The 288,358-nt window shown below is 39.7% G+C and overlaps 1 protein-coding gene across 4 annotated transcripts; it reads right to left on the reverse strand.

Annotated features, from left to right (window-relative positions):
* Positions 1 to 67,611: 67,611 nt before the first annotated feature.
* On the reverse strand, positions 67,612 to 212,864 carry NETO1 (neuropilin and tolloid like 1). Of its 4 annotated transcripts, XM_071208586.1 has the most exons (12): positions 212,744 to 212,864; positions 210,882 to 211,008; positions 208,873 to 208,926; positions 208,496 to 208,633; positions 202,600 to 202,848; positions 134,249 to 134,290; positions 134,003 to 134,130; positions 123,950 to 124,178; positions 104,721 to 104,834; positions 100,936 to 101,494; positions 99,868 to 99,942; positions 95,578 to 99,005 (listed from the first exon to the last, which is right to left on the reverse strand). In XM_071208586.1, the coding sequence occupies exons 2-11, from the start codon at positions 210,907 to 210,909 to the stop codon at positions 99,882 to 99,884; spliced, it is 1,602 nt and encodes a 533-aa protein (XP_071064687.1). In that variant the 5' UTR covers positions 210,910 to 211,008; positions 212,744 to 212,864; the 3' UTR covers positions 95,578 to 99,005; positions 99,868 to 99,881. The 4 variants fall into 4 exon arrangements, with proteins under 4 accessions (XP_071064686.1, XP_058133871.1, XP_071064687.1 ...); XM_071208585.1 differs by lacking the exons at positions 95,578 to 99,005; positions 99,868 to 99,942 and adding an exon at positions 67,612 to 67,858 and having other exon boundaries at positions 212,744 to 212,841; XM_004450443.5 differs by lacking the exon at positions 212,744 to 212,864 and having other exon boundaries at positions 210,882 to 211,168.
* Between the last annotated feature and the right edge of the window lie 75,494 nt (positions 212,865 to 288,358).

Below are 288,358 nucleotides of genomic sequence, written 5' to 3' on the forward strand. Positions count from 1 at the left end.
CAAATATAGGTCTTTCTACTATCCTCACTCATAACTTCCCGTTATCTTCTATATGAACATTTCCATAATGTGGGTCATGGATATAGATCTCAAATCACAAGCTCATATGTACAAAAATAGTGCAAGTATTTAATAATAAAATATCTATTTTAAAGCAGTAACAATAGAGCTACCCATCTGTCTGGCACTGCCCTATTTTTACATGCATATTAATTTATTTCTTCCTCACAACTCACCTATGGTATATGTGCTATTATCATCATTAATTTACAGACAAGGAAAGGGAAGAACATAACAGGTAAGAAAACTTTTCTTCATGGTCAATCATTGGTAGATCTCAAAACAGAAGCCCATGTTTGTGGTTCCAGCATTCATGTGCAAATTCACAACATTGTGTTGGCTCTGCTAAAAAGGTTTCATCTTAAGTCTATTCTCCCCACATGGTTGGCTGTTTTGGGAGAGCAAGAACTTCCGTCAGTTCACTCCCAGAGCTCCTCGTTCAGCATATTGCCTCAAGCATCATGGACTCAAGATGGCAATTTCCCTGAAGAACACATTTTGCTTTCACTGACAGGAACACTTCCTCTGAGGAGATGGAGCCTCGGGTGGTCAGAGCCCACCAGGGTTGAATGTCCAGTTAATGGTTTGAAGTTCACGCCGACCTAGCAAAACTCTGCTTATGATCTCCTCCTCCTGAGTGTTTGTCTGCAGGAGACAAGGAATTGGATGTGCCAACGGGAGGATTTGGACCCAGAGCAGCGATACTGCTCTTCGGCTCAATTTATAAACTGATATTTTGATGAGGCACATTTCTTTCAAGAGCTTCTTAATAGGAATGACCCCTGTGGGGCGGATCTCTTCAGAATATATCCCCAGCTGTCCTTGACTGAACGACAGAGACGGACCTCTGGCAAAATTAAGTTTATTGCGTAGTGGATGGGACTTTGCAGCTTGTCTTGAGCCTCTCTTTCACTGAACTAACCCACGCTCAGGAGACCCGGGGGAAGAGAGGATGGGGGGGGCAGAGACCCTCTCTCTGCCCTTGCGCCTCATTTAGACTGGGGGCACCCTCCACATAGCACCAACCTTGGGCGAGGGGTAGGGAGGGAAGCCTCGGAGCCTGGGTAGGGTCTCTGAAAGGGTGAGCAGAAGAGCTCTGGGAAGAAGGAGGGCTGGGGAGGGGCTGGAGGCGGGGTCCTGAGAGGGACAGGGACAGGTTACTCTCCTCCACCCCATTTTCATTCTTTTCCCGCCCTTCCCCATCCCTGCTTTACCTTAAAGAACTTGGTCCATGGGATGAGCAAATGGTTCCAGAGACATCTGTCAGATGCAACTTGTTGGCAATGGTATCGATTTTTTTTTCCTTCCCTGTATTCGTTGTCCTTCTCCCTGCTGGCTTTTTGGGAGGTGGGGAAGGGGGTTAAAGTAGGGTGATCTCGGCAAAGACAGGAATGGAGTACAGAGAGTCACCAAGTGAAGTGGCATCGTCTTTCATCTAGACATACATTTTCAAGACTGCCAGGAAATTCTGGCCCATTTTCAGCATGAACTCTTTACTAGTTTATGGGAAATGAAGATGGGCTTTGGAAAATATATAACAGTTTGATTCTATAATCATGCACAATATTGGGTTTAGTTTTGTTTTTTGTTTTTTGTTTTTGAAGTATCTGGGTTCGGAGATTGAACCCAGGACCTTGTACGTGGGAAGCCGGTGCTCAACCCCTGAGCCACATCGGCTTCCCTAATTGGTTTATTTTTAAATCCTTGAAAACCCTTAAAGTAAAAGAAAGTTTAATTTCTCTGAGAATTAAGCACAAAAATGGAAATTTGACTGATCTTTCCTGCCTGCCTCCCCGCTTCACTCTGTCTGCTCCAGCCAAGTATCAGATTGGCCACGTAGCACACCGACACTCTAAATAACCATGAAAAGGATGGGAAACAATTCTGCTTTTTCAGTTGTTGCTCAGCTGTCCAAGGGAGTCGACCTGCAGTTACTTAGAGAAAACAGCATTCGTGTGATATCTAGACTTTAATTCGCGTGGCCATGTAAAGTTCAAGGATTGTATGTTTTTTAAAAACCCAAGATAGACTTTAAGGGGATACCCTGAGAAAGAACAATTACTTTGGAATTGATTCTGCCATTCCAGTGTGTTTCTTATTTTGGGGAAAGAGCTAAAGCTGTCCACTTCTGGGCCTCAGATCCAGACATACCTGGGTGTCAGAATTCCTTGGGATAAACTGGAGATGAAGCCTAGAAGGACACAGGAAGATTAGCCTAGCAGTAACATCTTTTTCTTGCCATTCTCCAGTGCACCTGCAGAGAGCTCTGAATTACAAACGGTCATGTGAATGTGTCAGCACTACTGGCTTAGATAGCTCCATCCACATTTTTGCACATTTAGTCCAATGTTTCCTAAGGCAATATTGGCGTGTTGTCTGTAAATCCATAAACGCAGATGTCATGCTGGAGGCGGGCAAAGCAAATTGAAAAGCAAAGAAAAGCTATTTCCTATTCTGTGGGGCGCATGCTTGGCAATTCAAAATGGGTAGTTTTGAGCACTAGGGTCGGCAGGAGTCAGAAATTATGAGAGGCTAATCTTATAGTCTACTAATTTGGATTTATCTGGCCATGGACTTCTTTGCTGTTTGTTTCTTCCTGGAATGAATGAATGAATGATCTATCTGCAGTCAGAACACATTAACTGGGGTAAAAACAGTATTGTATATAATATGTAAACACCAAGTTATGTCTACATAATAAGAGGTTGGCATTACAGGTACACACATAGCTAGGAAGTCTCGATCCACAGAAATACTTCTTCATCAGATGATTTACAATATTTGGATTATTGAATATAAACATCTTTCCCGTCTGAGGTTTGAGTTAAATCCCACTAGAATAGTTACCTTGGTCGTTTACTTACATTGGTCTTCTCATAAAGAAACAAGATTGTCTTGTTAATTATTATTTCCAACACAAATTGCTACTAATGTCATCCTCTGGGCATCTCTAAACATCAGTCGCAGTCCACTAGACATGGTACCAAGAAACGGAATTCTCTCCTTCTCTCCCTCCATGGCATGCCCTGCTGCCTGGTGCATTCAGAGGCACTAAACTAAGTTTTTAGAAACACCTGGTTGAAGGTACCACACAGTAAAATGTAGATGCATGCTATTACTAAATATCAAATATTGCAGCAAACCAAAGGGAACTTCAGCCATTTCTGATTCCTTTTGTTCCCTTTGTCCTTTTAGGCTACACCCTAGAAGGATTCATCTAGTTTAGGAATAGGGTTTCAGATCTGCTCATTGGAATAAGACAGAGATCTTTAAGAAACCAAGGATGATGATGCTTCCCCCACAGTCAAAACAAACAAAACTAGAATCCATTCAAGGAGCCAATTCAAAGGAGCAGCAAAAATGCACAGCTTTCCACTCATTTCTTACCAGATTTGTTTAGCTCAAATGACAGATTTTCTTCCCCAATAGAATTGTTAGATTTTTTTTAAGAGTCAGTACCTACTTACCCAATTGTCCCTATCAAATACATGATGCACTTGATACACTATCTGCCTTAATTATTCTTATTTCTAAGGGAATTTGATAGAAGTAAAACCAACCATCTTTTTAGTCCTCCTAGTCCAAAATTGTCTGGTGGTTGATCAGTTAATTGAAAGAGCAGTTTAAATGGGAAAATCAAACAATGTGATACTTATTTAACTTTAAGATCAAATTTAAACATGAAACACACACACCATTTATTTGCCCAAACTAGTGCAGGGCAAAAAGTCTTTGAGTCCAGTTACTGGAATTTGATAGTCTGTCTTCAGTAAATTATAGCATCTTTTCTCATTTTTTATTATTTCTAGTTTAACTTTCTTTTAACTGAAGCAGAAGTCTGAAGACTTGTGAAAGCAATCTGATTTCAGAATCTTGAATTTCGAGTTTTTAAATTTCTACTCAAACATAAACAGTGATTTTTCTCACTTAATTTTATCAAGCCTTCCAAAATTGTTCGGCATAATTTCTGCAGAGGAAACATCTCTAGATTTGCCTTCACAGTTCATCTCTTTATGTGATATTTGATTTCACCATATGATTAATATAATAAGCTCGACGCTACCAACGGTTTTTTGAAGGAACAAAACTATCTCTTGGGAAACACACACAAAAAATCTGTAGAGAGCCGAAGTTCTGGATAGTATTCAGCCTGCCAGAAGCAGCCTGGGCCACAGGCTGAGGTCAGTTTGTATAAAAGGAAAAAGTAAGTAAAAGAGGAAGGCTGGTTTAAACAACAGTCCCATTAAGAGACCTCCTCCATTAACTCCAGTTAGCTTCTAAAATAATTATTGCCTCAACTCTTCTGAAAAACTTTAAGTTCAAGTGCCTGAGACCATGCTTAATGTATAACTGTACTCAGGAATAGTCATCCCAGAAAGGGGAAAGCAGGTTTCCCCTCTCACACCTGTGCAGAGACGTTTCTGAATGTCCCTCAACTTCCCCATCATAAATATAGGATGGACTGATGAGGCACATTAAAAAAAAAAGGTTTGAAATCTCTCAACAATGAGGACCAGCTTTTGAACTACATACAAAAAGGAAGGTCAATTACACTCAGAAATGTTTTAAATATCAAGCAGTTAATACATTAAAAGACTAGAAGTTAAGCATGAATTTTTTATCTGATTTAGAAACAGGATGTCGAGATGCATTTTGCAATTAATATTGCATTTTATTTTATTTGTGATCAATATTTGGAGGGGGCGAGGGTGGAAGGTGAAAGCACTTATTTGTCTCCTCAGGCGTCTGGGCAAGCTTTTTCCTTCAACCTCCATCCCCATTCCACTCCCTTTCTTCTGGAGGTAGAGATGGGAAGGAAAGGCAGTGGCTGGCATAAAATAATTTTATTTTAAGCCCTTAATCACATTTTTCAAAAATCAATACAGCATTTTAGAATTTGAGTTTACTGGATGAGATCCAGCAATCCAAGTAAGATTTCAGAACCTCTGTGTTTATAGAAAGTTTCCTCAATTTTTCTGCTTGACAAGTAGCCTAGAGCATTTGAAATTCCTTAGCACCCTCTGGTGGCGTTTTAAAGATCTGACCCCCAAGCCCCTGTCTCTGTGGGCTTGTATTACGCCCCCCCAATTTTCCTTATTTAGGAAGCCGTTTGGAAGAAAGCATTGAGAAAACGTTTTTGTTTTCACAACTGCAACCTGTTTTAAAATTCTAAAGCCATTGATAATTTTATGGATTTTAATAAAAAAGGGTCATTTGCTCTTAAAAATCTGCATCTTTCATAAATATAACAGACGCATGCTTTCGGTGGAAGGAGATGGCTAGAGCTTTTTCTTACCTTAAGGGAACCTTAAAGCAAGAGCAGAAGTCTGTCAGCGGCCGTCGCTGAACTGCTGAGGCTGACGTGAGGAGACGAGACCCGGGCCCTGCTGCTTCCACCCAGCCGGGCAGAAGGTTAGGGAGGCCCCCGGGCCCTGTCTCACAGGAAGGGCGCCCAGGCGCCCACGCCACACGTGCCTCGGTGAGGGCACGGGCCGGCTGTAAGCAGGCCTGGGCCCCACAAGGCCTGGTCCTTATCCAGGAAGCCCGGGGTTGAGGCTGCTGGGAGGCCACGGCCCTCGCCTGGAAGCAAGCGGGAAAGCCAGCCCAGGCGATCAGGAAGCCAAGCGGACCCTGGGGCCTGCAAATCCAGGTGGCTGAATTTTGAAAGTTCCTGTCAACACTCGACAGACGTTTCTCAGAGTAACAACAGCTCTGAATTAAAACAATGCCGTCAAAATCGAGCTGTGGAAGCATCTCAAGGGACTTTGTAATAAAACCACTTACAAGATTTTAAACAGATTATCTGAAGAAATTGCCCTGCCCAATTCTGAAATATAAATATTTAACTTTGGCTTATATAGTCAGGGGTCCTCTTCAGTTTGGGAGATGAAAATAAGCCACGTTTCTCCTATGCTCACTGCAGGGACGGCGAGAATGTCATGAGCAGAGGCGCAGGCTCCTGGCCTCCTCTCCTTCTTGCGGCCCACGGCACCTTCTCAGCACCCATGGTCCTTGCTCCAGGCCCAACGCCAGGGCCTGTGCTCCAGGTCTGTGCTGAAGGCTCTCCAGCCATCCAGAAAACCCCTCTTCCAGGCAGTTCTCCCTTGTTCCAAGAATAGGCAGAAACCACTAATTCTCTGTTAATCCCCCCAAATCCCAGCTAAAGTGGTTTTATGAACAAACTGACTGAATGTTCTAGGGTAAGGGAACACCAAGGGGTGCTCCCTACTCTTCACTAGTGGAAGCGACTCAGTCTTCCCTCAACCTGAGAGCAGTTGTTCCTAATCGCCCTCATATATGGTAAACAAAAATATGCTTCTGTCTACTACATCATCAAAAAGTGACTGACATGTTTTTTGACCAAGTTTGGAGAATGTGTTTAGGATCTGATTGGACTCTTGTTTGCAAGGAACAAAAATAGATGATAACTAAATAGAAAAAAAAGCCATTAAACTATTTAAATAATATGAGCACACTCAGAGAATCACAAGAAAAAGTCTGAGCTGTGGGTGAAGTGGCCAGGGTCACAGCAAAGGAACAACCAGTTAGGACCTAGCTGCTTCCACTGCAGCCAAGAGCTTCTTGATGCACCAGAAATGCCCCTGCACTGGAAGCTACAGACAACCCCTTGATGGCAAAAAGATTTGGAATTGTGAGAGAATCCTTGGCAGTAATGTCTGTGAAGGATGAGGAGGAAGAGTACAGAGGCAGGGGCAGATTTCAGGCTCTGACAAGGTCTGACAGCTGTGAAGATGTGAAGGAAGCGGAGGAGCTCTGGATTGAGGAGCAACTTGCAGAAGGTCTTGGCTAGCTCTGTGAGGAGCTCCGGCCCCTGCTGGCCCCTGGCCCCTGCTGGATGTAATCAATCAGGCTCTAGCACCCACATTGCCCCATGGAACACGTCCACTTCTGGAAGGTATGGAGCTGTGCACTGTCAGCTGGCTGCACTGCTGCTGGTGGTAGGTCCACTCTTGTATGGAGGTCTGGGCAGTACACCCTGAGCTGCCACATGCTGCAAACGCCAACACAGCTGGAGGAAGGACCGCTCTGTTTCTACTGTTTGACAAAACCTGGTCACATGACAGAGTGCCGAGAAGGCTTTGAAGATGGTATGGTCAGGAATGGTGCACCTGGTATTTTCTGCTCTTTTCAATGAGCCGGAGCCGTTCTTCCAGGAGGACTCTCAGTGCAGGTATTCTTAGAGACAAAATAGTTACAAATGTGTGAAATGCATTTTAGGGCATCGTGAAAAGCAGCTTGTAGTTTTACCCCAAAGGGGTTAAAACTGTCCTAGAGGAGTGGATCAAGATTCTGTATTCAGAGGGAAAAAAAACTGTGATTTTGCTATCAAAGTCCACAAAAGTAGATGACAAATTGCATGTGTTATTTTCTGTGCAGCTATATCTCATAGGCACAGCTCAAGGTGTAACTGCAGCAGGGGGTTTTTACCTCCACATGATTTGTTACACTCCTAACTAGGCCACTGTATTAAGTTTCCATTGCTGCCATAAAAAATCACCACAAATTTAGCAACTTAAAGTCACTCAAACTGCTTATCTCTCAGTTTTATAGGCCGGAAGCCCAAATACAGAGTAGCCCAGCTGGTTCTTTGCCTAGAGTCTCCAAAGATCAGGGCACAGTCCCTGCTGGAGACTCTGGGGATGACTCTACCTTCAGTTGCTTTCAGGTAATTGGCAGAATTCTGTCCCACGCTGCCGCGTTCTGCTCTCACCTGGGAATACTCTCACCTCAGAGTCAACCCCCATTCTCTGGCTCGTGGCCTCCTCCAGAGCCAACTAGGGCCAGGCGAGACCTTCTTGTGCAGCAAATCCCTCGTCTGCCTTCCTTTTCTGCTGCATCTCGCCACCTCCTCTTCTGGCTTCCTCTTCAGATTTTAAGGACTCCTGGCATTATATAGGGCCCACTCAGCTATTCCAGGATAATCTCCCTACTTAAAGTCCTTAATTTATATCCTTGATTTCATTGCAAAGTCTCTTCACAGCAAGACCTAGTTAGTGTTTGAATGAAGGGCCTGGGGCCAGGAATTCTAGGGGAACATCTTTGTAATTCTGTCTTCCGCTGTCATGTAGTCCAAAATCCTAGAGTCCTAGAGGCACCGTTGGTGTTGTCCTCTTGACTCAATAAATAACCTTTTGATTTTTCTGTAGTCTCTGCCAGCCCCATACACACATGCCAAAATTGAAAATGACTTTAGAGCACATTTTAATTTTCCTTCTTGACCCACAAATTTATTTGCATGTTTATACTAGGTAATTCATATCTATTGAATATAGAAGAAATCAGCATATATTTTTGACCTTCATGTATACAGGTCAACTCACATATTCATAGAAATGTGGTCCAAGTAGCTATGGATTGGCAAGGAGGCCCTACCTATACCTGTATATATACAGACACCTGAACTACAGATGGGGACGATTTATGTAGCCAAAAGTTCAGTCCCTCAATTTACATGAAACACAGTGGCAAGGTGGCAGTAGGGGTCTCAGTCTGTTTGAGCAGCTTTTCTTCTGTTTTTGTTCCTAAAAGGTGGGCTCACCCCAAGGACAATCCCTGTACCCGTAGACCCTACCAGAGTTGGCAAGGAGCTGTGAGCTTGTCATCCCTCTGACCTTCTATAATCTGGCTTGTTTCGCTTCCAAAAGGTCATCTCTGCATCTCCGGAGAAGAGCCTCAGGCCCTGCCTGCTCTTCCGCTAACTCAGCTTGGCACAGTAACATTTTCATCCACAGTGTTAGCTCAGCCCAGCCACCAGCCCCTGAGTGTACCTGTGCCTCCAGCTCCTCCACCTGCCACATAGCTAATCTCTCAGCAGCTATTTTGACTCAAAAAAAGTTTGGAGGTTCCTAAGTAGTAACTTTTCTGCCCCTCTTATTTCCTCAGAAGTCACTAGGAATTCTCCCAGGGGAAGAAAACACACTGTGACCCAGATACCTTATTGTTTTGAAAGGTTTTAATCTTTATTTTTTATTGTTTTGTTTTCTTTTCCTTTTCCCTTTAGTAGATACCCTTGCATCTTCTCAGTGTGACAGCCAGTCAGCCTTAAAGGGAGATGTAAAGATTTGGCTCAAAGACAGGACTCAGTAAATGAGCAAAAGCAAGAAAGAACAGATGAGGGGCTTGTCAGCTTTTGAAGAGATCTCATCAGGGCTTTCAAAGCAAAAATATTTCATGATGCTTTATGCGTCACTTGAAATAATCCACAGTATTCTGTAAATCATTTTTATTAAATTACATTTTGTTACTGGAAATTGTTTGCTAAAATTCACAACTAAGTGGCAATACTTGGACAGAAAAACTGAGGCATAAATTTATTTAAAAGCATATTCAATTGTTCTAGATGGAGGAGCCTCACTGAATCACAGTTCTTCCATCTTATAAATAAAGCTCCTAGGCACAGTAAATCAACAAAGCCTAAAAGACCCTCAAAAAAGGAGAGAAAATGGCCAAATGGCTAAGGACCTCTGGGTTTGTGGAGGGATAAAGTTTTAACTTCCCTGGATTACCTTACTGCCTTCCATGTATCCCAGACAGGATGCTGCTATGCTCTCCAACCCCCGACAGCCAATAGAGACCTACAAAAAAAGCTCCTAGGAAAGTCTGTTCCATCTACAGAGAAGGTGGCCTAACAACAGAAAATCTTTTTGTCAGTATCCTCCCTACTCCAGCCAAACACAACACAAAAACCATACCTCCTCCCTTGCAGTGCCAGAGCAGTTAAGAAGGCAGGTGACATCCCACCAGAAGCTGGTGGTACTCTGAGTCCCCCAAGAGGCAGTTTCAGTGAGGTCCGTCAGTGAGCCAAGCCCACTTCCACCTGGTACCCACGAGACTGAATGATGCAGCTGAGACAGATAGTCTGCACCCAACCCCCACACACCCTCCGCCCATGACTGTTGAGGCTCGCGGGGAGTTGAGCCACACCCCCACTCAGAGGCAATGAGGCATTGTGAATCAGTGCTCCACATCCAAGGGAAGGCATCAGGGAGGCCAGGCAGGTTGCTGAACATCCACTTTACCACCTGCAATGGGGATGTCATGAGTACGTGCTCCACATTTGCCAAGGTGCTGCCAAGGGGGCCCAGCAGTGAGCAGAACACACATGTCCATCCATACCTCAAACTGCACCTCCACAGGAGGATAGCCTGCTGAAAAAGAGGAGCAAGTCGTCCCCAGAGAATCATAATATAATATCCATAATGTTCAGGATACAACCAAACATCACTCATCATACCCAGAACCAGGAAAATAAAAATATGAATAATAATAAGAAATGACAATCAACAGATGCAGACAAATAAACAAACCCAAAACCTGATAAATCAGATATTGGAATTATTGGACAATGATTTTAAAACAGCTATCATAAAAATGCTTTAATAACTAATTACCAATTCTAAGGGGAAAAAAATGAAAAGGAAAGTCTCAGCAAAGTTATAAAAATCATAAAATTAAGAACCAAATGGATAGTACAGAGCTTAAAAATGTAATAAGCTCAATTAAAAAAGCTTACCTCATGGGATCAATAGTAGAGTGAGGATGAAAGAGAATTGAATTAGTGAAGTTGAGGACAATGAAAATAATTTACCCAATCTAATCTCCAGAGAGAAAGTAGAATGAAAAACAAAACAAAACAAAAGAACATCTTAAGGAACATGTGGTCCAATACCAAAAGAGCTAATATTCACATCATTGTAGTTCCAGAAAGAGAGGAGGGAGAGTCTGAAGAGTATTTGAAGAACAATGTTTAAAAATTTCCCAGTTTAACAAAAGACATAAAACTACAGATTGAGAACCTCAAATAGGATAAACCCAAGAAATGTCACACAAAATATCCATCAAAATTAAAGTTCTAAAAACTAAAGACAGGGAAAAAAATCTTCCAAGCAACCAGAGTGAAACAATATATTATGCATAGTGGAGTGCCAATTTGAGTGACAGCAGATTTCACATCTAAAACCATGGAGGCCAGAAGGAAATGGCACATTTTTCAAGTTCTGAAAGAAAAGAACTGTCAATCTCAAATTCCGGATCTTGCAAAATTATCATTCAGGGCTGAAGGGGAAATGAAAACATTCTCGGATAAAGAAACTAAAAATAGCAGCTCTACCACTAAAGAAGGCTAAAGAAAATTCGCTCAGCATAAAGAGAATGACAACAGAAATAAGCCTGAAACTTAAGGAGAAAAAAATAACATTGAAACGGGTAAAAACAGTATAAATATAATAGACTATTCATCTCATGCGTTTCTGAAATTTGCTCGAGTAACCCACAGGAAGGTTAGAAAAGACAAACAAGAAACAGGAGAGAAACTGAAAATAAATATTAAAATGAATTAAGGAGATTTAGGCCACCCAAGAAAGAGGGGGCAGCTGACAAAAGTCGCTGACAATGGCCTGGGGCAAGAAAGAGAACTGAGCTGTATGAAACACAATTAAGTAAATTTGCCTCAGTCCCCAGAGCGTAGCAGATTAACAGATGGTGTTAAGTGGGAGAGATGTTTTTATTGTAGAGCCCTCATTTATTTACCATCTGAGTGAATTCGGGCAGGTTTCACCCCTTGGGGCCTAGGCCTCCACTTTCTCAGAAAGAGATAGTTGCCCACTTGAAGGGCAGTTGTGCGGATTACCTAAGGAACTCTCCTACAGCACTGCCGTGGTCCCTGGCATACAGCGTTCAGTAAGTGGTACTTTCCAGGATAGGGAAGTGCAGGCAGGCTTAGAAGCCACACGTGTGAAACAGAGTTCAGAGTTTTGGTTGTCAGGGAGTTCCACAGTATGAAATGGCAGTTTCTGGAAAGAGCCTCCAAGTATAGGACTATGATGTCTGTTTAGAGAGTGGTGATGGCCCTGCTCTGCGGAGCTCTAATCTAGTAGCTCCCTGAGCAGGGGTGCTGGGAGCCAGACCACGGGTTCTCAAGCATAAGCAAACATATCAAATATCTTTGAGGAATTCATAAATAATATCAAGCTGCTACAGCCTGGTAGGCATTTGTATATCTTTGGAGAAATGTCTCTTCAAGGCCTTTATCCAATCTTTAATATGGTTGTCTTTTTGTTGTTGAGTTGTAAATGATCTTTATATATTTTGGATGCTAGGCCCTTATCAGATATGTGGTTTGCAGATATTTTATCCCAATCTTTAGGCTATTTTTCCACTTTCTTGATAACGTCCTCTGATGCACAAACAATTTTAACTTTGATTCCCTGACAGAGATGAGGACGATGGGGTTTTGAAGGATTATGAAAACTAACATTTGCCCTTTTGAAAATATTTCAGTTGATGTGGATTGGGAGTAGCTCAGTGCCTGAGCACATGTTTCACATGTACGAGGTCCTGGGTTCAATCCCTGATATCTCCTAAAAATTTTTTTAAAAATTAAAAAAATATATATGTATACATATATATTGGGATTATGACTTCTTTGGGATTCCTCTTTTCTAAGGCAAGATACAAAGTTTTGAAAAACTTGCTCTTATTCTCTTCTTTTTTTAAAAAATTTATTTATTTATTTCTCCCCCCTCCCCCCCCCCACCCCAATTGTCTGTTCTCTGTGTCTATTTGCTGCGTCTTCTTTGTCCACTTCTGTTGTCGTCAGCAGCACGGGAATCTCTCCGTGTGTGCAGCACCATTCCTGGGCAGGCTGCACTTTTTTTCGCGCTGGGCAGCTCTCCTTACGGAGGGCACTCCTTGCGCGTGGGGCTCCCCTACGCGGGGGACACCCCTGCGTGGCACAGCACTCCTTGCACGCATCAACACTGCGCATGGGCCAGCTCCACACGGGTCAAGGAGGCCCGGGGTTTGAACTGCGGACCTCCCATGTGGTAGATGGACGCCCTAACTCCTGGGCCAAGTCCGCAGCCTTATTCTCTTTTTAAATGTACCATCCAATGTGATTATTTATAATTTTTCCTGCAGCATTTGACATATATATAATGAAATGATGACTATGCCATATGCTTACTTTTTAACTGATCACAAGCTAAAATATGGTAGAGCAAATTGGCTTTGTACTAGATAAATTATTTTAATTATTTCTAAGACTCAGATGTGTGCTAATTAAAAACTCTTATATAGCTAGCTAGATTTAATTTAGTTGCGAAAGAACCTCATTACCTGACACTGAAAGAAGGAAAACTGAAGAATTATATGAAGATATGTCCAGAGTATCGTTTGTGGTCAGCAAATATTTGGTGTCCATCCTTGCCGAACTCTTCCAGCTCCTATGGATCATAAGCCCTCTCCCCCTCCCCCCTCCACGAAGGCTCTGATTCTCTTCGTGGCACTTTGAGCATGCATGTGTGGTTTCACTTATCCCTAGAAACCAGTGAGCAAAGCAATGCTCAAATCCCCATCTCCTCGCCTTTACTCCCTTTTGCTGTCAGTTTCTTTTAGGCCTTCTCTTCCTTCTGCTCCTTTATTGAGAACCTGCACAGTTCACAAGACAAGACATCCCAAAGGGAAGAGGAGGTATATGCCTTGGTCATTTTTCATGACTAGCAATTATTGTTACTCGTGCTTAGTTGACAAATGTCAAAGTACTTGTTACTAGACTAAATTACAGAATGCTCACAAAACCTATTTGCCAAAGTGCAAACACAGCCTGCTGGCGGGCGGGCATACACGCACAAGATTCTATCCCTCCCAAGTTTACAGAGAATTCTTCCTTTTTGTGAAAGGATTTCACAGACTCATGAAGCTGGTGGGGACAGTGAACCTTCAACCATCAAAAAGACAGGATGTCTGACACTCCAGCTTATTAGTTTCTGCTCTGACATCCATTAAAGAGTATGGCAATGTCCCCGTTTCTGCATAGGTAGGAAGCAGCTACTCCTCAGCACAGACGGAGAGGATGATATCCGCACCTGAAAGTGCTCAGTCATTCAAATAGCTGCTTCCTTTTCAGGGGGGAAGGGGCTGTTGGCAGGAAGTGGGAAAGATCACTCGAGGGTCAGCTGCCACAGTGGATTCATGATTGCCTTCAAAACTGCATTCAGGCTATGCCTAAGATTATTTGTAAAATGTCTTCAAATAAATATGTCTTGCCTGAGTACAGACAGATCTAAAGCCACGTGGCACAAGGACATACTGAGGAAGGAGCTGCGGTTATAACACAAGTCCCTTGGCAGCTGTGCTTCCCGGAGGGCTGCCCCACGTCCCTGTAGAGCCACGATGCAGGGCAGCACAGGGGCAGCAGTGAGATGCACTGCAGGCAAGGTACCAGGTCCTGGGATATGTAGCTCCAGAATCACTGTGACCTAGTATGTGTATGGGTATTTATGTATGTAAATAAGTAACTTTTTAGACAAAGCTTATTTCAAAATCTACTTGTCTAAACTGTACAATGTTCCCTCAGAACAAAGATAATGTAAATCACTTCCAGGTATTGGCTTTTTGTTGTTTGTTATGTTTGCCTTTGTTCATACTTTGGGGCAGTGTGCGGAATTCCTGCTCCCACGAGGTCGAGGTCGTCAGCTTTGAATTCCCTGGGTATATGGAAAACTGGTCTCTGCCTTCAAAATCCCTGCTCCACCATCTCTCTGTTGATTGTCTGTCTTGGATTATTACTCGTGATTAGCAACCGTGTCTGCAAACCACCACCTCCTACAAATCACTCCCTTTCAGTTTAAACACGGCACCCAACTGTTAAAGATGATTGAAAACCTTCCACCTTTCTCCACTGACCACAGGATTGAAGGATTCATACGGATCCAATCTAATACCGAGTTTGCAAAAGAGGAAACCAGGGCACCGAGAGAGGGCGAGTAACTTCCCCAAACTCCAGGGGAATGACTGAGTAGCCACATTTGTGGCTCACTTCCTGGGTGCCCAGGACGCTGCACTCTACACCTTGGGGTTGCATTGTTGCCTGGAATTTTCTATAGGAAGTAAAGTTTTGGACAAATCCTACTCTGTACTTTAAACATTTCCAAACTCTCTACCCCTTCCCCTTTTAGATAGATTGTACCTGATAAAATAGCTTACCTTGTAAAATGTCAAAGGGTGACTGTATTCTAGGTGATGAAATAGATGCAGGTGCAACATGGTGGGCAAATGTATGTGTTCTCCACCCTCACAGGACTCATAGTCTAAAGCGGGGCTTCTGAGGCTTTTTTGTTCCGTGGACCCCTTTGCCAGGGGAAAACCATGGACTCCTTACTAAATCCACACTATACTGTGTATTATTTAATAAACATATCACACCCACACCAACACGTCTCCATAAGAATAATGGTGTTTTTTTTTTTTATTTCAATTCAAGCTCCTGGACCCCTTGTTCAGAGCCCCTGGTCTACTGAAAGAGATTGATGTTAATCAAATAATCCCACACATAAATTCATGACGACAGTCATTGATGCGAGCTACTAAGGTAAATACAGGGTGCAGCTACAGGAAGGTAAGATAGAGGGACCTGGACTAATCTCTGTAGACTAGTCAGGGAATGACCCGAGGCAATGCTATTTGTTCTGAAATTTGTTGAGAAGGGGCTAGAGAGGTTTAAAACAAAGGGGCAGGAAGAGGAGATGAGCTTGACCACAACCCTCCTAAAAAGAAGCCAGTGTGACCAACCAAGGAACCGGAGCAATGGGTGGGCTGGAATGAAGGAAGGCGGGCAGAAACAAGTGCAAGATGTTGCCAAGTCAGTGTGTGGGATCTAGTAATCTAGCTCCAGAGCAACAGGAAGCTAAAGAGGGTGAGAGACATTATTAAATCTTAATGAAAAATGTTTCTAGCTGCATGTAGGAGATTATACAGACATGGCATGAGTCGGGAGGTCATCAGATGGCTCATGTTTACACACATCTCAGTAGGATCTCAGAGACAGCCAAAGTAGATACAAACTCAGGTAGGGGTGCTTCTGAGGGCTATGGAGACACCCAGGTCCTACGGTCTGGAGTTCAGTGCCTTGCCAGTGGTCCCTACTTTGGAATTTGTACTCCTGAGTGTGATGGAGTTGGACTCAGATGTGACCTCTTTATGCACGCCTCTTCTGTCACTTTTACTGAAGCTGTGGTTGGTGTTGGGGTTGGTGTATGTTCAGAAGACTTGAATCTCTGGACTGTCTATATGCCAGGTGGGCCCTGGGCCTCAGGGGAGTTGCAACACCTACTCTCCAGTTTGTTGGACATATCTGTGTCAGCTAACAGGGAGGTGGAGAAGGTCAACCACCATACCAGGGAACTGAGAGAGTCTACAGCTATAAGCAGGAGCATTCCATCCATCAGCCATGTGGGATTTAAGCCCCCTCTCGATTTAGAGGTGGAGTGGACATTGCCATACCTGGGTCCTTAGGATAGAGGAATAAAATATGGATTAGAGTGGACTTACAGATATTCTACTATAGAATTGTGGTGACTCTAGCATTGGAAGAAACTGTATCATTGATGTGGAAACAGTGGCCATGGGAGTTGCTGAAGGTAGGAAAAAGGAAAAAGAGGTGTGATTGGGGCATTTTCAGGCCTTGGAATTGTCCTGAATGATATTGCAAGGACAGATGCAGGACACTATATAACCTGCCATAATCCACTGAATGGACTGGGAGAGAGTGTAAACTATAATCCATGCAGTGTAGCAGTGCTCCAAAATGTACTCATCATGTGCAATGAATGTCCCACACTAATGAAAGAAGTTGTCCATGTGGGAGGAGGGGAGCTTGTGGAGAGTGGGGTATATGGGGACCTCTTATTGTTTTTTAATGTAACATTTTGGGTGATCTATATACCTTTAAAAAAAAAGATAACAAAAAAAAATAAAAATAAAATAAAAAGTGGACTGGGGAAGGTGAACTTTAAGCTACCATAGAATTCTTCTAAAATATAAATGCTCACAAATGTAGCCTGAGGATGACATATACGGATATGTGCAGATCCACTCCCATTATCTTCATGACAGAGTTAAAAGACTGTTGAGGCTTTGGGGTGCAAGTGAGCTTTCCTAGTGCCTTCAGTTGACACCTTCTGCAGCTGCGGCCGCCTCCCAGCACACACAGGCAGCCCAGCCTGGTTAATTCACAACTAATTCACGAAACCCGAGATGGTGGTGATCAATGTTTTGTAGTTGTCCCTTTATTCCTTGCTATTATTATTATTTTTTAAACTATAAGCCCCCTCAACGATTTTTAAATAGATAACTGTATTTTTGCATCATAATATAAATTATTGCAAAGGATATGTATTCTGGCACAAGGTATATTTTGACAATGCAAAATAAAATTGTCATCCTTTTAAAGGCACTCAATGAAATCTAAATATCCTGGCAATTGGATACTCACCATACGCCATCTAGAACACACTTGAGCAAGTTGTTATTTAAAAGCCAGAGAAATTGTATCAATCCATTTCTTCTTGAATTTATATCCCCTTTCCTCCTTACCATCCGCATGTTTTCCACAGTATGGTTTATTGAATGCCTTCTCATGGGACTCTGGCACAGAATTGAGCACATACAGAGAATTTTTAAAATTCCCTGTGTCTAAAAGTGTTAACAATTAAAATTTATTTTAGTTTAACATTGCAATTATAATAGTAAAAATTTCATTAAGGCAACAAAAATACTATGTGTTTTGATAATTTTTAGACATAAAAAAGTAGCATTTCACTGGAAATGAAATTCTAAATGAGATAGATGAGGTCTCTTGTTTTAAAATAGTCTGTGTTATCTCTGGTCGAATACCACTTCTTTGCTTGAATGAGGCAGGACCGGGAACAATTCTATTTCTATTTTATTGTTTTTACAGATACAGATACTAAGAACCCAGGCTGAAAAAGACAGGAATGGAATGAGCTTTCTTTTAGCAATGTCATTTATTTCTTCAACTTCTTTCAAAATATATTCCAAATATTACATGGTGATCTATGAAATAAGATTATTTTTAGTGATCTACCCTATGACAACTTGATTAAGATCTGCCAGGAAAAAAATTTTTAAACTTTGAAATGGGAAGAAGGATTACTTTGTATTCTTTCAGTTAAATGTTGTGAAATCTAGTGGAATTTGTTAGCTGTCGGGTCACTGTTTTGGGTAGAGCCATTTTATTTAACACTTTAAGTTATAGAAAACTGATATGTAATGCTAATGATTCTCTTTCCTAGAGACTCAAAGGAATTTTCTTAGGTGGAGACTCAATTAATTTCCACATTTGGGAAAGACATTCTCCACATTACATTTTTTAAAAATAGATTTTATTTATTTATTTGTTTGTTTGTTTACTTATTTATTTTAAAGATGCATAGATCACACAAAACATTACATGAAAAATATGAGGTTCCCATATACCCCACTCCCCACATCCCCCACTCCTCCCACATTGACAACTCCTTTCCTTAATGTGGTACATTCATTGCATTTGATGAGTACATTTTTGAGTACTGCTACACTGCATGGATTATAGTTTACACTGTCTCCCAGTCCATTCAGTGGATTATGGCAGGATACATAATGTCCTGCATCTATCCCTGCAATATCATTCAGGACAACTCCAAGTCCTGAAAATGCTCTCCTATCACACCTCTTCTTCCCTTTCCCTGCCCTCAGCAACTCCCGTGACCACTGTCTCTACATCAATGATACAGTTTCTTCCATTGCTAGAGTCACAATAATGCTATAGTAGAATACCAGTAAATTTACTCTAATCCATATTCTATTCCTCCATCCTGAGGACCCAGGGATGGTGATGTCCACTCTGCCTCTAACTCAAGAAGGGGCTTAGATCCCACATGGCTGATGGATGAAATGCTCCTGCTTGCAGCTATAGACTCTCTCAGTTCCTTGGTGTGGTGGTTGACCATCTCCAGCTCCCTGTCAGCTGACCTGGGTAAGTCCAATGAACCATAGAGTAGATGTTGTAACTCTGCTGAGGCTCAGGGCTCAGCTGGCACATACTCAGTCCAGAGATTCAAGTCTCCTGAGCATACACCAACCCCAGCACCAACCACAGTTTCAGTAAACGTGACAAAAGAGGCATGCATAAAGAGGTCACATCTGAGTCCAACTCCATCATACTCGGGAGCACAAATTCCAAAGTAAGACCCAATGACAAGGTGCTAAACTCCAGAGACATCTGTCATGACCATAGGACCTACTTAGGTGTCTCCATAGCCCTCAGGAGCACCCTACCTGGGGTTGGATCTACTTTGGCTGTCTCTGAGACCTGCTGAGGTATGCATAAACGTGACTTCTCTGATGACCTCCTGATTTACTTTGAAGTCTCTTAGCCATATAAACTCATTTGTCTTTACCATTTCCCCCTTTTATTCAATGTCTATTTCTAGTTGCATCACAAGCTGGTGTTTAGTAGTAATGCCTCAGTGTCAGGGAGGCTCATCAATGGGAGCCATGTCCCACACTGGGGGTAAAGTAATACATTTACATGCTGAGTTTGGCTTAGAGAGTGGCCACATTTGACCAACTTGGAGACTCTCAGAAGATAACTCTTAGTCACCCAGCAGTTCTAGGCCTAGTTGAAATTTCAAGCACACGGCTCATAAGCATAGTCATCAGTATCAAGGGCCCATCACTGGACCATCCTTCACTGGTCTTTGCCCTTGCAAAGATTGTTGCTGCTCCATTGGGGAGAGCAACAGAGTTCCCCATAATGGGAACACTGCATTCCCTCAGTTGTTGTGTGGAACTCTACCCACTATGTCAATACTTAACAAACATCTGAACTTATCTATATAGCCAAAATGCACCCTGGAGAACTCCCTCCGACCCATGCATGACACATCAATGACAACCCAATCAATGCTCCTCCCCTGCCGTAGTCGAACCTCTCCGTGATCTGAAATTTCTTCAAAAATGAAGTCTAATATATTGCCAAATTCAATTGATAGGAAAATGAAATAGTAATGATAGGTTTAAAGATTAGAAATAGAATATATAATAATTTAGAAAAACTAAAATAAAAACTGAATTGTATTAAACAATGAAAAACATAAAAAAATTTTTTTTGATGTTTTGCCTTTCATCACTGTAATAGGTGTTGCCCTGTATGTACAGTGACAAGGCAATCTCTTCCATTTCTTTCTCAGTGTCTACATTCTTTTTTATTATGATTACGTCTTTTAAAAAGTTTTAGGTAACAGTAAAGCCACATATAGTACATAGGGGACTTCCACATTACATTTTATGTGCTGTGGACGCTGACTAATTTTGCATCTATTAGCAAACTTTATATCAGCATTCCTCTTTGCCTATATGTGTGTTCTGCCTAGGATTATTCTTTGAAATGGTTCTACCATCTTACTGGTTCTATCACTAACCTAAGGAATTAAATAAAGCTTTTGACATGTCTTTAATGTATATTTGTGTGAGAGTCACAATTTTACCTTTCTTACTAGTTAAGCAGTAATATTAATGCATAATCTGTCTGATATTTTTGTAGCAAAGGCAAAGCAGGTGCTATATCATTGCTAAAAGTAAAAAAAAAAAGAATATGGGATTTAATTTTATGAGCTATGAATAGAATTACGCATTTTTTCTTCACTTTTCCCATATTAAAACACTAACCATCTAGAATTTGGTGTCTTTCTGTTGAAATGAAGCATTGGCTATCAGCATTTTGTCTGCTTTTAATTAGTGATACTATCCTCTTTATGAGCTGCCCAGCTGGCAGAGATTCCAAGCCTCACCAGAACATTTTTCTTTGCTTTGGGTTGACTTTGTCATGCCCTCTAATGTAGAAGAGTTCAGGTTTCTCACAATCGTGTTACTTTCTTTGTGTGCTTATTTTAGACTCTTTCATTGCCACCTTGATTAACAGGTAACCAAGTATTGTTTCACAGGCACACTAATCCTGTCTGATCAAATACCCAAATTCCTCTGACAACTCTTTTGATTTGTTTTCCACCATAGAATACTAAATATAGCAAAAACCAAAACATCTTTTACATTAAAAACTTTCTTTGAGATTTCTGAGAGCACCTAGAAAAACACTGTTCACCTTATAAAAAAAGAAATACTAGAAATAATTATTTGATGTGTTCCATAATTCTTACTTAGATCAGCTATTGTAAGAGCTGCGTGTTCAGTAATGTTTAATCAGGAGGCACACCTAGACTTCCCTAGGTTAGCTTTGTATAGGTAAAATGTAACTAAGTCAAGATTTCAGAAATGTTGTATTTTATGGGAAGCTCCTAGAGATTTTGCCCTACTGTTCTCAGTCTGTTTGTACTCCAAGAGAAACAGTGATCAGAATCCACATGAAATAGTTATATACTATACCCCAACGGACAAGTGTACTTTCCTCTCTTCTGATAGGAAAGGTTATACCTTCAAATTAAATGCAGTTATTAATTATTTGCCATTTATGGGTAGTTTTGTTGGATTCTGATGCTTACCTGAAGGCTCTGCTGTAAGTTACAAGTCAATTTGTATCTTTAGCAAAGAAGTGCAGAGTCAGAGCCTCATGGAAAAAGTTGCACCTGCTATTTTAAACCAGTGATATTCAAAGCACACATTTTCAGGTGAGCGCCTCTGAGCTGATGTCATTTACACAGTTTTTGGACCATACCAGTGGACTCTCTCAGGATTTCTAAGACCCTTTTAGACATGAAAGTGGACAGTTGAACCAAGATTCAGAGTATCAAGAATAAATTATTTAGGACAGAATTAGCTGATATGAAAACTTTAATTATAATTCTTTAATTATAAGATGACATGTTATTTTTTTTCATTGCAAGGATATTGGAGGGACCCCCTTCTCTTTCTTTTTAACCTAGCTCTAACACTCATTTTTATTCTATCCAGCTTTGAAAAGTGAATTAAAACATTTTTAAATGATATCTGAGTTTCTTGGCCTTGGTTTCTTCCCCTTAGGATAGCAAATAATAGAAGCATTTAAAAGCCTAATGTGAGAGTCCTTATGAAAATGTCCCGACTGAAGTTAATTCTGTGGTGCTGGTTGCTCAGTATTGCATGGTCCATTAACACTCTTACTGCTCCTATAAATTATCAGGACAACCTTGTGTCAGGCAGATTCTAAGAGGACCCCAGTGATGCCTACCTCCTGGTAACCACAGTGTTGGATGTTGTAGGGTAATCGCCTCCCTGTGAATGTTGCTGACCTACTGACTTTCTTCCAACCAAGAGATTATGTCAAAATTGGTGGGGCATCTGTTCCATAACTAGTTAGAAAAGACAGTGGCATCCATACTGTTAGACAGATGCTCTGGCTATCATTTTGATGAAGCCAGATGACATCTTGGAGATGCCCATGTACCAAAGAAATGGGGGCAGACTCCAGCAAACAGCCAGCAAGAAACTGAGGTCCTCAGCCCAACAAACCACAGGGAACTGAATTCCCCCTATGATCATGGAAGCGTGAACACAGGTTCTTCCCCCATTGAGCCTCCAGATGAGACCTCAGTCCTGCCTGAAACCTTGACAGCAGCCTGGTGGGAAAACCTGATGCAAAGGACCTGGCTCACCTGTGGCTGGACTCCTGAGTCACAGCAACTCAGACACAATAACTACGTGTGCTTAAAAGCCACCAAGTTTGGGGTAATTTGTTATGCAACAATAGATAACTGAAATAAAACTAGTGAAACCAGCCTTTTTATTTGTGATTAATAATATAATCTTTGGAGACTAGGCTCAGTACAAGAGAAGGGTGATAGGAGAAAAATGTGAAAAAAATTTAAATAGACAAAAAGATTGTTGGGTGTGTTTCCAATGGAATGTGAGGTGTTATTTATCAGATTCTAGGGTTATCTGATTCTGGATCTGTGCTTTACATTATCTTTTTTTTCATAATGCTTGAATTTACAGAATATGGATAATAATGCAATTTATTCTTCTTTATGGAGATGCAAATAAATTTTGGCCAATGGAAATTTAATTGATCTTTACTCCACAGAAGAGATAATTCTGAATGTTATATTTTATGAACTACTGATATTGACCAGTTTTGGAACTATTAGAAATGAATTAAAGCATTCCTGGTTGTCTATATATGTCTGTCTTTGAATTGCTCTTTTGAACCAGTTTAAACCATTCACTTCTAAAAATCTTTGCTATGCATTCATTTTCAACTTGTATGACAGTCATAATTTAACTATTAAATAAAAAATACTCTTTAACTCCTTCATCATTTTTAAAACACATAACTGGAATACATTTGAACATTTGCTTTCTCAATGCCTACACTGATATTTTTAAATGTCCCAATGTTTATGACCAGATGTATTGACAGTTTACAAGAGCAGATCCTTGAATGATGTACACAAATTAGATTCAAGATTACTACGGATAGCACTGTTCTTTTCAAAATGGATAAAAAGAGACTGAAGAAGATTTTGGAAAAGGAGAAGCAGGATGAAGCAGGAAAACTTCCTGATATTAGTATTGATGTGTGGGTTGAGTTATTACATATAGTACACTTAGAAAAATACCTGGCAGAAAGCAACCATAACCATGGTATAAATGCTTGTGCTCTACTGATTGAAGAGAAATCTGCTTCAACACTGTTTAAAAAAAAAAAAAAAAAACAGACCTGAATTGGACTAAATTAGAAATGATACTATAATTTATGTGAAATTTTATGCAAGATAAGCACTTAATAATCATATGTTAGATGGATGTTATCTTCCAAGGGGGAAAAAAAATCCCCTTTCTTTAAATGGCTTTTTTCAGGAAGTACTTCTTTACCTCAAGTTTGAACTATTCACCCTATACCTTCCACTATTTATAGCCCTATTCACTTGCAAAATCAGCAGATCGCTCTTATAGGTGGTATGTCCTCTGTGTTCCTAAACCTTCTGTTCTTCAGGCTGAACATCCACTACACTTTCAAATAATCTTTATATGACACAGGTTTAGCTTTGTTCCCATCACTGGCCTTTTGAATGTGTCTGAACTCCTCTATCTGCCTTTCCATATGGGGTGCACAGTTCCAGATTCCACTTGACTGGAGTGGACTTGGTCAAGCCATTGTAAATGAGCAGGGGGGCTCCTCCCTGCCTGATGTACACAGAGGCCAAAACTATGACATCAGGATCTGAGAAAAGAGCTTTATTGTGAGGTTGACCAGCAAGGAGACAGGAGTCAAGGCTCAACTCTGTCTCCCCGAGATCTGAGGGTTAAGGGAGATTTTATGGGAATGGAAGGTGAGAGTTGGGGACAGAAGTGGGGCAGCATGATTTGGCATAGTCCAATTGGTTAATTACAGAGCTGTCCATATGTGATAGAGTGGATTTTAGGCCAGATCTTCCTTATTGCATTTGATTTGCTCTGATGTCTCCTTGTCCTCATCATCTTGGTTCCAAGGTAGATGACCTTTGTTCCTGGTGTCTCAAAGGTCATCTCAAGGACACAAGTCTGCTTCCTGTGCATGTGCAGGTTATATGACCTACAGTTAAACAAGCTCAGAAGCAAATAATACAGAACAGAGGCCATTCCCGCAAACTAGTTTTGGCCTGCCCACGGTTTCAGTATCATTATTTTCATTCCAGATTCCATTCTTTTATATTAAGCTGCTGCCACCTCCAGAGGTACTTGCAATGTAGCACTTGCCTTGTGTACTGTTGTGAATCTACAGCTTCTCCTTGTTTCTCCTCATACGATTTTAATAGTTTCCAAATGTGATGAGATTCTCTACCTTTTCACCACTCATGACCACCTTTTCTTCTATTTTTTTGATCGAGTTAACATTATTATTTCAATTTAAATGTCCAGCATATATAACATATGGAACACTGTGCAGGTTCTTCTAGATTCCATGTTTTGTTTTGTCTTGTTTTATTCTGTTTTGGTCATATGGTTTGTCTTGTGTCTTTGCACAACTCATATTTTAAACTGAGTTTTTAATTGAAAAACAGACATTGTATAGGCATGTATACACATAAATGATGTTATCTCCTAATGATGGTAGTTTCCATCAGAGATTCTCTCTTTCTTCTCTGAGGCATTTAGAGATGACTGCTAAATTTAACCCAATCAGGTTTTGAGTTAAGTTGATGTATATTTACTCTGCTTCAAATTCTTGTGTCTTCCCATGACATCACCCCCTTAAGCTGGAGTGTCTCTCTCTCCTCAACTGAGGGATGATGGGAGTTTTCATTCTGCTTCTCTGAAGTTTGGCTTAGGTCCTCAGCCTTGCACCTCACACTGATTCAATCTCAATCAAATTTCTTGAGGAAGAGATCTGGTCTATGCTTGAAGTCTCTCAAATGTCCAATTTTATCACTACTCTCTTTTCAAATACCAGACACTCCATTTGTTTCTACAACACTGCTACAGCAGCCCTATGACAGTTTGTCCCTCTCTGGAACTTGAGTCCTTCAAACCCTCTCTGCTTCTACTGCTTTCCTGGTTCTCACTGGAAGCACTGGGTGATAGGAGCTACTTAGCCTACCTAGAAATGGAAGTGTCCTGTCCATTGGTTGACAAAATTCAATGAATATTTTCATGTGTCTGCCTATCAGGGCTTACTGATCAAAGAGTATTGAAAACCTAAGAAAAAAGATGTTTCTATAGAAAACATACCTTGGAAGTTAGAAATGGTACATATTTCTGATGGGATTTAAAGTCTCCTCTCCCCTGGAGTAGTGAAGGAAAACTGAAGAACTTCCCCTCTTCCCAGAGAGGATTGTTTACATCTTAGAGAAAGGTCAAACTCTCTCTCTGTAGAGGAGCAGGTGTGCCAGCCATTCTATATAAGCTCTTAGTTTCATAATTTCATTGTTTCCCTCCTGTGGTACAAATTCCATTGCAGACACAGGTGACATCTGCTCTCATTGCATTGCCTCAGGGGAATTGGGGTGTGGAAGCAGACACAAGATGCTCTGAGTAAATGAATAATCTGTTTCCTGATTCTGAGTTCTCATGTATCTGATATCTCTCTGTCTGTCTATCTATACCTGTATCAGGTTAATTTATTGGCTTGCAAGTTGGTTAACATCTCACATCCTTCATAGTTTTAAACTTAACACTTACATAAGCATTAAACATTACAGAGAAGGTAAATTTCATTTAAATTAATTAAATTCTACCTTAGATCCTGGGTATTCTAAATATGTCAAGCATCCTTTATCATTCTGTTTCTAAACCATCTTAATCAGTATTATAGGAGCTTAAATTTATTACTTGGCAAGATGAATGACAAGATCATGCTTAATAAATGTTTAAAAATAGCAAATCAATATGTATTCTATAGGATGGCTCCATTTGGTCTCAAAAGTTAATGAAAGTTATCAATACATAAAAGTACACAGATGATAATATTGTACAGAATTTAATATACACAGGTGACTGAATGCAAGTGGAACTGGGGAAATCCAGGAAGAAAGTTGGTGGATGGTATTAATATTTCAATGTCAACATTCTGGTTCTGATATTATATATAGTTTTGTGAACTGTTACCATAAGGGAAAGCAGGAAAGTATACAATAGCTCTCTCCATGATTTCTTACAACCACATGTGAATTTACAATTATCTCTATAAAAATGTCAATTAAAAATGATTCAAGTACTTTATGTTAGGCCATTGGATTTAAGGAAATCATATGCTTTTTCATTCCAAGACTCTCATATCACATCACTGTTTCCATAGTCTCCATTTCACAAATCCCTAAAGTTATTGGGTCAGAAAATAGGATCTAATAGCATATTCTCAGGTACATTTGTCTAAATGACTCATTCTAATTCTAAAGAGTTAAGTTAGCATATATGTGAACCATTTTTTTTACATGAGCTGACTGAGAGCAAAATAAAAAACAATATACGCATTCCTGAGTGTTTTATAGTCTCACTGCATTTTGAGTAGCTGCAAGATTGATCCAATGCTCCAGCACATATATGTTCAGGCTAACCCAAGTGAAGAACTGTTCCAACTTCGTTTGTGTAAAGCAGGACTTGTGAGATAGTTTCAGCTGAGCTCCCAGGAAGTTTGACGTGACAATCAATCACTTAGAATTATTCCAGAGCTTCTCCAATTAGCAGGGGAGCAGGACCTGAAATTTATACCTCAATCTTTTCTCGAAAATACTGCTCAATTTTCTGCTGGTTATCCTGGCTGGATTTGCTACTGTATCACACTGATGAGCAAAACTTGTTTCATTGCCCTAGGTGGAGTTGGGATTCAGCTTTTGCCCTCTTTTGACAACTGACCATATGGTGTTTGCATATTTTCGGAACTGAGTCTTCATAGTCATGATGACATGTTGATCCTTGAAGTATATGGTATAAAATCTAAAAGTAATGGAAATATATTTTTATTTCCTGAAAACTGAAAATTCATTCGGTAACAAGATATGTCCTATTTTCCCCAGTAGATGTCTCTCTCATACTTCCCCAGGAATCTTAAAAATTCATTAGACAATGGATTTTTTAAAGTATTTTCTACAGATGTTCAGTGATCATTTTCACTTTTCTCAGTTCTTGGAAAATCAATTACAAATCATGTCATCCCCTTGTGGAAATATTCCCCTACTGTTTACATCTTACTTTAAACAATAGGGTAGAATGATGCTCATAATATAAAAGGTTGAGTGAGCTTTAAATTACTCAGGATAGTGACCAAAACCTTAGGAAATCAATTGTCTAGATGTCCAGATGTTTGTAATCTCTATTTCCACTCCATTTAAAAGGTTGAGTACAGAGGCCTATTGTTCTGGAAATTGCATGCAAAATGTACTGTTCAGTTCTACATCGAGTCACATTCTGTCAGGTCTTAGTTAAATTTCATTTTGCTGCTTTCCTTGGCAAAGGACACGTGGCACCAGCTGCAGGATGACAGCTGCGTTCTTCCTTTAGTTGAGTAGAATGAGTCTTGTGCGCTGAGTAGGAGGCTGTTCTCTTGAAATTCTCTTCCCTTTCCATTTGTTTTCACTGGCTTTTGAGTGAGGCCATGTGGAGAATAAAAAGGGCTTTGCGGTGCTCTTCTCCCAAGGAAGGGTATCCCTCATCACTCAAATCTACAAAACATATAATTCTTTTTGCTCCCCATTTTACAAGAGAGGCCACAAACCTGATAGAGGTTAACCAGCAGAACCAAAATCAGATATCTATAACTGGAAATTCAGGGAAAAAACAGGGCTGTATGACTTCAAAGCCAGATTCCTTCCATTCCATAAAGGAACTCTGCTCTTAAACCCACCATGTATAGCTGGTTGCCATGTCTGAGTTATTTATAGCTTTTCAATTAGTATTTATCTGTACACAAAGGCTCAGATATCAAACAATCAAACTTCAAGTTATATATACATGTCATCTCTTAAATAGTTTTAACTTTAATTTAATAAATAGTTTTCTTACCTGCTAAATTTTTGAACTAGTCTCAAAAACTGACTATAAAAGAGAAAATGATTATCTTAGATAAGGGCTGCATCTCATTCATTTTAACTTGTGGGAGTTTTATGATTTTGCTTACCCCTGGTTTTTCAGGTTAGATGGAATAGTCTTTTTTGAAAGGTTTCTTCAATTGCCAGTTATGCTCCTTGAAATATCTTTATAAACAATGATGAACATGAATGACAGAAGCCAAAGTGAGCTAATTGCCTTTTGATAATAGCTATTGAACACAAAGTAAGTGAAACAAAAGCTGGTAGAACTCAAAAGAGAAATATACAAATCCCCAACTGTAGATGCAAACTTCAATACTCCTCTCAACAATTGACAGGACAAGTAGAGAGAAATTCATCAAGGCCACGAAGAGGTCCACCGCACTGCCAACCAGGAGGACCCGATCGCTGTGAATTTACAGCGCACTCCCCCCAATGACAGCAAATTCATGATCCTTTCAGGCACTCGTGGGACACATCCCAAGATACAGCACACTCTGGGCTATAAAGCAAACCTCCATAAGTTTAAAATAATTGAAATCATACAGAGTGTGTGCCCTGACCACAATGAAATCCAACTAGAAATCAATAACAGAAAGATAGCAGGAAAATTTCCAAACACTTGGAAACTAAACAACATACTTCTGAGTAATCCATGGGTCAAAGAGGACATCCTGAGGGAAATTAAAAAGATACACTAAAATGAAAGTGCACTGAGCTGAGTTTATTTGTAGGCTTTTTTAAAAAGCCAACGAACTGAATATTATTATAGCAAGCTAAGGTGAATGAGAATCTCTGTCACAGAATATCAATTTCCTAAAAGTATGATGCGATTTTGCAAATCTTTAATAATTGTTTCCCAATGATTAACAATAATCACTCCCAATGATTAACAATACTAGCTTTGGGGGTAGCTTTTGTTTTTTACTGGTAATCTAAAAAACAATTTAAAGGGAAATTCACCAAATGAGTATAGTACCTTAGTGAATGCATTCAAGTGATAACTAACATTCTGTCAGACAATTCTAGATAAGTAAATTCTAAATTTTATGCAACTTCAGAAATCGCTTCCTGCTGTGAATGGCTTTAGTCTTTAGAGCAGGAGTTCTTAACCGTTTATGTTCCATGGGCCCCTTTGCCAATCACGTGAAGACCCCTTACTAAGTCCACACTATACTGTGTATTATTTAATAAATACAGCATACCTGCACCAACACGTCCCCACAAGAATAACGTTTCTTTTCATTTCAGTTCAAGCTCAGCAACCCCTTTTCCAGAAGCCCTGCTTTGGAGAATCAGCAGGGAGTAATTCCACATCCCTGGTGCAGGAAGGACAATTTGTCTTCAAAGAGGAAAGAAAGCTCATTGATGTGCTATCGAAACACCTGACAAACATTTCATCATACTAAGTTAATACCGTGGGAGGGAGTGCTGGTGGATTTTTTCCACGTAAACCAGAGGGAATAATTATGAGGCTGTTTTATTTTAAAGATAAACTTCTGGCAAATTGACATGACGATGAAGTCTTTCACTTTCCCGGGCTGCTCAAGCAAATACAGTAAATGGAAATTTACTTGCTCAGGGGTTGGAGTCTGAGAGAACGCCCAAAGCAAGGCATCAAGGCGATGCTTCCCCCAAAAGGCTGGGTGCTGTGGGGCTGCCGCTGGCGACCTTGGCCCTTAGCCTGTCACACCGCGAGGCGCATGGGGTGTCCTCTGACCTTCCCTGCTCTTCCTGGCTCTTTACATTCCAGCTTCCTTCTTCCTGCGGCTTTCTCTCTCTCTCTGTGGATTTCATTCTGCTTATAAAGGACTCCCGTAATAGGATTAAGGCCCATCTTGAATGCACTCATCGAGAGGCCCTACTTATGATGAGTTCCTACCCATAGCAATGGATTGAATTTAAGAACACGTTCTTCCAGGGAACACACAGCTTTGGACAACCACAGTGTGCTGCAGTGCTAGTTCATGGGGTGGGTACCTTTACAACCCGGTTAGTGATAGTTACATCAAACACTTTGAAAAAACCAAAACAAATAAACAAAAACACTTAAAATGGCATCTACTATTCCTAATAGCAAATGAGCACCATGAGCTGCAGTTAATACTGTAGATGTAAAATGGACTGGCGATGTGGTAAAACTCCCCACTGCCAGGCACAAACACGCTTCAAAATGTGCCTAAGATCAACCTACGCCATAGGCGAGTTCTCCCAGCCAGCTCTTCACTCCTGCAGAATTCCAGTAGCCCCCACAGCAATAAAACGCCTTCTCCCAGGAGCCCTCGCGAGGGGGCAGCAGCCCCTACCCTCACCCACAGCCGCGTCCCCAAGCACAGGCTCGCCACCTGCAGATGGGGAGATACCATCAGGGAAACCAGGCGGAGGCAGGTTGCCAATGCCGGCAATGCCAGGTGGTACAACCAGTGTATATTAATTAAAAGGAGAGAGAGACTGGGGGAGCAAGAGAGATGAGTTAGAGATATCTTGGGAGGGGGAGCATTACTGAATTGCCTTAGAGGAGGCTGAGAAAGGAGCTTTAGTTTATTGGAAAGCTGTGAACAATATATTATTGCCCTTAGGCAGCTCCTTTGCATTTGAAATATAAACTCTGGGTGTTAGAGCTGGAAGAGGCCACACACATTGCTTAGTTTTGGGTTTGTTTATTTTTTTATTTTTTTTATTTTTATACATGGGGGAAATAGGTGAATTAAGTGATTTCTCCAAGGTCACAAGTTGTAGCAGAGCTGAAAATAGAGCTCACTTCCTCCAACTCCCAGTTTATTTCTGATCAGACTGTTTTTCCTTCTTCCCAAATGGCTAGCGTTAAACACCAACTTATATATTTTTTAAAAATCATTTTCCTGTACCAGCCTATTCTTCTTGGGCTGACACACAGGCCAGGTTGCTGGTCAGGCCAGGAAGTGCCAAGCAGTGGAAGCCGTCCGCTGGCCTCAGGGGAGGCCAGTGCTCCCTCACCCTCCTGCTGGCCTCTGTGTCTTGGGAGAAAACCTGCCGCGGGGTGGCAAACAGGGTGTGCACCAGCCTTCGCTCTGCCTCCAACAGGCACGACGAGAAGTCAAGACGTGCATAAGGGAATACGTGTGCTGCAACGTAAACAAGGGAGGGCGCTGCTTGAGGTGGCAGAGGGAGAAGCTTCAGGCCCCCATTCCCATGCAGACGCTTTAAACAACCAGCAAGAACTGGCAGAAACGTTTCTCAGGACTCCAGAAGAGTGACACGACTGCAGGACCAGGGCGAGCAGAATCAAGAAGGCTCCCTAGAAGCCTAGGAGCCTGCAGCGCCGGGCTGGCCTCTCCCCGCCCACCAGCTTGGCACGGAGCTTGCCGGTCTTCCCAGGGCAGATCTCAGGTCCGGGCCCCGGAGGGATCAGAGTGACGGGGGCACATGCTGGGTGCATGCCTTTCTGGCCCAGCTGTCGGGGGGTGCCTGAGGGCTCACCATCCCAGGACTCGCCCTGCAAGAGGAAGGGAGAATATGGTGGGGGAGTGAAGTGGCGCTGCCTGGGGCAGGGCAGTGCTGACTGTGTGCCAGGACTGGGGGTGCATTTGTTCCTGGGGAAGGGGCAACTTCAGGTCTGAGTAGATGAAGGAATTCCTAGGGCCACATGCAGATGCCCCCAGACAATATGCCCATGCAGAAAGGACTAGAGGCCCCTGCCTTTGGCCTGAGCTATTCCCTAAAGTCATGGAATAGATTTGCCCTGAAGGAGAGCGGACCCACAGGTCAGTCTGCAGAGACTAGGAAAGGTGTTTTCTTTTTTTTCCATCTTTTTTTTTTTTCTGGTTAGCGCCTGGCATTCCAGGAAAGCTCTGTCATCATGCTTGCTGGATACAAGCTTAAGGAGAAATGCCTCAGAGTCTAAATTCCAGCAATAAACATCAAAATATCAAGATGTTCAGGTTTTAACAAAAGGTTACAAAACGTACAAAGAAACAAGATGTGTTGGCCCAGGCAAAGGAGAACATCAAAGCATTAGAAACCATCAATAAAGAGCACCAGACCTGTGACATTCTAAACAAAGACTTTTGAAAAAATAGTCCTAAATATGATGGAAGAGCTAAAGGAAAACACGGACAAGAAAATAAAGGCCATTAGGAAAATGATAGATGAACACAAAGAGAGTACCAATAAGATGGAAATTGTGCAAAGGAAGCAAACAGAGGTCAAAACCACAGAAATGGAAATTAAAAATTCCCTAGAGGGGTTCAGCAGCAGGTTGGAACTGGCAGAAGAAAGAATCAGAAACTGTGAAGGGGAGCGGAGGTGGCTCAAGAGGCTGAGTGCCTGCCTCCCACATGGGAGGTCCCATGTTGAGCTCCTGGTGCCTCCTGAATAAACAAAAACAAACAACAAACAGATAAAACAATTCAGGGAAACTGGTGCGGCTCAGTAGCTGAGCACCAGCTTCCCACACATGAGGTCCCGGGTCCAATCCCCAGTCCCTGGTACCTCAAAAACAAAAGACAAGACAATTAAAATCATCCAGTCTGAGAAGCAGAAAGAAGAATGAAGAAAAGTGAACAGAGCCTGAGGAATCTGTGGGTTACCATCAGACATACCGATATATGTATAGGAGAGTCCTGGAAGGACAGTAAAGAGAAAAAGGGGCAGAGGGACTATTCAAAGAAAGAATGGATGAAACTTCCCAAATATAACAAAAGACATGAACATACTCATTCAGTGAACCCCAAACAGGATAATCCCAAATAGACCTACAATGTACTACCATGTTAAAATCAAACTGTCAAATGTCAAATATAAAGAGAATTCTGAAAGCTGCAAGAGAGAAGCATGTGTCACATACAAGGGAGCCTCAGTAAGATTAAGCGTGTGTCACATACAAGGGAGCCTCAGTAAGATTAAGTGCCAATTTTTCATGAGAAACCACAGAGGCAGGAAGGCATAGGAAAACCTATTTAAAGTGCTAAAAGCAAAAAACTGCCAGCCAAGAATTCTATATCCAACAAAACTGTCCTTCAAAAATGGGGGTGGTTAAGACAGTACCAGATAAATAAAAACTGGGTAACTTTGTCACCAGACAAGATCTATAAGAAATGCAAGGTGAAAGGAAAGGAAACCAGATAATTCCTAAAGCCACTTGAAAAAGTAAAGATCTCCAGTAAAGATAATGAAACAAATAAAAATACCAGGACTATTGAATTTTTTACTTTTAACCCCACTTTTCACTTCCTACAGGATCTAAAAGGCAAATGCATACAATGTAATGATAAATCAATGGCTTTGGACTCATAATGTATAAATACCTAACTTGAGACAAGAACTGCATAAAGGGAGAATGGAGGGGTATGGGAACTTAGATTAGAATGCTATTGAAGCTAAATTGGAATACAAGCAAATGAGATAGATACAGATTTAGGATATTAATTTTAAGCCCCATGGTAACTCTAAAGAAAATATCAGAGAATAGGCAACTCATAGAAACTGGCAGTGGACTACAGGCTGCCAAATTTGGGGAGTGTCAGCAATGGGGAGTTAATGCAAAGTGAGCATAGGGGAACTGTTTGGGGTGAAGGGAAAGCTCTAGCAATGGATGGTGGCGAGGGTGATAGGTGTATGTTGTATACGCACACGTACTTGTTAAGGTCCAGGCAGCTAATCTTAAGGTCAGATTCTTGCTTTTCAGAATTGACTGTCTTTAGCTACAAGCTTATCCTAAATTTGCTTACAAATTCTTTCATTATATTGAGTGGAAGTGGTCGGTGGGAGGTCAAAGTTTTCTCTCCTTAGCGGTAATAATCTAGCAGAAAAACAAAGTATTAAATAGAATTTGATGCTCTGATTCACAGGCCTATAATCTACTTACTAACACTGTTGCTTCTGGCAAACATTTAAAAATCTCCTGGGCCTCACCTTTGTCAGGTGTAAAATGCCACAACTATTTACCTTCGCCACATGTGAAAACACATCCTAAATCAATAGGCATGGGAACAGCTGATGCTATTCTCTGAACACTTTCTACCTGGTCCCCACACTTCCAAATGCTTCAGTTCAAGCAGTGTACGGAAAGTGGCTAAACCGCCTCCTGCTCACGTCCTCTCCCTTGCGCCCTTCTCCGCTTCCTCGTGCCATCCTTCTCCTCCTCTCACTGCCCGCAAGGTCTGAGCTTAGCAGGTGTTCAGACCCTTGGCGGTCGCCCCGTGCACACTGTCCCCCGGGGGCGGGGCCCTGAGCGCCGAGAGCCCTCCCCCAGACACGCCCCTTCCACACCTTGAACCTGGTGAGACCACCCCCCTTCACTTCCGCAGGTCGACCCCCGCTGGGCCCCCGGGATGGCGCCTTTGGACAAGGACACAGGAGCATCGTGGCAAGCTCCGGCTCAGGGGCCGGATTTGGGGACAATGTATAATCAACATGTGTTTAAAATGGCGCTTCCACACCTTTTGATAAGCCTCCTAGGACTGTTTTCAAGACAGTGTCCCATTACACTGAATAAACGTGAAGTAACAACCAATCACCAGAATAGTACCCTAACCTATCTTGAGTTAACTCTGACAGGAAATTCAAGACTTAACAGACTCTAAACTTAACTGAGGCTATGACTTAGAGAGCCGTTAGTCACAGTAAGAGAAAATCCATCATTTGGTTCTGGCAAACAGTGATTTCCCCGAGTACCTTTAAAATATCATTTGTTGTGTCTTGAAAATTTCAGCGGCACCGCCTTGCATAAAGCAAGGAGCAGATGGCTGATTTAATTTTTTAGAGGGAGAGCTTCCGTTCTTAGAGCTGTCAGCGTGGAACTAAATTTCTTAGAAACTGATATGGTCATAATAAATTGATATTTCAGGGGAAAAACCCTGCATTTTTCCTAAAGGATTGGCACAGCTTTTACTTTTAAATAGGAAAGTATTATTTTTTATTTGTGGGTAGCCAATTCAGTTAACGCCACAAACTCAATAATTCTCTAATATATTCGAATAGAATTTTTTACTTTATAAAAAATTTAGTGAACAGTAAATATAATTGGGAATAATGGGAATCTATGGCTCTAGCTTTTGTCAGTTCTAAATACATAGATACACGATATATAATATCCTTCTAGTGAAAATGAAGACAACTTAGGACATTGGGCACACAATTATTCAGTTGGTGTTCGGTGGGGCAGATCATCCCTAGGCCCATTAGGTGCCAATAATTGATTAAAAATCGATTTGCCTTTGTGGCCAGTGGGGCTTTTTAAAATAATATCCCCTAGAAGCCTGGATTCTCCCAAATGCCGTGTGTAACAGGCAACAGACACACACGCCAAGCCAGGCGGGGCCTCCGGGGAAACGGAGAAGTCCACCAGGCAGCAGCCTCGGGAAGCCGGCGGGCTCGTTCCCCCGCGGCGCTGGCGTGGTTCGGGGGCCAGGGATGCTGCGAGGCCCGCGGGGACCGGAGCCGGGCGTCCTGCCGAGCAGGCACAGGCTCGCCACTGAAGGCAGCGTGCACGTGCTGCGGCCCTGCGCACCCTGGCCTGGGAAGCCTCTGGAACGCGATTGCATCCTGAGCATCCGCGGAGGGCAGGAGCACAGTCTCCCTGCAGGTCAGGACCCGGAAGTGCGGGTCCCGGCTGCTACAAGGCCAGGTCGTTAGTGCCACCTACAGGCCGCCAGGGGTATCTGCAACCTTGCCATGGGCAAGTTGCCACGCAAAATGAGGGGTATAATTTCCTCCAACCATAGAAGCATGAGGTATTAAACAAGTTTTGAAATTCTTATTTGGTATCTATTATAGTAACAGAGAAATGAAACAGTGAAACTGGTTGAAAGAGAAAAGAACCGTAGACTCTTTTTTCTTCTCTAAAAGCAAATACCTTTCTTGTTATTAGCTTATCATCTGCTAATATTGCAAGTGCTTAGTTACTGCTCTGGACCACCTATCCTAAATAGAGTTGGAAAAAAAAAAAAGGTCAGGTAGGTACATTTTAAATTAAATTAATGCTAAGCCAGAGACTCTTATTTTCATTGCCCTCTTTTCATTTGTCCATGAAGTAAAGTAGAATTTTATTTCCTGGAATTATAATTGCTTAGTAAGACTTTCTAAAGGAAAGGACTTTTCTCTACCTTATATTGTCAAAGATAAAATACAGAATGCATAAGTGATCATTGGAGAGACACTTGAGAAATAAAGACTGAAGGGTACATAATTCAGAAATGTTGCTCAGTTATTTATTCGTGGCATCAACACGTACTTACTGAAGTGTCTTTCATGTGCAGGCGCCCTTTTGGTGCTGAGAATGCAGCCAAGACCAAAGCAGACCGTTTCCCCGCTCCGACAGAGCTTACCTTTCCAGAGTGGGGGGATAGATAAGGAAAACCAAATATTATGTGTCCAGGGATCATGGCCACTGCGAAAAGAGAAATGTAAGGTAAGGGGCTAAAAGGTGATGCTGAGGGACAGAAGAAGAGGGCGTCATGCTCTCCTGGGTGGGCGCTTGGAAACCCTCTCTCTTAGAGCCACATTAGAGCAGTCCTGCAGGGAGCAAGTCAGAGATGTGCATGTCCAGGCCGTGGGCTGACAACAGGAGGAAGATGCCTTGCTCTTTGAGTCGCAGCAAGGAGCTTGGCATCGCTGAGGGAGAGTGGGGGGTGCCAGGGAGGTGGGGGAAGATGGTGTAGAATTTACTGACAGTGGCGGCATAATATAAAAACAATATTCAATACTGAATGGCCTCTTTTGAGTGCACACTTTGTATTTTGGTAACATGTTTCATTCTACTTCGTTTAGACTAGCAAGGGCATTCTAGCGCAGAGGTTCAAACTCTTTCAAGATCACTGTGTTTGTCATGGAAGACACCCACTGTCCATTGCATCCATCTGCCCAGCACTTCAGAGGAGAAATAAAAGGACACTTAGCAACTATCTAGGACTTTAATAACCGAAATGCCCTTAATTAATCATTTACAACATCCCTCGATGGTATACCTATGTATTATAATTTCCATTTTCCATATTGAGATCCTGAGTCTGTAATAAAGCTGAAGTCTCCTGAGGAAGTTGTTTTCAAGCTTTGCTTTAGTTTTAGACTTACCAACGTCATGGTATATTATTGGACTGGAAAAACCCATACCATCAGTGGAAATGGATGAAAAACCCTCATGGCTTGTTATGGACAAGGGCACTTAACATTTTATAAGTCAGAGGGGCAGAGGTTCAACAGGACTCCTCTCCGGGGATTTTCTGGTCAGTTGGTTAAGTACGGATTTCAGGCGGAAAGCCCAGCCTCCTCCTGTGGAGAATTCCATGGTTCTGGTCCTGCCAAGCATGTGAGTTTAGAACAGTCAATGATGCATCTCTGTTAGGATAACAATACTTGAATCAAGGAGAAGTACTTTAAAATGTCATGCTTTTATCATGTAAATTCCAGAAATCATTTTTAGAAGCACAAAGAACACTAGCCAGAAGCACAGAGATAAAAGTCGGTAATGAACAAAAAAGAAGATAAAGAAATAAAGCATTGGTGGGAGATTGTAGGAACACACAAATTGTCAGAAGTGTGATCTCTAGAGTTAAGCAGATGGGGGTCCAATCACGATTGTGTAATCTTTGACAAGATTCTTGATCTTTCTAAGCCTCAACTCACTTATCTTTAAAAATGGGGAAAATCATACTTATTTCATAGAGTTGTGAATGAAAATATGATAATGCCTATCATTTGTAGGGCATAGTTTCTGACATATGCTTAGCCTTTAATGAACTGTAGCTATTAGACAAAAATTTCAATGACTCCCTATTCAATACAGTCAAATAATAACACTTACTGAACTGAATTTCAGTCCTTTTTATAAAATGGTAATTTTTTAAGAACTGTGATTAAAAGTATTATACCAAATTTTTTAAGAGATCAATGAAATGAAATATTTTGATGAAATTTCCTTTCATTTATAGTTGTACACTGTAGGTTTTATATATTGTAGGTAGGTTATTCTGCACAATGTTGAAACATCATTTCCACGTAGCATTTTACCATAAAGTATACCTGGTAAGAATTAAGGCATGAAAAAGTAAATGGTTAGATTCTAAAAGGTTTTTTTTTTCCTATAGGTCATTTTTGCATGTGTTCCTGGGATGACAAAGAGACATTCCGTATGGTGAGAAGAATACTGATATGGCTACAGATGTATTTGTTATCAAGGACATTTTTAATCCATAATTGTTTCCTAACCCATTGTAGACCCCTCAACTATAGAGAAACTGTATATATCAAGCCAAAATCTTTAAGAAAGGAAAGAAAACATTAACTTAACTAATCGGAAGAATATATAGGAATTCAAGACAACGCTGGCATTTATTTTCTTGCAAAAGATAACATTCATCTCTCTATATTTTTTAATCTATTGATTTCCTTGTCTGTTATTTCTGGGAAATATACAGAGCAAAGCAAATGTATTTTCCTGTTTAGTATTACAAACAGAATCTTGACACTGATTCTGAAACATAAAGACTGAGCTCTTCCAAAGGGATTGAATGATGGATATTCACACCACATGGCTGTGTGTACTCTGAATTCTACATAAAAACTGTTCCTGCTTCGATTCTGCTTGATATATCTGTGGCTGGTAGAAGCTAATTCAGGTTAAAGATCAGCAGCCACGTTCCTAATGCTAACTAACTGCCTCTTTTTGTTTTCTTTTTTTCACTCTAATTCTCTGCAGCTGATCCCACTTGCAGAGAAAGGGGGTTTTTTAAAGTGAGCCATCTTCAAGTCCTTGTAGAGTTGGAGTGGCCATGGAAAAGGTGCCTTATGGGATTTTGCCACATCAGCAAACTCTTTGGGTGTGTGTTTGAGAGTTGCTGCCTTTTGAGTTCTTTTCTAACAGGAATCATCATGCAGTTACAGGCTACTGTAAGAGTGTGATTAACATCACCTGGTAGAACAAATTTATTTTCTGAATTAATACTCAAAGGAGTGTATATTGAGAATTGACATTTAAGGCAAACTACAAATGTATGATCAAAATTAAGTTATTTAGGTTAAAAAATTATAGTCCATGAATCTGAAAACTAAGTTTATCATCTTTCTCAAAAGAAAATCAGCATCAACTCTTTATTTACAGAATTTCTTTCTTGTGTCAGGCAGTTTATATTTATACTCTCATTAATCTTTGAGGACATGTAATAACCATAGTGTTATTATTTATATCTAATAGTGAGAAACAATATATCTAGTAGTTATATAACCAAAAAAAAGTGGCATGACAGGTCTGTTTGAATTTTCCCACTTTTTAGCACTTTGCTACCTTTTCAAAATCTTCTGCGATTCTATTAATATTTTAAGAGCTCCTCTAAAGAATATATCAGTCCTTGAAGTAGAGATTTAACAACAAATAAATTGATATTTTTAGAAATACAAAAAATAAATGGGTATAAGTCCATATTTGTAATGCATATACATCAATTGCTCCTTTCCTTTGAACAAATGGAAACAATTCTTTTTTTAAATAATAAATTTTATTGATACATATTCATAAAGCATACAATTCATCCAAAGTGTATGATCAGTGGTATTTGGTATTATCACATAGTTGTGCATTTATCACTTCAATCATTATTAGAGCATTTTCATTATTTCAATAATAATAATAAACAAAAACAAGAAAATTCTTCACCTCTCAGTCTCTCTATGCTTCCCCTGGAAATAGTTATTCTGTGTTAATACCTAGTATCAATATTCCTTTTAGTAAAACAATAATAAAATGTTTTAAAAAAACAAACAAATGATAACTTGATACACAGTTGGGGTATCAGGACTTCAGAAAGAAGGATGAAACTGCTCCTCATGAGACAGAGAGGGATTTGCTTTTAAACGCTTAAGGAGAGGTTAAGAAAGAAAATAAAAGTGAAAATTTAGAGAATGAAGAGAAGATCAAGGGGATCATATAATGATGTAGGCTATGGGTGAGAGGCTGTTTATCTCTTCGTAGATAACCTGAGCTCTATGTGTCCTGAGCTGTGCATGTGGGACAGTGAGAGCTGCAGTCCTGCCCATGAGAAACATGACAACTCCAGTCCCAGAAAAACAGTTTAACAATGCAAACTCTATAAACTTTAAATATTCAGGGCAAATGCAAACCAAATGTGTTAAAAGCTTACCTCCAATGTAAGAGGTCCATGCTAAAAGCTTACCTAGGATGTGGAAAATATATGCTAATTCAAGCTTATTGAGCACTGAAACAAAGAACCATTTGGCCCTTCTTCTGTATAAAAAGAACTCAAAAATCTTGTTTGGGACTCAGGTTTTGAACAGAAAGTTCCCGAATCTGGCCGACTATAAATAAATTACTTTTTCCTCACCAAAATTATTATGAATCCTGCTCTCTTCATATGTAAATAATTGAACCTCTCTCAACTTCTACATTTTGGGGGCTCATCTGGGATTTCCAAATGAAGGCCAGAGAAGGTAGCATTTCGCTACCCCTTCTGGATCCCTGAGGAAGCCAGGAGGACTTTGTTGAGCCCCAGTCTGGGCGCCCCTGGATTACAGTTAATCCAGAAAAGATGTGGACTCCACCAGAATCTTCCCAATGAAAATCGAGGGCAATAGAAGGTCTGGAAATCTGGGAACGAAAAGGACTCCAAACACGGAAAAATGTAAGACTCTCCCAGGGAGCATAGTGTCAGGAAAACCCTAGCTTTAATTGCTAGGAAGGGGAGCCTGATCACCTCCCAGGAGAGACCCCATTACCTCCAGAAATTTGGGGGGAAACCACATCCTCCAGGTCTGAAAGGAAAGGGGAAAATAAAGGAAAAAGTCTGGTGTTTGGGTTTAACTGCATGTTAGTATCTGATTCTGGTCTTGTCTCCACTTGATTATAATAAGAAAGAATGTTTATAGGTTCGAGTCCTAACGTCCTGGAAATTGGTCTGGATTTTGAAAAACTTGGTTACAGGAAAATGAATCAGCTTTCTAGTGAAGCTTGGTCTGGGTGTAAAGTTAAACAGTGAAAAGGTCTAGCCAGAATCTTTTGTTATGGTGCTGAAATGCAAATGCATTTGCTTTATAGACAGCAAGCATAAGCAGGAGATCCTGTTCAGATGTTAATGTTTAGTGTTCTCTCTTTCTAAAGATTGTAATGGCTTGTAGGGGCAGCTGTGCCAAAGAAAATATATATAGAACTTGTAAGTCAGATGAATAAGTTCTGTGCTTCTTCTGTGTCAGCTCAATGCTAGTGTTAGAATTGTGTAATTATGTAAAGTGGTAAAATTTGGTTAAGCTGGAACCCTCTCTTGCCATTGGCAAAGGAGTGAATTGATTGTAGTTTATAAAGCAAAACCATGGCATGAATGTGTGTGCACATGCTCTGCTCTCTTGCCTCTCTGGGTCCATCCCATTTGCCAGAACTCAGGGATTGTCTGTGTCAGTGTCCACGCCACGCACCCAAGTTTATTGGAGCTGGCCCAGTCAGGGTGGCTGATGGAGCCAGTGACTTGAATCATAGCCCTGCCAGGGTGGGGGTCCCTGGGAAAGGTGCCAAATTTGAAAAGTTCTTTCAAACCATTTTAGTAGCCTGGAACTTGCTACCATCACCTTATCTCCCCTCCTCCCGTTAGGAGGATGCATAACAAAAGTGGAGAGCTGGAAGGGGGAGGGGCTTGCCCCCTTCCAGTGAACCCACACCTTCTATTTGTAAGCCACATTCCTATCAAATAACCACTGATCTACCTGGAAGGGGGGAGGTAAGGGAGATCTCTCTGTTTGTAAGTCTGTATAGAAATGCTTTGAAATGTCTTAAAACTGTAAACTTGTCTAAAGGAAGGAGGCTATTGCTTGAAAACAATAAACTTCTAATCACTTGATAACCCTTCTATGGTTTGGCTGGGAGTAGTAAGCAGTAAGGATCATGAGATACTGCAGGAAAAAAAAACAGATAAATCTGAAAACCCAGAGACCTCATGTCATGTCTCCTTAAAAATTGAAAAAAAATTAATAAACTTCAACTTCTCAATTTAAACTCAATTATGCCTATAAAAGGTGTAAATAGTAACCAAAATGAGATCTCATGTGCTATCAATTAGAGTCACGGAGTTGCTTAAAATGCTAAGATATGCAGTTTGGTTTTAATCTGTACTTAATTTTGTATTCAATTTAAAAACCTGTGTTTGGCTTCTGTCAGTTTGTTTGTGCCTAAAAAATTCATGGTAAAAAGTAACTTAAAATGAATCTTTAAATGCCAATATTGTTTTGCTGCGGTGTTAAATGCATAACCCGCAGATGAAATTTGTTCAGTTACTAGGAAAAAAACAGGAAAGCATTGCAGGATTGTTACTAATAAGGTTCTTGTAACTTAATTAATAAAGTTATCCAATTCACCTTAAAGTAAAACATACTAAGAACTGTAACTAAGAATTAGAATAATTGTATAAGTCCCTTCATGTATATAAATATATATAAGTTGGTAGCTGGGGCTATTGCAACAGAGTAAATGTAACCTGGATTTCAGCTATTGTGATGGCAATTGTAGACTGCATTTACTTGCAATTCCTGGAAATCCAGCCCACCCCTTAACAATTCAACTTAATAATTAAACTTTAAAAACTTACAGTTAAATTAGAAAAAAAGGGCTTTTATGAATATCACTTTTGTGCCATTCTAAATATTTTTTGGTCTTCTCATTTCCTCTTTATCCTTTTAAAGGAAAAGCTCTTTTCTTTGACCTTTAAAATAATATAAATTAATTCTAAATGGCCATTTCCCCCAGAAATAAGAAATAACTGTTGCCAAGTTTTCCAGGAATAAGTAATACTCTTCCTAGGGTACCAGACCTTACTAAACAACCCCCCATTGTTCAGGCTGTCTCAAAGAAAAAAATTGAGTAAAAGCTACCCAGTTTCTTTCCTGTCTAAACAAAAGCCCAAATCCTTGCCAGGTTCCCTCCAAACAGCAATGTAACTAGAAAAGTCAGTGAGGAAACTATATTTTGAATTAACCAGCAAAGAAAAAGATTTTAAATAACTAAGTGGTGTTTCAGTATCAAACTATTCATGTCTGCCTATTTGCGAAAGTTAAATATGCAGTTATATAGGTAATATATATATTTCTAAAAACCAAATTAAACTAAACAGTATAAAAGGTCCTGTAAAATCTAAATATAGAACTGTTAAAAAGCTATGAAATCCTTATTAAATTATAATTAAAACAGGATAAATAATTACTTTATATTCCAAAGCCTGAAAGTTAGTATACTTTTAAAATTATTCACAGTTTTAGAATTACCAAATCAAAAGATTTTAAGCCCCTGTAAAAAAAGAAAACAACATTCTTTGTTTAATCAATAACAATTTCAACTTGTTTAGCTAAGTATAATCTCTTAGGTTTATAAAATACCAGGTTAATGAGTTAACATTTTATCTCTTAGGTTTATAAAATATCATGTTAATAAATTAACATTGTTTGTGTTGAATCTTTAAAATAATGTGAACTGTAAGTTCATGTTTAATGAAATTAAATTAAGTGTAAAACTGCTCTCTCTTAAATGCATGAGATGGATTCCATTAGTTGCCAATTGTAATCTGGAATAAATTTGCCAGTATATAAATGTGGTCAATTGTAAAAAGTTTGTAAAAAAAAAAAAAAAAAAAAAAAAAATCTTCCAAACTGAAGCATTTAAACGGTTCTAGTTCTAGAAGCCATTGTTAACTAAAAATCTGGATTGGTACTGATAGCAAAGAATAACTTACTGATAATAAAACTTGTCTGAAGGTACCCACAAAGTGCATATTTAAGTAAATGGTAATGAAAAGTTACCTTAATTCTATTGGGAATCTTCTGTTTTCATTTTAACAATGAAAAATAGTTTTTTTTCTTTTATTACTAAGGTAAAATGCCTGCTAATATCTTCATGGTAAAAGTGTAAAAATTAAACAGTCATTTGATATATAATGTGTTGCATTAAAAATGTTTAAAAATATATATAAAATGAAGGGATAAACTTTAACACTATCAAACTCTCTTGTACATTCAGACCAGGCCTTGAATACATTGCAGGCTGCCTCTCCGTGTGAGTTATTGGCTAGGCTGGTCACTGACCACTCAGATAAAAATATTTGCTATATCGTGCCTCCGGTTGTGCTCCTGAAGTTGACAGAAACTACAATGCAGTTTCAAGCTCCTGCAGCAACCAATGATGGCTCGGTACAGGCAAGCATACAGTGGATATCGCCTCCAGTCTGGCACTGTTCCATAGTGCCAGAGCGCACTGTGCACCAGGCCACTGAAATACTGGAACTTACTTTCTTGGCTTCTCTCTAGGATCAATGATGCTGCAACTTGCTGACTGTGTGAAGAGCATGCTAAGTGGATCCATGATTACAGGATACTGTAAGAAAAACTTAAACACAATTGGCATTATGGCCTACTCCCATGGAGAGATAACATGTAAAGTATCACAAACCTGAAACTTGAAACTATTAATTGCAACTGAGAATCTTTATGCATTAAGTAATACATTAATATTAAGTGCTGTACTTTTATCCTGTTCTAAATATATGCCAAATAAGTGTAATGTTATCTTTCCTATTCTAGATAAGGTACAAAAGTACATTAGACATGTTAAATTCCTGGTAACTTCATTTTCTAAATAGTTAATAAATGTGTCTATAAAATAAGGTGGAGGTCTTTAGCTGAAAACAATGGGGCCACCAGTGGCTTGCAGGTAGCCAGTTAATTGGTGCCAGGCTCAGCCACCCTACCACTCTACTGTACTCTACTACTGTGTAGCAAAATGAGGCCTGCTTGCTAGTGATGGGTCACCTATTGAACAGTCAAAATTATCAGGAATTATTCAATTAAAACCAAAATGTAAAAAAACTTTATTCTGTAGTTCTGATCACTCCCACAACTAAAACTAAGGGAATTTCCAACTTGGTGCACTAATCCTGAATGAAACCAGCTGCCCAAAAGGTGCCAGTTCACCAGAAGCACCTGACAAAGTACGTGAATACCAATCATTAAACAGCCTGGAATGCATCTTCAAAACAAAGCTAAGTGCCTAATACTGTTATCTATTACAATTTCTCATTAAAAATAAATAACTTAAAAAATATATAGCTAGATATATTCATATACTGTTCCCCACCAACTTTTCATAAAAGGATGTCATCTTTATAGGCACCTAACCTTGTCTACCTCTGTAATCTAATGTCCTCTTTTAAAAAAACAGATATTCCAAAATTTTAATTAAGTTTGTTTCTTTCAGAATGAGCATCATATTAACCATATGAAAACTTCATCCAGCTTCATACAAAGTGCCAGATCCATCTTCCTCCAGTCAAAATAAAATAACAAAGTTTTTATGCCTGCTTAGGTAAGGACTACAATCCATGGTCAGCAGGAAGTAGTTGCAGAAAAGAGATCATCTCCCTTCAGCACCCCTTTAAGATTAAAGGTATAAACTCTCTAAGGGAAAAATAAAATTAATAGATGGATCTGGAGTTTAGCAAGAAATCCATGTAAGCACCAATAACCCCCAGGATGACTGCTGGGGGTCCCACCCCCAGGATTCTGCTGTCCAGGACAAAGGCTTCTTCTGAACACAGGATAAACCCTGGATATTACCCAGGAGCTTTGTTTTTGGGCCCTCACTGGGAAATTGATAAGTGGGATATTCAATCAAAACAATGAACAGCCACCTACCTCATAACTCCAACAATAATTATGCCAAAGCTTAGCAAGTTAAGCAGGCATAAAGGGGCGAAATGATGTAGGCAATGGGTGGGGGGCTGTTCATCTCTTCATAGATCACCTGAGCTGTGTGTGTCCTGAGCTGTGTGTGTGGGACAGTGAGAGCTGCAGCCCTGCCCTTGGTAACCATGACAACAACTCCAGCCCCAGAAAAACAGTTTAGCAATGCAAACTCTATAAACTTTAAATATTCAGGGCAAACACAAAACAAATGTGTTAAAAGCTTACCTTGAATGTAGGAAGTCCATGCTAAAAGCTTACCTAGGATGTGGAAAATACGTGTTCATTCAAGCTTATTGAGCACTGAAACAAAGAACCATTTGGCCCTTCCTCTGTATAAAAAGAACTCAAAAATCTTGTTTGGGGCTAGGATTTGAAAAGAAAACTCCTGAGTCTGACTGACTGTAAATAAATTACATTTTCCTTCCCAAAATTATTATGAATTCTGACCTCTTCATAAACAAATAATTGAACCTCTCTCGACTTCTATAACAATAATAACATGGGAAATTATCAAGAATATCTCCAGTACATGGGTTCCATGAAGACACATATGAAATTAAAATCTCTATTATGTGATTTTGAATGTGCATTGAGGGTTCACCAATACAAGACATTTCCTGCAGTCCTTAGTTTTTCAGTAAAGCCAACTTTACTCACAAACTGTGGGAACAGATTGGGGATGGGATGAGGGCAAAGTGAGAGGCTGGATTTTTTTCACCTGTATTTTGATGACAAAGGGCAAACTCACTATCACGTGCACATGGAAACCAGTAGAATATAAGCCTTTCTGAAACCTGACAAAAATATTCCAGGTAGAGCCTTTGTCACCCACGGGATTCGGGGTACAACTGAGGAACTGCTTAACCAAAGAGGGATCTGCGGTGCCCTGGATACTCCCGCCATCCCGTCATGACCCCGGCCACTTTTCTGCTCTGCCATCTTATCTTGTCATGGGGATTCTTTCTTATGAAATCAAAACAATTACTTGAACTTCAGAACAATGTCTAAAATCCAAGAAGGAAAAAGAAAAGCCAAAATGTGTGGATGAACCAAGTCCTATCCTTTCTTGGTCAAATACCAATACACAAATACAAATACAAACTAAAAAGTATCCTGGCATTCCCCAAATCCGCGCTAAGCAAACTTTTACTTACCTATCAGTCAGTAGAACTGGTTTGCATGGCCAACTGGCTACCTGGGGAGGTGAACCTTTTTCAGGGGCCCATTTACACTCTGCACAAAATTGGACTTCAGTTATAAAAGGAAAAGGGTGAAATTGTAGCACCGCTCTTAAGGGGCTGGGGACACCAGGTGGTATTTGGGCTCTCATTCCTCACCGGGAGAACACTTTTTACATGCAGAGAGTAAGGGTACAGAGATTTGAGAGTTTGTCATTCTCTTCTAAATTTTAACAATGCTTTAAATGCTCCCCTTAGTCATAACATGGACTTAATGTAAATGGTAGTTTCCTGGAATAGACTCATTAGGTAAATCTCAAAAGTATCTCAGGCTGCCAGTTAGGAATAAAAAGAAGTAGTCTTGTGTACAGCTCCTACATTAATTAGAGCCCATCTGGTTTCAGGAAAGAACTCCAAAATCTTTTCAAGCCAAAGGATGTGTTTGATCTGCTGCTAACAATAGCGACACCTAAGGTTCTGTGTCAACTGATTTGCTAATTAGCATGCCTAAGTGACGGGCAGCAAACCTTTCTTCTGGGCATTCAAGGCTTTCCACCTCCAGTATTAAATTCCAGAAAACTGTGCCTAAGAAGACATGGGGGTTTTCTGTTTCCTTTTTAGAGAGACACCTTTTCCCCTGTTAGATGTTGTTAGTGTTAAATAAAATACCGTCCCGGAGCTGAAATTTGCTTTGCAATTGCACTGGGACCCACATCGTGTCTTCCTAACAAAGATAACTTTATCGACTGTGTAGAGCGTTACATAAAGAGCATCAAACTAGCAGCTGGAAGAATGAAACTGAGTTCTGATCTGTTGAAAGATGGTGGGGAAGCGGCTTGACTTGTCTGGCCCTCAAGTAGTTTGAGACACATGCCTCTCAGATGACTCTCAACTGGCACGTGCTCTCCTCCAGGCGGGACGAGCTTGACTATATGCTCTTCAGCCCAGTAAAAGAAACGCCAGCACTTAAACTGTGCAAGTCACCTGACTTAGTTTTCTTTTCTCAGAAGGCACTAAGTGCCTCCCCTTCAATCCCAGCCATTTCTAAAGAAGACAGAGAAGGCAGCAAGAGCTCAGCAGCCGCCCAAACAGAAGGAATGGAGAAATGTTAACTACCAGCCCAGCTTGATTCTGCATGAGCCCTTGATGGTCTGGGCCACTTACAAGCAATGTCATGTTGTCCGCATTAGCAACTTGGTTTGTCCCAATTGTGTATATAACTAAATAAGTAATTATTTATTTCTGATAAGGGATGAAAACACACTCTATAAAAAACGCCTTACATACAAAATTTCTACATACAAAAGATTTGTGACAATGGAGGTGGTGACCCTGATGGAGGTAGCGTCTTGGCCCTGGGGCGGGGGAGGCAGTGACGGGGTACGAATCAACGACTCTGAAAATACAAGTGCACTACCTTTAGCAATGGAAAATCAATTGAGAAGAACTGTCTTTCCTTCTAAAAGACAGAAGTATGCTTTGAAATCCCTGGTCCATATGCATGATAAATAAATTACGAAAAAGTAAAACTAGAAATGAAGCCTGTTAATAACCTAGAAGTTCAAAAACTAGAAGAAGGAAGCAAGACCTGCATAAATGAACATCTGTATTAAAGTTTTGTTATTCTGCTTCATCCTGTCCTCTGCTCTGCATTCTTAAACACAATCTACTTTTCCTGATCGCTGTCAAGATGCTAATCACCTTCACGTAAAGGAATGAGAGAATTGATATCTCTTGATTTAGTTATTTGGGGGAAGCACTTTCAATTTCCAGTCACTGGGCTTTTCATGCTGAAGAGTCCTCTGCATGCCCTCAATTCCTGAGGGATAAAAGACCCTCCTGACATGGCCTAATTCCTGGGGAATTTCCATGACAGAAAGACAAATAGACCCACACAACAAAGCAGTTCAGATAGGTTAAGTGATTTAAAAAGCACCTATTCATACATAATTCATATTAATCATTAATAAATGAGGAGTCATTTTTGATGAAAAGTGCAGGCACTCATTGGTAGGATGCTTAGCAATATTTTGATTTAAGAAAAGGGTGGAGGAAGTTTACTCCCTCCTGATGGATAACCATTCACTCATAAATCCAACACTTATTTGACATGTTCCACAGGCAAAATTTGCGAGGGAATAGGGAAGTCCCTCCTCCCAAGGATTCAAATATAATAGGAAGAAATAATTCAGGAAACCTGCTGTTGCCATTCAGTGTGGCAAAGGGTACAGTAGATGTGTTCTCCAAGGCTTGGGGAGCAGGAAGCAGGGGCCACAGGGCATGACTGACAAAGCTGGGGATGGCCCCAAAGTGAGACCTGACTCTCTCGAGGGGTTGTCATCTCAGCTGCCCACAGCTGCTGTAACACAGCACCACAAACTGGGGGGCTTCCACCACAAGACAAACAGAGATGTTTGTCTTATCTTTCTGGAGGACAGACGTCTGATGCCTCTGGGGTTCGGGCACTGACATACCAGTAGTCCATGACATTCTCTGCTTGTGGGGAAACTCACTCTGCTTCTGTCACATGGCTGCCTTTTCTCTCCGTCTGTGTCCAAATTTCCTCTCCTTGTAGGGACACCACACATATTGGATTAAGGCCTGCTCTAATCCAGTTTTACCTGATCTTAACTAATAACTTCTTCAGAGATCCTATTCCCTAATAGGATCTCATTCACAAGACCAAGGTTAGGGCACGATTCAATCCGTGGCAGCCTTGCCAGCTGTCAGTCTGGTGGAAGAAGAAGGTAAGATGATACCAAAGACTTTAAGTTAAAATGGAAGCTAATCTGATGCAAACTGGGTATCCAAAATGCTAATTAGAAGGAAAGAAATACTCAGGCCAGAATGTCCTTCATCTAATGCAGGGTGAATTAATCTAGTGTGATGGTTAAGTTAATGGTTTAACTGGACCAGGTAATGGTGCCCATTTTTTGGTCAAGCAAGCACTGGGCTCATTGTAATACAAGTACATTTCATGGACTTTAGTCATCAGTGAGTTGATTTTATAGATGGCTGATTACATCTACAATCAACTGAGGATATTGCTGTTGGCAATGAATGTCATCTCATCCAATCAGTTGAAGGTCTTAAAAGGAAAAGAGATTTCAGCATTCCCGGAGAGAATTCCCATCTTTACTTCAGACAGCCAGCACCTCCTGGGGAATTCGATAAGGACCTTCAATGGAGTCTCTGGCTTGCAGCCTGCCCTAAGGAACTTGGACTTGTGCATCCCCAAGGTCACATGAGATGATTTTTTAGACTCCCTTGCTATTTACTGATATCTCCTGTTGGTGCTATTTCTCTAGAGAACCCTGACTAATACAACAGGATTTCAGATTAGAAAATATAGATGTCTGGCTGTCAGAAACGGAGATCGATAAGAATAACATATATGGTGCCTGAGAAAGGAATGGCTGGAGAAACTTCAAAGATCCTGGAGACAAGCAGAATTTATTATGTTGAAAGTTGATCAACTCTATTCTGAGCTGATTGAAGCAAAAAGAAGCTTTAGGAAATGAAGGAAGTAATGACTTGTTGACTGAAGAAAATAAGACATGTTGCAACCTAGGAAACAGAACAAGAAAAGAATGTTCTTTGTAGAGACTCCCTCGGTCAACAGGACAGGAATGTCTCTGGTTAAGATCTATTAGGTCAATAGGTCAGATTAGTAGAAAGAACAAAGTTGCTTTAAAAAGTTAAAATATAAATGGCCTGTCCCTGTTTCTAATGATGCGATAACAACAATAGATCTGTCTCTGCTTTGTGGGCTTTTTGTAATGCAAGCTTTCTCTATAAATAGGTAGCTAAATAGAAATAAACTTGTTTGTGGGCATTAACTTGCAGATCTTGATCCCTTCTCTCTTGTTATTCATTCCCAATACCCTTTGGGCTGGATGCAACATTTGGCACCCAACTTGGGGCCTGAAGAAGTTTTCTTCTCTCAGTATCAAAGAACCAGTGGAAAGGACTCCTGCGAGGGTCACGAGCATTGTTCACTAAGTTTTCGACTCGAGTCTTATGGTGAGTAACATTTCCGTGGCTCATCGGGTAATGGGTAATCAAGCAGGACAACTGGAAGAATGTTCTCAGATTTTGAAAATTTTACTGAAAACCACTGGGGTGCCTGTTAAAACTTCAGAATTGCTTGAGTTTTTGCCTTAGTTCAAAAACATTGTTATTGGTTTCAACCGCAGAGACGAAATATCTTAAATTTGAAACAATGGAAATTAGTTATGAAGGCACTTCCGCTGAGCTTATCAGAATGGCGAGACCAGTCCTTTGTCAGTTTGGGCTTTGTATCACCAGATTGCTGCTGCACTAGATCCTTTGCAAGGGGAAGATGGAGATGACAGTATCATAGTACCAAAGGATCAACTGACAAAGGCTTTATTTACTTTAAATTTTCTTAATATATGTGATTCTATCACACTGGCTGAATGGCATTATGCTTTGAATAAAGAAAAGGTTTTATCTGGCCAAACTGAATATCAGCCAGTATACTGGAAAGATGTCTTAGCTAACACTTGGCAAGAAGGGAAAGTTAAAATATGGGGGAGAGGATATGCTCTTATAATTACAGGAGATGGAGAACAAATTTGGTTACTGGCATGGTGGATTAAACCATGGACAGAGAATGAGACATCCTTCCTCGGTGATGCTTCACCTCTTCCTGATAACACTAATGATTCTGGGTAATGTAGCTGAAAACCATACTTATTGGGCTTATGTACCCAATCCACCATTGTTGAGAGCTTTAACATGGGCAGGTTCCCCATTTCCAGTATTGTTAAATAAAACTTCTATGTTCCCAGGACCTATAGATCATTGATTACTTTTGAAACCCCAGGAAGAAGGAAGAATTATAGTAAATTTAACCTTTCCTTTTGATGATTGTCCTTTATATATAGGAAAAGAGCTTCCTTGTATGAGAATACAGAATCACACTATGATCATTACTAAAGCCAATGGTACCAAATTGTTTATTACTGTATTTCCATCCTATAATAGTTCTCTTGCCATGTTGCAAAATTGCAGTTGTCCACCGCAAGAACATGGTGATGAAGAAAGATGGCAAGATTGCCATAAAGGAAGAGGAGTTGTCGCTTTTAATGATTCCTCTGGATTGGTATGGGATAGTGCCCTTATGGGGTATCCCACTAATAATAGCAGCAGCTTTACATAGTATGGAATGAACAATAATCAGTTTAGTGCTAATGGACAACATCCTTTTCCATGGTCCACATATGAAAAAACTATATTTACTAATAGAGCAGTTATTTGGAAAAACAAAGGAAGGTAGTTACCTTCCCCATGGACTAATAGTACACAAATTGTTCAGAGAAATTTATGGAAAAGTATTTCTTGGACTAGCCCCCACATATGAGGGACTTGGGAATAAGAAGGGCACCGGACAATAGCTTTATTTTAATCAAACATCATTTCAAGACATGTATATGAGATCCCTATGTTTTTGTGGCAGGAAAATTAGAAATTAGAAATCAAACCCTGTTTTGTAAAAATTGTACACTATATTCTTGTATTTCTGAGAATATTTTACAGGAAAACGAAACTATCATGGCCACTTGGAGAAGAAAAGGAATATAGGTTCCAGTGTGGATGACCCAGATGTGGCAGTCATCACCTGAAAGTCAGTTGCTGTTACATCTTGCACAAGCATCTATAAAATGAACAAAGTGACTAATCAGCTGATTATTGCTGGAATATTGGGACTGATTGGAATAATAGCAGCCGCTGCCACGGCCGCCATTGCATTGCATGAAACAGTCCAGCCCCAGCCATATGTGCGTGATTGGCATGAAAACGCCAGTGACTTACGGCATAGTCAAGAGCATATTGACGAGCAGCTTAATAATAGAGTTAATGATTTAGAATCTGCTGTATTGCATATTGGAGATCAATTACATAATCTAAACTTACTGAGAGGACTTAAGTGTGATCAGAATGAAAGCAACTTCTGTATTACACCATTTGTATATAATTCTTCAGAGATAGAATGGGAAAAAATGAAAAATCATTTATTGGGCCACAAAACAAAGATTTCATTAGAAATCGTTGAATTGCAAAAGAAAATATTAGACATGTCTCAGAATCAGAGACATGTAGCCACTGATAAAGAAGTTTTTTTCTGATTTAATTTCTCATGTTATGAAGCTTAATCCTGTAAATTGGTGAAAATCACAACATTTTGTATCATCCTTAGGAGTAGGGATGGCTGTTTTAATAATACTGCTTATAACAATCTTCTGTCTTAATCGATATGTTACAAAGAGATTACAGAGCACCAACCAGCAGGGACGAGCCAACAACCTTGTTCTTGCATGAACATTGCAAAAAACCCTCTAAATATTGTGCCAGTAGAGCTTGGCTGATAGTCAGTGATGGGTAAGACCCTTAAATTGCGATAAGGCAACCTAAGACAGGCACAGTCACCCTGGCACTGAAACAAAAAGGGGGAAATGAAGAAAGTAATGACTTGTTGGCTGAAGAAAATAAGATGCAGTGCAACCTAGGAAACAGAACAAGAAAAGAATGTTCTTTGTTGAGACTCCCTTGGTCAACAGGACAGGAATGTCTCCGGTTAAGATCAACAGGCCAGATTAGTAGAAAGAACAAAATCACTTTATTCATTTATTTTTTTAAGATTTATTTATTTATTTCTCTCCCCTTCCCCCTTACCCCAGTTGTCTGTTCTCTGTGTCTATTTGCTGTGTGTTCTTCTTTTGTCCGCTTCTGTTGTTGTCAGTGGCATGGGAATCTGTGTTTCTTTTTGTTGCGTCATCTTGTTGTGTCAGCTCTCCGTGTGTGCAGTGCCATTCCTGAGCAGGCTGCACTTTCTTTCGCGCTGGGTGACTCTCCTTATGGGGCACACTCCTTGCGCGTGGGGCTCCCCTACGCGGGGACACCCCTGCGTGGCACAGCACTCCTTGTGCACATCAGCACTGTGCATGGGCCAGCTCCTCACAGGTCAAGGAGGCCCAGGGTTTGAACCGCGGGCCTCCCATGTGGTAGACGGATGCTCTATCCATTGGGCCAAGTCCGCTACCCCAAAGTCACTTTTAAAAGTTAAAATATAAAGGGCCTGTCTCTGTTTCTAATGATGAGATAACAACAATACATCTGTCTCTGCTTTATGGGCTTTTTGTAATGCAAGCTTTCTCTATAAATAGGTAGTTAAATAGAAATAAACTTGTCTGTGGGCACTGACTTGCAGATCCCCTGATCTCTTCTCTCTTGTTATTCATTCCTGATACCCTTCGGGCTGGATGCAACAAGTAAACTTTTGATAGTTAAAGAACAAGAGCTGGAAGGGAGTTAGTATTGATAGCAGGTGAATGATTTAAGAAAGGACGCAGACATCTCTGCCCAGCAAAATGAGGAGATTGGTATTTCATAGAAAAATGTGTAATGTAATAAAAAGTATTAGTCACCTGAGAAGATAGAATGAAATGAAAAAAATAACAGGCAAACTGTTAAAAGGGGGTGATAGAAGCACAACCACAGGTGATTCAGATATTTTTAGTTATAAGACAAGAAAAATAAAATCATTTGGATTAATATATTTAGAAAAATAGGTGGAAATGGAGAATTAAACTGAATAGTATTAAATAACCAAATGGAATTCTAAAAATAAATTTGAATAACTGAAATTAATCAATAACTATATCTTAATCATTTCTATCTTTATTTCAGCCATCCAGTTTCTTCTAGCAAATTCCGTCACCATTGAGCTCCTGACTTGCGGCCTGCTTTACAGAATTCAGACTTGCCAATCCCCATGGTTGTGTGAGCCAATACCTATAACAAAGCTCTTAATATTTACAGATGCTGTAGAGATAGAGGAGATGATAGAAACTGAGATGGAAATGGAGATGGAACTGGTAGAAGCAGAGATAGAGATGATGAATGAAATAGAGATAGGTAGAGGTGGAGGCAGATAGAGATAGAGGTAGGTAGAGGTGGAGGTAGAGGTAGAGGTGGTAGAGGTAGAGGTGTAGAGGTAGGTAGAGGTGGAGGCAGAGGTAGAGGTGGTAGAGGTAGAGGTGTAGAGGTAGGTAGAGGTGGAGGCAGAGGTAGAGGTGGTAGAGGTAGAGGTGTAGAGGTAGGTAGAGGTGGAGGCAGAGGTAGAGGTGGTAGAGGTAGAGGTGTAGAGGTAGGTAGAGGTGGAGGCAGAGGTAGAGGTGGTAGAGGTAGAGGTGTAGAGGTAGGTAGAGGTGGAGGCAGAGGTAGAGGTGGTAGAGGTAGAGGTGTAGAGGTAGGTAGAGGTGGAGGCAGAGGTAGAGGTGGTAGAGGTAGAGGTGTAGAGGTAGGTAGAGGTGGAGGCAGAGGTAGAGGTGGTAGAGGTAGAGGTGTAGAGGTAGGTAGAGGTGGAGGCAGAGGTAGAGGTGGTAGAGGTAGAGGTGTAGAGGTCGGTAGAGGTGGAGGCAGAGGTAGAGGTGGTAGAGGTAGAGGTGTAGAGGTAGGTAGAGGTGGAGGCAGAGGTAGAGGTGGTAGAGGTAGAGGTGTAAAGGTAGGTAGATGTAGGGGTGTAAAGGTAGAGGTGGTGGAGGTAGAGGTGTAGACGTAGAGGTAGGGGTAGTTATCTAATCACTTCTGTTTCTCTGGAGAGCCCTGACTAATACAACCCTTGAACCATGCTGCCTGACAAGAGTGTTCTGATTGCCGGAGTCCTCGGGCCAGGCTGTCTCAGCTTGAGCTTGGGAAGGGTGGAAAATGAGTCACTAAGCCAGTCACATGCCTACCTGACCTACTCCAACAAAACCCCAGGCAGCGAGTTTTCCCTGGCTGGCAATACCTGGTCAGCAATGCTTCTCATGTTGTCACATATTGGGAATTAAGTGCTGTCTGGAAGTTTGTTTCTTGTTTCTCCTGAACTTTACCTTATGTGCCTTTTCTCTTTGCTGATTCCAGTCTTTATCCTCTTGCTATAATGACCTACACCATGCGTTATCACCTCTTTTTCCAAGTTCTGAAAGTCCTTCGAGTGAATAAATGAAACCAAGGTTAGTCTTAGGGAACCCCAGTGCAGTTGGTGTCAGAACTGGGATCTACTGATCCTGACTCCCTGAAACAAGGCAAAAACATTGTTGTTTGGGGGAAGGAAGGATGAAGGGACAGGACATGACAAACCTCTAATGCTTGGATATATATCAAGTGACCCATGATATGAGATAGCAGCTGAACTGGGGTCAGTTCCTAGAGTTAGAAACTCCTAATGGAATTTAGAAATGATGGACCAACTCCTAAGGAGTTGGAATACTGGACATGCAAAGAAATTTTTAAAAATGAGAAACCAGCTAAATGTGTCATCCCTTGGTCAGTGCTATCTATAATAAATAAAAATGAAAGTAAGGGAGTGTGTGTGTGTGGCTCCTGGCATTGTGCCAAGCTAGAGGTGCGCGTTCGACTGGACTGACCACTGCTGCTAGCCCCTACCATGGGGAAAGCTGGTGCTGGAGCAACAGGCAGCACCTCCATGACCTCTGGTCACCAAGAAAGCAGACTGGGAGTGGGGAGCGGGCAAAACCAAGAAACTACTGAAACTGGGGGTACAGTGCGAATGAGTTTTCACAATTTGTGGGTAAATATTATCAGCTTCCTGATACTAAACCATTTACTAAAATGGTTGCGGGAGGGAGTCACTTTGGAGCAGGATAGAGGAACATCTTACCGTTGAATAATCATCAATGGCTATGCATTGTTTGGACAGAATAGGAGGGGAGAGCTTGCCTGGTGGAGAGGAAAAAAAGCTGCTGTAAAATTTGTTTACTCTGAGGAGTATAATTGTCTGTCTTCTCCTTTAAATATCAACTGGAATTTCCAGTAAAGCAGCAGATAGCCTGAAAATGCATGCCAAGCTGGAATGGCTTTGTATTTATTGGAAATATCTGTCCACTGAATTTACCCCTTACCTGTGGTAAATGCTGGTCATGGTAAATATTATGATGAAAGGCGGCCCTTTTTCATGTGCATCCAATATGACCTTAAGCCTGCAAAACTGAGCAATGGTCTGAGAAGTCATTGGGTTTGTTATCTCGGCTTCCCCATATGGGTCTTTAAGATGCTAAGAAAATTAGTGATTCACTAGAGAAAGGGGAGAGATGAAAAGATTGTCAAGGGACTGGTTCCAACAGGGTGGAAATCTTTAAATGGTTATTCAGAAAGGGGATGAATAAAACAGACATTGATGGGATGGAAACAAGGGTCTGAATGCAGCAGGCTTGATGGTTGGGTGGGCCAAATGGAGTCCCTGCTGATCCTGCATCACTGATGGCCTCACACACTGCTCTGTTTAGCTTGCCTTGGAGTGATTTAAAAAGCTGGAAGGCAAAGTTGACAATGAGAAACCTGGCCTGGAAACCCTGGGCAATGGTCCCACAGATTAAACAGGATGAGGATTTTAAGGGACCAGGTTCCTCTGACCCGGTTCCTGTCTGGTTACCCAAAGCCATATGAAATCATGTGGGTCAGATGGCCAGAGGAAAGAGAAGAAACTTCTCTGGGACTCTTGACACAGAAGTCCAGAGCACTTCTTTTCCAAAACCTGTTGGCAAAGGCTTACAGGGGGTGGCTGTTAGATGAGGATGAGATTAAAATGAAAGTTTGACTGGAAAATTAGAAGGATTGAATAGGCTTTATGGGAAGTGGTTGCATCTCCTTTATCTGAATGTATTCTTGGGATGTATATTATGTGTGATTGGGGACTGTTCCTCTACCTAGTACTATAATAGTGAAGGCATGTAAGTTGGTCAGTATTAATTAGATGTGATAATGGGGCCCTATAGAATTGCCCAAGCCCACACAGGCTGTTAATTTGAAAGAGTATATAATACCTGGTGGATCAAAAGGAATTGCCACTTTAATTAATGACATGTTTGTAGTTGGAGTGCTGGTAAAAAAACAAATTCTCTGTACAATAGCCTAATGCAGCTCATAAATAGGCAGATGGTTCATAGAAACTAACAGTAAATTATCAAAGCTTGCTTGAATAAAGTATGACTACATATAGACACAAATCAGAGCTTATGGCAAAAGTCATGAGTGGTACCCAGCATGACCACTGGGAATTTATAACAGAAAATTTCCAGAAGGGAGGCATGATACATGCCATTTGAGAGACAGTTACTAACTTACTGTTGGGTGTGGCTTGAAACTACCCCTTTAACTGAATAACAAAACATAATCTTAAAACTTTAAATACCCATAATGCCATGGGTAATGTCAGTGAAACATTCTAATGAGGAAGGTAGTGACCAGAAGAGTTCTATAATAAAATGGAAATGGTTTCTACAGGAGCATGCTACTGTAAGAATCCAAGGTATTTCTCATCATATTTAAGAACAGGGAGCCTCTTTTCTGCTTGGCCAACTTTGGAACCACCTAAAGCACATGAAAACCTGCTGGACCCTATGGCCACATGAGCAGTGCCCCAAGAACAGCTCTTAATTGACCAACAAAGGGTTGCTCAGTTTACAGATGGCATTTTCAAGGTAGATGGACAGCATCCTGCTTGGGAGGCTGCTGCATTGCTACTGATTGATGGAAAAACTTTGACTGAAGAAAAAAATCAGCTCAGGGTGCTGAACTGCCTGCTGTTCTCCTTACAGTGATGTAAGAATTGAAGAACAAGAGCCCTTATGTTTGGGTGTTTACCAAATCATGGATGGTGTCCAATAGCCTGGCTCATTAGTCAGGCAGATGGACAAGGGAAAAGTGGACTATTAAACAGAAAACCATATGAGGCATGGACCTGTGGAAATCACTCTGGGAATCTAAGGGGCATATTAAACTAAAACATTTTGATGCCTATAGGGGGAATCCCCTTCCAGGATCCATCCCACCATGCTTGCTTGAGGTGACCTCCTGGGTCCATTAAATGAGTGGAATGGGGGAGCAATGTAGACATAATATTCCAGTCCCCTCTGAGCCACAAAATGGCAGCAAGAACTGATCTATCTGCCAGGAAGAAAGACAGAGCCTGTGGATGGCCTTGGTGTTCATTCCCCAGAGCAAAGGCTCTGCACAGAGATGTCAAGTAGACTAAATAAGACTACTGTTGGTAGCCCCAGGAGGCTCTAACAGCATCCTGACAGGAAGAGACTCTTACACTGGACTGGACTTTTTGTATCCAGTTAGGTATGCAAAATTCTCAAAATATGCTCAAAGGACTGGAACACAAGATATTTACCAATTTGGACTGTGGTATTACATAACTTCAGGTAATTCTTCAGACTTTACAGCCTATAATGACCAACAATAAGCAAAGAAATATCACATCTTCTGGGCGTATCATGTTGCATATCATCCTCAGGGTAGTGATTTGATAGCTAATGGGAACAGATAGTTTAAACACTTGGTGCCTAAAAACAGGGAAGCGTCAAAGGGCACCCCAATGGAAATGTTCTTGACCTCCAAACCTATGGAAGTTCTCTGGGAGCATCAGTAATTCACATCAGTGCATTATGACCACCCTTGCCCCAAGAATAAATCAGAATAAGACACATCCTGTTTGACAGTTGGAAGGGACACCAAAGTTTTCCCAACAGGAGGGAGGTGGACCCCGCTATGTCACAGCTATCACACTGGAAAACAATCTCAGTAAAAGCATGTGAACTGAACAAGCGGTGGTTTCACTTTCCTTCCTGGGAGATTGTTCATCTGGGTATAGAATTCTGGACTGATATCCACTTTCCTTTAGCACTCTGAGCATTTTTTTTTTTTTTTACTGTATGTTGCTTCAATTGTGGCTGATAATTATTTAATGAGCATTATCATTAAAAAAAAGTCAGTGACAGCAAGAAAGTTTCCAAGTTTTATACTTATTAACTTGTTTAATGCTCTCGACACTGTGAGGAAGAAACAAAGACTACCTGATTTTAATAGAAGCCAGAAGGAGAAGCAGCTCATTAGGGATTGAGTTGAGATATCTGACTCCAGAATCCTTACAAAATCCTTATAAAAACTTGGCTAGTGTCAATTTACTGGCTTATTTTTGGGAAATATTTTCTATCTTCTCTGTGACTCCTTTTAAAACTTCCTTGTTTTTAATAGTAGGAAGCTTTACTACAATGTGTCTAGATATGCATTTACTTTTATTTATCCTTATCAGAACATTCTTTTTCTTGATCATTCTGATATTTCTTGCAATTTGGTCCTCAAATATTGATTTTCCCAACTATTTATTCTATCTTTACTTATATGTATGTATGTTAAGTATGTATGTAAGAATATGTATATAAATGTATGTATATGGCAGTCTTGTGTATCCTTTATGTCTTTGTAGTATTTTCTTATATCAGTTTTCTCTAAGGTGAATTTTAATTTCCTCAGATTTATTTTTCAGTTTATACATTTCACTCTTCAGAGGTACCTAAAGAGCTATTGAACTATTGAACTCAACCAACACACACACACAAACACACATACCATCTATGCACATGTATACATATTTCCTGATCTATTTAGTCTGTAAAGCTATTTATCCTATCATTATGATTTCTGTTAATAACATATACATTTATTTTCTAGTTTCATTCAAATTATTTTCATCTCATGTCCTTTAAATATTTATCCTCTTGCTTGTTGTATTTCTTCACCTGACCTTGTGTAATAGATATTTCACTGACTTTAATTTATAATTGTAATTTCCTCTTGGGCTACTTCGCCCCAACTTGTAGTCCCATGTCTCATTTACCTTGAGTTATAGCAGTGTTCACCTGAGAAATATTGCATTTTCTTCTTCCTTTTTGGACAAGGAGTTTCACATATCTGGGTAGCATTTTTCCCCCCATTAATGTCTCTTGGGATTTCAAATTATGTAGTCAACATAAATTTGGATCTCATATCTATGAATAGTATATGGTTTGTGTTTAGAGTCATCAAAATATAACTTTTTTTAGAGGCCTGATAGAAAAATGATATGCCTTGTTACTTTACTGAGCTGAGAAGTGGAGCTTTTATTGTTTGTTTTAAACTGAGCCCTCATAATGTGATAGTTAATTTTATGGGTCAACTCGCTACTCTATGGTGTCTAGTTGTGTGGTCAAACACCATTCTATTTGCTTCTGTGAAGGTATTTTGTAGAGGTGATTAATACCCGCAATTAGTTAACTTTACATGAAGGAGACTGCACTTGATAAGGGGGGTGAGTCTCAATCTGTCGGTGAAGTCTCAATCTGCCCAATCTAAGAGCAAACACAGAGATTTTCTAGAGAAGGAGCAAGTGTACCTCAAGCCCACAATACCAACTCATATTTGAGCTTCAAGTCTACCAGTCTGTCCTTTAAATTTCAGACTTGCCAGCCCCCACAAATGTGTGATCCAATTCCTTAAAATAATCTTTTACATGGAAAACACTGACAAATAGGAATGGTGTTATTCTGTCCATCCACAGTCCTAGTTTTACACAGGAACTTCAGTTCCGCTTCCCACCTCCTGCAGATTCAAATCAACACCGTTTGCTCCTGTAAAAAAATGACATTCAAATCACCAATTAGGGCCTAATTCTGGGTCCCAGGCCTGAATTCACACAATATACTGAAATACTTCAGAGTTTTCACACGTGGGAATTTGTTTCCTTTTATTAAATGCTGTTTGAAACAATTTAAAATGATTTTGGGTTAAAGTTTATTGACCTTTTCCATGTGCGTATTTAAAAGTGAGAACATTTTATCTCAGTCAGCTTAAAACAGATTGCCCTGTAATTTTTCAAATTCATAACCTACTCTTTCTGGAATCATCTTACTAATCACTGTGGGACATTTAAACAGGCCCTTCATTTCAATTTTAACTTGAATCTCACCTGTATATTTCAGATCTTTATACCGCTTAGCACCAGAGGAAACTGGTGTATATATATATATATATATATATTTTTTTTTAATATTTATTTTTTATTTCTCCCCCCTTCCCTGCCCAACCCCCTCCCCCAGTTGTCTGCTCTCTCAGTGTCCATTCACTGTGCATTCTTCTGTGTCTGCTTGTATTCTTGCCAGTGGCACCAAGAATCTGTGTCTCTTTTTGTTGCATCATCTTGCTGCACCAGCTCTCCGTGTGTACGGCACCACTCCTGGGCAGGCTGCAAGGTGCCACTCCTGGGCAGGCTGCACTTTTTTCGTGCTGGGCAGCTCTCCTTGGGAGGTGTGCACCCCCTGCGTGTGGGGCTCCCCTATACAGGGAACACCTCTGCGTGACACGGCATCAGCACTGTGCATGGGTCAGCTTATCACATGGGTCAGGAGGCCCTGGGTTTGAACCCTAGACCTCCCATGTGGTAGGCGGATGCTCTATCCATTGAGCCAAATCTGTTCCTAGTTTATATATATTTTGAGGGGGTGTTTTATTTTATTGCTTTTTTATGTGTGTTCATTCGTTTGTTTTTACCTCTGTGGTGAAGAAAAAAGAAATCATACCTTTGTTAAAGTCGGGCTTTTGTCCTAAGACCCTGCTATGACAACCCCTATACCAGTCCATCAGTTTGAGCCTACCACCCCGATGAGCCTGCACCTGCCCCATGGGATGCCACAACTCCAGCCAGAGCACGAACCTTAAGGAAGTCCCCTTTCTTGTCACAGGCTCAGGAAGGGCTCCTACCCTTGGCCTCCTCTTCAGCTTCATGATCTATATCAAATGAGGTCATTGAAACCCTTGGATTCTGTGTGCACATATGACTCACATTGTTATATCCCAGCTCAACTGTTTTCTAAGATCTTGAGACCTTTTATATCCATCTACCTATTTTCATCTTTTTTTGAGTATCTCAAAGGCATCTCAGAATCACCCAAATCCTACCTAAATATACCCCAAAACATGAAAATCTGAACTTGCTCTCCACACAACCTTGCCTAAGTGCGACTACCGAATGCCTTTCTTCTGCCTCAAAGTGACAAGATTATAAGCTTCTCCGTGTCAAAGAGCGACCTGCTTTTCATTCTGACCCAGCAAGGGGCTCAGGCATTTGAATTAAAGGTGGAGTGGTGAGTTAATGTATTACATCTTTTTTACAGGAAGGTAAGCTTAGCAAGACCATCAAGATAGACACAAAGAGAGCCTGACAGTTTCTCTCGGCTTTTGCCACCAGTCCCAACCTCTGGGTCACATGGTTCCCTTTTATAACCATCAGCAGTGGTGTCCTCCTTCATGCTGGGCAGACTACCTTACCTGGAAAGTACCTGACTTTTCCTTTGACTACCACCTTACAAGTCACCCACATGGTATGACTCTGCAGCCAGGCAAACAGCAGTCGATTTCTGGCTCAGTGGCCTCTCTCACCCATGCCACATCCTTCTTGAGCCTCTAGGTTCCAGCTTTAAATGGAGAAGATAGTTGTCCAAGAGCAGGCACGTAGCCACATAGCTTTAAGTGTCTGCAGGAGAATTAACTGCTTCCACAATATGCACTTTTATACTTATTTTTATGTTTCTATGAAACTTGAATCCATGGTATTGTAATAATCTATTTACTTGTCTTCCTCATTAAACCAGGGATATTCATATTTACATTGCTAGACCATAGTGGTGCTATCTGCCATGGGGTGAGCACATCATGAATGTTTGTTTTTTGAAGGAATAAGTGAACACATGGTAAATACTTTTGGAAATATCAAATGAGAAAGCTTTCACATGAACATAATCAAATCACTTTATTGCAAAACTTTGTATTATAAAACTTAAAATATTTACCATAAATGTTTATTTTTCTGTTGTTGCTATTCAAAAGTCAAACTAACAAATGCTCTTGAGTTTTACCAAGAGCCAGAGAAGCAGTGAATGGAAACTGTCTTGAAGCTAAGTAAAATCTAGGCCTACTGCATTACTTAGATGTGTTAAGTAAAATATTCTATTTTGATTTATGTTTAGATAAATTTCAGAAATACTATGTCAAATTATTTCAGGTTAAGGGACAGGATGGACAGTCACTTTAGGTTTAGATGTGTTGAAAGGATGTGGGCAAGGCGATGAGAGGTGGTGCTTTAAGAAACAAATGGAAAATCTAAGTTTTCTGGCTGCCAGGGATTCTATCCTTGTAACGCTCTCAAAAACCTTTTTTTTTTTTCGAGAAGTTTACAGGAAAAGATGAAGGAATGACAGCGACCCAGCAGATCTCTAGAGCTAAAGTGGAAGTGCAAACCCATTCCTTTATATCTAATGTGGTAGGCTGAAGAATCTACTGCCTGGGAGGCAATCTAGAAAGCAGCCTGAGCCCAGAGCTGATGGTAGAGACCAAACCCCCAGAGCAAGGTGGTGATGTAGCTAAGACTATTGATTTCAGAAAGCCAAACTATAAAGGAGTAAAGGCCTGAAATTAAGTGTTTAATTCAGCATAAATATATTTTAAAGAAAGAGACAGAGCTAGATAAGGGGCCTACCTAAGCCAGCACCTTGCCTTAGAACCTTCTACATGTTAGATAATTACTCAAAAACTCTATAAGGTAGTTATTTATTCTAGTTATTATTTGTTTTGTTTCTTACAGATGCTGATTCTAAGTTTCAGAGAGGTCAGGTAACCATACAACTTATAAAGGTCACAAATATTTTGGTTTTAAAGCTTGAATTCAGTATGTTGGATGCCAAAGACCCCTTTGATCTTCCTAGTTTTCAGCCTTTTGCATAACAAATTCTGGACCTCGAACTTCCTGCTTAAAATGGGGACACTCTCCTGAAACTTAACATTACCTACTTCTCAGGATGAGTTTTACAGAGAGGCAAGGTGGATTGCATTGTTGTCTCCAACTATTTGCTTCTCCTCTTCTTTGTAAGATGATTTTTCATCCCCACCCACTGAATCTGGGTTTGGCCACACCATATATTTGGCAAATGGAATGTGAGAAAATGTGGCATCAGCTAAGAGCAAGCAGAAGCTTCAGCTCTACCCCGTGTTTCCTTCTACTCTCTGGCTTTTTCCTCTCCCATTAGACTGGCAGGCCCCCAGAAAGCTCTCCCCTTTCAGACCAGATTCCAGAAGGGGGCAACACGGGAAGCAGGGCTGCAGGAACCCCTGGTGTGCATGGCCAGTGAGAAACAAACGAGTGTGTGTGTGTGTGAGCACTGGGACCATGCTGCACAGCCCACTGCTGCCAATCTCATTATTACAGGAGAAAAATGCCTTGGTGCTGGAAACCACAAGGCTAACTTGAACTGTCGAGGTGTTATTCTATGATATTTTAAATGCCCACTGGTCCCTTGATATTAACAACAACAACCACAATAACCCTAATTTAGGATTTTTTTCTTTTGTTATCTACATATTTTATATGGTCATTGACCAACTATATATTGATCACCAGCTAGGTTCCTGGGCCTGCTTAGGTATAGGAGGTACTTAAAACCTAGAAACCATGGCACATGGGCTGTATGGAGTTTGCAGTCCAGGGATAATTACTTCCTGTACTAACTGCTGGTACATTCCAGCAGTGTTTGTCTCAATAGAGAGGCAGATTGAGAGGCTCAGGGAGTGAGCAGTCCCAGCAGAAACACAGAGAGCAGGCACTGTTTGTCTACCTGGCTGAGCATTGACTGACAACCAGAAATGGACAGTGGTATGGCCAAAATGTAGGTAAGCAGCAAGGAGAAACAGGACAGAGGGCATTGTAGAAACTGTGAAATGGTAACCAAGATAGAAGTCTCCCCTGAATGTAGTAACAGTTTTTCCTGAGGCCAGTGTTGGATATTATAGATTTGTAGGTTAAAACTTGTCGTTACCGTGGTTTGTACATATGGGAGGGCAAAAGCCCCCAGGTAGTCTCCCCTTGGGAATTTGTGCAATTCATCCTCACTTATTGCGATAACTGCATGAGGTTTGGTGTCTAAAGTCAAGAGCAGAAACCAGGTGCCTTTGCTGTCACTGGCAGGGCTGTGGCGATGGGCTCGGGGCACACGCCCCGTGCACCGTGCCAGAAGGTTCACTAGCCCTGCCTTGTGTTGGAGGCCCAGCTCCTTTTCATCCTATTGAAAATATCCTCAGAAAATCATATTTAAATCAAATTTAAATTCACAAATCACGTCTGAAAACATTCTTATAGCCTGTTTCCTTCTCAGATGGGCAGTGTGGAATTTAACAGTTTTGATCGGAATATTATGAGCTAAATAACGTATTAGTGTATACATTGAGAGCAGTTCCATTGCACAGTAAATTCCCATCCATATTGTGGATAAAGATTCTCTTATCCCCTAAAACAGAGACCTAGAATGGGGACGAGCAACACCTGTGTCAGAGCAGGGCAGTCAATCTCTATTTGGCGGGTGCTGACGGATGGGGCGGGATCGCATAATGGTAATTGTGTTTAGCACTTGATAGCAGGTTTTCCTTTCCAATGGCTTCTCCTGCATTAATCTTCATGACAGCCTCGGTGACAGTACTATCATTTTATTTGCTTAGGTTTGCATATTCTGCACCCAAGAAGCTGTTGGTTTCCCCTTTTATAATTTAATAGACTGCCACTTGGTGTAGAGTAACACCTTATCTTTATGATCCACAACCAGAAAATCCAGGGGTTTTAAACATATCCTCACATCAAGACAATAGTTTCACAATTCTGCGGCAAATCATCTATTACAAAGAGATATCTATATATAATATCTAGTATTTAATAAATTATAAAATTTGTCTATAATTTATAATATCTATTTATAAATTATAAAAATATAATGACTTAATAACCTTAGTGGGCTCAGACTTCATGTGAACTCAAAACAGGCAACCATATAAACAATGAAACGTGAAGTAGACTCCCCAGGATATAAACTTTAAAAAAATGTAGCTGATATCATTATTGACATTTAAATCCTTAGTCTTAGTCCTAGATTGTGATGAGAATATTGCTTCTATTCCTGTTTTTATGATGGCAAGATCCTTTTTGCACGTGTGTGTGAAATCCAGCTCACATCGACACGAATGCAAGGAATTACTCTTCTCCCCAAAGCCCTGCTTGACGAGTGAATGATGAGGGTGGAGCAACCACCTTAGCATTTCTACTGGCTTCTTTGTAATGAATTCCATCCAGGTGATTGTGGAAAGAAAGATAGAAGGCATCAGAGAAACAAGCGAGCTTTTTGCCTTGAATTTTTTTTTTCAATGACCATTCATTTTCTTTCAACAGGAAATCAATATACTATATTGGCAATTACACAATTTTGATTAGGCCACAGAACAAATATCCTTTCTGTAATAGGATTCAGTCAGGGACACAAGTATTGTTAGGAGAAAGAGGAATTTAATACAGGAATTAGGGCTTCCACAATGGTGGGAGGAGTCAGTGGGGTCGAGGGAGGTGGAGAGGGCAGCAGGTGAAGTTCCCAGGAAGAGTCACTAGAGCCTGAGGGCTGACGAGGTGGGGAGCAGCAGCCAGAGGCAGGCGCCCAACTCTGGCCACCGCCAGTGGGGACTGGAAATTTGCAGATGCTGCTGAAAAGCTGCTGTATCTACCCACCCGCCATGATCTCCTGAAAGAATGACTTCCGCTCCACTCCTCCTTCCAAATCGAGTGGGAGATATTTTCTTTGACAAGTTCTCACCCAGAGCCAGAGACGAAGGGGGTTGTGGGGAACCGGCATTCCTCTTCTGGTAGAGAGGTTAGGTGGTGTTTCATTAAAGACAGTTAACCTGAGAAACCAAAAAATAGCTCACTGATGACAGGAAGATCAATTTTCATAGAGAAGTGATTAAGAATGCATGGGACATTATAAAGTATCCCCTCTAAATGGTTCAAATCCTTTCTTTGGTGCTAGACATATAATGCCACAGAACATCTATTCTTTCTGGAAAAGCACCTTATAATATGGTTAAGAGGATTAAGTTAAGTAATGTATATAAAGCCATGGCATATAGCAGGTACTCAATGCATATAGTTACTTTGAAGCAAACGTATTTGCCCAAGGAAACCTAGATAAAAGTCCAGGTCCCTCCATTTGCTGGCTCTGCAAATTTGCATAAAACAGTAAACTTCATTAAGCCTCAGTTTATTTACCTGTGAAATGGAGCATAGTACTATCTTCCTTCAGAATTATAGTCAGGATACAATGAAATCAAATAATGTGTGTTCCAGAATCACCTCTAGAGTCAACTTCATCTTACTTTGTTGCAACCTGACATTTTCACTTATCATGAATGTCTACTCTGAGGCATTAGAGAAAGGGGGCATCCAGGGTGAAAAACTGGAACCTCCTCGCCGGTGTCTTCGTTGTGGGAAAACCCCAGCCCTTGCTCTACTTTCTCCAAGGAGCAGGGAGCTCAGTGGAAATCAATGGCATTTAGTGCACGCTTCAGAATCGGCTTTGCTATGGGGGCACTGTAGTGTTTTAATAACCAAGATATCTAAAATAATTTCTTGCAGAGGCTTTAGAGTTGTCTTTTTAGAACTTGACAAGAAGACTGATCTGTCAATTTACAAAGTATTGCACTAGGAAATGTAAATATATCTGGAAAAAAAATACAGGCATAATGATTCAATTACACTTAGCAAACCTTGAGAATATGTCTTTAAACTTGTTTTCTTTCAGTCCATTATAGATCATTGAAAAAACCCCTGATTAAAAAAATGGACAGAAAAATGAAATGATATACTCAAAACTTTGTGCAGCTGTATTCAGGAGACTGTTCTCTGCACACAGTTTTTTGTTTGTTTGTTTTTTAAAATGTTCCTCTCTCCTTGAAGTATTTTTCTCTTCTCCCCTTGCCCTTTATGTCCAATACATCCTTCAAAAACTCAAATTCCAATCATCATGTAAGTTTCATGGGCTAATTTTTCTCATTGTCAATCACTTCCATATACACCTCTTCCACGTGCTCACCTGGATGATTCTCTTAGTGTCTTAGCACTCAGTTTGCCCTGTCACAATCCCTCTTACTATGGAAAAGCCTTTTAATCCCTACAAAATATTTAGCGTGCATATTGTATACCCCAGGAATGGTAGAAGATCCTGGGGCTACAAAAATGAGAAGGATTTCTCCTTTCCCTCAAATTCTAGTAGGAAAGAGAGATACAAAAATAAATAGGTAGGTAGATAGAATAAATAGATGAGAAATATAGAGATCAATGATAAATAGGGGATAGAAAGAAAGATAAATACTTTGAGATAGACAGACAGACAAATAGATGGATAATAGGTGAATAGAGATAAAATTACCCAGGGATAGACTACTACTTCCAGAGGACAGACTTTAAGTCTGTATATGTCTTTCCTCCTCACCAAATCATTAAAAGATGAATGACATACGAAAAGAAGATGACATTGATAACAGTCTGGAAAACAGGTAGCCATGCCTTCAATGTACCAGAGCATTTGAGGAATTTTCTCAAGTCTAAAGTAATGATACCCTAACAGCAGAAATTAATCAAAGCTGACTAAGAAGAGGGGTTGGCTTCTTGCCACAGACTCTCGTGGGCGTTGGGGATGAAGGAACGAACAGAACCTACAGGAAAAAGCTGTCCCGGCATGGAAGCAGACCCTGGAATTGGCCCTTCGCTGTGACTCCCTCCCTCAGGACTGACCTCAACCAACCTGTCCATCCTCACCTGTGCACCAAGCCGTGGTGTCCACCCTAGGCCAAGTGCGTGCTGTGACCCTTGCAAAGTCCAGCCAAAGTCAATGGCCAGACCTTTTAACTGAAGGGTAAGACTGGAGGAAGAGTCGTGCTGACAATCAAAGCAAAGTTAACGAGGCTTCTCCCAAAGTCGGAAGAAGTGCCCAGGGGCTTCAAACTCTGATCAAACTACAAGTCACATAGAGAATAACCTCCTAGAAGATGAAAAAGGAAGGGGCAAGCAGAGACCTGAAAAGTGTTTGGGTCTTTCTGCACAATTTTTCTCTAAACCTAAACCTGCTCTAACAAGTCTATGAAGAAAAGAATTGGGGGTGTCCAACTAAGAAACTGATGCAGGCTTAGAGTACCTGAAATGTCCACATCATTTATATGGAGATGAGTAGACCATCTAGAGATTTTGAATAATGTGATTAAACTTATAAATATATTGTCTCTCTATAAACCTACGTGTGCATTTTCAGAGCAGCCATGAAACACGAAATATACATTATTTTTCTATTGTCTATCAAGTATTTCAGAAATTGATTATATTCTTGTGTAGTAGATTCCAAAAATAGAAATAACCCAAGCCACGATTGCTGACCAGAAGCAAAACAAGTGTAGAAGACCCACCTAAAAGTAGTAAAACAAGATCTATCAGATTCGTTGGGAATAAAAAGCACCAAATGTATTAACTTGGTTAAAGATAATCAAAGGTAGAACTGAGAGCAGACATTTGCCCCCTAAACTAGTGGGTCTTCACTTAGGAAACAAAGAGAATGGCCTGACTTAATACTGTCTCCTGGTGACCCAGGACCTTTAGACATAGCTTTCACCATTCCAGAATATATGAATGAGAGGAATTGGGGAAGTGGGATCCCTTGGGCCCTGGAGGTACTGAGGATTTCTTAGGCCTTCTCATCTGATCAGGAGAGGGAGATGATTCCACTAGAAGAGGGAAGGGTTGGCAACTTTTTCCTGTAAAGGAACAGATAGTACATGTTTACAGTTTTGCAGGCCATACAACTTCTGTCACATCTACTTATTCAAGTCTGCCCTTGTGGCCACATTGCCACCAAAGACATAATATAGTGAAAGATATATAGTGAAAGACCATGGATCATTCTTATGAAATTTTATTTACAAATCAGGCAGCTGGTAGGATTAGGCCTCTGGGTCATGGTTTACCAACTCTTGAACTATAACATTCTGTCATTCCCTGCAGAAAGAATTGTAGGTGTTTTTTTAACAGGAGCAAACCACATATAATACTGGTTTTCATCAAGGAGTGAGCTATACTACACAAGTAAACCTCAGTCTTTTCACATTTAGGATTCTGGAGAAAACATGCAGTATACTCCCTTTCATAACAGTATAAACTTGAGCAAATTAGTAATGTTTTAAAGCCTTGGTTCTTTCATCTCTAAAGTGAGAAGAAAATTATTAATGACTTAATGTATCTCATCACTCAGAAGAGAGCCTGACATATAGCTAGCACTCAGTAAATGTTATTATTACCTTCATTGAGTGCTATCTACATAAGGTTGCAGGGACAGGAAACAAAAATTTTCCTAGGGGTCACTAGGGGTAATAATGAGTGGTGCCACTCCCATTTCAGCCCCTTGATTCCTGGACCATGAATCTTGGCCACAGGAGAAACAGCACAACAGAGTGGATGCTGATATAAAGCACACACAGCCTCCTGGAGAACACTGGCCCAGGCCTGCAAGATACTGCCACCTATAACAGTTAGCACTGAAACTGAGTCTTCGAAAGGCCATTCTACCATTCTGTCAATCCAGTTGCTTCAGGATGATGGGGAACTGGTAAGACCAGTGAATTCCATGAGCATGTGCTCATTCCCACAATCGTTTGCTGTGAAGTGGTTTCCTTGATTAGAGGCAATGATGTGTATATTACCACGATGATGGATAAGGCATTCCATAAATCCACAGATGGTAGTATTGGTAGAAGAATTATGGCTAGGAAAGGAAAACTCATATCCAGAGTATGTGTCTATTCTGGTGAGAACAAAGCACTGCTCCTTCCATGAAGAAAGTGCTCCATCATGGCACTTCGATCACGCCATGATCAACTTGCCACCAGTAAGCAGCTGATCACCTTGAGGAACGGTGCCATACTGGGGGCTGAGTGTGGGTCTCTGCTGCTGGTGGATTGGGCACTCAGCAGTGGCTATAGCCACGTCAGCCTTGGTGAGGGGAGGCCCATGTTGCTGAGCCCATGCATAACCTCCATCCCTACCACCATGGCCACTTTGTTCATGAGCCCATTGGACTATGACTGGAGTGGCTGGGAAACAAGGCTGAGTGGTATCCAATGATTGAGTCCTCTTACCCACTTGATTATTAAAATCTTCCTCTGCTGAAGTCACGCTCTAGTGAGCATTCATGTGGGATACAAATATCTTCAGAAAGGCCTATTCACATACCTTTTCCACAGACCTCTTTGTCACCAATTTTCCAATCATGTTCCTCCCAGTCCCTAACCATCCAGCCAAACCATTGGTGACAGCCCATAAATCAATGAACATATGCACCTCTGGCCATTTCTCCTTCCAAGCAAAATGAACAAACAGGTGCGCTGCTCGAAGTTCTGCCCACTGCAAGGATTTCCTGTCATGATTGTCCTTCAGGGATGTCCAAGAAAGGGGTGGCAGTGCTGCAGCTGTCCATTTTCAGGTGATCCCTGAATATTGTGAAGAAATATCTGTAAACCAGCCCTGAGTTTTTTCTTCTTCAATCAACTGATTGTAAGGAACTCCCCAAGAGATCAGAGTTATGGTTTGGGAAAGAGAAGGTAACGTGGCAGGAGTGGTGACCATGTAGCTTACTTGTATCTTTAGGAGCTGCTCAAGCACATCTCATATATATCCCTTCCATTTTATGATGGAATGCTGCTGTCCATGCCCAACTTTATGGTTTGGCAGGTCAGACAACACCCAAATCATGATATGCAACTCTGGTCTTACGGTACCTTTGTTAAGTGTTCAGTCTCTACTTAGGCCCAGTAGCAGGCCAAAACCTGTTTCACAAAAGGAGAGTAGTTATCTGCAGAAGAATTTGCTCCAGAATCCTAAGGTTCTGCATTGTGATTCTCCTATAGGAGCCTGCCAAAGGGTACAGACAGCATCTCCATTTGCCACTGACACTTCCGGCACCATTGGATCGGCTGGATCATATGGCCCAAGTGGCAGAGCAGCTTGCACAGCAGCCTGGACCTCTTGTTCTGGTCCCTAAACAAAACTAGCAGCTTTTCTGGTCTTTCAGTAAATGGGCTGGAGTAGGACACTCAAATGAAGAATGTTTTCTCTAAAATCCAAAGAGGTCAACTAGGTATTATACCTCTCCTTTGATTGTAGGAAAGACCAGATGAAACAGTTTATCCTTCACTTAGAAAGAATATTTCAACATGTCCCACACCACTGAATACCTAGAAATTTCACCAAGGTGGAAGGTCCCTGTATTTTTGTGAGCTTTTTCTCCCATTCTCTGACATGCAAAAGTGTCAACTAAATGTCTAGGGTAGTTGCCCTTTTTTGCTCACTAGGTCCTACCGACTTGACACCATCAATATAATGAACCAGTGTGCTGTCTGGTGAGAGAGAGAGGTGATCAAGGCCCTTGTGGACAATATCATGACATATGGCTGGAGAGTTGATATACCCCTGAAGTAGGACAGTGAAGGTATATTGCTGGCCTTCCCAGCTGAAAGCAAAGTGTTTCTGGTGGTCTTTACTAGTTAGCAATTGAGAAAAAAGCATTTGCCAGGTCAATAACTGCTTTCTAGGTACCAGGGGATGTATTCATTTGCTCAAACAATGATACTACATGTGGAACAACAGCTGAAATTGGAGTCACTACCTGGTTAACTTTATGATAATCCTCCAAAATTCATCTGTTTTCTGCACCAGCCAAATAGGAGAGTTGAATGAGGATGTGGTAGGAATCACCACCCCTCTAATGTTTAAGTCCTTGATGGTAGCATTGATCTCTGCAGTGCCTCCAGGATTTACTATTAGGTAGGGGCAGTTCTAGTGGCTTCCACTTGGCCTTTCCTACCATAAAAGCCCACAGTCCACAAGTCAGGGATCCTATGTGGGAATTCTGCCAGGTGCTGAGTATGTCTGCATATGTCAGTCATGCATTCTGGAAGTGGGGAAGTGGGGAAATAGCCACTGAATGGGTCTGGGGACCCATTGCTGGTCCCAATGTGAGTCAGATGAGCTAAAATTCCATTGATCACTTGACCTCCATAAGCCCCTGCTCTTCCAGGTAGACAACAGTGATGTTTGGGTTTCCTGGGGAAAATGTCACTTAAAGTCAAAGTTTAAGAATCCCCAAAATGTCTGATCATTTCCTTTTCCCCAATGCATAGTCACCCTAGAAAAAGGCCATAGGTCTCTTTGGGGAGAAGGCTGGGAGGAAGATTAAAAGTATAAATTTTTGGCAATGTAATAGGATCCTTCCCCAAGGGGACCTGGCCTTCCCCTCATTCAAGGGGCTCTGGGCCTATAAACTGTCTCGAATGTGGGAATTAAGGAGCCTAATTCTCTGTATTTGTAATTCAAGTTAGATTTTTGTTCACTTGACCTAGAACTCTTCTGTTTACACAGAACAAGTAGGAATTCAATAGACTGCCCATCTATTTTACTTCTAAGTACCCCATGATCTATTAGCTAGCTCCATAGGTCTCTGCGACTCAGACTATTTTGATTGCTGGTTTGAGTCTGCTTTTCACTGTGGTAGCCACACCCACCTTGTCTTTGGCGATTAACTGCTGCCACTTGGCTTCTGCCAACCCAGAATCTGATCATACCCACAGTGTTTAAGAATCCCCGTTCAATGACAGCAGTTCCCAAGCTAATATCTGACTTACAGAGAAGAACAAGCACAGAGCACTTCAGGAAGAGGGAGTTAGTCTCACAGATTTATTCCTCACAGTCCTGGTGAACACTGTGTCCTCTGGACATTCCTGGGGTGGATGGGCAGGTCTTACATGATAAATCCATTCTCACATCCCAATCTCTCAAAACCTTTGGATCCCTTCATCTACAGTCTATCAGAGTAGTTCTGGCATTTTGACCTCAGGCAATGTCCACCATCTTTTGATCCAGGTTTCAGCCAGACATCCAAACAACTGTTAGAGCCCTTTCTAACTCCTTTTCTCAAGCTACAACGTTAAATCCAAAATCTCTGCTTAGTGGGCCCAAGTCAATAAATACAGCCAGATCCAACTTTATATTCCTTCCAAGATTATCGCATAAGCTTTAGTATCCATTCCCGCACATATTTCCCCTGATTTCTGTCTATATATCAATAAATTGGAAAACTTATGCAGTTCTTTTGGAATATAGCATAGTTCCTCATGGGTCACACTTTCTACATCACCTTTTGGGGTTTACTGCGACATAAGTCTAATTACAGGTCTGGAAGAAAAGATGGGTGGTGGGAGTGGGTAATGAGAAGGATTAGAAGTGTCTTGCAAGCCATTGCTTCTTGGCATTCCATTGCACTTTCATCTGGTGAGATAGAATTAGCCTTTTCAGGTGGAGGTTGGATGGCAGACTCCTTGGGGCAGACTGGAGGTCAGGAAGTGTTTCCTCAAGGCTGACTGGTGGTTGGGAAGGTTTTTCTTATGGCAGACCACTACAGGTTTATTTGGCAAAGTCTCAGGAGAATTTAGGGTTTCAGTGTCCCCACTGATATCATTATCAACCCATAGGTCTCCATTCCAATTTTCAGGATCCCATTCCTTTCTAGTCAATGCCCTCACTTAAACAGCAGACACGCTGCAGGGCTGAGGTTTTAGTTTTTGTCATAACTCTGTCACTCACTCAGTGAAGCTCTAGGTCTGGTTTTCAGAGATCTTAAGTCTGCCGCTGCAAGAGACAAGATTTTCTTTCATGGCACACATAGAAACTTTCACATCATTCATGTGGTGCTCCCGTTGCAAATTTGAAGACTTCAGCTCATCTTTTTCTTTTACAACTATATCCAGCCTATTTAGGAAAAACCAGCCAACATTATTGTACCTTTAACTCCACAAAACTCCATTAAGGTACCAAAAACATTCTCACCCAAAGTCTTACATCTTATAAGCATGGAATTAGCTGTATCCAGTGGTGATATTTTGCATATCTCTGTTGCCAGCTGTCTTAGGTCACCCAAAGCTGCCAATGCAAAGTACCAGAAATGGGTATTTATTGGAGGTAAAAACTTACAATTCCAAGGCCGTGAAATGCCCAAATCAAGGCATCAGCAGAGATGCTTTCTCAGGGTCCTGCCACGTGGTGAAGGAAGACAGTTGCCGATCTCTGCTGGGGTCTCTTCCTTCCCTCCAGAATCTACCGTCTCCCAGAGCTCAGCTGCGGGCAACCGGGCATAGCGCTGTCTCCTTTCAGGCCTCTTCTCCCAGTCTTGGCTGCTCCACTTTCTTTCTGAGTTCAGCTCTGCGCTCTCAGGCATATGGCTCATCTCTCCCTGGGCATCAGCACCTTAAGCCTCTCAGGGCATGTCTCCTTGAGCTCAGCTGTGGATGATGAGCCTGGAGTCCTTTCTCTCACATGGCCAGATGAAATACAGCAGAGCGCCCTTTTCCTGTATCTCTGTTTATATCAGACCCACAAGAGGGCAAAGACTCAACCTGAGTCACACCTCACTCCTGACATTGTCCAGTCAAAAAGTCTCACACCCACAGGAACAGATCAGTTCAGAAACAAAAATCTTTCTCTTTTGGAATTCATAAAAGAATTTCAAATTGTCACACCACTTCACAGGATGGACTATCAGTGGCCTCTCGATTCCTGGAAACAGAGTCATTAGTGCCTTTGAATCTAATGAGATTGGAGAGCCAATTGCAAAAACCCCAGAACTAATTCAGAAATCCCATTTTTAGGATTTTTGTTACTTACGAACCACTCCCAGTATCAAGCTGTGTTAGTGAGAGTTCTCCAGGGAAACAGAACTGACAGGAGATATTTGTAAATATCATGAGATTTTATAAACTCGTCTTACACAACTGTGGGGATGCACAGGTCCACATTCCATGGTGTAGCCTGCAAGCCAGGAACTCTGATGCAGGTCCTCGATGGGTTCCCCAGGAGACGCTGGCTGTCTGAAGTTGGATGGGAATTGTCTCTCTGACTGCTGAAATCACTTCTTTCTTTCCACTCATTCCACTTACATCAACTTAATACATGTGTTTTCAACAATTATACTTGGATTGTTCATGAAAATTTTATAAGCCATTAAACAAAGCTAGCCATCATCAACTTACTTCCTTGTTAACTATTTTTACAGCACATGTGTATTAGGCAAGTATCAAAAAAATCATAAAAGCCAAAAACCTAAAAAAAGTTAAATATATGGGATTTTTGTTTTATGCTGTACTTGATATACATGAAGTAATGGATATCAAGCAACTCATTTTTACTGCATCATTAATTGCACATTTGTTCTTATGTTACCTAAAACATTTAAATACAAATAAAAAGAATACAGAAAAATAATGAAAGCAAATAGCAGGTAACTTTAAAAATAATGAAATATAAACCATTTCTGCCCTTCTCCAGAGTAAACTGGGTGACAACTTTGTCTAAAGGAACACTTCTGTAGCTGCAGTCAGAGGTGTGCACATTGAGACTGTGCATTCTATAGACACGCATGGTTCAACATGTCATATCCATGGGATATCCATTTCTACTACAGCCTTGAAAGTGCTCCAAACCTCAAAGTACCCACAATAACTACACTTGTGACTGGAACCAATTATACCTTTTATTGCCCACCAGGACAAACCAATATGTAGACAGTTTTCTTTGCTTAGACTTAGAAAGAAAGCAGTTTTTACACTAGCCCTTGTGATGCCACAATGTACCCAAAATACTATCCCAGCCATTTTTACCTTGTATAAAAATTTCATGTCCCCATATTGGCCACTTCAAGATGAAAACAGATAACTCCCTAAATGTTAACTGACACTACTCTCTAATATTAAACATAAAATCCACATTGGAAATGCAAGAAGTAACACAAACCTGTCATAAATTGTAAACAAGAAACTATTTTTTAAAATTTGTGGGACAGCATGGATGACAAATGGACTGTTGCATAAATTTTAGAATGCGACAGATAGAAGTTGGATGGCCAGTTAATTTTCCCCTCCTCCTGTGTCAGCTTTATCTCCTTGGGTATCCAATGCCCACAATGTCAAGTTGTAGTAATTGCATTATTAGCATGTTGTCTTTGTATGGCTCTTAATTTATTGTATCAAGTTCAACAAAAGCATCAAAAGCTGTCTTTGTAAGAAAGCAGGCTTTCTCTGATGAGTTTAGAATCTCATAACAGAAAACCGAAAAGTAAAGGGTCCGTCCCAGTCTGATAGGGTGCATTGGTTGCATTTCCTTTTTGCTGATTTCAAATGCTTCTTGGTATGCTTGTACCTGAGATCTTGTGGAAATTCCTTCTTCCCAGCAGCAACTTTGGTCAAGTAAGGATAGTAATCTTTCATTTTCAAATAGAAGACTTTGCTCTCTGCTTGTGAGGCTTTGGGGATTAACAACTTTTTCAAAAGAGACAGTACGTCACTGCAGATATCTCTTAGCTCAGTCTCAATTTTCTCTCTGTATTCTAAGCCATCTGCTGTTTTCTTTCTCAGCACCTTCTGTCTTTTTCTCAATACTTGGGATGACCCTCCAAGATGACCTACAAGTTCCCATAACATATTTACGAGCAACTGAGAGACGAACCTCTCCTCACTGGACAATTCAGCTCCTTGCTTAGTTACAAGACTTCATGCAGGCTGCCATGTCATCATATTGTTCAGCCTGCACCAGCTCATTTTCATCCATGTTCTGTGTCCGGAGTAGGTGGTGGTGGAAAGATGGGGCTCAGCAGTCTCTTCACTTCACCTTTTAAAGCTTTCAGCTGATGGGATGAGGTGTCTCTCATTGCTGAAGGCAGTCTCCTCAGTTGGCTGTGTATGTCATCAGTCACAGATGCAATCAACTCACTCATGATTTAAGTCCATGGAAGGGAAATGTTAAGTCACAGTCACAATTATGCCAGAGCTTGTTTGATCAAACATTGCTCAGGCACCGTTAGCTGACCAAGTTGACACTTGAGGCTAACAGACACAGGCTTAAGTAATTTCAGGATAAGTTTGGTAACTGAAGAAGAAAGTTGATTATGAAGTGACAGGTTCTTGGAAGAGCCCAACCCTGAAATAAGGATTGTCCCACAAACACACATACATTTACACACACAAATAGAAACTCAGACCCCTGAATATCTTTTCAGTTATAGAGACAAAAATATTTAATATCAAAACTGGTATTACTGAGTTTAAGAATATTACATATCAAACTCATGAAAGTCCAAAATGATACTATAAAAATTAATTGCCTTAAATTTGTTTTTGGAGAAAATGTGTATAAAAATAAATTAAGAATAGTATCCAGAATACATAAAGAACTCTCACAATGGAACAATAAGGACAAAACAAAGACAGATAACCCAATTTAAAAATGTGCAAAGGATTTGAGTAGATATATTTCCAAAGAAAACATTTAAATAGTCAATGCATGCATGAAAAGATGTTCAACATCATTAGTCATTAAAGAATTTCAGGTCAAAATCACAATGAAATATCACTTCATACCTACTAAGATGGCTATAAGAAAAAATAAGGGCAATAAGAAATGTTGATGAAGATAGAGAATTCCCATACATTGCAGGTGGTAATGTAAAATGGTGCAATTCCTCTAAAAAAAAAACAGTTTGGAGTTCTTCAAAAACTTAAGAATAAAGTTACCCTATGACCCAGCCATTCCAACTCCAGATGTATACCCAGAAGAAAGGAAAGACATACCCACTTGAAAATTTGTACGTGACTGTTCATAGCAGCTTTATTCATAATGGTTAAAAAATGGAAACCACGCAAGTATTCATCAATTCATAAATGGATAAACAAAATGTGGTATATCCATACCACAGAATATTATTCAAAATAAGAAAGAACGAAGTCATGACATGTGCTACAATGTGCATGAACTTTGAAAACACTGTTCTGGGTAAAAGAAGCTAGGCACAAAAGGCCACATATGGTAAGATTCCTTTTATAGAATGGTCTAGAATAGGCAAGTAGATAGAAACGGAGTAGATTTGTGGTTGCGAGGGGCTGGAAGAAGGGAGAATGGGAAGTGACTGCTAATGGGCACAGGGTTTCTTTTTTGGGGTGATTGAAATATTCTGGAATTAGATAGTGGCGATGGTTGTACTACTTTCTGATTGTAATTAAAATATATAAAGGATTTTGTACTTTAAAAAGGTTAATTTTAGAGTATAAAAATTATCTCAATAAAAGAAATGTATGATAAAAAAGTTTTTATCAATGAGGTTAAGAGCTAAAAATGAGAAAATAAATTAATATTAAAATCATTTAAAGTATATCTAAATGTTAGTATGACTATCGTAAATCTTTGGCTCAATATAAATTTTTAATGAAAGAATTGAATGCTAACTATAATATAGTAGTTTTTATTTGTAATAGCTGCATTTATATAGAAATATTTAAAAAGCAGTTTGCAATGCATGACATGCACTTGTGTTTCAATTGATAGTTATTTTTTCTTTCAATAAAAACATAGAATACAAGTACTATATGCAAAGTATGGTAAAAAAATATATAGTGTAATAAATAAAAAGTGATTTCTAAGGTATAAACTAATAAATAAACTCACAAAACTAGAAAAAAGAAAATACGCAGTTCGAACATGCAGCAAAACTTAATAAAAGGGAAAATAACTAAAAAACACATGAGAATTTTCCATTTTTGACAACAAAAATTGGTATGACTTATTCCTTAATATGTTATATAATTCAATGAAATTACCTCAGCCTGAAGTTTTTTTCTGGGAATATTTCTGAATACTAACTCAATTTCTTTAATAGATAAAGAACTACTCAGATTTAATATTTCTCCTTATGTGGTTTTGAAAAGTTACATTTTAAAGAATTGTCCATTTCATGTAATTTGTCAATTTTTAGTTGTTTATTCTATTCTCATCATTATTTTACTTAATCATTTTAATTAGCTCTAAGAGGAGTATGAGAATGATACATATTGTGTTCCCTAGAGCAATATCTGAAAAATACAAAAAGATCTAAGCAAAAAATCAATTCTTTACATTAATAATGATATCCATTCATGTGATTGCTGACATTAGTAAGTTTGAAGTGCCTTTCTCTTTTCTTTATGATTCTTCTTAGGAATTTATTTGGGGATTTTTTAGATATCTTTGCTGTTACTGATTTAAAATTAAACCCATTACATCAGAAAATGCATACTGCAAAATTTTAGTCTTTAAAAATTTACTGAGAAATCTTTTATTAAATATCATATGATATATACCTTGTGGCATATTTCCCATATACTTTTGTTCCATAAATGTCAGGTTGAGTTAGTTAGTAGCATCAACCAAATAGCCCATATTCTTATTGATTTGATTCTGTAGATTTTTTAAAATCAGTTACACTTTAATTATTCTGACTGTTTTCTTTCTTTGTGATAACACACCTTAATTTGAAGTCTACTTTGATATTCAAATTGCCATGCCAGCTCCCTTAAGTTCACCATTACAAGGTACGTCTTTTTCTATCTTATTACTGCTAACCTGAGTCCATATAAGTGTCTTTTGTAAATCACAAGTAGTTGGGTCTTGAGTTTCTATTTTTAATCTAATCTGATAATCCCTGCCTTTTAAAAGAAGAATTTCATCCATTTAAACTTAATATAATTATTGATTTAATTGTACTATCATATTGAAAATTGTTTATTTGTACCATTTGTTACTTTGTTCCTATATTCCTCCCTTCTTGCCTTTGCTTGAGATATTCAAATCAATTTTGATATTCTATTTTAATTCCTCCATTTTTTTTAGGTACTGGGGCTGAAGATGAACCCAGGACCTCATAAACGGGAAGTTGCACTCAACCAGAGTCACATTGACTCCCCCGAGTTGTTTTTTGTTTGTTTGTTTGCTTGTTTGTTTTTGTTTTTAGGATACACCTCCCAAGAGGGAAGCAGGTGCTCAACCGCTTGAGCCACATCTGTTCCCACCCATTGGTTTTTTAGTACATCTCTTGTGTTTTCTTCATATATTGCTTAGAGATGACAATACACAGCATTCTCATCACAGTCTTCTTAGAACATATATGGTAAAATTCATGGAAAGTATAAGAAACCTTCAAGAGTAAAGTTCTAAAAACCCTCCTCTTCTTTGTGCTATTGTTGTCATGTATTTTAAGTATAGAGATGTAATAAACCTTACAATGCAACTTGATCATTTTTATTTTAAACACTCTGTTATCTTTTAATATTTAAGAGAATTATAAAAGAATAGCCATTTATATTTACCTGCATATTTACCATTTCCAGTGCTATTCTGAATTTCCATCATTTTCCTTTTCCCTTCAGCTAGAAGAACTTTGTGAAGCAATTTTTGAGTATAGTTCTGCTGGTGAAAAATCTCCTTTCAAGCTCGTTCTTATCCTTGGCAGAATTCAGTTCTTTGCAGATGTAAGACTGCAGTCTCCATTTCCTTGCTGGGTGTCAGCTGGAGACTGCTCTCAGCTCCAAAAGGCCCTTTGCTTCCATGGCTGTGGGGCCCCTCCATCGCCACCCCAGCACCAGCAGTTGAATCCTTCTCGAGTTTGAATCTCTGTGACTTCATCTTCTGTGGCCAGCTTGAGAAAACGCTCTGCATTTAAAGGGCTAATGCAATTAGGTTAGGCTCTGCCAGATAATCGTCCTATTTTAAGAGCAACTGTGTCATTTAACATAGCCTAATCTTGGGAGTAAAATTCCTCATCTTCACAATCCAGGGATTATACAAGGATGTATACCAGGCGGTGAGGAAATCTTGAGGGATATCTTAGAATTATGCCTCCCAAATCCCCCAGATCTTTTCAAGGTAAGTGGGGTTTAGTTAGTTCAGTTATAAAGTATTTTGAAATCCTCTAATTGACATATTGGGAAATGGGATAGACCACAGTTTTCTTGTTTCTCTGTTATTTTTGTCTGTTCTTATAATTCCTAATATTTATCATATTGGCATTACCATTTTGTAATTCCTAGGAAATATGATCATATGTTCACACTAAGAAAACTATATGTCTAGAACAAAATATTGCAGAAAAAATAAATGATCTTTTGCTAGGGCTACAAAGAAGCATTTTAATACTGTTATTACCATATCTAAGTGACAGAAATAAAAGGAAACGTTTAGGTCAGTGCTTCTCAAATATTTGTAGTGTAGGTCCCTTCTGTGGATATGTGTGTGTGTCCCTAATCTATGGGAGGCTGATGACCCCACTGTGCAGGCCAAGTGTGCAGCTCATACCACACGTGATTCACCACGAGTACGGCAATACCTGGGCCTGTCCATGACCCGTGCACTGAGACAAGCCACTGCTTAGCACTTTGAGGTGTCATTTTTTATATGAAATGCTGAATTTCTAAAGTTTAAATTATTCCTTAGGAAGCAGCATTGTATGTTTTCTCTATATTAATAAATCTTTAATTAGAAAGACAAATAGAGATAAAATGCAAAAATAATGGAAAAATGGATGAAATAAGAAGATGGAATTCAGTCGTCTGCAGAGATTTCATGGTCCACAAGGGCTTACATTTTTTTTCCCAGAAATTTCATAGCAATAATGATTTATAACTAGGAAAACCTTATGATATATCATGTGACTAGGCCCCTTTGAGAGTAAAAAAGAGTGCTATTCCTAGTTAAAGCTGGTAAAAACTGAGACTGACCAGGGCAGATACATATCCATCCTATTTGGAGCAAACACTACAAACGTCTCTGACACTTAGTTTCCCCACAGTCATACAAACTACTAATTACTAACTGTGGTAGATTATCTTACTGTATTTTTACAAACAGCATTACAATTTAGATACCATTCCCCTTGAAGACTTGATGAAACCAAGTATTAGATAAGTTAACTTTCTACAACTAGGAAGCTAAATCTTGTTTGGTGGAATTCCATAATTGTTCTTTTTTTTAAATCTTGGTTATTTTACTATTTATATTACTTTTTTAAAAAACACTTTTTTATTAAAATTAATAGAGCACATAGAACGTTACATTAAAAAAACATCCGTAATTGTTCTTAATTATGATGCAAAAATGGCTGTAGTGAATTTCAAATTCATTCATGAATTCATTGTCTCATATACTCCATATCATACTTTATAGTATCAACCATAAAGACACTAAACACCTTCCATGAACCACGTTGATACTGGGATCACAGCAGCAATAACACGGACATTGTTCTTGCCATCATGGACATTATAATCTCACCAAAAAGACCATCTTTGAATAAGTATTCAGGAGTGTGGAGTAGGCAGTGAAGGAGAAGAAGAGTGCTTATGGTAATGTATGACAAAGGAAGCCAGCTTAACCTGGGAATGAAGGCAGACTTCTCCAAGAAAACAAGGTGTAAATTTACACTGGAAGGACAAATGGGAATTAGCTAGCTAGTGGGGGCTGGTGTGCAGGAAGATCATATTCCATGCAGCTTGAACAGCCTTTGTAGTGTAGTAAGTTAAAAATAGTAAAGTAAGAGGATAAGCCTGCGTTTGTAGTGGGAAAGGACAGACTGACCCTAAACAAACTAGGGAGGCACAGAATAACAACAGATGAAACTGAGAGGTAGACTGGATTTAGGAATGGTTACTTGTTGCTGTGTAGTAAAAGACCCTAGTATTTTGCAGTTCAGAATACTAGGGGCAAGCGTTCTGTGGGCAGGAATTCAGGAAGGGCACAGAAGGTCAGCTTGTCTTTGTGCCACAGTATCCAGGGCCTCAGCTGGGTAGACTTGAAATCAACTACCAGACATGGCAATGGAAATGCTGGCAGTGACTTAATAGCCATGAGCAGGAACCATCTGTCAGCATTTACATTCACTTGTCTAGTAGTCGACTCTGGCTCCGGCTTCTTCACCTCCTGGCGGTTGTGGACATCTTACATCCACAGCTGAAGGTTTCAAGGGACCCAGGTGGAAGATTTATCCCTTTTCATGATCTAGTCTTGGAAGTCACAAGGCATCACTTCCACTGTAGACACACACCCACCCAGACTCAAGGGAGGGAATAAAGACCGCTACCCTTTGATAACAGAAGTTCCACAGTCACGTTGTTAGAAGAGGTAGGATGGAAGATATTGCCAGGACTAGCTTTGAAAAATGCTATTCACCCCTGGGAGTTTGGACTTTATCCTAAGTTTAAAGAGAAAATATTGAGCAGGGGTATGGGATGGTCAAACTTACAATACATATAGCTCAGGAAGAGTGCCTGTGGGATAAACAGTTTGAAGGCAGTTTGTTTGGTCCACATAGGAGATGACCAGGGGCTTTTCACTGGTCGGGGTGGTGTGGGCCGACACAGTGGGGAGTTAGATACTGAGGAGATTGACTCTATCCAGTACGTTGAGTGGTCCCTTGTATAGTGTGTAGAAGATATCCACAGTGAACTCCAGGGTCAGTCCATTTATAGACATTAGAACACTAGACAAGGAATAAATCTGAAGGGAAAGATGATGCATTTAGTTTTGAAGCTCTTGAACTTCAGGTCATGTGAGACATCACTTGGCCCAATGGATAGAGCATCCATCTACCACATGGGAGGTCCACGGTTCAAACCCCAGGCCTCCTTCACCCATGTGGAGCTGGCCCATGCGCAGTGCTGATGCGCACAAGGAGTGCCCTGCCACGCAGGGGTGTCCCCGCGTAGGGGAGCCCCACGCACAAGGAGTGTGCCCCATAAGGAGAGCCTCCCAGAGCGAAAGAAAGTGCAGCCTGCCCAGGAGTGGCACCGCACACAAGGAGAGCTGACACAACAAGATGACACAACAAAAAGAAACACAGATTCCCATGCCGCTGATAAGGACAGAAGCGATTGCAGAAGAACACACAGCGAATGGACACAGAGAGCAGACCACTGGCAGGGGTTTGGGGGGTAGAGGGAGAGAAATAAATAAATAAATAAATCTTTTTTTAAAAAAGCCTATTGTGTGGTGTTATATTTAGGTACCTGAAGTCCAGAAGAGTGTAAGAGTCTGAATATGTAAATACAAGAGTTATTGGCATATAAATCATTGTTTTTCTTAATTTTATGATGTAGTCTAGAAGTAGAAATACATTTTACAACACTATCCAGTAACAGAAACATAAGTTTTACTAGATAATACTCATCCTTGCTTGATTGATTATACTGCGATATTTTCTTTTGTATTTTATTTACACACATGCACTTATGCAGATTGCAAAAATTTAACTGAGAAGCACTGCCATAAATGATCACTGAAACTCACCTGTAGAGAGAAAGTAAAGAGGCCTTAACATATAATCTAAGAAATTGCAGTGCAGAAGCCAATGATTAAATAAACTAACAGAAGTTCAAAGAAGGAAGAAGGGCACATGTGATAGAAAGGAAAACAAGAGAACATCATATTTTGAAAGCCAAATATGTTAATTCCCACACATCCATTTGTATGGAATAGTGATACGAAGTTGTTTACATTTGATGTACCCAATCACTATTTACAATGCTATACTAATACTTTTAAAATGTAATATTGGGAAAAAAATGTAATATTGAAATAGTTGAGAATTTGGTAGTTTCAAAATTCATTAAGGAAATTTTATTGTGCAATTTTTCTGAATAGTTTAGAAGGTTGGCTTTCTATGGTTAAGTAAATACATTTTTTATCTACCTATCTATCTATCTATCTATCTATCTATCTATCTATCTATCTATCTATCTACCTACCTACCTATCTCTAATCCTTCTCTTATAGTCTTTAATCAAGCTTTCAAATAAGACACATAATGAATATGATTTGTGGAAAATGAACATCTACTTTATAGAAACTCGTGGAGTAATAAAATTCTTTCAAAATTGAAGAAAGTTTTGACCAACTATGTTTATAAATTAAATTAATTTAGTCATCAAATAATATTACCCAGACATTTTGATTAAATAACTACATAAATGTCAATCATCATAACATTTCACCAGTCCTTTCTTTTAGTAGAAATCATGGGTTTTTTATCAGCTTTGAAATCTGAAAATTATCACTTTCACAAACACCTTTACACTTTGATGAATTAAAAATGTCTCACTGACTTATCATTTTATTCAATTTCAGTGTCACCATGTTCTGTATTTCACAAATTATCAGCCAAAAGATGTCAAGTTCAATTAAAATAATTAAATTGTGAATATGAGTGTAATGAAAAAGGTATTTTATTTTCATTAGAATGAAGGAGATATAATTTATTTATAATGGAAATTACATTGTCTGAATTTCTATGAATTACCAATAGAACGGTACACCTATTTAGAAGATTACAGATTATAAATAGTATATGTAATAGTAAGAGAAATGTTGATAAAATATTACTTTGTATCTTTTAAGGCTGATGAATTATCTTACTCCTTTTTGAATACCATCTAAATAGGTGCACATATTGAGAGCTCTTTTTTCCGTTACCGGGAAGGGCACTGGATTTCAAGTGAAGTGGTCTTTGCAATGAGATAACATTTTCTTACAAAAATATATTGAGAAAGACAAGTTCATTTATTCTTCTATCATAGGGATTTGTTCAGGACAACATGAGCATCTTCACCAAAAACATCAAAAAAAAAGATCATATCTAGAAATATTTGAAAGCTTGAATTAAGATATAATTTTGCTTTTACTTTGAGTCCTTGCAAGTAGCTCCAAGCCTGTCATTAGTAAGTAAGGGTGGATAACCAAGAGGTATATTGATTTGCCAGTGACCAGTTTGCTGAAAATTCTGGCTAAGGAACTAGGGTCCACATTCAAGTAATCCACAGATACTATTTTACCTTTATTCATCTCTTTTGAGAAATACATAGGTGCTTTTTTTCTCTTACATTTAGTAAGAAAACAAATTGAATATCCCATCAATATTGATAGCTTTTTGAACAAATTTCCATGTAAATAATTACTAATATTGATTTTAAGTTTTATTTTGAACAAGCAAAAAAAAATATAACATTGGTTATGAAAAATATTTTTGCTGACTACTACAAAATTGATGAATCCTGTCTTTGAATGAAGAGGCCAGACACAATTAACGTTTTGATTTTTAGACAGTTAAAAATGCCTGCCACAGGAAGAAACCATAGGAAGAAAGGAAGTCTTCAATGAACAAAACGATGAAAGAAAGATGCTTATATTTTAGTTTCTCCCAATTTCCCTGTCATCCAACTCTGCTTGGGGACAAGAGATCTAATAAAACTGGAACTGGTATAATGTTTTATACATGAGAAGCCGCTTTAGGCAGAGGGAAGGTGAGCGTCTCCGGGGCAGGGTGCAAGTCTTATTTCTCTTTTCATCCACATGCACATCGGAACGACGCCTGAACAGGCACCAGGGAATACTGTCCTATGGTGACAACACGGTGGATGAGCAGCGCTGACGAAAATACCCCGGCACACTCTTTGGAGAAGAGGGTACCCTCCACCTGCCACTCTCACGGTAGCTAAGAATTAGCCAGGCAGGGGTTATTACATACAGTCAGGGCGATGAGAACATCATCTGACTTTCTTGATACAAAAGAAGTGACAAAAGCATGGAACTTGAAACCAAAAACAGGCAAATGCTATTTTCAAGGATCCAGAAAATGAGTGAAAATGGAAAGGGAGGTAGGAAGGGAAGGAGGGAAAACAGAGAGGGGGGGAGAGTTTGAAGGAGATTCATATTTTTTTTATCTTTAATTTGAATTTGTCCAGATGGTGACAAAGTCCCTTACGGATGGTTTAGTAGAATGCACAATCCAACTGAAAATGCAGATAAGCAATAACCATTATTTTATTCTTTACAAAATTAACAAGTCTTGAATCCACAATTTATATATCTAATGGTTAATTTTTATTCTACTTCAACTAGTCAAGAATTCTTATCCTTGCTTATTCAGTCTCTAGTAACCCATGATTCTGTCTTGTTCTTCCTTAAAGTCCACGTGCATACTCCTTTTGGTACAACATTCCCTTTTTATTATTTTATTAAAATGAATTAAGAACTATTTTCATGGTCCCAAGGTATGTCTTGCCTATAAAGGCTTGTATTTTACAGCATAGAATCAAAGATGACTTTTTTTTCCCAAAGATTACTTTGATTTTAATTGATAAATTGGGAAAAACGTGGACTTCCCCCCCCCCCTTGAATATCTCTGTGGTTTTCAGTAGTATTTAAAATGAAAAATAGATTCACATAGTGGTAGAATACCGAACGAAAGGATTCTAGGTTAAATATTTTTAGGCATCGTTTCCTAAAATATTATTTATTTTAGGATAGTAGAAGTTAATTGAAGCCAGATTATATGCATTTATAATGCATCTAAATGGATTGTCATTCATTTTGAATGAAAATACAGAAGGTAGGTTTGAACATGGTTAATTTTCCTGGGATACTAGTGTTTGCTTATCACCAATCAGAATTAGGTAGATTAGTGATAAAGAGCTGCTTAGTAGGGTTCTCAAATGCTTTCATGTTATAATGACAATTTTCTCAGTCTATGGTTTGAATAACTTACTAAACAAGAAAATATCTGTCTACACTATAAAGAGCAATAGTAATTTTATCACTATATTAATTTGAAATTTGGGGATAGGATTTTAGCTGAAGGAACAGTTCAAACTGCAGATAGGTTAAATGAAATGTAACTATATGATTATTAAATGCATAGATAACAATACTGATAAGAAGAGAGACAACTGTAAGTGGTAAAAGCATCTTTTAAAGTAGTTCAATGAAGAGATAAAATCATAAATGGAACATCCTTTGTTCATGAATTAATACTATAGATTAGATTTTGGTGAATATCATACTATATTTTCCATTGTTAAAATGTTTAAGGGTCTCTGTTCCATGCCCTCAATCATAGAAAGAAAATGCAAAACTGAGCTTAGCTAATTTACATTTTTGGCATTCTTCCAAAAGCAGAATTTAATTAATTTAATTATGCCTTATTACCAATAATTTAATAAAAAACTTAATTATGCCTTAATACCGATAATAATGATTTAATATTAGTAATGACTTAATTTTCCCTAACTTTCATGAACAGCAAAACCACATTTAGTTTGAGAGCTAAAAATGTTTTTGTCAAAAGTCAGAAAAAAATAACAAAAATGAAAAAAACTAGGAAAACATTTTAGATGGTCCTATTTTAGGAAATGTGTATTTTGTGCTTCTTAATACAATTTAATAAGAGAGTAACTCCAAGTTTTTATGAAAGTGTTCCTTATCCTATAGCTTTCTTTCCTAGTTAATGTTTATTGATTTAATTCTTTAGTTTTTGAATGCAGTTATTTAAAAATGGGTCCGTAAAGAAAGCTGAGAATATATTTTTGGTGGAGTTTCATTTTTTATTCACTTACGGAAGATGGAATCCAAAATATTCCAAATATTATTACCAACTGAAATCACAGTAGATAAAAAAGCAAATAAAACAAATTATTCTAGGCCATGTTAAAATTTCTTAAGATAACTCTAAATCTAAATTTTGGCTAATTAATCTGCAGAAAATATCATTTTTTACTGACTATGGTTACTTACATAAACAAAAATAGACATATTTTATGTTGAGTAAGATTGTGGACAAACAGAGAGTTAATCATTGGTGTCTGGAGTATAGCAGCTCAGGTTTCTATCCCTAACTTCAACATATATGGAAGTATCAGGCTGCTCTGTAGTAACAAACAGTATTTTACAAATAGACATTATGGCCTGGATACATTGAACTAGATTTTGAATAATAAATTATTCCTGTTTTCGCCTTGTTGTTGCATTCTTTTGCAATGAGCAAAGCTACGAATGAACCTACTACCACAAGTGAGATAGCATGTGATAGGAAAATAAAAATAATTCCATTTAGACACAGTGTAAATTCATCTTCAAAATAGTGCCCCTGGTAAATATAAGCCAGTTTTCACAACAGTGCTTCCATGTCATATAAAGGAATTTATTTATTCCCATGTGTGTTTTATGAACTCACTTCTCATCTAAGAGAGACCTACTGACCACCAGTTATATGTAAGGCACCTAACGGCGGTTTTGGGGGCAGACGAATCGGCGGATTCTGATTAGCGAGCGATTCTCCATTACACGTTACTAAGACCGCGCCTTCCAGCAGCAGGGGCCTCGTGGATATATGGCAGCCGATTAAAGCCAATCGTCAGCGTTAGGCCCTTGTTCTCCCTCCTTTGCCCCCACCCCAAACCCAAGGAGTACATCCCTTCCCTTTGAGCCTGTCTTCTGATTCCTTCAGGAACCGGTGGTAGCTGATGACAGTGTCTTTGACATGTCAGCTGTTTCCCTGGGTCATGTAAATCCACTGGAATCTGCTACATGAACGCACGATTTTTGTCAGGAAAGCTTGGTTCACAGCTATAGAGAAGAGCCTGATATAGAGGCATTTCCCGTTCTGGCATACAAATGGAAAAACGGTATCTGTCACGTTCGTGTCACCTAACTCACGCTGTTTGTTATGCACATCATCTCCAATTCCCAAGTAACTCACTTTGTTGGGTACAGCTTTTCCGTTGTACAGGTAAAGAGAGTGAAGCTCAGAGAATTCAAATATTAGTAGCATGCCGAGGGGCATGTATGTGGTAAGAAGTGAAACTAGGATGTGAACTCATGCCTGTCCCATTGAAAAGCTATGCTCACTGCCTTAGGCCGCATTTTTATATGAAGATTATGGCTACAAGACTGCACTTAGGGAAGTGGACATGGCTCTAGTGATAAGGCCTCGGCCTACCAAATGGGAGGACCCGGGTTCAATCCCTCGGGCCTCCTGGTGAAAAAGAGGAAGAGAAAGCGGGCCTGCGCAGCGAGCCAGTGCCCGCGTGGTGAGCCAGTGCCCGTGTGGCGAGCTCACTGCACACATGGTGAGCCAAGTGCCCGCATGATGAGCTGAGCGCCCGTGCAAGTGCCCGCGTAGCGAGCTGAGTGCCTGCGTGAATGCCCGTGAGGTGAGCCAGGGCCACACGAGTGCCCGCATGATGAGCTGAGCGCCCGTGCAAGTGCCCGCGTAGCGAGCTGAGTGCCTGCGTGAATGCCCGTGAGGTGAGCCAGGGCCACACGAGTGCCAGCGTGATGAGCTGAGGCCTGCGTGGTGAGCCAGTGGCGAGCCAAGGGCCTGTGAGGCGAGCCCAGTGCAGCAAGCCAAGTGCCTGTGCAAATGAGTCACGCAGCAAGACAATGACGCAACAAAAGAGAGACGAAGGGGACAGTCAAGGTGAAGTGCAGCAGAGACCAGGAACTGAGGTGGTGCAAGTGACAGGGAACCTCTCTCCACTTCAGAGGTCCCTAGGATCAAATCCTGGTGAATCCTAGAGGAGAAAGACAAGAAAAAAAGACAAAAAAAGAGAAACAGATACAGAAGATCACACAGCGAATGGACACAGACAGCAAAAACAGCAGGGTAGGGAAGGAGGAGGGGAAGGAGAAAAAAAAAGGACTTCACTTCTCCTTCCACTAGCTATTTGCCTGTTTAGCCACTAGGATGCAAGCATGTGAAATCAGAGCAAATGATTGTTTGGGATTGAAAAAACAGGATTTTCTTTCAGTTGCTATTTCTGTGCATATTTGCCTAGCAGAGTTTTTAGGGTCACACACGAGCTGACATCCAGCATTGTTCAATAAGGTGATGCAATTAAATGGGTCCTGGAGAAAATGGCATTCAGATGAAACAAAAATCTGCAGGTCCGAGAAGTCACACGTTACTGTGTTTGCAAAAGAGCAGGCTGGAAGTTATTCTTCCCTGATGATCTTTATAGATGATATGTTTGCCCTCTGGTGATTATATGATGAAGTGTACCTGACTTAGGAAAGAATGATTTTATTTTCATAACCTTGTATAGGTAATTTAAAAATCTTCCAAACCGTTGTCATTTGAGTCTCACACTGTGTAAGGTGGAGAGAAGTTACTAAAACACATATTTTTATAGATGCAGAAACACACATCTATGGGGATAGTGCAGGTAATTCTCATCTTCTTTCAGAGAAACATCCTAAGTAGACACCACAGCAGATGTGCTGCCCACTTCTCCAGACTGCAGGTTGACTCCAGTATTAGTGAGCTGGGTTCAAACCTGGATTTATCACTTCCTATTGTGCAAACTTAGAAAAGTTGCTGAAACTCTCTTAGATTTTCTCATCTGTAAAATGGAATAACCACCACTAAAGTTATAATTATTTTTATTACCGTTATTATTCATACAATTGCCAAGGTGACCAAGGAAATGCTTACATGTAAAACACTAAGAATGGTCTTTGGGACATGGCACTCAGTCATGCTTCCTAGTTAGCCAGCCATAACCCTGAGTCAATGAAACAAGGTTGGAAATAAAGAGAAGAGCAACAGGGATATTTCTGAACACCTAACAATCCATCAGTTACTTTTAAAATTTCCTATGCCTGTACTGTTTTGATCTCCACTATCTTATACAAGTCCCGTTCCATTTTAGTATGCACACTGCTGTCAGATAATTCAACTTAAAGAGCAGCTCTTAAGCCATACTTTGCCAAGAAACACTAAAATATGCTCCTTTAAATAAAATGTAAACGCCTATGGGTGGCATTCAACGTGCTCGGAAATCAGCATTGAGCTCCAACCAACTCATCCAACTCTACTATTACTCCTCTCTGCACTTGTGCCCCAGCCAACTCGCAAATGGCCTTTCAAGACTACCTGCCGCTCCAATTTCTCTACATGGGAATTTCAGCCCCACCTCTATAGGGCAATGGACTCCATCCATCAAGACTTGCCCTTCAAAGGTCAACTATTCATAAAGCCTCCTTTGATCCCTTTAAGATATCTTTATCTCCAGCTTTATACTGACTTCCCGATTATAAAGCACATATTTCCATCATTCATAGAAGATTATTAAGGGAGTATTCAAGGCTGTGTAACTAGAGAGTGAACCTAGCAAATAATGCTGGGCTTCATTTTCCTTCTCTGGCTCCCCCAAGAAAGCGTTCCTTCTACAAGGCTTTATGATGATATTCCCATTGGATTCCTTCTTTTTCTTCATCCCCCAAGGTCTTAGGAAAAAGCCTGACATACCAAAGGCTGGCTAGGTCAATGTTGACCTTAACTCATGAGAAAATGGATAGAGAGTATGCATTTTATAATGTGATGGGAAGGGATCATTTTACTTTAAATGTTTTATATATTATTTTTTTCTGGTCACTTTTAAATTTTGTGCCTGTATCTGTGCCTGCAAAGAGGAGGATACATGGAGCAAATTTTCAAAGAAGCAACCACTATACAATGGCATGACTTGGAGGTTGGAGAGGTGGTAGAAATTGGGACAAACAAGCATATGTTGACTGCATATCATCATGGATGTAAAGGCATAGTGTAACTATACCATCACATCTGTGCAGGAATAGGGACCCAATGGGAACCAATTCTAGTAAAAAGCAGACGTCTGAGAGCAGTTGAGTTTACTGTTCTTACCTCTGAGAAATTAAAGGCACATTACCAGGGCACTAGCTTCTTTAAAAACATGCAAGAAAGTACAGAACCAGAGGCTACAAGCAATAAAATTGAGATGATATAAGCATCTGCTGTCAGTCACCTCTATTTGTTATTTTTATTAACCCTGTTTGATCTACTCAAATGGTATAATTCACTTAAAGAAATTTTAGTACAGTTTGAAAAGTTAATTAATTAAAAATAATTAGGATAATTCTAAATTAATATAAGGCCCTGAAATTATGGAACAAGATTATTTATAGACCACATCTCTATTTTAATTATATATTTTTACTTCGCTAGATTATTCAGCCTCTCAAAGGGGTATGGAAAATAGCAATTAAATGTATGAGATTAAGAATTATTTCAAGCCCTGTTTATTTGATCATTTTTTGACATAACAAGTATTTATTGGCTCGATCCTTCTGTCATCATTGTAATAGGTAGAAATGATCAAATAAGGAAATGATATCCAGATAAACATGACACTAATCACTTTGTGACATTAGATAAAACTTAAACTTGCTTTTCCAATCATATCCATATAGAAGACAGAGAACTGAGAAGATTTTATGTATTTAACCTCTGTGCGGAGTTGGAATCCAACAGGACTCATTTTCATCATCAAAAATATATAAACTTCATACATAATATGATAAAAGCTATTATTTATTTCATCTATAAAACATCAGTTGGTTATTTGGAATTATTTAATAAAAGTAACAGGAAATCAAAATCCTATTTTGGCAATTTATTATGAATTTTGAGGTCAAGGAAAACCCGTGCATAAATTTTTTTTTAAATGTATAAATACTGAGGAAAACACAAATTCCCAAGGGAAAAATTTAGAAAAAGTTGATGCAATATCTTAAGGGAATATTGAAGTCATGCCAACAAGCTAACTTTATTAAACACATAATCACAGTTTACGTAGTCAGATGTCTGAAATATTTTTAATAGGAAAAATGTCATGTGAAACAGAAAAGCCAGCATCTCCACAATGTCTCTTTTAAATGTGCCTCTAAATTTTCCCTTAAAAGCCCATAGACAGTAAAGTCCAATTACATTTATAGATAGTTCTTAATTATCTAATCAAATGGAAATTTATTATGGAAAACCAAACATCATGTGTCGGAGTCTTGTTCGGCGACCCGAGGTATCGGGAATGAAAGACAAAGAAAGATTGGGTTCAGGGGATCTGAGAGCATTGATTTCTCAAGCTCATCAGACAAGTTTATTGAGTTTGGGGGCTAGTATATATACCCCTAACCTACGTGATATTCAGCACAAAATCAAGTTACCTATTACCCTTACCTCATGCTATATTAACTAATGATTGATGAACACCCAACAAACTTTACTGGAACTATTATTGTAAGAATCAGTAACTATACTCATAAATCCTGTTGCCCAGATTGTTCTGTTCTATATGTATTGTTCTGCCTGCAGGTGTGCTGACCCAGCCAAGATTGCGCTCCGCACCGATAATCATAAGGGACAGCTTGACTCAGTAGTCAAGGAAGTAACTTGCTTCCATGGAAACAACATGCCTTTGTTTCCCACAATCACGTAGGTCTATTTTGCAATATGATGCATAAAATGGTATGGGTATGAAATCAGGTATGAAATAATTTGATTTCCAAATCAGCCCACCCATCTCAAATTAGGCTGCTAGGATCCTCTTGGAGAGATGGAAGCAACTTAATTCAGGGCTTAAAAGACATTGCACATATGTATGATATGCCTTCAAGATTTTGAAAAGTGAATTCAAACATGGATAAATAAACTGAAAATAGCTTTTATCAAATTAACATACTGAATTAATTTTTATTATTCAAAGGCAACTCACTGAATTTACACAGCGCTTTCATTAATAATATTTGAATCCACTTTCTCAAATCAATGGAATTATATCAAATAAATTGATTTAAATGTCTTGAAACCACTCATTCTTTACCGCATGTGTCTCCCCACTTGGCCATTTAGATGGAGGCCAAAGTTTGCTACTCAGTTGATAGGGACTGATGTAGCCAGTAAATGTGGGTTTTCACTATATCGTTAGAATTAAATAGCCACCTTCATGGTTCCCCCAGGCCCAAGTCCCCTGGATGCCCTCACGACCGAGATCCTTCATTTAGAGTTATTGCTGGGAACGAGACAGGAGTCCCAGAATCTGGCTCCCAAACTGTCACTGTCTTCCTTCTTGATTAGTCAGCGCCTCGCGCCACGTTAATAGTTCCAGTGTTAACTACCAATGAGGCCTAGCACCCATCTGAAATACCTTCAGGGCTGCGTGTAGTGAATACATTGTAAGACACCCAAGTTTATTATTATATGTAGTCCTGTTTGATGTCAGGGGAAAAAAAGAAAGAAAGGAAGAGTTTTCATCAATGGATTTTGGTAGAAATACCTCCTAAATGGAGATCTGGCAGCTCAGAAGCATCCTGAATATTTAGGAAGATTTGGAGGGGAGGAAATCCTGGGGACAGCTACAACGGAAGTGAATTTTAAATGGTAAATGGAACTTGATTTTCCTGTCTTTTTTGTTGTTATAAATAAAAATTCTTGACATGTAGATTTATTTTCTGAGATTACTCATTCAAAGTACAAAAGGTCCAAATGCAGATTTCTAGAGGGAGAAAATGGTATCAAATATGGCTAATTATTTCATAAAATAATCTCTGGCTATGTACATTTCAAAATAGAGGGCATGAACGTAAGTATAGCTATAAACTAGTCAAGCCAAACAAAAAGGGTACATTTTAACATAAGCAACATGTATAAAAATAGGTTGCAGAACATTGAAAAAATAATTTTATCATGTTCAAATGATAAGTGCAGAAATAAAGCCATTTTTTCCTATGGAACAATTTTATCAAATACGTGGAAGTGATTATTTCTGCAGATTGACTTATGTTTTTAATAGACTACTCTAAATTCGTAAGGTAATTCTTTAATTTTTCAATGAGAAGTTTCATTTTCTTTCACATTAATTTGTTTAGGAGCACCTATGAAATTGATCTTCAAACTTAGCAACACCTATGAAATTGATCATCAAACAGGGATCTATGCTAGCAATTGATCTAATTGGTTTGTGAACAAGCCTGCCTGAGTTAGAAAGTTTGAATTGTGGTAGATTATACTGCTTTATTATTTGAAGGGAAGACTTCTATTAACCTTTAGAATTCAGAAGTTTTGAAAATGTTGGTAAGCATATTCACAGAAGTTCTGTTTTGTAAAATTTCTTCTATGTAAATGTATATTCAATATTTTAAAAATTAACCACTCATATAATCAAACTTCAGAGATTGAGTATGCAATTCAAAAGCAATTAAGGATTTTACTGTTTATATGAAACAATCATAGCTAGCAAGCTTTGGGATGTAACATGTGCACTTCAGTATAACAATAATCAGAATTGTGTGATTTGGGTCATCAAAGGGCCTGTGACTTAATTTAAAGCACTTTAAAAAGGCTTCTTATTTCAAAAGGAGAACATATTCCATAAAATTTTAGAAGTCAAATATTTAAGGAAGTACACTTCAGTACTTCAGGACGTCCTGTTGCCTAACAGCTGGAAAGAGTTTATATAAAGTGTGTATTTATGCAAGTCAGTGTTTTATCTCTCTAATAGAAGAAAACATTTCTCTTAACTCAAGTTAGGAAATTATCATACATTTTTATATATCTTCATATAAAAAGTTACAAGTAGCAAGCACACGTCACAAAGAAATGGAAGAGTAACAGCAGTATTTGAGAATGCATGCTTTTTACAATGTTTCTAATAAAAAGGATATTTCTCCAACTAAAATATCCAAGACTGACATGCAGGGTATTTTCTCAAATTGTCAATTCAGTCATATTGCTAAGTGCTTAAAAAAATTCTATTGTTGGGTACGAATGGTAAAATTCCTGATTTCAAAAACTATTTCTGAGACTCAGTATCTTCCTTTGATATAAAACAAAAGGGAAATTGGAGGAAATGTAGGAAAGACCGAAAGAAACATAACATAAAAAAGAGAAAGAGAATTTTCTTATTGCAATCTAGTAATTTTACTCGTTACTTTCCACTGCATTTACTCATAATATGACAACAGATGTTTATAGTCCATGAAACCTCTAGCTGGTGCATCCATCGTCCATAGTTCAACTTTTTCACTGTGGCATGTTCAAAATCACCCAGGAGCTCACTAGTCTCAAGCAGTCTATATAATGAAAACAATGCACATGTAACACAAAGTTCACCTAAATCGTTTTTTCACATATCACACATGTACAATATATAACAAAGACATAAAACAACATAGAAACAAAAGTGAGATTGACAGTAAAAAGAAAGGTGGGATCATCTTAATCAGGAACTAATTTCTTCTTCAAGTTTCCAGTAAATCTCAAAATGTATTTAAAGACTAAGGAGCACTTGGTGGCCAGCAACCAAATTACGAAATGAACATATCATTGTGCAGCGGGGATGTCTTGCCGAAGGAATGACAAATGTCTGTAATTCTTAAGTTTGGATAAAGGCAGTGGAATGAATTTAGAAATATGTCCACTTTTCTCAACTCACTATAGAATTTTCTTTTCACAGTCCCCATGTTTGTATAAATAGTTCTTCTCTGAAAATAAAACACAGTTAAAACATTTTTTTCCCAGTGAAAAATGCATACAAATACATCAATTTATCAAGGTAATGTAGAGCATGGAAATGCATTCACCTAATTCAAGAACAATTTGATAGGCTTGAAGGGTTTTGAAGAGATTAGCCGTCAAGCAAATTTAATTGGAGACAAATTATCTGCTATACACATTAACTAAAGCCATTATGATATCCAATGACAAAATAGATGTACACATAGACAACTGGCATTTATGAAACATTTCACAATATCAAGCATTCAAATTTTATATCATAAAATTTGACATAACATGCTCTATTTAATTTTGATGAGATAAGCTGCACGTTCATGCAAAATGTAAGTGCACCAATTGTATGATTGCTACCAAATCCTTAGTGTTTGAGTTTGGGGTAGAATATTGTGAAATTAAATGAATGAAGTAATTATCAGTTTTATATATTAACTTCAATTATACTGAAACTGAATATTCAAAGTAGTGATTCTTAAAATCCTGGATTTCTTCTTGGTATTTCTTTGAAGAGCTCATTCATTTTAGTATGTTTATTTTTGAAATTGTAAAATTAGCATATAATTCAATGGTCCTTTTTAATAATCTATAGTACACTGCTTGATGACAAGAATATTAAAATTCATTTCAAAGATGCATAACCCAAGAATCACCCTTCTATTAGTGCTGAATCCATTATATGTCTAATTATGAAATATCACAAAACATACATCTCAAGAAGTAATGAATAAATAGCACATTCCCTAAAAACTACCAGACAATTGCAAAACAAAACAAAACAAAACAAAACAGAATACAACAAAGTGGGAGGAGGAACCGAGGGTGTTTGCTTACCTTGAATTTTCTTTTTAGACCCTAGTTGTGTTGTATTCAGATTCATGTTTGCTTAGAGACCCAATGAGGCAGAACCTGGAATGTTATGGCTATTTCATTCAACAAAGTAGTGTTTGCACAAAAATAAAAATATGCACACAAATATTTACTTAAAAGCATTCCTAAGAATACATAAAACTGTGGAAATAGATTTTTCCATCAGCATGCAAAAATAATTAAACCAACTAAAATATTTTTGGTTTTGAGAATGCATTGAGGAAGTCTGTGAATTCGTAAGACAAATTAAATGCTAGCAAACATGCAAAACAAAACATAAGTAGACTTGATCTTTGGACTTTAAAATACCTTTTTTCTAGATTTAAATGTTCCTTCCTCAAAACTTTTACTCATTTTAGGAGTAATGATACAACACAAATAATATTGTCTTACTCTCCAAAGGAAAATAAACCAAATTTATCTAGTAGAGCTTGCACATTTAACTACAAATGCTTAGTACCTTAGCATGCCATGCTATCCTACGTCATTAGTGATATAAGTATTAAGTGATAGGTGGGAGAAATATATTTTCATTTTAATACCAAAAATATAATCCATTTTATTGCAAAATACATTATTTTTACATTAAAACTATTCGACAAGATGAGTTAACCATCTTGGTAAGGCAATGGTTTCCAGATATTTCACATCTTAAAACAGTGGATGGGGGCAGCATTCCTGATCTCCACTTAACGATGCAGAAGCAAAAGAGCAATATAAAGTAGTGATGTAAGTTAAAACTCCTATTTTGTGCAGAAGCAGACTTTGCCCATGTATAGAAATAAAGGAAATGGCTCTGGTCTGTGTGTGCATGTGCGCCCACACACGTAGACACAGCAGGGACATATACGGAATTTAGCAAGGGCGTGGATGGCACTGAGAGGGAGAGGGCAGGGGGAAAATGGTGACTCTGGGGTCTCCATCACGACTAAAAGGAGAAACTAAAATAGGAAGACCACACGGAACTCCAGAGCCTGGAGGTATGCCAGTCCTCAGGATATAGTTGTCATCAAAAAATCTAGGGATACTGACCGCTGGACGGCTTTCTCGTGTCGCGACAGCCTGTGACTCGTGGTGGGCACCTCCTCGATGTCGTCGATGTCGCAGGCATCGGCGGCGTCCTGCGAGTAGTTGTGTTTCATGACGAGGATGTTCCTTCTGCTGGGGGGCGGGAGGAGCGGCTTGCCGGGCTGGGGGGGCATGTCCGCCAGGACGGCCGCCTCCCGTGTGCTGAGGTTGCTGCGGCTGCCCTTGGCGCTGGACAGCTGCGACCCGCAGTGGTGGTCGTGCACGCACTTGGAGGAGGACCTCCGCAGCTGGTGGTAGTGTTCGAAGTCCTCGGCCACATCTGCAAAGTCAGCCGGAGCCCCCGTGCCTCTGAGGGTGCACAGCTCATAGAGAGGAGGCTCGAACACCTCCTGGAAGGCTGTCTGGTCGAAGTCGGATTTCCTCTGGACGTATTTCTTTCGGGGCTGCTTGATCTGCACGATGACAGAGATGATGATGAGGATGATGACGATGCAGGACGTCACGCCGATGACGGTGCCACTGGTGTTGGTCAGCTGGTCCAGCAGGTGCGTCTTCCTCTTCTCTGCGCGGGGCACGGAGAGGACAGACAGAGCGAAACAAGAGACAGACCACGGCTCATCAATACAGAGTGTGCATCCAGAGCTTCAAAAACGAATAGGCCAAGCACAGGAGTTGTGTAGGCTACGTAAAGGGGTGTGAACACATACCAAAACTAAAATTGCACAGGCCTCCCACGGTCCGGCAACCCTCCTTGGGCGTGTGCGTGCGTGTGTGCTGGTTTGGGGAAGGTCTTATAAGACCTTTAGCATGACATTTGGGAATGGACTTGTAATTTTAGAAACAGTACATTTTTATGCTTTTTTTTTACAAATGCTCCATTTAAAAATAGTACAATTTGGGGAGCGTAGGTGGCTCAAGCATTTGGGCACCCACCTCCCACATGGGAGATTCTGGGGTTCTGTTCCCAGTGACTCCTAAAGAAGAATGAGCAGACAACAAATGGATACAATGAGCTGATGCAATGAGCAGACACAATGAGTAGAGACAACGAGCAGAGGAGGAAGCCATTTTAGGGGTGGGGGAATTAAGAAAAACAATAGTACAATTTTAAAACCAGTGCATTCTTTTCTTTATATGGATAAGAGAAAACTTCCCGACCATGAATCTCCCCAGATTGTTCTGCTCCTATTCCTGCCATGGAAAACAGGTAGAAGCAACAACAATCTTCCGAAAGCTAAAGGTAATTAAACTCCTAGGGAGACACCTACTGGAAGGTGATGCCAGGGCCTCTGTGGACTCTTTCCCCAGTAAAACAACCATAACTGGTGGAAAGTATTTTGCCAAAGGCAACCGTTAAAAGTCTTTAGAAATGGTCCTAACGCTATACTGCATCATTGCACTTTGCCAAGGGAGAAACATTTATTCAAGAACATCTGTGGACTTTCTTTAAGCATGTGGGGTTCTGTGGCAACTGAATGGGGGCACGCTCCCTCCCCACCCCCAGTTCAGCCTGATGGGAACTCCGCAGGGAGGGAGGGCGCAGCAAGAACTCGGGTGGAGCTCAGGCATCTCCCCAGGAGACACAGGCCACCAGCATCTCTTCTCTCCCCAGCCTACCCTCCTCCTCCTCAGCACTCATCCCCAACACAGATGCTTTCTACCGGGCTCGAGAGACTGAGCACAGCAGAACAGGGCTCTACCTCACCCCAGCTGGCAGAGGGCAGAACCACCTGGAGAAGCCAGCAGAGACCAGCAGAGGGCGCCACCCTCAGGCAGCTCCTGCTCACAAAGCTGGTGTCACTCTAGAACGGTGGGACACTGTCCCTGCTCCCAGGCCGGAGCAGTGGCACCAGGAAGGGACGTGAGTATTCACAGAGGCATTATTCACAACAGCCCCCAAGTGCAAACAACCCAAATTTCCCTTGAATGAGGAAGCATAAACGAAATGTGATCTACCCATCCAATGCTATTATTATTCATAGACAAAAAGGAAGGAAGTACTGACACGTGCTACATCATGGATGATCCTCGCAAATATTGTCTTAAGTCAAAGAAACCGGTCACAGAAAACATGCTCTATGATGGCATTTACATGAAAGGTCCAGAACAGGCAATTCTCTAGAGACAGAAAGTTGTTCACTGGTTGCCTATGTCTGCGTGGGGGTGGGGCCAGGTGGGGGAGGAAAACGGGGAGTCTCTGCTAAGGGCATGAGGTTTCCTCGGGGGTGATGAAAATGTTCTAAAAATTATTTTGGTGATGAGTGTACAATCTTGAATATACAAAATGTAATAGGATTCATAGTTTAAATGTGTGATTTATATATATGAAATATCAATAAACCTCTTGTATAAAAATGATAAATAAGTTAATGATTTATGAGTCACTCTTACTCTTATGCTTAGCACTCTCATCCTACAATCATTACTATTAAGACTGCCTTTTTGTTTATCAGTTCTCATCTTCCTCATCTGTTCTTTCTGAAGTAGCAAAGCTAATTAATGTCTTCCTAAAGTTCATGCAGCAGTATGTTAAAATAAAATGAAACAGAACTTAAACAATAATTAAACAATGAGTCTAATCATGGTTTAAGGGTGGAACAACTAAAAATATAGTGTGTTCAGTTGTCTTCTTATTTCCTTGCAATGTAAAGTTAGATTGTTTTCTCTCTGTTGTTTAACTTAAATTATTTTAAAATGGAAACAAAATGAATAGGGAAATGTTTCCAATCTGAATTTGACTTGAATGTGGAAGTGCCTCCTTTTTGAGGTCATTTCTCTAAGTCAGTGTCCAGGGTCCAGTATACTTTGATTTCTGCTTGGGCTCCCAGAGGCTTTGCCATCTGGAGAAGGTGAGACCAGAGCTTTATAAAGGCTCCTAGATGCACATTGTCTTGACTACTGGCTCATGTCAAATATTCTCTCTGTATTTGGGAACAAATTTACATTAGGAGAACAGAGCAGAGGATGACCACACAAAAGTGGTTATCGCCAACACCAGCCATCGAAGTAGCTGATCCTGGACCTGCCTTTCCTATTGCCTGTCTGGACCAGAGCTACCGGGAAATGCTACTCGCTTCTCCTCACAGAAGGCGCTTAATATATAACATTGTTCTTTAAGCGCAAAAGGAGTATTTGCCTATGTCACTCTTGTTGCAAATTAATATTGGATCTTCATTAAAGAGTATACCTGGCACTTCCAGCCGAACGAGCAGGCAGCATTCCTAACCCAGTCAAGGATTCCAGTCTCAAAAACCAAATCTTTGTGTTTGGACCAGACAATGAGGAGTTTGGAAACTGTTTTCATTGGAGAGGAAGAAAAGTGTTTTGGTAGCAAATCTGGAGTTAAGTGGTTTGAAGTACTTGAACACACAAAGGTGCCTTCACTATAATTTATCTTTAGAGTATGTGCACAATGTCCAATAGAACAAACTGGAGTAAACGAGAAACACAGCCATGAATCAAGTGGCGTCAGTTAGGAGAGGAAAGTGCCACACTCCTCTCAATGCTTCAAGGTTCCCGTCCGTGGCTCTTAAGGTGCTTACAAGGAAAATGGCCTTTAGTAAGTTTTCAAGGGTTCAGGAGAGTCTCTTGGGTATTAATGAAGAAACTTCTGGAAACAGCACCAGTACAAAGAAAAGTACTAATCAATCAGAGGACAAATTTAGAGCTCACAAAAGCCACTGTATGATTTGTTTCTAAAATTTCTGGGTGTATACAAACATCGGAATTAACTTCCCTCCCATCTTGCAGGCAGGGAAACTTTGCAAATTTCAAAAACTGATCATTACCTTTACAATGGTTTTCATCCCAAGGATATACACAGTTCTGGAGTCCATTGCAGACCAATGTATTGTTAATACACATGTTACTATGGCAGAAGAAGGTATTGCCTTCACAGGGAGCTAAACACAAGAAGAAAAGGGAAAAACAGTGATAACTGCTGTAGAGTGTTAATTCATTCACATTTCAAATCCAAAAAAAAAAAAAAAAAGATTAGAATGATAATTTGCCATTAAATTGAGATAAATGATCTGACATGAGATTCTCAGGGGTGTTCAGTGATGGTAATTATTTATGTGTGAGTAGCAGAATTGCAATTTCTCTGCAGATGCTCAGTTAAAAAACTGGCACAGGGTGTTTTCCATCATAAAAATGAAACAAATACTAAGAAACATTTTGCATTGAAATTCTGTACATATTAAATTTATACATAAAGACTTAATTGAAATATTGAAGGAATTTTCTGAAGTACTAATGAAGAAGAGTATATATTAAACCAAACCCTATTATATCATTTAAGCATATAAAAAATAATGTCACAGAAATTCAGAACCAGGAGAAAATGAATTCTGAATAACATAAGAAAAAAATCTCTATTATATGCATTCAATATTTAACATATATATGGTGATCAAGTTAGCCTACTTTACATGCATTTCACATATTCAGGTGATTTAAGGCACAATGATCCATGTCTCAAAATCACAATGCACATTTAAGGAACATTTAGGTAAAATAAAGACCCAAGAAGGGATGAATGATAATTAGGAGAGAAAGTGAGACATTAAATATAGCAAGTAAAATGTTAGATGATTTCAATATTAGGAAAATACATTTATTTCATTATTAGAGTAGTAGAATATTTAAAATAATAATAAGTCTCTAGAGTAATACTGAATTATGGATTACAGTTTACAGAGAGTATTTTAAAGTTACCTTTTGTTTCTATCTTTGCAATCATCCCATATATCTCATAAAATGTAATTTTAGTGTTTTTTCTTTCAGGAATACTTCTGCCACCCTTTTAAGAATAGGTATTCTACAAAAACTTACATATAAAACACATAATTTACAGTGGTTAATCTTCAGTAAGCTTTTATTAATGACCAATACTGTCTAAACAAGACATTTATATTATAATGGATTCTTCACAGTACTGCAGGTGTTCTAGAAAGTTACTGTGTTTATTATAGTTGTCATATTAATCAAAATTGTCAGGAAACGCATTGCATAAGGCAGCTTAGTATATGTATAACACTCCTTGAGGAATCCCCAAGAGTGAAAACTAAAACACCCAAATCCTGAAAATTAAAAGAAAGACAAACTTATGGCTAGCCCAAGTAGAAGTGGCCCCTCCTAGCTCAAGATGCCAATCCCCACCTTCCTCCCAAGATCACAGAGTTTCTGTTAGGGTTCGGCTTCAGATCCCCTGGTTCATGAATGAAAAAGCAATTAGTAGTCATTTCAGAAAAAAACAAAACAAAACAACAAATAAAAAGTCCATAATATGTGATCATCTTTTGAAATTAATAATATCCTTCTTAATACTTTATTAGGCTGGTGAGTTGTTAAGCACACTATACAATTTCATAATGTCAAATTTAATGATCAGATGTATTATTGAAAAAATGGCCTTTTTAGTGAGGAACTAAATTTGAATTTCTAAAATCAAACCCTAATGGCTTTTGCAGAACTGATATGGTCTGTTAAGCAAATTATGAGTGTTGTCAAAATGTGTACATAGAGCAAAAATTTTCAGCTAATAAATTAGAATGTGTGCAAAGTGCTTCAGTAAAAATGTAAAGTTCCCTTAACTGTCTAATAAGTTTTACTAGTTTCAAAAGTACAGTTATAGATCAAGTAAAGAACATCTTTAAAAGAACATAAATATTTATTGATCTTTCATAATGATTTAGAAAAATTATGAACTTCAAAGGCAATACACATTGTCATAGTCTCTAAACTTCAGCATCATTTCTTTGGTTTTTATTATTTCTGGGTAAACACATACTCTGCCAATTGACAAGGACTTGTACTTAGAAACTCAGCATACGTTTTTAAAAGCAAGTGTGTTCTACAACCAGCTCCTCTGTTTCTTAAGTTTATCCAGAAGAAACTCAAAGTTTACATATAATAAAGAGGCAGCTAAGGAAACAGTGTTGAAAATCCAGAACCCCTCTCACTTCCTGACTTTAAATCCTATTACTTAGCTACAGTGGGAAAATAGCATGATACCAGCATAAAGATAAACATGGACCAGCGGAACTGAATTGAGAACTCAGAAACAGACCCTCGCATCTACCGTCAAGTGAGATTTTACAACGCTGGGCTATAACAGTCTATTCAGCTAATGGTGCTGGGAGACCTGGATAGCCATACCCAAAAGAAAGAGGTCCCCTCTCTCACACCTTATACAAAAATAAATTCAAAATGGATCAAGGACCTAAATATAAAAGCTACAAACATAAAACTACAAGAAAATGTAGGAAAACATCTTCAAGATCATGTGGTAGGCAGTAGTTTCTTAAACCTTACACCCAAAACATGAGCAAGGAAAGAAAATTAGATAAATGGGACCTCCTCAAATTTAAACACTTTTGTTCCAAAAGACTTTGTCAAGAAAGTAAAAAGATGGCCTACTCAATTGGGAAAATATTTGGAAACCACCTATCAGAAAAGTGTTTGTTATCTGTGTTACATAAAGAGATCATACAATTTAATGATTAATAAAAACAAGCAACCCAATTAAAATATGGGCATAAAACTTGAACAGACATCTCTCCAAAGAGGAAATACAAATGGCCAAAAAAGCATATGAAAAAATGTTCAACACTAGCTATTAGGGAAATGCAGGTCAAAACTACAATGAGATACCATTACTCACCTTAGAGAAATGCCATTAGTAAAAACAAAAACAAAAACAGAAAACTACATGTGCTGGAGAGGATGTGGAGAAAGAGAAGCACTGCTTCACCATTGGTGGGAACATCGCATGGTGCAGCCTCTGTGGAAGATAGTTTGGTGGTAGCTTAGGAAGCTGAGTATAGAACTGCCCTATGATCCAGCAATCCCATTACTAGGAATATATTCAGATGAACTGAAAGCAAGGACATGAATTGAAATTTGCACACCAATATTCACAGCAGCATTATTCACAACTGCTAAAATATGGAGACACTTGTGTCCATCCACTGCTGAACAGATAAACAAAATGTGGTATATACATACAATGGAATACTATTCAGCTGTAAGTCCTCATGGATGAACCTTGACGACATTATGTTGAGTGAATTAAGCCAGACACAAAAGGACAAATATTGTTTGATCTCATTAATATGCACTAAATACGACATGTAAACTCATAGAAGTAAACTCTAGAGTATAGGTTACTAGGAGATAAAGTGTGGGTTGAGAAGGGAAAGCTGATGCTGAATGTATGTAGAAATTTTAATAAGGCTTATTGTAAAAGTGTAGGAAAAAATAAAGTTGATGGTAATACATTATAGTGAGTATAAGTAACACTGCTGATTTTTAAATGTGACTGTACTGAAAAGGATAGTCTGTGGACAGAAATATCAATTGAAAGGAAGCTAGAGGATAATCTAGGGAATGTATAACAGTGATTTCAGTGGTGGATGAAGATTGTGATTAATAGTATCAATATAAGAATGTTCTCTTATATAAAATATATAAAATGTTAGAATATGGTGATACACCAGAAAATAACAACTAATGTAACTTATGGATGATAGTTATGTTGTAATAGTTTTGCTGTGAGGACAAAGAAGATAAATCAATTCTAAGGAACAACAATGGGGAGGTATAATGGGGTATGGGAATTTTTCTTTTGGAGTAACAAAAACATTCTAAAATTGACTGAGGTGAGGATGGCATAACTCCGTGATGAAAATGAGAGCCACTGAGTGTACACTTTGAACGGACTGTACAAAGTATGGGACTGTATAATACATGGAATCCAGTGGTAGAACATGGGCTGTGGTTAGCAGAACAAATATGAGAATGTTTTCTCCTGAATGATAACAAATATACAAGACTAATACAAGGTATTAATAATCTAATGGGTTTGGGGAAAATACATAAAATGTAAGATACATGCTATAGTTAGCAGTAATATTTTGGCGATGTTCTTTCATAGTTTCTAACAAATGTTTCACAACAAGGCAAGGTATTGGTAGTGGGGTGATGTATGGGAGACCTGTATGATGATAGTCATATTTGCTTTGTAAGTCACAACAATTACTATACACTTTTGTTTACATACGCTCACATATGAATGATAATACTTCAATAAAATTTCTTAGAGTCCCATACATAGGCAGAGTTGCCATAATCAGAAAAATATACTTCATTTCTTGAATTGGGCCTTCTGTTTCTATCAGAGTATCAAACACAGTTTCATATGAATGTTAAAAAATTAACATAGGTGCAGCTATTTGCCACTGCAAATGACACGAGGATCCCAACAAGTGCAAACTCACTTCATTGGAAGGTTTATAGATCATCGTCATTTCATTACCTGGATCCAATGCCAAGTGTTTCTTAAAAAAAAAAAAAAAGATTTTTTTTTAAAAAACGCAGAGAAATATTCTAGCCAGCCAAAGATGTTCCGTGTGTAAGCAGACTGCTGCTCTAGGGTTAAGTCATCCTCTTGGTACAGAAAGTGGATATTCTAACACAGCCACACCCCTACAAACGAGCCCCTCGCCGGTCCCTCCTCCCCCATGCACTGCCATGTACCCACTTGCGCGAAGCGTTCTTGCGTGGCAGTGCCATAGACGGTGCGTTGAAAGGGAGAGTCGAGGGGCTTCTCCCAGGACCGTTCAGTCTTGGAGATGCTCGCGAGGGGAGCTGCGCCGGAGGCTGTGCGGCGCTGTGATTCTGCAGGCAGGCGCGGGTTTGGCAGGGAGGAGGCAGTGGCCTACGAACAAGGGCCCTGGGCCTGGCCACAGCTTCACAACCCAGCTCTGCCGCTGTGCAGCTCTTTGCCCATGAGCTGCTAACCTTCACTTACTCAGTTATCCCATCGGTACCCTTGTCACCCATACGGAGGCAGGCACAATAGGCATAAACAGTAGCTGTTTTTTTTTTTTTTTGGAAAGAGAATGACGCAGCAGATGTGGAATGAAAATATCTGGCTTTGAAGTCTGGGTCCACCACCATTTAACTGTGTGATCTTGAGTAAATTTTACATAAGCTTTTTCAGCTTCAGTTCACACCTATAAAATGGGAATAACCTCAACTACCACATAAAATTCTTTTGTGAATTAAATGAGATAAAGCTTTAAAAACCATAATGCAGGTATTTTCATATGGTACGTGCCCAATAGAGGTTAGCACTTTTCCAACTACTGTGATGTTATGAAATAAACAAAAACAAAGAATCCTTGCAATATGAAGGAGGTATGACACAAGAGTTAAATGTTTTAATATTCAATTTCCTAGTTTGTAAAGTAATCATACACAGCTCACAGATCTCTTGTTAACATTATATGAGAATGCAGATTGGAGAGAAGGGAGCATAGCACTTTACATGTGTGGCAGTTGGACATTATTCATGAATTCCAAAAGAGACACTGATCATGTTTGTCAACTGGTCTGTTCCTCTGGGTGTGATATCCTTTGATTGTATTAAATTCAAAGGTTAGTTTGCTTGATTAAATTAAGAGTAGAGCTTTGATTCAGCCACGTCAGTAGGGCATCAAGTCCCTGCTCCCTTGGTGGGTGGACACTCACACAGAAAAAGCCATGGTGGAGGAAGAGAGATAGCATTACAGGCAGGCACCCCGGGAAGAGAGAGGAGTTCCACAGTCTACAGCTGACCTTGTGAAGAGAACAGAGCAGCTGAGCCTGGAAAGAAATGAGCCCCAGGGAGAGACGAGCTTTATGCCAGCCTACAGCTGAGACCGGAAGCTGGGACCATGGAGCCTTAAGAGGAAGGAGGAAGGCTGGACCCTCGCAGACATCGCCCGCCATCTTGATTCAAAATGTGGCAACAGACTTTGGGTGAGAAATTACCCTTTATGGTACCTTAGGTTGGACTCTTTAGGGTCTTGTGACTGTAAGCTTCTACTCCAGCTAAACAGCCTTTATAAAGGCCAACAGAGTTCTGACTAATACAATATGTAATAGTATGCAATAAATACTCTTTAAATAATGACTGCTAGAAATAGAAATGTTTACTCTTTTTATGCAACAAAGAAGAAAATTGTTTTTCTTCAGCTAGTAAAAATTGTTAAATATATAGATCTACCAATTATTATACCCGCGGGTAGTAATGAAGACTTTTAACAACCAGTACCTCCTGGGAATGAGCCGATCAGAATGGACGCTGGCCAATGTGCCGTGCTTGGGCAGTCCACCAGCCCGCAAGGGCCCGCTCCTTAACATCCCAGGTTCAAATCCAGTCTCTCTCTCCATGAAACTTGGAAAAGTATAAAGAAATGTCTTTGTCTCAAAAAATTGGGGGGAGTATTTAATGATTTTAATGGTTGATTAATCCCAAATTCTCACCATAGAATCAAGGCTAGGATGCCAGGGTCAATACAGACCAGCAACTGTAGTAACAATGTTTTCAGAACAAAGGAATATGATACAAAGAAACAGACTTTAAGGTTCTTCACAGTTGGTTTAACCCCAGTTTTCAAAATCCAGTTAAAATGGCTTCAGTGAATATGTCCCTGACTATTTCATTAACAAATACTTTAGAACCTCAAAATTCAGTGCAGCCTTTGCTGTGGAGAAGAAAAAGCATCTGGTAGACCACAAAAGCTACCAAAACTCACACACTAGAAATACATAAACCAAAATATAAGTAATGATTATTTCCAGGATTTCAAGTTCTATGCAGCTTTTATGGAGAAATTTTCCATATGCACATAAAGGTATACCTATCCATATACAACTACATATTCATACTTTTGTCATTGGGGAAAAACTAATAAATTTAATGGAAAAGCAAATGCTTATCCAAAAGTCCTTTCCCTATTTCAAAATTCTGAATGAGTAAAGTAGTAGTTTTCATATAACATCTATAATCTATTATATTTAAAGATACTTAGAGAAAGTATTTCACTGAAGATGGTTTCACTGCTTTCTATTTTTAAACTTCATATATTCCAATTCCCACCAGAAGGAGGCGGGCTTACATCATGTTTCAGTGAAACGGTGTTTCCTTCATGATTAAACCATGAGTGCATCTGGAACAAACAGCAATTTTACCTATTTGTCACTGGTTCTTTAAAGAACTAAATTAATTAGCAGGAGGTGACCAAAAAATTTTGAGCATATTAGAAGTAGCTAAGGAAGGGTCAGCATCTCCAGTACTCAAAATAAAGGCAGGTTTTATGTGGGGGTTTCTTCCATATATCTATATCTATCTATCTATATAATCACATTGATAAATATTTGTTTCAATTCTGTAATTAAATGTTTTTATATTTTATAATTGCTATTTTAATGCTTTAGCCACTAAATCTCTTCATTCTAAATATTAGGGGTATTTTGGAAATCAAGAAATCCACTGAACATTCAAAAATATTATAAGAAAATGAAAATCAGAACTGGCAGATCTCTCTCTGAAACATAGATACTACAAACACCAGTGCTGTATGACTAATAAAACCATTATGAGCAGTCTAGTTCAAAGTAAAAACAAAAAAAGGAAATAGAAGTGCTGTTTGATAATATTCTCCTTCACGAAAACATTACATTGTCTGTGTTTTTAAGTGCAAATGCCTTCCCCCATCCCCACTCCCACCACCTTGTTCTCTCCACACAGGCTCACATTGCCTCCTGCTTCTCTCAAGCAGTTCTTTTAGCTTGACTTTTGTCAAAAACTCACCCCTCTCGGCTGTCCTGTGTGCACAGAGCAACTCCCATGCACACAGAGACACTGTCATACACTCTTTCACACACAAACTCACACTGACACCCACTCTCACACAACTTTACACACACACTCACATGCCCACTCATGCATACCGACACACATGCACACACTCTTACCCACTCACACACACTGCACACTCACGTCTTTGGGTCTTCCACATCTGCCTTTTAAATTCTTTGCTAGGTCCCCTAGCGTGAATTTGGATGGAGATGCTTATAGAAACGAGTGGAAAACAGCAGGAGAGAGCATCAAGTACATTTACATTCTCCTGCTTCATTTCTTGAATTCAACATTTACCAGCCTAGAGGATACTGACTTTTTAAAATTTGTACACCCATGTTCATAGCGACATCATTCACAATTGCCAGAAGATGGGAACAACCCAGGTGTCCGGCACCTGATGAATGGACAATAAAATGTGGTGTAAGCACACGATGGAATACCATTCAGCTCCGGAAGGAATGGAGCCCAGATGCATCGGGGCATGGATGAGCCTCGAGGCCTTCACGCTGCGTGAAATAAGGCATACAGCTGGAGATACTGAGTCAGTAAGGCTTTCTGCTGTCAAGATGCTCTAGGGCAGGGGTTCTGAACCGTTTTTGTTCCATGGACCTCTTGGTCAAGTGGAAACCAAAACCTTACTACGCCCACACTATACTATGTATTATTTAATAAACAGATCACACCGGCTCCAACACGTCCCCACAAGAATAATGGTCTTTTTGAATTTCAATTCAAGCTCACGCACTCCTTGTTAAGAATCCCTGCTCTAGAGTCTATGATGTGCTTTTACAGAGAGATGGAAATAAACCTGAAAATGGTTTAAAATATGCAATGGTGATCCGTTGCATATATATTTAGGTAATGAGTTCATACTGAACAGCAAAGTCGAGCATATCTGAAAGTTTAGTCACTTTTATTCACTGATGATTTCGACCAGTCAGCTGTTTTCCTCCTACGTTCTCAGGCCCCTTTGCGGGGTCTCCTGACCCCTGCGCCGCCATCCCTTCTCCTCTAGCCGCCTTCCCCCATGAGCTCCACTGGCCTCAGCGCCTCCGTCGTCCTGCTGGCTGCTGCGTCCACTCCAGCTCTTGGCCTGAGGCCCCCACTTCCCTTCCATATTCAACCTACTTCCTACTCAACAGCTCCACCTGGAAGGCTGACTTCTCAGAGGGAAGATGGCGGAATGGAAGGGCTTGGCGCAAAGGACTGGTGTCCAGGCTGCTCCTCTCACCGCCCTCCCCATCTTAATTCTGCCCTTTCACAGGCCCTCCTGGAAGTAAAGGGCACCCCAGCCCAAGCTGCTCAGGCTGAGGGCCCGGGCGCTGGCAGTTCAGTAGGTTGTGTCCACCCCACCCTGGCCCCAGGCTGTCCTACCATCTCAAGGCCACGAGGCAGCCCTGTCCTCCAATGTCCTCTCCTGCCAGCCTTCCAGGTCACTGCAGCCAGGTTACCTTGCTCCTTTTAGAGTGTAACTCACCAGGCTTACAACACTCCAAAACCCTTCCAATAAACAGATTAAATCCCAAATGCCTAGGGTCCCTCAACCACAGTAACCCACAGTAAGGCATCTCAAAGCCCCCTGCTTGCCCCCAATCTTTACCCAGCAGCTCCTGAGCCCACGTCGTCCACCGGAGACTCTGTTCCCCCCAATCTTCCCCCACCATGTCACCCCCTTTTATTTTTGAGCCCACCCTGTTCACTTATTTTCCCCAATGCTTAAGCATCATTTGCTTCCCTATTAGAATGCAAGGCAAAGCATTTTTTGTTGTTCACCACTTTATTGCTGGGGCTTGGTACACTTGTTACTTTGTAGGTGCTCAGTAAATACTTGTTGACAGATGAGATAGCAAAACGAAAATTCTTTAGGTGGTACAATAAATATTAAATGCCATATTCTTGCTCAATTCTTACAATGCTTTTAATTTCTAAGGACTAACAAGACTTTTCTTAATGAATTTGAAGGAATAAAACAATAACTAAAACATCAGCGATACCAATTAACAGTAAGCAGCTTAGAACAGATACACAGAGGCTTCAAACCTGGATTCACAAGAGCATAGCTTGCTGCTTATTCTTATTTTTTTAATGTTGTATTCTAATTACATACACAGGGAATGAGAAAAAAAGTTGCAAAATATGTTTGGCCATCAGAAATGCACCCCAAACAAGTTTCTTTCCAAAATGAAAGGAAAGAGTTGACCTTGCTACCATATCTTAAACTTAAACTGGCCTTTAGGCTATGCAAATAGAAGAAATGACATTTTATTTGAAAAAAGATTGACCAAATTTGAGGCCTCAAATAGATTCATGCATCTTTTCATCTTCTGCTTTAGCATCATTTTTTTTTGAAAACTCAATATTTGCTTCCAAAATGCTCTGTTCCAATGTGCTTACCTTATTATTAAAATATCTAATATTATTGGGTAAGATATAGCTTAATCTCTTTCTCATATGAGAAATTCTGTTCACAAATTTCAGTTTAACCCAACCCACATTTATTAGATTTCATCCCAATTATTCTGCTAAAATGTCATGTTCTTGCTGTTCCAAAGGACCTCAGGTAAAGAAAAGAGAACTATGCTTATATGAAAATTATATTCCACAGCTAGATTTTCTTTCTTCACATAGGGCACGATCCACATCATGGTTTGTCCATTCTTTTCTTATTCCAATAAATTAGAACACATTTTTATACTATTATTATGTCTGCTTTGGGCCTTCGCATGATTTATTCATTGTGTGCAATTAGCCATGTCAGTTACAAATAGAAGGATATTAAAATTTCTTTGGGATCTGCTCTCTGATTATTATTAGGCCCAGGGTACGTGGCCCAGGGTTTGTTTCGTGGCTGATGCATACATGTCTGTATTAGATAGTTACAGACACATCTTTCTCGTATTGATTTCATTGTTAAACATGACGAGTTGAACAGTAAACAAAGATAAAAGCCAAGCTTCAAAGGGCCACCAGAACATCATGCTGTGATTCTCTTAGTTCAAATGCTAATGATTCAGAATAATAATTTTCTGTCTCCATTGAACAAACATGTCCTATCATAAACTAGGATAACTCTAAACTCAGAATCAGCGAGCTCAATATGCATTATCCTGAAGAACCCACCAGGAATTACAAGGAATTTGCTGTCCATATTTTTGTTCCCCTGAACACTTGAAGGCCTACACTGCAGAAAGGACAACGTCACCTAAATATTTCAATAACAATTCTGCAGCATTATATATGCAATTCAATGAGAAAATGTAAAATCAAAATTTTTTTTTACCAAACTGAGTGTTCTATTCTGAAAAACACTTGAGGAATTTGGGTATTTAAACTCCATACACAATATTAAATACTCAATATTAATACTCAAAATTTAAATTTACTTTAAATTCCAGTTATTCCATCAACATGTGTATCTAAATGCATAAAACTTGTTCAACGATGTGTGTTGAGTGACCAAGTCGATAATGAAAGTCCATCAGAAATTCCCTTCAGGGAAGCGGACTTGGTCCAGTGGTTAGGGCGTCCGTCTACCACATGGGAGGTCCACGGTTCAAGCCCCGGGCCTCCTTGACCCGTGTGGAGCTGGCCCATGAGCAGTGCTGATGCGCGCAAGGAGTGCCGTGCCACGCAGGGGTGCCCCCCGCGTACGGGAGCCCCACGCACAAGAAGTGCGCCCCGTTAAGGAGAGCCGCCCATTGCGAAAGAAAGTTCAGCCTGCCTAGGAATGGCGCCGCACACACAGAGAGCTGACGCAGCAAGATGACACAGCAAAAAGAAAAAAACACAGATTCCCGTGCCGCTGACAACAACAGAAGCGGACAAAGAAGACGACACAGCAAATAGACACAGAACAGACAACTGGGGTGTGGGGGTGAAGGGGAGAGAAATAAATAAATAAATCTTTAAAAAAAAATTCACTTCATATAATAAAACAATCTTTTGACATTGTTTTTTTTATGGTATATTTGGATTCAAACAAATCTTTAAAAAGAAAGAAAGGAGGAAATGAAAGGAGGGAGGAAGGAAAGAGAGAAGACATAGTCCCTGACAGATTGTTTCTTTACATCATTCCTTCGCTCAAATTGTTTCTTTACATCATTCCTTCGCTCAGTGGCCTCATTATATTTGAAACTAAGAAACGCCTGACTGTCAGAATTTCAGAAGTTGTTTTCCCACTCACTGACACAGTACTAGCCATCATCATCTGGCCACTTGTTTTGCTCCAGACACATGTGTGAAAACTACAGCTGTCTTGTAATCTTTCCCCACTGTCTGGAATGGAACTGAGCCTTAGTAGGGTTTAAAAACTTAGTCCAGGCATTACAGTTAAGAAGGTGGCAGAATCACCTGACTGGCACCCAGCACATGCTAGTGCACATTTTGTTACTCATTTCAGATTCTTTTAATAGCAAAAAATAATTTTTCCAAGTGGTTGATTTCCAATTTTGTTACCTAAAAATGTTCAACTTTAATTTATAAGTTCCAAACATACATATACTTGCCAATTATACATAAAATTGCAAATGTTGGGCTTAATCTTTTCAAAGCACACTAACTTATAATGGTGAGCCATAAGAATCTATATCAGTAAGATGTCAATTTTCATTCCAGCCCATTTTATAAGTACATATAACTCTAGTACATAAAACTCTAGTACATAAAATTCTCTTTCCTTGGTGAAATATGTAGTATTATATCTTTTGATTTTAGCATTTACTAAACTTGCAAATGCTTTTGGTCTTGCTTGTTCTAGAAGGAAAATTAAATATTATTGAAGAAAAATTGAGTTAAAATTTTTTTTGCCTCTTTCATTCTTTAAAATAAAAAAGTCTAAAATTTTAAATTAGGTTAATTTCTTTTCCTATTTTTAACAAACTATATAAAGTCATCTCTCTTTGAAGTCTGAAAGGAGTCAGAAAGGATTAAAGCGAGCTGATTTTTATCAACATTTTCTGATGCACATTCTTAGAGCATTACTGAACCTAGTGCTTTTCTACATTAATGATGAAAATTAAAATCTACAAAGTGTTTTTTCCCTTTAGGATATATAAAATGTAAATGTATTGAGATGATATGACTTTTTGTATGTATTTCAATATTAGGAATTTTCAACAACCAGACAGATGCTAATTCTGTAAACAACAGGCAGGTGGTAGGTCATAGCATGTTCCAGAACAGGAAAAGATAATAAAATTAAACAGTGAGGTAATAATCAATCACTGTGGCAGAAGGGCAAAGATCCAACTAACATAAAAAATGCTGGAGGAAAAATAAAACACTCTAAGAAGAGCATTGGGCTTTTTAGTTAAAATGTTTCAGTAGGTAATTTACTGAAGTAGAGGAGGAAGTGTGTGGTGGGAGTGTGGAAGAAAACACTAGATATAAATGAACAGTTTCTGAAAGTGAGTCACACCCTTGAATTGAATCTGAATGTGTGTGGTAGTGCCTTAGGCGGAGCAAACATTTTATTCATCCTTGTGCCATCAGTGCCTAAGTGCTAAAGTGTTTACTGAAGGGACAATCGAATGAAGAAAGGATCAAAAGAAGTTCTTGCTCATTAGATAAATAATACACTAGCAGCTGGTCAACTCTTAGGGTCAAGCTGTGTTGGAGAGATTTGTAAACTTTTGCTTATAATTATATTGTGTTGCATTTCCTGAACTGCCAAATTTAGGAATAAGAATAGTAATACATTAAGATGGACATTTGGGTCATACAGTGCATTAAAAACCACATTTCACTGCAATGGGCACACACCGTCATCTCATATTGCTGAGCAAAAATTACCACAAAGCTAGTCACTTGAAACAACCCACATTTTTTATCTCACAGTTCTGTGGGCCAGAAGTCAGAGTAGGATCAAGTGGTGTGCTCCTTTGGGTCTAAAAAGGCTAAAAGGAGGGCTGGGGGCTCTTCTGGAGCAGGGGGTCCTCCTCCAAGCTCCTTCAGATGGTTGGAGGAATTCCGTCCTTGGGGTTGGGGCCAGAGCTCCCACTTTCTCACTGAGGAGGTGTTCTCACCTCCTCAAGGCCACCTGCCTTTCTCTCCCTGACATGGCAGTTGGCTGCTTAGGATCTTTCTACCTTCTTTCTTTAGACCAGGGGTTCTTCACACGGGGTCTGTGAGCCTGAATTCCAATTCAAAGCAACGGTATTCTTGTGGGGACGTGTTGGAGTGGGTGTGATGTACTGATGAATATTAAATAATATACAGCATGGTGTGGATTTAGTAAGGGGTCCGTGGTCTTCTCCTGACTGGCAAAGGGGTCCGTGGAACTAAAAAGGTTAAGAAGCCCTGCTCGAGACTTTTTTCCAAAAGGCCCATCTGATTAGGTCAAACCTACCCAGGCTAATCTCTCTTTAGATTAACTCAAAGCCAATTTATTAGGGACCTCAATTCCATCTGCAAAATCCCTTTTCCACATTGTGAATCACAATCATCCAGGGATAGATTGTCATATTCACAGATTCTCCCTTCCCTGAGGGGTGGGGTTTATAGAAAGGTGTAACCAGGCGGCAGGAATATTGAAGTGATTTCAGAATTCTGTGGGTCTCAGCCCACCTGCTGACCCCCAGTGCTTATCACCTCTCAAATGCAAAAGACATTCAAGTCCCCTAGCAGGTCATGCTATTTCAGCATCAACTCAAATTCCAAATCTCATCTTCACAATCATGTAAATCTGGTGCAGCTGAGGCTCCAGGGTAGAAGCCTTCAAGAAGTCTGAAGTACAGCCCCTGAGGACAATTCTTGCCCATGTGGCCCAGGAAACTGAAGAGACAAGTTATCCTCCCCCAACACTCCCGACATGCAGTGGTGGGGAAGACAGAGGATCACAGTTACAGACATTCAAGTTCCAGAAGGAGGAGAATGGGAAGTAAAGAGTCAAAGGTGGATCGGGGTGTCTGGGGGCACGGATGGGTATGTGGAGGTCTCTGCATGGACTTTGGATTCTTTTTGTAACTGCTCTGTACATTGGAAACTATTTCAAAATAAAAAAGTTAAATTATACCAACTATAATCATTTTTATGAATTTCAATAGCGGAGTCATCATGATCAACAAAAACATTTTTTTATGACTGTAAAACTGCTGATTAATTACTGGAGGTTTCATAGAATGCCCGTGTTTAATATTATTCAGAGATTACAATTCTTGTTCATGCATTGGCATTTCCAAATTTTGTATTTTTCCAACATTGTCCAATATCTTAGTATAGGAAAGTATATTCTTCCAGTTCCTCATATTCCACCACAACGTAGTAATTCCTTTAATCAAGGACCTTATAGAACATGATTAACGTGGGAAAAGCTGTATGATCATAGGCCATCTGCCACAGAGTCACTAGAACAGCACACAGCATACGTTCAATGACCCAGGTAGGAATCATCTCATGGGTGGACTGTTTATCTCAAACTGGATTTCTTTTTCTTTACTCACCGGTAAGTTTCCAAGCTGGTTCTCCTTCATACTTGCTACTTTGTGATCCCAAAGAGCAAATTAGTTACAATGGCAAATAAATTTTACTATTTGTCTTATAATACATTTCAGTGTTAAATAAATCATCTTTCTTAGAGAATACAAGCCAAAAGTAGGACTTAAAATGATTTTTTTCTTCTCTTTTGGATTGCTCATGCATATGGCCTTCTCCAGTGGGCAAATTGTCTAGGAGGAGCCTGAGTGTTTTAAGTAATTCAAATGCATAATACCATGGAGAGTATTAAACCTGCTAAACCCTAATAAAGTAAAGAGTGCCCCTTTGGTGATAATACTGAGTTTTAGTCTTGTCCCTAGGTTTCAAAATTGCTCTCTAGGATAATGTCTGAGCTCTATCCTTCTGAAAAAAAAAAAAAAATTGAGCAGCAGCTAGCAGCAGTGTAATACCATTCATCAGCGCAGCAATTGGAGAAGAGTTAGAAAGTGAGTAGAGGCAGGAATATGATATTTGCTGGAGCAATTAAGGGAGAAAGCATTTCTTAAGCCTCAGTTAAAGGTAAATACTTCCCCTTTTCAATGATCTTAGAATTGACCCATTACTAATATTAGAGTCGTTTTCATTGCAAATGTTGGCATTTAATGCAGGCTTTATAAAGTGCTTCTAAGGTGCATGCAAAACCTAAAAATCTGGTGAACTCCTGTATACCCTCATCCTTTCCCTTTTCCATAATTTACTCAGATACAATTATAAAAATAGGATGATTTGCAAGCATATTCATGTTTGCATCCATTAATCCCAAGATTTTAGTCTATCCCAGAATAGGGAGCCCCTCGTTATAATTTTACTTTAGCCTTGTACTTGTAGCTTTGTGAAAATAACTGTAAGACACAAGCATAATATGTAGGCATATATGCAGTTGATGGGGACAGAAGAATCAAAGTTCAGTTTGTAAAGCACTTAATGCTGGCATAGATGAGCAAAACAAAAGTGATGGCTATTTTCATCATCATCATCATCACCACCACCACCACCATCACCACCATCATCATCATTGTCGTCATCATCAGTCAGGAAATGGGTGCATTTGTCTATTCCCTCCAAAGAGGCAAAGTTCTAAATAAGAGAATTCATGAGATTACGAATCTGGCTTTAAATTCTTGCCTCAGTTCGGTCAAACAAATTATTATGGGATTGGGTGTGTGCATGGAACGTGAGTTCACTTTTTTCAGCTTTGTTTTTCATATTCAAATTCAGAAAGTGTAAGATGGTCTCTAAAATGTTCTCCAAGCCCTAAAAGTATCCTATGAGAAAATTCCAACAGACATTGGAATATTACTAAACATATTCCAAGCATTTATTAACATTTCACTGAGATACTATTTATGAAAATGGAGGAGGTAAGAAAATATAAAGGTAGTTTCCCAGTTAAGATGATGCTGATCACTGATTTACCCTCAACCTTTATTCTAGCCTACATACACGTCATTCTTGTTTGTACACCTGTCAATAATAATTGAAAAAACAATGCAAAATCTTCTCTAAGCTGCTAATATTGAATAAAATGACACCATCTGGGAAACATGGAACTCCCTCTAATCTACTGGGTAAATAGTTTCCTTGTTTTCTCATTAAGGATGCTTAAAGTAAGTGTGAACCACAGTGTTCCAAGCAGCAACTTTGGTTAAAATTCACTTGTTTTGAAAGTTCTCTCTCATCGGGAATACCTAGATTTCAATTCTTAGCAAATGCAGGAAAAACATTATGACCAAACTACAAAGGTAACATGACAGAGAGGATACAGAGGTTTAAACTGAAATTTATGAATTTAGATTGTCGTCGAGAATGCAGAGGCACACTCATCACGCCGATAAGACTACTTCTTCCACTGTGCAGAAACATGAAGGCTAAATTGCTCTTTCTCCTAACATAAGGAAAATACCCTGTTTCTTCTGAATTACAAACACTCAGAGACTTCCAGAGATCATTCGAGCACATGTGATGAAACTTTTTTAGCTCAAACAAATAGATGTATTTCTAATGCCATATACATGGCATGATATAATTCATCATTTCTTGTATAGGCATATTTTAAAGATCCATAGAACTTAAACAATCTTAGAGTTGAACGGGACCATAGACATTAGCCATGTTATGCCTAATCCAATATAGATGTTTCCTCTACAACATTCATGCCAGAAGATAACCCACTTTCAAGGTGAATCACCTTTCTATCCAGAGTCCATGTCCTCCATAGGCATCCACTCCATTTTTGTATATCACAATACCTATACCGCACTAAAATGCTTTCTTACAATTTTCAAACATTCACCTTTTCTTTCAGACCTTAATCTGATATTACCAGCATAAACTGAAGCAATTATCACATTTTGAACAAAAAAATTATCTCTAAGATGAACACCTCTTCTTTGTCCTGTTCTCATGATTCCAGATGCTTCTGCATCCTCATTAGTCTCTTCCAATTGATTACTCTCTTCCTCATTGATAATACCCAGAAAAGAATAGACTATGCCATTTGCAGTTTGACCAGTACAGCTTTCCATGAGACTAATATCTTCTTTGAGCTGTTTACCACACTTTCTTTAAGAAAGGCTAATGGTGCATAAGATATTTTTGTTGGTTGTAAAAAAGAAGTATTGGCTCCTACTGCCTTTGGAGGAAATAAAACGAGAGTGATTCCTAAGAGTCAGGTTCTTCTACACTCTCGTTGCATGGTTAAGTTTTGAAATATAATAATTTTTTCATTTCTTCCTATTACATTCTATGGTATAGTTTTGGTGAAAGCTGCAGATTTTTATGATACTTATCATTTTTATGATAGCTAAACCTATTTGTGGGCCACTGGTTTAATCACCTACTGAAATGAAAGTGTTGAGAGCAGCACGCCATTTAAATCTGACATAAACCTGGTAAACATATTTAAGACATTGGATGGTGGTAGAACAATTTAGAGAAATTGAGTGGTATTCAGTAATTTTTATGCCACAGAATTCTCCAACTGGGTAATCAGAGAGGAATTTAAAGCCCCAAATAGTTATTTCTTACATAAAATTATTGACTTAATGCATTTAAAATTTACTGATTTAAAAAAACATTGGTTGCCATGCCCCTGACAATAACAGAAATCCCTGACATTTCAAAGTATTTTTTGTCTTTTCTATCAAACAAAAAGTGTACAGTTTCAAAATGTAAGTTTTTGATTCTATAAAGCTGAATTTCTCAGGTTTTTTCTTATGTGCATAAATTTGTAAAACATGAAATAATCAAGGTTTCTAAAGAATTCTCCAAATATACATATATGACTCATTTTTTATCAGAGCATAATTCACCAAAATTGCTTTGCTTTGGACTTATCACCCACAGTGCCACTGTAAGAATTCTCTGAAACTTTGCTGTTTACTGTCTTCCCAAGTAATCCTCTTTACCCACTTTACTTGAAACGCTGCAGTCAGTCTTATTTGAAATAAAGCGGATTGCAAGAGAAGCTTACTAAAGAGAATCTACCAAATATTTTTACGCAGGTTTTTAAGATTTAAACTCAAACTTCATCAAAAGCCACCACATCAGCTCCACATTCTTCCTAAGAGCTAAACCAAAGACAAACAAAATTCATCATTTCCCAGGCAAATTGCATGAACTGTCTTGAGCAAGACTGTGAGACATCTGTCGAAATAAGTAATCATAATGTAATTTGTAACTGCCTTGTGTCACAGATCAAAAAGGAAGGAAAGGCCAATCAGTGATTTTAACAACTTATTAAAGGACATCCTGCCGTGCTCAAACTGCATGAAGAACATGCCAGTAACAGCCTCTGAGGCTTGCATCAGATCCGTATTTGAAGGACAAGCAATCAAGTGCAGAGAGCCTTACGTTCTTGGAAGGATGTGAAGAGCATCTGAAATCGGCTGTTTCGACTGCCCTCATCTGCCCACATGCGGATCACCCCCAGGCCCGTGCGCAGCATCACGTCGTTGGCCACCGTGCTACAGAATTTAGCTTTCAAATCCTCCACCGAGCTGCTCCCGTCGTACACAGCCACAAAATTCCTTTTGCATTCATTTGAATTCTGCATCTCGTAGTCCAAGAAGCGTAAGTAGATCTGTAAAACAATAAAAGTAAAATAATTTCCCCATCAAAGTGCAAAAGTGGTTCCTGAAGTACCAGCTCTTCCTTTCTCTTGTTAAGGCTCACAAGGGAGTCTTGATTGCAATCAATCTTATTATTTTTGCCCGTGAGAGGTAGGAAATAATGACATGCAAGTAAGGGCAAACAGGTTTATTTATTTGTTTATTTTTAGTGTCATCATCCTTTCTTTCTCTAATATACTATTTCCCTTAGCTAAGTTGTTTTTTTTTATTTATTTTTTTTACCAAATGAGCCTTATATCTATTCACAACTTATTTGGAATCAGTTATTAGTTTTCACACTTATGCACTGTTTTTTGATCAACACAAATATGTTTCACATATTTCTGACACATTTCTGCTACATGTCCATGGCTTTCATTTACTTCCAAAAAAATTATGGAAATAATCTGCATTATTACCAAAAGAAAACAAAAATGGTGTCTAAAGGACAGCCTCTGATTTCATTCTGGTTGCTACTACACTGCTCCATTTTCAAGGTAGGGTATATTAAAGGAAAAGTAAAGTGCATCAACGAGCATTTCTACACTAACATACAATCAGGTCATTTAGCTATGTCCTCATAAAGGGAAATCTAACTAGGTTACATGTAAAGAACATAAGGTATTGTGCTACTTACCACATACATTATTTTTTTAAGCTCCCAGCAACTTCAAAGTAGCTCATTTTGTTATCCTATTCAGTTTAGGAAACTCGGACTTACACGGTATAAACTGCTAACTAGCCGTGGGGTCCCAGACTCCCTGGGAGATCACATTTCCATAATGGAACCTTCCATCAGGCATAGTGTTTACAATCAATAGACATTTGGGGGAGTGTACCAATGAGCATCCAAAATCAGATATAATTAATTCAACCAAAGATAACTCTGTAAAGAAGGTGTATGTCCATTCATCAACATCTGTGGCTTCTTTCTTTGTTCCAGGCACCATGCAAGGAACTGAGGATACAATGGTGAACAAAATGCAAGGAGAACCAGTGCTGAAAATGAATACATAGCACAGAGATGGCATGTCAAACTGTGAGAAGCAATACTACATTAAAACAGAAAAATTACTATGAAAGGTGTATCTAGAATGGTTCTGGAAAAGAAGACATTCTACATACAGATACTTCCTAAGTGTCTGCATTTTTGTTTTAAACCCCAATGCCTACAAGCTATAATCTCTTAAACTCATTTATAATAATATAACACAGATATAAACTAGAGACATGCATTCAATTTAAAACTCATCTATCATCACTCTACCTGCATATTTCTTATTTATTTCATAAATTGCCCCAGATTCAATGTCTACCCTAGAATTTAAAAGATTCATTATTTCAATTAAGAAAAAAGAAAAAAAAACCTTCAAGTTCTTATTGAATTGGGCACCAATTCTTGTCATTTTTTACCCCCACTGGCACTTCTGTGATATTTCAAGTGTTTCCCAACTGGTCTGGATATTTCTAAGCTACTAACTCTCCATCGATCCCCACAGCCCAATTCAGCCAAAGTTTTATTTCTAAGAAACAAATCTAATCATATCCCTTTAGCTAAAATCTTTAACCAGCTTCCAAGAGGTTGTAATAAAAATGTTAAAAACGTTAAGCTAGAAAACTTCCCTTCTTCTTATATCCCGACATTGTGTACTCATTTTTTAAAAAAATACTATCCATTTTGCACATGACATTAGTTCTCCACAAAACAACCAACTTCCATTTCCTGCAACTTCTTTATGTCTTGCAAGATCTAGTTCAATTGTTACAGACTCACTGAAGAATTTCCACTGTTCCCATTCCCAGACATTGTAGAACTATTCTCTACATCCTCTGTGACAAATTATGATTCTGAATATCTTTTAAGCTTTGGTTATAGGTAATATGTTCCTTCTACTAAACTGTTTTCTCCTGTAAATCTAGGGCAGTAGCATTCGTTTTCATATTCTAAGCATTTAGCAGTGTTTTTCACATCATAAGCACTCCATAAAAGTTTGCAAACTGTGTACTTGTGAATGAATAACTGATTAGAAAGTCTGTATTTTGTGACTTCATTTGTTCAGCATACTCATCAAGTATTGGACATCGATATGCCAGACCTTTTAAATGCTACAAATAATAATAATTACACATGATGACTGACATTACTGGCAATGGGAAATAATATGCACCAATCCTCAAACCAAGGTATATGTAACATAGATTGAAATTATGGCACTTTAAGAAGACATCTGAAAATCTTAAACTTTCCAAAGTTTTATTAAGTAGTGTATTTTTATTCATATTCTAACTACTATGCAATAAATTCAACAAAGTTTATTAGCTCTCGAAAGAATTTGAAATTACAATTATAAGTACATATAGTTACCAAAAGAGAAAACACTAAAACACTGATTAAGAGTCAGTTGGCCCTACTTTGGAGTTTGTGTTGCTGAATGTGATGGAGTTGGACTCAGATATGACCTTTCTACACATGCCTCTTCTGTTGCTTTTACTGGACCTGTGGTTGGCTCTGGGGTTGGTGTGTACTCAGGAGACCTGAATCTCTGGACTGTCCATGTGACAGCCAGGCCCTGAGCCTCAGCAGACTTGAGGATCCTACCCTCTGGTTTATTGGACTTACCCTGGCCAGCTAACAGGGAGGTGAAGAAGGTCAACCAATACACCAGGGAGCCAAGAATGCCTACAACTGCAAGCAGGAGAATTGCATTCATCATTCATGTGAGATCTAAGCCCCCTCTTGATATAGAGGGGGAGTGGACATAACCATCCCAGGTCCACAGGATGGAGGAATGGAGTATGGTTTAGAGTGGACTTACTGATATTCTACTATGGAACTATTGTGATTAGTAATGGAAGAAATTGTAGCATTGATATGGAGAAAGTGGCCAGGGTAGCTGCTGAGGGTAGAGAGAGGGAAGAAGAGATATGATGTGGGGGCATTTTCAGGACTTGCAGTTGTCCTGGGTGGTACTGCAGGGACAGATGCGGGACATTGTATGCCCTGCCATGGCCCACGGGGTGGACTGGGGGAAAGTGTAAACTACAATGTAAACCACTATCCATGTGGTGCAGGAGTGCCTCCAAAATGTATTCACCAAATGCAATGAATGTGCCATGATGATGAAAGATTTTATTGATGTGGGAGGAGTGGGGTAAGAGGGGTGTTTAAAAAATAAAGAAGGAAAAAAAAGAGTAAATGAAAAGTTTCCTTTGGGAATTATGCAAAGTGACCCCATCCTGCAATGTTCTTATAAAGCTACCAAAAAAAAATCAACCCTTGTGCTCACAGAAGGAAAAAAAAGTCATAATTTGACTAATTCAAGAAGGAAAAATATTTTATCATCTTGAGTTTTCAGGTTGACTTGTTTCAATGGCCTAACCTGAACAATGATTCCGCGTTTTCTTGGTAGCAAGTATGAATAAATATTAATTAAAACACAAATTTATTATTAATTAGGAAAATAAACTTTGCATTGTATATTGACAATAGCTTAAGAAATTGTGCTAAGGAATTCTTTCATTCTAATCTCTCAGCAATAACAGGCACTTGTTACAACCATTTTGAGATGAGAAAATTGAGGTTTTGAAAAAATTTAAGTAGTTTTCTCTAGGTGACACAGACCCTTAAGTAATGAGTCTGAATTCAGAGCCACCTGACTCCTTTCTTCTTACTACCCCACTTTCCAGCTTCATATATATTTTTAAATGTTAAAAGACTTACCTGCCAGAAGAAAAATGATCATCTTAAAGAAAATAAACTATAACAAAATTAATACATTGCTAAATAAATGACTAGGCAGAACAGAACACTTTCATTTTCTTAAAGGGCTAGGAAACATATTGACCAGCAAAATAAATGAGATTCATAGAAAATAAATGTGACCCTCTGAAATAAATGGCTGTTCTAAAATTCTTTAGGAATAGTTTTGTTTTTAGGAGAAGAGTATTGCTACAGTTAGAAGGGCAATTTGCATATTCTAGTCCATATATTTCAAGTGACAGTTCTAGAGAATGTATGTAGTTTTCATCCATGATGATTTACTTGCATTCTTACATGTAATGCAGTGACTGAAGTCTAAGTACCTTCAAAATTTAAAGGTCATTCTTATTAAAGAGAACACTATTTATAGAGGAAGTGAACAATTACAGCCACTAGATCTTATATAATCTTTTCTGAAGCATTCAATGTTTTTTCAACGTCATTTTTTTATTGCTTAGATAAAGAAATAAAATATACCAGTGGGATATTAGCTTTGCAGGGTCCAGAGCTATCAGCGCAAATGCCAAATGCCTTTGCTAGCAAAGGGATCGAGCTTTTCCACATTAGCTCTAGCATATGTATAATATAAACGCTTTTCCTAGATGATGATTTCAGTGAGTATTTTGTCAGCTGAGAGTCTGTGCCATAGTAATATAAAGAGAAAGGACTGCCATATGACAATATTTTTACTTAAATTAGAAAACTACAGAAAGCCCTCTAGTCCCTCTGCGAAAGAATAGAAAAAATGATAAAGAGAATAATATATAACTCCAGTAAAATAGTCAGATTATAATCTCTTCTCAGTGAGTCATTTTTATGCATTCCTCTTTTTAATCAATCACAAAGAGTTTGAAATGACAAGATGATTTATTAAACAGGACATAGAAAGCATTAGAACATATAAGCAATTTCTAATAAGATCTGTCTTCCAAATCATACTAGTATGGAGAACAGAATGCCTTTTTTATACTCAAAGCAAGTAAATCTAGCTAATGCTACTAAGCAATATATTTACAAATAAAAATCTAATACTAACTTCTAATGACACAGATAACAGCATTGTTTGGAACAATTATTTAAGACTTGCCAAAACGGTTTTCTCATGATAAACAAAATTAAACACACTGCAACTTTAAAAAATATATATTATCCTTGGTTTTAATACTACTAGACAAGTTTGTAAATGAAATTGAATTCTAAAAAGTGCCTAGCCCTCTGCTCTTGCTGTTTCATTTGTGACAACACAAGCTTTATTATCAGGACACTAAAGGCCATCTGAGTAGACTTCCAAAACCTGACAGTATCAGAATGAGATTTCATAAAGAAAACATGTTAATTATGGAGTCACTTAAAATTTTCATTTTGTTTACCCAATTGTATTCTCATTGTTGGAGAAAATGAGGGCAAACTCCATATTTAGAACCCTCAATACTTAGCATTGCAGGTAATGGTATTTCCTATCCTTAGCCTATCGCCTTAGTTTTCTGTTGCCCAGGTACCATCACAAGTTTTCTAGGTTAGAGGTACTCATGGCCTTAAGTACATCTCTGCTAAAGACATCAGCAGTTCAAATGAGAAGTATTCTCATCTGGAGGATCCAGGGAAGAGGCTTCCACATGCTTTCACTCCATTTCCTTGAGGGCTAGGAGAGAGATCCCCATTTCCTTGATGGCTGTCAGCTAGGGGTAGCTCTAGGCAACTAGAAGACATTCTTGGCTTTTCTGACTCTGACCCTTCCTTCTTCTCCCAGCCAGAGAATGCTCCACTTTTAAAGGGCCCATATGATTGGATTAGGTTCACCCTATAACCTCCCTTTTAATTAACTAAAAGTCAACTGGTTGATAACCTTAATTGCATCAGCCAAATCCCTTTTGCCATGCCACAAAACCAGGGCTATGAGTTCATGTTTCCAGCGCAGGGATGAGAGCTGAAGTCTTGGTGCTCTCTTAAGATTTTGCATACCCCACCTGTGCTCATCGTAAGAGTTAACTTTAATGCAGCTTCACTATAAAAGACTTTCAACTTAGGATATTTGTCAACTTTTTATGCTTATTTTATTCTAATTTGATCTGAACTATTTTGGAGTTAGGTAATAACAAACTAGAAATTGGTTTGAAGTCTTAAAGATGGATAAATATTAAAAGCTGGAGTGTAGACTCTTCCAAGACTTTCATCATTGTACAAATTACTTTCATCTGTACATTTTTTAAAACACCTTTGATTCTCTCTTGTCTGGTCTTAGAAAATTACCATGTCCTAATAGTGTGGTTTTGTGGCATCATCCTCAGCTGGGAGTCAGGAGAAAACAATTTTGTGCCAGCTCTGTTGCTAATGAGCCAAAGGTTTGTGCAGGCCCCTTAGAGAATCATGGAGTTTTGGTTTTAAAACAGGGGGTTTTAACAAGGGGTCCATGAACTTGAATTGAAATTCAAAAAAACAATATTCTTGCAAGGATGTGTTGGTGAGGGTGAGGTATATTTATTATATAATACACAGTATAGTGTGGACTTAGTAAGGGGCCTGAGGTTGTGAGGGTTAGGCTAATGTGGCAACTCGGCCAGGTAATTGTGCCCAGTTGTTTAGTCAAGCGAGCACTGGGCTAACTGGAATACAAGGGCATTTATGGACTTTAGTCACCATTGACTTTACTGCAGTGGTAAATCATAGATAGCTGATTACAATTACATCCAACAGGGAGCTTGCTATCAGCAATGAGTGACGCTTAACCCAATCAGTAGAATACCTTAAAAGAAGTGATTCCAGCATTGAGGGAGAATTTCCCAGCTCGTCTTTGGACAGCCAGCGTATCCCTGAACTCATCAAGGACCTTCACTGGACCGCCACTGGGGCCCCTGGCTGCAGCCTGCCTGCGGAACCTGGACTTGTGCATCCCCACGGTCACGGGAGAGCCTCTGATAAAATCACATACTATTGACAGATATCTCTTGTTGATTCTGTTTCCCTAGAGAACCCTGACTAATACAGTGGTTTTCCCCTGACTGGCAGAGGGGTCTGGGGAACAAAAAAGGTTAAGAACCCCTGTTTTAAATAGACTTTAAAAAGAATGAATTGCATTCTAATTAAAAATCTGTATTGCATCCTAATTAAAAATCCAAGTACAATCTATGTAACTCTTCTCCAAAAAGGAAGTATCAGAGTGCCAGATAGTATATTTTCTATTTGTCAAAAGGGATGAGCAATATCTAATATAGAACCCAAATAACTACTTAGCACTCTCATTGCTATATGGCTCAATGACCAGTTATTCAGATGCTCACTATAAGCCACTTCTAGTTTAAGCTATGCTTTGATAGTCTATTCTCATAAGCTGCTAGGAACTCTATAAAATTAGAAAGCCCACATCTGCAGCCATCTCCAGTTCTTTCTTTTCTCCACAGTTATTCAAGGCTACTTGCTCTCCTGTAACCTTTAATTTAAAAGAGAAAGTCTGTCACAATAGAGCCATCTTTGTCCGGCGCTGCAGGCAGCTTCCCCTTTGGGTCACAGAATGCCAAATTCTGTAACAGACAGGTACACTTGGCACCTTTGTTCTAGGATTGTACAAAAGAGGGCCTGTTTACCAGCTGGAAGGAAAGCGTGAGCATTTACACGCGCATGAAAGCCTCTCTTTAAAACGCAGTGACAAACACCCCTGTTACGGCAGTAGGGTGGGGCTCAGTGTCTCCTGCAGGAAAAGAAAATGCTATTTGGGAAGTGGATTTGGCTCAACGGATAGAGCGTCCGCCTACCACATGGGAGGTCCAGGGTTCAAACCCAGGGCTTCCTGACCTGTGTGATAAGCTGGCCCACGTGCAGTGCTGATGCAAGCAAGGACTGCCCTGCCACACAGGGGTGCCCTTCGTGTAGGGGAACCTCATGCTCAAGGAGTATGTCCCGTAAGGAGAGCTGTCCAGCATGAAAAAAAGTGCAGCCTGCCCAGGAATGGCGCCGCACACATGGAGAGTTGATGCAGCAAGGCAACGCAACAAAAAGGGACACAGATTCCCGATGCCACTGACAAGAATATAAGCAGACACAGGAGAACACACAGTGAATGGACACAGAGAGCAGACAACTGGGGGGGAGGGGGCAGGGCAGGGGAGAGAAATAAATAAAAAATAATAGAAACCGCTATTTAAAAAGTCTTTCATTCAGAGAGTTTAAGGAAAAGGGGTCCCTCACAAGGCAAGCTGCAGCTCAGCACTCTTAAATTCGCGATAGTGGGCGGTCACCAAGAGCCTTTGATAAAGAAAGGGGTTAATCACTGTGCCTCTCCTCATAATGAGATGAACTCTTTCAGAGATTTGCTCAGATGCAAAGTCCTGAAAACCGGAGAGCTCTGACCCAGGCTGTGCCCTCCAAAACTCTGTTAACTGTAGGCTCACTGCAAACCCCAGAGATAGATCCAAGGAAATCAAAAGAAGAAAGCCTAAACTATGTCCTGAAATACCAGCTCCTACAAAACTGACTCTTCTTTCCCCTCACCCTGAGTGTCCCGTCCCCAAATTCCACTGACTCGCCCTGGAGGATTTCCTTCACCCTTCAGCTGCCACTACCTAGTGCAAGGCACTTTGGTTGCCGCCACAGCTTCCTCTTTAAACTGCTGCTTCTGGTGTTAACTCCTTTCTGCCTTTCTTCTCAGGGAAAAGTCATTTTCCTACACTGCAAATCTGATCCCATCACTTCTGCTTCAAGCCCTACCCAGAGGCCAACTCTGTCCCTTCTCCACACACGCGTTTTATCTGGCCCCATGCGGTGGCTTCAATTCATGAGAAAGCATCTTCTGTTAGGATCCCACGACTGCACAGATGCTACTGCCTCCACCTGGAAACCTGCCCCACCTTGCCCACCTGTCAGAATCGCATTCCTCATTAAGATGGAGCTGGGCCCTGGCTGCTGCTTGATTCTTTCTTTGGCTTACTTACCAGTTGTACATACTCTTTTCCAGCACTTTTATCACACCTTATAAATACCTCAGTGATCCTGTCCTACTGAATTGAATTATTTTGTTTACCTATTTGTCTAAGAACTAAACTCTAAATGGGAGGACAGGAGACATCATGCCTTTTCATGATGTCCACTTCTAGCATGTTGCCTGGTACTTTACAGAGTCACTAAATTAATTAATTAAAAGAATGAGCAGTTTCAAACTCAATGAAATGCCAACTATAAATCTAGTAAGTCAGTAAGGCTTGGTCATAACCATAGTCTATGCCTGAGCAATGAGAATAAAAGGGGGAGAAAAGGAAAATAATCAGTGATCGGTACTGGCACAAAGTTACTCATCCCCATAGGTCTTAAGAAAAATCCATAACAGGATGAATTATGGTCGTTCCGAAGAGGTATGTCTAAAATAGTGACCTGAGCACAAATCAGACCCACAGTATAATTTAGCCCACATGACACTTCTGATTTTTTTGTACTGCCAACATTTAAAAATCAAGAGAATTCACATGATATATAGATTTCTAGTTTATTATGGGGGGGGGGGGGGGAAGGAGGACATGGTAATTCTTGACCTGCATTTCTCATAGCAAACATCCAAAGGAACTTCACAGGCAGTTAAGCCACGCCTGTCTCCTTCTCAAGGTCACAGGCTGCCCCAGGACCCATTCACCGCTGTCCCTGGCTTCATCACGCATTTATTTAATATGCCAGAGATACCCGAGTTTGTAAGCCCTGGACGATTTCCTCCATAGATAAGATTTTAGGTTTAAAACTTGAAGATATTGACAGTAAGGCATAAATGTCATGAAACTTGGAACCATAGCTTAATTATACCATTTCAACTCGATTTTCAGACCTGTAGGCTCATAAAGGCTCTTGTCCATGTTCTCAAATAATCCATCCAGCACCCCCTTCACGGAAAGTTTCATTGAAGAAGTGCGGACAAGTGGCAGTTGAAAACCAAAATTAAACAAGAGCTTATGTTTACACTCTGCAATGTACTAAGCCCGCCCGGCTGGTTTAAAGAAAGGCACGCTGCAGAGCCTTTCCACGACGGTTGTTAAATCTGGGTTTCACCATGAGACTGACCTTGGATCGCGGCGGTGCCCGGATGTACCACTTGCAATCAACGGCCTCACTCGCAGAAGCTTTGCCCTCCTTCAGAATTTGTACGGACTCCACAATTCCTTCAGGGCCGCCCATCTCAAACTCACACGCTGAACAACAAAATGCCAAACAAACATACAGAAATGGAGCTTGAATAATACACCAAAAGTATGTATCATAGCAGAAAGCACAGGCCTCTGAACATTGTTAGGTATCTATTTTACCAACCTGGTAATGGTTTCAAAACTCCAAGGTCCTTAAAGTCAGGATCTTAAAAATTGAGAAAAAGACAATTAGTCCTACTCTACATTTACAACTTAAAAGGCTATTGGGTAATATACCATTAAACTTATTCAGGATTCCACCTAAGAAAACATAGTAGGTGAAATTAAATGTTTAAATAGTGTTTGGACTGAAATGTTAATTTACATAGTTTAGTATTACCACAGGATTTTTTCTAACTACAAAAGTAGCCATTTTAAAAAACCTTCCAGGGAGGGGATGTGACTCAAGCAGTTGAGCGCCTGCTTCCCACACGGGAGGTCCCGGGTTCTTCCCTGGTGCCTCCTAAAAACAAAAGAAAACAAAACAAACAACAAGCAAACAAATGAAAACACCAACTCAGGGGAACCAATGTGGCTCAGTGGTGGAGTGCCGGCCTCCCACATATGAGGTCCTGGGTTCAAGCTCCAGCTCCCGGGACCTAATTAAAAACAAAAAACAAAAACTTCCAGTGTCATTCTTTCATTTAATCGTCAAATAAAATGTTTACTCATTACCTATTATCTCCGTAACTGTCCAGTAGATATTTTTGTAAAATAAATCCATAGGAAAATCAACATTTGGTGATTTTCTAGATACGATGGTTTTTGATTGATTCAAAAGATTCTGTAAATTGGTGAAATACAATTTTCAGCTGAAACACTGGAAGCACAAAGTGAATGTGGAAGATCCAGGATACGTTCCTCTGAGTGATGTCACGCTGCTTTCATCAGGTCTTCTTTCTTCCTTCGCCTTTCAGACCAGGCCAGGTTTTTAAGTATTCCTCAGGCTACTACTTTGCCAACTCAAACCTACTCCCTCCCGTTTTTCTCTCAACCCCACCCCACGTTCTGGAATCTGTCCCCTGCTCAGCCACGGACTTTGGGGAGGCTTGCTGGATCCTGAGCCCCTGGCCTGTCCCAATTGGTTATAAACCAACAGTGGTGGTCTTTTTCCCATTTCTTGTAATTGACCTTGTCCTAGATATGTGGCCCATGAAAAATAAAGGGCTCCTGTCAGAGGGCTGCTGGAAAAGTCTTCTCCGTCTGAAGTAGAGAAACGAGCCCTTGACAGCTGTTCTGGCTTGGGCTGCAGCCACCTTGGTGCTCCACCCCTTGGGACCGCCTGCAGGGTCGTCTTGCGCCATGGGGAGGCCAGCTGCAAGCAGACGCTCGGTGTTGCTGGACAGATCCCCACCTGGGGTGGGACTTCTCTGTGCTTCTTGCTTTTTGAAACAACACACGTCCTGATGGCCTCAGCTGCTAAGGCCTGGATTCCCTTCCACTTATGGGTGGAGGCATAAATGGCAATGACTTTTATCCTGGAGGACACTTGGTATCCAGTTTAAAAAGTTACTGATATTCTGTTCATGAACTATTGTGATTAGTAATAGAAGAAAATGTGGCATTGGTGTGGAGCAAGTGGCCATGGTGGCTGCTGGGGGTAGGAAGTGAGAGGAAGAGATGTGATGTGGGGGCATTTTCGGGGGTTGGTGTTGCCCTGGGTGGTGCTGCGGGGACAGTTACTGGACATTGTAGGTCCTCCCATGGCCCACTGGGTGGACTGGGGGAGAGTGTGCGCTATGGTGTGGACCATTGACCATGAGGTGCAGCGGTGCTCAGAGATGTATTCACCAAATGCAAAAAATGTCTCATGATGATGGAGGAGGTGGTTGTTAGGGGGGAGGAGTGGGGTGAGGGGGGCGGGGGATATATGGGGACCTCATATTTTTTGAATGTAATATTAAAAAAATAAAGACAAAAAAAGTGACTGGGAGATGTCACGTGTACCCACTACTAGCTAGAAATTAAAAATGGGATAAAGTTAGAAAGATCTTGTGAGACATTGCTCAGCAGTGGTCCAAGACTGAAATGTAAAAGGGAAGCACTATTTCTGGAAGGAATTACTTTGGGTTGGTAAGACTGTGCTTGCCTCTGCTGCTGAGAGTGTCTCTCTCAGCATGTCTGCTGGGGGCTCTGACCCTGTACCTGTGGGCTGATCACTGCAGTTTAGTTACAGGTTTATTAGTTTATTTTTTGTCAGTGATATGACTGATCTGTTGAAAACGGAAAGCCTGGATTCCCACACTAAAATCTGGCTACATCAGCTATTGAGATGAATTTTAGTAGAGGACACTACTGGAATGTGTTACTACGACCTGAATTAAGATACAAATTCCTTTGCATCACTGTTTTTGAAAAACACTTCTTTTACCTTTTAGGAAAAGAAAGACAGAAAAATACCTGTGTGCAGTTTCCATGAAAGAGGCAGAACTGAGGACATTCAAGTTTAATTTGGGTAGACTATTCCCTACTAGGGATTCTTGGTCTTCACCTAAATCAATGAATATTTGGTTATTATTTCAATGAATACATACTTAATAACCACCTTGTGAAGAAAAGAGCTATGTTTTGTATACGACTAATCATATTCATTCTCAGTATTTAACAGTTTCTTTGACATTAAGAAACCCACCCATATTTTCCTTATTTTTACATTAAGATTTCCCACTGCAGTTATCGAGATTCTTTATTATTCATTATATCTTTTTTACTATTTTGCATAATTTTTAATTATATTCATTATTATTATTCTTTATCTGCTTTTTGATTAGAATGTTTCAGCCTTCCAAGGCCGAACTTATGATTCTTGTGGAAATGTAGTTGGTATTCTATTTTCTAATTTGAAGGCTAACATTTGTCATTTTTATAACTTGTGCCAGACAACTTTGAGAGAAATGCCAGTTCTGGGAATTGAAAATTTATTTTTGTCTTTGTATTAATGGTGAGGGCACTGATGTTTAAAAAAATTTTTTAGAGAAAAAATAGTGTTTCTGCAATTCCTTTTGAATTTGTCACCAGTAATATAACAATAATATAGACCCATACAACCTGCACAAACAAACATCATAAAAAAGCAGCAGCATACACCAAATTTTAAGAATAATAAGATTGATTTATTGCCCAAAGATAGAGGGGGACAATGCCATATTATTATGCAGAAGCACAAGAAGGTTGGGTTTATTAACTAGACTTCCCCTCTGGATCTTCCCAAATCTCCACTGAGCAAGGAGAATTCACTTTTTAAAAAATACTAATCCAACCGTGATACTCACCGACTTTCCAATGCCCTTGGAATGAAGCCACCACTCTTCACCCTGAGTGCCAATGCAGCTCCCTGCCCCTGCCTCACCAGCCAAAAGGTCCCTCCCCTCCCAGCTCCACCATCCTCAGCACGGAGGACTCCCGCCTTCCCGTCTGCAGTGCCTCTCCCCATGGTCTCCGCATAGATGCACCTTCTCATTCTTCCATTGTCAGCTCAAATATGTCTTCTCAGCAAGACTTCCTTGACCACACTCTCTAAAGTGGCACGGTCTCAAGTGCTCTTCTCTCCTGCAGTGGCTCCCTTCATGATTTAGAACAACCTTCTGTTCTTCTGCTTTCTTTGATACTGACTGTGTACTCCGATTAGCCTGGGGGAAGGAAGCTTAGGAGGGACTTGATCTGTCTGATCCTCTCTCTACCCTGAAGAGTGGATTTCCTGTGATAGGAGAGTCTTCTGTTCCTCCTAGTGGGCCCACGACCTTCTCAGGTGACTCATGTGTTAAAGGAGATGCAGGGGTGGGGCCAGCCACACCTGCAGCCACAGGCTGGGAGCTGGCCACACCAGGAAACCAGCCCAGCGATTGGTTGAGGCGTTGAGTCAAGTCCTATGCGACCACCTCCCAGTCCTCCAGGAGGAAATGGGGGAAGGTTGTAGACTGATTTCAACATGTAGACATTGATTCTATCAAACATGCCTATACAATGAGATCCCATGAGCTTCCAGGAATAAGATACATCTCCATGCCTGGAGGGTGACACATTCTGACTCCATGGGGAGACCAGAGGGCACAGAAGCTTGCATTTGAGACACTCCCACACCTCATCCTAGCTTCTCCTCTTTTGGTTTCTTCTCGTTTGTGTGTTTTTATTCTAATAAAATAATCATCGTAAAAGTATAGCACTTCCAGTGAGTTCTGTGAGCTTCCTAACAAATAACTGAACCCAAGGGTGTGGTGAGAACTGCCAGGTTGTAGTCGGTTGGTCAGAGGTGCTGGTGCCTTGAACCTGTGGGATTTGACCTAACTGTAGGTAATCAGAGTCAGAACTGGATTGGACTGTGTTCCTGCAGTATTTGTGATTAGTGCCGGAAGGTGCACAAAAACTGTTGTGGAAGCAGTAGGTGAAATTTCTCTGGGATATGGACCAAGAAGTAAAGCCGTACAACATATAAAAGCTCTCTTCCCTTCAATTTTATAGATGGCAATGACTTACCTTCTTGTGATTTAGGCAGCGAGACGTTTTCCAATTTTATTTTGACTATTCGCAACATTATTTTGTGACAAATAATTAAGGTTTTTTAAGGTATTGTATACTGTCGATGTAGACATGATTAACTCTTTAAAATCCAAAAATCATAGGTTCTGCATTTCAAACCAGAAAATGAAAAAGTCACTGAAACATCGCACAGAGAAAGCGCTCATATTGCATTGGCTGGAGCAGCACACACAAGAACCTGGAGACTAGTCAAGCCGTGCACAGCTGCTGTGGCAGAATGCCTACCAGATGAAAAGTTGGGGAAATAAGGCAGGATGCTGCCACTTTCCAGGCTCGCTCTTGATTGATCTGACTTTCAGGGAGAAGACAGAGTTAATATCTCGGATGCTGAATTTTACTTTTGCCTAACAAATGGATGGATTTATAGACATGGCCTTTCCTACTTATTTTAATGGGTCCAGTGCCAGCATGACTAATCATCAAGGACCTTCTTTTATGTGAGTGCCTGGCCACCAATGCAAGCAGTGCTGAAATATTCAAAGTGTTGGATGAATTTTGGATCTTATGGCTTATACTGGAACATCTGTTTGGATATTTGCATTGATGTTACAAAACCAATGGTGATAAAACCGCTGATGCCTTAGCAGGAATCAAGGCAGTTAGAAGACGTTGTTTAATTAATTATCATGCACTGGCAGGAAAAAATACTTTAAAATCTCCTACATAAAATGCTCTAAATTATTATCTTTGCTTTTAAATCTCAGCACTTTAATATTTGATAGGATGAAGCATTAAGTGTACATAAGGTATTTCTGATGCCTTATGAATTATGTGATGGTTTCCTTGAGATGAAGAAATTTAGGAATTGTTTAAGTTGCAAACTGAACTATTCGCACTTTTTAATGGAACGTCATTTTTAGTTGAAAGACATGAGAGTTAATCATATTTGGGTATTCGGCAGACATTGTCTCAAAAATAAACAAAGTGACTATGTTTACTTTAAGGAAAAAAACTGGTAATATTTATTGCCAAATGATAAAATTCAAGTTTCAAGGAATGGAAAATGAATCTGTGGCTGTGCACTTGATAGTTTCCCAATACTTAAAGACTTTTAAAAATGAGATTGTTGGCGATGTGAACAAATATGATTTTTGATATTGAATAATGAAATGTGTCAACATAGGGAAGATCTTCATAATTCAGTGACCCAATATATTCCAAATGAATAATGCAGGATGTTAAACAATCATCGATGAGTAAAAGGAGCTTTTAAAGAACACAATTGACTGACAAATAAATAGACCAGAATATGAAAAAAATGCATGGATATAGATTTGCATCCTCCATTGCAACTAACCTTTAGGAAACTATCATCTAAGCATCATTTATTGAGGTTTTGTGTAACATCAAAGAAGAATAGTTCTTATTATCTGAAAAGACTTAAAATTCTCTTCCGTTTTGCAACCACTTATCTCCTGGAGGTTGGATTTTTCTTCAAATATCTCAACTACATCGCAGCAAATGTGAGAATCATATCGTCTTTTAATACACCAGGCATTAGGTGGATTAGCAAAAATGAGAAATAATGCCATGTTCTCAATATTTTAATGTGTATCAGTAAACATTTTAATATCAATTGAATGTTTAATAAAATATGGTATCTGTGCTAACACGGAACGTAATTGAAGTTATTATGTCATGATATATCAACTAGTTCTTCCACGTAAAATAATTTTAACACAATGTAAACAAGCAGAAATGTAAAATGATTTGAATTGTTATCTTATATTAAGAAAATGGTTTAAAATGTACAAACTCAATTTATTGTTTTTTAGAACACTTAATGTTTTTTTTTTATAAGTATGCCAGATATGTAGGGGAAGAATAATAGTTCTAGCCCCAGAAATAGTGATTTTTAGAACTGATGTAATTTTTAAGGTATTAGAAAACCAAGTTAAAAGTCCTATTTCTGCTTTAACTTTTTTTTTTTTTTTTTTTTCAAAAAGCATTTGTTATCTTGGTAAAAATATGACAAACTGGTTTCATTTTCAAAGATTTTATTTTAAAATAAAAATGTATCTTTGTATGATTTAAAAGTATATCAGCAGGTAGAAGTTTTTATATTCCTAAGACTATTTTGAAAATTTTCTTTTCTGGGTTACCCTTGCAGCTAAATATTGTCATCAAAAGTCTTAAGATAATTTAAATATATAAAACAAGTAACTCAGTCATCTTATCAATGAAGGGGCTGCAAATATTTCTTAAAATAAAATTTGCATCCATGTTTCCATGTTTTTTATAGACTACATAGGACAATTAAAAACAAATTTTATCCATGTTTCAAAAAAACATGTATTTGGTTTATTATTGCTAATTTCTATGAACAAATATATAGGTATTTAAATGTTTCTCAGTTTAAATATCTATGATAAATATAAAATGAATATCACCATACAAGTGAGAGTACTTTGAGGTCTTTAGTACTTTTTTAGAGAATAGGGATTTCAAGACCAAAAAACTTCAAATTAGAAACACCTTCATTTTATAAATGAACAAAATGTCAGCACAGCAACTTTGGAAAGATGCCATTTGTTTTGATGTAAGACCTAAACAGATCCACAGCTAGCTTTCTAGCTATGAGAAAATCACTAAGTCTTTCTAAGGTGCATTTTCTTTAGCTGAAATGAGGATGTAGTTGGTTTAGGCTTTCACAGCTCTGGTATGCCATTATACCACAAAACACAGTAATATTCCTAGAACATAGCAATTAAGGGATAAATGTAATTGCCTGCCCAGGCCACATAACTATTTCTACAAATCCTTCTGATAACAGAAATCTAATTTGGTATGTTTGCAGTGCACAGGTCAACTACTTGACAGGCTATCTTAGAGAAAGTTAATCAGTATTTTCTCAAACTTCCCTATTATCAGAAATACAGAATTATGCCATTCATCATGATTATGCCCTCTCTTACTGACAAGTAGATACTGAAAGTAACATTAAACAATACATGTGGTATTTACAGACTTACCTAACAATCTCTCCATTTTGGCTCTGGATAACTGGTCAGAATTTTTGACTGTCCTTGAAATTATCACATTTGATAAAAATAAATCAGTTGTAAAATGTGGGGGAATCAAAGATATGCTATAGTGTTGGTTATGTCTTCAAAATCTTGTTAGATAATCTAACATCAATATTACTAACATCTAACATCAATATTTCATGACAAAACTCAATAATTTGCTTGAAAAAATAAAGCAAATGTTTTGTCAGAACTAGTATTTTTACTACAGAAGGGAAGGTATGCTTTAAAATTGATTTAAACTTTTTTTACAATTGGTTTTTGGTTATAACTACATTTTTCTCAATCTCTTTTAAATTACAAATGAATCAAATTTTTATGAGCCAAAGGCTTCTCAAATACTCTACACAAAGGAAAAAATGAGAATAAAAGCTTGACATTTGTTTATATAACCAAAACAAAGTTTGTTTTTCACATTTTAAAGTGCAAGTTATTTTTATTTAGGTAGACACATAGTAACAGCTAATCCTTCTGTAATTAATATACATCAGACACTGTCCTAAGCAATTTAAATATAGTAACTCCTTTATTCCTTTTAACCTATGAGACAAATAACAGTACAATATCCTTTTTTACAGATAAAGCAAACTGAAGCACTGAGAGATTAAGTAACTAGCCTAAGATTGTACAGTTATTAAGTGTTGGAGGTTGAATTCCCAAAGTCTAATTCCAGATTGACCAGATGTCATTTTCTAGGTATATTCATAAATACAATTAATAAACTTACATAAATCATCCCAAAATCAGTAAAACAAAAATGATTTGCATATGTCCAGAATTCTTTTGAATCTATTGGGCAGGTCACGATTTTTCACTTGGCAGCAGTTCTCAGTTCTCCCTTGAGTTGGGAGTGGGGTAACTTTAATAAAACAATGATGAAATTGAATTTTTTAGCATGGGGAAAATATGCTTGGGCATGATGTTGGCACTATGGTTAAAAAACACAAATATGTCCACATATTCAAAGATCATGATGCATCTAAGGAAGAAGACATCTTTCATTTGTTGTAGGAAGGAATAATTAGAAAGTTAATGGTGGGAAGTACCACCTGTTGCCACAGGAAAATAAACATTTGTGTGGGGTTAGAGGGATTGGGGTGAGAATAAATTACCTATGAAGTTTCCACCAACCCTGGTCCACTTATACACTGTGTAGTAAACAGTCAAATTAGCAATTCTGTCCACATGTGAACAATTACATGGAAACAAATCACTTACAGAAAAGGTGTCATATATGAAGAACTGAATCCATTATTGGTTATTTATTTGCCTGTGAGAGAATCTGGATTGCACATTATACAAGTCATAGACTTCCCCTGGATTCCTGTGCCAATCATAGATGCTCATTGAAACATAAAATAAAGCAAATAAAACACACATAAACTAAATTAGAAATACGTGAAAAACATGATACTTTCCTAAACTAGCCATTACAATTAAGCAGAGTTTGAAAGACAAGAAATGTGGGGAAAGAAGAGCTGCAGGCAGACGTCCTGCAGGAAGGATCCCGGGCTGCAAGCCTGGAATCACAGGCTAGGGTTAGGGCACCCATTCTGGGTCCCCTGAGATGATTTTTTAAAGACATTACTAACTTAAATAAAACAGAACTTGGTTAGCAAAACTGGTGAACAAAGAGGACTTTGATTTCAGGAGTATAGCAGAAGCCCAATCCCCCAAACATGAGATTTAAGGTCGAAGTTTTAGGGAAGGTCAAAGCTTCAGAACAGTAGCTGCTCTTTGCTGCTTAGTTGATGAGTATTATACTCCATGTCTATAGTTCTGTCATAACTAGGCAGCAAGGATTTCAGGTCTGATATCACAGGGCTGAGTCCGGCCATTGGAATGATTTTACAGTAGCAGAATGGAAAAGAAGAATCTGACCTCTTTTTATTTTTTATTTTAAAAGATTATGCTGTGAGTACAGGTTTAATATTATGATGCATAAAAGTTTCAAGGGATATCACATCAGCCACCAAAATCAGAGAGAAACTAGGTATATATGGTATGAAAAAATGTCCAGAGTGTAAGTTACATAACCACTATTGATTTCTGAAAATTTTATGTCTTAAAATTTAGTTAATAGCAACTAATAAGTAAAATATTATTCAGACATTTAAAAATAGCTTGAAGAGACCTTTGCTGTGGAGAAGTGAAGCCACTGTATTTCAGAAAACAATAAACTGAAAGTCAAAAAATGTCTTAACTCAGGTGAAGTCACATCTATAACTGTGTTTTTTCCTGATTCCCAAATTGGAGAGAAAGAAAGACAGGGAAGCCTATACTAAGTAATCTCCATTTTAAAAGAAAGAAAGGTGGATAAATACTAAAATTACTTGTTGTTTGGGTCTTGCCTTATCCCTTTATTCAACAAATTTTTTTTGAGCACTTACATTCTTTTAGCTTTGCTGATGGATTAGGGGTAGTACGTAAATGAAAGAGAAAACACCAGGGAAGATTGTTAGTCCCCTTATTTCAAAGAACAAATAGAATCCATGAGTTGGGACGTTACTCAACTTCCAGCTCCCCAGTCTCTCTGCTCAGCTATGTCCACGCTCATTCTCATCTGTCTCTGAAAAACTTCTCCACTCTGAGACAAGGGGTTCCACTGCTCTCTGGATTCCCTGTCCTTATAGGTGTTACCACACGAATTATATGTTCACTCCCCAGCATTTCCAACCTTTTAACATTCTATTTTCTACACCCTTACAGAAGATAACTCTGCTAGAGTCCCTGCTCACCTGAAAACAAACCAAAGACTCTTTCTTTTCTCCATTCTCCCTCCATTACCTTAACATTTTGCATTCATTTTCCAGGTGAAATTTCTTTCAAGAGAGGTCAGTAATGAGTCCTCCTCTCCATCTCACTTTTGAGAGCCCTCTAAGTTCTGTGAACATATCTTCATTGAAATAGCTCTTACGTTCACATGAACTTCCTACCACAATGGCAACTTCCCCATTTCTTTCTGCTCAAAATTTATAGCCAAGGTGTTTGTAAGTCTTGAAATCTGTTGACTGCAACTGAAACGTTTTAAGTAAAATTTAGGAAACAATGACAAAAAAAAAAAATCTTGAGAGCACCATACTAAAATATCTTGCATCATCATTTTTTTTAAGATTTATTTTTATTTCTCTCCCCTCCACCCTCCCCAGTTGTCTGTTCTCTGTGTCCATTCACTGTGTTCTTCTGTGTCCACTTCTATTCTTGTCAGTGGCACTGGGAATCTGTGTCTCTTTGCTGTGTCATCTTGCTGCATCAATTCTCTGTGTGTGTGGTGCCACTCCTGGGCAGGCTGAACTTTCTTTCACACTGGGCAGCTCTCCTTACAGGGCACGCTCCTTGAGCATGGGGCTCCCCTATATGGGGGACACCCCTGCATGGCACAGCACTCCCTGCGTGCATCAGCACTGCACGTAGACCAGCTCATCACAAGGGTCATGGAGGCCCTGGGTTTTAACCGTGGACCTCCCATGTGGTAGGTGGACGCTCTAACCATTGAGCCAATCATATTATTTTAAGAATCAAATTCATTGCATTCTTTTCTACAGGTTACATCACTCTAGTATAAAGTTCATCACATTTTGAAACTCTTAAGGGATTACTGTTTTCTACAAGTATTGAATTGGAAATTATAGTTTCTCCATTGGAGTTTGTCTTCCTATGAGTATTAATGTGGTTATATTTTATATGCTAGGGCTGCTTCTGTCTATTTTAGCATAAAATTTACTCATATGTGAATATAAGAAATCAAAACTCACAAGAATTACAGGAAAGAAATTTGCAGGCCTTTTCAAATATTAATGATGCTTCCATGGTTAGTACAGCATTGTTGTTTCCTTATATTTATTTAGCTGTAACATATGATACCTCCTTATGATATTTGTTTTCATATTTTAAATAAATTGAGAAAACATAGCTTTTTTTAATAAAATGTGCACAGAAGCTGGATTTTGCTAGTGTTCACATTAAAAAGGCCTTTGCAATGTGTGTTTCTGATACACAGTCACAAAGCAGTCCTATGGTTCCATAGGGAAAGGTGCATTTCATCTAGAGAAAAGAGAAAGAAACTTGGGGGAGCGAAGGCAGAAGAAGTCACCAGAAGACCAAAAAGAGACAGAAACAGAATGATAAAGAGAAAAGAACTAGATTGTCCAAAAGTCAGTGTTTGCTGTCTGCATATCATAATTTTTTTTCTGTCTAGAGACCACCAGGGAGTTCTTGACTGGTCATTGGTAACACCGTCCCCCTCAATCCTCATCAGCACCTCCTTGACTCTTCCAGGAAGTACGTCCTAAATTGACATGAGCCTAAAATAAACATGCCCACCTCTGAACCATCTTTTCCACTAGAAGAGGTTTAATGGAGCATTTTATTTTTTTGGTTCTGTTTTCCTTTAAAAAATTTTTTTTTTAAATGGGGCATTTATTGCTGACACTGTTAGTGAAGCAAACACTTCCACTACCTCCTCTTTCTCTTACTGACTCCATGTCCACTCCTTCCATATCCACTAATGTTTATTGATAGGCACAAAAGGTGTCATTTAATAATTGTGGACTTCAGACCAGAAGTCTGGCTGGTAGCACGGGACTGCGTCTGAGGTTTTATGCCCAGAAGAGGGAGAGCAAGAAACGGCTTTTCTTAAGAGAGGTATGAGAGTTCAACTCCACTGCTGTGGGCCAGCCTGGCTGCAGAGAAGAACATTCCTGGCTCTGACATGCCAAGACCTGAAAGTGCTAGCAACAAAAGAGAAAAAAAAAAAAAGGATAAATGGAAGCTCTTCAAAATTTGAAACTTTTGAACCTCAAAGGATTTTAGCATGTAAGTAAAATGACAACCTACATGATGGGAGAAAATTTTTGGAAGCCACATATCCAATGAATGTTTAATACGCAAAACATATAAAGCAATCCTTCAATTAACACTCAGAAGACAAAAGTCCAATAAAAAATGGGAAAATACTTGAATAGATATTTCTCCAAAGAAGATATACAAATGGCCAGAAAACACATAAAAGGATGCTCAACATCATTAGCCATTGGAAATGCAAGTCAAAACTCAATGAGATAATATTTCACAACTGTATTAGTCAGCCAAGGGGTGCTGATGCAAAATACCACAAATTGATTAGTTTTTATAAAGGGTATTTATTTGGGGTAGGAGTTTACAGATACCAGGCCACGAAGCATAAGTTACTTCCCTCACCAAAGTCTATTTTCACGTGTTGGAGCAAGATGGCTGCCGAAGTCTGCGAGGGTTCAGGTTTCCTGGGTTCCTCTGGGCTCAGATTCTCTGTTTTCTCCACAAGGTCAGCTGTAGACTCTGAGGCTCTCTAGGCTTTGCCTCTCTCCACAAGGTCAGCTGTAGCCTATCAGGCGAACAGCTCTGTCTCTCTCCCCGGGGCTCCAGCTTAAGACCAGCATCAAACGCCCAAATCAAAACTACAACATTAAGAACCCGTCAACTCTGTCCTTTGCCATGTCTTTTATCTGTGAGTCCCCACCTACCAAAGTGTGTGGACTCAATGCCCTACTGGAACAAGAGGTTTACATAATTGCTTAATCAAGTAAACCTATGAATCCAATATAATCTAATATGCCCAGAGGAAAAGATCAGTTTGCAAACATAATCCAGTATTGCTTTTTGGAATTCATCAATAATATCAAACTGCTACAACACCCTTTAGAATGGCTGCTATTTATTTAAAAATTACAAGTGTTGGAAAGGATATGAAGAAATAAGAACACTCATTCATTGATGGTGGCAATGTAAAATGATGTAGCCACTGTGGAAGGCAGTTTGGTCGTTCCTCAAAAAGTTGTCTAAAATTACCATAAGACCTGCAATACAACTCCTAGGTATACACCTCCCATAATTGAAACAGGGATTCAGGTAGCTGCACACCAATATTCATAGAGGTATTACTTACAACTGTCAAAAGATAGAAGCAACCCAAGTGTCCATCAGTCAATTAATAAATTAATAAAATGTGGTGTATATATATATACAACAAAAGATTATTCACCTGTAAAAAGGAATGAAGTTCTGATATATGGAGCAACATGGATGAATCTTGAGGATAGCATGTTGAGTGAAATAAGCCAGACACAAAAGGACAAATATTATATGATTTCATTAATATGAAATAATTAGAATAAGCAAACTCATAGAGTCAGAATCTCAAATACAGGTTACTAAGGGATGAGGTAGGGATAGGGCTTGGGAATTAGGCTAAAAACCTGCAGGGTTCCTATTTGAAACAATAGAAATATTTTGGTAATGGATGGTGGTGATGGCGACACAATACTGAATGTATTGCAGCATTGATAGATATATACCTGAATGTGGCTCAAAGGGGAAATGTTAAGTTTTATTTTCATGTTAGCAGAATAAAATTTTTCTTAAAAATTAATGGAACTGTAAACACTGAGAGTGAATCCTCAGTTAAATCTTGTACTATGGTTAATAGTACAATTATTAAAAATGTGCTAGCATCAGTTTTAACAAATGTTCCACACCAACGCAAGGTGTTAACAATAGGGTGGTTTATGGGAATCCTGCATATTATACATGATTGTTCTGTGTCTTAGTGTGCCAAAGGCTGCCAAAGCAAAAACATCAGAAATAGGTTGGCTTTTACAATAGGGATTTATTAGGGCAGGGTTTTTTATGTTCCCCAGACCCTCTTTGCCAGTCAGGTGAAAACCACAGACCCCTTACTAAGTCCACACTGTGTATTACTTAATAAATATAATATACCCTCATCAACACATCCCCACAAGAATAATGTTTTTTTGAATTTTCAATTCAAGCTCACAGATCCCCAGAAATCTTTCCACAGACCCCTGGTTAAGAACCCCTGTATTAGGGGATAATAATACAGTGCAGAGGCAGTGAAATCCTCTTATAGTTCCAAGGCAGTGAAATCCAAATCAAAGCACCATCAGAGATGCTTTCCCACCACAGTTGTCTGCTGGCAGATCCTGTAGTCCTAGTGGCAAGGCAAGATGGCGGCTGAGGTCTCTGCCTTTCTGTCTAGGGTCATTGGCTCCGTGGAGCTCAACGGTGGGAGATCAGGCATAGGGCTTGTCTCTTTCGAGGCCTCCTCTCTCAGCCTTGGCTGCTCCACCTTCTCTCCAAGTTCAGCTGTGGGTGATGAGGCATATGGCTGGTCTCTTCAGCCTTGAGCGGGCCCATGGGCCCAGCCCCTCAGGGGCTGCTTTCTGTGCCTCTGTGCTCTGGTGATTCCAGACTTTGGGACCTCTCAACCCCTCAGGGCTTCTCTTTCTTCCTGCAGTCCTGCTCTCACACAGCAGGGTTTAAATGGCAGCTGTCTTTTCTCTCTGTTTTTTCTCAGTTTATATAAGACCCAGCAAGAGGCCAGAGACCTAACCTCGTCAGGCCTCACTTATGTAGTCCAGTCAAAGCTCTAAAGTGATATAATCAGGCAATCTAAACAAAGAACCCTTGACTGAATTTAATGCAGTCAAAGGGTCCCACACTTATAAGAGTGGATTAGTTCTAGAACTATCTTTTCTGGAATTCATAAAATTCAAATTGTCACATTCTGTAAACCCACAACTTCTCTAATAAGAAAAATTGAGAGTTCAGAAGTGAACTCATATATCTATGATAAACTGGTTTTTGACAAGGGCATCGAGACCATTCAATGGGGAAAGAATAGCCTTTTCAACAAATGGTGCTGGGACAATAGGATGTCCACATGAAAAGTAATAAATTTTGACCCCTACCTCACATCATATACAAAAATCAGTTTAAAAAGGATCAAAGACCTAAATATAAGAACAAAACCTATAAAACTCTTAGGAATTAAACATAGGTATAAATCTCCATGACATGGTTTCTTAGCTATGACACCAATAGCAAAAGCAACTAAAGAAAAATACATAAATTGGACTTCATCAACATTAAAACTTTTGTGCATCAAAGGACACTTTTTTTTTTTTAAAGATTTATTTATTTATTTTATTTCCCCCCCTCCCCTGGTTGTCTGTTCTTGGTGTCTATTTGCTGCGTCTTGTTTCTTTGTCCGCTTCTGTTGTCGTCAGCGGCACGGGAAGTGTGGGCGGCGCCATTCCTGGGCAGGCTGCTCTTTCTTTTCACGCTGGGCGGCTTTCCTCACGGGCGCACTCCTTGCGCGTGGGGCTCCCCAACGCGGGGGACAACCTTGCGTGGCACGGCACTCCTTGTGCGCATCAGCACTGCACATGGCCAGCTCCACATGGGTCAAGGAGGCCCGGGGTTTGAACCGCGGACCTCCCATATGGTAGACGGACACCCTAACCACTGGGCCAAAGTCCGTTTCCCCAAAGGACACTTTTAAAAAATGAATAGACTACCCTCAGAAAGGGAAAAATATTTACAAATGATATATTTCATAAGAGTCTTGCAACCAGAATATATAAGAGCTCATACAACTCAACAACAAAAAGACAAACAACCCAACAAAAAAATGGGCAAAGGACTTCTAAAGCTATAAAGTGTCAAAAATAAGTACATGAAAAGATGCTCAACATCATTAGTAATTAAGGAAATGCAAATTAAAGCACAAGGAGATGCCACTTTACATCCCCTAGAATGGCTATAACTTGAAAAATGGAAAATAAACATTGGCAAGGATGTGGAGAAATTGGAACCCTCCTTCACTGCTGGTGAGACTATAGTATGATACAGACATTGTGGAAAAGTTTGGTGGTTCCCCAAAAAGATAAACACGGAGTTACTACATGACTGAGAAATTCTACTCCTAGATACATATCCAAGTTAACTGAAAGCATGTTCACCCATAAACTTGTAGACAAATATTCATAATAGCATTATTAATAATAGCCCCAAAGTGGAAACAACCAGAATGCCTATCAATTGATAAGTGGATAAACAAGATGTGGTACATCCATACAATGGAATATTAGCCATAAAAAGGAATGAAGTAATGGTTTATGCGACAACATGGATGAACTTTGAAAGCATTATGCTAAGTGAAAAAAGCCATATAAAAATACCACCTATAGTATAATTCCATTGACAGGGAGTGTCCAGAACAGCAAACCCACAGAGACAGAAAGTAGATTAGTCGTTGCCAGGACTGGTGGGAGAAGGGCAATGGAGAATGTCTGCTGGTGAACATGGGGTTTCTTTTTGGAGTGATGGAAATGTTCTGGAATTAGACAGCGGTGATGGCTGGACAACATATGAATATACTAAAAACCAATGAATTTTACACTTTAAAAGGGTGAATTTTATGGTGTGTGAATCATATCTTAATGTAAAAATTGCAAAGAAAAAAGAAACTGAGCTAGTCTAAGGAAGCATAGTCATTAAAAATTGGTCATGTCTAATGCCACAATTTGCAAAAGAAGTCCTCCTTTGGATGGATGAAACTCTCGGAGGACCTGAAGACTGAAAGGATCATTTCATTTGCATTTTCCACTATCAAGTGACTCTGCCCCATTTGAAGTACACGAGAAATAAATGATTACCACATTTCAGATCTTTTCCTCCTCCATTTATTGCCTTTTCCTTCTCTTGGTTCTCATTTTCACAATTATTGCCATGATTCAGAAGGTTTGAAGAGGTGCCTGAAAGTGTTTTTATGAGCATTCTACTTGAAAATATGAGTTATCCAAGTCAGGTAGGTAGTTTTGAAGCACACTTTCAGAAAGTTAGAGTTTGTTAAACCCTTCAGACATCTAAGAATGAAATATCTCTAGAATGTATAGCCTCCAGCCTGGGAGACCAGGGAGAATTATAGACACTGGATCCCCAGACAGCTAGGTTGGCAGAGTTGCTTTCACACTCAAATCGATCATCTCCTCGAGGGCACTTAGAATGAAGACCACTTTCAGCCTATATAGAATTATCACCTTAAATGTGCATTGAAATATAAGTCTTAGAAATTTTAATAATGCTATACCAATATTTCTTTGCACTGGACTTCAAAAATATTTGTTTAATCATCAAATATTTAATGCAAAGAATTACATGCAATATAAAAGGACTTTGAAGTGATATGCTTGCCCTTATACTGCAGTTTAAGGTTCAGCTGTTTATTGAGACACTTGCTAAATCTGCAGTCTCCTTGCTCATTTTTCTATTAGTTAAATATAAGAGCACCTAAGGTTATTTCATGAAGAGGTGTGAAAATAATCCAAGGCTTCCCCAGAGTAATAATCTAAAGCAATATAAATCAATATCATAATTTTTAGGTTCCATCACATTGGAAGGAAAGAATAGGTCTCTCTTGTCTAGTCATAGAGTAAGACTGATGAGCTCCCTCCAGGCTTCTCTCCCAAGATTTTCATTTTTATCAATCATTAGCCTTCTTTTCATTACTTTGGCTGAAAACTTAAAAAAACAAAATTGACTTGACTCTTTCCTCACATTTCCTTTCATTAGAAAGGTACTAAAAACTATTTCTTTGTAAAAATCTTTCCCTGCCTCCTTTCCTTTCCTTCTACTATCTCCTTTGTACCAGCCTTCATCACTTTGGGAACCAGAATCCCAATGAGTACCCCTGTCATTGGCTGAGGTCGTTAGATCCTTCGTGCCTAAGTCTGTGTCCCACGATGCACCATGTAGCAACTCGCTCCATACCAACCAATTCAGTCCACATTTCTTTCTTCTTGAAGGAGAGTTTTAGATGAGATAACTTTGATTTTTCTGCCTGTTCTATCTACTTGGAGACAGCATGAGGCCATGGTTAAGAGGGCACTCCTGAGCCAGGTGGTCAAGGATGGGGATTAGTCCCAGCTTTTCTAGATGCTACTGAGCTCTTCTTGTGGCACTGTCACTTCACGTCACTAGGCCTAGGGAAGGACCTGCAGTCCTGTCCCCCGAAGGATCTATGCTGGAATTAGGGGCTCATCATGCTGATGCTCTGCTTCTCCCAGGGAGCCCTAGAATTCTCACTCTGCACTGCCATGTGTTCCCGGGAATGCCAGGGAACAGGGCATCCTTCCGCTGTTATTCCAATCTGTGGCTAAACCACTGTTGGTTATTTGGTTATGACACCAGAAACAAGTTGCAAGAACTGGAAAAATTCAAAGCACAATGAAAAGAAATAGGCATGGGAAGGTTTCTTCAGGAAGGTAAACAGAAAAGTCTAATTAAGTTGGAGAAAAATATGACAGAGGGATATTAGTGGCAAAATCAAAAACCTAAAGGTCATTCATGTTCTTGTTTAACAATTGTCAGGATATGAGAACTGGAACATGTCCCTAGGAAAATAGGGGGCAGTGTTCCCTGGTGAACTAACCAATATTTTGATAAGAAATATGAAATACAATTTCAAGAAATGTGTATATGAAATCATAAACGAGGTTTATTGTAGATTAAGGGGAGATTATTTTCAATAATTTATAATCCACTTATTCTCTACTCTCCCCACAAAAGGGCTTGAGGCCCCTATCAAAAGGAAGAAAAACTGGACTGGATATGTCACAGGATCCAATTAAATACTTCTGACTCAAATCTTCTATCCCAATAAAACACTATACACACACATTCCAACTTAAATATGTTGAATTCAAAGTTGGCATCAGGAAATAACAAAAATAGCTCAACATATTTGAAAAATAATTAAATAGAGATTCGGAAATGAAAACATCCAACATTGAAATTAAAAACTCAACAAGCAGATTTAAAAGCAGATTAGAATTAGTGCACCAAAAGACAGAAAAAAATTCTTCAAGATTTATCTGTAGCACAGAGAGATAAAGAGTGAGGAAATATGAAGTTAAAAAAAAAAGACTAGTCAGTAATGCTAATCTTATCATATTTCTAGAAAGAAAGAAGAAAATGGAGGTCATGCAATATTTAAAGATATAACAGCTAAGAATCTTCTGGGCTGTTGAGGGAGGGATAGCCTTCAAAACAGCCAGAGAAAAAGAAAAGCAATTTCCTCAAAGGAGCAGTAATTTAACAGATATTTGATTTCAGTGAACTCTAGACTCTAGAAGACACCTTCAAAAATTCGTCAAACTCTTCCAAGAGTAAGGAAGAAGCAAGACAGTTTCAAGTGAACAAAAACAAGTTTATTGGTCAAATGCCTATTTTCACTAAAGAATGGATTTATTTCAGCCAGAAAGAAAGTGATAGTAAGTACCCAACTTTATATGCAAAAAGGAAGAATTAAGAATGATATGGGTAAACATAAATGAACATTGACTAGAAGAGTAACAGTAAAACAAAAATGACATGCAGACCAAGAGAAGGTTACTTAGGGAAGTGGATTTGGCTCAATGGATAGAGTATCTGCCTACCACATGGGAGGTCCAAGGTTCAAACCCAGGGCATTCTGACCCATATGGTGAAGTTGGCCCATGTGCAGTGCTGATGCGTGCAAGGAGTGCTGTGCCATTCAGGGGTGTCTTCCGCATAGGGGAGCCCCACGCACAAGGTGTGTGTTCCATAAGGAGAGCCACCCCACATGAGAAAAGTGCAGCCTGCCCAGGAGTGGGGCTGCACACAAGGAGAGCTGACACAACAAGAAGAAGCAACAAAAAAGACACAGATTCCCGGTGCCGCCAACAAGAATACAAGCAGACACAGAGAACACACAGCAAATGGATACAGAAGGCAGACAATTGGGGGGCGGGGGGAAAGGGAGAGAAATAAATTAAAAATAAATCTTAAAAAAAAAAGAGAAGATTATTTAGGTTCTAAAAGTTCAAAGTTACTGATGTATTCCAAGGAAAGGATAAAAATATGTATTGACTTTAAAGATAATATGTATGCTGTGTTTTCTTTGAAAACCACTAACAGGACAAGAAAAAAGAGTGATTTAATTCTAAAAATAATAGAGGTAGAAAATGGCATTAGAAAAAAATTAAAAGGAGAGCAGGAAATGAAGGAAACAAAAGATTGGAAGAATAAAAGCAAAGCACAAAATACCATGATTGGTAGAAACGCAGGCATCTGAATATAAACAATCGAAATCCACCAGTTAAAGATCAAAAGACTGGTAAGAACAGCAGAAATATAATACTGTATTGTTCTCAAAAGGTATCTACACCTTAAAAATATGGAAATGTTGAAAGTAAAATGTAGAAAGACTATATACAAATCCAAACCAAAAGAGGCAATTATCATAATGATAAAAATTGATTAATTTATTCCTTATTATTATTAGATATAAATGGAGTTATTTCAAAACTCTAAAATATTTAATTCATTGAGAAGATGCAAGAATTTTAAATTTATATACCCACTAACATAACCCCAAAATATGTCAATGAAAAATTCCTAGAATCCAAAGAAAAATAAAAATCCACAATTGCAGTGACATAGAGGACTTGAACAATGTTATTTGAAAACAATTTACCTAATAAAACAATTACTGACAACGATGAGGCAGTAGACATTCTTATCAAGCTCACATATATTATAAAGGTAGTCTTTCCAAATTTCAAATAATTGAAATAATTTAAAACATATTTAGACCACAGTACAATTAAATGAGAAAGTAATAAATTTTTTAAAAATTAATAAAACAATACATTTGGAACTTAAGAAACACATTCGTAACTAACACGTGTTCAAAAGGAAACATAACAAAAACTAGAAGATATTTGAAAGCAAGTATAAAAACGGTACATAAAAAACTTATTCAATGTTACTAAAGTAGAACTTACTGGGAAACTTACGGTTTTAAATACATGCATTAAATATACAGAAATGCTCAAATTTATCAAGCAGCCTCTGTCTTGGTGATCTTATTTTTGATTATTCATACTGTTATAATATGGTACCCATTTGTAGGGGAGAAAATAAAAGTGAATCCCTACTTCACACTACACCCCAAAAATCAAAATAGGAAAGATATACATACGATGTCTTTAGAAGATAATAAAGAATGTCTTTATGATTTTGAGAGTGCACATTTTCTTAAATCACAAAATATAAGTTGATAAATTCTACAAAATTAAAATTAGAAACTCTAATCTTCAAGTGACACTGTGATGAGAGTGAGAAGGTTAGCCACACATTACAAGAAGACATCTGTAACACATACAACCCTCCAAACAGTATCTTGAATATTCAAGGACTTGGTACACATTGGTATATAAAAGAGGGGCAGCACAAGATGCCCAAAAGAACGGAAGAGTTAGTTCAAACAGAAATCCAAGGGTCCAGCACACAAATTACAAACTACTTAATCTTATTAATAATCAACAAAATGCAAATTAAAACCACAATGCAATCCAATTATGCACCCAGCAGATTGGGAAGAAGAGAAAACAGACTGACCACAGGGAGTCTCCTGAGACATGGAACAATGAGCACGCTGGTCCCGTGCTGGCGGCCATGGCCGCTGGCACCACTATTTTTAAAAAGAATGTCAGCATCATCTTTGGGGTGGGGTTGTGGTTACACAGCAGAAGGTGGAGAAAAGTATCCTGGGGGACCGGCAGGACCGTTAGGGACAGCTCACTGGATATGACACAGGCAGCTGCGGTATCTAGCAGTGGGGGCTCTGACAGCACTATGGCCTGGACAACTTGGAAGATAGAAAATACAGTGAACTTGTGGAGATTCCCAGGCAGGATGTGGAAAATACCAAACTCTTTCTCTGTGCTGCATGGGATAAGGAGCAAATGGTGATGGACTGAAAAAGATGGACTGATTTTTAAGCGGAAGCAAGGGGAAAATTTTCCAGCTCAGGCCTATTTGATTTCCTACCTCTTCAATCCTCCAATGATTCTAAGGACAGAATAAACTGGGGCAAAGACCAAATCCAGGTGCTGACAGTGAACAGTGGCCTTCAGCACTGGGTTGGTCAAGGCGCAGCTCTAAGACTCTAGCAGAGATCGCAGAAGTGGAAATGGAGGGCCTCCTCAAACCTGTCAGCTGGGCAAGGGGCCTGCTAAGAACCTTATGGGCATCGTCCTCAAGCACGCTGAAACACTCCTCATCGAGTGGGCTGTATTTTGTTATACAGGAAAAACATGAGGTGATTCACAAGTTCCCTTTAGGGCCCTACCTCGCTAGACGGACAGAAGGCTGAGAAAGCTACCCACCTGCAAAGATGGGCCGTGTAGAGACAAAAGGAAGGATGTCTTAGGGGAAAGAGCCAGCAGTCATGGGGAGCTGCTCGAGGCAACAGAACAGGGCCCTAAACAAGGAAAAGTCCCTGCAGCTGGGGCTTTCTGCGGCTGGCAGGACAACAGCGTGTGCCTGGCCGGATTGCTGCATCACCGTGGAGGCTCCAGGTCTGAGCCTTCCCCCTGTGCTCTTTCTGAACAGGGTCGTCCTGTCTCGCCTTAGCCTTGTACACTGACTGAGAGGGGGCAGTGAGCGTGAAGTTTCTTAGTTCATGAGTCTCAGCATCCAAGCCACCACACCAATGGGCCACTGCCCAGGAGTCCCACCTGCATGGGGACCTGATACAGACGACGGCTGAGGCTATCGTGGGATAAGTCTTCTGAGGTCTTGGAAGGGGATGACTGCACTTAGCTTCGGGAGGTGTGTGAATTGTCACAGCCAGAGGCAAACTGGGGTAGCTGACCTTCAAAGCCACAGTCCAACAGTTCCCCTGTATAGGGATGGCAGCTGCCTGTCAAGAGGTGGGGTTTATTCTCCCTTCCTTTGGATCTGAGCTTGTCCTGGAACTAATTCCCTGACATCCCGGACTCGTGAGCCTAGATTCTAAGAAAGTGGCAGTTGAGCTTCCTCCATGTTGGAGCACTTGCTCTTTGCTACGCTCCGTTTAGAATCCCAGAAAACACACTGTGAGGAAATACAATCAGCCACCTGGAGAAATCCAAATGGAAGAGAATGATGACTCCCCAGCCAAGAGCCCAAGTGGACGTTTTCCAGCTTGTGGCCCACTCCCACTGCCTGCGACGGAAAGGAAGGAATTCCGGACTTGTGATGGCTAATTAAATGTGCCAACTTGGCTAGGTGGCGGTGCCTAGCTGTTTGGTCAAGCCCTGGTGAGCTTTGTCTGTGAGGGTATTTCGTAGATGGGATTTGAACCTTTAATGAGCTGTTTGCATCTACAGTCAACAAAAATTTCCCTCAGTGATGTGGGGAGTCTACTCGGCCCCTCAGGGACTCGCCTCCAGTAAGTGATGGGATGCGCTTTCTAGGCTTTGGTTAGAGAAACCGGGGCTTCCATCTTGTTCTAGTTCATCACCCCGTCTCCCTCCCTCTTCCTCTTTGGACATCTCTGAGGGAAGATATTTGCCATGTTGTGAAATATCCCTCAGAATAACATGGTGCTATTATCCTGACCACCTGGCTGGCTTGAGAGACCTACAGCCTGGAAAAAGCTATCGATCTTTTTTTTTTTTTTTTGATCTTAAATAACATTAGCCATCTCCATGTAGCCTTTGATTGGCATACAGTAAGAAGATACAACTGTCCAATACTTGACTTTTATTAGTCCCTATTAATCAAAAATACCACAGAATGACCTAAAACAAAACTACAGGAAACCTCCACATTTGGCAGAAACTGTTGGAAATTAGCAGAGTACTAGCCCAAATGAATTTGAGCATGCATTCTCTTCAAGAACCCAAAAGGCAATACAATTTACAAGTGGAAATGTTCCATATTCTCTCTGTGCTTGCCTCTTGTGATTTCAAGACATTAAGGAAACCATTGGCAAGATCATTCTCCTCACATTAAAGGAACATAATTAAAGCAACATTGAGCAACTTGGAGATGCTGTGCTGTGGGGTGTTCGAGCCCTGCATTGGAAAAGGGGTAAAATTGCACAGAGCTCCTCCTTTATCTCCTCCTCAAAAAAAGATGTGTTTTCAATTTCAGAATAAAATATTCCCTTTATCATTTTCAAGATCATTCTTTAGAAAAGAAGACTTTATTCAACCTTGTCCCTTTGGATTTTAAATGAAACATGAGGCATTTTTATCCTAGAGGATTTATCACTGCATTTTGAGATGCTATGATTGACTTAAAATATTTTTAATAGAATTTTTCTGTTTGGGAAAACATTTTTTACCATAAAAGATCATCCTTGCAATAAGTTTATAAAAATCAATTTCTGGTTTATCAGTGAAATCAAACAAATAATATCTTATTTTAAAACTTCCAAGGGAGTCATTGCAAATATATTATTTGTATCATTTCCCAATATTTTCCAGAAAATAAAGATTTTCATACAATACAAACTTGGAAGATGGAAGTATATATAAGAAACATATATATATGAATATATATGTGTGGCAATAATTTTATTTTGAAAAGAAAATCCATAATGAATCCTGTTTACCCACGATCTAATGAGAGACATTTTCCCACAACAAATTCGGTGGTGTTGTCCTTTCTTTTCTTAAATCTACTATTGACTTATGAGGACATGGGGAGTCTAAGTCAGTGCTCCCTTTTGCTCTCTCTCCTTCTCATCTTTCTTTCTCTTTGTCTTCTCTCATCTTTTTTGCCAGCTTGAGCTGAGAAATAGTCTGGATAGATTTGAATGCAACTGTATTCCCTGGCTGATTGTGCAATCATATTCAGTGCAACAGGGAAAGGCACATCTGCCACATAATTAATTACTCAAGGAAATTTCAACCCACTTCATTCCAAATGATACATATACAACAAACCTTGGAACATTTATGTATTTGATATCCCTTGCTTTCAAGAAAATGATGAGTTTCTAAGTGCTGTATAGTTATTGAAATTTTGAGACTTGATTAATAATTTACAATTAGGCAATGTTAGGATTTCAAAAAATTTGACATCAATATTTGATTTATTTCAACATGAGAAATATTCATAACATGCTTAATTTTGCTTCTTGTTCCTGAAGGAGTTGCCCCTGACTGACGCACCACAGCCTGTCATTTCCTCATTTCCTTAGCTGCTCGTTTTCTGTCTCCTGCAGCTGAGCCTCTGACATGCCTCCTTCTTTGCCCTGAATGTCCTTCTCTTCACATAAACGAATAAAAGTATAGAAATCATCCCCAGAAAAACTAAACAGTACTTAGTAAGCCTTCACTATATACCAGATGATGTGCTAGCAATTTTAACATTGATGATCTCATTTATCCTCAAAATCATAGTTGTTTCATAGAGTTGTCATCATCCCAAATTTTAAAGTGTGATGTCAGGCGACTGAGAAAATTGGTGGAGGTCAGACAGCTAGCAAGTGGTAAAGGTGGAATTTGAATGCAGATAATCATATCGTAGAGTCCATACTCTTAACTGCCACCCTAGTCACGCATCCTTCAAAAACTTACTAGAGAACTGTCACGGGAAAGGCAAGAGGCATTACTGGGACACAGCCCCTAGGTGACCTGCTGGCTTCCCGTTAGCTTGTACCGTTTCCCCCAGGAAGGTGGGATGCTGAGGAGCAGGGCAGATGACCTTTCATTCCCCTGCTGGGGTCGATGAGTAGACACAGCTCCCAGACACCCAGCCGCCACAGCCACCAGGCTCTAGAGCCACTGAGACCCAGTGGGTCAGTGAGGTGGAAGAGACTTTGTGGCATCCTTGACTTTCCCCCCAGCTGGAGGACGCTCCGATCCAGGGTGAAAGCAGCAAGGAGTAGGGAACTGGACTGGGGTTCAAGTATCAAGAAGCTATAGCGGGGGGTGGGAGGTGGGCACAAAAAGGAAAGGGACAGTGAGGTGGCAGGTGGACGGGGTGTTCAGCCTGGCTCCCCATGAGCTCGGCGGCCAGGAAGCTGCAGGTTGCCTGATGCGCCACCTAAAAGCGCGAGCACTGGGTACCACCCATGTCCAAGACCCGCCCTGGCTGGTCTGGGGCAGATGGAGCAAAGCAGGAGTCCCTGGCAGAGGGGCCTTTAAAAATTACTGAATCACTTGCATCCTGAACCTGATCTAAAAATACTACTACAACTAAAGCCACAAAATAAAACTCACTGTATAGGGTCACGTTTTCTACTGCCAAGCAAAACCGTGAGTTCAGGGCCAAGAAAATTACTTTCAGTTATGAAAGACAGTGTCATTTTTCTCCTCTTGAGTTTTGTGGCTCCTGAAACTGTGAAATATATAAATGTCCTACTATAGTCAAAACAACATGGACTGTCATGGGAACTAAAGCTGAGTATTCACTTGTGACAGTCCCATTCTATGAGCTTTATAGAAATCGAGAGTGCCCACAACTCCAAGCAGGAGAATTGCATCCATCAATCATGTGGGATCTAAGTCCCCTCTTGATCCAGAGGTGGAGAGGACATCACCAATGCAGGGTCTACAGGATGGAGGAATAAATTATGGATTAGAGTGGACTTACTGGTATTCTACTATAGAACTATTGTTACTAGTAATGGAAGAAATTGTAGCATTGATGTGGAGAAAGTGGCCAAGGTATTTACTGAGAGCAGGGAGAGGGAAGAAGAGATGTGACATGGGGGCATTTTTGGGACTTAGAGTTGTTCTGAATGATATTACAGGGACAGATGCTGGACATTAAACATCCTGCCATAACCCAGGGAATGGCCTGGAGGAGAGTGTAAACTACAATGTAAACCACTCTCCATGTGGTGCAGCAGCGCTCCAAACTGTATTCACCAAATGCAATGAATGTGCCACGATGATGAAAGAGGTTGTTGATGTGGGAGGAGTAGGGAGGTAGGATGTGGGGTATGTGGGAACCTCTTATATTTTTAAATGTAATATCTTTTGTGATCTATGTATTTTTTAATAAAAAAAGAGGATTAGAAAAAACAACAACAACAACAACAAAAAACTGAATCAATTGCATCCTGAACCTGATCAAAAAATACTACGACAACTAAAGCCACAAAATAAAACTCACTGTATAGGGTCACATTTTCTATTGCCAAGCAAAACCGTGAGTTCAGGGCCAAGAAAATTACTTTCAGTTATGAAAGAGAGAGGGTCATTTTTCTCTCCTTGAGTTTTGAGGCTCCTAAAAGTGTAAAATATATAATCGTCCTACCATAATCAAAACAGCACGGACTGTCATGGGAATCAAAGCCGAGGACTTCACTTGTGACAGCCCCATTCTATGAGCTGTACATAAATTATTAAATTTGCAGAGTGTAATCACATTTCTGTAAAAACAGAAAGAACAGCAACAGTAGCAATACATCTTTTTAAAAAAGTGAAGTGGGAAGAGTAAAAGGGAGGGGCCAATGCTGTAGGTGTGTATTTGTATATTTATTTCTATTGCCTGCATATATACTGAGCGCAAAGCATGGGCTGGATATTTACATATCAAATTGTTATGAATGCCTCAAAAGAGCGGGAATGCAGGGAGTTTGGGGAAAACTTAATTCTTCTTCCTCCATCTCTGAATTATGTGACTTCTTGAAAGCACATCACACTTTCACAACGTACAAGCACACACAAATATCGTCTCAGGCGGACCTATTATCACCTGTGAAAACTTCCCAGGTAGCTCCACGTGTAAGGTAGACCCTGATTTCTTTGAATTCCCTATTGACTTCCCAAATATAACTACTCCAAAAATATTTATTGATGACCAGATATTATCCTAGGTGCTGGGGATGCAAATAAAAAAAAATTTCTAACTTCACAGCTTCGGTATCCTGGTAGGTAGAAAGAAGTTAAAAATATCTAAAATGCCACGCGGTGAGGAACCATGAAGGCTAAGGAGAAAGATAAAGCAACGAAGTGGTAGGTGGGTGAGAGGTTACCCTTTTACATGAAAGAAGAGTTCGAGAAGTCCCCTGGAATAAAGGGAGGTTTGAGGAGTGGCCCAGAGGGAGCGAGCCTGAGGCTGGCTGGGGTGAGAAGCTGCCAGGGGAGGAAGGGACGGGACGCAGGCCCGCGATGGGCTCAAGGAAAGGGCATCAGAGTGAGCACTGAGGCTGGAGCAGGGTGAGAAGGGGAGCGGAAAGCTGGGGTACGGCACACAGGGGCCAGGGTGCTGTGATCCCTGCCTCTGCCTGCTTTTGTACAGAACTAAAAATGGATTCCAACTTTTTAATGAGGAAAAAAAAAAAAATTAAAAGGAGAAGTTTTGAACGTGAGACTTGACCTGAAATTCACACTTCAGTGTCCAGCCATGAGGTTTCACCAGCGCTCATCATGCCCGTTCGTTTACACATCCTCCGAGGCTGTTTTCAGGCTACAAAGGCCAAGATGAGTGACTGCTACAGGGACCGGTGCGGCTGATTGACCAGAGAAGGCGGGTGTGCCAACTGCTGATGCGCAGCCTTGCTAGGCCAGGGGAGGGTTCTCACTGAAATGAAGAACCACGGGACGAGTGGGCGGCCGAGTGAATTTAGCTGCCATGTATTTTATAAACATTGCTCTGGCTACAATGTGGACGATATTCTGTAGTAGAACAAGGACTTGACTTTATATAGAATTTTATGTGCATTTGATAGCATTTTGTTCTACTGTGGTGATATGTTTACTCATCCAAAACCCCTAGCAGACTACATATGCAGTTTGAGAGTTGGGTAGAGTTTTTGTTGTTTTAATCTCAGTAAATATAGCTCTCGAATTCCTAGCTTTTAGAGGGTGCTCATTAAGTAATTATTCAAATGTTAATGCATTGGAATCATTTGCTGGGATTTGGCTGCAGGTAACTTTATTTCTAATTATCTTTCCCTGGCTTTCTACTATTAATATGTTTGCCTTCTCATAAAATTTTTTGTTAGCCTTGGAATTAGGATCTCAAATTGAATTTATAATTATCTGGCTCTGTATACTTAGTGCAGATGAATTAGATGACCCTTTTGAAAAACAGAAAATGTTCTGGAAAATACTCATTAACCACTGAGAAAATCATCACATGAGAATAGTTCCCAAACATTTCTTTTCTTCCTTGAGACTAGAACAAAACTTAAATTAAAATAAAATATATTTGGGATTAGATATAAAACTCCTTCTAGATTTTAGAAAAAATAGAACAAGAAAAGCTGTTGAATATTCTTGTGGAAGTTCTGATAAAGTAAGAAAGCACAGACATGGACAGAGCAAAAATGGGAGTCAATCAGATAAAGTTAACAACTAGGCTTTTGCAGTATGAGATTCAAAAGAGCTAGTCCTGACCAAGGCAAGGAACTGCCTCGTAAGAAAGAAGAGGCAGAAGGAAACTTGCAGCTCTGAGTGAGACATCACAGAGCCTTAGAGGTGGCTTTCTACACTGCCTAAATGTCTATTTTCTCAAATAATAACAGTTGCTCACCTTCTACTTCTAGAGTGATTTTTAAAATTTTACTTTTTGTTCGAGGCTCTGGCCTATTTTACTTATCTTTTAAAAAATATATGGGAGGGTGGGCGGAACGTCATCAGTGTGTCTGGGCAACTGTGGACAGTTTCAGTCTGCATGGCTTAGATCACCACCCACAGCCTCGGCTCCAACCCCGCCCCTGGCAGAGGAGAAAGGGCAAGAAACAGATGATTCAGAGCCGAAAAATATCTGACTGGTGAAATACGAGCTATTATAAAGTTCCAAAATAAGTTGAATCAAAGGAGAGCATTAGCACAAAGCTAACCTTAAACTAGCTCCTCTTTTAAAAGAAAACCTTAAGCTAAAGAGAGAAATGGAGCCCAGAATAAATATTAATACACCAAGAAATTCAGATGCTGAGGCATGGGCAAAAAATTACAATCCATACAAAGAAATAGGAAGATATGTCCCAGTCAGAGGAACAAATTAAACCTCCAGACAACATAAAATATTTGAAATAACTAGCCATTTTAGATCCAGGAATAAAAACAGGTTGAAAGTTAAAGGATGGAAAAGGATATTTCATGCATACAGTTACCAAACAAAGCTAGGGTAGCTAAACAAATATCAAACAAAATAGAGTTCAAAAGCAAAGCTGTTACAACAAAGAAGGACATTATCTATTATTAAAAGGAGCAATCCAACAAGAAGAAATAACAACATAAATATCTATGCAGTTAACCATGGTGCCCCAAAATACACGAGGCAAGGGTTGGCAAAACTGAAGGAGAAATAGATGTCTCTTATTGTAAAGAGTTGGAGACTATATTAGCCAAAGGGGGTATTGATGCAAAGTACCAAAAATCTGTTGGCTTTTATGAAGGGTATTTATTTGGAGTGGAAGCTTACCGTTACAAGTCCCTAAAGAGTCCAACTCAAAGTTACTTCCTCACCAAACTCTGTTGCCATGTGTTGATGCAAGACAGTGGGTGATGTCTACGAGGGTTCAGCCTTCCTTCTCCCTCTTAAGGCTCTGTGGTCCCCGTTTCTTCCCACCTCAGCTGTATCCGGGCATAAGGCTCATCTCTCAGGGCTTCTCAGCTGCTCTACTCTCTTTAGCTGCAAACTATCAGGCTCATCTCTCTTCCTGAGGCCTCTGCCATGTCTATGGAACTGTCTCTCTTCCTCTGTGTTCTTCTCCTTATATCTACTGCTCTGTGTTCTTGACTGAGCATCTGTTTATATAACACCAAAGGGGCAGGGACTCAACCCTGCAGGCCCTAATGATGTGGTCAAATCAAAGCCCCAATTTTGATTTAATAAAGTAAAAGGAAATTTAATACAATCAAAGGGGTATCATGCCCAGAAGAACAGAGCTGTTTACAAAAATAATCAAAGATCCCTTTTGGAACGCATAAATAATATCATACTGCTACAGAAACCTCAATACACTACTCACACCAATAGATAGAATACCTAGGCAGAAGACAACAAGGAAAGAGAGAAAGTGAACAACTTGATAAATGAACTAGAACTAACAGACATAAACAGAACAATGTACCCCAAAACAGCAAGATGTACATTCTTCTTCTCAAATGCTCATGTATTATTCTCCAGGACTGACCACATGTTGGGTCACAAAACTGATACCAATACATTTTAAAAGACTGAAATTATACAAAGCATTTTTTAAAAAATCATAATGGAATGAAGCTGGAAATCAATGACAAGTAGAGAACTGGAAAATGAATAAATGTATCGAGGTTAAACAACACACTCTTAAACAGTAGGTCAAAGAACAAATTTAAAGAATCATTTAGTGACTTACTGGTATTCTACTATAAAACGATTGTGACTAGCAATGGAAGAAACTGTATCACTGATGGGGAGAAAGTGGCCACAGTTGTTGCTGAGGGCAGGGAGAGGGAAAAAGAGATGTCATGTGGGGGCATTTTCGGGACTTGGAGTTGTCCTGAATGATATAGCAGGGACAGATGATGGACATTTTATATCCTGCCATAACCCACTAAATGTACTGGGGGAAAGTGTTATCTACAACGTGAACTATAATCCACGTAGTACAGCAGTGCTCCAAGCTGTATTCACCAAATGCAATGGATGTGCCGCACTTAGGAAAGAGGTTGTTGATGTGGGAGGAGTGGGGGGTTGAGGGGTGGGGTATGTGGGTACCTATTATATTTTTTGTGATCTATGTATCTTTAAAAAATGCAATAAAATGCCTATTAAAAAAAGAATCAGTTAGTATATCAAGATGAATGAAAATGAGAACACAACATGTCAAAACTTTTGGGATACAGCAAAGGCAGCGCTGAGAGGAAAATTTATGTACATTACATTGCCTACATTACAAAGGGAGAAGAAGCTAAAATCAAAGCCCCAACTACACACCTGGAGAAATAGAAAAATAGCAGCAATCTAATCCCAAAGTAAGCAGAAGGAAAGAAATAACAAAGATTAGAGCAGAAATAAATGAAACTGAGAACAAATAAACATTGAGAGAAGTAACAAAACCAAAAGTTGGTTCTTTGAGAAGATCAACAAACTTGGGAAACCTGGAGTTAGATTGACAAAGAAAAAAAGAGAGAGAAGATGCACATAAATAAAATCAAATGTTAGAAGGGGACATTGGTACCGAAATGAAAGAGGTCGTAAGAGGATATTATGAACAACTGTACACCAACAAGGTACACAACGTAGCAAAAATGGACAAATTCCGAGAAACACACAAACAACCTACACTGACCTTAGAAGACAAAGAAGACCTCAACAAACCAATCACAAGTTTAAGAGATTGAAGCAGCCACCAAAGACCTCCTTAAAATGAAATCCCAGAACCAGATGGCTTCACAGGTGAATTCTACCAATCATTCAAATAAGATTTTAATACCAATCCTGCTCAAACTCTTCCAAAAAATTGAACAGGAGGGAACATTACTGAACTCATTCTATGAAGCCAACATCACCCTAATACAAAAGCCAGATAAAGATACTATGAAAAATAAAGAAAATTACAGACCAATTTCTCTAATTAAAATAGATGCAAAAATCCTCAATAAAATACTTGGTAATCAAATCCAACAGCATATTAAAAGTATTATATATCGTGATGAAGTGGGTTTTATCTCAGGTATGGAAGGGTGATTCAATTTTTAAAAATCAATTAGTGTAATACACCACATTAATAAATCAAAGAAGTAAATCACATGACCATCTCAATAGATTCATAAAAGGCATTTGACAAAATATAGCATCCTTTTTTGATAAAAACCTCTAAAAGTTAGTAATAAAAGGAAACTTTCTCCACATGATAAAAGGCATATATGAGAAACTGACAGCTAACATTGCACTCAATGGTGAAAGACTGAAAACATTTCTACTGAGATCAGGAACAAAACAAGGATGTCCACTGTCACTGCTGTTATTTAAAATTGTGCTAGAAGTTCTAGCTAGAGCAATTAGGCAAGAAAAAGAAATAAAAGGCATCCAAACAGGAAAGGAAGAAGTAAAACTTTTGCTATTCACAGAAGATATGCTCTATACCTAAAAAGTTATGAAAAATTGACATTGAAGCTATTAGAGCTAATAAACAAGTTCAGCAAAATGGCACGATATAGGTTAATATGCAAAAATCAGTAGTGTTTCTATACTATAGGAACGAGCAATCTAAGGAGGAAGTCAGGGAAAAAATCTCATTACAATAATGACTAAAATAATAAAATATTTAGGAATAAACTTAACCCAAGATATAAATGACCTGTAATCAGAAAAATACAAGATATTGCTAAATGAAGCCAAAGGTGACCTAAAGAAATAGAAGGACATTCCATGTTCATGGGTTGGAAGACTGAGTATCATTAAGATGTCACTTCAATCAAAAGTGATTTACATATTCAAAGCAATCCCAATAAAATTTCCAACAGCCTCTTTTCGCACAAATGGAAAAGGCAATTATGAAATTTATTTGGAAGAGTAAGGGACCCTGAATAGCCAGAAATATCTTAAAAATGAAGAACGAAGTTGGAGGCTCTTACTTCTTGACTAAATCATATTACTTACTTACAGCGGTTAAAAAATAAATAAAAGCACCATGGTACTGGCATAATGATAGACATATAGGCCAATGGAACTGAATTCAGATTTCAGAAATAGACCCTCACATCTATGTTCACATGATTTTTGACAAGGCTTTCAAGTCCATCCAGCCGGGTCAGAACAGTCTATTCAACAAATGGTGCTGGGAGACTGGATGTCTATAGCCAAAGAAAGAAAGAAGACCTCTATCTCACATTTTATTAAAAAGTTAACTCAAAATGGATCAAAGACCTAAGTACAAAATAAAAACCATAAAGCTCCTAGAAAAAAATATAGGAAAACATTTTCAAGATCTTATAGTAGGTGGTAGTTTCTTAAACCTTACACCCAAATCATGTGCAATGAAGGAAAAAATAGACAAATGGGAGAAAATATTTGGAAACCACATATTTGGTAAGGGTTTGATAGCCATGTTATATAAAGAAATCATACAACTCAACGATAAAGAAATAAGCAACCCAAATAAAACTGGGCAAAAGACTTGAATAGACAATGAGGTATTATCAATTACCAAAAAGCACATGAAAAGATTTTCAACATCACTACCTATTAGGGATATGAAAATCAGAACTACAATGAAGTCATTTCGTACCTTATAGAATGGGCATTGTTAAAAAAAAAATGGAAAACTGTAAGAGCTGGAGAGAATGTGGAGAAATAGGAACACTCCTTCAGTGTTGATGGGAATGTAAAATGGTGCAGCTTCTGCGAGACAATTTGGTGTTTCCTGAGGAAGCTAAATATAGAACTACTGTATGATCTGGAATTCCCATTCTGGCCATATATTCAGAAGAACTGAAAGAAGGGATGTGAACGGATATTTTCACATTGAATTTATAGTGGCATTATTCACAATTGCCAAAAGATGGAAACAGCCCAAGTGTCCATCAACCAATGAATGGATAAACAAAATCTGATATATTCATAGGATGGCATTCTATTCAGCAGTAAGAAGAAATGAAATCAGGATGCATATCATAACTTGGATGAAATTTGAGGACATTATGTTGAGCGAAATAAGCCAGACACAGACTCAAAAGGACAAATATTGTATGGTATCACAAATATGAACTAAATACAATATGTAAACTCATGGAGTTAAACTCTATAGTACAGATCACTAAGAGAGAGAATGAAGGTTGAGAAGGGGGAGCTGGAGCTTCATTATGTAGAATTTTTAATAAGGGTGATTTAAAATGTTTGGAAATGGATAAAGTTGATCAAAACACATTATAGGGAGGATAACTAACACTGCTGATTTTAAAATGTGATCATGGTGGAAGGAGGTGGTCTATGGATGTAGATGTCAATAGAAAGCTAGAGGAGTATATAGAGATTGTAAAACATAGTGAGCGCAGTGGTGGATGGAGATTATGGCTAATAGTACAAGAACGTGTTCAGAAGATGGTGATAGATGGGAAAATACAACTAGTATAACTTACGGATTATAGCTGATAGTCATATTGTAATATTGTTGCATCAGGGCAACAAAGGTCACAATGCCATGGGTCACAATGGGAGATATAAAGGACAAGGGGATCTGTCTTTTTGAACTAATGAAATGTTCCAAAATTGTCTGAGGGGATGACAGCAAACTCTGTGAGGAAACTGAGGGTCACAGGCTCTTTGGATGGATTGTACAAGGTATGGGACTGAATAATGGACTCTGAGTCAGATGATGGACTCTGGTTAACGGTACAAATATGAGAACGTTCTTTCATGAACTATAACAAGGGTACAGTACTAACACATGGTATTAGTAATAGGGTGGTTTATGGAAAATATACCTAATGTAAGTTATGGACTATAGTTAGTAGTAATATTTAGATGTTTTTATCACTTAAAACAAATGTTCCACAACAATGCAAGGTACTGGTGGTGGGGTGGCATATGGAAATCCTGTATATTATGCATGATTGCTTTGTAAACTCATAACTTCTCTAATAAAAAAATATGTTGGCACGAACTCATATATAATATTCCTTTTACTTCTAAACTAGTTATAATTATATACTCTAACATAGCAATATTATTTTTGCTTGCTTTATTCCTTGAAGTTTACAGATTCTTTTCAACAGATCATCTTTTGATTCTATTAATTCTCTAATTTCTTTGTTTTATTTCTGCTCTTATTTTTCCCATACTTCTTTTTAAAAGTCTATTATTATTCTTACTTCATGGGATAATGCTTAAATCTTAAATAATTTTGCTAATTTTTAATAAATGTGTTCCATTCCTAAATGCTACATTTAGAACAAGCCAAAAGATTTGTTACATAGCATTTACATTAGCATAAAATTCTGAGTATTTTCTATTGCCACTGTGGTTTCTTCTTTTAACCATACAATCACTCAAACAAAAAATCATTCACTTTTAAGTTTTCTTTATTATGCTTACTAACTTTCATCTGCTTAAATCATCAAGTACACTTAGAGAAGTGACAACTTTTCTACTCTGGTGGTTTTTGCCAATTTCTTGTTTTAATTCTCCAGTTTATAATTCATACATTTTTTGGCATTTAACAACTTACTATTTTATGTGAAAATTGTTCTTAGCACTATGATGAAGTTGCTTCCTTCATCACTGTTTTAAAGCAGTTTTATTAAGATACATTCAAATCCCATATGATCTATCCAAACTGTACAATTAATGGCTGTTAGTATCATCACAGTGCTGTGCATTCAATACCACAAAAAATTACAGAAAAATTTCACCATTCCAGAAAGAAAAACTCCACACCCCTTAGCAGTCACCACTCAGTCTCCTTCATCACTATTAATGTCTATTTACATGCTAATGGATCTAATAATAACTTTACCTTTAACTGTTTTTCTTTTCAGTTCATCTCTCTCTATCCTTAGTTTTGGGTTTAGCTTTTTTAAAAATTTAATTTCTTATTAGTGATGGTTCTTGTAAGTACTACATGGCTGGATATCTTTCCTTAACCTAGTCCACTTCTCTCAGCTCTTTAATTTGTGAATTGACTCTGTTATATTCATATTAATTAGTAATTGGGGAGATTTGTTTTTATCATCATATTTTGTGTTTTCCTTATACTACCCTTTACTTCACTTTTGTGTTTTTCTCTTCTCCAGCTTTTTATTTGACAGGTAAATATTTCTGGATTCCCTTTCAGTTCTTTGATGGTTTGGAAACCTGAGACTGGCCGCTACATCTAGTGGTTGTTCTCAAATTTGTAAGTTCCTACTTTGTGGTAGCACTTTAATATGGGCAGGGTCTTGGCAATGGGTTCAGAGAATGTGATCTTTATTCCTTGTGTCTTATACCATATGGTGAATAGAGCTATAGTAAAATAATTATTGAAAAAGTCCTCTGAGGACTTGTGGCTCCTTCCCGCCTGAAGGAGCAGGAGCTCTGAGCCCCCCGGCCCGCACGGGCTCCCGCAGGCCGGCTCCCGCGTGGCCATCCCCCGACAACTCCACACGAGCTCAGCACCGGCCGGGCTGGGCCTCGGCTGCAGTGACCTGCCCGAGCCTGGAGAGACACCTGGAACCGCGGGCCAAGTGGCCAGTCCCCAAGAGGATGGACCTGGGCGAGCAAGAGTGCAGGAAACGAGCCTGAAGGAGCGGTCACGCTGAAAGGGCGCTGCTCTGAGGTGGGAGCTGTGAGCAATATTTATTTTGTGGGAATTTTGAACTGTGGGAGAAAACACAGTAGGGGAGTTTCTGCTCCAAAGCCGTTCAGGGGTGCCCGGGTGGGTGCAGGCAGATGTGAGCCCTTGCAACTGATAGAGAAAGGAGCAGAGGCAAAGCATGTCCTCTTTGGAGGAAAGTTTCCCAAAATTAGCCCCCATAACAGCAACAGATTAAGAGCAAATAAAGAGCTTTCTCAAAGGAGAAAGGGAAATCATTATGTGTGAGAGAAAACAGAAACAAAATACAATAGAGTATACAGTTTGCAATGATCAAATACAGGATATACTTGCTATAGATGCATATGTAATGCTTTGAAAGGGGGAATTTACAAAAGGAAACATACAACTCGAAGCTATCAAAAACGGATTGAAAATGGGGTTTACATAACCTTAAGGAATAAACCTGAAAAGTGACAATATTTAATGAAATAATAGCTGCAAATTTTTCAGAACTGATAAAAATTCTGCAGCGACTGGTCTAAAAGGCGTATATTCCAAGAAAAAGAAAAGAAAAACATGCCTAGACACATGGTGATGGAAAAGCTAAACCCAAACACAAAGATAAAATCTTGAAAGGATAGAAAGAAAGGGCATGCCAATTAAAAGAAATGACAAGTAGAATGATTGCAGACATTTCGATAACAAAAATGCAGCTGAAAGAGAGTCAAATAATATGTACTAAGAGCTGGGAGAAAATACCTGTCAACCTAGAATTGTCAGTCACAAAAGCTATCTTTCAAGAATGAAGGCGGAATGAAGACATTTAGAGAGTAAGTAAACATTGCAGGATTTTATCTCCAAGAGATTTGTTCTAAAGGAAATTCTAATAGGTGTAGTTAGAGAAGAAAGAAATGATCTGAGAAGAAAAGTCTCAAACACAAGACCAGTAAATAAATATAAATGAAACAGTAAAAAAGAACATGCTATATTCTCTGATCACAACACAAGTCAAGTTAGAATTTCACGACAACATTAAATTAATTTCATCGAGCAACTGAAATCCACAATCACCGTAAAGAAATCATGGGTCAAAGAAAAAAAAATTAAAGGTTTAAAACTGAATGAAAGTGAAACACATTAAACACAACCTCAGTAAATGGAGAATTATGCCATGCTCTAAGTTCTTAAGACATAAGACTTGACATATTGAAAATGCTAGCCCTTCTCAAGTTGATCTATGGACCACCCAAAATCCTGATGGTGATTTTCTTTAATGGAACTGGGCAAGCTAATTCTATAAATTTTATGGACTAAAAAGGGTCAAATATATCCAAGCGACTCCCACCCACTGTTCAATCTCATTATGAAGCCCTATGACATCTTCACAATCCTAGCACATCCACCTAGCAACTGACATGACTGAAACACTGCCATTTAAGTGTAGATTTCAATAACCTGGCTCTGCTTTAGTTGCTAAAAGAGTCCAATGTTTGTTTTACCCTACATGTTTATCTTTTCAAACGTAAGCGGATTATTTGCACTTTTGCCAAAAAGAAGACTAACATGAAATGGAATAAGGGAAGAATAGAAGGCGACCCTCAGGGATCAAAGTGGTGCTGGGCCAGCCCCTCTCCCACTGAGGGCAGAGCTGAGAGCTCACTCGGGCTCCTTGGCTGGGAGAGACTGGCTACACCGGGCTGCTGGACAGTGCGTCCAGCTCTCCAAGCAAAGCACTGGTAGTAGTTGCGAGTAAGCCCTCGTGCTAATGAGACTAAACTGTGTCACCCAAGGAGGGACCCAGACAGGTTTGGATATTTATGCAAAAGAAAAACCCCACCCCAAGAAAGAGAAAGTCCCGGCTGCATAAGCAAAGGTTCAAGAAGTTGATTTTGAAGAGATTTTAGTGTATGCTGCTAAGATTGCCTCAGCCAGTCTTCAGCCTCTTTAAAAGCAGTTGTAATTGCCAAGGAAGTACTGACTTAGTTTTCCAGGCTGCTATGACAAATACCACACAGTGGGTTTGGTTAAAACAATGGGAATTTATTGGCTCACGATTTTGAGGCCAGAAGTCCAAAATCAAAATGTCAGCAAGGCGAAGCTTTCTCCCCAAAGTCTGCACCCTTCTGGTGCTGGCCCTGCTGGTGATCCTGGGGGGTTCTTGGCTTGTGTCCCTCCCTCATGTCACATGAAAATGTCCTCTCCCTTCTCTTCCAGGTTCTGCTGACTTTAAGCTTCTAGATCCTCCCTGTGGCTCTCTCTCTCTCTGTCTGAATTTCTTCTCCTTATAAAAGGCACCAGTAATCCCAGTTAAGGCCCAAGCTTAACTTAAAATAACATCTTCAAGAGATCCTAGTTGCAGTGGTTTCACACCCACAGGAACATGGATGACAATCAGGAACATGTCTAAATGGAATCCACCACCGGTATCACCTGGCCTATTGATTCATCATCCCATAGATTTGTGTAGACAAGGCATCGCTGGAACTGGAGAAGTGGCAACCCACGGCAGGGGACGGCAGTGCCGGGTTGGGGCAGGCTTCAGGAGAGTGGGAGCAGGGTGGCTGGAACTGGGAAAGGCTGCAGCATCTGCACCCACACTTTCAGACCCTGGACAGAGTCCAAACAACAGCTAGGTGTGAACTTCAGCAACGTCGGCAGAACCCCGTTTTCAGAAAACTGCTATGGTACCATGTTTACTAAGAGCTGAAAGTGACTGGAGAATCCAGACTGGTAGCCAGAGCTGGAAGTTGCAAAAAGACCGAGGTATCAGACGGACCACTGCTCAGTGAGCAGGTGTGATACAGAAGACCCTAGAACTGTGCAGCACTGGTGGCAGGTGAGTGGGAAGAAAGGGGGTGGAGGCGGCATTCCATCACGTAGAATCACCAGTAATAAAATCTGTTTGTGGAACCAAGTCCTGCTTAAAGGGTAACAACGATGTACTTAAAAAAAATCCTCCCCACTTGACTCTGAACTTTCCCTCAGAAGTGCCACCTACTCTTTCTTATCTCGCATTTATTTTATTTCCATTTTACACACACGGTAGATGAAAGATTCCTCCACAAGCACAGCCTCCACTTGATTGGCTCCCATTCACTGTGGGGTTTTCTGCTATCTGACTCTTACTTCTACCACCACTGGAAAATCTTACTTGAGAGAGTCACTAATTACTCTTTCTAATTGTACACTCTGATGGACAATTGCATTTCATTTCACACACATCACAACTAATTTGACTTAAATATGTCTGATCCCTCGGTTTCCGGGATCCCACTCCACCACTGTCACCTCCCTTTGCCTTGCCCCTCTCAAGCCAGCATTCCAGGATTTACCTGGACTCCTTAAACAGCAGCCTGTCTAGTGCCTTGCCAGCATACCAACTCAAATATTCTGTCTTTACCTTTCTTGATATTTCTTTGCTGGCAATGCCATCCACGATTTCTACTATGACCTCCTTGCCAGTGACCAACACGTTTAACTCCATAACCCAGAGGGCTCTCGTAATTGAAAATTTTATTCAACAAGTAGAGCTACAGCAATACATTAAAAATGGTCTTTTATCCTCATGGATTGCAGTCTGGTGTGTCAGATAAGAAAAGACCCAGGGCTATTTTACTTCCTTAATTCGAACGTACCTCAAACCAAAGATGTACAAACAGAATTCACTAACACTTCTCACACCCAACCAGACAGCACATGCTAGAAATTTTCACATGTGCATAACTCTTCAAGCTCTATCTTCTTGTTCGTCTCCAGTACCACCACTGGGACTTGCATTAACTCATCAAAACATCATTTGCAGCTTCCCAAGTTACCAACAATCCCACAATTTCCCGAGTTACTTTCTAGCTCGTGCTCCAAAGATGTTTCTATGTCTCAGTTTTGATCACTTTCATACATAAAATCTTGTGGTGGTTTCCATTGTTTCAAGACTAAACTCAATTATGTTAGCAGAGCAAAGCATGGATGACTTTTTCAAATATCATTCACTATGTCTCCATGCATTACCTTTGCTTCAACCCAACTGGATCACCTGCAATTGCTCTGATGGAACAGGATAGTGAGATTTATGTCATTTGGGCATTCTGGTTCAGAACCTGGAAGGCCTTTTCCTGCCTCCCTCCTAGCTTTTCCAAGTGTTTCAAGACCATCTTAGGTATTCTCTTGAGTTGCTGTCTAGCCTGGCATCCTCTAAGTTAAGGGTCCCGTACTTGTTGAACACTATATGCTTGCCTTTATTATGACATACAGCACATCATAATCCCTGTCTCCCCTAATGGGTTATGGATAGCATCTAAGTCTTATTTGTTTCCTCCAGTGCCTGGCACATGAATAAAACAGTACCTATCAATAGTAGACGATGCCTTTAAAATTCTTGCTAGCTCTGCAATTTCCTTGCTCTTAACTTTTTATGCAAGATGAAATATCTTGTGATCCTCAGAAAGCAAAATGAAAATTTAATTCCTGAAATTTACAAATAATTATTTAACAACATTCTAAACATTTCAGTGTGTACTTTTAAATAATTTCAAGACAAACTGTAGTGTGTGTTATGGTTTATAGGTTAGGTCCGAGATTATAGTAATTTACACTGTTCTCATAGATAATTTTTTTCCAATATAACTACTCTAGTTTTTATTTACTTACATTTATTCTTCAGAAGAATCACTTCTAAATTACACTGCAAAAGAATTAAGAAATAGCCAGGTAGTCTTCTTCAGATTCTTACTAACCCCCACGCTGCAATAAGCAAGTCTTATTACTCAGTCCCTTGAGCTCCTAGACAACATCTGGCAACTGATGCTTATAAATCCTGTTACACAATATCTTCTGGCTTCTCTGTGTCATCCAAGGGATTGATGTATGAGTAGACTAACCTAATATATTTTTCCAGCTGCTTTTACTTATATAGATTGTTCATAACGGACAGACCAAAGGCCATTTTATTATAATTCTACTTTACTTTTAAAACTTTATTCTCACATAGATAGTACTATTGCTTTCTGTTTAAATAAAATTTTCTTAATATGCTCTAAGTTTACCATAAAGCCATATTATTTTAATCTGTCTTCTGATGTGTGGTTTATAATACTGGAAACTGGAAACTTGAACAAAATGAGCAAGCATTAGAAAGCTCTTGGATAATCTGAACATTGTTTAATGGAAATCATCACTGTGAGAGATTTAAAATTTACATATTCTACTTTATGTCCTCTGGTCACCAATCTATAATCATTAAATATATTGATTTCAAAAGGCACACGGTAGGCACACATCAGCATGAAACGGTACAGCGTCCCATATGACAACAAATAAAGAGCACTGCCTATTCTGGGGTCCAGCGGTGAGCTCCAGGGACTGAGGTTACCTGAGGCAGGATGATTTGGAGAAGAAAAGCTTTCAGCAGAAGGAGAGCATTTTCTCTCAGCAGAGTAAAATGCAGGAAGTTTTGTACTTTTCACAATTAATGGTAGAAAATCTGACAAAAATATGGCAAAGGGTGAGAAAGGGCTTTTCAGAGAAAATAAAAAGGTACTTCCTTATCCCTACCCATTGCCTAGTTTTCTCTCTTTGAGGTCCATAACAAATTCCAAGCTAAATTTTAAGACATAAATTCAACAGGGTGGAAAAAGAAGGCAGAACATTCATTTCACTGAATAGTCAATTCAATCATAAAAGGCCATTTCCAGGTTGCATTTAGCTTATGACTAAAAATGCCCCCCTAGAAATAATTATTCCTGCCCTGAAGACAGACCTAACTGCTTCTTGCTCAAATGTTCAGTAAAGATTCAGCTGTCTCAAATCTAGAGAAGAATGGTAACTGCAATGAATACTTATTAACATTAAGCAATCAGCACCATACAATGTACCAAAAATTTGTATGCATCGTATTGTAATCAGCACTTCAACCAGAAGGCTTCGGTGGTGTTGCTCCCTCTTTGTAGGTAAGTGATCTAATGGTCATCCAAGGCCACCTTAGGTCACCAAGAGATGGAGAAGGATTTTACCAAATGTTTGAGATGAGATACTTCCCCCTGAACCACGGTTATATTTGAGTGAAGCAAAATCTGTAGAACACGAGCTAAAAGGGTCTGGGCATGTGTAACTATATGCCAGACCTATAGTATAAAATCCAAACTGTTTTCACATAAGTACAGTCAAATGTATATGTCAGTTAACCATAAACACCTTTTGAGTAGACATTAAACTTACACAAATTCTGTGACGTATTTTATGTGGTCATGAACTGAAGCTGTCATTTCCAAAACTGATGACATTTTTATAATGCAATGGAAATTTCCCTCCTAGTGCTTTTTACATAGCAGGCACTTACCTGAAAAATGTGGGCATGGATTAAATAGTTGAATTCTAAGAATCCATGCAGACTTACCTAGTAATTTGGGGAACTTCACTTAAAGGCACTGTATATAAATAAATGATTCGAATTCTTTGTAATCAACAGCAGAACAGAAACTCACCTCCCATACAGGAAAATCTGGCACCTCTCTTTTGATGCAGCCATATCAAAATAGCATTACCAAACTATGAACTGAATGTTTTTCCTTGCCAAGTTTTTCGAGACACAGATGTTCTGATGCGTATGCTCTTCACCTGCTAGTCCTTCAGCACCGACCCTGAATGGTGGGCTATCAAGGAGGCTTTCTCCAGCCTCTAGATCTTTAGTTCCTGTGCGACCTTCTCCCACATCTCCCTAGTTCCTCTATTGTGGCACTCAAACACTTCATTTTAATGCTGTGCTTAGAGGATTTTGTACCCTTTTAGAGCAGTGCTTGCAACATAATATTGCTCAAGAAAAATAGGTTTAATAAATACATTCTTACTCCATCATGGACCCTCTCTCAATATTCAATCTCCAACACATATCTGATGACCACACTGTCCCAGATGCCAGTGCCGGCCTCTGTCCCCATCCTGCCACTCGCGGGCAAGCTCTGCACCCTCTCCAGCTCCCATCACCTCCTCCCTTGCCCCAGATGCTGCTGAAAGCCCTCACTCTGCATCTTGTTCTTTCCTAGCCCGTGGGCCCACCTCCAATCTCAAACCTTCTCTCTATCACCCCAGATCCTCGGGCCTGGATAAGAGCCAGAGAGATGGTTTACCTGTGGATGCCATGAAATAGATGTCATCCACATGTCTTGTGCTCTTTAAAAATGGAAAGATTAGTGGCTTCTGTGGGGGCCTGTTCAAAGGGTTTCTATTTCAAAACAGTGGTGTAAAACTGGGGACTCAAATGCCCCTGCCCTCAAATAGCTGCTTAAACACCTATGTGCCAAATCACATCTCACCTAGCAACTCCATTTTTTTCTTCCGTTTTTGTGTGTGCATATTTTGACATTTATGACTTCAACCTTAATAACATCATGATACTAAAATTAACAAGCTCACATTGAATATAATATTCTAACACCCAGTTTTTAAGGGACAAATTTTTTATATATATGTTCTGGTTTTATTAACTATAAACTTAATAATATTACCTGTACTTTTGTCTTAACAGAATGTGTCTTTAAAATCAATAACATTATTTAGAACTTCTAACAATCTTTTCACATAAAGAAATTTTAATATTTTAATGACAGACAACATGTGTACATTATATATTAGTGTACTCTAATATGGGTATTATTGGATTGCAGAATTAATTTTAAACCACATTATCCCTATGATAATAATATTGACTATCCCTACAGCAATAATAATACTGATGAAAGAACATTATAAATAACAAAGCTATTTTTAATTAATCACTCTTTAGAAAGTAAGGAAAAGAGACAGTAAATAGGAAGATGCTTACGAGCATTTAGTAAAGGGACTAAGAATATTATATTAAAATTAGGAGATGGGAAGCAGCTGTGGCTCAATCAGTTGGGCTCCTGTCTACCATATGGGAGACCCTGGGTTCACATCCCAAGGCCTCTTTGTGAAAGCAGGCTCACCCACACGCTGCAGAGAGCTGCCAGCCTGCATGTGCCACGGAGTCCCACCTGGCCCACAAGCGCCATGGAGTGTAGTCAGCCCACAAGGGTCACAGAGAGCCAGCTCAGCAAAGGTGATGAAACAAAAATGGAGAAAAGTAAAAACACAGAAGAGTGCGCAGCGAATGGACACAGAGAATAAAATAACAAGCAAGCAGCAAAGGGGGGGGGGGGGTAAATAAAAAATAAATACAGACACACAGAAGAACACACAGCAAAATGACACAGAGCAGACAGCAAGCAAGCTGCAAGGGGCGGGAATAAAATAAATATATATATATATATTTTTTTTAATTAGTAGAAAAAAATGGGGTCCCAACTCCATTTTTAAATTGTGTGATATTTTAAAAGTTAGTCAACTATTCTGAGAGTTCATTTCTTGAGTATAATTGAAATAACAAAAATAATTTAGTTGTCTAATTCACAACATTGCTGCTCAGATCACAATGACTTTGGATCTATAGAAAATGAATGTTTTGTTTGTTATTTGTTTATTTTTGGTCCCAAATAACCTTCCAATTTGCTCAGTGACAGAAGAAGAAAAAACTTTTCTGTTTTTTCTGTAACATTGTCTAGACAATGTAAATTTATAGTAATCCCCTGGCACTGGTGATAAGAAAATGAATTAAGACTCAATTCCTTGGCCAAAGAACTCACAATATATTAGAAGGGAGGGAGTGTGGTTGGAAGAGTTACCGCTGACTCATGAATGCTACAGTTGGGATAAAGTACAAGAAGTTCATAGAGTGGGAGTTCACCAAGTGGGAGCACATGAAGAACTTTCTGGAAGGAGCAAAAGGCATTTTCGGTCGCACAAATCATGGAAATTTGGGTGTTCCGCAAGTGGATTCAAGGTGGCTTTAGATCAAAGATCGTAGAACTGGGGCTTCTGAAGAGAAGCTGGAGACAGGGGTAGATCAAAAACACTTTGTGTATCCTGCAAAGGAGTTTAGATTTTATTCTGGAGGCAAAGAGTAGCCAAGAAAGGGGTCTAAGTATCATAATCAGGTTTGAATTTTAGGAAGCTCATGCTGTCAGATGTTTGGGTAATCCGAGAGGCCAAACATGATCCTATTTCAGCAGTAATCTGGGTAAGAAATTAGGAGAGTGTGAAACTAGTGTCAAGGTAAAAGGTAAGGCAGAGATTGCAGAAGTAACTGGACAGCACTTCTGAAGGATGTGGGGGCGAGGCCAGCAGGGAGAATGAAGGGTGGTGCCACAGTTCATTGTTGGGGAGGTAAGGGGTTGTTGGGACCATAGCCCCAAACAAGAAATCCAGAAGGAAAACATAATTTTATGGTAAAGGAATACTGATTTTCTTGAATTCCAGTAGGCAATGGGGTAGGCAAATAAAAATCTCAGTGGACTGAAAATAAATGGGACCTGGAGTATACCTTCCAGATGCTGACAGTGTGCTTAATGAATGAAATTCAAATGTGACTCACAATTCCTTCCCAAAGAATCTCACAGTTTAGTGGCAGAAAAATATGTAAGCAAATAATTACAACACAGTGTGAGAGAGCAACTGAGAGGTACATGTACATATGTTTACCTCTGTATTTATATATATGATCGCACTTAGAAAGGGAGCTCTCCACCTTCAGACAGGAGAGAAGGCACAAAGGAAAGGCTTGACCAAGGAGGAAGTATTTAAAAACCGCTAAGACAAATAAAAACATTCCAGGTAGATTAGGGAGCTAGAATGATCTTGGTAAATCAAATAAAATCCCGGCACTACCCTATTTCTAATGATTGCACACTCGCCCATTCTCTTAAGGTTTAGATTTAAATTGTTTTATGATCGACAACGCTACACATGGTTTCTTTTGCCTCCCTCTCCTGTCTGACCTCCTGCTACTTCTATGTATGTCCTTCTCTTGCTCTAGCCAGCCTGTCTTCTTTTATTAATAATTCCTACATGCCCCAGGCTTCTTTTCCCTCTGAACCCGTCTAGCATGCACCTCCTTCCTCTGCCAGCTCACTCGCCTCCATTGCTTTGCATAGTTGACTCCCAGTGATGCATCAATCTCAGCTCAACGTCTTTTTATAAGGAAAGTTCATCCTTATCTCATAAATTACGTCAGTTCCCCTTGTTCTATTGTTTTCAATATCTCATTCCTCTTTATCCTACTTACCTATGGTGGTTGCAACTAACTCATCCCATCAAGTATTTTATTCCATGTCTGTAACTGGGCACTGAAGGTCCTTCAGACTAAGATGCCTATTTGTCTAGACTATCACTGGATTCCTAGTGCTCGGGACACTAGAACCTGATACACAGCCTGGGTGCAATTCTTAGGTGATTAAGAAATTCATAAATAAATAAATGAGTTGAGGAAGTCATTCCAGGCAGCAGAAACCCACTCAAAAGCACTGAGGTGTTTACTTGCAAATAGTCTGGTGTGAATGGGAGGATAATGGTGGAGGAAGGTTGGCTCTATTGACAGGGACCAGATGAGAAGGCCCTTGTTTGCAATGCTAAGACTCAGCACAGGGAGCCAGTGCAGGGCTGGGATGGGGGGAGGGACACCGTCAAACTTTTGGTTCATGCGCCACGGCAGGAAGGGTCCCGGGAAGTGGGACAAAGGTATCTGAATGAAAGGACACAGGCTCTCAGACTTGTGCAGGAAAGATGTGATGAGAGCCGGAGCAAAACAACCTCAGGAGGAAGAGAGAAGAGAAAAGGCACAGAGAGGGTTTAGGACGTGGGTTTGCCAGGTCTCAGTGATTTATGGAACTCAGTGGCAAAGGGAAAACTCAAATATGTTTCCTACAATTTAGACTTGAATTCCAGGGTGAACCATCGGTGCTATTTATCAATAAAAAATAGAACAGGAGAAAACACAGGCCTGGGGTATTTGTCAGTATGTGGTGCTCAGCTGGGGATGCTGAGTTAATGAGTTCAAGTTTGGATACCATAAATCTAATATGTAAAGGAATCTGGGGGATTCCTAGTAAGCAGCTCTGAACGCAGTGCTGGCTTTCCAGAGAAAGCACAGTAAGACAAACGAGGGAGCACCGAGGGCTCTTGGTGTGAATGTCAACAATCACTACACTGGTCAGCAAATTAAAAATTGAATGACTGTGTTTAAATTCATTTTATTCTTTCATTTTCTTAGGAAGTACCTCACAGGAGCTAAGAGCAAACATTGAGGTTCACACTGCATGGAACTTGAATTTTTCTCTTATGATTTGCAAGCTGGGTGACCGTGGATAAGTTTCTTAACTTTTCTAAGCCTCCATTTTTTTCTTTCTATTATAGGGATGTAATTATATGCCAGATTGAATAACAGGGCTTATCTCAATAGGGCTCAAAGAAGAAGAATTGCATTTTAATTTTTTTCTACACTTCCCCTTTAACGGATGTACATTTTCCTTTTCCTGTCCTTTTTTTTTTTTTTTTTTAATTTTTTTATTTTTTATTGACTTTGTAATAATATTACATTAAAAATATATATGTGAGGTCCCATTCAACCCCACCCCCCCACCCCCCCTCTCCCCCCCCCCAACAACACTCGTTCCCATCATCATGACACATCCATTGGATTTGGTAAGTACATCTTTGGGCACCTCTGCACCTCATATACATTGGTTCACATCATGGCCCATACTCTCCTCTATTCCATCAAGTAGGCCCTGTGAGGATTTACAATGTCCGGTGATTACCTCTGAAGCACCATCCAGGGCAGCTCCATGTCCCGAAGACGCCTCCACCTCTCATCTCTTCCTGCCTTTCCCCATACCCTTTGTCCATTATGTCCACTTTTCCCAATCCAATGCCACCTCTTCTATGTGGACACTGGATTGGACCTTTTCCTGTCCTTGAACCATAGCTTGCAATCCTAAAGCTTCTTGATTTCTAAGTTTCTTGTTACGATCATTAAGTCTCACTTCAGCTCTTTTGGATATTGAAAAGCCAGTCACTGCACATCTCATTAAGACATTCTCCCTCCCCAATTCCTATCCATGCAGAAAGGGAGACAGGTCTTGCTTTCCTCTTCCCAGTTCTCTTATCCCTCTCTTTCAGCCACTCCCTGGTTGGTGTACAGGCTAAAGGAAATGGGGCAAAAGTCCTTCGGGCTTAGCTGCTGGCATTTGTGGTTACCTCTTGAGATGGATCACTATAAATAACAGACATCTGAATCATGGTTCTCAGAGGACCCAGTTATGCCGGCACTCTGACTCTTCTGCTGGCGCACGTTCAAACAGGAGTGAAGCCCTCTTGGCGGGCCTCGAGATCACCCTTGTGGTACCACTACGCTTTAGTCCAGGCAGTCTACCGCATTCTTTTGGATGAGCTGAACAATCGCCACTTGGCTCTGGGGGTGCAGGCTTGCCCTTCTGCTCTCTGCACTGTTCTAAGGCCACCACTGGCTGCTCTATCCAGACTCTAGCCGATGACAGTCTTCAGGTAAGTAGTAGGCACCTCTTACTTTCTTTATGTCTCCAAACTCCAGGACACAACATTTACTCAAAACTCCCTCGTTGCACTGTTCGAAGGCACTCCATGTTTAGAAGTTTCCAGCTCCTCTTCTTGCAGGAGCCCATAGTCTCTAAGACTGTTTTCTCTTAGAAAATCCCTCACTCGGATGGATATTCTCCTTCTCTGAAGATGTGGTGAATTTTTTAGTTTTCTATTTAATAAAGACTGTTGACAAGTTGGGTGGGAACTTTGAAGCAACCAGCTTGGTCACTTAAAATCTGTGTGAGTGTATCTAACAGCTGCCTTTGGAATTTGGGGGTTACTTTTTTACCTATTTTTCTTAACTGCAAGGTTTTGACTAAGATTTTGAGGCAAGAGGAGAAATTACATCCTAGTATATTCATTATTTTGCTTTAACTTTTAGGGTTGTGAGGGTTAAAGTAGCTAATTCATTTAAAGGATCTAAATAGATTTTGCCTATTGTTATTATTTTCTCTATTGTTACCATTACCTTGGCAATTTCATGACCTTTAACAAATGCTACTATAAAGTCAAAAGAAAGTAAATACAATAAATGGTCAATATTTCCTCCAGGCAGAGCTACTGCTGAGGACAGAGTATCAAGGAAAATTTGTGCTGAATATACAAAATGGAGAATCTGGTGCTCTTGTCTTCCAATTTGAATGAAAAATAAGAATCAGTGTGGAATTTAGAGTTAGAAGGAGTGGGTTTGAATATGAGCTCCAACAGTAATTATTATATGAGTGGATACAAGGCACTTAAACCAAAGTTCAATTTACTCATCTATAAAACAAGGAAACAGGGAGGACAGGACAATTTTCATTGGAAAATCAACTCATTGGTGCGAATGGAATAGTTGAGAGTTGTACAACTTCATAAAGCTAAAGCTCCAATAGTCTTGAATGACATCAAGCTCTACACAGTCTTTCTGTAAATAAGCAAACCCAGCCCCAAGCAGGCGAAGGACTAGCCCAAGGTCACACAGCTGGGTTCTTAATCCAAAGCCCATTGGACCATGGTGTTACATAAGGGCTTTGAAGGTGAGACAACTTTCTCTTAATTCAGTAAAGCACAGAAAATGCCTTGAAAATGCCTAAATCTTTTAGTTCTTACTATGAACAAGGTACAGATTCTCCCTAAGGTATAGAGAGAGTGTAAATAAAGAGATTTTGTCCACATGAAAGGACAAAGAGGTAGGGAGCTGGGTGGAAGACTAAGTCTTTCTGTGGCTCAAATGTTCAAGCAAACAGAAAAAGTGCCATTATTATGTTTTTCCCTTTGTAATTTCCCATGACTACACTCACTCCTTCATCTCCTGCTCCTGGAGAACAAAGGTCTCAGGACCTCTATTGTTTCCAGCACCTAATATATTGCAGGTGTTCCAATGAATGTCCAGTTAGTGAATGTCTAGGCTAGGACCTAAAGGATTTTGCAATGGTCGCATAGTCAAAAGTTGTTTCTGTGTCTCCACAGTTTTTCCTGTCACCTAAATTTATAGCTTCCATATTTCGTTCCTTTGAGACCAGCAATTTTTTCAGTCCTCCTAAGTCATTCATTCAATGCCTTGCTCTAGCAGGGGTAAACGGCATTTGTCATCCAGCAAAATTCCTCATGGGTTGGCATTTATTTATGGGGTCATTATCCAGCCAAGACACTAGCTCAGAATAAGCATTTGCATGGCTAAGACAGGAGGTAGGACTCTGAGGTGAGTGTTGAAATGAGAAAAGGAAGGGCAGCATGGAAGAAGGAAGTGGGGAATTAAAAAAAAAAAAAAAAGGAAAATATTAATAGGCTAAACACATTTCCTCCTCCCTAATTTTTCTTGGACCTGGTTTGATTTTGATTCTCACTGAAAGCCAGAATATCTCTGAAGTACACAATCCAGCTCTAGCAACATTCCATTCCTATATGCAGGCAATAAGTTGACCTAGAATTAGAAGCCAGCATAAATATTTTCAAAATGTAATTAAAAGCAAACAAACACACCAACAAACAAGTCTTTGGGTTCCAATCAAGCATGCTATATTTCAAGGATCATTCTTCCACTGATACTAAGTGTGTTTTATAAAGATCTCAGAAAGTCTGATAGTAGCCTACAGAAATTTTCCACCAATATGCATTATATAACCCAATAGGAAATTTGAATTTGCTCCAACAGCAAATTCTAAGGAAAAGAAAATAAATAAATAAAACAAGAAAGAGCCTCTTGGAAATTACGCCATGGGATTTGACTGATCATGTAGATACAAGATCATGGCTGACTTGTAGTTTAAGTGGAGGTAAGTTTCCTGGTGAGACCAGTGTTTGTTTTAGAGACTCAAAGATCGAACGTTTGATACTAGACATGATCACAATACTATAGTAAAGGAAAGTCTGTTAGGCACCAAGCTGAAGAGGTGTATGATGACTAGCAAAGTGGTTAACCATGGCCACCAGCTACCTCTGTAGAGCACTCACTAACACAAGTTGTCCTGGGCACTGCACTCAGTAACTTCCAGAGTAGGACTCCACCTACTTCCTCGGCTCTCCCAACAGCTAAAGTAGAGAAACAACAGTGGTCTGTTGCCTAACTTTTTCCAGGCTTCTGTTTGGGTGACTGCTATTCATATAGTTGTTCTGATGATCAGGAGGATGGACAGGAGGCTGAAGTCCAGTTTACAGACAGACAGAGAAGAACTTGAAGAAAGAAAGCGGAAGAGGATCTTTTTTTTTGGGGGGGGGGGGCAGATATTTGAAGGAAATATTTAGGGAATTTACTTTGAAATACTTGAAACTGTTTCCTTTCCAGGTCCCCAGGAAACCTTTAGCAGAATCCCCACTGTGAACCAATGACTTTGCTGCTATATTAACATTTTTGACATGGGGAGAAGTGGTTTCTGAAGGACTGGTCTGTACACCTGTGAGAGCAGGTGCCTCAAAAAGATCCTATCAAACAGGTTACACACTTATTATCTTCTTTAATCCTTGCAAAAAGTGGATAAAACAGTTATAACCAGCACTTGGCAGATGAGGAAACTAGAGCCCCAAAAGCCTGCTGCTTCGGTGAGTAGCTGGACAGTGTGCTCGAGCCTGAGTACAGGTCCACCTCATTCCCCGGTCTGTCTTACTAAGCCCTGATGTGCCAGGCTTCCCAAAGGCAAGCCTGCACTTCCGCCTGGTGTTCCCAGCCCCAAAACTGTGCCATATTGCACCAGGCCTCCTACCTGCTACCATTAACAAGGCGAAAGGTCATACAAATTTGACATTCATGGTCAAGAAGCTGTGGTTAAGAGAAGAGACGCAGAAGTCTCTGAAATTTAATGAAAAGGTAGAGCTGACAAGTAATATACTTCCTACTTAGTAATAAATAAAAAGTACACAGGAAAGGTTCAGAAGAAAAAAAGCTTTGTGTCCTGTATTCACCACTTTTCTGTAAGTTCAAGACTGCTCCAAAAAGGGAGTTTTGAAAACAGCACACAGAAAAATAAAACAGTGTTGGCAGGGGAAAAACATTAGAAACAAAGAAGGTCAAAGCCAATTATTCTTTCAACAATTGAAATTGTTCCTCAAATTTTTTACTAGTTGTCAACATATAGATTGCTATAGATAACTTAATCATTTATCTATGGGAAATATACATTATGATATAATTGATAAACAGGAATATTATTTGTATGTTTTTGAAATTGAGTCACGAGACATAAACTATAAGCAATGATATTATTATTACCAACACTGATGACAAGGTGATGGTGGGAGCGAAGCCAGTGGCAAAAGTGGCAAGATAGAAATTCAAATTTTAAAAATTCAGGAAAGAACAATTTTGTTTCATCATGATATAAGGACAAATGTCGCTGTTATGTGAAAGAGGTTGGTGTATGAGAAAAGATAAATTCTAGGATCACTGAAAACATCTGAACAGTCCCCCAAATAATCAGAAAGGGGGAGAAAAATCAATGTCTTTGCCACGTTAATCTCTGAAGCATTTCACTGTTTACTTGTTGGCAGTGCACACAGTTCCTAAAAATATAGAGAGCTTGTGTTCAAATCTCAGCTCTGCTAAGGAAATGACCTTGGGTGTATCATTGAAACAGCATAAATCTTCTTTTCCTTAAAGCCCAAACAAGGATTGCAATGACATTATGCCTGATAAGTTCGGTAAAAACGTCAAATGAGATAATGCACATAAAGTGCTTGAAACAATTCCTGGCATATAATAAAGGCTTGAAAATTCATTGCTTTTATTAAGATAAATTTCCTAGAAATTAATAAAGTTCTTAGATTAATTTTTAGAAATGAGGAATCACTGCTTAATGATATCATTATCTCATTTAAATTAATTTGGAAGTCTACATTTACCATATATGATTCAGCTGGGAAATTATATGGAGTAATTTTGGAGGCGGTAGAGTGTTTTATCTAATGAACAAATTGAAACATATATGGTAAAGAAGTTTTTGTAATATTTACGATATATGGATCAGAAGCTTTTCCAAAATCTCTCCGCTTTCTTAACCTATCTAATTTGCATCCAATATGAATATTATTTTATAATGTTATTGCTTGCTGTTACAATTAGCATAAATCTTAATATAGAAAATTAAGCAGGGAAACGGACTTTGGCCCAGTGGTTAGGGCGTCCGTCTACCACATGGGAGGTCCGCGGTTCAAACCCCGGGCCTCCTTGACCCATGTGGAGCTGGCCATGCGCAGCGCTGATGCGCGCAAGGAGTGCCATGCCACGCAAGGGTGTCCCCCGCGTGGGGGAGCCCCACGCGCAAGGAGTGCGCCCGTAAGGAAAAGCTGCCCAGCGTAAAAGAAAGAGCAGCCTGCCCAGGAATGGCGCCGCCCACACTTCCCGTGCCGCTGACGACAACAGAAGCGCACAAAGAAACAAGACGCAGCAAATAGACACCGAGAACAGACAACCAGGGGAGGGGGGGAAATTAAATAAATAAATAAAATCTTAAAAAAAAAAAAAAAAGAAAATTAAATTAAGCAACAGACAAGATAATCAACTAAATATTATCCAAATAGCAAGGAAATAATGAATAAAGAAGAGTGGCTTGCATCTTTTCTCTCCCATATATTTTTAAACTGGTCCAAAATGTATTTCTTCAAGTCTTCCAGTGAAACCTGAAATTAACTTGATTACAGAGATACTATGATATTTTCAAAAATAGGTATTGTAAACAAGTAAGGTCATTACTAAAAGGAACTACAGAAAGGGGAAAATATTATTAAGCAAGAAATTATTTAATGTTCTGTCATTTAATATGCAGTACAACTCATGTCTATCCTTGTGCCTTTCAGAAGCAATCCCAGGGAGCTGCTTTTTGTAACCCATTTCATGAGAGTCCTTCTCTCCATAATTGAGGAAAAAGATCCCTACCCATGGGAAGGCACCAAGCATGGGGCAGAAGGTGGCTCTTCACTGACCTTAAAAAACAAAGGGTTTTGCTAGAGTCCACCTATCCCCCAGGAAATACGGATGCCATGGAGAACTGGCTAAGGTTGTCTGGAAGGAAGGACCAAGCCTGGAGGACATGTACAATTCCAAAGTGCACAATTTTGGCTTTCTAATCTTCTAAGACAAAAGCATTGGCCCAAACCCATTCATATTCTATTTTAGCATGAGGGTTTCACAATGACCACAGTTAGTTGGGGTTTGTGTTTACGACTCCTGCAAGCTCACCCCTGCGGCTTCCCTATCCACTCTTCTTTGCTCCAGCTCTAAGTTGCTAACAGCCTACTTCAGCATATCCGGAGACATGTCTTTCACATTTCTCTTTCAACACTTTTAAAAGCAAACATAGTTCCTATTCCAGAGGTGTTTCTTCTCCTTTATTCAACAGCATAAGTTATGACATAAGCAATCACCAAATCATGAGGATTAGATGTCATTTCTCCTTCTTACTCAGCACCCATACCTATTTGTCACTAAATTTTGATTCCAAATTTGTTCTTTCACTACACTGCTTTTGAAGCTGCTCTAATCTTGGTCCTCACTGCTTCCTCCTACATTCCTTTAACTGTATTTTTGTTGTTTTCTTTTGGTTTAACTGTGCTTCTCTTTTTCTGTTCAATCCATCCTCTGCATTCTGATAAACCGCACTCCTGCAATGGATGTCTCAAACATCCTATTCCATTTAAAATATTAGTATGTTTCCTGGTTCTCCTAAACTGTGATTGAATCATTGACTTGACATTACAGAGGGCATCATTTTCCAAATCAAATTATAATTTGAATTTTATCTCAACCCTCTTTTTTCACAGCCACACACCTACTTTCCAAATGGTCTTGTCTACCTGATACTCAACACGCTACCAACTGTTCCACAGCTGGAGTCTCACTCATTCAACCTATTTGGTTATTTAACTCCATTTGTTCATTTATTCTTTCATTAACTCATTTATGCATTCATCAAACATCTGCTTATGCTAGACTCTGATGAGGAACTGGCAATTCAACCATGTAAACCCAACGTCCTTCCCTTTAAAATGCAATGTACTGTCTGAGGGCAAAGACAGAGCGATGCGGGAAGGCATGCGTGGGACACCTGAGCCCCCCCTGGACTCAGTGAGGGCCATGGGAAGAGGTAGGGTTGCGGTCACGTCACCTGACAGCCCCCCTTCTCCTCTGGGTGCACAGGTCATTGTGTGTGTGCCACACTCATCATTCGGTGCAATTCTTTGTCTTAATACTTATTATCTGCTCCTCGAGAACAGGAGCTGTAGCTCAATCATTTTCATATCTCAACATTTAGAGAGTGGCTGGACCACTGAGGAGGCAGTAATCACTTGTTATTGAGTGAATCTATGAAATAATGAGTCAGAGGCTTAGACATGATGCCTGGGAGTGGCGTGTCACACGTGCAGTGCTGTCTGTAATTTGAACAATTAGGGAGCACAGTCCATAGTGCTATGTGCCAAGTGCTGACCTGACCACATCTCCATAAAGCTGGACTATTAAACGCCCCAGTTTAGAGAGAAGGAACCTGAAGCAGTGAGAGACTAAGTAAACTGCTGTGACCAAAATTCCCATGCCAAGAAAGAATCCATGGGCAGCATGGGAACCCAGGCAATTCAGCACTGCAGCCTTTGTTCACTCCTGTTTTATGAAAATCAGAATCACTAAGAGCTATAACAAGTGGATGCACAGAGACCAACTACTAAAGATGGTACAAATAAATTAGAGCAATTATGGGGAGTATTGTCAATATCATCTGAAAGGAGCTGAGCATCATTGAAAGAAAAGGTCTGCAGTAAGCTCTGTTTTATCAAATGTCTATTGTAAATTATGGCCTCAGATGAGTAGTAACATTTTCTCTGCTGAGGAAATACAAGTTACAAAGAAAATAACCTGAAAGAGCTGAAGAACTTTTCCAGTACAGGGCTCCTCATAAACAAAGGAACACATTATCCATAAAAATGAGAAAAGCTTGCTATGCCACATCCTTATATGCATTTTACCTTGAGTTAACAGAAGGCTGGACTTCAGTGTAGACTACTGCACTCTCTAGAATAGAACATATAAGTTGTTTTTAGAGGAAAAAACGAGTTCCGCCTTAAGCCAGACCGTGCACCATATAGCACAATGAAGAAAGAGCCAGCACTGGCATTTTGAAGAGGAAACTAAATGCCTTGTTTTGTCACATAGTAGCTACATGTTTTCTCTATTAAGGGCTCCTAGATAGGACATATGGAAATGATATCTGGATTTTTTTTTTTTTTAATCATGGGAACACATTAAAAAACAAGGGGCTGACAGGGACAGGAGATAATCCATGGATTCTGTGTCTGGTGAACCAGCAAGTGGGGCAGGGGCGGGGAAGCACTGCTGAGGACCAGTGAAGGAAAGGCTCTTCAACCACTACTGCCCAGGCAAACGAAGGAGCTGAGCAGGAATAAGCAGCCGGCAGGAAGCATAGCAAGAATCCAAGGGCATAAAATGGACAGAATAGAAACGACAGAAAAGGTAGCAGGGGGAAACAGAGAATAAGCATAGCTGTATTCATTCCTTAAAGAATCATTTCTTTTATTAATTGAAAAACTGAGTTCGCGCATATTTGTTGATGATGATTACTGCAAGTAATATGCACATGCAAGAAAGCTCGGCTGATTTTCCTCCCAGCTAGCCAGTTATCCATGACAGTAGCTTTCTGGAAGGCCGAGTCATTCAACACCCTTGGGAATGGGAACCTTATGTATCTGCCATGGCAACTCTCCTCCCCCAGTTTATCTGCCTTAGCTACAGACAATGCTCAAATGCCACCTTGTTTGCCCACCAGATCTGCCAAAGGAAATACGTGTTCCTTTCAGACTGCATTAGGCAACAAAATGGCAGTGTAGGCATGTTGTTCTAAGGCAGTACTGACTCTGACTCCTGCATCATACCGGTTAAACCATGTTTCTACTTGGGCTACTTGAATTCCTCGGGTGCAAATTTCAGAAGAAAAGTTCCCAGTAAGTAGAAAATCATTTTTCTGATTTTGGTAATGATTACTAGAGAACAGAAAAGAAGTGACATATTTATGACTAATACATTCTCCTGCCTAAAAAATAGATTTTTTTGTGCATCTGTGTGGGTATATGCCATGCTGATTGTGAATAGTCCTACCATATTATAATCACTCTGTAATTTCTGTGGTAGTCTACTTCAAGTGAGGTGTCTGAAAGTACTTGGAAAGGGAAAATGCCATAAGGACATACTGAAGTAGAATTTCAAGCAAGTCAGCATAGCAGTGGAATGGTGAGAAGCAAGCCAACTGAGCATGCAAGAGCAAGCAGCAATAGCTCTTTTGAAGCAAAGGCATCAGGCAGATATGCTGTGAAGAGGCAGAGGCTTAAAGAGTGCCAGCTTCTGCAAATAGCTATTATTGCCACAAACAAAAATACCACCTTTCCATCTTTGGAAAGGATTGCAAGTTATTATTTTGTTGGGCCTTCATATTTGTGCATGAGGATGGCATCCACATAAAATCAAATGATACAACCAGACATATACAGACATCCACATAGATACATAGTATGAATTTAAGTGTAGCAAAGCTCATTGGGGGATTGATATTCCCGCATTTGGAAAAGAGATATTTTCAACCCTATTTGAACTCATAAACTCCAATTACTATGTTCTCAGGCCTCCAGTGAATTCTTACATCATTTGTTTACTTTTTACATCATTTCTCAAATTCTAGCACATCTATAAAATATTTAGTTACAAGCTATATTAGTTTTCTATTGCTGCTGTAACAAATTACTATGAACGTAGAAGCTAAAACAACATAAACTTATTAACTTATGGTTCTGGAGGTTAAAAGTCTAATGTGGGTCTCACCAGGTTAAAGTCAAGGTGTTTGGGGCATGGCGATGTTTCTTTGTGGAGTCTCCAGGGAGAATCTGTTCCTTGCCTTTTCCAGCATCTAGAGGCTTCCCACATTCCTTGGCTCATGTCCCCCTCCCATCTTCAAAGGCAGCAATGGCCATTTGAGTCTTCCTTCCCATCGCCCTGACAATGGCCCTTCTGCCTCCCTCTTCTACACTGGGCTCACCCAGGTAATCCAGGATCATGTCTATATCTTAAGGTCCACTGATTAACAACCTTATTTCCACCTACAGTCTTTATTTCTCTTTGTCACAAAGCCTAAAATATTTGTTTTCCAGAGTTTGGGATGTAGGCATCTCTGGGGTCCATTATTGGGGGCTGCCTACTACAGTCCACCCTCTGGCCCCCAAGCCTCAGCCTATTACAGCATCAGCTCAAAATCCAAAATCCCAGCATTTCAAAAACCTCACTTCTGATCATTTGCATCATCTAATTCAAGTATGGGTGAGGCTCTGAGTATAGCCCATCCCAGGGCACAATTCTTCTCCATCTGTGAACCTGTGAAACTCAAAAAATAAGTTATCTCCTTCAAAAATACAAAATTGGGGGAAGGAAAAGGATAACATGTAGCAGCATTCCTGTTAAAAACACAGAAGATGGAAGAAGAAAAGATTTTCATCAGCCCAAAGCAATTTTGAAATCCAGCCAGCAGAGACACTTGGGTTCAAGGCCTCAGAGTAATCCCCCGGGACTCTCAGCTCTGCTGTCTGGGCCTAAGACTCCACCCTCTTGCAGCCACTCTAGGTCAGTCCTCCTTTTTCATAACAGGTAGTGCTGGTTTGCAGCTGAGGAGCTTTATCAGCCTGTTCCTTGCCTGTAGATATTTGGAGAGTCCAACAACCTTCTTTCACTTTGTTCTCTTTCTGTGCCCTTGTGTCCCAGCTGGCAGTGTTTCCGCTGATACAACATTCTCAAGAACCTTGTGTGTCTCTGGTGTAGGTCATGGAATTTGCTCCAGTAGACAAGACACTCCTCCACAGGTCTTTCCTAGATAATCCCAACTCTATTTTTGGCTTTTGCTGAAATGGCTGAAGAGATTTATGAGTCACAGGCTTAATCTTTCCAAAAGCCATCTGTGTGACTGAATATTCTAACTTTTGATCTTTTGGAGATATTAGAAAAGGGTGGCCAGCTACACCCTTCATTTTTTTCTCCTGATCATGCTTTTCCCATCCAATCTCTAACCAAGGTTCCCAGAATTTTAATTGACAGTGAATCTCTTAAAAATATAATCCTTCACAATCTGAATAGGATGAGAATTCTCCAATCAATAAGTCTTGGTTCCAATTTTTTCCTATATAGTACTTTATATATGTAGTTTTCTAAATTTATCTACTTTCTCTCACATTTTACTGTAATTCTCAAGAAAAAAACTGGCCAAACCTTCAATACTTTGCTCAGTTAAGTATCTAAGTTCATCACTTACGCTTCCTGCTTTCCACATAACTCCAGGACACAATTCTGCCAAGCTTTCTGACTCCATAGAAGGATTCCCTTTCCTTTGGTTTCTGGTAACATGTTCTTCATGTTCTTGTGACCTCTCACCGGTGATGCCGTTAGCATTCATAGTTCTACGAAAACTTCAGTATTCTTTAAGGCAGTATGTTTTCCTACCATGGTGGTCCTTCCTTGTGAGCCCCCAATAGCTTGTCATTAATATCCATATTTTTAACTAGCATCCTAAGGCAATCTAAGCTTTCCTTATCAAGCTTCTCCAAATTTCTCCAGCCTTTGTCCACTGCTGACTCCAAAGGCATTTCACATATTTAAGCATTTTTACCAACAATGCTTCACTTCAGGCACCAAAATCTACAAGAGTTTCCTATGTCTGCTGTAACAAACCACCACCAACAGGAGTTTAAACAACACAAATCCATCATCTTATAGTTCTGGAGGTCACAAGTCTGAAATGGGTCTCTCTGAGTTAAAATCAAGGTCATGTTCCTCTTGTTCCTTGCCTTTTCCAGTTTCTAGAGGCTTCCCACACTCCTTGGCTCATGCCCCCCTTTCATCTTCAAAGCGAGCAATGGCCATTTGAGTCTTTCTCACATCCCATCTGTCTTCCTAATCTACAGTTAAGGACCCTCATAAATACATTGGGCCCACCCAGATAATGAGGAATGATCTACTTTATGGTCCATGAATTATCAGCCATATTCCCATGTGTAAACTTCACTTCCATTGCCATGCACCCAAATATAATCACAGGGTCCAGGGGTTAGGATGCAGTCATCCTTGGAGGAGAGGGCATTAGTCTGCCTGCTACATGCCTTATCTCTTCTGATATACAATGAACTCATTTGAAGGAGATTAGGATCTGATACATACTGTGACATTTGTACCTATTAGCAGAGTGAATCAATAAACATTTGTGGAATCAATGTAAGTGGCCAATAGAGCTTAGTGAAAATTGTTATTTTGTGCATTCACTTTAAGAGTAGTAACACAAGTAATAGCTGTACTGGCACACAAATTCTAAAACAGGAAAACATTTTTGGTTAAGAAAAATAACACCGGGGGTTATTCTCCCAATAATTCCCGGGTTTGTTTTGCACATAAATAAAATAACAATGGCTCTTAAATCATCTGCAAATTGTTATGAAAGGATATGTTTAGAGAATGAAAAGCTATGATAATAATATTTTCTTTGGCACACTACATAGGTTTTGAGTATGCAATGATAAGTTAAATGTTAGGCCAAGATTTCCAGCAGAGATTCTATTAAGAAGCCTAGTAACTGCAGACACCCAGAGCCAGGAGCATGCAGGAGGGAGGTGGGACATATGCACGGAGGTTTGTCACTGGTGCTTTGCTTCTTTGCTTGTTTGTTTAGTGTTTCCCTTGCTCACATGATGCAGTTTTTCTTTGGGCAATATTAGAGAAGGGTGGATACTGGTCCAATGGCATGGGGGCTGCCCTGAGTAGGGCTGGGTAGAGCCTGCCCTAGTTCAAAGGGCAGGACCCACTTCACTTCTGCTCCAAGGTGCACACTGGGGTGATTATGCACTGAGCATCTCTAACCCATAAGGTAGCCCTCGCTAGAGAGATGGTGTGGTGGTGACTGAAAGCAACTGACATCACCAGAAAGAGCCACAGAGACATCTATGTTAGCGAGTATGAGGCACGGGGGCAAAGCAAGGAGAAATAAACTCAAGCTCTCCCCTCGAGTATCCAGCATGGGAGAAGCACAGGACAACTGACATGTCTACAGCTGATGTTTGAGAAGACAACAGGAAACCATGCACTTGAGGCTCAGAGGGGCTGAGAATGCAATTTCATAACAGAGGTAGAGGGAGTGGTGACATGAAAATTCTTTGCTTCTCTGGTCATTGTGAATTGAAAGGCATTTCAGACAACATAAGAAAGGTGAATTTTTAAATGCATACACGAGTTAATGATGAATTGCGGGTGATATAGTATTGCCCCTTAATTAAATTTCTGAATATAATTGTGTTAAAAGTACTTGCAATATCTGATGCAATTAAAATCATAATCTCAACCCTTTGTAGTTGCATCAGCTCAGTAGTTATATAACTGATTATCAGGCAGTAGCTTAACTTCCACACAGAGTTCACGAACCCTGGCGACACATTTTCTCTGGTATTCTGGTCTCCTTATCTCTAGAATGAAAAGGCTGAACGTGGTGAACTCCAAGGCCTCTTTCAGATCTAAAGAAAATGCGTTTATAACAGGAATCAGTTTGGGACCCCACACGACCCACTCACTCCAGCTGCCCCGCATTCAAGGAAAAGTGGTCCCGCAACCAACCATTAATCAAAGGTAAGCAAGCCTAACCACTTCGACCTGCCTCCCTGGAAAAGAAAAAGATCAAGAAGGCATCCTTTCTGCACAGGAAACTTCTTAAAAATCTTCCTTCTCCTTTGTTACTCCTTTCAATATTCTCTGCACAGATGGGAGCTAATCCTGGAAATTTTCTCTCCCACTCTCAACTTCTCTCCTGAACACCCACCTAGACCCAACAGCGTTTCTCCTCCCTCTCCTTCCCCCTCATCACTCACCCATAATCCCTTCCTTACCTAGACCAGATCAGCCAAGCCAGGGGCTGGGTGGATGAGAGGAAGGGACGAGAACAACTGTCCTCACAGGGATGCCTGTGGTACCTGCTGCACACGGATAACGTCGCAGCTGAGAGTCTTAAGCTTTTCATTTCATTTCTAGAAACATATGCCTCAAGAAGAAATGTGATTGTGCTCCTGAAATTTTTTCCCCATGTGTCAGCCTCCGCTGGGGCTGAGATTAGAACATTTTGGTTATATGATGTAAATAGAGTGGGTAGAAAGACCACCTATACTATGTGATCTAAATATACTCAACCTTTTATTTGCAAGTCAACAGCAAAGTAATCAAATCAAGGTCTTTTCATTTTTGTCTGTAAAACCCACTAGTCTTTCATCTTTTATAACAAGATTTAAATTCATATTTAGGTGTTAGAGGTTGACTATATAATATATTTAAATATATATATTATTCTTTCTTACCCTAGCAAATAACAGAACTCTGGTTGGCTAAGAAAATGTGGAAATAAACTTTCAAAATGGTGAATACTTACAGGCATTCACATCTCTGTTAAGAGACAAAGTCATTGCACTGAATAATTAAAATAATACTATATCAATAACATACTTCATTGGAGAGGCACGGACCTCTTTTTAAAACACTCGATTTAAGCCACTGCCCTGCAGCGTGTCCTGTCCACTGCCTTTGAAGTCAATCAACACAGAGACTGGGGGGGGGGGGGTAAGATTTGAGCAGAATGTTCCTAAAACACTCTGAGCTCCTCAGATGAAAGGTGCTGCTAAGTTACAAAGGATCGTAATATAATTTCAACATATTAAGTGACTCGACTCTCTTCCACGTCAGTGCCTGCCCTGACTTCATTAGAGTTGGTATTTTGAGGCATAGTCCTAAAAGTCAAGGTCTCCAGTAGAAGTGAGTAACTTTGTTTTATAAAACTAGTTTGGAAAAGCATCATCTTTAAAAGAGGACGCTTCCACAAACATCTCACCTTCTGTCTGTGAAAAGGAGAAACGCTCTCCACTGGTAAATACACTCCAAGGCTCCCAAAAGGCACCCGGCACTAAAGAGAAAGGGCTAGCTTTCCCAAACAAAGCAGGGCCGCGCTTGCTGCCTTCCTTTCCTGATACTGACGAAAGCTCCTGGGAAATGCCACTGCCATTGGGGTATAGCAGATAGTGTTACATTTTTTCTTTAGTTTATATTTTCAAGTGACCAAAAAAAAATGGAGGCAAGGCAGACAGCTGGCTAGAGGGGAAAGTTATTCTCTGCTCAAAGGCATTCATACTTTGAGTGTAAAATTTTGTGGCATATGGAGGAATGGTTGCTGCCTTTCTAAAAATTTCAAAATGACCAGCTTTGGCATCTTCTCATTTTTTAATTTTTTTCTCTTAAGTAAGTTGTAATTATTTTAATTATCCAGTAACACCAAAAACATAGTATTCTTCTCAAAAATTAAAATATTGTAGATAACGATGACTCAGTTTTCAATATAGCTCCATGTTGTTCCCTTCAAATACTCTACATTCCCTCCCCCTGGCTAAGGTAACTATGGTTATGAGATTGATGTGTATTATTCCAGTATTGTTAAAATACTTTTATTACAGAATTACCTTCTGATCATTTGTTTTCTCAAATTACATTTGATTTAAATTTTTTCTGACCAAAAAGTCTGTCTTATTAAGATGAAAACACAATGTCGTTCTATTATAATGAATACTTGATATTTTACCTGCTTTCTTGTCGGATTGCCTGTGGATTCTCAAATTTTCCATCATGTCAGTCTGAGTATTTTTGGGGACTGTGAACTCGCGTCCTTCTCCGAGGTGGGCGAGTCCGCTCAGAGGAGAACGCACGACCCAGCTCTGCTCACACAGGACAAGAGGTGTTCTCTGAGTGCGCCAGTGCTTCTGCACCCCTCGGCCCTTCTTAGAGCCCCACGCTTGTTCTTGGTTTGGGGTTGGAACCTGACTCCTCCCTGACTACTGCTCCATCTCACAATCCCTTTTATTCAGGTAATACCATCATCTTCGGCGATTCACCACTGCACTAGAGCCTTGCCTAATGACCCAGTATCTAAAAATAATCGCTTCAGTAACCAAAAAATGAAGAATCATCCATATGTGTCAGAGAAACAGAAGAGCCTCCTTGAAGCATGTTTCTGTGACTGCTTCTGCACCCTGCGACCCTTCTCTCCATCCCCACATGTACGACCATTTGGCTCATTCCTCTCTACCAGGTGAAGCATAGCTACCAGAAACAGCAAGAGCCAGAGATCAAAAGGGTATTTTTCAAAAAGTTGAACAGAAAAGAAAGTCGAAGAAATTCAGATATTAAGAAATAGAAATAAGTTTGGAGGTAAGAGCAGACACACATTAGTGTGCCAGGCAGGTAAGGAGGCATTGAAACTGGCAGAAGGGCACTGGAGAGGAGAACTGTCCCTTGTCAGGCAGAGATCGAGCGTTATTGGAAAAAAACTATCCATGTAATGGAGATGAATCATCAACTCCATTGAGGCTGTTTGATTCTACAAATTTTCACTGAAAATGGCTCTTTACATGTACGTCCATACACACATATATGCATATGTATGTACATATGTGTATGCATGTGTGTGCAGTCTTGATACCACAACAAATGTGATCCATTCCTAAGAGATGGGTATGCTCTCAAAGTACTGACATCAAATTTCTGAGGCTCTAAGATTAAGATGCAGATTCCAATTAGTGGTTGATTCATTAAATGATGAAGGCCAGCTGGTCTTCTCATTGATACCTCTGCTTTGATGTGTTTTATAATTGCCATCAGAAATATCTACAACCCCACACGGATCCCACACCCATTTAAATGAACCCAACAAGGAAAAGTGATATTGTGTGGAAATTAAATATGTATTCCTGCCCCAAAATTCAGGGACCCAGGGGGTGTAATTTTAAAGTCTGGGACACGTATTGTTTTCCCAATAAACTATGCCAAGCCTCCTTTGCTTTTAAAGAACTCATTATCAAATTATTAAAAAATAATAGCTATCATTAGTTAAGATCTTACAAGCACTGAAAAAAAATCACAAATGAGCCTCGGATGATTTGACCTTCAAACAACAATGTGAGGTTATTAATACCATTCCTAATAAAAAAATAAAATTACTGAGGCTGAAAAAGGTAATTCTGAAACCAGTGCCCCCAGTAGCTGTACTGGAGCCTCCCAGCTGAGTGGACCTGGCGGCCAGTCTACAGCTCCCATGATGGTCTGCTCTGGGGTTGACTGTTCAAGGAACTCTTTCCTACTTGAATCATGAGGTTAAGTTGAGGACTTCTTCCGCCCTCAATTTCCCCAGATCGCCCCTTGAGCCGTAGCCACCCCACTACATGACCCCAATTCCCAGATGCTGTTTGCAAGGTCGCTAAAGGCTGCACACCCACCTAGTCCGCCACGGCAGGGCCGCCCCCTTACGAAGCCGGAGGCAGGCTGCTGAGGCCCTTGGGCCCTGCCCTGCACTGCACACTGCCGACTTCTGCAGGACCCGCAGCTTCGTAAGCCCCCCTAGCCTGGCTTTGCCCTCAGACGCCAGCCGTGGGTTTCCCAATACTCTCTCCTCTGGTCTACCTGTGGGAAACAGAAGTCTCAGCCCATCACCAACACCTTGCTAACTTCCTGGAAACATCTCCTTAAGCTCCCTCTAATTTGGTTGTTTCTGACAATAAAATGGCCTTTCCCCAGATAGAACCACATTAGCCCTAAAGAAAGAGAGTGAAGAAAGAAGTTCGGGGAGAAAAGTGACTTTTTGTAACCAAGGAGACGTGACTGTCACCGTTGCTGTTTTCTCAGGTAGAGGAGAGGTGGCACGGGCGTTGGTGCTATCGCAGTGGACTGGGTTGGCTGGCCCTACATTCTTGAGGAAACCAGCATTTTAAATCAAAGACATTGCTCTTGCCATCACCAAACCAAGGGTAGAAAAATAATTTATAAAGCCTAGATCAAGATATAAACTACACTCCTTAAATCCCGATTATACTGAAAATTAGCAGTTAAAAATATTTCCATTTACAATCCCAGCACTAACAATCTAGAACATAAAACTAAATATTTGGCACCTTTTGTGAACATATAGATTTAGTTCTCCCATCACATGTCAAAGATCCATGCTTTCTTTGATTATCCAATAATGGCAAAGCATAATTAGAATCACAAGTCCTTAGTGACTTTGCAAAGGTTTCCCTAATGCTTAAGGTGAACACATATGCTATAGTTATTATCAGATTTACTTAACATAAACCCTATTGTCATGACAAAATTCATAAAGTTTACATTAATTTTTTTTGCAATTTTAGTTCTTTAACTGAGCATTATGACTCTGCTCAGATATTACCCCTGTAATAGGGAATAGAAAATTTTAAAAATTTACACATATTCCAAATTCTCTTATTGCCTATATAGCTTAAGTGAGACAATATGTACAAACTGAAAAAAAACTAATTTATATATATAATGTGCTTTATGTAATTTGAGTCATTTTTCCATTAAAAAAGAACTTTGATTCATCAAATCTCAAATTGCTATAGCATGGTACTCTAGAAGTTTAAAAATGTGATAACCAATTTATATTATAATGAATGAAAATTTGTCATAAGTGAGCCAGTCAACAATACAAGCCTAGCTTAGTAGTAGCAGATTAAAAGGAAAATTGACATAGAATGCATACTTTAATAATTGCAGATAACTTTGCCAGACCTTGTAAATGAATATTCAGCTGCTGTAGGTCTACGGTTTTCCTTTCTTCAGGACTCTTGGGAGTTGCATTTCTCAAAAGATAATATACCGCATTATAGCAGGATCCAATGGCTTTAAAAATAATTATAATTTTCAGGACAAATGAACATTTTATTCAATTTCTCCTGAGATGATTTTGATGGATACATTTTACAATACCACAATTGCCTTTCAAGTTTATGGGATGTTATGTGTAATTAGTTTCTTTATTACAGGCTGTCTTTCAAATTACACAAAAAGTAAAAGTCCATTTAATTGTCACGACCACATAGACCCCTAGTGTAAGCTAGATTTTAAAGAAAATTTCTTCTGCCCCCAGAATCTATGAAGGGAAAAGGGAGAGCATTGTATGCTTGGTTTTAAAGAGAAAAGGAAAATTATTTGAAAAATGACAATGTCTTACAAAAACTTTTGAACTATGAAGGTAGAAAACTCAAGAAGAAAAAGCCATAGACATAGGTAATAAACAAGCCCCTACTTACCAGGTGTGAAATTGTATCGAGCTGAAAATCCCATCGATTCCAGCTCTCCATCTGCAAAAAATTTAATCCATAGAAATCTTCCACTGGACTTGATTACAGGTGGATTTTGTTGCCCACAGAAACGTCCAATTATTGGAGAAAAGCCAAAAGGTCCATCTCGAACTTCAATATGATCAAATTTGCACTCCCAAGACGGTTCAATAGAGTACTTTTCATCAAAGTAAAGTTCAATGCACTGTCTTGGGGCAGCTGGGGAAAAAAATAAAAGAAATATGTCTAGAAGAGCATTTCGGAAATCGTTAGCTTGATTTTTCTGATTTTAGTTCAGGTTTTATCTGTACACCTTCTTAAAAAGTTGAGGCATGCTATGCAAGGACATGCAAAACAAAGAGACGAGAGTTACATCTTAAGGTTTACTATTTCCATAAGAATGTGTAGGGATGATGTTGAATTGATGTTACCCAAAATGTTATTCTGAGATAAAATGACTGTTTTCAGCACTAACCCAGCACTAACGCATCATCTGTCTTGTGAAAGGCTGCTAAATCAGGTTGAGAAACTAGAGGATTACCTTTCTGTCACTTTTCCCATATTCTCTGGAGTTCCCAGGCTAAGTTCAAAAACTGCTTTGAGAATTGTTCAGCATAGCATTCCAACAATTCAAAGAGTCCCAACTGGGATCTTATTAATAAGTAGATCAAAGTGGTTTGACAAGGCTATTAAGAGGGTTTTTTCTACAACACAAATCTGATCATACCATTCTCAGGTTTGAACTTCTTTATCAGCTGTATCAGCTGCAGGCAAATGATCAAAATACTTAACAGGAAAGTTCCTTAAAAGTATCCTCCAACCCACCTTCCAGTGTCTTCTTACACCGTACCTCCCAAAGAGCACAAACTCAGGCCACCCCAAAGTGTCATGTTCCTGTAAAATAGCAGGTCTTTTCAGGTGTTCAGCTCTTGTCCTTGAATATCTATCTACTTCCAATTTGTATAACTCCTACATCATCCAGTAAAGAAGTCTCCTCTCCAGATCTATTCTGAGAGCCAAGACCCCTATTTTATTCACCTTTTTTCCCTCAATACTTTGCGCAGAAGTAAATCTTCTAAATATATATATGTATTTGTTGAGTGAATTGTACATGAACTTATCTTCACAAATGTTCTTCGAGCTAAGGACTCACGGAAGAGCTTGCTAGGGTTAGTGACAGCAGAAACCACCACCTGGATGCCTTTGCTAATGTGCTCTTCCTCCTGTCATGTCCAAAATAATTCCCAATTCTGCCATTCCAGACTGATACACAGCCAGGACACCAAGAGTGGTCGTAACAGTTAGTAAGTTATCAACACAGTTAGCCTGGTTATTAGGCAACTGTTGCCTTCAGCCCCTGCACGCTTCCCAGCCATGGGGCCCACTTCTGGGACCAGCCCCCTCCAGAAATTCAAATGTCAGCATGCCATCACAGCATGACCCTGCATCCAATGTGGTCAGCAACCCTTCTGAGTGGCTGCTGTCCATGCCACTCCAGCTTTTAAATATATACTTAATATCATCCTTGGTCACCTTAAAATTAAAGTCTCAGGCATTAATATCAGATATGTATATGGTGTCAATACTTACGATGACCAGGAAATTAGAGACACATAGAATAGAATGCAATCCTGATTCTCTCCAAGTATAAAATTGAAGATCAATTGGTTAAATGTCAGTGTATGTTAAAAAGGTTCTTTTAAGGATTATTTTTAATCTCTAAAACTACTTCTTTCTAACAATCTGGATATTGAAAAGAGATGTTAACTGTTGCAAGAAAATAGGAAATGGTTTTATTTGCCATTAATGTATATCATAAAGTTCAAAGATATAGTGCCTACCAAAATGTAATTATTCAATAAAGTTTTCAAAATCTGCAAACTTGAAAATATCCTAAGAATGACCTGGAAATCCATGTTTTTTTTCCTAAAGTATCAGTCTAAAATGTAAAAGGCAAGTGCTTAAAAAACTGGGCTTACCTTTAGCCCAAAGTATACTATTTGTGTATATTACTACCGTATAGAATATGCCAGCTTGCTTATCTGCTCTTTGATAAGTCAGGAGGAGAAGTCCTATGAAGAAATATTTTTTTTCAAAATGTGAGGCAATTCTTTTAGATGTAAATGATGTACGCTTTATTATTTTGGATGGGGAAAGGTAAAGCAATGAGACTTGTCCTGTGCTAACTAACTTAAAACCCTATCTAACTAGCTAGCTAGCTGTTTCATCTACTTACCTACCTAATCTTCCATTGTATTTCTACTGGTTTCCTTTATATAAGAAATGTACGAATTGATTTATTCATGCCTTCATTCTCATTTAAGTTCAGCCCAAAATGGATAATCAACCCCCTCAAATTTCTTCAACAAGTATGCTCTCTTGATGGCCTTTGGTTGACCACACCATATATGCATCATTTCTTTTCATTTGCTCCAATACATTGAAATGAACTAAACATACCCCTTCCATGAAAATTCCACTAGCTGAAATTTAACTAGTGAAATAACTGCTGTAGATTTTTAAAAATGGGGATCATGGCACATGCAAACCACTTGACGCTATCTAGGTCCAGCTCCCTAAACTTACATTTTCTTGACCTATAAATCTCCTAACCCACTTCCATATTTTTGAATCACCTTTGATCTAAAACAGAGGCTCCTTTTCAAAGAGTCTCAAATCTTTTGAGATTCTTTGGGCACTCTGAGAAAATGGGCACTTTCATCTGAATACTGCACACACATACAGAATTTTGCCTCCAATCCGAGGGAGTTTTCAGTCTACAAAAACCCATCACAGGGGTCCTACTTTCCATGATTCATCTTCTACCTGTTTAACTCATCACAATCTGTCTTATCTCAAGACTCCTGGTCAATTATTTATCCCTCTTTCTTTGTGTTTTCAGTTTCTCTTCTCCCACCAGAACAGGCTATGCTCTTTAGAATTAAACATTCATTTTTCACTATTAAAAGAAAAGAAAAAGAAAGAAGGAAAGCCAGCCTTTGCACCCTGGTTCCACAGCCCATCAGGACCTCCCATGCACTCCTGCATCCACTGCCCAGCGGCTCCCACATCCATCATGTCCAGGGGAGTCTGTGTCCTGCGGTCACTGACAGCTTCTTAATTGCCTAATGCAGTAGAAACAGTTCTGTTTTTACCTTATTTTTCCTTGCCATAACAACTGGCCATTGGCTACACCCAGCCTCTTGAAATTTCCTAAATCCTAGGTTCTGTGGCATCTGCTGTCTGATTCTGCTTTCCAAGTCTCTGGCTCCTTCTCAGTCCCAATTACCATTCCCTTGCCCTGCCCCTTCCTTGCATGTTGTTCCCCAGTACTTGATTCTGCATATTTTTTCCCTCTCAATGTAGACCCATGCTCTGGTGGGCCCTGGCGTTCCCTGCAGAGCTATTATAAAGACATGATGCCTGCAGCTCCACTCAACACTAATTAAATCAGAATTACAAATGGCAAACCCAGGCACCCCTATTGTTGAGAAGAGTTGAAAAACCATGCTCCAAATACTTTCCCTAGATAATTTCATTTAGTTTCACAATCTCCATGATAATCTTGGTTCTTATGACCTATAACTATATACTTTCAATCTAGATCTCTCCAGAGATAAAAATCTATAAATCCAAACTCTTTATGAGACACTTCCACAAACACCAAAATTAAGCACATTATTTTCCTTTAAACCATCTTTCTCAGCTGATATTTCTTATCTAGTATGGCAGTGAGGTCTAACAAATTACCAAGCCAAAAACTTTAGAGTGGTCCTAGAATTCCCTAATCTCTCATCCCCACCCCAACCATGTATATTCATTTTCCTAAATATCTCTCAATTCTTTCTTTGACTTCATCCCCATTGTCACTTCTCTAATTCAGGCCTTTACTATGACTTGTGTGGCCTTTTGCAATCATTTCTTAACTTATGTTTTTCCTTCAGTTATCTTCTCACCAAAATCTCACTCATTTTTGGTCTACTTTAAGTATTGAAAGAGGAAGCCATTATCTATTACAAAAGCCCTGACTCTGTGGATGGGCTGGAGAGAACACCTGCTTCTGAAAATGCTGTCTCTTCAGCCTCCTCTCCTTTTCGCCCCCGCCCCCACCCCATGCAGAAGCCCTAGTTTACTACTTGCGGGTCCCCAACCTTACCAAATGGCTGGACTTTTACGAGTGCTATTCTATAGAGAACGGTGATCTCCGGAACATTCTTCAAAACGGAGGGTAAGAATCTCTTCTTCCTGATAGCCTCCTCTTCCTTCTTCCTACACCAAACATTTGTGCTGATCTTGGGGTCCCTTCAGATTGTTTACTGAAAAGGGCTTAGTTCTCACACCATGTTTTAAGTTCCATAAGGCAAGTACCATGCCTGGTTTGTTCAATTCTCTATACACTGTCCTTGGCAGAGTGTTTGCTTAATAGTTGCTCAGTAAATGTTTCTTAAATAAGTGTATCACGAAAAAAAAAACGGGCTAGTATGAAGTGTTTCAAATAATGTATAGAGCATGTCCAGTAGTGACAAGAGTTACAGCGTCCCTCTATTTCCCCTTTTTAAGTTTTGTCTTTGATATAACTGAGAATTAATGAGACTAAGTACATGACATTAAAACCAAACACTAATGGTGCTTTTAAATTCTAAATAATAATAAATATGAAAATATAACTAATGTGCAAATATTTGCTTCTGAATTAATTCTTCCAAATAAGAGAAATAGTTGTGTGTGTTTTTAATATATTAATTTGGAGTTTTAAAGTATTGTTTCTTCAAAACACAATGTTTTTAAAAAGTTCTACTAAAACTTGAAAAAAAACCTCATGTTACAGATAGCTTAGAAAAATAAGAGTTTACATTTTGTTAGAGCATTCCTTCCTGAAGCCATAAAACCTTTCTTCTGACAATAGGATGGAGTTTCAAAGAAAAATTTAGTCATATCAAATACGACAAACAATAATGATTTAATCTTTTCAAGTCTCATATGAATCATTTCTAAACTGTTGAAATAAGTTAAACAAAAAGGCTTTTTCTTCGAAAGACATGCTGCCTGATTTATAAGCAGATAACAGGCATACATATCTTGTTTCTCTAAGGTTGCTTTGTCTGAGTGTATATAAGGGACAGAAGGGTACAAGTGTTCAGCTATTAGGTACTAACATATATTAAATCAACTATCACTAGATGAAATGCTCATATATTTTTAAATGCCATACTTAATAAACAGGTATCTACAAAGAGGGAAGGAAAAGGTTCAAAGAGAAGTAAATCTCTTTTTCAGTCCTGTTTATCCTTCAAGTTGGGAAAAAATGATGAAAGGAAGAGTCATAATTTGGAATCTTGACTTTGACATTAAAGTATGATAATGTCACTTGTTAGCAAAATCTAAAGCAATGGTCATTCAAATTTACGTTTGAAAAACATTATTATAGAGCTCTCCCTGACATTAACATGTATTTTGTGTATATTACTAAGAAAAAAAATTCACAAATACATAGGTTATTCTAAAAATTGTTAAAATTACTGAAATACTAGTTTTCAAAACCTCTTCCCCTTGATACTGATGCCAAGTATGAACTATCCCCTACTTCAGAACTCTAAATCAATTAAATTAATTGCAAAACAAACTTTTAAAGTTGTTAATTTGTTTTTATTTCCCAGAATACCCTAGTCCATAACCCATTACTAATAATTTCAATTATTAGCTTGATTCCAGATTTTACAGTTATTTGATTCACTCAGAAATATTTATGCACGGTCTCTAAAACCAATTTTTGTAATGACCATAAGTGTATTTTCCTTCCAAAGCATAGAGATGGCCCAGGATTTGGCCTCGAGTCCTCTCCTGCTCTGGCACCCTCTCTCCTTACCTTCTATGATATAGATGCACTCGCGGTCCGGAGGGTACTTGCTGGGGTAGTTGGGGGAGGTAAAGATACCTCCCTCTGCATGTTTTGTCCAAGTTCCACACTGCACTGACTTCTGTGTTTCGGAGGTGGTTTGTTTTTCTGTAGATATGTTAAAAAAAAAAAGCCATCATTCAATTTTCTATAAAACTAAGAATAGAGAGGACATTCTTGTAATTTCCATTAGTAAATTAATTTCTTAATGGTTTCTTAGTCAAAAACCAATCAATTATAAACACTAAAAACTATCCAGATTTTCTGAAATACTAAGAATATGGGAAAATTAGGAAAATGCAGAATAATTAGAAGTCTTCCATTCCCATTTTGCCCAAAGGACATACCTGTTCCTTTCTTGGTTGCCCCAGATAAATGGAGGATGATTAAACTTGCTACAACTGCAACAGAAAAGAAAATGTTTAGAAAGGAAATATTAGTATACACTGGAATGGTCAAATTGCAGAACAAACTTAATTGAAAGCTAAAATGATCTCAAGACAGATTACTTTTATTATTCCATGCCAATTTAGGACTAGGAAAACTGATCCAAAATGTTCAAAAGAGGAAAGTTCAAGAATCCTTTAAGGGCCCAATGCAAGTTGAGAATGGAGAAGACCGACACTCCTAGCACAAACACATACTTCAAGCCTCAGTGGTGGCACTGGAATCTGCTAATGTCACATTCTAGCGGGATTTCAGGACCCACACTCTTTATAAGGTGCCCTTTGCCAATGGCCTTGCTAGCTTCTCTGAAGGAAGAGGATGAAAAGGGAGAGCAAACAAGGAGAAAGGAGCCTGATCAGCACACACTGGCAATGTAGTTAGTTATATTTCAAGAAAACAAAGACTTAGGCAAGTCTTTTAGAGGGGGAGGGGCAACAGGAGAAAAGCAGATAACTTTGGATCGGAGGTATTAAGTAGCATTATAAAAATGCACATTATAAAAATGTACCAAACCAATGTCCTCAACACATGCTAAGCCATGAAATTAATCTCTTCTGACCTTAACTCTGACTTACTATTTAGTGTTATCTGGAAATAAATTATTATTTTGAGAAAGGTCATTTATAAGCCTTTTGTTATCTTTTTATTAATTATTATATTTTTATATTTTATTAAACTTTAATTATCAAAAGGAGACACTGATCTGTAACTTAGTAAATCTGCTAAGCCCATTATAACCGGAACTTCTATATTATGTATGTGTTGATTTATCCAACATTTTCACAAAACCAAAAACTAGAAAAACATTAAAGTAATTTATTCTTCATAATGTCAGATCTTTCCTCTTCTGTTTTATTTTTATTTGTTGCCAAACTATATCAGATCTCTAAGTTCTATTAGATCTATTAATCACAGTCACACTTAAAATAAGTTGGGGGAGGGAAGGCATAATTCACGTTTATTTCCTACAGTAAAAGGAGCTTAAAAACTTAGGCTTAGAGAGAATTCCAAGAAAGTATCTGGGTACTAGCATTTGGGAAGATATACCAATTACATTCCATTAGAATATAAACTCCAATCTGGTTTTTAGATTTAAACATTGGTTGGCTGTTCTTGTTTGCATGTGTGTCTTTAAGAGAAAAAAATTACATTTTAATTAGCCAAGGTTCTACACACACAAACACGCAGGTATCCAGCCATCATCCTGGAGACCTACGCTTGGCGTTTTCTTTACTCTGCTCTCCTGCCCTGACGGGATCACGTTCTAGAACACGTCCTGTGATGAACACATCAGCAAAGCCCGGGCTCCCAACTGCGTGGCACAGGACTGTCACGCTAATCCTTGCTTTACCGAGTCAAATTTCCACCACACACGGCGGTCTGAGTGCTTTTCTGACTTACGTTGCCTTCTGCTGGAGGACTTTCCGTGCTATTTGCCTCCAAGCCCTTGCGCGCCTCTCACTACACGCTCATAAAGCAACGGTCGATGTCCACTGGCCAGAACGGAGTTGGGGTGGCACCGGCCCTCCGCCCCAGCGTCGCTTTCAGGGGCCCCTTAAAGTACCCAGTGGGGCGGCAAGCCGGGGTCGCTGAGATCCAGCTCCCCCACGACGAGGGCTATTTCTTGTCCGACCACCAACCCCCAGACCCGGCTCTCGAGCTCTTGGCACCTGCGCCCTCCCCAGGGCCCACGACTCAGTCTCCTCCCGCACGTGCCCATCCCGGAACCGCGGTCTCAGCTCCACGCCCCGGGGGTCCGGGCCAGGGGGAAGCCCCCACGCCCCGGGCTATCTTGCTGCAATCTAGAAAGTTTCCATGGGCCCCGGGGGCGCGCGGGGACTGCGGGGTCCGGCGGCGGGCGCGGAGGGCGGGGAGGGCGGGAGGCAGGGCGCCCGGCGGCGGTACTCACTGTGGAACACACGGCGCCCATGGATCATGTCTGTTCCTTACACCAGAGGCTCCGAGCTCCACTAATTCCATTTAGAGACGGGACAACTTCCAGCGGCGGGGGAGAGGATGGAGGCGAGAGAATTCAGCTGCACACACCAGGCGCACAATTAAGGGGCGGGGGCGGGGGGCGAGCGGAGCCCCCACGGCCGCCAGCACCGAGTGGGCCCGGGCCCGGCCTCGCTCGCTCAGCGCCGCGCCGCCGGCCTCCCCACCATGCCGCTCGCTCACGCCCGGGCGCCGGGCGCCACCATCCGCGCCGCGGCGGGCGGCACCCTCCCGCTTTGCATCATCGCCGCCGCCGCAGCTGGCAGGAGGACGCGGCGCGGGCCGCGGGCGGGCGGCGGCGGGCGCGGGGCGAGCCCCGGGGGCGCCCCGGGCCGGGGCCGGGGCCGGGCGGCGGGCGGGCGGGCGGGCCGGAGGGCGGGGGCCGGGCCAGACCGACGGCCGCGACGGAGCGGGCGGCGGCTCAGTCGCCGGTGCCCTCCGCGGCCGGCAGCAGGTCGCAGCAGCCCCGCGGGGAGGACGCCCGGCGGCAGCCCGCCTCGCCCCAGCCCTGGGGGCTCTTCCGCTGAGGCATCGGAGCCGGCAGGAAGGGGTCCGTCCTCGGCTCGCCGGGCTCCGCGCCACCCCTGCGATCCGGCGGAGAGAGGCGCGGGTGGGTGGGCGTCCGGGAGGAGGGCTTGCTCGAGGAGGAGGGGGGAGGACGGCGAGGGGGGCTGGGGGGGAAGGTGGTCGAGGTCGGCGGCGCTAACAGGCGGGCGCCGCCGTCAGAGCCCGAGGCCGCGCGACCCTCCGGGTGGCCCAGGGGCGAGCGAGCGGCTCCGCGGGACCCGGCGCCCCCCGGGCTGGCGCGCGGCGGAATGGGGCGGCGGCGACAAGGACATCGCCGCTGCTCGGAGCCTGCGGGAGGAGGGAAGGGGGCGGGGGCGAGGGCCCGGCCGAGGGGGCGAGCGGGCGGCAGGCGGATCCCGAGCGGAGCTGCGGGCGGGATCGGGTGCGCGGGCGGGGGGGGGGGGGGGAGCCGGCGGGCGAAATCCTCCTTGGGTGCGGGCTCCCCCCTGGCCAGGGCCACAGAGCGGCCCCGCTCAGCCCCCCGCGCGCCCCCGGCCAGCTGTCTAGGGGCGGGGGTCGCGGCCCGCGCGGGGCGGAGGCTTCGTCGTCTCCTCGCGTCCCCGCGCGGGCGCCGGGAGGCGCGCGCGGGGGCCCCGCCGCGGTAAAAGTTTAGCCGCGAATCCCGGAGCCGGCTGCGGAGGGAGCCGCCGCCACGCCGCTCCTGCCAAGACGCCGGCTGCTGGCGACTGCAGCGGAGACTCGGGGTGCCGCCCCCGTCACCCCCACCCTCCACTCCCCAGCAAGGCGAGTGCGCGGCGCGGGAAGCCGGGAGAGCGGCCGAGCTGCCGGGGCGACGGCTCGGGAGAAGCCCCAGCTGGCCGCCCGCGGGGCCGCGGGGCCGGCGGGAGCGCGCAGGGCCGTGGGGGCGTCCCTCCCACGCGCCGCGCCCGCGCCTCCGCCGCTCGCAGCTGCCGCCTGCCCGCAGGCTGCTGTGGACCCTCCCGCGCCCGCACGCCTCCGGGGGGCCGCAGGCCGACCCCGCCTGGGGATCCCGGGTCCCGCGCCCCTCAGCCGCCAGGACCCCACTTCACTGCGGCTCCGGCCGGGGATGAAGGCGGCGAGGAGAGGGGGGCGCTCGGAAGGACGAGGGGCAGGAGCGGCGGGACACAGGGTGTGGAGACCCGCGTCGCCTCTCTGGGCCTGGAGGGCGGCGAGGGCTGTGACAGGGGACGGGGGCGCGGGCTCCGGGCCGGGCGTGCTGGCCCGCACCTGCTGCGGCCGCGCTGGACGCCCACGTGGCGGCGCGGGGCTGGCGGCGGGCTCCTGCGGGGAGGGGAGCCCCCGCCACCTCCTTCCACCCGGTCTGTGGCTCCCGGGTCCCCAGGACGGCGACTGCAGGCCCTCGACGGCGGGGTAACGTGGGAGCGGTGCGTGCGTGTGGCGCGTGGCCATGGACTCACAGATGGGGAGGTGGGGCGAGCGAAGGGGCGCCCGGGCGCGCCCGCAGAGGCCACGGGCGCCGGAGCGAGACGCCGGCGAGAGGAGCTAGAGGCCCGAGGAGAGCCGGCAGGGCTGGCGGGGAGCGCGGGGAAGACGCCTCGGGACGCGCTGTTCGTAGCCGCCCGCGGGCGGCCTGGGAGAGCAGGGGCGGGGACCGCGCCCGCGGGGATCGAGGGGCCCGGGAGCGGGTCTTGTGCCCGCGAGGAGGGGGTGGTGGGAGGAAGTGGGGTGGAAAAGCAGGTGTCTCATCTGCGAAGAAACTCAAAGGACCAGAGCGCCGGGGCCGGCTGGCGGGTGGACAGATGACAAAGGCTGCTGACTCGGATCCGTGTCGCCTAGGGAGAGCCCTGGCCAGGGACGGCGATTCGGTGGCTGAATGGCGACATCCTTCTTCAGATGAGAAGATCGTTCTTTTTTATGTTCAAAATTACCTCTCCCTTAAGCAAAAGCCACGATTCTTCACTTAGGCGGGATCACGTTTAAGGGGTCGCAGTGTGCAGAGAAGAGTGGAAAAGTGGGCTCCACGCCAAACCCAGCCACTTAAGTGTCCTAACTCCTACCCTCCTCTTTGCCCGGGTCGGTTCCCAGGACACAGATTTGTAACCTGGCCCCGGGCAGTGGCTACCACCACCCTTGGCCCGCTCCCCTGGCATCAGCAGGGGTTGGGGCTCGGGAAATTCAGGAAGGAAACCCCGGGGGTGGGGAAAGCTCTGGCCCGGGGTCCCTCTCGCAGTCCGCCACCACTCCCTAGCGGCCGGCAGGTCCGAGGTCGCTGGCTTCAAGGAAACGCAGGTGAGCGCCAGGGGCCCCTGGGAGCTCGGCTCTCCAGGACCCAGCACGCCGCGCCCGCTGCTGGGGAGGGCGGGGGGCAGGTGTAGACAGACAGCTGCTCCAACGTCAGATGAGGGAGGGAGTGCGAGCCGCCGGAACCCGGTGGGAGACCCAGGCCCCCTCGTCCTCGCCATCGTGGACTGACAAAGGACTCCTGAGTCGGGCAGATGCGGAGGCTTTCACTGTGCCCCTAACCCTCGCAGCCTGCCCGTGCCACTTTTTCCTTGAAGATTCCATTCATTTTCTTACACACACGTACTTTTCACCATCCACCAACCACATCCTGCTTCTTGGCGAGCTGCCTTCTCTTTTTTTTTTTTTTTTTTTTGAGTTCCAAAACATCACTTGCTGAGTAATGCTACCTCCCCAATGGGGGCACATGGGATTTTTCTTTGTAAGAAAAACCAACATAAGAGAAAAGCTTAGCTTCTCTAAGGGAAAGTTATGAACACAAACGGTCAGATTTCAAGATGTGATTCTTTTGAAAGTGTCAACTAAGTGAAATGTGCTTCAGAAGGAAGATGTGCTGACACCGCTGGCCTAGGTTAGCCTGGAGATACAGGGTCCACTGTGGAAGACAAGGCGGAATTCAAGTCACTCGTTCACTTTTAGCTCACACGGTGATAATGAAGAGCAAGAAATATTACCAAACTTCTCAAGAGAGTTGGTGTAAGATTTCTACATTTGCTCTTCTGATTAAAAAACATGTGGTATTTGTCACATGTAGGCAGTTCCTTATAGAATATTGCAAATCTCCGAGTCCCAGGGGGCCCTTCACTACCTCTCTATACTGGCATCATCTTCAGGTGGGTTCTCCATGGTAAAAGGGGTGCTGTTACAGAAGAACAGAGTAAATCAGCACCTCTGACACGTTCCATATTAAATTAGTGTCATATTTGTAAATAATGGCATTTTACTGATGCAGTTGTGAAATGTAAAAGTCTGTATTTTATTTCTTAGGAATGTATGTCAATATTAGTTTATCATAATATTGATTGATGAATTACTGGCAAGTCCTGGAATTTTTTTTTTTAAGATTTTTTTTTTCTTTATTCTCTGCCCCCAGTCTCCCCATTGTCTGCTCTCTGTGTCCATTTGCTATGTGTTCTTCTGTGTCTGTTTGTATTCTCATTAGGCGGCTATGGGAACCGATCCTGGGACCTTCCAGAGTGGGAAAGAGGCGCTCAATCTCTTGCACCACCTCAGCTCCCTGATCTGCTTGTCTCTTATTTTCTCTCCTCTGTGTCTCTTGTTGCGTCATCTTGCTGCACCAGCTCTCCGTGGACCATCACTCCTACACAGGATGGCTATTCTAGCAGGAGGTGGCATTCCCACGCAGGGCAGCTCTCCTGCGCAGGGCCGCATTCCCACATGGGCCGGCACACCTCGTGGGCCAGCTCGCTGTGTGGGCCAGCTTGCCCTCACCGGGAGGCCCTGGGCATCGAACCCTGGACCTCCAATATGGTAAATGGGAGCCCAATTGGTTGAGCCACATCTGTTTCCCTGGAATATTTTTGAAAATTATCTGCAGTAGTGTACTTTGAAACTGGCTTTAAATAAGTTTAATGAGGCCATTTTTCTGCAGTAATCTATAGATATATCCTGACAGAGCAGAAAGTCTTAAAATAGAATACATTAAAGGCTTTGAAATCTTACTTCATGGTCTTGCCCAGGGGAAAATTGAATACAGTTGCTTGGAAGTATGAATATTTTAAATCATTGGAAATCACAAGAATATTAGCCTCCAGTGGGCAAGAATTTTCATAGCACTAAATTATTCAACCAATTTTGACCAGTACCTACAGATAGATATTATTATTCATGTTGTTTCACAGTTAGTGGAATTGGGCTCCAGGAACAATGTATCATCATCTCTATTTGGGGAAATGTTAAGAAGGTAAAAATTATTCCATGATCTACCAATTTATGGTAGAATCTCAGATAAATATTATTTTCATTTTGTTTAATATTCGATTGAGTGGATTATAGAAATAATGTTAAGGTATTTTGTAATCAGACTAGTTAATGGCTGATGGTCTATAAACCAACATAAACTAAAGGAACAATTATAAAGAAAAACCCTAGGATCGAAAGACGTATTGTTTTTAAAAGCTTTATACCAACTACCAAGCCATGACATCCCATTGTTACGTTGCAGAAAAAGAGAGTTACCTTCCCTAATTGAAAGGAAAATTTAACCATATTTGAAAAACAAGCTTATGAGTAAATCTATGTATTTTACGTCAATATACATTATTGAAAGCAAACGAAACATTTACTTAAAATTGATAAATCAACTATGTGACTTTTATATACTTCTGAGTTAATTAAAACTTTCTTATCCTTAGTTAAATAAATTAATAACATCACCTAAATCTATAAGTTTTAGCTGTTTAGGGCATAGCATATTGTTGTTATGATTTGTTGAGTGTTACGCATGGGATATGAAAAACAATAAAGGCAAGATTTACTGATTGAAACTAACCCTAAATGTTAACGTAGAACAGGACGTAAATCTGATTCTGGAAATAAATTTGGAGCAGCAAAACAAGCTTCGGGGCATGAAATAAATGTTGAATAAAAGGGATATGAGTTTAAAATGTGTTGATTTTTGTTGAATTTAAATTTCTGCTTTATGAAATGCTTATTAAAAGCAAAGCTATCCTAGGCAAAAATATATATATATATATTTAAAAAATAAATACATAGATCACATCCCAGTATCACAACACAATAATATTAGAAACTAATACACAAATATCTCAATATCACATGCCTGGAAACTTAAACAACAACAATAATAAAATTTTCTATTTAAAAATGAATCACACCAAAGTTGAAATTTTGAGGGAAAGTGCAAAATCTAGAACTTAGTGACAGGTGTAGCAATAAATATCTAAATTTGAGGGTGGTTATGAAACAATATTAGAAAACTTGCAGTTTTATATGCAAAAACACAAAAAAAGCTAGATATAGAACATAGTAAGTTCAAAGAAAAAAAGAGAAAACAACAAAGCTAATGTTGGGAATCAATGAAACACCAGAAATACCCAGGATGATAATTAAAACCAAATTCACTTCTTTGAGAAAATAAATCAGAAACATCTCTAGCAAAATTAGTCAGAAACAATAAAGAGAATGTGAGTCTGTGAAAGACACATCACATTGAGTATGAAAGCTATGGTCCCTTATTTGAGAGACTGATGGTTTGAAACTCTGTGTACCCCAGACAAAGAAGTTCTTAAAGTTAATCCATTTCTGAGGGTGTCGACCCATTGACCCACTGTAAGTAGGACCTTTTGGTGACACTCCTGAAGGTGTGACCATTCTCATTCTGGAAGGGTCTCAATTCTCTTACTAGACTCCTTTATCAGAGAACGAAATTCAGACAAAGAGGGAAAGCTATGGCAGCAAGAAGATGAAAGCAAGGAAATCAGGAAGAGAAAGGAAAGACTAGCAGACACCACCATCTGCCTTGCCATGTGGCAGAGGAATTCAGGATCGCCGGCAGCCAGTCTTCAGGAAGAAAGCACTGCCTTGATGATGCCTTGATTTGGACATTTTTCTCAGCCTCAAAATTGAAAGCCTGTAAGCTAATAAATCCCAATTGTTGAAAGTCAACCCATTTTATGGAATCTGACTTCAGCAGTTTAGCATATTAGAGCACACACCAAAGTTTTGCTGCAGCAAAGGAAGCCAAAATGGAAGTAGCTTGGGGTTCTAGGAATGGCAAAGGATTTTTGTAGACATAGAAAGGAAGTTAGCTTGACTCTTACTGATTGGACCAGGGTTTGTCTGTCTCTTAGGGGATGATTTAGGGCAGGCAGGCTTTATTTTGTGTTGGGTCAAAGGTAAGGAATTAGGGGCTTGATAGGCTAATTGGGTCATCTGCCTTAGTGGGGATTTCAAAGTTCTAAAGATAAAGAGGAAACGAGAGCATGGTTTGTGGGTTCTTGCTTTTGTATTTGTTTTGTTGTTGTGGTTGTTATTTGGCTCTGAGGGGTCTCCACGGCTTTCTCTATACAATTTCATCAGCAAGATAGATACATGAAGAATGAAAAGGGGAGAAACTAGCAATAAAAAGCAGATGAACTGCATGGACAATATTATATGAACAAATTTGAAAACCAAAGTGAAATGGGTACAAATACAAATATTTTCAAAGATAAAGTAGAAACTGTTGAACTTATCCATAAACATTAAATAATTTGAACTGCCAGTCCTGCTCATTGATTCTCCCTCCCTAAGAGAAGTGTATAAATGAATGGGCAAATGTGCAAATGAATGCATAGATAAACAAGATGATATTATTCAATTTGGTGCAAAGGCAATTGTGGTTTTACACTGTTGAAATTTGCTGTTCGATATTGGAATATATTCTCAAATGTGGTTATGTTATACTCATTTTAATGTGAGTTTCTCACTTTATGGTCTTTTTTGCTAATGACATATTACTTGCTGTTCATTTTCTATTTATTTTAGACTATGGAAATGATGTTACACAAAAAGCAAATTTGAGCAATTTTCTTACTTGAGTTCAAAATGAACTCAAACAGTGGAGACAACTCGCAACCTCAACAACGCAATTGGCCCAGGAACTGCTAACGAACATGCAGTGCAGTGGTGGTCAAGAAGTTTTGCAAGGAAGAGATGAGATGTGGAGGCGTTTTCGGGACTTGGAGTTGTCCTGGGTGGTGCTTCAGGGACAATTACCGGACATTGTATGTCCTCCCAGGGCCCACTGGATGGAACGTGGGAGAGTATGGGCTATGATGTGGACCACTGACCATGAGGTGCAGCGATGCCCAGAGATATACTTACCAAATGCAATGGATGTGTTATGATGATGGGAGATAGTGTTGCTGTGGGGGGAGTGGTGGGGTGGGGGCGGTGGGGTTGAATGGGACCTCATATTTTTTTAATGTAATATTTTTTAAAAATGAATAAAATTTAAAAAAAGAAAGTTTTGCAAAGGAGATGAGAGCCTTGAAGATGAGGAGCTTAGTGGCTGGCCATCAGAAATTGACAACAACCAATTGAGAGCAATCATAGAAGCTGATCCTCTTAAAATACAGGAGAAGTTGCCAAAGAACTCAATGCCCTTTTGCTTCCTTTTCTCTGTGGATGGCTTTGTTTGTAAGTCATTTTTAAACCATAATCATCTGGCATTTAAGCAAATTGGAAAGGTGAAAAAGCTCGATAAGTGGGCGCCTCATGAGCGGACCAAAAATTTTAAAAATCATCGTTTTGAAGTGTTGTCTTTTACACGACAGACAACTGGTGACAACCAGCTCAGTGCTTGGACTGAGAAGAAGCTCCAAAGCACTTCCCAAAGCCAAACTTGAGCCAAGAAAAAGGTCATGGTCACTGTTCAGTGGTCTGCTGCCGGTCTAATCCACTACGGCTTTCTGAATGCAGGCAAAACCATGACATTTGAGAAGTGTGCTCAGCAGATGGATGAGATGCACGGTGAACTGCAACGCCTGCACCTGGCATCGGTCAACAGAAAGGGCCCAATTCTTCTCCACGACAACACCCGACCACACTTCACCCAGCCAATGCTTCAAAAGCTGAACAAATTTGGCTGCAAAGTTTTGCCTCATCTGCCATAATCACCTAACCTCTCACCAACCATCACTTCTTCAAGTACCATGGAAACTTTTTGCAGGAAAAATGCTTCCACAACCAGCAGGATGCAGAAAATGCTTTCCAAGAGTTCTTTGAATCCTGAAGCATGGTTTTTTATGCAACAGGAATAAGCAAACTTACTTTTCATTGGCAAAAATGTGTTGATTACAATGGTTCCTGTTTTGATTAATAAAGATGTGTTTGAGCCTAGTTATAATGATTTAAAATTCACAGTTCAAAAATGCAATTTCTTTTGCACCAACCTAATACATTTAAATTTTACTTTATGACAAGTGTTACCTTTTTGGAATGATCATCTATTTTTCATACAACTTTATATCAAGGCCAGATTTAGTGGATTCTGGTGTTGGGTATCCTGCCCTATCCCCTGGGGCCTATGTAAGGGCAAATACAAGCTAAAATAATAATAATAAAGGGCTTAATTTTCTACGTTGAATGTAAAGGAAGAGACTTCATCCTTCCTTCATCTCTCTCTCTCTCTCTCACACACACACACACACACACACATACCCATACACACAATTTCCTGGGAAGATATTAGCATAAATTCTGGGGGTTCCTGGATCCAAATTGTAAAGCAATCTCCAAAATATCCTGAGAATGTGTATATAAGGGCATGTGTCCACTTAGTCACATAAAAAGGGTGGTTCTCTTTAGGTCTTTGCAATCTCTGTGAATTTTCTGTGATGTATCACATTCTGGTTTAATGCTTGTTCAATAATAAAATAGTTTTCTTTCTCTTCTACCTTTGTGGAGAGGTTTGCTGGGTTGGGAGAAGATTTTGTTTTTAATTACGTTTTCCCAAAATCTAATCTAGAACTGCCAGCATCTGCAAGTATTTTCCTAGGACTTTCTCTGGCTGTCAGCCTAGAGAAGTGCAAGCACCCCCATCTGTCCAGAGAACAACTTTCCAATGGTAAGTGCAGAGGTTGGCCACTAGCACCCTTCTTGTAGTGTAATTCTGAAGTGGGGGCTTCACCCTGGCTTCCTGAGTTACCAGCCGGAATAACAATTAGCTGCACATTAGGGCTTGCTTGATGACACCCTCTTGACAAGGCTGCCTTGCCTTCTCAAACTCAGTTCCCACTCACCTTCCAGTGTTTCCTGGAGGAATCTCTAAAGTAAACTTCTTATACTCAGATTCCTATCCCAGGATTTGTTTCTGGAGAAAGCCAAACAAAACAATTGGTGCTTCCTGGAGCACCACATTCCAATTAAAGGATGTGGTTCTTTGGATGGAATTCTGAGAGCGGTTACTCATGGGCCTGGTGGCAACAAGACTCCATGGATGGTGAGCTTAGGATGGTGATGTCCACATGGGTTACAGCAGCACAATTGCTAAGGCTTCCACCTGTGGAAAGTTAGGATAGAAACAAGGTGGAGTGGGGTGCGCTGACTGATGCGCTATCACTAGGGTCTTTGTATTAAAGTCAGCATCCTACAGGGAAGAGGTGGGACCTTGACAGCCATGGTGGAGAGAGCTTGCAGGAGATGCTTGAGAACTTTGAACATGGAGATTACACTTCCCAGCAACAGAAGTCTTCCCTGCCTCAAAGCATGAGATTGCAAGTAGGGTAATGAATTGGATCCCCAAAAAATGTCTGGCCTCCTCTGGACTCTTGGGAAGGAACCTCTAAATCTTGGGAATTTCCTCTGATAAGAGTGTTACTTGTTATCTATGGGTGCCTGGGACCACACCTGATGAGTCATAAGCTAACAACCAAGTGGGGCCAACCACATCCATAGCTTTAGGGTAGGGTACTGTGTGCAAAGAAAGACCAACTGAGCAATTAGGGGCCAGGGTGTGAGCCACGTCATGTTATCCTGACCTTCTGAGGTGGAAGAAGGCTGAAGGTTAAGGTCCACCATGTGGACATAATTCTACCAAACACACCCAGGAAATGAACTTGGGACCCTTGAGGCTCTGGTGACCTTCCACAATTGGGAAGATATACCTCTGTGCCCAGAGGGTGACACAATCTGATTCCACATGAAAAGGGGACAGAGCAGCTTGCATTTGAGCTCCTTCCAGACGACACCCTATTGTGTCTTTTTGGGGGAGGAGGCTAGATCTGATTTGTATTCCTCTTCTAATAATAAAACTATAAACATAAGTATCACTCTTTCAGGGAGTACTGATCTAGCAAATTATGGAACCCAAAAGGGAGGTGGGAAATGTGGGTGGCCTGGGCCCTTGAACTTGTGACGGTGCTTGCAGGGCAATCTCATTGAGGGCTGCCCTGAACCTTTGGGATCTGGGACTCTGGGTCCTTAAGAGTCAGAGTTGAACTGAACTGAATTGACTTGAATTGAGTTACTTGTAGCATTTGCTGTTGGTGTCAGAAGTTACAGAAGTTTTCTAGATGGTGCTTGCTTTTCTCAATGTCTGCCCTCACCTTCCTGCCTTTACTCTTGACCATTTACTAGGTTCAAGTCTCAGCAAAGCTATCTGGAGAAGTCCTGTCTCTGTTCTGAAGTGAAATGAATTATTAGCAGAATCTGAAAGTGGATCTTGTGGGTGCTATATTGGGATACATTACCAAAGGAGTCTCCACCTGATTCACTGTAACCATTACTTTCTCTTAAGTGTCAAGGAGACATTCGAAAGGTTTATGAGTACTTGCTTCAGGTGACCATAACAAAGCATTAAATTTTGAGTTATAGGAATGTGGCCCATGTAAAAAATCTCTTACTGATATTTTATTTTGTCCCCTGCCCTTCCACCCCAGTCTAACACCTGCTGATCCAGTCTCAGATCCTGATAGTAATTTTGTTGCTCTCCTGTAAGAAACAAAATTCCCACAATTGGGACATGTTGGGTCTTGAGCCTAGTCATTGGTCTGGAATCAATGAAGGGAGTTGAAGAGAACTGAGTTTTCAACTGTAAGTGATTGTGTTAACCTCAGTTGAGAGAATAGCTGAGTTTTCCTCTCTTTGAGCAAATGCTAGAGATTGAGAGTTGATTTCAGAATTAAGAAAATAGAACAAGTCATATTTTTGCACACTGGGTATATTGTCTATTAGATTGGTGCCCAATTGTCTCCTTTTGCCCCCAAAGCAATTTTATTTCAAAATTTGAATGAGATTCTCCTGATGACTATCAGATAGCTACTAAAGCAATTCCACTTGAAACCTTATACCCAATCTGAAATTTTTTCTTAGTTATGAAAATAAGAAGCTTGCCTGCAATCACTGTCATGGTGTAGGAGCTTTAAAACATATATTAGGGGTATTCCAAATACTACAGAGGGATGGTCAAATTAATGCCAAGTATATTATTTGTGCAAATATATATTCATGACAGCCACCTTAGTGAAATATAGACATTTATCTTCTTTTGGATTGCTCTCAAATTATTTTTAAAATGGCAAAGTCCTCCAGGGAAAAACATGGCTTGTATATAAAGGCTCTTCTTTTCTGGCTTTTTTTTTCCCTTTTAAGAAGGATTTCCTTTTTAAGAAGATTCTGGCTTGAATAAACAAACTAGCAAAGGAGTGATCGAAGAAGCCTGGGGCAACTTAACTGGGCAATAACATTAATAATGGAGATTATTTTTTAAAGACCAAAAGTATTCTTTTCTAGTAATTTTGACCCTGAAACAAAATAGAAAAAATCCTTCAATCACTGAATTGAAGATAGATGGATAGATAGATAGACAGACAGACAGATAGATAGATAGATAGACAGATAGATAGATAGAAAGGAACTAATGAAATAGTCTATATAATCAAATATTTGTATGTTGGAATTTTAGTACCTTATTTGTACCTATCTAGAATTTACTTTCAAGTACCATCCTCTCCATCTTTTTGAAATGAAGGATTTGCTTTTCCCTAGAAAACAGATACATTATTTTAAAGATGAAGCACATTGTTCTTATTACCCTTAACAATAATATTTTTTTAAACAGTATATTCTTGGTATAAACTCATATTCTTTTATTTTAGGTACACAACTCAGGATTCATAACTACATACATATGGATAGAGGTGCTTGAAAAGAAAATCTGTTCTTCTGGAATACTGAATATAAAATTAAAGCTCATCATTGCAAGCAGAATATGAAGAAAACAAATGAAAGACTGAACACAGTTTGAAAAAGCATTAAAGGGAAACGGACTTTGGCCCAGTGGTTAGGGCGTCCGTCTACCACATGGGAGGCCTGTGGTTCAAGCCCCGGGCCTCCTTGACCCGTGTGGAGCTGGCCATGCGCAGTGCTGATGTGCGCAAGGAGTGCAGTGCTACACAGGGGTGTCCCCCCCGTAGGGGAGCCCCACGCGCAAGGAGTGCACCCATAAGGAGAGCCGCCCAGGGCGAAGGAGGGACCAGCCTGCCCAGGAATGGCGCCGCCCACACTTCCCGTTCCGCTGACGACAACAGAAGCGGACAAAGAAACAAGACGCAGCAAAAAGACACAGAAAACAGACAACCGGGGGAGGGGAGGGGAATTAAATAAATAAAAAATAAATCTTAAAAACAAAAAAAAAGCATTAAAATATGTCTTCACTTTGCTTAACCAATATAAAATATATGCCATTGATGTAGTTTGAATTCTGTTAATTTTAGAAACGTAATTTGAGACAACTTGAAAGTCTTCAAAGTTTTTCTGCATCATTTTAGCTTTATTCTGGAGAAAACTTCTGCTTATCCAGTACGTATTATATACAGTTTTTGTTTCCTCTAGTCCATTACTGTAATAGAGATATTCAAACTCAACCACCTCCTACCTGTTCATTATAGGTACTTAATAATAAGCCCTTCTGCTTCATACATTCTAGAGATATCTTAAATCACAAAATTGATCAGTTTCCTCAATATGACTCACCGGAAGTCTGTCTATATATGTAAAGAAGTCAGTGAGTCTATGTAATGGTACACATGTTTAACTGGGGAGAAATCCCCAGTTCCTTGATTAGTCTGCAAGATAAGAATTTTTTAACAGCTTTCTATTTAAAGAAGAGTTAAGAGGACATAAAAGAAAAATAGTATGAAATCAAGTTTCACCAGTACTTGTTTTGGAAAACTTGGAAGAAATCAATCCCTTCATTTGATAAAGACAACTAAGACACACACACAAACTTAGCAAATTTACCAAGAGGATAAAACGTATGAAATCAGGTCAAAGATCAAATTATTGCTGTTATCATAACTCATCCTGAAATAAATGGAATGAAATATATCCCAAGAGAGAATTAGGGAGAAATCTCAGGACCCGATTAAAACTCTTTTGGAGGCGCTGGTTTTCAAAGAACATAATATTTTGACCACATGTTTCCATAATTATCCATGTTTTTCAATTCCTCTAACTGGTAGCTATTACCCCTTTTAAATATATGTGACCAATGACTTAAAACCAATGAAATAAAAACATGAAGGTGATCAGAATGTGTTCAGAATGGCCCAGTAAGTAATTTTTCATAAAAGGTACTGCTGTACTCCCTAATTGTAAAGAAAGTCTTTTTGTCTTCATCAAATGATAGACAAGTCAGTATGTTGGCTTTCTTCTAAGTGGAAGAACTAAGTTTCTAAACTAAAATCTTTCTAATAAAATGTTCAAGGGGTAAGTTTTTTGATAACTGGTATGCCTGAAAATGACTGTGTCTACTCTTAACTTGCAATTGGCAATTTAGCTAAATATATAATTCTGCGCCAGTAATTCTATTCCATCAAAAAACTGGATTCTTTTTCATTGTACTCCAGGTGCCAGTGATTTGAAAAGCCAGATGCAATGCTGATGCCTAAGCCTTTGTATATAATTTTCTTTTTCTGTTTGCTGGCCTTCAGGACATTCTCATTTTCTTTCATCATGCAGCCTCTCAGCATCCCTTTTAGTCTGAAAACCTAAACCCTTGCTTTTTAGTTAAGGAGAAACTTCTTGCATCAACATTTGATAATTTCTTTCACCCACTTCATCCTCCTTTCCTCTGTTCTCTCTTTTAATAACTTGTCTTGATTACTTAAAAAATTATCTCCTATTACCTATCTTTTTAGGTTCTATTTTCTTTTCTCTGGTTCCCAAGCCATTGCATAGAAAAAAAAATCTGTCCAGGTCAGCCGACTGGTAGAGAGCCAAGCAGGTTAACCTTTGGCAACACGAGTTTTTAAATTAGGTAATTTCTGAGCTTCTACCAAGCTCTAGGAATTTATGATTCTAATTGTGTCTGTTAGTAAGGGTACCTGCACTTGGCTGCAAGATCCAAAACCCTCAAACTAACAAGTTGTTAAATAAAGACAAGTTTACATATTATATTGGAAGAAGCCTTGAGGCAATGTAACTCCAGAGTTGTTTCATTCAGTGGCCTAATGGCTTTGTCAAATAGCGAAGTTCTTCTAGTTTTTCCCTCCTCATCCTCTGCATTTTGCCTTACTGTCCTCACGATTACAAAATTGCTGTGATTCTGCCTTATTTTTCTTATTTATAGAACGGAGTTTGTATTGGCTTATTTCTAGACTTTGGTGCATAGTAAATTTATTAGTTAAGTAAGGCACAGACACAATTCCTCTTACAGAATGTGTCCAATAAAAGCCTACTTCGCAGTTACTAAAAAATTATAGAATATTTAATGTCGTGTAATAATGACCAGAATATATTAAGAAAATGTTTTTGTAACATTGTGTATCTCATATAGATATATGAAAGAGAAAACAGAGAGACCGCAGGTATCAGACAGGCCAGGAAAGATTCATCCCCAAACTGGCTGGTGTTATAGATACAGACAGTTACACGCACTGTCTAACATTTTCTACACTCTACATATTACATGTAATGATAGAAAAGAAAATGCATTAAAATAATAAAATATCTTCATTAAAATTATATCTGCATCAGTTTCAGTCATCACCTCACTAGTTTCAGCAGAAGAATGTGTTTCTTCCCATATTTGTGTTTTTGTCATTGAGGAAAAGTTTTGCCGGAAGTTCCTCAAGCAGAGTCCCCTCCCCGTCCTTGGACATAGCTGGGTCACATGGCCCTGCCGCAATCAAGCCCTGGCCGAGGGACAAGAATCCCAAGCAAGGGGGTTGAGCACGACCCCCTTCACGACAGGAGCTGATGTCTTCCATGGACCCACAATCGCCACACATTGTTTTCCATTCTCTGCCATACGATTGGTAGTTTCTATGTCGTTGCCCTATTCCTTCTCTACCATTGCACATTAGGTGTGTCAGGTATGGATGACTTGCCTCGCTTCCCCTAGAAAAGCAAACTAGAAAGAGAATTCTGTATTTTATGGGGCAAACTGCACATAAGCATGAAATCCTGGACTTGAATGCAGCAATAAAAGGATGAGGTTGTGGGGGTATTCTCCCTTTGGGGAAAGGGTGAATGCATTTATAGCAAATATAGGTTTTACCAGGTTTCAATGTATGTGTGGAATTTTGTGCGTCCAAAGGGTAGAACATGCATTCACGGATACTTGCTAACCTAGTATTAATTACTCCCACTGTGCTTGCTAACTCAAACCCAATTTTGGGAAGACACTGCTGCTCAGAATTTGGTTCACAGAACATTTAAGTTGGTCATGGTGGTGGCAAGCACTGTCAGTGATACTAAGAAAAGTTTGCCTTGATTTCAAAAAGAGAACATAGGTAAGGGAAGCCTACTTTTTCCTTTTTAAATAACTGCCATTACTGCATGACCCAGCCACTATTCTAGCAAGTTTCAAAAAGAATGTTACATTCTCTTGCAAGGGGGAGTCTGAAGATGTAATAGACATACCGATGAAGAGGGGAAAATGCAGGAGAACAGGGGGTACGACCCCAGAAATGTCGCAATCGAAGCCTGTCTCTCCCTGAACATCTTGTTATTAAAAAAAAAAAAGTTGTATTTCTCTATGGCTCCAGTCATGATTACTGATTTTTCTTTTACTTGCAAACAGGAGTCTTCAAAACGATAATCTTCTAAACAAGAGATTCTTGGAGCAACCTTGGATAACTTCACCCTACTGGCTTCCACCTCTGTCTCGGAGCTGTCAAAGCCCTCTCCTTGGCTCACATGTCAGTCTTGTCAATGTACAAATGTGTCAGCTAAAAGAGGACTGTAATAAGTCAACAATATCAACCAAAAAACACTTCAGTCTTGGAAGCATTTTTTTAAAACCACAAATAATGAATTTTTATTGCTTCTGATCTCATATCAATAAAGGGGAAGCAGTTTAAAAATAAAATTATTTACTGAGATAGTAGCTTTGAAGGACCATTCTTCAGATAAATAAGAAGTCTAATATTTCCTATGTTTAGAGATAACACCTCCTCTCTAAGTCTTAAAGTTGATGGGTTGTTGATAAATAATTGCTTTGCTTTATAAGGAAACCCAATATTGAGCCATGAAGTGATATAATCCATTATTATTATTTAGAAGTAAACCATTGGTAATTACAAGGATTTTCACATAAATTCTTATAAAGTCACATTTCCTGGGGATTTATAATGAGGCAGTTCCTTGTCCCCTTTGACCTTGAGGGAACAAGCTTAAAAACTAAGCCAGCAGGCTGACTTGGCAGTGTGGAAAGATAGAAAGAACCAGGCTGTTGATGAAATCAATGGGCTGTTGAAATTATACCAGAATTTTCACTAAGTGAAAAATATATGCCATTACTTTTATTTTTCAATAAAGTACATAATAATTTTAATCCAATACCCGTTGGAATTTTGAATCTGATAACATCGTTTTAAAAATAGCCTCTCGATTTCTTGTCATTGAAATTCAACATTCAGTGATGAAAACCAGCTCAGGAATATTGGCGCCTTGCCGAAGTATGCCATGGCATCCATGGGAAAGCAGATTAGGTTTTAGGAAAAGAGCACATCAAATGCATTAAATATAGCTGGGAGTGCCAGACGTCACACCGTTCCCCAGCCCCTCCCTCTTTCCTGAAGTCAGTCTCAAGAAGCATCAAAAAGCAAACACGTTGCTATGAACAGAGTCATTGCCACAGGTTGTGTGCTGTAGACACTTGCCGGGAGATGGACCAGGTGCCGGGAGAAGCAGAGCAGGTGGAGGAGAAGGCGGCGGAGTGCACAGATCCTGTTCAAGAGTGACAGGGGTGGGATGGCTGCAAGCGGCAAGGCAGTACCCCCCTCCCTTCTTTTCTCTCTGTGCACTCTCAAGCTGTTTGCTCCTTTTTGTGACAGAATACCTTCCTATTTTCTCATTCAAGGTTGTTGGCTTTGTACATTTAAAATACATTTACACTTCAGCAAAACGAAGAGGACCAGATGAACTCATTTTGATCTATTTTCTCTTCTCTTTCTGGCACCGTTGCCTGAGAACAATTTCTAATAAGCTGGCAAAAAAAAAAGGAGGGTGGGAGTACTGAATATTTATTTTATTTCATTGATTATAGAGGAATCCATGCAGCGACTGCGCGGATGTGTAGCTCAAAACCCCATACCTCCGTTGCATTCCCATGTTCCTTGATTGATTGATTGTAATGAAACGTGGACTGTGCAAACTTTGGGCTGGTGATGAGAATAGCTCATTGTGAGAACTTGGCAAGAGTGAAATGCAAAAGGAAAATAGTTATTTTAGTTCCAAATTATGTCTTAGCCATAACTGGTTCAGAAAAGCAAATCTGAAGAGAACCAAAAATCTACTTTGGCTATCAGAAACTTGGTATGAGCATTTAGTAACTCTTAACTTGTATATCTCTGGTTTTGGAATTGACCTTGGACCAATAGAGACAATTTGAGCTTATCTTAAAAAATACATTTAATTTTACCAACACAAACATATTTAGATAAAAATAAAATGACCCTAAAATACCTTTAATGGAAAAAATTACTTCTTCCTTTTTTAGTCTTTGCCTCTTTCCTTCTGAGGCAACAGATTTTTCATCCTTTGGCTGTTTCTTTTGGTAGTTACAACCATATCGCTAAAATTACTTAGACTGCTGTATCTGATTTCTCTAAGTTAGACACTATCTACTTACTTTCTCCAATGAGGGCTAAGTAGTTACCTTTCAACACATACTTTCTCCCGTTTCATCCTTCAGTGAGATATGTAATAGATTTACTTTAAAAATGAATATTTCTTGCTTACAACACTATGAATCTTGCAAACAATGTTCACTACAAAGAGAACCAGAACCATGATTACATTTCTTTCACTGACATATATTGCTTTTCACTTGAAATTCTCATATTTTTTCTTTTTAGTATGTCCTTTCCATAATAAAATTATTTTATTTTTTCAAATATTTCGATCTAGCAGATTTTCTAGGGAGACTACATTTTTCCTTGGTGATTCCTAACATGAAAGTTCTGTTCTCTAGCTTCTGATTGATCTGTTTGGCCTCTAAACTATAAATCCTGAGATTACACTGACCTCTTTGTTTTGCAGATGTATTCACTATTTCCTGATTCTTATAGGCAGTGGACATTTGCCATTTGTTGCTCTCTGAGCAACCATTCTCCCTCTTAACTTTATCCATGATTTCTTTTGGGGGAATTACTTCTGTCCTATTATTTGTGCTATTATGTGCTTCTGTGTGTTTCTGTGGGATTGCCCCCACTGCCATGACCAGAGGTAGCCTCTGGATAGTTTAACCCATTTAATCTAGCAAAATCCTCTTGCTCCAGGTGTGTTCCATTACAGTTCTGATGAAGGAGAGTCAGGCTTTGTCCCATTGTTGGTTTTTTCATGGGAAAGAAGCCGATTGACAGACATGAAGTTAAAGGAGTATTGTATTGGGATCTATTGCATTCATCTTACAGTCAAAAGAAGAGAGACAAAATCAAAGCAACTAATGGAAGAGAGTGAGCTAAATGGAAAGACTCAGTTGTGGATGGCATTATTTGTGACTATATTAGTTAGGTTCTCTGGGGAATCAGAATTGACAGGAGATCCCAGTAAATGAGATTTATAAAATTGCCTCGTAGAGGGTAGGGGTGCATGAGTTCAAATTCCATTAGGCAGTCTGCACTTGGGAACTCAGATGAAGGTCCTTAATGAGCTCCCTAGGAGAAGCTGTCTGTCTGGAGCAGAGATGAGAATTCTCTCTCTGAATGCAGAAATCATTTCTCCTTTTAAGGCCTTCAACTGATTGGATGAGATATCACTTATTGCTGATGGCAATCTCCTCAGTTGATTGTAGATATAATCAGCCATAGATGCAATCGACTCACAGATCATTTAAATCTACAAAATGTCCTTGCAGTACAGTTAGTCCAGTGCTCACTTGACCAAACAACTGGTACCATTACCTGGCTAAGTTGACACATAAACCTAACCATCACAGAGATGAAATCAACTTACCCAGAATCTGTAATATTGCTCAAATGAGTAAAGAACTCCCACCCACTTTTACTTTTATTTTTTTAAAGATTTATTTAATTTATTTATTTCTCTCCCCTCCCCACCCCACTCCGGTTGTCTGTTCTCTGTGTCTATTTGCTGCGTCATCTTTGTCCCCTTCTGTTGTCAGCGGCACGGGAATCTGTGTTTCTTTTTGTTGCGTCATCTTGCTGTGTCAGTTCTCCATGTGTGCGGCACCATTCCTGGGCAGGCTGCACTTTCTTTCATGCTGAGCAGCTCTCCTTACAGGGTGCACTCCTTGCATGTGATGAGTTCTCCCATTCTTGGAAAATCTTTTATTTAACCTTCATTTAATTGATAATTTGGTGAGGTATAAAAATTTGGATTGAAAATATTTTTCCTCAATATTTTGAAAGTATTTATCCAATATTTTCCAAAGTCTGTTACTGATAGAAAAATGTATAAAAACGTCTGGAGACTTTTCTGTGTAATTGATTTGGCTTTTTATTTCTGGAAGCACTCATGATTTTCTTTTATAACTGATTATTTAAATTTGATAGGAATGTGCCTTGGTATAGATTAGTATTTATTTATTTTGCTAGGAACCTCAGTGGGGGTACTTCAAATTGTATGCTTCCTCATGTATTTATTTGTCCATGCCTTGTTTTATGTTTTTAAGAATAAGGTGGTTGAAAGATATTGGGAAGCCTGTGCAAACATATGTCTTGTCCATTGTCTGATTTGCTTTAGAATGATTAGAAGCAAAAGACATATAATTATGCTGGGGGATAAGCAAAGGCCAGACTATTCATTGATATTGTTATTCTATGAGAAAGTTTCATTTCCCCAGGAAAGAAACCTCAAAGCTCCCACATGAGGAACCAGAAGGAGGATAGACACTGACCAGTTCTGTGGAATTCCATGCTTGAAAATGGGGTTCAGCCATCCACAATTGTAGATATAGATTTGAAATTAATTAGCCTTTTGTTCAGCCCTGACAAACTTTATCAAGTGATGGAAAAGAGGATGGGCAGGTTTGTGGGCTGGAGTGGACATGCTGGGTAAGGCTGGAGGACCTGCAGAGGATCATGAGATAGGCAAGGAAGCCAGAAGGAAATGCCACTCATTGACATCAAAAGAAAGGAACTCTCTAAATGTGCAGTGGTGACTCTCCTCTACGATGGTAAGAGAGGCCATTACAGAATCAGGGCCCACTGATAACTAGGATGATAGAACCTGAAAGATAGAGACCAAGTGGTCACAGGTTCACAGTTAACATACTGATAAGTCATAAATCATACTGGTCTGCCAAAGCAGGATATTCCACCAACATTCACACAGATAATTAATACAACATGCCAATCCCATGGGCATCAGAGATGAAAGCCATCAGGGGCTTCTCCCCTTGTTACATCAGCAGAATCAAGGGGCTGTGACCAGGAGGCCGAAGGAAGCCACTCCAGTCAGATGCCTAAAGTCCTTGCTCAATTTTGGACCTGACCCATTTTTCAGAACGGGACCCCACTGACTGAAGAGGTGGCTGTGTCCCCAGAAGGAGAGGCTTGACCACAGCACCCAGACCATGCGCCTGATAATGACCCCCAGTCCTTCCCCTAAGCACCCTGCAGCCATTTCCTTGAGTGAATGTGCCCTGGGAAGAGCTAATGCCAAAGGGTTTTGAGGACTGCTGGGCACAGGTCAGATGGTATTGGGGTCTGAAAGGCCCAAGCGTCGTTACGGCTCCCATCAGGCTGGACGCACTTGGAGGAGCCACGCACACTTCGTCAAGTGAAATACAGGATCACGCTGGGGTGGTGGGGACGGCAGAGCTCAGTGCCACCTTGAAGGAATTAAACCAGGGGTCAGCAAGTGGTGCCTGAAAATGGTTTTTACCTTTTTAAAGGATTGTCATAAACAAACAAAAAACAGAGAAGACTACATTACAGACACCATGAGCGGCACACAAACTCTAGAATATTTACCATCTGACCCTTTACAGAAAACCTCTGCCAGCTCTGATCTAAATGATTCAGGGCCCCCGTATATTTCTGTTTAACTCAGCAGTCTGGCCCCTGTAGACAAAAGATGGACCCTGGAAAAAGACCAAACACTCCTTCAGATGCAACTAAATAGTAACTTCAATTGCCAGCCAAAAAATCACAGCCTCGGTTACATGCCACGTGACCACAGATTTGTCAAACATATTCTTTTCTGTTCCACCAAAAAAAGAGGACGAGGCTGTAGCAGGCAGCTTGAAGAGGTCAGCTCCTCGGGGATTTGCCTGGGCAGCAAAGAGCCGTCTCACCCACAGCGGCCACATCCAGTAACTAACGAAGGCCAGGAGAGGCAGGCTGGTGACTTCAGCCCGTTGTGGCATCTCTGACCAAAGTCCAGTCCTCGGATGGGTGGGCGGGGGCTTCGTGGGTGGAACGGCACCGTCACCTGCCCCCTAGCCTGCCCGCCTCGGCACCCACGGTGGCTTGGGGGTCAGTAGCCGCCCATCACACTCTGTCACAGCTCTACCTCCCAAAAGGCCCACTGTGACAGTCACCAACTGGACGTTACATGAGGCAGTAAAATGCTTCTGCTCTGATTCTGTGGTACAGCAGTTGCCTCACTTTATTTAATAGACTGCCTTAAAGCATATGAACTCAACTGAAGACATAGTAGAAAATAATTCGCATCAGTAAATAAATAACATCACAATCAGTTAAATCAAAGGGGTGAATGGTCCCTCGAGCCTGGGGATCTGCATTTCATGTCCCCCTTTGCCCTTGGCCGAGGCACTCAGCTTCTCCGAGCTGCACTTCCCCTTCCTATGTAATGAACTTAAGCACCAAACCACGGAGGGGAGATCAAACTGACTCAGAGTCCACATCCCTGAAGTGTGATTCTGTTCTTCTCGCTATTAGTCTGACCAGCAGCAAAGAGGTCTTATTCTAAAAATCAACTTTTTCTGAGCACTGGAAAGTTTTCTCATGCAAATAGGTAAGTACTAATATACAGTGCATTCCTGACATAAAGACTAAACAAGAACGTGGGGCTTTTTCCTTCATTTTGTCAGCTAGATGAGGGCTTAATTTGGAAAGCAGAGTATTTTATCCGATTTATATCTATTACTTTTAAAATGCATTTTCTTTGTTTTGACCAACCCACAACCTCTTTGATTAGGATAAGCTACACAATCAGATCTATTCCATATTATATAATTCTAATTAAATGCAGTTAATTGAAAAACCTAACCAAGTTTTTACTTAGTAGATTTTATGTCTGGAGCATTCTCATTAAGTAGAATTTCCAAGGGATATTGATAATAGTATTTGGTTTTAAATTGAGAACAAAGTCTCCTTACCCCAAGAGAATAAAATCAGTATATAGAGACCATATTTCTTTTTCAGTAAAGAACAATCACATTGCATCTCTTCATAGGACATTCCCTGGGCATTGGGTTTTAGGCTGGTAATGCTCTTTTGGGCTGGCAGAGGGAAGATAGCAGGTAAAGAGTCAAGATTCAGGAATTCAACAAAAACGCCTAATTGCAGCAAATGATTTTCACGTTGCCCTGAAAATGAATACAGAACTCAAAATGTTCACGATAAAACTTCTTAGCAATTGGCTTTTGGACTAATGTGGCTTTTTTTTTTGCTTTTGTTTTTAAAGACTTGTCTTTCTAATGGAAAGGTTGATTAAAATAAACACATAACCTGCCAAGTGCTGGGATCTTTCGAATATAAAGCTTTGACGCTTCCTTGCAAAGGCTGTTTGATTCTCCCAGCAGCTTAGCTTACTCATTTTCACATCTTTGCTAGACAGGGGTCAAGTGTTTTTTCCTGTCACCTTCACATTCTCAGAGCAAAAGAAAAGTGACTTAATCATGATACACATTGCACTACCTGAGGAAGGAAAAATGGAGGACATTTGAGATGGGGGGGACAGAGGACCCCTATTCAAAGAGCTCGTCAAATGCTCACTTTTCAAAGTCACATCGATGTAAGAGAATACAAATTGTATTCTAATTTTCAAGCATTGATTTAGGTAAACAACTCGATGCCTTCTAGTACAATGAAAAAAAGTAAGGTTGCCTTCTCGTAATAAAATAAAGTCAACTAAGCTAAAATAATTCTTTCTCTTCCCTTCCTTTGGTCTGTTTTGATAAGAGCCCCTAAAACATGAAGCGTTATTGTTCACATTTCAATAAACAATTCTACTAATTATTTCATATTTGATAGAGTGTGATCTGACAATAAAATAAAAATTATATTTTCATAGTAGTAAATTCAGTCGGTTATACTCCACCAGGACCTTATAAAGGTGTCCTTCAGATCATTACACAGGAAAGAGGTGAGTGTGAGCTTCACACTGTAACTATGGAAACGACAGAGACTTAAAAACAACATCATTACAATTTGCAACAAATCTATGCTATGTTCTTTATTTCAAATATAGCCACTTTACAACTCTAAGCATTTGTCAACAATGCTGCTATGTAATTATTAACTTCAATAATCTCCCTGGATTTATATCAATATATCAAAACGTATGAGACCCTCACGTGTATTCATGAAGATTACAATGTAAGTTTCACCCGAGACCAAGAATTACTGAAATTTATGTGGTTATTTAAATGAAAAAGAAGGCATCAAGTATAATTCTTAGCTGTTTCCCTTAATAGACAGTTTACTTCTAAACATGTTTTTTCTATCCATTGATAAGATTTGGAGGTTTTAGTATAATACCTCTGTCTACATTGCTTTGAATGGATTGGAAATGATCCATTCAGAGTGTGTAGTTCACCCAAGGCTATATTTTATCCAATTAAATAAAATGAAATGTAAAATATTTTATAATTTTTATGATGTTGACTTGCAAAAAGAGAGAGATTGAAATCTTAAGATAGAATAGAAAAAATTCATTCTACTTTTATATGAGTTCATGAAACTCTCATTTCTGTAAATTCTTTGTAACAAGAGAGATATTTGGTCAAAGATTAAATGTTCCTAACTCCAAAGAAGAAAATTTGCAAGAGAGAAATCAATGATATTTTAAGTTCTGGTCAGAATAAAATGTAGTGTCATTAAATTATTCATGTTAAAGAGAGCTCAAATTTCTACCTTGATGTCATCTCTATCCTAGCCTTAAGTACACACATTTTTCTAGTTTAGGTACTTATGTTTAAGTGAAGAGTATGTTTTTGTATGTAACAATTACAGTTCAATTTATTCAAAATGTTCTTCATAAGTTAGGTAAAATAAACATCTTTTAGTTTTACCTATTCTGTTTCTTATAGACCAGATATGTTAATAAAATCCAGAAGCAGTGCAGCAAATAAATACTTCCGAGATTCAGAATATCGAGCTGCTTTAATTAGAACAAGCATAAATACCAATGGATTGCTACTCACTATTCATGGGCTTACTAAAGAGCTCCCCTGGTCATGAAGAAGTCATTTAAAAAGGTGTATTATTGTTTTATATCAACTTACTAATAAGCTTAGAGGGCAAATAACACTAGTCAAAGGAGGGTAATGAAAGAGGCGTAGGAACTTATTACAGGGGCAAAGGCAAGATCTCTCTCAAAATAAGAAACACCTATCAATGGGGGCGGCGTTGAGTCCACCAGCGCCCCCTCCCCTCTGATTCGCTTCCACTCTGGACCCCAGAATGTGACCTTATTAGCAAAAAGGGCCAGTGCAGATATAATGAAGGTAAAGACGTCCATGCTGAGAGCTCTACGTTTCAGAGTCAGAAAGAGAAGAGCGAGACAATGAGGAGAGCCAGTCCTGCAACCTCGGAGGCAGAGGTCAGAGGGCAACCTCCAGCCCCAGAGGCCAAGGCCTGCTGTGGGAAGAAACCAGTGGAGTGTCGTGGGGTGGCCTCTCCCTCAGGGTCTCCAGGAGCACCCTGCCTCCGGGTTCTGGCCCCTAGACCTGGGAAGAGAATAAAGTTCTGTGTGTCCAGCCAGCATCTGGTTATTTGATATGGCAGCTTCAGGCAAACAATGCAGGAGCATATAAGATAGTAGCTATAGTTAGCATCTACTTTCAAAATATTCATGGAGAAAGAGATGTACACTCAGACATGGGTGTGTTAATTAAAGATCTCCCAAACTTCACAGTCATTATTGCAACTTGCTGGGATTTTGAAAATTCCAGTGCTTCCTATATCTAAAAGGGCCATCCATCTCCTCTCTTTTGAAATGCTGAGGTACAAAATAAGCTCAAAAATCAAAGGAGAAACAGAGTTGTATTTTTAACTGTGATTGTTGGGGGAGGAAGATTTAACTTCTGATGGGTTTATTTTTAAATCTGGGTATCTTCCAATTTTTCCGATCTGTATTTATTTTAGTCCAAATGGAAGATATTTTAAAACCAAGTTAAATGCTGACTCTTTTCTTGTGATTGCCAGGTAAACTCTTCTAGAAATTAGGCTGTGTTGGTGTATGTTTGTTACAATTCAATTTTTCTAAAAGATTAGAAAACTAGATAATACCAAGCCTGAAGGATAGATTTCTCAGAATCTGAAATGTATGAAAGTATAATATAAGTCTGTGTTTTAACAGTTCAAAACTTCCTTGCATGTTTATAAGAAATGAGGGTCCTTACAGCAATGTTTAGAAGGCAATCCCCAATTTTAAGAACCTGCTTTGAGTAAATTGATAATGAACAAGATGTGTGTTTCTGATAAATAAGCCGATGTTGTTTTAAGACAGAAAAGAACAGGCTGCCTTAGAGTCACAAGGATTCTTTAAAAAGCTCTATTTTCCTTACCTTTCTTCCTGTTTATTTTTATTCTCCTCCTAGTCTTGTCTCCACTGCATTTGACCTCTCAGCCTATCAGCCTTACCCACAGAGTTGAATCCCCCCTTCTGGGGGGCACCACTTCTTAGTTCTTCTTTCTTGCTGGCAGGTCCTCTGTGGTTTTCTTTGCTATTTCCTCCTCTACTAAATGACCTCCAAAAAGAACTAACTCCTTCCAGGCTGCACGGTTGTACTTCTAGGGTCTCCGGCCCTTGCTACCTCTTCTGACCTCTGATAATATATCCTATTGCAGGCTGTGGGCTCTAGCTTCTCAGTGGGTGCCTCAGGCACCAGAGGATGTAGCCTGGAAGTACGATGGTGCTAATCATCTGCTGGAGGTAATTTTGATTAATGGAAGAGAGGATGTATTTGTCAGGGTTCTCCAGGGAAACAGAATCAACAAGAGATATCGGTCAATAGTATAGGATTTTATCAGAGGCTCTCACATGACCGAGAAAATGCACAAGTCCAGGTTCCACAGGCAGGCTACAACCAGGGGCTCCAATGAAAGTCTAGTGAAGGTCCTTGATGAGTTCTGGGAGATGTTGGCTGTCCAAAGACAAGCTGGGAAATTCTCCCTCAATGTTGGAATCACTTCCCCTTTTAAGGCATTCAACTGATTGGGTTAAGCATCACTCATTACTGATGGCAATCTCCCTGATTGATGTAAATGTAATCAGCTATCTATGATTTACCACTGCAGTAAAGTCAATGGTGACTAAAGTCCATAAATGCCCTTGTATTCCAGTTAGCCCAGAGCTTGCGTCACCAAATACCTGGGCACAATCACCTGGCCGAGTTGACACATTAGCCTAACCCTCACAGAGGAGATGGGAGGGAGGTGAGCTGATGGACTTCCTCTTCCATCTGCTCTCTGGAAAGTTGTTCTAGACAGAGTTTCTCTGAACAGCCTCAGAAGGGTGTCGAACATAGGCCGAGAGGTACACTTGCCAAGGCACTAACCAGGTCTCACTGCAGTTTGTGATGAAGCAGTAGCCAGCCTATGAATGCCTCAACTCGCTCTGCTCCCCACCCTTCCTGCATCTCTTCTCCTATTCTTCATTCTTTTGGTGCCCTAGGACATCACCTTCCAAATTATTCACTAGTGCATAATGTTTGCCTTAGGCCCTGCTTCTGGGGAACTCAAATGGAGCAACATGGCGCTCTGTGCCTCTGTAACTATGTAACTCTGTAACTATGGGTAAGTTAGTCCACACCTCTCCCTTGAGTTTGATTTACCCTATTTGACATCTTCACTTGAATTTCTAATAGCTATCTCAGCAAAACACATCCAAAACCTAACTCTTAATTTTCTCTTATGCCAAACCTGTTCTTCTTTCCCATATAGGTTAATGGAAACTCCATGCTTCCAGTTGGCCGATTAAAACTTAGTGATAATCCTCAATTTCTTTCTCTCATACCTCTTAACCAATGAATCGACAAATCTTAGGACCTTTTATCTGAAATATACCTGATATCAGAAACTCCTCATTTAAAATACACCCAGAGTCAGAAACTCTTTACCACCTTCAGCGTGTCCTTGAGCCACGTCACACTGGCATTCTTTGCCTTCATAGATGCTGTTGCCTTCCAGTTCATTTTCAAACCTCTACTCTAACCTCCCAATGATGTGATCTCCACATGGCAACGAGAAACATAGACAAGTCAAATCACTTCTATCCTTTGCTCAAACCCCTCCCTTGGTTTCCTATGTCTCTAACTAATTTCCAATCCCAACTCATCTCCAACAAAAGGAACCTGCTTCAGCAAACTCCCATATTCCTCTTACTGCCCTCTCCCCCCCCCATTTCAACCATCCTCTTGCTCATTCAGCTGTAGCCAAACTGTCCTCCTTGACTGTCCTCCCATCTCAGCACTGATATCCTTATTGTTCAATCTATGAGTTCTTCCCTCAGACATCAGCAAATCCCTCTCCCTTGCTTCCCCCAAGTGTCCATTCAAATGTTATCAGCAAGACTTGCTCTGACCACCCAAAACCTAAGGGCATCTCCCTTTTCCCCACTTCTTATCTCTTGCACCCTATTTTACCTTTTCCTGGGAGTCCTTTTCACTATTTGGCGTGAGTATACTTACTTGTTCATAGCTTTCTCCCCACTAGACTGTAAGCTCCACAAAGACAAGGGCTGTGCTAACTTAGTGATGTAAGTACTGTCTTGTACGTGGTGGTTTCTTTGGAAATGTTGCCTGAGTGAGTAAATGTTTAACTTAATTAATGAAATTCTTATTGAACATGCTCTGGGAACTAGAGTTGCCATGAGGAAATGATGAGACTGAAGTTGATTTTCTCTCGAGTGCCCATCTGCCTTCTGAACAACTCCACATGAATCAGGGTCTTTTACAAGACGCTTCCCTCTGAGTTTCCCCCTCTGAGTTTCCAGGGCACAGTGGACACATTTTCTTGCTTTTGCTGGCTCTGTTGTATCTGAATGATTCCTCCATCAGCCTGACTTTCCACTGCAACCACAGGTCTGAGGAGAATGATTATGTGCTTTGTTTCTCCTCTGCTTTAAACTCCGGCAAATTTCAAGTTGAATTGAACTCTATCCTTCTCCTTGGTCTCAAAGCTGTTTCTCTTCTTGTTTGTGGCATCACTATTATTTGACTTCCTGGAGCTTAAAAGTTCAGAATCTAGCCTTGTTCCTCCAACTTTCAGCTCATATCTGACTACTCCATCACCCCAGACTTAAGTAACATCTGGCAGTTCCTATGAATTTGGACACATGGTCAGTGAAAGTAGACATGTTTCTTAAGTGTTTTGGCTGCAGGCTCACTAAACATTTAATCTTTTTCTTTATTTCCTAACAGGCAGTGAGTTTAATTCAACGTGGCTATTATCAATCCAGAGTACACTCAACAGATTTATCTCCAATGTCTGGTAAATAGAGTGTATTACCTATGACAAACATTAGTGATTTTTATTTGTTTGGTGGGTGGAAGTAGCATGCACACTGTTCTGTGGTACAATATTTGAAATTAGGAGAGAAACTATCATAATCCATCATTATAATGGAAGTCAAACTATTTTCATGATCCTTCAAAAAGCTGTGGAGTATAACAAATGATCTTAATTCTAGAATCTGAGTCATGGAATAGCCTATTTTATTATAGGATAATATTTTAAAATATTTATTGGTTTGTAATGTATGCCTTATGGTACTAAAAATTAGCTTTCTAAAATATATTAAATAGAAAATACTATTTTCTAAACAAATGAAAACATAAAAATGAGTCCTCATAATTAATAAACTCATCTTCATTTCCATCAACATAATGACACAATTTGGCAGGAAAAGTTAATAAATTGTCATTTTTAACACTTTTTTTTTGGAATGGAGAACATGAGAAACATTTTAATTGTAACTAAAATTTTTTTTCTACTACAAATGACTAAAAATAAGGGCAGGTGATCCATATGAATCACTGTAATTGCCATCATAGAGGTACAGAAACAAATGCCTGAGGTATTATGATTTTCAATAAGTTTTATCTATAGGAATAGAGTAAGTTTTACTGTAAAGATGCAAAATTACAACAGAGTCCCCATATGCCCCTCACCCGATTCTACTGGTGTTAACATCTTATGTTGCCATGGCACCTTTTTCACCACTTGGGAACACACATTGCTGGCTAAAGAACCAGCACTGATGCATTATGATTAAGTCAACTCCATACTTTACTTGAATGTCGCTGTTTTTTCCAATAATGTCCTTTTTTTCTCTTTCAGGATTTCAACTCAGAATACCACATCACTTTGGGAATATTATAGATTGTTGGCTAATTCTCATGGGCAAATTTCAAGTGTGAATATGAGCACAAATATGATCATGTCATATAGCAACAAATAAAACACAACAGAAAAGGGAATACAGACTGTCAAAATTTAAAATGTTAAGAATAAGCTTCTGTTAAGAATTACTAAGAATGTCTTAAAATCCTTTAATAGAATTTATCTTTATCATCATCCTTATTGTGTTTATGAAATTTCCCTTTTAATCACTTTTCCTTTTAAGCATATTTAGGAGTTTTGATATAAAATCTAAGAAGTGATTTTTAAAAATCTAAGGAATGCAGGGAGAAAAAATTTACTTGCTTACTTACAAAAAAATTTATATGTTAAAAATAAAGCATTTAGACCACATAGCACTACCTGTTGCTCAGAAGTTAAAGCTATAGCTAAAATATTCAAAGAGAGTCAACAGTCAGCAAAAAAGCTACACATTCGTGTTACACCTTCAAAATTTTTTTCTACACTCAAAATTTTCTCTGCATTTGAGGCAGAGCCATTTTACTTTGGAATGGTTGTAATAGAGACTCTGCCTCTACCTTTACAAAGCTATATATCATAATTATAATTCAAAAGAAAAAACTGTGTTCATCATTTAATCTGACCACAGAAATCCATCTAATTTTAGAAATGAAAGATCTCTTAGGTTTTTATTAGATGATAAGGATGAAATCCTCAATAAAGATAGCAGTGCAAATCTGATCAACTTTATATGATGAAAAAGGTGAATTTTAAGCCCTGAGATGGAAATAGCACATCTCTTTGTAAGTGCAAAGGCACTTGGACCAGGGCCTAAAGCATCTCGCCATTTGCGTTTACCTTTTATGCGCTAGGAGTCTATATCTAAAATTAACAGAGGTCCAAGGTAATTCCTCAGAATAGAACAAATACCACTTCAGAGTGTGACAACTTTGAACTATAATAAAACAAAAAAGTCGGTCGTATATAATAGATGCCTTTTAAAGATACATTTAGTGACTTTCCTCTGCATATAATAGCATATTTAACGGTAAGCTCCGTTAATCTTAAAGGTATTGCATTTATTCTCTTAAAAGACTCTACAGCACACTTTAATCCAACCATTGTTGCTATTCCTTTGTTCCTTTAAAATATACTTGAAAAGAGTTAACATTCTTTCCATCGCTAGGTGCACCCACCTCACTTATCAGCTCTCTCCAGACTTGGCTGAAGTGGGCTTTTTTTGATATATAGGCTTACCTAAGTTGTCTTTATACTTCAAAAGATGCTCTGGAACCAGGACCTCAGAAGACTTGTGTTCACCCTTCACTGATCCCGGAGAGCTCCATTATTTCATCTCGGTTTTCTTTCAGTGCTCCTTGAAGCTCTCTGCGGTCTGTACTGTGGGCCAGCCTGCCTGAAATCCACCATCACATGGATTCATGGAGTGCAAAAATATTTTTTAAGTGTGCACTTCCATCTTCATAGAGTCCCGAATAGAATCCACGGTCAACCTGGACCCACTGTAAAGTTCATCAGCCCCCGTGCCGCTTCTGCCATCACAGGCCTCTCGCTGACCTACCCTTTCAGGCTCTCAGCCACTAAATAAAGCTGAGACAAGCCACAGGGATTCACCTGACTCTAGAATAATGAGGTAGAAAAGTCCAAGAAAAGAATACAAAAGTGTTCACAGCTATTGGCTCAAAATAGAACACACACTGTTCTAGTTTGCTAGGCTGCTGAAATGCAGATACCACAGAATGGAGAGGCTTTTAACAATGGGAATTGGTTCACTTACAAAGCAATGGTTTCAAGGTCCCATCAGTCAATGCTTTATTCCTGAAGAAAGGGACTGTGGCATTCTCTGTCACACAGGAAGGCCCACGGCGCTTCTGCTGGTCTCTTTCTTCCTGCTTCCATGGCTTTCTCACTCTCTCTGATTTTCACTCTCTTGTAAAGGATTCCAGAGAGAGGATTAAGAGCCACCCTGAAGGAGGTGGGTCATATCTTAACTCAAGATACTCTTTACCAAAAGAACTTACTTATAATGGGTCCATACCCACAGGGATGGATTAACTTTAGAATGAACTTTTCTGGGGTCCTTACAGCTTCAAACCATCTCTCTCTCTCTCGCTCTCTCTCTCTCACACACAAGCCTACTTGGAAGTTGCTATGATTATATTTCAGAGTGTAATTATTCGTGCTATTAAATGGCATCTGCTCCTATTGTCTCAGTAGAACTCAGAATTAAAAGGTTCTATTGTCAAAAAAAAATGTTAATTCTTAGTTTCTTAGTTTTCATCATTTTTACGGAGCTACTGGCTCTTCGCAATCAGTGACAACATCTAGTGCATTGACAATGCTCTCTAGAACTGGATTCCCAATAAATATCACACTTTTATTAACCTCTTGGCTAGTAAGAGTTTTTTCCTAGAATTTTTTTCAGATGACTAGAGCAACAATACTGATTTAAAATTTAAATAGTGACATAAAGATATCAATATTTTATTTCTAATACAGCATTCATTATATGATACCTGCACATTTTAAGCTCTTCCAAAGTTTTCTCCAGCTTCCTTCCTGAGGTTTTACTTTGGCCACAGTTTTTGGAAAGAGAGAATGCTGACTGCATCCCCTTTGCTCAGCCCCCTTTACCAATAGCTGAATAATGCTGGCAATACGGAAACATTTGAAGAAAACCTACCCAACATTGTATATAGACATATTAAGCTTGAGTCTCGTGCATTTGAAATTAGTGTACACACTCTGTCCCTTTGTCAAAGCAGTCTGTAAGTAAAGCACAAGGGTTAGTACTACTTATAATCTATTTAAGAGTGATTTTGGCAGAGAAGAAAAAACAAATGTGAAAAAGGGACAACATCAGAATAAAGCCAATAGTTTTGAAGCTTGGAGTTGTTTCATCTAGAAAAATTTAAAAGAACCAGGGGTTACCAGATGATCATTTGTTTACCAATCACTACTTTCAGGTTTAGTAATTGTTTTGTAGAGTTATATCCAACAATATATTATAATAATGCAATTGCTAAGATTATTTTAGGAACAATGCATGGCATTAAATTATTCTGAACAAAAAATTAAACATGAATTTGGCTATGTATCTGACACATGGGGTATTTGGACCTTTTTAAAAAAACTTCAGTTTGCTGCTACACGCTTTAATAGCTCTTTGGTAAACTGGTTTCTATTCACTAATGTTCTTATTTATTAAATCAGAGGTAGGCATTTCTATATCTCTCTCATCTATTGTCTGTGAGTTTTTGAAAGCATACCATATTGTTTATTATATAATCTCCACAGTCAAACACAAGGTCATATATATATATATATATTTAGTTGATGAATAAATTTTTAAATTAATGCTATGCTTTTAACAAGAAAACATTAGGAAAATAGAGCATATAACAAATAATTTTTGGTACTTTCCTATACAACAATTACAAAGTATCCCCAATTACTATTTTTAAGTGCCTGTAAGTTGTTTATTATGAAAAACATGGGAGAAAGGAGAAAAGAACTAGCTTTCTTAAGATTCGAACATTGTTTTAATGCTTGCCATATAACCCAAATAAGCAAAAGTCACTTCTATGTTACTATATCTCATTCTGTCTGCTAGCCTCCATATGTGGAGGTCTCTAACCTTTCCACTAGTCACCATTCTCTTTAAAACCAGGCCTACTTTGTCAATACTTTCCCTCAAATTTGGTGCCCAGAATGAAACAGAAGCTCCAGATGTGCTAAACCTCCTCGCTCTGGGCCCCAGCCAGCAGCCTGCACCCCTAGTTGTTGACCTCTACCAGCATGGAAGGTTCTAGTCCATGTCATTTAACTTCAGATGCAGACGCTTGGACCCTGTCCAGATGTATTGAACAGCCACTGATTTAATAAGATTCCCAGGTGATTCATACACACCTTTAAGTCTGAGAAGCACTGGGCCACAGGCTGACAATATTGTGTACAAGCTTGATGTAGCTAGGATTTTATGATAATACAGTGTAAAATTGACTTTCCTTATTTAGAAGCTAAATCACATTATAGTTCATATCATATATCATGCTTATGATTAACTATTATTCCAAGGCAAAACAAAACCCTGAACTACTTTTAATTTCTCTCTCTCCCATGCAAGGATAATGATGATGGTAATAATAGTACTTAATATTTCCTGAGTATTTACCTACTGCTGTATATTGTGCTAGGCCTTCATGCATATTATGTCATTTAACCTGCACACATTTCCTGTTAAGAAAAGGAAACTGAGTCTTAGGAAACAAAGATTTGGCCAATGTCCAAAGGTGAAAGTGGTAGTTTATTGATTTGTCATAGATCTGACTTCAGAGTCAATTGTCTTAAATTCTGCACAGACCTCTTTCTCAAACACACACGCATATATACACAGACTAGAGTCAAGACAGGACATTTCCTGTGTTACATTTTTTATTTCTTATTTTGTCTCTTACTGTAGCCTTTCAAAGCCCATTGTAAACATTGCTACTGCCATTCTACATGACAACTTCCTACCTTTGCACCATAGAAACTTCTTTTAACTGGCATTTTAAATCCAATCAAGTCAATGATAAAATATTACAAAAAGCATGGCCAAGGACAGAGCCCTGTGTCACTCCACCCCCTGGCTGATGGCCACACATAGAAAGCATCGACCTTATGGGATGTTTATTTTCTAGCTAATGCTAACTGCTATCTTTTCAGCTCACGTATTTATTATATTTCATGTTTAAAACACAGCGATCCTAAGCCTTAGAGATCTGCTGCAGAAAAGAGGCAGAGAAATGAAGAGAATGAAATTTAGCAAGATGTTGTAGGAAAGCTGGGGATGGAGCTCAACTGGGGCTTGAAATGATTGAAAGAGGGTCCGAGGAGGTGGAGGAAAATAGGATGAGGGGAAATACTCAAAGGTTGTGGTAAACTCTTCAAGAAATTTGATGGTGCCTGGATTTTGATGAGGGGAATGGAGCATGCCTGTGGCAGTTTGATATAGTGATAAATTCCAAAAATAGATATTGGATTATGTTTGTAAACTGGTCTGTACCTGGGCATGATTAAATTATGATTAGGGCTTTAATTGGGCTACATCAGTAGGGTGTTGAGATAAAAGACAGATAAAAGACAGATAAAAGACGTGGCAAAGGACAGAATTGGAGATTTTGATGTTAGAGTTTTGATTTGGAGTTTGATACTTGAGTCTTGAGCTGGAGCCCCAGAAAATAAGCACACAGAGGAAAGAGAAGCAAGCCCCAGGAAGAGAGGACCTGACCCAGAAGAACATAGAGGAATAGAGAAGGATCCTCAGACCTGGCAGAAACCCTGGGGAGAGAGACAGAGCCACTCACCTGATAGTCTACAGCTGACCTTGTGGAGAAGCAAAGCCTAGAGAGCCTCATAGTCTACAGCTGACTTTGTGGAGGAAACAGAGGCTCTGAACCTAAAGAGAAATGAACCCTGAGAGGAGAGGAACTCAGGAAGCCTGAACCCTGGCAGATGTGGCTAGCAATCTTGCTCGAACATATGGAAATAGACTTTATTGAGGGAAGTAACTTATGCTTTATGGCCTGGTATCTGTTAGCTCCTACCCTAAATAAATACCATTTATAAAGACCAGCAGACTTCTGGTATTTCGCATCAGCACCCCTTTGGATGACTAATACAGAATTTGGTACCGAGAGTGGGGTAGTGCTTTTGCAATTACCAAAATGCTGGAATGGTTTTATAAATGGGTAAGGGGTATTTTTTGGAGAATTGTGAGATGCTTGGAAGAAAAGACCTACTGTGCTTTGAAGAGACTGTTCATAGCAATATGGATGCTAAAGACACTTTTTGTGATGCTTAGAAATAAATGATGAAATTATTACTGGAACTGGAGGAAAGGTGATCTGTGTTTTACAGTTGCAGAGAACTGAACAAGATTAACTCCTTGTTCAGGAGTGTTATGGAAGGCAGAATTTGAAAATGATGAGCCTGAGCATTTAGCTGAAGAAATTTCCAAAGTAAACCAGGAGAATGTGGCTTGACTTCTGCTTGCAACTTATAGCAAAATGCTAGATAAGAGAGAGAGGCTGAGGAATGAACTGTTGGGCACAAAGGAAACAGAAACTGATTCTGGAAATTAAGCTTCTGGAAATCAAACTCTCAGATGAAAGTGCCCTAATGGAGGACTTAACTAAACTTAGAACTTGTAAATCAGGATTGAAGATGCAGTTATGTCAGAAAGACTTGTGGAAAATCTTACTGTCTGATGGCTTCAACCCCTGCTTCCTGCATGCTAAATTAATAGACTTTTTGAGAGAGCTGTATGAACAAAACCACTGTCAGACTAGAATAAATGGGACATGGAAAGAAGAGATTAAAGGGGAAATGACTTCAAGAGGAAAACCATGGAAGCTGAGATCTGGAATTAAGACTTCACCTTGGGCCAAGAAAGGAACCCCACCCATGTGTACAGAGAGGGTGAGTTTGCCCCAGCAGCTAAAGAGGGTGGATGTTCCCACCTGATGTTCTGGGAGAGTTTTGCTGCCCCAGGGTACAGAGAGGATGGAGCACATTCACCAAGGATTAGGGCGGTTAAGGTCAGCACCCCACAGGTCTGAGAGGGGTGGGCCTGTCCCCCATGGATCAGGAAAGGCCAGGTGGTTAACTGGTTGCTCTGAAAGGGTTGAGCCTGTATGCCAAAGGTTAGGGAAGGCTCATGCCACATACAATTGAAATCCAGGGAGTGGGATTGCCCCTGCTCCATGAACTCATGTGAGCTGTCTTGCTAACAGAAACTTGGCCATAATCAACAGATGGCTTCCAAGGCCACCTGGGTTGGCATTCAGCCAATACCAGGGGAAGAAAGAGTATGGAGAATCACCTGAGACTTTTGATGGACGAGTCCTGTGGTGCTCATAGCACTTTAGAAGCACAGTGGCTGGTAAATATAGCCCTGGGGTGGTAACTGCTTCCTAGCCAACGTCATGGAAAGTTAAATAAATATTGGTGAATAGAACCCTATTCCTGTCAAACTTCATCCCTCTGGCTATCTTTTTCTATACACAGGAGCACATTTTTCCTAAGAGAGAAACTAAAAGGTCTCATCCAATTTTTGCATCTGATTCATGGATTGTGGGTGACAAACAATCTCTTCAATGAGTCCAAGTGGTACACGTACAGCCATCTATGGACTAAAGAGACATATTATAAGACACCATCTCCCCTACTCCCACCATGAAGCAACAAGAGTGGAGCAGAGCCTGGTCATCGGTGATAGAAATTGCCTTCAAATTCCTCATCTGAAAAATGGGCTGATGGTACTTCCTGCCTTGCGCATGGTTGTGAGGATCCACTGAGTGAACACACATAAACCACTATCCCTCACACTGTAATCTCTATATAAGTGTTAGCGATATTGGCCACAGTAAATGAGGGATAGCTAATTAGTTAGGAATATTGAACAACTCTCAGGCGGAAACTGCTTTGCTTCTGTCTGTGCAAAGTTTAGTCCTACTCTCAAGGAGACCTCTACATTGTTGTGGAGATAGACCTAAATTATAAGAAAAAAAATTATAAAGCTTTTCATATGGTAATTTGTGAAAATATTCTTTCTGCTCTCAAGATAAGGAAAGATTTTTAAAATAAAACACAGAAAACAATAACAATAAAGGAAGCCTTAAATAACTGAGCTAGTTTAAAAGTAAAAACTTTCATTCATCAGAAGTCACAATAAAGACAGGGAAAAGTATAAGCCACCAAGTGGAAGAGGACATTGGATCCCTAATAACTGGGTGTAGTGGAAGCTCTGCTGGCCTGCTGGAGTTTCCCAATAGCTGTAGTGAAGACTTGGTATTAGAAGTAATACCAGCTGCTTCACAGAATGCACTTGTTCAGGAATGGATTCTGGAAACAGAGGTGACTGGTCAGACTATACAGGTCTGGTTCAGTAGGTGTGTGGTGAAACTCGGGATCCTTCATTTGCCATAAGACTCTGGGTAATGATGGTGCTGATGGTCAATGTAGCAGATGGTGAGTTATAAATATTCCTGTTTTCTGTAGGAACTTCTTATGCTGTCTATGTGTTTTTTATGTTTTTTAATAGAATGTTCTTTGTGATCTATTAACTTTAATTTTTAAAAGTGTAAAAAAGTAAAATAAAATAAAATGATTAAAAAAAAATTTCTGTTTTAGCATGACCTTCCTAACTAATAAAATCAGTTGATTTCTTTACAAATCTATGGAAAATTTCATATATCTGGATTCATTTCAGTGTTGCCAAAAGCAGTATATTAGGAAGTAGTTGACTTCTCCAGTGGGGATTTATTAACTTAGGATCTTATAGTGCTGGGGCCATGGAAGCTTCCAAACCAAGGCATCATCCATCAGAGACTGGTTAGTCCTAGATCTGCAGCTGCGGGGGACCACGCACATGGCCGATCAGGCACATGGCTTCATCCGCTTGTCTTTCCCCTCTTCTCCCTGCCTCTTTGCTTTCAGCTTCTTGCTAAAGTGGCTTGCTCTCAGCCTATGTTCTGCTGATTTCAGTTTCTGGTTTCCAGATCATTCTCTTTCAGCCCCTGGTTCCTCTTTGTCTCCAAAACTTTTGTGTGTCTGTGCCTTTTTACTCTTCCACTTATAAAGAATTCCAATAAGAGGAATAAGAGCCACCCTGGTCACACAATCAAATCATAGGTCCTTAACTCAGGAAATTTAATAACAATGTCTGACCTACAATAGATTTCAATGCACAGTAATGGGTTAATTTTAAGAACAGGATTTTCTGTGATCCACAAAAGCTTAAAATTGCTATAAGCCCCATATATATCTGAATTCATTGCAGGATTGAAATGATGCCAAATCTTGATATCAGCTCTTGTCTAGTTTAGACTATAATTGTTTTCTTTTATTTGTGGCCATCTTTAGGATTGATTTCTTTCATAGTTCTTTTTTCCACACTTTAATCTTATTAATTATAAATTAATTATAACTTAAAAATACATTGTTACTGTAGAAATCAAACTGGCTTTTCAAATCCTACTTTAATTATTTTATCTTTTTCCTGACTCTGTGAGAATTTACAACTCTTTAAAATCAACTTATATATCTTCTGAATTAAATCAGTTAATAAAGTGAGTTAAATAGATTAATTTGTATTAATTAACTTAAAAATTTCTTATGTAACTTAAAAATTTATTTAATTTCTTCTGTAACTTAAAAATTTCTTATAATTCCATAAATATTTTAAACTCTAGAAGATATCATTATTACTGTTGTTTCATATGGTATAAAACAATATTTATTTAGATTTATGTACATACTTATCTGTTTCTTTGCTTTTCATTTCCTTATGCATATCTAAATCATTTGCCTTCTCTCTAATGAAGATCTGCTCATAATGACCTCTCAGCTTTGTTTATGTTCAAATGTTTTTATTTCACCTTCATTTTGAAGATATCATTCAAAATGATATCTTTTGGATTCATTTGTTTCCTGTTAAGATGTCAGCTGTCAGTATATTGTTGCTCCATAGAAAACAATCTTTTGTTTACTCTAGGAGCATTTAAGGTTTTTTCTATGTCTCTGATTGTTAGAAGTTGTACTAGGATGTTCCCACATATAATTTTCTTTATGTTCATCATATTTGCATTTTGTCATGATTATTGAAACTGTGTTTTGATGTATTTTGTCAATTTAAGAAAGTGGATTTTTAAAAAATTTTATTCTGTTTTCATATTTACAATCTTACATCCCCCCCTTTTTAAAAATATTTATTTATTTATTTATTTCTCTCCCCTCCCCCCCCCCCCCCCGCATTGTCTGTTCTCTATTTGCTGCGTGTTCTTTGTCTGCTTCTGTTGTTGTCAGTGGCATGGGAATCTGTGTTTCTTTTTGTTGCATCATCTTGTTGTGTCAGCTCTCCGTGTGTGCGGCACCATTCCTGGGCAGGCTGCACTTTCTTTCACGCTGGGAGGCTCTCCTTATGGGGTGCACTCCTTGCACATGGGGCTCCCCTACGCGGGGGACACCCTTGTGTGGCACGGCACTCCTTGCACGCATCAGCACTGCGCGTGGGCCAGCTCCACATGGGTCAAGAGGCCCGGGATTTGAACCGCGGACCTCCCATGTGGTAGAGAGATGCCCTAATCACTGGGCCAAGTCCACCGCCACATTTCCCCTTTTATTCATATTCATATTCAGATACATATAACAGTGCTTTTAATTAAGTTCACAATATTGTGCTACCATCACCATCATCCATTAGCAAAATAGTTCCATCAATCCAGACAGGAACCTGTGCAATTTAAGCCTTAACTTTCCATTTCCTGTACCCACCCCTTTCCCTTGTAAAGTACATTCTAAATTCTGACTCTGTAAATTCACTTATTCTATTTAAATCAAATCAGTGTGATCATACAATATCAGGCCTTTAGTTTCTGGCTTTTTTCACTCAGCATGATGTCCTCAAGGTTTATCCATGTTGTTGTATATATCAGAACTTCATTCCTCTTTGCAGTTGAATAATATTCCATTGTATATGTATATATATGTACCACATTTTGTTAATTCATTAATTGATTGATGGATACCTGGGTTGCCTCTATCTTTTGGCAGTTGTGAATAATGCCTCTATGAACATTGGTGTGCAAATATCTGTTCGGGTCCTTGTTTTCAAGTCTTTTAGATGTATACCTAGTAGTGGGGTTGCCAGATAGTATGGTAATTCTATAATTAGCTTTTTGAGGAACTTCCAAACTGTCTTCCATAGCAGCTGCATCATTGTACATTGCCACTGACAATGGTATTTCTCTGTATACTCTCCAACACTTATTATTTTCCATTTTCTTAATAACAGCTGTTCTAATGGGTGCAAAATGGTATCTCATTTTGGTTTTGATTTGCATTTCCTTGATGGCTAAAGATGTGGGTCATCTTTTAATGTTCAAATTGATATTTTAAAAATAGTTTGATCACATTTTCTAGTTATCTTTATTGGGAAAATTAGTTCAATTTATCTCTCCATTACTCAAAGCAAAACCCAGTAATCTTTTATGGTACTTTGAATATCAAATATATTATTCATTAGTTTATTCCTAAATATGCATCTTCAAATTCATAACTAATTTAAGATGGTACACTCTGAAAATATTTAACATAGCATTTACTTTGACTTATGATACAAATCACCTGATTTATTTGAAAACAACTTTAAATAGTGAGTCATGTGCAACATAGTTAGTGTAAGGAAAATGTGAAATCATAAAAATGGAGTATTTGGATTAGCCATGTATGTTGGGTAATAAATTTCTTATTTGAAAAAACAGTATAAATAGATTTAAACAGTAAATCTATTTATGGACTATTTTTTGGGGGTAAACATTTACTTTATTGATTGTCAGCATTACCTATGGAAGTAGTATCTTTGGACTTCTGCAAAATGGTTATCTACCTTTCACATACATGGAAATAAATAACTACAAGCTTACTTCCTCAGCTTGCTCGTTTGCTATTAGTTATTACCTACAATTTGCATAACTATTGAGCAAGTGTCAAACAGTCTCCTAGACTGCTCCTTTCTGATTGCAACAAAAAACTTCTTTTTCTGATTAAAAATAAAGAAAATAACATTAAAATTAAAAAGTGGGCATTGAAGTTTTTTCTATTATTTGATCATGAGCTGCAGACTTTCCATTGAACTTTGCTTTTGTTTCATAAGAAATCCTTACTTGAAAGTGGTTAATTTTTGCTACAATAGGTTCCTTCCCTTTTGCTGCCAACATTCAGTTTTTCCACCACTCACATTTCATAGTTGTGATAGTTGGAGGCTTTTATGGACCTGGAAAAGGTCATGTCCTTAGAGCTAATCCATTCCTGTGCATGGAAACCTATTGTAGGTGGACCTTCCTTTTATTTAGATTATTTCAGTGGGGCATGACCCATGGTGGGTCTTAATCTTCTTACTGGAGTCCTGTATAAATGGGATGAATATGGAGAGACACACAGGAGCTGAAAGAGAAAATCTCAGGGGGAACAGCCAGAGGCTGAAAGCAATGGAGATGGGAGGAGATGGCAGAGGTTCGGCAGAGCCACCACATGCCTTCCTAAGAGACACAGGAGTCCAGGAGCTCTCGCGGCTGACTTTAGGGAGAGAGCATTGCCTCATGCCTCAATCTGGACATTTTTCTCAACTGTGAACTGTAAGCTTGCAACCTCATAAATTCTCATTATAAAAGCCAGCCCATTTCTGGTATATCACCTTTGGCAGTTTTTAGCAAACTAAAACAATGGTACTCACTGTACAATACTTAGAATATTGAATATTGAGAATTTCCCTACAAAATATTCCCGGGGAATGAGAATGAAAGGAGATATGTTTCATGGTTTAATTTTATTTTATATAATTAATTTTCATTAAATGCTGCATATGACAATTCATTATCTTTCAGTTTCCCTAGGGTCACCTATTTTGTGATGCGTTATCATTGTTTGGGTATATTATAGAAATGCAAATTTTTTTAAGTGAAAAAATAGTAAAGAGAAATAGATTAAAAGTTTCCAGGAACTCAGAGACCAGTCCCCAGCACTAGTGCTTACTTGGCATGTTGAGCCCTTCAACAAATGTTTGCTGAATAAACGCACGTTATGTTGCTCAATAATTGCTCAAAGTGGTAACAGTCAATATGGAGAAAAGCTAACTAACACTTTAAGATGTATTTTGGAGTCAGACTCGAAAGACATCTGATGGATGTGATTTGATGTGGGTTGGAAAAGAAAGAGAGAAAGAGGAAGGAAAGAGAGAGAGAAGGAAAAGAAGAAGCAGGAGGGAGTGGAGGAAAAGGACAAGGAAGGAAAAGAGAAGGAGGTGGAGAAAGAGGAGAAGGAGGAGGTACAGAAAGAGGAGGAGTGGGAGGAGGAGGAAGAGAGGGAGGTGAAGATGAAGGGAAAGGAGAAAAGAGGGGAGCGAGAGAGGAGAGGGTAAGGGAAGAGGAGTTAAGATTATATAAAAAGAAGAAATAAGAGGAGAGAATGCAAAGAGAACTACTAGATATTTTAGGCTTGAACAACTAAATGGATTTTAAACTGGAGACGACTGGGAGGTAGAATATCAAGAGTTCTGTTTACATTTCAAAAATTAAGTTTGAAATATCTGTTAGATATAAAAATGGAGACATCACAAGAGAAATCTACAGAACAGTGAGACAGTTGGTACACGTTTGGGATTTGTATTTGGCTTGCTCAAAGGAGTACTTTATTATTTTTAATTTTCTCAGTATTGTGTTTCTAAATACAAATCAGTTCAAGCTTTTAAATAGAGATAGTGAGTTCTGTACAGTGCCACTAATCCTTCTATTTTAGATGAGCATTCATTTTGTACTAAGAAATAAATATATTTTAACTGAATAGCAAAGAACAAATATGACATCATGTAACTTTTTTATACTTGACGATTTTCTACATTTTTTTTAAAAAATAGAAGGAATTGAAAGAAATAGCACATAAAATATATCAACTGACTATAAACACATCTAAATAACTGAAGGCAAATTTATGTAAATAGACAAATTTTATATAATTTTGCATAACATATAAATTATTTGCTAACATTATATATATGTAAATATATTGTGGGGTTAATTTTCCTGGGAACCAGAGGAAAAAGGAAGTAATGAATAATTTAGCTATGGGAAAGGAGAATAATAATCTGTGTATTAGTCAACCAAACAAGTGATAATGAAAATACTAGAAATTGGTTGGTTTTTATAAAGGGTATTTATTTGGGGTAGAAGCTTACAGTTACCAGGCCATAAAGCATAAGTTGCTCCCCTCACCAAAGCTTGCTGTTAGGTGTTGAAGCAAGATGGCTGCTGATGTCTGGCAAGCGTTCAGGCTGCTTGGGTTCCTCTCTTCCCAGGCTTGCTTCTCCTTGGGCTCAGCTGCTCTGCTCCTCTGTGCGTTTACTTCCCAGGCTGGCTCCAGCTCAAAGTTCCCAACTCCGTCCTTTGCCATGTCTTTTCTCTGTGAGTCTCCCCTCAAGGGGGCGGGGATGCAATATCCTCCTGACGTGGACCAATTAAAACCTTAATCATTGTTTAATCAAGTAAGAGGTAAACCTCTGAATCTAATATAATCTAATATGCCTGGAGGCACAGACCAGTTTACAAACATAATTCAATATTTATTTTTGCAATTCATAAGTCATATCAACCTGCCACAATTTGTATTTAGGATAAAATTCTTTTCTAGGTTTGAACTTTCTGAAGAAGATAGCACGTGGAGTGCTTGTTTGTTTTTCGCCATGCAGTAATGAAGTTAGAAAAATTCTCAACATATTTTTGCTTTCACTTGGTTATTTTATGCTTTAACTTCCCAAAGAACTGAAAGCAATTACTACCTTGTATCATTTAAGAGGCTATTAATTTGACAAATCAGTGCATTTGTCACAGATCATATAGTTTTAACACTGAATTTGAATTTATGATAATTTCTGATGTAATATTCCATTCCAAAATGTAGAAATGAAATAAAATTCAAGTTAGGTAATAGTAGTAACAATAAAAAAAATAAGTTTTAGCCTATTTTGATGAGCTTCATCCTATGACAACTGCATTCAAACAAAAGAGAGAATGGGACTGGAAAGATTATTAACTAAATCAAACATATGACTTCTAAGATAGTCTGTCTTTCATTAAAGTTTAATTTTAGTCCTTTGCTTTTAGATGCTAAAATGTGTTGACAAAATAAGTATTATAAAAATAAAAATGGGCTGGAATAAATGTAGATATTTTTGCTAATAACAAATTAACCTCATAATATAATTTCACTCATTTTGTCCCTAAAGGGCATTTATCCTATGACATAATCTCGAGAGTGTTAGCAATTTATACTATGATAATCAGATAAAATAATATCATGGATTATGAGATTCAAGTAGTTATTTTCCTTGGGTTTCATATCCAAAACTCTTCCAGTCTTTGACACTTGGTAGAGAGTAATTCTTCATTCTGTGGGTTATTCTCAGCTGTATTTACATTCTTCTAATGCTTCTTTATCCCCATCCCACCAACCACACCTTCTTGCTGAACTTTTCCATTATGGACACTGCCGACATTATAAGTCTATTGAAATGGAGATTAATACGGAAATAATCAAGATGTCACTTATTTCTAGAAATGTTTTAATAGCCTTGTAATTTCTTCAAAAGTTTTAACACAGTGGCCTTAGCCTTTTAATAAGGATCATTCCCTTTAAATCTATCAGAATATGCTTTCTAGCATTTCACTTTCTACAACTCAAAGAATTATATTCCTTTCAGATACTCCATTTCAACAGAAAGATACTCAATACATTTTTTCAACTGTACACTTCAAATATGGGTTAAAAATTAATTGGTATTTGCTGAAATTGATTATTATCTAAAGTTTTTTGGGTTTCTTCTATGCATGAATATGGTAAGGGTGGTATGGTACGAGACATTTTCATTTATGAATTTTCTCAGAAGATGATTATTTGACAAGGGTATCATCAAATATTTTGCAACTCTGGTCTCCTTTTGAGGAAGAGTGAAGTATTTTATGACTTGTGTTGGTCACATACTAGTGAAATTAGAAGGACTTAGAGATGTTGAAAGCAAAGGACCCTCCCAAATTACCAATGTGAGATGCTGAAAATTTGCAATGGAAAATTTATTGTTAGATTTATGCATGTAAACAATCTTGTAATATTAAATTAATGCCAACCGGAATTATATCTAAAGATTATAGAATGAACAAGAATTACCGTTATAATGAGATATCACGGCACTACCCTGGACGAGTTCATTGAATGAAAGAGGCAGAAATCAGTGAAACTCACACCCGATTTAGGGTTGTACAATGAAATTTCAATACAAAGGAAATAAATGCTTTTTGCATCTAAAGGAATAACTAAGATGTAAATATTACCAAAAAGATCTGAAATTCTAATAAAGTGACAAGATTTTAAAATAGCAATCCGTGAGACCTCCAGGCCCCTCACACACTTAAAAAATCAATACAGTGTGCCAGGGAAGGTTAAAGAACTCCTGATATAGATTTTAGAGCCAAAAAACTATGTAGATAAGAAATAAACAGAAAGTCATTTGTTTATCTTGTTGAAGAAAGGCAAGAGATGCCAATCAAACTTGAGTGGCACCTGCTACACTCAATATTCATCTCCAGCTTGTCATTTTCTCCCTGCTTTGTTAATCTGGCATCTGTTGGAGTTAAGGGGACAGAAAAATTCTTACCTGAAGGAAATTACTTGTAATCTAAGTAATCAAGCTTTTGATGAGGCATTGAGATACCTGTAACACCATGTTCTTTTGATCTTAGAATAATCAAATCATGACTGCGGTCACCCCTCGGGCTGAAGTGTGGTTTGCTGGCCTGGCGGGGGAGCGGCCGCGGCAGGCCAAGCCGCTGCCCCCATAATAGGGTGGCTGGTCGGACTCGCCGCCACCCCCGAAGGGAGCTCGGCATGGGCGCAGAGTGCCCTTGGGTCTCCCCTTCTCGGCAGCCATGCTTCCGCGGCCACCCCTCCTCCCGGATGGCGCCACCCGAAGCCTTGTGGGGCGGCACCCTTCTTCTTCCCTTCTTCCTGCGCAGGCGCAGGGTGGAAAATTCCAGTCTTCCCTTTTCCCCTCCCCCGACAGCAGCAACAGCCAGGCGGGGGCGGGAAACTCAAGTCTGCCCTCCACCCCAGCAACAGCAGCCACCAATCCCTAAACCCTGCCCCTTTCCCCAGCAACAGCAACAGCCAATCCCTAACCACCACCCCTCCCCCGTCCAGTACCACGCACTGACCTTTCGCCAGCAACCAATCAGAACAGGGCGTGGCTTCGACCAATCAGCCTTCCCCAGCCCCTATAAAACTGTTGCCTCTCCCTCAATAAAGTGGACTTGCATGTTTACCTTGTCTCCGCGGTAGTTCTTCTGCCATGCGCCCTCCAGTCCTGAGAGCCCCCGACAAGGGCCTGGCCTCCCTTGTCCCCAGTTCATCTCCTGCCTCTCCGGGCGACCCCTTCGTCGCCGGCTTCGCCGGGAGACCCCGTCAGCCGAACCGCACAACCCCTTGTGAGACCGATCCCTCGTCTGCTGCCGGACCGACCCCTCGTCCCAAGCGGGACCGACCCCTCGTCCGCAGCCAGACCCCACCTCTACCGACCGAGCAAGCCGCCGCACATGACAAACAAAAAAATCACTAGGTTGACAATTTGACTCACCAGTCAGTCACTAGAATTCACCCTATAATGATCACCATTAATAATTAAGTGATTTTGGAATACATAAGTAGTAAGTATATGGCACAATATCACTTACATAGTATTTTGGCTCATAATGTTTTACCAGTACTCAAAAAATAAGGGTTAAAGCAAAACAGAGAATCCAAAAATGGGGGATTCTGCATAATGACCAGTCTGGCTTTTAAAAAATGTTATTTTGTAAAGAAAAAAATTTAAAGGGACTTCTCTAGATTTGGGAAAAACAAAGAGACATGAAAACCAAATGCAAGTGGCTTATCTTCTTGGAAACATCCAATTGACAGAACTGGCAGCAAGTTAACAGTTTTGGGTGGAAAAAGAGTTCTGACCTCTGCTGGTTTTAGCTTGATGTGTTTTATTGAGAGCGGTTACTTGGATGATATTGAGGCAGACTAATATAGAAAAACCAAAAGTCAACTTCCAATATGTAATCCTAGTCAAAGGTTATTATAAATGATATTATGTGTTCTCACTTGGCTCCTCACTTTTAGAAAATATTTCTGAAATATAGAAAAGATCTGTTGAGTTTCTATTTTACTTACAAAGATCTAAATGATTATTTCTTGAGTATTAATTCCAGAGTGTGAATTCACTTTGAATTTTAATCTACCTGTATAATACATCTAATGGTAGTGTTCCTTCAAAATATTTCTTGCTACTTTCATAAAAATTAAAAAGCATTCAAACAGAAATAAAATATGATTGACAGAGTATTTACATATTGATTTGTATTGATTTTTTCCCATGTTCCCCATAGATAAGAAGCTCATACATGATAGTCTGCCTATTGGACCTTCACAAGTTTCTGAAAATTATATGAACTTTCTTTTCATCAATCTACTTTATTCAGTACTATCAAGAGAATGTGATTGCTAGTTGCTTAGGGAAGAAAAGATGCAATATTACAGTCAAATTATCCTTTTACAGACAAGTAAGTACGTTCAAGTCAAATGAATCTGAGAATAAATACTCTTAATCAGCTTGCTACATTCAATGAACCTGCCAATCAAAACTCTTTAAATTTTATTGAAGGACTCATCAGTGAGAAGATTGCATCAAAATTTCTGTAGTAAAGTGCAATCCACAATTGATATGTATGAAATGGATCTTTCATTCGCAATGGCCACAGGCTTGATAGTCTGATGTCTCACTGTGGAGACGTCTGGCATATTTTCTGTGTGAGGGGATAGATGGTATATCCACATGGTCAGCAAATACAAGATTTTGTCCAAGCACTGTGACATGAAGCATTCCCTTTTAGACAGCACATAGGGAACTGTGCATCACTGGATGCTAGGAATTTCTGTAGACTGTAGTGGATTGACTTGAGTTTCCCCAAAATTTCTGTCCACTGGGAACCTCAAAATGTGGTCTTACAGAAATAAGGCCTTGCAGATGTAATTAGTTAAGTTTAGATGAGGTCATACTGGATTAGGGTAGGCTCTGTATTAGTCGGCCAAAGGGGTGCTGATGCAAAACACCAGAAATCTGCTGGGCATTATAAAGGGTACTTATTTGGGGTAGGAGCTCACAGACACCAGGCCATAAAGAGTAAGTTACTTCCCTCACCAAAAACTATTTGGAACAAGATGGCTGCCGACGACTGTGATGGTTCAGGCTTCCTGGGTTCCTAGGGGCTTGCTTTTCTCTGGATTCAAGGTTCCGTTCTTCCTGGGGCTGGCTTCTCTTTCCTCTGTGTGCTGACTTCCCAGGGCTCCAGCTTCAGTCTTCAGCATCAAACTCCAACATCAAAACTCCAACATCAGAAAACCCTCAACTCTGCCTTTGCCATGCCTTTAATCTGTTGTTTGTTGGCGGGTGGGGACTCAACACCCTAATCATTACTCAGTCATGCCCAGGTACAGGTCAGAGTACAAGCATAATCCAATATTTCTTTTTGGAATTCATCAATAATGTTAATCTGCTACAGGCTCTAAGTCCAACGACTGGTATCCCCATCAGAATGGGAGACAAGACAAGTGGACGGAGAGGTCATGTGGCACTGGAGGCAGAGATTGCCCAGGAGCTCCAAGGATTGCTGAGGACCAGCCGATGCTGGGAAGAGGTGTGGAAGGGATCTCCCCTAAGCCTTCAGAGGGAGCAGGGCCCTGCGGACACCTTGATCGCATTTCCAGCCTCCAGAATGGTGCGAGAATAAATTTCTGTTGTTTCAAGCTGCCCAGATGGTGGTAACTGGTTCAGCAGCCCTGGAAGATGAACATGTATGCCTATAAATCTTCTTCAGCCTAATCCCTGCGGTGTGGGTAAATTACCAAGACATGACTTAACGGGTCTGAGGCTGGCTTTTCGGCTTTGTTAGGTGGGATCAGAGCAACCATTTTCTAGGGCTAATTGTTTCCCACCACTGAGGCAACGCTTGTGACTGAGTACTTCCCCACTCTCAGCGGCTGGGGGGTGTTCTCTCCAGAGGACGGGAGCAGGCACCGGGCTGGGCTAGTCCTTCGGCTCCTTCGGCTTTCCCTGTCCACACCCCAGTTCCAGGGGCAGCTCTCTTCTCCCAGCGATTTGGCCCCGGTGGCCTCCCCAGGTGACCACCTGTGCCATGTCTTCACCTCCGCGAGACCATTGAGCTGTGTGGAGTCACCCCAAGGGGCCTGGGAATTCCCAGGGCAGGAATGGCCCCTGCCCCAAGGACCAGCCCTGCGCTGCTTCCCAGCCACTGTCTGAATACGGTTTGGATATGATTTTAGTTGAACAAATAAAAAAGTTTGAGCATTTATTTAAGAACTTAAAAAAAATGCCTTATATCTCATCAAGAATGCTAGCTGCATATTCATGTACATACTTCAGGATTTCCACACCTCTTCCACTTCGGTTGAAAATACCACCACCTTAAAAATTAATAGTTATTTCCTGTGTTTTGTTCTGTTGTTTCAGGAGGGAGGCTATCTCAGCTAAGCATCCTGTTCAGTGCATTTCGAACAATATCTCACTTAGTTCTGGCAAGGGATCCATGGGATAAGTACTGCTTACCTCCCCTGCTCAGGCTAAGACAGGTGCCCGCGAAAGCTGCACTAGTACAGGAGAGGCGAGACCTGGATTTGCTGGCCTGGCACGTTCCCGGGTGAGGCCAACGCTACTGGGGCAGGAAGCCTCCTAAGGAAGACGCTTCCATTCCATGCTGGTCCAGAGGTTCACACTTTTGCTCTTAGAAAGTTTGGAAGTTGTGCTTTGAAGTCAGCACCTTCATTTTGGGCTCTACCTGGGATTACCTGGTATATGGAGAAAAGTGGCAGAGGCGCTGGAACCCATTGCCGTTTCTTTGGGATTCCCTCCCTTTATCTGGCGTGATGTTGCTAGGATTGAAGGAACAACCATAAATTAGGCTTTCCAATGTTGGGAAGCAACAATTACTTCTTCTAGAATTATGGCTTAAAGGCAGTGAAACAGCTCTGTCACACTGAATACCAGGGAGAGCAGAGTGCACTGAACTCAGATGAGCAAACTGTTTCAAATACTCGGCGTCGCTGCCCCCTTGGGCAGCTCATTCTACACAACCTGACTCAACCCAGTAGATGTGGAATATTGCTCTGGCAGCGTGCCAGGCCACAGCAATTATAAAGCTCTTCATAATGTTAGAAGATACCTTTTCAAGTACTTTCTATAAGTGACTCACAACTACCTAACTTAAGTGAATATGAAAAGGAGGACAAGTCTCTTGGGTCATTCCCTTCCTTCCCCCCCGCCCCCCAATATTATCTCCTGAAATGTCCCATCTGCAGAGGTACAACATTCCTATGAGGCTGAAAGTTCTCTTGCAAAGACAGGACACCCCAAACATGTCCTAAATCCACCATTTTGAGTTCGTTCCTCACACCTTGCAGCTTAAGACTGTAATTAGTGGCTCATGAGCCATGAATTTTCCCCAGTTCTGGCTGGGTTGTTATTTGTGACCTCGGCCTGGGCAGGGTTTTCTCACTTTATGTCAATGTGAGGGGAAGGAGGTAGGAAGAATGAAAGTCTAGGCTTTGGAGGCAAAGCACCCCCTCCTCAGGGCTGTCGCGCTCCCCGCAGCTGAGCCAGGGCTTTCCAGGACGTGGGGAGAGCTACGTGGATACACCAGCAGCCACGCGGAGCCCACAGCATGGAGAGCCCTAAGGAAAGACTCTAAGCTGGGTTCTGCATTTTGGCATCCAAAATCAGCCCTAAGACAAGCTCTTTAGTAAGTGACTGAGAGCTACGTCTCAGGGCTGCCACCCAGAAGGTTAAAAGGACCCACTTTGTTCAATATCAGGTCCACAAGACTACTCACTTTTTGATTAGATAAGGGGTGGCTTATGCGGAATTATTCAACAAAAATCTCAAGAGCACTCATTTCCATGTATTTGAATATGATTTTAGTTGAATAAATATAAAAGTTTTAGCATTTATTTAAGAACTTGAAAAAAAATGCCTTATATCTCATCAAGAATGCTAGCTGCATATTGATGTACATACTTCAGGATTTCCACACCTCTTCAACTTCAGTTGAAAATACCACAACCTTAAAAATTAATCATATTAGCTTCTTGCAAGCAGGATGATGTGGCTATTTTCCTGCTGTAATTGATAATGAATCATTTTGAATTGTAACCTTCCATATGGAAATATATTCAATATTAAAATGTAAGATAGTTTAATTTGCTCAGAGCTCCCCAAATAAAATTCAACCTAGAGAAATAAAACCATCAGTGAATAAATATAATAAATGCAAAATTGACGACCCAAATCACAGGAATTCGACTTTATGATAATCACTTTAAAGATCACTATTTTTGCTTGGACTGAAAAATAATGTTGAGTTCTTTTAAGTCTATGGGGAAGGGAAAATATGTTTGTGTGTCATGGATAAGAAAGTGCATGAAAGCAATGGAAAATTCACGCAAATTTTATGGTTAGTAAGAACTTAAAATAGACTTGTGTGGTTTTATTTTGTTTTCATAAATTAGTTTGGACTGGAGTCCCCAGACATTTTGGAGTACCCATTCAGAGGGATGTGAACCTTCAGTTCTCTATGTTACCTCATCCCAAACTAAATTTAGTATATATAAGGTGCACATGCTAGCTTTTTCTCTCGTTGCGTGCACACATGCACACTGCTTTTTACAGAGAATCTGAAATACTTAAACAAAGGTGTGAGGTATTCTTTTTCTAGGCGTATCCAGGAAAACATGAGAAAGTAAGATATTTTTAGTGAAGTCCCTGAAATTATACTAAGACTGGTTCCAACCACCATACGAATAAATATACTAAGGAAACGAGCAAAGAAATACATTCTAATTTTTTTTTCTGGCATTTTGGAGACCCACCACCTCTGCAATGTTCTATAAGAACCTCTGAGAAGTTTGGTTTACAACGTCAACCAGTAGTCAGAGCAGACTTGAGGATTGGACCAAGTCAAGAACTTCCTAAATTCTTTACTCTCATGGTTATTTCATCCAATGCCTCACATAAAATTGATAATCCAGCCAGAAATAATCTAGCATTTTATTGATATTAATAGCAGTCAAGAATAATGCACCATGACTGACACATCCACTAACTGACTATTAAAATTAGTTCCTAAGAACAAGGTCCTGGAAGTGGGAAAACGGATAATGCTCTAACATTAAAAGCATTTTAGGAAGTGGAGGTGGCTCAAGCCACTGGGCACCTTCCTCCCACATGAGAGGTCCCAGGTTCAGTTCCCGGTGCCTCCTAAAAAAAAGAAGACGAACACACAACAAACAGATGCAGAGGGCAGACAGTGAGTGAAAACAACAAGGGAAGGAGGAGAAATAAATAAATCATAAATCTTTTTAAAAAAAGCATTTTAAAATATTTTATTCATATGCTACTCTATATTTTAAAGGAACAGGATGTTTAATACATTGAAATTTTAACTAAAGAATGCATTACAAACATAATGTGCTCTAAAAATCATAAGAAATTCATACTTGTTAAATAAACTAGACTACATATGCAGATTCAGAAGCATGAAGGTGAGTGAGTTTGAGAATGAGGGGAACAAATGAGAGTCTCAGGTAAGGTGAGTCTAGGTAAGCCATGGGGAGAGGACCTGCACAGCCTGAAACTCCTGGCTGCTTGGAGGAGGACAGGCACTAAAATGGCTGTGAGATGGGAAAAGATGAAGTGGGGAAGAAGTGTCCTGCATGATTTCTATTGTTTTGGGTAAATCTTAGAAATCCATAGCATGTATCATATTTCATAACTTCTTGATTGAATTTTTTTTGATAATCACAAATAAATCATCCTTGACAGAGATTAAGGAGGTACCTACCCTACCAGGTAATTTTTAAAAACATTCCCCAGACTAAAACTCCATGTTGCTGAACATGTAGGCACAATGTAGAAATAATCACATTTCATTCACTGAACATCACTTTAAAAGCAGTTATTTTATAAATTGTAAACACATAGCAGTATAGTCTCCATGTCTCATATATGTTCATTAGAACAACTCCATGTTACTAAAATACAAAGGCACAAGGCAAAGTTGTGCTTTGAGCATGACATAGCAGAATGGAAGGAGAATTAACTTCATCCACTGCAAATTGTTTAATTAGTTGAAAATGACTGAAAATGGCAAATTATATTTTTGTTTTCTCATAATATTTAGATTTATTTGAGCTAATTCAACTGACAATATAAAATTTCATTTTAAAGTTGACGAGTTATTTATTTTGAAGGCTTTAATTTCAGGAGCATTATCATAGAAGTGCAAGGTCGAGATGAGCATGTTTACCTTACGCTCAAGTCTGGTACATTTCTCATATTTTCAAGTGCTTTCTCCTGGATTTCATGAACATTCTTGGCTATTCATTTTCATTTGGTTCATTTTCCTTTTAATTTTCTACTGCACATTCATACTCAAGATGTTCCATACGTATCACAAGAATTCATTATTTTAAAGGATAACAGAAATTCTCTGTTGAAAGCATTGCCAATTTATTTAATCATCTGAAACCGGGTTTTGAAGTACTTCACATTTTAGCCACAGATTTAACAAATCTCTGGAAGCATGATTGTGAATGAATAGAGATGTTGCGAAAGGTTTGGGATAATCTGTTGTTGCTCTTTGGTAGTCGTTCTTAAGCTAATTAGAGATGGGGCATACATTTATCACTTAAAAATCTATTTGTTTATTTGACCTGCACATCAACACCGTGGGTTAGGCTGTGGTTGCTCCAGAGCTACGGAGCTGGCCAGTGGGAGAGCCGGGAGAGCCCAAAACCCTGCCTCTGCAACCTGGGCACTTCACTGTGATTGATGTCTGCATTAGCAATGGATGAGTGTGGATGTGGATGGGGAGACAGAAGGAAGCACGAGCAGGATGCAATCCTTCACTTAGAGTTCAAACAAAGAGAGCATTGATACTTGTAGAAGAGGGAGTTCCAAAAGGAAAAATTGATTGGTACAAACTTTAAGAAGAAGATGAGGAAAACAAGGGTCTGCTCTAAGAAGCATAAATTACACCTCAAAAATCTAAGCATAATAGATATTGGCATAGGGTTGCATATTTGTCGATAGGCTTAAAGCTCAGTGTCAGATTTATTTAAGTGTTAACAGTATTGGAAACTTCTATAAGCTCTGAGAGGTAAAGTGAAAGGTCAAAATATTTTGGAAACTGAAAATGATCATTGTACCCCTAACAATAAAAGAAATTCAAAAGGTAGGCTTTGGGAAGTGGATATGGCTCAAGTGATTGGGCTCCCCTCTGCCATATGGGAGGTCCTGGGTTTGTTTCCTGGATGAAGGTGAGCTGGCCTGCATGGCGAGCTGGCACAACTAAAGAGACAAAGAGGAGAGACAATCAAAGATGTAACAAACCAGGGAGCTGAGGCGGCTCAAGTGACTGAATGCCCCTCTCACCCATCAGAGGTCCCAGGATTGGTTCCCCATGCCTCCTACAAAAGAGACTAGAAGAGAAGACAAGCAGACACAGAGAGGACACAGTGAGCACAAACAAGAAGGGAGGGAGATAAATAAATAAAATGAATCTTTAAAAAAAGGTAGGCATTGGCAGCAGATCTTATTATTTCACATAGTAGGTTCTCAATACCAACATACTGAAACAAAAGGATTAGCCTTACATAGTTGCACTAAGTAGAAATAACTGACTGTGGATATCGCATATAAAGATTATTGTTACAAAGCAAGACACACATTTCTAACTTTTCAGTACCTGTTCCTTATCAAATGACAGATTTATAAACTCAAATAGTTATTAGGTCCCCATACAAAAAGAGACTCCAGTGGTTTATGCAAAGCAAAATTCCAGGGCTGGAACTTGACTCAGACATTACAATTACAAAAGACTCTATGAATGGATTAAATAAAAGTCAAACATACTCCTTAAAATAAAACCACAGTGCAAAACTGCCTAAAATGTCTGAAAATGAAGGGATGAGAAAGTAAATCTGAAACAGCAAGACTAATATCAAAAATAGGGAAAATATGCTGGCGCTCAAAATTTTCCTTGAATAAGGGTAAAAATGAAAATCCAACAGGAAGAGGTGTTCACTAAAAAATAGATATAGATTCAAATATATTTGAAACATAAACAGGATATTACCTGGAGAAACTGATCGATCAGTGTCAACTTGAGATTTTGACAAAGCTCCCTCAGAAAAATGATGAAGCAGATAAAAATATTAATAAGGATACAGATGATCAAAACTTCCCAGATAGTTTTACAAAATTGAACTAATTTATAATATCTAGGTTAGGAAAAAGGGAAGGAAGGAAAACCAACCCAAGAGTAAGTAACCAAATTGTTCACCATATGGGCAACTAGGGTGTGATCATGAAATGTCTACTAAAGATCCACTTTAAATTCATACCAGAATTTTTCACTAGTAACGGAAAAGAAAATACCTTCCATCCCTCATCAGCTATGGGTCGCCCTTGGGAATATTGGGGGTTTTGTAGTCCCAGGAACCCGCCAGGTTCTTCTGGGGTCCCAGGCCACATCAGAGGGGTCTTTGGGCAGGAAAACTGAATCCCTGGTAGAGCCAGGGCAAGGAGCTGTCAGATTCCTCCTCCACGAAGCTGTAGCAGTGGCTGGAGGAAAACAGAGCTGAGAAGATCCTGGACCTAGGGCCATTCCCAAGATGATCCTGTGCAAAGGAAGCATTTATTTAACTTAAACTGTGTTATTGTACTATAACTCACATAGAAATGTATTATCAGAAATGTACAATTTGGCAATTTTTTTAACAAATCAATTTTATTGATACATATTAATAAAGCATACAATTCACCCGACGTGTACAATCAATGGTATTTGGTATATTCACAAAGACAACTTGGTAATTTTTTTGCAAAGAGAACATGAAGGTACCCCCACTACTCAGACCAAGAAACAGAGACTTACCAACACCTCTGAGTCCTTTCTCCTCCCGTCTTCCAATCGCCACCCGACCTTTACCTAAAGTCAGCTAGAGGGAAACGGACTTTGGCCCAGTGGTTAGGGCGTCCGTCTACCATATGGGAGGTCCGCGGTTCAAACCCCGGACCTCCTTGACCCGTGTGGAGCTGGCCATGCGCAGTGCTGATGTGCACAAGGAGTGCTGTGCCACGCAAGGGTGTCCCCCGCGTGGGGGAGCCCCACGCGCAAGGAGTGCGCCCGTGAGGAAAGCCGCCCAGCGTGAAAAGAAAGAGAAGCCTGCCCAGGAATGGCGCCGCCCACACTTTCCGTGCCGCTGACGACAACAGAAGCGGACAAAGAAACAAGATGCAGCAAATAGACACCAAGAACAGACAACCAGGGGAGGGGGGGATATTAAATAAATAAATAAATCTTTAAAAAAAAAAAAAAAAAAAAAAAGTCAGCTAGAATGCTCTGGTTTCCACACCCTCAAATTAGTTTGTAATCATTTGGATGGAATTAAATGTCTTAGTTTGTTGGTTTGGACTTTTTCTGCCTGGGGGCAAAAAAAAAAAAGCATGTGTGAAGAGGGTGAAGAGGTTGGTTGAAGATTGTTTTAGAGGAGATTCCAGCAGGCAGAGTGAGGAAGTGGAGAGAATGAGACAAAATATGAAAAAAATGAACGATTCTGTAAACGAGTTCGTGACTTCGGTGGGCAATTGGGAGCCCAAGGCACGGAGGAACTGTGCGGAAAGGATCCCAGAACTGGATGGACCCTCCGGGAAAAAGGCTGTTCACCCCCGACGCCCACCTGCATTTGCTGCGTGTTGCCCCGGGGGTTTTTATTCCTCTTCCCTTCCAGACGGTGGCAGTGGGGAGACCACACAGGGCGCTGCGTGAGGCGGCGGAGCAGGAGGAGCCGCCCTGGGAACTGGTAAAGCTCGGGGAGCTCGCCCCCTAGCTGCGCTGCAGGCAGGTGGCCCGAGGAGGTGGCGAGGTGCACCCCAAGGACCCCCACAGGCCCTTGGCGTTCCTTTCCTTCTGGCGTTTTATTCAATACTGGTAGCAAAATGCATTCATGCTGTTCCCTATAGCACTGTAAATATACAGCGTATTTACGTATCAGCGTGTGGGCAGGCATATGGCTAATTGCCGGTGTTTAGCTACTTTTAACAATGAACTCTCTTGTACCTGCCCTTTGGTGCACAAGTGCATGTATTTCTCTTAGGTTTTTACCTAGGGGAAGAGCAGCGAGGTCATAGGTTATGCCTGGGTTCACCCTTAGGAGATGATGCACAAGAGCTGCGTGAAGTGGAAGCACCAGTTTACCCTCCCACTAGGCAACGGGCAGCGATGCCCATGGCCCACGTCCTCACCAACACCTGGAATCAAACGCAGACATTCTAGCGACCGTGTGCTGGCATCACGTTGCCGTGTTCATTTTTTTCCATAATTACTAATGAGGTTAAGCATCTTTTAATGGAGTTATTATCATTTGCATATCTTCTTTTTGGCATTTTCTGTTCAAATATTTTGCCAAAATTTCGCTGGATCTTTGTGTTGCTTACTTATTGATAGGATTCAATTCTTTATATTTCTGAATATTTTGTTGGTTATACAAATATCAAATATTTCTGCTACTCTAATACTTTCATTCCCTAAATAGTGAATTTTGATGGGAAGAATTCTTAATTTTAATGAAGTCCAATTGGTAATCTTTTCCTTTATGGTTAGTGATTTTAAGTCCATATAAGAAATTTTTGTCATCTTCAGTTCCCAAAGATGTTCTACCGTATCATCTTTTAAATGTTTACTGTTTTAATACTCACATTTAGATTTACAATCTACCTAGCAGATTTTTTCTTGGTGTGATATGATATAGGACTCTAGATCCGTATTTTTCCAAATATATATCCAATTGATTCTGGTTCTTATAGTGAAAAAAGCATTTTTTCCTTCCCTGTCCTCTTTTGCCAACTTTGTCATAAGTGAAGTGTTTGTATCTAGAAAAATCTTTCTATAATTTGTATTGTGTTATTTTGTTTTATTTATTTATCTTTGCATCATAATCACAATGTCTAATTACCATAGTTTTATACTATTAATAATACCCAGAGTGTAATATTTAAAAATGTTTGTTTGTTTTTTCCCAAAAACAACTCAACTGTCTTTGATCTTCACATTTCTATATGTATTTTAGATTTTGTTTTTCACATTTCACAAACATTCAAGCAAATAATCCAGCTATGGTTTTCATTGGGGCTACCTTGACACCATAGATACATTTGTGGAGAATTGATCATCGTGGTATAAAGTCTTTTATTTCTTTCAGACTTAATATACATCTAACTTAACATAATATTTTATAGGTTTCTGTGTAATGGGTTACAAACATTTCATTATATATAACTAGATATCTTATTTTTGATGCTGTAACAAGGCTTTATTTTCTAATTAATGCTGATCAATAGAAATAAACTCTTCATTGAGGTTTTTCATATTTTAAAAAAAAACCTCAACTACTACTACTATACTGCTTCCATTCTCCCTCTTTTCAAAGCTTCCACTTACCTTTGTTTCAGATCTTTTCATTATGTCCAATTTGTCTCTTTCATTTGTTTCTTTACATTCCATACTTTTAAACTTCATATCTATCATTTCCTCCATTTATCTTCTAGTTTATTTCTCTTTCCAGGTGTGTCTAAAACAACATTTAAGCTATTTATTGACTTATTCCAGATTTTTATATTTTTTCTCTTGTCATTTAGTATAGATCTTCTGTATTGCTCATGATTATTTTAAAGTTCTTGCTAAATGCAGTATCATAATGTCCCATGGGTCTATTTCTACTCTCATTTTTTCCTTTGGATTTTGATCAAGTCTTACCTTTTTAATGCATAGTTACTTCTGATTGAATGAAGACTGTGTCTGAAAACTTACAAAGAATACATATGAATCTGGATTATGTTATTTTCCTCCAAAGAGGAGTTATACTCTCAGCAAGCAGTTATGGTAAAGACAGAAAGAAAATTTTGTTTCAGATAAAGATTGAACTATTTGAACCTGGTGTTTAATACGTTGAGAACTGGTGTATTCCGGTTTGCTTTTATTCCTATATCGGAGCCATTATTGGGTGCAATCTGAAAGCCTGGTGTATTTTTTAAGGCGCCCCTCCTTGGAGAATCCTGCCTTCATTATTTTTTTGCACCTTGCCCTCAGCCCCGTGGGACTGCAGAAAGTTCTTCTCAGAATTTCAGCTGCTGCCTAAGATTGGCAAATGCCCCAAGAGAAAACCTGGTGCCAAAGGCAGGCCTCCCCACACGGATTTTCCTCCATGGTACTGGTTCTTAAAGAAAGTGCTGTCTTGGCAATGCTCTGACGCCTTTAAACAGTTTCTCAAATTTACTTGCGCGCCTTGTTTCTGGTGGAAAGGCGAGTCTAGTCCAAGCTAGTCTTTGAGACCAAAAATAAACCTAAGACGTTTATTTTGAAAAATAATGTAAAATATTTCCAATACCTACTGCTCTTATTCCTTTTTAGTTTATTATATATGCTAAACTCATTTTGAGTTAGAATATTATGACCAAGGAATAAAGTAGGACAAATAACAATTCAGGATAAAATGTATTAAATCTCCGTTTGACTGACAAATTTTAGAAATTTTTAATATGATTTTAATCATAATGCCAAGAGAAATCTCTGCCACTCAACTGCTGACTACTGATTTATAGAAAAGGAGGCCAAGTACTTTAAACATTGCATTCAATTAGCATTAGGAAAATAGGAATTGAGAATCATTTCCAGAACAATTTACCCCAAATCATATAATGTTTAATAGCCTGGCAACATTTTACAAACTAGTATAAAACACAAACTAGGTATTATGTAATGTAATGTGAGATAATAAAAATAACTTACTTTGTGGAAATCAAACAAATGAGAAGAATTATAATCTTTATTGACTCTGTGTACACATAAAGATAAGTAAGCATTTAGAAATTCTTAAGCAGATTTTTATGGGTGATTGTTTTATTATATGTTATTTTCCTTATTTCTTTATATTTAAGATAGCTTAGCACTTGTGGATGATTATCTAAATTTTACTAATTATATGACCAAGTGAATATGAAGAAGAGAAAGCTTAAATTCTTGGCTTTATAATAATGAAAGGCTATTATTTATTCAGTATTTCCTATGCCCTAAACTCTTGATGGTATTTATTCAAAGGCACTTAACAGAATATCAAGGCCAGTTCCCACATTTCACAAATATGCGCACAGATGTTTACAAATACGATCTGATGATAAAGGTGTTGATATTATACTACTCTGACAGAGCCAGAGTATAAAACCAATTTTCAGCAGTCTTAAACCATTTTTTCTCTCCTGTGTGCTACACTGTATTGAAGTGGTTTAAGGAGTTAATAATCATTGCTAATGGAAGGTCAATCAAGAATGAAGATAGTAAAATATTAATGCTGTTTAGTAAGAAAATTCTGGTTGTTCATTGATTTTTCTTCTTAAATCATAGTTCTTTCTTGATGGGAGATGGAAGATATGTCAGGCTATTGTGACAATTGCTTCAAATTTATGAAAAAATGATAACAGTTCACAATAATTATATGATGAATAGGTAGATACATTTTGTATTTGAAAAAATGTGATTTAAGTCTGTGTGAGATGGGCAAAATTGTGATAAAAGAACATAGTACAATAGAGATATTACATTTTCAGAGATATGATATTTCTTAGAAAATGCTAGGGAACGTCATAACTGTGATGGTTAAGTTCATGCGTCAACTTGGATAGGCTATGGTATTTGATCAGTCAAACAAGCACTTTCATGACTGTATCTGGGAGGGTCTTTCCTGCATTTAAACCATTAGTCAAGTAAGTTGTTTTCATCTGTAGCTGCTTATACCTACAATCAACAGAGGAGATTGTCTTCAGCCATCAGAGAAGTCTACCAAGGAGCAGGTAGTCAAGGGAACTGGGAGGAGAAAGGAGAGGAGCTGACGCCATGTGCCCTTCCATGTGACAGAGAAGCCAAGGGCCAAGGATCACCAGCAGCCAACCCCAAAATGGCACAGGCTTCTGGGAGAAATCATCTCCTTGCTGACGCCTTGATTTTGGATTTCTTCTAGTCTCAAACTGAAAGCTAATAAATTTCCTTGTTTAATTTGTTTTAGTAGCAGGGAACTTAATACAGGATCTAAAGAGGGAAAAATGACATTTTCTCCCAAAGATGGAGATTTGCAAAAGTTATACATTCATATATGCATCATTAATCATGTAAATGTCATTTTTCATATTTATTGAAATACACTTCCTAAGAAAGCATCTTGTTTTATTATTCACCACCCTTTTATTAACACAGAAAGTGTGTGTGTGTATGTGTGTGGTAAATAATTTTTCAAATTATCTAAAGTTAGTCAGTTTAGATAAAATAAAATTAACATAAGAAAATTTTGTGAATTAAGAAATTAAATAGAGTATTGACATACATATTAATCTCTGATGCTATACAATCTCCATTTACTTTCTCTAGATCTCTGACTCAGCTCAAACTTCTTTCTTAGATGAAATGTGCACACTCTCATGAGCATTTCAAGTTGTACCACGTTAAGTTCTACAAACTTTACAACACCATATTCACAGGATTAAATATGTTACTATTTTTAATTTGATGAGAACTAAATCATAGATAAACGAACAAGTGAAAAAAAGCCACTTGGATTCTCAGGGTATTTATTCCTCAAGAAGATAGAAAAAATATAGCTGAGGATTTCCATGTGTTCAGCTTTAAGTGGGACATAAGTCTTCCACTTTAAAAGACTTTGCTAGAAGCACAGTCGGATGCATTGTTTTAAGACATGTAAGGAACAATAACAGCTTCCATATGCAAATGGTTTATACTATGCCTGTACAAGCATACATAATCTCAGTTTTTATTGACAAAATACCGCTGGGGTCTATAGTTTGATACTCATTTGTAGAAAGATTGAAATTTAGAGAGAGTAAGGAACTTGCTTAAAATTACACAGTGAGCAACAAGCTCAGAATTCAGACCCAAGCTGGCCTGAATGCAATTACTGAATTAAATGATTTACAGCATCCAGAGTCCCTCTTAAATGGTTTCCAGATTAAATGTTTATTATTTAATACAATAATGCCCAAACCTTTAATTCTCACAGTGACCTTGAGAGGACAGGGGTACTGTGTTTATATTGCAGATGGGAGAAGTACATCCTACACATCTAAGAGGGACATCTACAAGGAAGCCAGATTAGACCTAAGCCCACCTCTGTCTGCTGGTCAAGCCTACATGCCTCATTTTTACACTTTTAATTTCATTTCCCAGTGCCTGACCAACTGCTCTGGCCTTGGACATCTGCCTTTCTGTCCTTGCCTGTTCTAAACCCAAGCTACTTTAGCATGCCCAGCTTTTTGGAATAATTAATAGAGCCAATCATAGTAACAAGATTGGGATCAAATTTTCTATCAATGTTTCTTAGCCTTGGCTATTTCTAATGTATTCCTGGGCAGGTTTTACAAATATTTATACCCAGGCTTCAACCCAGAGGAATTAAATCGGAATGTCTGGAGATAGATTTGGACATCTATATTCTCTAAAAGATCTTCAGTGCATCTAGAGCACAGGATTACTGGTCTACCTGCTTTAGTGCTTGAGGCTGGCTGAGTCACGAGTGAATTCCTGAGAACCAAATTGCACCCAACTGGGGCTCTTGGTGGGGTTCATATGTCTTGGAGCTGGACCCAGCACATCTATTCTGCATGAGAAAGGACCATGGAGGGAAACGGACTTGGCCCAGTGGTTAGGGCATCCGTCTACCACATGGGAGGTCCATGGTTCAAACCCCGGGCCTCCTTGACCCATCTGGAGCTGGCCCATGCGCAGTGCTGATGCGCGCAAGGAGTGCCCTGCCACGCAGGGGTATCCCCCGCATAGGGGAGCCCCACACGCAAGGAGTGTGCCCCGTAAGGAGAGCTGCCCAGCGCGAAAGAAAGTGCAGCCTGACCAGGAATGGCGCCGCCCACACTTCCCGTGCTGCTGATGACAACAGAAGCAGACAAAGAAACAAGACGCAGCAAATAGACACAGAGAACAGACAACCGGGGGAGGGGGAGGGATTAAATAAATAAATAAATAAATCTTTTTAAAAAAATAAATAAATAAGAGAAAGGACCATGGAAATGCAGAAAGCAGCATAGGAACCCAAATGAGGATGAAAGAAATTTTCAGGAATTTTGAAAATTAGTCCAATAACTAAAACCATAGAATTTTCCATCTACCAATCCCATCTGTTTTCCAACTCATTATTTTCTTAAAAGTTGGCCTACTTTGCGAGACTGTGCTTTTGTTCTTAAAATGGACAAGTCCGCAGGAGCAACCTTCTGCCTCATTAACGGAAATCAACAACCCTGATATACCTTGGAGCAAGTGATGTCAAAGTTGCTACTGGACTTTTAATTTAACTATTATTTCAGCATTGATATTTTAATTATGGGAGATAAAAGGAAAAAAAAAAAGAACAGGTTTCTTCACTTAAGGAATTTCTTACCTGAAATGTAAATAAAATGGAGGGAACATGGAATTAAAAAGAGTTGAAAAGTTATAAAAGGCATGATAGCATGCAGAGGTGTTGGGGATTGAATTGTGTCCCCACAAAAGGTGTGTTCAAGTCTTGAACCCATTTGTAAATAGGGCCCTTTGAAGATGTTTTTATAGTTACTGTGTGGCCAACTTGAACATGTCTGGGTCTTAATCTCTATGACTGGAGGCCTTATAGAACAAGGAAATTCTGAGCCAGTCACCAAAAGAAAGCGAAAGAAGCCAGAGGTCAGAAGCCTCCAGAGAAGAGACAGAGTCATGTGAGCAAGGACAGCCATCACCAGAAAGCTACCTGCCCTGGAAGAAAACCCAGCCTTGACAGCATCTTGATTTTGGACCTCTACCCTTCAAAACCATGAGACAATAAATGTTAGCCCCCAGTAAAATAAGACAAGAGAATTTTAGGTAACTGTCTAGTCAGTACTTTCAATACCTTTCTCCTGAAAATGTATTCTTTTTTTTTTTTTTGCAGCCTAGGCACGATGGTCTTTAATCATCTTTTTTTTTGTTTTTGGTTTTTTTTTTTAAATTATTTATTTATTTTTAAAAATTACATTTAAAAAATATGAGGTCCCATTTAACCCCACCGCCCCCACCCCCCACTCCCCCCACAGCAACACTCGCTCCCATCATCGTGACACATCCATTCCACCTGGTAAGTACATCTCTGAGCATCACTGGACCCCATAGTCAATGATCCACGAAAATGTATTCTTTACAGGCAAATTAAATTAGTAACTTAAAAGATTCTTTGTTAATTATCTTACAATATGATATTTTATCTCTTAATCACTCAATAATCAATATTAAATTCATAGTTAGGTAAAGCCCTAAAAAGACCCTAGAATGTTGAATGTCAGGATAGTAATTTCTTTGAATGAAAGGGATTTTTTTCAATACAATTATGAAAATCAAGACAGATTATAGAATCAAAATTAAGAGATGTAATGAGCCCAATATAACACTAGAAATTGTATGTAGAATTGAGGATACCTTGAAAATAAATTATAAATTATTCCACATGGCTAATTATAATTTTTTTACAATGAGAAATTATTTGCAGAATTTTAATACAATGAGTTGATATGTGAAATAAGACCTTAATGTTATTTAAAGAGATATTTCTTATCTTGGCCTCCACAATGGCTCTTACTTATTGCTTTATACATATCCTATTTTGAGGAAACACATTAATTGTGTTTTATTTAGCTGACAAAATTTAGATGACAAAATTCCATCCCTTATTCACAGAGCTTCCACCTATTTCCATCTGAGCATGTATGTAATAACTATGATACATATATAAAATAGAATAATTAAAAAATGGATTCACAAGCATAGCATATTTTAAAACAGTTTTATTATAAATATAACACCAAATTTCAAAAATTAATTTAGTAGCACTCCTGAGGTTTTATACAAGGAATGTATAAGTCTCTGTGTTGAGGGAGTCCTAAGACCACCCCAAGTTCAATGATTCTTTAGGAGGGCTCAAAAGGACTCAGCATATAGTTGTAATTTACTATAGCAAAATGACACAAAGCAAAATCAGCAGAGGGAAAAGGCACATGGTATGAAGTCCAGAGGAAACCAGGCACAAGCTTCCAAGAGCTCTCTCCCAGTGGAGTCATACAGGACGCATTGCTTCACCCAACAATAAGCTGTCACAACACATGTGAACTGTTGTCTACCAGGGAAACTCATCAGAAACTTAGTGCCCATGGCTTTTCATGGGTGTTGTTCACATCGACACCCTCTGCCTAGCATGGAACAAAATTCCAGAATCCCAAAAAGGAAGTGTGGAAGTTTGAAGCTGTATGTACTGCCAGAAAAAATGTGTTCTTGAATTTAACCCATTCTTGTGGGTGTGAACCCATTGTAAGTAGGACCTTTTGATGATGCTACTTCAGTTAAGTTGTGACCCACCATAATCAGGATGGGTCTTACTCCTATTCTAAAGTCCTTGATCAGATCATGAAATTCAGACAGAGAGAGAGAGAGAAAGCCGTGGGCAACAAGAAGCTTAAATGAACCTGGGAGAGAAGGAAGACACTGCCATGTGCCTCGCCATGTGATAGAGGAACCAAGGATCACCAGCTCAGAATACCAGTCTTTGGAGAGAAAACTTTGCCTTAATGATGCCTTGATTTGGACATTTGCCCTGCCTCAAAACCATGAGTGAAGAAATTCCCATTGTTTCAGTCCATTTATTTGATGGTATTTGCATGAGCAGCCTAAGAAACTAGAGCAGAAAGCATGTGCTCAGCATAAACCATATTGTTTGCATGAAGAGTTGAAGAACACTGAGCCACTTTATCAGGAAATGGTGGGAATCCAGCTGAATTCCAACTTCCAGACTTCAGCTAAGGCCCAACATTGCCAGCAGGATGGCAGCTTCAGGCCTGCTATGTTATTATTTTTTTTGCCCAATCCCTATGATTTTGTTGTCTTATTTTATTTGTGATTTAAAGACTATTCACATAGGATAATCATATTCAGCCATTACAGATGTGATGGTGGAGAAACAATACTGATTTCTTCATATTAAAGAACTTCTTAAGGTAGTGTCTCAGGGAATAGATTTTTAAGGTAATTAGCAAAAAAAAAAATGGCATTAGGTATTTCCTTCACACATTGCTTACTACTGAGTTTCTTTCAAAAGCAAGTCCTTGACTCAAAAGTAATTCAGCTGCTTTGATACTACTTAGCAAGTTTAAGAAACAATCCTTTGCAAGTAGGTACAGAGATAAACAAAAGTAGGAAGTATTGATTATTTGTTAGTTACTTATGTGACAGATTATGGATTAACAGAAGTGCATGACAAATAGGATTTTGGCTGCATGGATTTTCATGTAAACATCTTCATAGACGAGGAGTTAATTTTTTTCTTGTCCTTTGAATTCAGGTTATATTTATTTATAATTAATCTCCTCATGCCTTTGAATATTTCTCTCTCCAACAATATTAAATTTTACTCTTAGCAAAGTATTCTTTTGGCCCCAAACAAGGTTTAATATTCTAAAGAATGAAACATGAGCTTAAAAGATTAAGCTGAGTATGAATATGTATGTATATTTTAGTGAGAATAATACATTCTAGCTGCTATGAGGTTCAAACCAAAGATTTCATTGGCTAAACACAATAACAGCTTGTTTTTTTGCTCATACAAAGTTCACCAGTCTGGAAACTTTCATACGGATTTTGGTTATTTTCTTCTTGGGGTTCCACCACCTTATCATGAGCTCTCTAAAGGCACTGCCTAATGAGTAAAGAGGACTGTGTGAACTGGCTTTTTAATTTCTCAGCCCCCAAACTGCAGTATCACTACTTAGAACCCACTGCCCCAACCAGTCACACGGCTTAAACCAACTTCAAGGAAGGTGTGAAATGTAAGGGAGCTGTTTTAATTTCCTAGCTTGCTCAAAGCAGATACCATGAAATGGGTCTTCTTAACAATGGGAATTTATTTGCTTACAGTTTTGAGGCTGAGAAAAATGTCCAAAAATGTCTTCTTCCTGAAGACTGGCTGCTGGAATCCTGGCCTCCTCTGACACATGACAAGGAACATAGGCTGGTCTCTCTCTTCTCGGCCAGGTTTTGTTGCTTTCAGTGCCTTGCTTCCATGGCTTTCCCTCTCTCTCTGTATTCATTCCCTTTTTAGAGGACTCCAGTACTAGGATTAAGACCCATCTTGAATGAGGTGGGTCATGCTTCAACTGAAGTAACCTCATGACAATGTCCTACTTACAATGGACGCACACTCACAGGAATGGATTAGCTTAGGAACATGTTTTTCTGGGATACATATAGCTTCAAACCACCACAGAAGGACATGGATATTTGCTGAGCTGATTCTCCCTCTATCTGTTCCTAATTTCCCTTTTTTCTTTTCAAATGTTGAGCAAAATTCCCTTTTCTCGCTTCAGGTCACTTAGATTTTGTGGTTGTCATACAATAGGCACCTAAGAAGGCCTGTAGACAGGTAAATATACAATTTCTCAGGATACTGTGATACTGGTCACGATAGAAGCTTCAGTAACATGCATCAAAATGCAGGACGGTAGATATAGACGGACCAGGAAAGTTTACCTGGACAAAGTGTCATTTAGATTAAAATTCCATGGAAATATTTTCTCTCTTCTGACATTGATATTTTACATGAGAGATCACTTTTGCCCACACACCAGCCCAATTTGCTACAGCTAATCTTCTTTGCACCAACATCACTCTGCTCCATATTAAGTAATGAGAAGCCGGCCTAAGGGACTGGGCAGAGAAAATACTCTCATTTTAGCCTCCAAACCACCTTGGGGTGATGCAGAGAGGTGGACTATTTAGTATGATTATAATAGACTCTCTCTATAATATTATCATTAAATATACCAGTATAAAACATAATTTTCCAGTCTTATTATTTTCTACTTTCCTAAGTGAAATCTATTTTCCTGCCCAACAGGATTTTAAGGTGTGTGGGAAACGAGCCATGATCTCCTTCATATCTGCACTGTGTAGGAATTTTCTTTTTCTTCCCCTTTCTCTTCTATGCAAATTCTAGTTTTCCTTCAAGATGCAATTCATATACAAACTTTTCATGTTTGGTCTCCTTGCTATGCAATTCTCCCTTCTCATGCCTTATTTTTTTAAAATAAAATTTTATTGAAGTATACCATTCAAATGTGAACATACATGAATAATAAGTGTATAGTAAAAGTTGTGAACTTATCAAACAAAAATGCATATCATCAGACAGGGTTCCCATACTTCACCCCACCATTAATATCTTGCATTGTTGTGAAACGTGTTGCAAACTATGAAAAAGCACTGTCCAAATGTTACTACTAACCGTAGCACATAATTTTACACTTGGTGTATTTTCCTCCCAACTTATCTGAAAATTAACACATTGCGTTAGTATTGTATATTTGTCATAGCTCATGAGAAAATATTCTTATATTTGTCCTGTTAAACACAGTCCATCTTCCACCCCTGGATTTGCCTGTGTTATACATTCCCATGTTTTTGTACAATCCATCCGAAGTGTACACTCAGTGGCTCTGATTCCCATCATAGAGTTGTGCTGTCATCACCTCAGCCAATGTTAGAATGTTTACATTTTTCAAAAAGGAAAAATCCCATACCCCTTACATCTTCTTATTTTCGTCCCTTATATATTTTCTTTCCTTTGCTGCAAGGATATTACATTTTACTGTTAACTATCATCCATAAATTATATTAGTTGTTATTTTCCTGTGTATCACCATATTTTCATGCCTTCTTAATATCACCTTTTCAATTTTCTGTTCAGGATAAATTATGTTTTCTCTACACTAGATTATATACTTTTAAAAATCAAATGCCATTTTTCTTATCATTTCCCTTAGGATGAGTCATAAAATCTTATATATAACTCAATAGTGAAGTCAAGTATCATTTTTCTCATAATGTCTCTTAGTTTGAAGCACAGAATCTTATATATAACTCAACAATTATTGAATAAATGTTCAAGTTTTAAAAGTCCAGCTCTGTAATTCAATCTCAGGCTAATTTAGAATTATATTTGGTTTTAGGCTCAATATTTATTTTATACTTTTCTCCATATCTATATAGAAAATTCTTAAAATAATCACTTTATAGTTCCATATTTTAGCATTAATATTTTGATGCAATGCTATAAATGCTATTTTACTAATACATTAATTTCTTTTTGAGGTGTTCTATGGTTTTGCCAATAAGTTATTAATCTTTGCAACTGTCAGCATCATCCACTACAAAGAAAGTTTTAATTTAAGGGAAGAATATTAAAAATCAATCTTTTCAGTGAGGTAAACAAAATATTATGAAAACTAAAGAAAATAATCGGCTGAAGTCAAGAGAAAATTGAAATGCAAAGCAAGCTAACATTTCAGTTTATAGATTTTAGTTTATAGATAGTATTTAGGTAGTAATGAGTTGTTAACTAAAAAAACAAATTAACGCATCCATTTCCATACATTTAAATTATTTGAAAGCCCCTTTCTTCCTTTATTCACATTTTTCAAGATTGAGCACGATATTTAAATTGTCTTATAATTCAGAATAAGAATGGGAATTATTGATTCCCCATGCAAAGTGTCTTCTGTGCTTCTAAACTTCGATTTCTTATCTCCCTTACTTAACTTCTAAAGGAAAGATAAAAAGGTGAGCATATATGGGATTAAATAGATCTAGTTGAATTAGATGTTCAGGCCTCCAGCTGTTCTACACAGATGACTGCTCTTTGTTGAGCATCCTGACGGCTATTTCCTAGAATGTAGATTGTCATGGTGCAGTTATTTCACACTGCATATACTCTAATTGCTTCTAACCCAAATCTGTTGACTGGTGAGTTTACCAAAAAGAACGAAATAAGCAAACAAGGCATTGTATTAATTTCTTGACCCATATAAAGTTTTGGCTCAACAACAGAGATGTATTGGCTCACGGTGTCAGAGGCTAGAGGGCTTGCCTCCTCCTGGGGTTGCTAATTTCTAGCTGTCTAGTAATCTTGGGGGTTCCTTGGCTTTTTTTGTCACATGGCAAAGCACTTGCATAACGCACTTCTCCTTTCTCTTCCAGGTGTCTTTGATTTCCAGCTTCTGGCTGCTCCTGAGGCTTCTCTGCAATTTCCTTTGCTTATAAGGACTTCGGCCATATTCGACCAAGGTCCACTGCATTTGGGGCATACATTCACTCAGGATATCTTCAAAGGTCCTATTTATAAAGGGGCTCACATCCACAGGATAATGGTTTGGGACCTGAACATGCCTTCTTTGGGGGACATGATTCTTCCCCAGCAGAAGGACAATGTGCTTAAAAAATAATGAAATAAAAGGAACTATCAAATTCTTTATATCAGGGGCTTTATGTTAGAAAATCTTGCAATGAACGTGCAGCGCACTGTATTTGTTGAGTATATAGGCAAGCTGATCGTGGCTGTGGATAGAAGGTGACCAGGTCAGAGTTCCTCTCTAGTCAGCATTCTGTGAACGGGGTGCTCAGCCTCTGGGGAGGACACTGGAGTGGAGCCCCCACTGCCAGCCCTCAGGCTTGCCACATACTAGTTTTGTGATCTTGGGCAAGTTACTTAAAACTGTTACTAGCTTGTCGTCATCTGTATTAGAAACACCTACGTCTGGAGTTGTTGTGAGGAGCAAATGTGTTAACAATTGTAAGATGCTCCCAACAGGGACTGACGAGAGATATAACGTTTTGCTTGTATTATTATTTCAGCTGAAGGCTGATGTTACCGCAGCTCAGGCAGCTGGGCAGTTTCTAGAATTTTGTGTTCCAACTGCCTATTTGAAATGGTATTGACTCAAAACTGGATTTAAAATGGGTTATAAATTCACTAGACATTCTGTACATATTAGAAAAATACTATTCTAACAATTAGCTTTTGAAACCATCCTGATCACAAAGAGTAGGGGTCCATATGCATCAGGAATTCCTGTGCTTGTCAGAAAGTAACATTTACAATTTTTAAATAAGCAAGGATGACTGGGGTGGTTTGGAGCTGTATACCCCAGAAAAGTATGCTCTTAGACATGGTCCTCTCCTGTGGGTGTGAACTCTTAGGAACGGGACCTTCCGATGAGCTCACCCTGGTTGGGGCGCACTCCGGCTGAGTTGGGGGGTCTCCAGCCTATCACTGAAGGCCTTAGAGGGAACGTCACACACAGGGAACATCAGAGGCGAAAAGAAACAGAACCTTGGAGAAAGCCGAAGCCAAGAGAGGTCGCCCCGTGCGCTGCCATGTGACATGAAAACAAGGACCGAGGACTGCCAGCATCCAGCTCCCAAATGCCACAGTCTACTGGGAAGGGCTTCGCCTTCATGATGCCTGGATTTTGGATTTCTCCTAGGTTCGAGGCTGTGAGCTAATAAATTCCCATCATTAAGGTGACTCAGTGCATAGTATTTGCTTTGGCAGCCAGGAAACTAAAACAATGACCAATACAATTTTAAAAAAGAAGGGAAAATGTATTTCTCGTAGCTTCTTCAGAACCTATCAAATTTAGCTTTTTATGATATATATGTATTGGTTGGATATTGATCCCATTGCTATAATTGACTGGCTGCAAATAATAATGCCATAAAATACCGAAGAGTTCTATCTATTCAAACGAAATAAATAATGTATGTCTGCAAAATACTTGCCCTCAAATGTTCATAGCACCATTACTTGTAATAGCCCAAAGTGGAAACAATCCAAATATCCCTGAAATATGAATAGATAAATATTCTATACTACAGACCACTATTCAGCAATAAAAGGGAACCAGGTGCTGATATATACAATAATATGTGTGAATCTGAAAATCATTATGCTGCATGAAAGGGGCCAGACACAAAATAATGCATACTGTAGAGTTCCATTTACATGAATTTCAAACTAATCTGCCATAACAGATTAATGCTGGTCTAGGACTGGAGACAGAAGCAGCCTGTATTGCACCGAGGAGAAGGAATCGATTTGGGTTGCTAGAAATACCCTACGTCTTGATTGTGGTAGTCTGTCAGGGGTGAGCACATCTGTCAAATCTCATTGAATTATTTACTATAAATGCCTGCAAGTTATTATAAGTAAATGATTCCCTGATCAAGGCATTAAGGAGAAAATATAGAGTTTATTGCTCTCACGTAAAAGCCTATATAGGGACTATGGGGTGGGTTTAGTGACTTTATAATCACTAAGAACCCAGAAGTCTTCAGTGTCAAAGGCAGACATTTAAGATGGGAAGGAGAGAGTTCACTAGGCATGCTCCCAGGACCCAGGGTTTGACTTCCTGGCACAGAGACCCCCAGCTGGTCCCCACAGGTACTGTGGCAGCCCTTGAAATTTTGCAATAAGATGGTACACAACCAAAGAAATTCACATGAAGAATCTTTGCTGTTAAAAAGTATTAAGAAAGAGCAAAAGAAAGAAGAAATGAGCATGTTAGAATGAATGTGTACTATAAGGTCAGAAAGCGGACCAAAGAACTGCCACCATGCAGCTAAGGAGTGTCCTAGTGAAGGAATGTGGGATTTGCAGGGAAGCTCAGCAAACTGTCTATAGAAGATACTGCTATGGAACAGAAATTCCTGGTGGCACGAGGGATGAGAGGCTTCTGGCACAGAGGGGCCAGGAAGCAGGACTTGATTGTCAAAGACAAAGTGGGCATGATTTCATAACTGCAGCCAGGCTGCGAGGTCGACCAGGAGACCATGACCCAGAGCCATCAGTGATCTTCCTTGGGATGAGAGCGATGGCAGCCAATGAGGGTACTGCTTAGCTTATACTAAAAATAGGTCAAGGTCAGGCAAGCTAATGCCAGCCACCTTACTAGAAAATCACAATTCCTCACCCAGTTTCTAGTAGATGTGCTATTTAAAACAAACATACCCACATCCATAAATCTGACTGTTTCCTTCTTCTTCATAGTCTGTAAATGCAAGCTCAGCCCAGAAGACTGCAAGACAATTGAGTTATGGAGGAAATCTTGGATTAAATACAGGAAGTAAAAGGAAAAATTATTGGTTTACAATAATTCAGATTTTAGAGTCTCACTATTCAATACAGTAAGCACTGACACTTGACGTGTGACTAGTTCAAATAGAGATGTGCTCTAAGGATAAAATACTTACTGGCTCTCAAAGCCTCGTTACTGAAAAAAAGAATGTAAATATCTAATTAATAATTTTATATAGATTATATGGTGAAATGTACATATTTTGGATACACTGAGTTAAATAAAATAGAATCTTAAAATTAATTTCACTTGTTTGTTCCACCAAAGTCACTTAAAGATCTTTATTATTCAACTCTCCACCTGAGAAATATATAGCACACATGCAAGTGTTACACTATCTTTTTTTTTTTTGAATGTTGTGTGTGACTTCTAGGTCAACTGCTCCAAACCTATTTACTCATCTATCTATGTATGCATTTGTTATTTCTTTATTATCTATCTATCTGTCCATTATTTATATGCATTTTATATGCATGTTTGTTTTGAATAGAACAGATACTTTGGACAAGGTACCTAAGTAGACACGATATTTACGATGACAAAGTATGGTCCTCAGTCCCGATAAACCTAGTGCCTTTTTAATAAGATAGTGTGTCAGGACTTTCAGATTTAATATAATGATTGGTATTAAGTAGAGTTTCAAAAATGCCCGAAGCAGAGTCATTTAAATCAGATTGAGGATTCAATCTAGAGGCAGTCCTGCAGGAGGAACAAGCAGCACCTGGGGAAGGTGGAGGGGCAAATTCCATCAGAGGGACTGCATGACCCTCGTGCATGATGGCACATGGACATGAAGAACCTGGGAGGTCTATAAGCAGATCTGGCAGGTGCCAGAGAAGAAAGGTGCGCTTGAAGGGGACCAGTGTGATGATGAGTGCTGAGATGCCCCAGCAGGTATAACTGTATGCACTTGGACTCTGCCTGGCGCTGTGCTAAGGCCTAGGTCTGTTCTACCTCCTCATCATCCCTGAACCTCTAGGAGATGGCACTATGTAAATCTCAACAAGGAAAGGAGACTAATGAGGCACCGTGAGGCTAAGTCCCACCCATAAGGAGCGGGGCAGCTGATCCCAGAATGCCTTGTGTCCTACAACCTGAAGACTGGATTTTATGCTCAAAGCCACAGGATGCTTTGGAAGGAGGTAAAGCAGGAAGTGAATATCATGGCCAATTTTTACAAAGATCCTCTCGCAAGATGGGGCACTGATGGGAGAATCACCAGACTAGTGACAGGGAGAACAAACCAGGCTTTGGCCACAAGATAGTGGCTCCATTTCAGTGAAATAAAAATTTAAAAAATAATAATAAAGAAAAGACTTGAAGCCAAAAATATGCATTCTCTTTTCAAAATGACCCTTCCTGTTAAACCGGAAAATTGATACCCCATTGTCTCCAACATGTCTGCAAGCCATCCTCGACCGACTGTTGCTCTTCTGTTCTTCAGCCTCAGAGAATAGAGTATCTCACTTCCCTTGCTCAAGGTCAAGCATTTGATCTGGACTTTGCCTCCCTTGTTCTGCTCTTAGACGAGTCCTGATCCCTCCCACACATGGCCCTTCCGGCTGTTGAGTCTTGGCCCTTTGCTGTTCGCTGCCCCATGAGTCATCCCTTCTCTCCCAGGCACAGGCAGATGCCTCTGTCATCGCCTGCGCACGCCCTCCTTCCTATTTGATTGCTTCTCCTTCCTTACATAACCAGCCTCTCTCTCCCAGCCCGCAGCCTGTACTCATGTCCCATTCTTTAAAAACAAACAACCAAAAACCTAAACAACAGCTGCAAGGCTCCTGTGACTTGCATCTCCTTCCAGTCATTGTCCTTTCTCCGGTTTCCTCGAACCTTCCCCAAAGAGCTGAAACTTTTCCCCTGAGGCTATTTTGACCACTAGCCCCTAGTTACCTTGTCAGGACTAAATCTAACATTAAGTACGACTATCTTTCTTCTTTCCCTTATCTTGTTTGACACTTCCCACCTTTCTTTTTTGGAAATTCTCTCCACCCTTCGTTTCTTGTTCTTTTATTTGTGCCAATTTCGTCTCAGATTTTTCTTTCAATTTTCTTCTTTCAATACTCACTCCTTATAATTTTTAATTCCTCTAAAACCCATCCTTTGAAACCCTGTCTTTTCTTTCCCTGAGGGGTGGGAATGGGTCCCTGGTACACATGGCACAAGGTAGGGCTCTCTGGCTTTGCTGGATGACAGCTCCCAGCTGCTCTGGGGCATCTCCTCTCTGCTGCCTGGCACATCTCTCCTGAGAGCCAGGCTGGTGGCTGCCTAGGGGCTCTGCCCTCGGCACCTGGTGCCCCTCCAATCTCCTGCGGGTTTGTTCCCTCTCCTGGGTTTGACTTGAGAGGCTCTTTCTTGTTACTAATATTTCACCTCAATATTCCTTCCTCTGAGAACTTGCTTGACGGATCTAAAGCACTCTCAGTAATTTACACAATCATTTTTGCTTTATTTTTTGCCACAGGGTGTACAGGTATCTGTAATTCCTTTGTTCCTATATATAAACGTGAAAATGTTGATATGTTTCTGGCTATTTGACCACTTTACAAAGTGACCATTTACAACAGAAGGGATTTGGCTCACTGCAGTATCACCAATGCCTAGAAAAATGCCCTGTACACATGGTAGCCGTTCAGCAAGTATTTGTTGAATTAAATCACCATCAATCCACTGAATCAAGAAAATCAGAAATCTCAACTATTTTTTTTTTCCTCTTCTCATGTTTCTTGACCCATACCCTCTATAAATCACTACCCTCCAGAGAATTTTATCTCCGGCCTCTTTCTGATCTGCCTCGATGCTGGGACCTACCTCCAGCCACCATCAGTGGGTCTATCTTACATTTGCCGGAGCTTTCTAACCAGCCTCCCTGATTTAGGTCTCCACTGCCCTGCCCTCCCTCCACCGCACCCTTCACAGGGTTGACAAAGTGATTTGTCTCAGTACAAATTCTTCTATAAAGCCCCCACCCCTGTCTCCCTCCATGACTCACCGAGTAAACCCAAACTCCTCAGCCGTGTGTACAAAGCCAATAATAACCAGACCTTTCTGGCAGCATTTTAGACAAATTCTAATCCTTCCCACGCTGTTGTACCTTTGTCCTTGCTGTTCTCTGCCCGGTGCGTCACCCCGTCTGTCTAAGGCACAGGCAGGTGTCTCTGCCATCGCGTGGCACATGCCATCCTTCTTTGTGTTTACACTGCTCTCTTCCTGGTGAGACTCTGAGCTCTTTGCTTGCAAAGCACCAGGTGCTATTGACTTTTACCCTATAGTTCA

The sequence above is a fragment of the Dasypus novemcinctus genome, chromosome 16 (assembly GCF_030445035.2).
Source record: "Dasypus novemcinctus isolate mDasNov1 chromosome 16, mDasNov1.1.hap2, whole genome shotgun sequence".
Lineage (NCBI taxonomy): Eukaryota > Metazoa > Chordata > Mammalia > Cingulata > Dasypodidae > Dasypus > Dasypus novemcinctus.

What these genes read in the sequence shown, in the direction of transcription:
- NETO1 (XM_071208585.1), bottom strand. Translation starts at nt 210,909, where the DNA reads ATGATCCATGGGCGCCGTGTGTTCCACA. An exon ending in TGGGCGCCGTGTGTTCCACA is followed by an intron (nt 208,927 to 210,881) that starts GTGAGTACCGCC and finishes TTTCTGTTGCAG; the next exon opens with TTGTAGCAAGTTTAATCATC. An exon ending in GGATGAAAACCATTGTAAAG is followed by an intron (nt 101,495 to 104,720) that starts GTAATGATCAGT and finishes TGCCCCGCGCAG; the next exon opens with AGAAGAGGAAGACGCACCTG.